The sequence below is a fragment of the Neovison vison genome, chromosome 5 (assembly GCF_020171115.1).
Source record: "Neovison vison isolate M4711 chromosome 5, ASM_NN_V1, whole genome shotgun sequence".
NCBI classification, from domain to species: Eukaryota; Metazoa; Chordata; class Mammalia; order Carnivora; family Mustelidae; genus Neogale; species Neogale vison.
The window spans coordinates 136988016-137276373 of record NC_058095.1 but is presented as its reverse complement, the minus strand read 5'-3'; the positions used below and the strand labels follow the sequence as shown (position 1 = coordinate 137276373).

Sequence of the window (288358 nt, the reverse complement as noted above, 5' to 3'; positions counted from 1 at the left end):
CACCGTGATTTCAGCTTCGAGAAACTGAGCGAAAAACCCACTTCCTCCCAACCTGGACTTCTGCCCCAGACAAGCGGTAAGGTAATAAACTTGTGTTGTTCTAAGGCCCTAAGTTTATGGCAATTTGTCATGCCTGCAGCTGTAGAAAACGAATGCAGTTAATGTCTTATGACTTAATTATATATTTTATAACTAATTGTGAAGGAAAATGCAGCATAACTTTATCTTACCTGCAAAAATGTCTGGACTTGCCGCTGAGTTAGGGTTATTTCAGTATTACTTTGGGCTGCTCACCCCATGTTCTAAGTTCTTGACGGTTGTATCTTTGTCGTGAAGTAGTCTAATTGTCCTTTAAGATGATCATTTGTTTTTAGAAGGTAAAAACAAACATGGCATGTAATATATACAGAGGTCTGATCAAGGTCAAACATCATTGCTGGATCTGAAAGTATAAACAAGGTATTACGAGAAAAATGTTGACTCTAATCAGCAGATTATTATTTCATGTGCGTCTCCTAAAAAGATAAAAAGTGGAATATTTTATAACATTATCCTGTTTGGGGCGCCTGGGTGGCTCAGTGGGTTAAGCCGCTGCCTTCGGCTCAGGTCATAATCTCAGGGTCCTGGGATCGAGTCCCACATCCCCTCTCTCACTCTCTGCCTGCCTCTCCATCTACTTGTGATTTCTCTCTGTCAAATAAATAAATAAATAAATAATCTTTTTAAAAAAATTATCCTGTTTGTTTTTTTACTGAAGTATAATTAACATGCAATGTTATATTAGTTTCAGGTGTACAACATAGTAATTCACCAATTCTATACATTGTTCAGCACTCAACACAAGGACAGTCACCATTTAATGTTATTACAATATTACTGACTATATTCCATGTGCTGTGCTTTTCACCTTTGTGATTTATTTTATAACTGGAAGTTTTACCTCTTAATTTCCTTTATGTCCCCCATCTTCCTACCACCGCTGGCAACCGCTAGCTTGTTCCCCATTTTTAGGAGTCTGTTTCTTTCTTTCTTTGGTCATATCTCCTATTGCTTCATTGTGCAATGAAAATAACAAATCAGGGTGTGTAAGCTTTAAAATAGTCTTAAAACTGAAAGCTTACGCACTTCAAAATTAACGAGACACCTGGAAACACAAAGCTTGAATTTAAGTTTCTGAAATGTTGTTTAAGAAAATAAAAATAATGAAACTCAAAATAATGAAACTCCTGGAACTGTTTCCTAGTTACAGATATCAGAAAGCCTCCGATTTACCACATAGCAAAGGAAGACATAGCAGTTAGCAAAATAACATTATTTTGACACATATGGATGTGTTTTCTTTTTTTTTTTTTTTTTTTTAAATATTTTTTATTTATTTATTTGACAGAGAGAGATCACAAGTAGGCAGAGAGGCAGGCAGACAGAGAGAGAGGAGGAAGCAGGCTCCCTGCTGAGCAGAGAGCCCGATGTGGGACTCGATCCCAGGACCCCGAGATCATGACCTGAGCCGAAGGCAGCGGCTTAACCCACTGAGCCACCCAGGCGCCCCATGAATGTGTTTTCTATAACTTTCCATGCTAATATGTGAAAATCTGTACCTCCTATTAGTAACAAATAACAGTTGGTTTGTACTATTGAGTAATAATCATCAAAACCTATTATGCTGTTGCAGTCTGCTCTAGATTTTTGGGATCCAACTTGACGCTTTCACTGAAAACTTTGAGTTTATGTCAAATAAGTGCGGCAAGATTATTTTGTTAAGAATTTGTTATGTTATTTAAATTTTACAGTTAACATAATTTTAATGTATTTATAGAGTTGGAAGCGAGCATTGTTGGTCAATTTAAACAAATTTCAAAGGAATTGCAACTGACAGAGTAGTAGATACTTCTGTACTAATTTATGATTTCAGTACAATTGCTCTAATAAGAGTGCCATTTGGAATCACTGTCTTAGACAGAGTTACCATTCCTTCAGCATCTAAAGGAATTCTGATTGTCAAGGTCTTTTGAAAGCCAACGGAATTTGCTGATTTTATAAAAAGAGATCCACTGAATAGCTCTCCTTCCCTTTTTCTTCAGAGATTGGCACTAACCATAACCATTTGCTGGTTATGGACCTACCAGGTTTTGGTCATCATAAGGGAGCATATGAACTCAATTTATGATGCATATTTTTTTATGGAAAAACAAAATATTTGGGTGACAAAATGGACATATTTGATGTCCTTGATGAATTTCAGAATTATGTCCTTAATGAATAAGGAATGATGTCCTTGATGAATTTGATGTTCTTAATGAATAAAATTTGAAACTGCAAGAGAGAAACATCTAACATGTTCAGTGGTTCCAAAAAAGTTTGTGGTTATGTCAACCAAGACTTAGAGAGTCATTGCCCTACATGCTCCCATTTCTCAACACTATTGCAACATATCATGAGAACATTAGTAACGAGGAGAAGTTAAGCAAAATGGCACAGTGTCCAATCTCACTTCTCAGTCTCAAACTTTTAATCCTTACTTTTCAGGACAGAAATCTAATACTAAGCTAAAAATCCATTTTCCTTTTCAAAATATAAAATTATTGACTTAAACTTAAGTTTTTTCAAGGAAGAAAATAAACCATGGCAGCTTATTTACCCATTTTCATGGCATCACTGGGTTATTCATTTATACTGAATAAATGTACCTCATAATTATTATAACAGTAAGTTCATCATAATTTTAGATTAAGAGTAAGGAAATTTCTGCTAAATTCAAAAGACTAGTTACCTGATTAATAAAGAAATCAGTATGAATGAATTGGAATAAATTTTTAACAGTCCTATTTCCCTATTACATCTAATATCTCCTATTTTTTATTCTCTTATTGGATATTTTATATTTATTATTGAAGTATAATTGACATAAAATATATTAGCTGCAGGTGTTCAATATGGTATTTTATATATTGGAAATAACCACCACAAGAAGTTCAGTTAGCAGTCCTCATCACAGAGTCACATTTTCTTTTGTTGTGATGAGAACTTTTAAAGTCACTCAGCAACTTTCCTTTAAAAACAACAACAAAAGATTTATTTATTTGAGAGAGAGAGAGAGAGAGACCATGCATGTAAGCAAGCACCAGGCAGGGAGGGAGAAAGAGAGACTCTTGAGCAGAGCCCTGCTGAGTGTGGAGCCCAAGGCAGGATTCAGTCCCACCACCCTGAGAAGAAAATGCAAGCAACTGTGTTTATAATCTGGAGTCGGGGGAACTTTTTTAAAATTCAGGTCATGTTGTTGTAGAACAGTATACTAGTTTCAGTTATACCGCATAATAATCTGATACCTATACTACAAAGTGATCACCACGATAAGTCTAGTTACCATCCGTCACCATGCAATTGATCCCTTTCACTCTTCTCATAACCCGACCTTCCCCTCTGGTAAACACCAGTCTGTTAAACCCTTTATCTACGGGTTTGATTTTATTGTTGTTATTTGTTTTGTCACATTGCACATATAAGTAGGATTGTGCCTTTTTCTGGTAGACTTATTTAACTTAGCTTAATACCCTCAAAGTTCCTCCATTTGTTGCAAGCTTTCCTTTTTTATGGCTAAGTAGTATTCCATTGTGTGTATATATACCGCATCTTCCTTATGCATTCACCCATCCATCAGTAGACAGTTAGGTTGTTTCCATATTTGGGCTATTGTAAGTAATGCTGCAATGAATATAGGGATGCATGTATCTTTTCAAACTAGTGTTCTCATTGTCTTTGAGTAAATACCCAAAATGGAAGAGCTGAATCATACAGTAGTTCTATTTTTAATTTTTTGAGGAACCTCCATACAGCATTCCATAGTGATTGTACTAATTTGCATTCCCACCAACAGTGCACGAGGCCTCCCTTTTCTCCACATTCTCACCAACACTTATTTCTTATCTTTTAAGAACAGCCATTCTAACAAGTATGAGGTGTCTCATTTTGGTTTTCATTTGCATTTCCCTGATGGCTAGTAATGGCAAGCATCTTTTCTTGTACCTGTGACCATCTGCATATCTTCTTTAGAAAAAAGTGTTCAGATCCTCTGCCACTTTCTTTTTTTTTTTTTTTTTAAGATTTTATTTATTTATTTGACAGACAGAGATCACAAGTAGGCAAAAGGGCAGGCAGAGAGAGAGGGGAGGAAGCAGGCTCCTTGCTGAGCAGAGAGCCCAAAAGATACAGGGCTCGATCCCAGGACCCTGGGATCATGACCTGAGCCGAAGGCAGAGACTTTAACCCACTGAGTCACCCAAGCGCCCCCTTCTGCCACTTTCTAAACAGATTGGTTTTTTTGCTATTCATTGTATGATTTCTCTCTATATTTTGGATAGTAATCCCTTCTCAGATATATGACTGTAAACATTTTCTCCCATTCTCTATGTTTCTTGTAATTTTGTTGATGGTTTCTTTTGCTGTACAGAACATTTTAAGTTCGCCATACTTCCAATTTTTTTTGTTGTTGTAGTTTGTTTTTGTTACCTTTGTTTCTGGTGTCTAACCCCCACCCCCACCCCCGCCAAAGAAAAATCAAGGATGATGTCAGTGCTTAGATTTTCTTCTAAGAGTTTTATGGTTTCTGGTCTTATATTCAAATCTTTGTTTTTGTGGATAGTGTAAGATAATGATCCCAGTTACATTCTTTTGCATGTGGCCACTCAGTCACATGTATTACTAGGCTCCATTCTGTTACATTGTTATCCCTGTTTTTATAGCAATACCATATAATTTTGATTGCCATAGTTTTGTAATGTAGTTTGAAATCAAGGAGCGTGATGCTTCTAGCTTTGTTTTTTTTCTCAATATTGCTTTGGTTATTTGGGGTCTTTTGTGGTTCCATATACTTTTAGAATTATTTGTTCTAGGTTCATGACAAGTACTATTGGTATTTTGATGGAGAATGCATTGAATCTGCAGATTGCTTTGGGTAATATGGACATTTTAACAATATTAATTCTTCTAATCCATGACCATGGAATATCTTTCCATTTATTTGTGTCTTTTTCTTTATTGTTGTTTTTCGCATACAATCCTTTCACTTCCTAGGTTCAACTTATTCCTAGATATTTTATTCTTTTTTATGCCATTGTAAATGAGATTGCTTTCTTAATTTCTCTTTCTGGTAGTTTGTTATTAGTGTGTAAAAATGCAACAGATTTTTATGTATTGATTTAGTGTCCTGCAACTTTATTTTTTCTGAACTTTTTTTGAGGTAGTCTTCAGAGTTTTCTATATATAATGTTATCTGCGATTAGTTTCACTTCTTTCCAATTTGAATGCCTCTATTTCTTTTTCTTGCCTAATTGTTCTAGCTAGCATATGCATTATTATGCTGAAATCAAAGTTGTGGGAATAGGCATCCTGCCTTCTTCCTAATCTTAGAGGAAACACGTTCAGCTTTTCACTACTGAGTAGATCTTGGCTATGGGCTTATCATATATGGCCTTTATTACTTTGAGATATGTTCCCACTATACCCACTTTGAGAGTTTTTATCATTAAAAAATGTTGAATTTACTACATGCTTTTTCTGCATCTATTGTAATGATCACATCATTTTATTAATTTGGTATATCACATTGATTTATGAAGGTTGACAATTTTTGCATATCCAGAATAAATCCCACTTGACAGTGTTACATATCCTTTAAAGTATTGTTGAATTCAATTTGGTAACATTTTATTGAGAATTTTTGCATCTTTGTTCATCAGGGATATTGACCTATAATATTCTTTCTTGTATCTTTTGTCTATTTTTGATGCCAAGGTAATGCTGATATCAAAAGAATGAATTTAAAAGTTTCCTTCACTGCTATTTTTTGGAAAATTTGAGAAGGATTGGTATTAATTCTTTAATTTTTTGGCAGAATTCACAGTGAGGCCAACTCTGGACTTTTTTGGGGGGGAGTATTTTAATTGCAGATTCAATCTCCTTTCTAGTATTTGATCTATTCAAATTTTCTTTTATGTTTTAGTCTTGGTAGGTTTATATAGCTAGGAATTTATCCATTTCTACCAAGTTGTCTAGTTTGCAGTGATAATTATTCATAATAGTCTCTCTCTTTTAAAAAAAAAGATTTTATTTTTTTATTTATTTGACAGAGATCACAAGTAGGCAGAGAGGCAGGCAGAGAGAGAGGAGGCTCCCCACTGAGCAGAGAACCCGATGCGGGACTCGATCCCAGGACCTTAAGATCATGACCTGAGCTAAAGGCAGAGGCTTTAACCCACTGAGCCACACAGGTGCCCCTCATAATAGTCTCTTATGAGTTCTTTGCATTTCTGAGGTATCAGCTGTAATGCATCCTTTTTTATTAATGATTTTATTTTATTCCTCTCTTTTTTCTTGTTGAGTATAACTAAGGCTTTCTCAACATTTAATTTTTTCAGTGACCCAGATTTTAGCTGCACTGATTTGTTTCATTGTCTTTTTAGTCTCTGTTTAATTTATTTCTGCTTAAATGTTTATTTCCTTCTTTTTGCTAACTGGGGTTCATTTGTTCTTTTTCTTTTCTGGTCCTTGAGACATAATATTAGATTGTTTATTTGAGATTTTTCTTTCTTTTTTTTTTTTTTAAGAGTTTAGTAAGCTTTGGCTTAGTGGTTTTTTTTAAATCACTGAAGAATGGGTGACATACAATGTTATATTACTTTTAGTTGTACAACATAATGATTTAACAATTCCACATGACTCAGTGCTCACACAGAAAGAGTATAGTCAACATCTGTCACCACACAATATTATATTATTGATTATACTGCCTATCCAATATGGAAATTTGCATGATTTATTTTAGAACTGGAAATTTGTACACTTTAATGCCTTCACCTTTTTTGCTGATTCTCCCACCCACCTCCCCTCTGTTAACCACTAGTTTTTCTCTGTATTTATGAGACTTTGTTTTCTGTTTATTGTGTTTTTTTGATTCTACATCTAAGCAAAATCCTATCATATGTTTTCTCTGATTTATTTCATTAAGCATAATATCTTCTAAGTCCATCCATATTGTCGTAAATCACAAGATTTCATTCTTTTTCATGGCTGAGTAATATTCCATTGTATGTTTATACTACATCTTGCCTATCCATTCATCTATTGATGAATGTGAGTTGCTTCCATATCTTGGTTAGCATAAAAAATGCTTCAATAAACATAGGGTGCATGTATCTCTTTGAAATAGTGCTCTTGTTTTCTTTTCATAAATACCAATAGTAGAATTACTGAATCATATGATATTTCTATTTTTAATTTTTTGAGGAAACTCCAACCTGTTTTTCACAGTGGTTGTGAAATTTATATAACCACCAACAGTTTGCATGATGGTTCCTTTTTTCTCTCAAACCTTGCCAACACTTGTTATTTCTTACCTTTTCAATACTAGCCATTCTCACTGGTATGAAGTAGTCTTGATCTGAAAATCCCTGATGGGTAATGATGTTATCTCTTCTCATGTGGCTATTGGCCATCTGTATGTCTTCTTTGGAGAAATATCCATTTATGTTCTCTGCCCGTTTTTAAGTCAGATTGTTGGGTTTTATGTGTGTGGGTTGAGTTGTATATATTCTTTATGTATTTTGGATATTAACCCCTTATCAGAAATATCATTTATCTGGTTATCAAATATCTTTCCCCATTCAGTAGATTGCCTTTCATTTTGCCAATGGTTTTCTTTGCTGTGCAAAACTGGTTTTGGTTTTTTGTTTTTGTTTTTGTTTTTGTTTTTGGTATAATTCCTTTTTGTTTGTTGTCTCTGCCTAAGGAGACATATCCAAAAATACGCTGCTAAGATTGATGTCAAATAATTACTGCCCATTGAAATGTTTCAATCCATTTTGAGTTTAATTTTGTGTGTGGTGTAAAAGTGATCCAACTTCGTTCTTTTGCATGTAGCAGTCCTTCCCAGCACCATTTATTGAAAAGATGGTTTCTCCCCGTGGTATACTCTTAGCTCCTTTGTTGAAGACTCATTGACCATGTAAGTGTGGGTTTGTTTATGGGCTTTTTATTCTGTTCCACATTGATTATATGTCTGTTTTTGTGCCCATACATTAGTGTTTTGATTACTACAGCTTTGTGGTATATCTTGAGATCTGGAACTGTGAGACCTCCGGCTTTGTTCTTCTCTCTCAAGATTGCTTTGGCTATTCAGGGTCTTTTGTGGTTCCATGACAATTTTAGGATTGTTTTTTCCAGTTCTATGAAAACTACTAGTGGTGTTTTGATAAGGGATGCATCAAAGCTATAGATTGCTTTGGGTTATATGGTTATTTTAACAATTAATTTTTCCAATCCATCAGCATGGAATAGCTTTCTGTTTGTTCCTGTTTTCAAATTCTTTCACTGATATTTTAATTTTCAGAGTTCTAGATATTTCACCTCTTTATTCCTAGATATTTTATTATTTTTGGTACAATTGTAAATGGAATTATGTTCTTAATTTCTTTCTGTTACTTCATTATTAATATATAGAATTACTATATAGAAATGCAATCAACCTCTGTATATTTTGTATCCTGCAACTTTACTGAATTTATTTATTCTAATTTTTTGGGGTGGAGTCTTTAGGGTTTCCTATATGTGTTTTTGTGTCATCTGCAAATAGTAACTATTCTACATCTTCCTTACCAATTTGAATGCCTTTTATTTTTTTCTGTTTGATGGCTGTGCCTGGGACTTCAGTACTAAGTTGACTGTAAGTGGCAAGAGTGGACATCCTTGCCTTGTTCCTCTCTAACAGAAAAGCTGTCAGGATTAACCCAGTGAGTCTACGGCCATACCACCCTGAACACGCCCGATCTCATCTGATCTCGGAAGCTAAGCAGGGTCGGTCCTGGTTAGTACTTGGATGGGAGGATTAACCCAGTGAGTATGATGTTACTATGGATTTATCATATATAACCTTTTTATGTTGAGATATATTATAATCCCACCTCATGGAGATTTGTTTTTTGTTTTTTGTTTTTTTTTAATCATGAACCGATGTTGAATTTTGTCAAATGCTTTTTCTGCATCTACTAAGGTGATAATATTGTTTGTATTTTTCATTTTGTTAATGTGATACGTCATGTTGTTTGATTTGCATTTTTGAGCTATCCTTACATCCATGGAATAAATCCCACTTGATCATGGTGAACAGTTCTTTTACTATATGGTTGAATTGGATTTGCTAATATTTTCTTGAGGATTTTTGCATCTATGTTCACTAGGAATATTTGCCTTTATTTTCCCTTTTTTGTAGTGTCTTTGTTTTTGTTATCCAGGTACTGTTGGCCTCATAGAATGAATTTGGAAGTTTTTCTTCTTCTCCTATTACTGAAATAGCTTCATACAAATAGGTATTTTTATTTAAATCTTTTGTAGAATTCACTTGTAAGCCATCAGGTGTTAGATTTTGTTTGTATTTTTTTTTTACTACTCTTTCATTTTTGCTACTATTAACCAGTCTATTCAACTTTTCTGTTTTTTCCTGATTCAGTTTTGGAAGATAGTATGTTTCTAGGAATTTTTCCATTTTTTTCCCCTAGGTTGCCTGATTTATTGGCATATAGTTTTCAGTAATATTCTCATAATCTTTTGCATTTCTGTCGTGTCAATTGTTAATTTCCCTCTTTAATTCTTTAATTTCTAATTTTGTTTGAGTCCTTTCTTGTTTTTGTTGTTGTTGTTGTTTTAATGAGTCTGGGTAAATGTTTATGAATTTTATTGATTTTTCTCAGAGAACCAGCTCCTTGTTTCATTGATCTGTTCTATTGGGTTTTTTTGTTTTTGTTTTTGTTTTTGTTTCTATTTCACTTATATCTGCTCTAATCTTTATTTCCTTCCTTCTGTGGGTTTGTTTTGCTTATTCTTCTAGCTCCTTTAAGTGTAAGGTCAGGTTGTATATTTGAGATTTTCCTTTCTTCTTGTGATGGGCCTATATTACTATAAACTTTCCTCTTAGAATAGCTTTTGTTGTATCCTAAAGATTTTGGACCATTGTGTTTTCATTTTCATTTGTCTCCATGTATTTTTTTATTTCCTCTTTGATTTCTTGGTTAACCTGTTTATTGTTCAGTGACATAGTATTTGACCTCCGTGTATTTGTGCTGTTTCCAGAATTTTTTCTTGTGGTTGATTTTTAATTTCATAGCATTGTGGTCAGAAAAGATACATGGTATAACTTTGATCTTTTTTAATTTGTTGAGCCTTGTTTTGTGGCCTAATGTGTGATGTATTCTAGAGAATGTTCCATGTGCACTTGAATAGAATGCATCTTCTGCTTTGGGATGGAATGCCCTCAATGTATCTGTTAGATCCATCTGACCTATTGTGTCATTCAAAGCCATTATTTCCTTGTTTATTTTCTGTTTGGATAATCTGTCCATTGATTTAAGTGTAGCGTTGAGTCCCCTACTATTTTCATATTACTGTTAATTATTTTCTCTATATTTGTTAGTAGTTGCTTGGATATTTGGGTACTCCCACATTGGATGCATATATATTTATAATTGTCGTATCTTCTTGGTGATTGTTCCCCTTATGATTATATAGTATCCTTCTTTGTCTCTTCTTACAGTCTTTGTCTTAAAGTCTGTTTTTTCCCTTACAAGTATTGCTATCCTGGCTTTCTTTTCACTTCCATTTATATGATAAATGCTTTCACAGCCCTTCACTTATAATCTGCATGTGCCTTTAGTTCTGAAATGAGTCTCTTGAAGGCATTATATTAGATAGGTCTTGCTTTTTTATCCATTTCATCAAATTTTGTCTCTTAATTGGAGCACTTGATCTATTTACATTCAAAAGAGCTTGTGATAGATATATACTTATTGCCATTTTGTTACTTATTTTGTGGTTCTTTTTTTTTTCTTCGGTTTCTCTCTCAATTAGTTGGCTTTCTTTAGTGATATCATGGATTCCTTTCTCTTTATTTTTAGATTATCTATTACTTTTTTTTAATCTGTGATTATCATTAGGTTTCTATATAACATCTTCTGCATAAAGCAATCTATATTAAGTTGATGGTCACTTTAATTTTGAAACCATTCTTTCCTCCTCTCCCACCTATGTTTTAAGTCTATTGTGTCATACTTTACATCCTTGTATTTTGTGAGTCCCTTGACTGATTTTTACAGATATACTTATTTTTACAGCTTTTGTGCTTCCTACTTTTCTTATTCTTATTATGGTTTTTCCACTCAAAGAGCCCCACTTAACTTTTCTAGTAGGGCTGGTTTAGTGGTCATGAATTCCTTTAACTTCCATCTTTTCTGGGACACTCTTTATCTCTTCTTCTGTTCTGAATGATAAACTTGCTAGATAGAGTATTCTTGGTTACAGGTTTTTTTGTTTTTTTTTTTTTCCTTTCAGCCCTTTGAATATATTATGCCACATTCTTCTGACCTGCAAAGTTTCTGCTGGGATTTCCCTCATATGTAACTGTTGTCTCTCATTGCTTTTCAAATTCTCTATCATTACATTTGACATTTTCATTATTACATATCTTTGTGTGGACCTCCTTAGGTTAATCTATTTAGGGTTCTGTGCTTCTTAGACCTGGATATTTGTTTCCTTACCCAGATTGGGTAAATTTTCAGTTATTCTTTCAAATAAATTTTCTGCTCCTTCCCTCTCTTCTTCAATCCCTATAATGTAATTATACACATAATGTTATGTTTGATGTTACAGTTTCCTTAACATATTCTTATTTTTTAGTGTTCTTTTTTCTCTTTTTGATGTTCAGTTTAGTTGCCCATTACTGCCTTCCAGATTACTGGTTTGTTCTTCTGCCTCCTCTTATCTGCTGTTGATTCCCTCTAGTATATATATTTCTTTAAATTTCAGTTACTGAATTTTTTTATCTCTCACTGGTTCTTTTAGTGTTTTCTATCTTTGTTGAAGTTCTCACTGAGTTCAGCCACTCCTTTCTCAAGTTCAGTACCATTTATGACCATTAATTTGAGTTCTTTATTAGAAATATTGCTTATCTCCATTTCATTTAACTCTTCTGCTGTGATTTTTATCTTCTTCTTTCATTTGAAACATATTCCTCTGTCTCCTCATTTTGTCTAACTTTGGGTTAATGGTGTTAACTCTTTCCTGGTCTTGAAAATATTGCCCTTGGGTAGAAAACATTCTTGGTGCCCTCTTGTTCAATCCTCCCTGGTCACCAGAACCAGGCATTCCACAGGTGTCTCTTATGGGCCTGCATGTGCCCTGTTGTAACTGAGGCATGATTGCTATAGGCGTGCTGGTGAGTTGGGCTGATTGAAATGACCTGCCTTGCCTATCCTGGGGCACTAGGCAGGGTTTTCTTCCTCTGGTGTTGAAAGGTCTGGCTGCAGAGGATTTCAGTTTGCTTGTGGGTGGGGCTGGCATTCAGCCTGTCTCATCATAATTAGCCTCTGCCGCAGCTGCATACACACCATAGGGCAGGGCTTGCTCTCTGTGCAAATAGCTAAGAGGCCTGGTTGCAAGAACTGCATGTGTCAGTTATCTCCCCCATTCCATAAGGTAGGAGTACTTTGGAGTGGCACTGGTCCAGCCATTGCTGCTTTACATGTGTGGCAGGGCAGGAGACACTTTGGAAGGATGCCTGCTATAATGGGCAAGTTTATTGGGCCTGGTCCACAGGGGAATGCTGGGGTAGGGAGAGAGAACTAACAAGGTAGATGTAGAGTGTTGGAAATGGCTCTGCAAGCATCTGGCTATCTATGCAAATGGAGGGTACCCACAAGCACTTTTGTGCTTAGAGTAATCTGCAGATCCCTTGCCCCTCTAGTGCATGTTCTAAGATTAGTTAATAAATCCCCTTCACATATACCCCAGGCATTTTTCAAACTGCTGCTTCTGGGCTATGTCAGGCCATTATTTGGAGTTCTGGCTTTTTAAGGCTGGTCACTCAGTTTTCTATATCCCTCCAGCTCTCCCAGAGTTAAGCCCTACTTATTTAAAGCCCCAGATCCAGGGGTACCTGCTGTAGGGTCTGATCTCCCTTGCTCATCCATGTTTATGATGTCCTCCTCTCTGTGGTTAGTCATGCCAGGGACCTGTTTCCTAACTGTGTTTCTGCCATTCTTATCCTTTAAGATTTGACCTTCTTTCTATAGGTAGCTATGGAAGATGTGTTCTGTTGGTCTTTAGGTCATTTTCAGAGTTACTTGCATAGATGTAGTTGTTGCCTTGATGTATCTATGGGTCAAGGTGTGCTCAAGATCTTCCTACCCTGCCATCATATCTATTTGAGATTTTTCTTTAATCTTGATAAAGACTTTTATTGCTATGAACTTTCCTTTTAAACTTGCTTTTGTTTTATCCCATAAATTTTTGTATGTTCTTTCCATTTTCATTTGTATCAAAGTTTTTTTTATTTCATTTTTTATTTCTTTTCTGACCTATTGGTTGTTGGTAGCATGTTCTTTGATGTCCACAAATTTGTAAATTTACCACGTTTCTTCTTGTAACTGATTTCTATTTTTATACCATTGAGGTTCAGAAATATAGTTGATATAATTTTACTCTTTTAAAATTTATTGAGATTTGTCTTGTGTCCTAACATGATCTAAATTGAAAAATGTTCCACATGCACTTGAAGAATGTGTATCCTGTTCCTTTGGATTGAGTGTCTCTATGTAATTGTTAAACCCATCTGGTCTAATGTGTCATTTAAGGTTGGATGTTTCCTTATTGATTTTTTTTCTGTCTGGATAATGTGGTCTATCCTTTGATGTCAATGGAGTATTAAAGTCCCCTACTATTATTATGATATTATATTATTATTTTATTATATATATTACATAATATATATAATTATATAAATAATATATAAGTAATTAAATAACCATAGAGATAAAATGCATAGAATAACAAACAATCAAACTTTCTTAGAAACTAAAACTTAATTATCTCAACCACTGAAAGAAATGGATAATTATGTAATATGATAGAAGGGCTAAATATTGTTATAGTAGCAATCATATTGCAATATGTAACTGTATCAAATTAACATGTCATAGGCCTTAAATTTACATAACAGTGTATGTCAAATATATTCAGTAAAAGTAAGTTTAAAAAAAAGACAGTAAAAAGAGAGACAGCATTATATAATAAGGAGATCTATTTGTAAATATGTATACACATTTGTAAATATTTATACACCCAACATAGAAATACCTAAATACTGGCATTAACAAATGTAAAGGAAGAGAAAGAGAACAATCAAATCATGCATCCCAGGGATAATTCCCACTTGGTCATGATGTATAATCTCTTTAATGTGTTCTTGCAGTGGCTTGCTAATATTTTGCTGAGAATTCTTACATCTATATTTATTGTGGATATTGGTTTATAATTTGGGGGGGGGCTCGACTTATCTGGTTTGGGTATCAGAGTAATACCAGCCTTTCAGAATGAGGTTGGAAGTGTTCCATTTTTCTCAATATTCTGAAAGCATTTTAAAAGGATTGGTATTAATTCTTCTATAAATATTTGGTATGATTTACCAGTAAAGACATCTGGTCTTGGGGTTTTCTGTGTTGGGAGATTTTTGATTACTGATTCAATCATTTTGGTTGTTACTGGTTTGTTCATATTTTCCATTTCTTCCTGATTCAGTTTGGTAGTTGTGTGTTCCTAGAATGTTCATTTCTGCTAGATTTTATAATTTGTTGGCATATGATTATTTAAAGTAGTCTTTCATGATCTTATGCATTTCTGCAGTCTTCATTGTCATTTCTCTTCTTTCATTTCTAATTTTATTAATTTAAATGCTCTCTCTCTCTCTCTTTTTAGCCCAAAGGCCCCTTTGTCATTTTTGGTTATCTTTTTGATTAATAAGGTTTTAGCTTCTTTGATTCCTTCTATATTTTTCTGATCTTTTAAATTTATTTCTACTCTGATCTTTATTAATTCTCATCTGTTAACTTTGGACTTGTTTTTTTTGCTAGTTCCTTTAGGTATAGAGTTAGGTTGTTTACTTAAAGTTTTTTGATATCTGAATAGTATATACTTTCCTCTAGAACAGCTGTAGCTGCATCCCATAAGATTTGATATGCTGTATTTCTACTTTTATTTGTTTTGAAATTTTTAGTTTCTAAATATTTGTAAATCTTCTCACTTTTTTTTTAGATTTTTTTATTTATTTGACAGAGAGAAAGTGATCACAAGTAGACAGAGAGGCAGGGAAAGGAAGAGGGGAAAGCAGGCTCCCTGCTGAACAGAGAGCCTGATGAGGGTCTCGATCCCAGGACCCGGAGATCATGACCTGAGCCAAAGGCCGAGGCTTAACCCGCGGAGACACCCAGGCACCCCATAAATCTGCTCACTTCTCACTTCTCACAAGCAAGGTGAGAGGCAGGGAGAGAGGGAGGACCAGACTCCCTGCCGAGCAGAGAGCCCAACATGGGGTTCGATCCTGGGACTCCAGGATCATGAGCTGAGCTGAAGGCCCATGAAGCCACACAAGTGCCCCCAGAAAAGATTATTTACTTTGATTCTAAAAAGTTCAACAGGTTAGTAATTAGAAAAATTTTGTTTGTTTTCCAGAAGGTGATACTATAGAACAAGTTTTGGTTTGTCTTATACTTCTGTAACTATTGTTTTTATTTTATGATAAGATAAAGTTCAACACACTGATTGAAATACAAATGTTAATATGTGATAAGAACCTAGGAATTATTTTAAATATTTATGAAAACAGTTTTGTTTTAAAATTAAGAACTATGACTATTGTACAGCTACTTTCCTCACTGAGGACTCTGAACATTCCTGTATTCATGTGTACTGAAGAACATTGCCGTGCAATGCTTTGTGGAAAGTTACTGTGAAAATTTTATTGTCTTTATTTTTACCAAAGATTTCCCATAGTTTGAAGCATTTAAAGCAATAAAATACAAAAATGGAAAAAAAAAAAAAAAGACTGCTAAAGTTGGGAGCATGTGTGTTGGTGTATTTAAAAAAAAAGACAACACACAGACACAGAAATTGGTTACATTTCTATACAATAATAAAGAAGTAGCAAAAAAAGGAAATTAAGAAAACAAACCCATTTACAAATGTGCTAAATAGAATAAAATATCTAGGAATGAACTTAGCCAGCAAGATGATGTACACTGAATATAAGAAAACATTGTGTCATCTTCACTTTTTTTTTAAGATTTTATTTATTTATTTGATAGAGAGAGATCACAAGTAGGCAAAGAGGCAGGCAGAGAGAGAGGGAGAAGCAGGCTCCCTGCCGAACAGAGAACCTGATGTGGGGCTCGATCCCAGGACTCTGAGACCATGACCTGGGCCGAAGGCAGAGGCTTAACCCACACCCAGGCGCCCCTTCACTTTTTTTTAATCAAACAAATGGGAAACTATACCATGCTCAAGGATTGAAATTAATATTGTTAAAATGTCTACACTACCCAAAACAAACTGGATTCAATGCAATCTCTATCAAAATACCAATAGGGGGCGCCTGGGTGGCTCAGGTCATGATCTCGGGGTCCTGGGATCGAGTCCCGCGTCGGGCTCTCTGCTCAGCGGGGAGCCTGCTTCCTCCTCTCTCTTTCTCTCTGCCTGCCTCTCTGCCTACTTGTGATCTCTCTCTGTCAAATAAATTAAAAAAAAAAATACCAATAGTATTTTTTACTGAACTACTACAGATAATAATAACATTGTATGGAACTACAGTAGACTCCAAATAGCCAAGGCAGTCTTCAGAAAGAACAAAGATTGAAGTCTCACAATCCCAGATTTCATGATATACTACAAAACTGTAGTAATCAAAATACATGGTAGTGATACAAAAATAGACCTACAGATCAGTGTAACATAATAGAGTACCCAGAAATAAACCTATGCTTATATGGTCCATTAATCTACTGCAAAGGAAGCAAGAATATACAGTAGGGAAAAGACCATCTCTTCAATAAATGGTGGTGGGAAAACTAGACATCTACATGCAAAAGAATGGCACTAGACCACATTCTTATGCACAAAAATACCATACACAAAATAAATAAAAGATACCATGCACAAAAATAAACCCAACATGGACTAAAAACCTAAATGTGAGATCTGAAACCATAAATCTTCTAGAAGAGAACATAATTAAAAAAATCTCTTTAAGTGTGGTCCTTAAAACATTTTGCTAGATAGGGCTCCTTATGCAGGGGGAAAAAAGAAAAAATAAACTGTTGGGACTACACCAAAATAAAAAGATTTTGCACAGCAAAGAAGATCATCAACCAAATGAGAAGGCAACCTACTGAATGAAAGAAGATATTCTCAAATGATAAATCCAATAAGGGGTCAATATCAAATATATATAAATAACATAAACCTCAACACCAAAAAATCTGATTTTAAAATTGGCAGAGAACATAAATAGACATTTTGCCAAAGAAGACATGTAGATGACCAAAAAACACATGAAAACATGATTAACATTACTAATCATGAGGCAAATGCAAATCAAAACCGTAAGGAGATATCACTGTACACCTGTCAGAATAGTTAGAATCAAGACAAGAAATAAACAGTGGTGAGGATGTGGGAAGAAAGCAACCCTTGTGCAGTTTTGTGTGGGGATAAATTGGTGCAGCCACTGTGGAAAACAGTATGTAGGTTCCTTAAAAAATAAAAATAGGAATGCCATATTATCCAGTACTTCCATTGCTGGGTATTTAACCAAATGAAATTAAAACACTAATCCAAAAATATAAATGCATCCTTATGTTTATTGCAGCCTTATGGACAACTGAGACATGGAAGTGACCTAAGTGCCCATCAACTGATGAACTGATAATGTAGAATATGTACGAATATACATACACAGAGGAACATTACTTGGCCATGGAAAAGAATGAGCTCTTGCCATTTATGACAATAAATGGGCCTAGAAGGAATTATGCTAAGTGAAATAAATAAGACAGAGAAAAATTAATATCATATGATATCACTTATATTTGAAATTAGAAAAACAAATGAATAAACAAAAAGCAAAAACAGTTCCATAAATACAGAGAACAACCTGATGATTGCCATGGGAAATGAGGCAATATGGGTAGAGGGGAATGGAAAATACAAGCTTGCAGTTATGAAATGAATGTCACAGGGTAAAGCATAGAAAATATAGTTGACGGCATTGCAATAGCATATGGTGAAGATGGTAGCTACACCTGTGATGAGTGTAGTCTACTGTATAGACCTGTCAAATTGCTCTGTTGTACAGTTGAAAATAATGTAGTATTGTGTGTCAATTATACTTCTATTAAAAGAAATCTGATAAAAAGAAATCCTCCTGGCTCAGTAGCTCTCAGTAGATAGCAGTGTTTCAACATCTGAACTACAAACAGAAGTGAGAAATAAAAGAACTTTCCATGAGGGAGAAAATTCTGTCACACAGTGAAAGGGAGGCATGGACATGGCACCTGGGGCTTTGAGTGTGCCCATGGCCTGGTAGGAGGATCTTTGAATTGGCACCAGAGGTTAGTTGGCAGACTTCCTATTGAAATCCTGGGGCAGATGGCAGAAGATCCATTTCTTCAGTTCCCTTGTTTGCCTTTTCCCCTTTCTTCCCCTCCTCCCAAACCTAGAGGTTTCTCCTCAGAAAGAGCAGTGGGTCCCCTCAAATCACAGCCCCATAGCCCAGTAGACTTTCACTCCCTACGTTCACTCTCCACTTCCTTGTTAAAGCTGTTGCCACCACTCTGATTTCTTTGGTTCTGTGCCTCTTCTGAGGTCCAATCAATGTGGTTTCTGCACACAAACAGATGGTCTGTTGTCCTGATGTGTCAGGCAGAGGCACTTCTGCTCAATTATGGAGATCAAAAGGAAAGAAATAAGGAACCTCTCAGGCTCCTATGAGGTGGACATTATCAACAGTCTTTGTTTTAAAGTATATTTTTCTGAAGTCTAGCAACCCTAGCTTTCTCTTGGTTTCCATTTACATGGAATATGTTTTTCTAGCTCTTCACTTTCTGTGTGCATCCTAAAATCTGAAAAGAGTCCCTAGTAAGCAGCATATAGATGTTTTAAAAATTCCTTAACCTTCACTGTGTCTTTTGGTTGGAGAATGTAGGTCCTTTTCATTTATTTTTTCCTATTCAAGCAGAGTAGACATGCTGATATTTCAGTTGTACAACATACTGTCTCAGCATTTTTATATGTTAGAGTTACAAATCTAGCTACCATCTCTCACCATACAAAGTTGTTATACATTGTCGTACCTATACTGCTTTATATACCTGAGTCTTGCTGGAAGTTTGTACCTTTTAATCTATTTTACACTGCCCCTCCACCTTCCCTCTGGTAACCACCAGATTATTCTCTGCGTCTATAATTCTGTTTCTGCTGTGTTTCATTTTTTAAATTTCTACATATGAATGAAATTATGTGGTATTTGTCTTTGTCTGATTTATTTCACTTAATATAATACCCTCTAGTTCCATCCATGATGTTACAAATGGCAAGATCTCATCTTTTATATGACTGAGTAATATTTCATTGTATATATGTCTGCTACCTTTTTTTTTAAGATTTTATTTATTTATTTGACAGAGATCACAAGGAGGCAGAGAGGCAGGCAGAGAGAGAGGGGTAAGCAGGCTCCCCACTGAGCAGAGAGCCTGATGAGGGGCTTGATCCCAGGACCCTGAGATCATGAACTGAGCTGAAAGCAGAGGCCCAACCCACTGAAAAAGCCACCCAGGTACCCCATGCTACCTTTTTTTAATCCATTCATATATTGATGGGCACATAGGTTGCTTATATATCTTGGCTTTGTAAATAATGCTTCAGTGAATATAGGTGTACATATGTATTTTTTGTGTTTTTGTTTTGCATATGTGTTTTTGAATTAGGGCTTTTATTTTCTTTGGATAGATACCAAGAAGTGAATTTTCTGGATTATATGATAGTTCTGTTTTTTAATTTTTTTTCAGTGTGGAGCTTGAACTCATGATCATGAGATGAAGATCTGAGCTGAGACCAAGAGTCAGATGTTTAACCGACTGTTTTTAATTTTTTGAGGAATCTCTGTAGTGTTTTCCATAATGATTGCACCAGTTTACATTTTCTCCTCATGCAGGAGTGCATGAGGGTTCCCTTTTATCCCCATCCTCACTAATACTTGTTACTTCTTGTATTTATAACTGATCATTCTAATAGATGTGAGGTGGATCTCATTTGGTTTTCATTTGCATTGCCCTAATGGTGAGTGGTATTAGCCTCTTTTCACATTTGTGTTGGCCGTCCATGGTTCTTCTTTGGATAAATGTCTATTCAGGATCACTGCTCATTTTTAAAATCAGTTGTTGTTTTTTTTTACATTAAATTGTGTGAGTTCTAGATATATTTTAGATAATCCCTTATTGGCTATATAATTTGCAAATATTTTCTCCCATTCAGTAGGCTAATTCTTTATTCTGTTTTCTTCACTGTGCAAAAGGTTTTCAGTTTGATGTAGCCTCATTTATTTATTTTTGCTTTTGTTACCCTTACCTGAGGAAACAGATCCAAGAAAAAATTGCTCAGACCAATGTCTGGGAGCTTACTGTCTGTTACTTTTCAGAGTTTTATGGTTTCTGTCCTTACATGTAAGTCTTTAGCCCATTTTGAGCTTATTTTTGTGTATGATGTAAGAACATGGTCTTTCATTCTTTTGCATGCAGCTGTCCAGTTTTCCCAACACCATATGTTGAAAAGACTGTCTTTTTTCCCCATTGTGTATTTTTTTGTTACATTGTTGTAAGTTGATTGAATATATATGTAGCTTTATTTCTGGACTGTATTCTGTTCCATTATCATGTGCCTGTTTTTATGCCAATAATATATGATTTTGATTACTAATGCCTCCAATTTTGTTCTTTCTCAAGATTGCTTTAGCTATTTGGTGTGCTTTGTGTTGCCATACACATTTTAGAATTATTCTAATTCTGTTAAAAAAAATCCATTGTAATTTGATAGAGACTATGCTGAATCTGTAGGCTGCTTTGGATAGTATGGATATTTTAATAATTTTCTTTTACTCCATGAACATGGTATTATCTTTCCATTTCTGTTGTCTTGAATTTCTTTTATCAATGTCATAGTTTTCAGAGCACAGGTCTTTTCATGTATTAGGTATTCTTAGGTATTTTATTCTTTTTGGTGCAACTGTAAGTGTGATGGTTTTCTTCATTTCTTTTTCTGATACTTCATTATTAGTGTATATCAATGCAAGAGGTATATTTATGTTAATCTTGTATCCTGCAAATTTGCTGAATGCATTATCATATATATAAGTAGAGTTTTACTAATTCTTAGGTTTGGTTTGGTTTTTGTTGTTGTTGTTATTTTTAATTTAAATCTTATACACAGCCTATTTGTTTCTGGAGCAGAATTCAGTGATTCATCACCAACATACAACACCCAGTGCTCATCACAACAAGTGGCCTCTTTAATACCCATCACCCACTTAGCCTATCCCCCTGCTCCTCCCTCCATCAACCCTCAGTTTGTTCTCTCTTATTAAGAGCCTCTCATGGCTTGTTACCCCCTCTCCATTTTTCTTTCCCCCCTTCGCACATGTTCACCTCTTTTCTTTCTTAAATTCCTCATATGAGTGAGATCATATTATATTTGTCTTTCTCTGACTTATTTCACTTAGCATATTACACTAATTCTTTTCAAATTTAGATGCTTTTATTTCTTTTTTTTGTCTGATTACGGTGGTTAGGACTTCCAATACTATATTTGGAAAAAAGTAATGAGAATGAGCCTCCTTGTTCTGTTCCTGATAATAAATCAGCTTTCTTTTTGTTTGTTTGTTTTTACTTTTTTTAATATTTTATTTATTTATTTGACAGAGAGAGAGATCACAAGTAGGCAGAGAGGCAGGCAGAGGGAGAGAGGAGGAAGCAGGCTCCCTGTTGAGCAGAGAGCCCAATGCGGGGCTCAGTCCCAGGACCCTGAGATCATGACCTGAGCTGAAGGTAGAGGCTTACCCCACTGAGCCACCCAGGTGCCCCTTTGTTTGTTTGTTTTTAAATATTTTATTTAATATTTTTCAGAGAGAGAGAGAGAACACAAACAAGCAGAGTGGAAGGCAGAGGCAGAGAAAGAATTTTGCATCAGTGTTTAACAGGGATATTGGCCTGTAATTCTCCTTTTTATAGTGTTATGGTTTGGTTTTTATTAATTAGAGTACTTCTGGTCTCATGTAACTTGGAAGTTTTCCTCCTCTTCAATTCTTTGGAATAGTTTGATAAGGATAAGCTAACTCTTCTTTAAATACTTTATAGAAGTCATCTATGAAGTTATTTGGCACTGGACTTTTGGGGGGAATTGGTTGATTACTGATTCAATTTCATTACTAGTAATTGGTCTGTTCAGATTTTCTATTTCTTCTTGATTCGCTCTTGGGAGATTCTGTGTTTTAGGAATTTATCCATTTCTTCTAAGTTGTCCCATTTGTTGGCATTTAATTATTCATACTAGTCTCTTACTGTACTTTGATTTCTGCAATGTCAATTGTTACTTCTTCTCCTTCATTTCTGATTTTATTATTTGAATACTGTCTCATTTTTCTGATGAATTTGACTAAAGGTATATAATTTTTGTCTTTTTTTTTTTAAGATTTTATTTATTTATCAGAGAGAGAGAGGAAGAGAGAGAGAGCACAGGCAGACAGAATGGCTGGCAGAGGCAGAGGGAGAAGCAGGCTCCCCGCTGAGCAAGGAGCCTGATGTGGGACTCGATCTCAGGACGCTGGGATCATGACCTGAGCCGAAGGCAGCCGCTCAACCAACTGAGCCACCCAGGGGTCCCTATCATTTTTGTCTTTTCAAAGAACCAGTTCATAGTTTTGTGGATTCTTTTTTCTTTTTGTGTTTTAATCTTTAGTGTTTATTTATCCATTCTACTCTTTATTGTTTCCCTTCTAGTAACTTCAGGTTGTATGTGTTCTTCTTTTTCTAGCTCCCTGATGTTTTTTCCCTGGTTTCTTAAGGTGGGCCTGTGTCACTATAGACTTCTTTCTTAGAATTGTTTTTGCTACATTCTTTAGATTTTGGAATCTAAAGTGTTTTCACTTTCATTTGTCTCCAGGTATTTTCTTTATAGCATTTTAAATTTAATTTTAAATTCTTGATTCATTGGTTGTTTAGTAGCATGTTGTTTAGCCTGCATGTGTTTGTGTTTTTTCCAGTTTCTTTTTCCCTGTAATTGGTTTCTAGTTTCATACCTTTGTAGTCAGAAAAGATGCCTGGTATGATTTCAAAATTCCAAGTTTATTGTGATTTACCTGTGATCTAAAAGAATGTACATTTTGCTGTTTTGATGGAATATTCTCTATGTATCTATTAAGTTTATATGGTCTAATGTATCATTTAAGGTTTATTTTCCTTGTTGATTTTCTATAAGGATGATCTATCATTGATGTCAGTGGGATGTGAAAAACTTCTACTATTCTATTACTGTCAATTTTTCCCTTTATGTCTGTTAATATTTACTTTATGCATTTAGCTATCCCTATGATAGGTAAATAGATATTTATAAGTATTATATACCCTTCTTGGATGGATCTGTTTATCATTATGCAATGTTATTCTTTGTCTCATTACAATCTTTATTTTAAAGTTTCTCTGATTAAGTATTGCTTTCCAGCTTTCCTTTTTTTCCATTTGCATTGAATACCTTTTTCTGTCATTTTACTTTCAGTTTGTGTATATTTAGATCTGAAGTGAGTGTCTTAAAGGCAGCATACATACAGGTATTCTGCTGCCCTGTTTCTTTGATTGGAGCATTTAGTCCATTTATATTTAAAGTAATTATTGTTACATATGTACTTATTGCCATTTTGTGAATTGTTTTCTGTTATAGTTTTTTTCCTATTTATAGTTTTTTTTTCTATTTTCTTTTATAGTTCTCTGTTCCTTTCTTCCTCTCTTGCTCTCTTCTCTTGTGGCTTGATGGCTTTCTTTAATGTTATGCTTGGATTGCTTTCTCTTTATTTTTAGGTATTTGGTTTGTGGTTACCATGAGATTCATACATACCATATGCACCGCAGTCTACTTTGAATGGATGATTGCTTAAGTTCACATGTATTCTAAAAGCACTACATTTTTATCTTTCCCCTCAAGTTTTATAGTTTTGGTATATTATCCCTTATTATTTCATCAATCCCTTGACTAATTATTATAGGTTCAGATGATTTTACTAGTTCTGTCTTTTAGCTTTCTTACTAGCTATGTAGGTTGTTGATCCACTGCCTTTATCATGCATTTATTTTTACCACTGTAGTTTTTTAAAATAATTTTCCAGTTTCTGGTAATGGCCTTTTCTTTTCCATATAAAGAAGTTCCTTGAACATTTCTCATAATGCTGGTTTTGTATTGATGAACTCCTTTAGCTTTTGCTGTCTAGGAAACTCCTTATCTCTTCTTCAATTCTGAGTGATAACTTTAGCTGATAGAATATTATTGTTTGGAAGTTTTTTTTTCTTTCTTTTCAGCACAGTGAGTATATTGTGCCACTTTCTTCTGGCCTATAACGTTTCTGCCGAAAATGAGCTGATAGTCTTTTGGTTGTTCCCTTGTACATGGTCTTATTTTTCTCCTGCTGCTATTAGGATTCTCTATTTAACTGTTGGCACTTTGATTATAGGGTGTTTTGGTCTATTTGCAATCCTGTTCTGTGAAATTCTCTGTATTTTCTGGACTTAGATGTCTGTTTTCTTGACCAGGTTAGGAGAATTCGTTTTTCTATCTTTCTCTCTTTTCCTTCTGGGACACCTAAAATGTGAATGTGTTAGTAAACTTGATATTGTCCTATAGGTGCCTTATTTTCTTTTTTGTTTTTTGTTCTTTTTTCTTTTGGCTGTTATGATTGGATGATTTCCACTATGCGATCTTCCTAATCACTGATTCAGTATTTTCCATCATCTAATCTGCTGTTGATCCTTTCTAGTGTATTTTTTATTTCAGTTATCATATGCTTCAGCTATTTGTGGAAGTTCTTACTGTGTTTACCCATTCTTCTCCTGAGTTTGGTAAACATAATTATGACTATTACTTTGAATTCTTTATCAGGTAGATTGCTTATCTCCATTTCATTTAGTATTATTTCTTTTTTTTTAAGATTATATTTATTTATTTGTACAGAGAGAGAGAGAGATCACAAGCAGACAGAGAGGCAGACAGAGGTTGGGCTAGGGTGGGGGGAACAGGCTCCTGGCTGAGCAGAGAGCCTGATGGAGGGCTTGATCCCAGGATCCTGAGTTCATGACCTGAGCCAAAGGCAGAGGCTTAACCCACTGAGCCACCCAGGCACCACTTATTTAGTTTTATTTCTGAGATTTTTGTCTTGTTCTTTTGTTTGGAACATATTATTCTGTCTTCTTTTTTTCCTTAATGCCTTTTTTCCCCTATGTATTAGGTAGATCATTTGCATCTCCTAGTCTCAAAGAGTGGCTTTATGCCAAAGATATTTCGTGAGGCCCAGTAGTGCAAACATCTTTGGTCATCTGAGCTCAGTGACTCCTATGTTGGCTGTGTGCACCCTTCTGTTGTGGCTGGCTCACGATTAGTGCAGAATAACTAGTGTGTGGCTTTGTCTGAGTTCTGGCTGTGACTTATATGACTGTTTTGTGAACATATGTGGCCCCTGCCTCGCTAAGAGGCATATGAGCGACGTGCCTCGCTAAGAGGCCCAGCCATGACTTTGTAGGCATGCTAGTATATCAAATTGGTTCCCCATTTAGCTGGCTGTGAGTCCCAGCTGTGACAGCTGCAGTTATGCTCGTGGGCAGTACAGACCTGTGGTATGGCTTGCTGCAAGATCCCGTTGTACTATTGTAGGTATTTTAGAGTTATGTGGCTGGTCCCTCAAGACAGGAGAGCTTGGGAGGAGCTCTAGTTCCAACTGAGGTTGCCTGCCAGGAGTGGTGGGGTGGAGGGCTAGTTGGGGTGGGCACCAGCACCAGCAAGGCAGGGGCCCACTTGGGATGGTCTTTGGGCTGGGTGGACCATTTGTCAGGGTCAGTTTGCAGGAGAATGCCAAGTGGGGTGAGTGGTGCTGGCATACTAAATGAAGAGTGTCTGAAATGGCCTCCACCAACATCAGGGCAGCTAGGTAGAAATGGTAGAAATGGGAAAAAATAAGACAGATGTTCACCAATGCTTCCATCCCCAGAGAACATTCCAACAGATATCTCCCCCGCAGACACACACCCAAAAATTGGTCAGTGATCTTCTTGTGTAACCCACAGTCTTTTCAAACTGTTGTCTCTGCTAGGACCTGCAGCCAGTGAGGTAGTGTGTGTACCCTGTCAGAACAGAGTCTTGGTATGACAAGGCCCTCCAGCTCTCCTAAACATAAGCCCTATTTGTTTTCAAAACCAGAGGTTATGAGGCTCCTCTTCCTGGTGCAGGTCTCCCGAGCCTTGGAGCCAGTGTGGGGCTCAGACCCTTGTTCCTCATGGAAGGAACTGATACTCCTTCCACTTGTGTTTTGTTGTGCCAGAATATGGGTCCTGACTAACCCATGTCTCTCTCCCTCGTGCCCACCTCAATGTGCATTTTTCTTTATATTCTTAGTTGTGTATGATCTGTTAGGATACTTTTTGATTCATTATCAGAAATACTTGTTGTAGGTGTAATGGTGTCCATGATAGGAGAGGAGCTCAGGATCTTCCTACTCTGCCATCTTGATCCTGCCTCCTAAAATAATTATTTAAAAGTATGTGCTTATTGTCATTTTGTTAATTGTTTCCTGGCTATTTTATAGTTCTTCTTTTCTTGCCCTCTTCATGATTTAATTATTCTTTCTGTTGGCATATTTAGATTCTAATGTTTTTATCTTCTGTGCATCTACTATAGTTTTTGTTTTGTGGCTACCATAAGGATTACATATAAAAACATAAAACAGTCTTTTTTAAATTAACAGTTTAGGTTTGAATGCATTCTAAAACTCTACATTTTTTTTCCAATTTATTTATTTTCAGAAAAACAGTATTCATTATTTTTTCAACACACCCAGTGCTCCATGCAAGCCGTGCCCTCTATAATACCCACCACCTGGTACCCCAACCTCCCACCCCCCCGCCACTTCAAACCCCTCAGATTGTTTTTCAGAGTCCATAGTCTCTCATGGTTCATCTCCCCTTCCAATTTACCCAAAAGCACATACCCTCCCCAATGTCCATAACCCTACCCCCCTTCTCCCAACCCCCCTCCCCCCAGCAACCCACAGTTTGTTTCGTGAGATTAAGAGTCACTTATGGTTTGTCTCCCTCCCTATCCCATCTTGTTTCATGGATTCTTCTCCTACCCACTTAAGCCCCCATGTTGCATCACCACTTCCTCATATCAGGGAGATCATATGATATTTGTCTTTCTCCGCTTGACTTATTGTGCTAAGCATGATACGCTCTAGTTCCATCCATGTTGTCGCAAATGGCAAGATTTCGTTTCTTTTGATGGCTGCATAGTATTCCATTGTGTATATATATCACACCTTCTTTATCCATTCATCTGTTGATGGACATCTAGGTTCTTTCCATAGTTTGGCTATTGTGGACATTGCTGCTATAAACATTCGGGTGCACGTGCCCCTTTGGATCACTACGTTTGTATCTTTAGGGTAAATACCCAGTAGTGCAATTGCTGGGTCATAGGGCAGTTCTATTTTCAACATTTTGAGGAACCTCCATGCTGTTTTCCAGAGTGGTTGCACCAGCTTGCATTCCCACCAACAGTGTAGGAGGGTTCCCCTTTCTCCGCATCCTCGCCAGCATCTGTCATTTCCTGACTTGTTGATTTTAGCCATTCTGACTGGTGTGAGATGATATCTCATTGTGGTTTTGATTTGTATTTCCCTGATGCCGAGTGATATGGAGCACTTTTTCATGTGTCTGTTGGCCATCTGGATGTCTTCTTTGCAGAAACGTCTGTTCATGTCCTCTGCCCATTTCTTGATTGGATTATTTGTTCTTTGGGTGTTGAGTTTGTTAAGTTCTTTATAGATTTGGGGGACTAGCCCTTTATCTTATATGTCATTTGTGAATATCTTCTCCCATTATGTCAATTGTCTTTTGGTTTTGTCCACTATGTTTCCTTTGCTGTGCAAAAGCTTTTGATCTTGATGAAATCCCAATAGTTCATTTTTGACCTTGCTTCCATTGCCTTTGGCAATGTTCCTAGGGAGAAGTTAATGTGGCTGAGGTCAAAGACGTTGCTGCCTATGTTCTCCTCAAGGATTTTGATGGATTCCTTTCTCACATTGAAGTCCTTCATCCATTTAGAGTCTATTTTCATGTTTGGTGTAAGGAAATGGTCCAGTTTCATTTTTCTTCATGTGATTGCCCAATTTTCCCAACACCATTCGTTGAAGAGACTGTCTTCCATTGGACATTCTTTCCTGCTTTGTCAAAGCGTAGTTGACCATAGAGTTGAGGGCCTATCTCTGGGTTCTTTATTCTGTTTCATTGATCTATGTGTCTGTTTTTGTGCCAATACCATACTGTCTTGATGGTGACAGCTTTGTAATAGAACTTGAAGATTGGAATTGTGATGCCACCAAATTTGGCTTTCTTTTTCAACATTCCTCTGGCTACTTGAGGTCTTTACTGGTTCCATGTAAATTTTAGGACTGTTTGTTCCATTTCTTTTTTAAAAAATGGATGGGATTTTGATAGGAATTGCATTAAACTTGTAGATTGCTATAGGTAGCATAGACATTTTCACAATATTTGTTCTTCCAATCCATGAGCATGGAACATTTTTCCATTTCTTTGTGTCTTCCTCAATTTCTTTCATGAGTACTTTATAGTTTTCTGAGTACAGATTCTTTGCCTCTTTGATTATGTGTATTCCTAAGTATCTTATGGTTTGGGGTGCAATTTAAATGGGATCGACTCCTTAATTTGTCTTTCTTCTGTCTTGTTGGTGTATAGAAATGCAACTGATTTCTGTGCATTGATTTTATATCCTGACATTTTACTGAATTCCTGTACAAGTTCTAGCAGTTTTGGAGTGGAGTCTTTTGGGTTTTCACAGAAAGTATCATATCATCTGCAAAGAGTGATAGTTTGACTTCTTTGCCAATTTGGATGCCTTTAATTTCTTTTTGTTGGCTAATTGCTGAGGCTAGTACTTCTAGTACTATGTTGAATAACAGTGGTGTTAATGGACATCCCTGCCGTGTTCCTGACCTGAGCAGAAAAGCTCTCAGTTTTTCTTCATTGAGAATGATATTCATGGTGGGTTTTCCATAGATGGCTTTGATGATATTGAAGTATGTACCCTCTCACCCTACACTTTGAAGAGTTGTGATCCAGAAAGGATGCTGTACTTTGTCAAATGCTTTTTCAGCATCCATTGAGAGTATTATGTGGTTCTTGTTCTTCTTTTATTAATGAATTGTATCACATTGGTTGATTTGTGGATGTTGAACCAAACTTGCAGCCCTGGAATAAATCCCATTTGGTTGTGGTGAATAATCCTTTTAATGTACTATTGGATCCTATTGGCTAGTATTTTGGTGAGAATTTTTGCATGTGTTCATCAAGGATATTGGTCTGTAATGCTCTTTTTTGATGGGATCATTGTTTGGTATTGGGATCAAGGTAATGCTGGCCTCATAAAACGAGTTTGGAAGTTTTCCTTCCATTTCTAATTTTTTGAAAGTTTCAGGAGAAACTGAGAATTCCCCTCGGAAGCCATCTGACCCTGGGCTCTTGTTTGTTGGGAGATTTTGGATGACTGCTTCAATCTCCTCATTGGTTATGGGTCTGTTCACGTTTTCTATTTCTTCCTGGTTCAGTTGTGGTAGTCTATATGTCTCTAGGAATGCATCCATTTCTTCCAGATTGTCAAATTTGCTGGCGTATAGTTGCTCATAATATGTCCTTATAATTGTTTGTATTTCATTGGTGTTCGTTGTGATCTCTCCTCTTTCATTCATGATTTTATTTATTCGGGTCATTTCTCTTTTCTTTTTCATAAGTCTAGCCAGGGGTTTATCAATCTTTTTTTTTTCTTTTTTTAAAGATTTTATTTATTTATTTGACAGACAGAGATCACAAGTAGGCAGAGAGGCAGGCAGAGAGAGAAGGGGAAGCAGGCTCCCTGCTGAGAAGAGAGCCTGATACGGGGCTCAATCCCAGGACCCTGGGATCATGACCTGAGACAAAGGCAGAGGCTTTAACCCACTGAGCCACCCAGGCACACTGGGGATTATCAATCTTATTAATTCTTTCAAAGAACCAGCTCCTAGTTTTGTTGATTTGTTCTACTGTTTTTTGGCTTCTATTTCATTGGTTTCTGCTTGATCTTTATTATTTCTCTTCTCCTGCTGGGTTTAGGCATTCCTTGTTCTTTCTCCAGCTCCTTCAGGTGTAGGGTTAGGTTGTGTATTTGAGACCTTTCTTGTTTCTTGAGAAAGTCTTGTATCACTATATATTTTCCTCTGAGGACTGCCTTTGCTGTGTCCTCAGAGGACACAACAATTTTGAACCGTTGTGTTTTCATTATCATTTGATTCCATGAATTTTTTTCAATTCTTCTTTAATTTCCTGGTTGACCCATTCACTCTTTAGAATGATGCTCTTTAGTCTCCATGTATTTGGGTTCCTTCCAAATTTCCTCTTGTGATTGAGTTCTAGCTTCAGAATACTATGGTCTGAAAATATGCAGGGAAAGATCCCAGTCTTTTGGTACCAGTTGAGACCTGATTTGTGACCCAGGATGTGATCTATTCTGGAGAATGTTCCATGTGCACTAGAGAAGAATGTGTATTCTGCTGCTTAGGGATGGAATGTAATGAATATATTTGTGATGTCCATCTGCTCCAGTGTGTCATTTAAGGCCTTTATTTCTTTGTTGATCTGTTGCTTGGGTGATTTCCCCATTTCTGTGAGAGGGGTGTTAAAGTCCCCTACTATTATTGTATTACTGTCAATGTGTTTCTTTGATTTTGTTATTAATTGGTTTATATAGTTGGCTGCTCCCACGTTAGGGACATAGATATTTAAAATTGTTAGATCTTCTTGTTGGACAGACCCTTTGAACATGATATAGTGACCTTCCTCATCTCTTATTATAGTCTTTGTCTTAAAATCTAATTGATCTGATATAAGGATTGCCACCCCAGCTTTCTTTTGATGTCCATTAGCATGGCAAATTGTTTTCCACCCCCTCAATTTAAATCTGGAAGTGTCTTTGGGTCTAAAATGAGTTTCTTGTAGACAGCATATTGATGGGTCTTGTTTTTTTAATACATTCTGATACGCTGTGTCTTTTGATTGGGGCATGTAGCCCATTTACATTCAGGGTAACTATTGAGAAAGATGAATGTAGTGCCATTGTATTGCCTGTAAGTTGACTGTTACTGTACAATGTTTCTGTTCTTTTCTGGTCTACTACTTTTATGCTCTCTCTTTGCTTAGAGGACCCCTTTCAGTATTTCCTGTAGAGCTGGTTTGGGGTTTACAAGTCCTTATGGTTTTTGTTTGTCCTGGAAGCTTTTTATCTCTCCTTCTATTTTCAATGATAGCCTAGCTGGATACATTATTCTTGGCTGCATGTTTTTCTCATTTAGTGCTCTGAACATATCATGCCAGTTCTTTCTGGCCATCCAGGTCTCTGTGGATAAGTCTGCTGCCAATCTAATATTTTTATCATTGTATGTTACAGACTTCTTGTCCCGGGCTGCTTTCAGGATTTTCTCTTTGTCACTAAGACTTTTAAGTTTTACTATTAGATGACAGGGTGTGAACCTATTTTTAATGATTTTTAGGGGGGTTCTTTGTGCCTCTGGGATTTTGATAGTTGTTCCCTTTGCCATATTAGGAAAATTCCCTACAATAATTCCAACCTTCTTCTCCCCTCTCTCTTTCTTCTTCTTCTGGAATCCCAATTATTCTAATGTTGTTTCATCTCATGGTATCACTTATCTCTAGAATTCTCCCATCATGGTCCAGTATTTGTTTGTCTCTCTTTTGTTAAGCATCTTTATTCTCCATCATTTGGTCTTCTATATCACTAATTCTCTCTTCTGCCTTATTTATCCTAGCAGAAAGAGCCTCCATTTTTTATTGCACCTCATTAATAGCTTTTTTTTATTTCAGCTTGGTTAGATTTTAGTTCTTTTATTTCTGCAGAAAGGGTTTTTATTTATCCAGACAGCATATCTCTAATATCTTCCATGCCTTTCTCAAGGCTAGCTAGCACCTTGAGAATCATCATTTTAAGCTCTAGATCTAACATATTACTAATGTCCGTATTGATTAGGTCCCTAGCCTTCTGTACTGCCTCTTGTTCTTTTTTTTGTGGTGAGTTTTTCCGCCTTGTCATTTTATCCAGATAATATATGAAGGAGCAAATAAAATACTAAAAGGGAGACAAAGACCCCAGAAAAATGTGCATTGACCAAATCAGAAGAGACCCCAAATCGTGGGGCGAAGAAAGGGGGTAAAAAGAAGTTCAAAAAAAATTTAAAAAGAAAATATATGTATTAGATTGGTGAATAAAACAGAGTCACTCACTTAATTTTGGAAGTATTTGGTCTCTTAGAAGAAACTGCTTCCCAAAATTTTAAAGAAAGAAAAAAAATATATATATATATATGTAGGTAAACATGATGAAGGGATGGAATATGACTGTAAAGATGAGACTTTTTTTTTTTTAAAGATTTTATTTATTTATTTGACAGAGAGAGATTACAAGTAGGCAGAGAGGCAGGCAGAGAGAGAGGAGGAAGCAGGCTCCCCGCTGAGCAGGGAGCCTGATGCGGGACTCGATCCCAGGACCCTGAGATCATGACCTGAGCCGAAGGCAGCGGCTTAACCCACTGAACCACCCAGGCGCCCCTAAAGATGAGACTTTTAAAATAAATTTTAAAAAGAATTCTAAAAAAGGAGTTGATAAGATAATTTGGTTGGGAAAAGAAAGAAAAAGAAAGTGGAGAGTATTTGCTCAGGATGGAGCTAGAACAAAGTCCTGTGCTAGTTTTAGGGTATATTTTGATCTGTTAGAAGAAGTTGTATCCCAAAAATTTTAAGAAGAAAAAAAACCTATGTGTATACAAAAATAAATAAATAAATAAATAAATAAATAAAGTTAGATACAATGAAGGATAAAATATGACTCTAATAATGGAGAGAAAGCCATGAATTCCATGCTTTGCTTTCCCCTCCTCTGGAATTCCGCTGTTCTCCTTGTTAAGTGACCTTGCTCTGGGTCTGATGTCTTGCTGATCTTCTGGGGGAGGGGCCTGTTGTAGTGATTCTCAAGTGTCTTTGCCCAAGTCGGAATTGCCTCGCCCTTGCCAGGGGCCGGGCTAAGTAATCCGCTCCAGTTTGCTTTCCATAGAGTTCCAGCTGATGGGAGTGAAAATGTCAGCCTCCCAATCTCTGTCCTGGAGGAACCAAGAGCTCAGGGCCCCACTCCTCAGTGCACCCTTGGAGAAAAGCGCTCAATCACTCCTGTCTCCCTGGCCTCTGGCCAGGTGCCAAGCTCATCCAGCCTGTGACAGAGCATCTCTGTCTCTGGCACACAGCTCCATCTGGATTCTCCAAACCCAGTGGATCCTGCTGCTCTTCCGGGGGGTGTTTCTCCCCAGATCTGCCACTTGTGGGGTCCCTGTTCAAAGAGCAGCAGTCTGACTGTGCCACAGATGACAGTTTAAGGTAACCCTAAGCTGGGAGCTCACTCCTCAGCTCTGTCTCTGTAGCAGGCTCCCCTGCTCTAATACCTGTGAGTTCTGTGATACTCAGACACCCCCGATCCCTCTGTGACCCTGCAGGAATTGAGACCACGCTGTCCCTGCAAGGCCTTCAAACCCAGTTAGCCTCTAAAGCGATGTCCATCAGTGGAGCAGACTTTTAAAAGTCCTGATTTTGTGCTCCGTTGCTCCACCGGTCTATCTTCCCCCCACAGTCTATCTTCCCGTCACTTAGGATTCACTTCTCCATAGGTCCTACCTTTCAGAAAGTGGCTAATTTCTAGAGTGGCTAGTTTCTAGAATTGCTGCTCTTCTTCTCTTCAATCTCCTGTTGGATTTGTAGGTGTTCAAAATGCTTTGATAAACTATCTAGCTGATCTCCAACTACCTGATGTCATCCCAGCCTTCTACTCCTCTGCCATCTTGACTCCTTCCCCTGGGTAGAATATTCTTGGTTGTAAGGTTGTTTTTTTTTTTTGTTTGTTTCTTTCAGCACTTTGAATATGTCATGCAACTTTCTCTTACCTGGAAATTTTCTGCTGAAAAATCTGATGGTTTTATGGATATTCTCTTATATGTAGTAAGTTGTTTTTCCCTTGCTTGTTTTATGATTCTCTCCTCATCTTTGATTTTAGACATGTTAATTATAATGCATCTTGGTGTGGGTCTCTTTGGGTTTATCTTATTTGAAACTCTCTAAGCCTACTGGACATGGATATCTATTTCCTTCCCCAGTTTAGGGAATTTTTCAGAAATTACTGCTTCAAATAAGATTTCTGCCTCTTTCTCTCTCCTCCTTTTGAGATCCCCATAACGTAAACGTTATTCTGTTTTATGTTTGTCTAGAAGTCTTTTAAGCTAGCTTCACTTCTCTTTCTTTTCTTTTTTCTTTTTGCTGCTCTGATTGGGTGAGTTCAATCGCCCTGTTTTCAAATTTACTGATACTTTCTTCTGCTTCATCTAGTCTGCTATTGAACCACTCTAGCATTTTTTTTCCAGATTAGCTATTAGATTTTTGTGGGGAGGGGGTTTATAGAATGTAGTTTTATCTTATATTATTCTGCTGTTACATAGGGCTTAACATTTTCACACAGCTTTGTGGGACTACAGCCAGTGATCAGCAACATATAATAGTGATCCAACTCTACATGGAGTAGACACCCTGAACCCCCTCTCACATGTGCACAAATCTGCATGGGAAAGTATTGACATTTTACACTTGGAATGGTGTACTTTATTTCCCCCTTTCGAGTGTGGTAATATATTACATGCACTTTAATTTGCCAAAAACAATGATTGCATTCTGGCAGCAACATGCTACTTTTATTACATAATAAAATGAATACTGGACTACAAAGGCAGGAGATATAAGTGAACTTCTATTGGGAAGAGACATTGTCAACCTAAATAGCAGCAAATGAAGAATGAATAAGGAAACTTCCTGTTGTCACAAATACACAAGACCTCCATCATATATGATATGGGGACGCATTTCAGTTTGGGAGCCCCAGTGCAGAAATGCCAAATGCTTTGCCATTCAATCTAATATTTCTGGATTCCTACCAGAAAGGAATACATTAAGAGCATGGAAAAGTAGCACACTGAAAGTAAACCCCCAAAGAAGAGCGAGGGAATTTATAAATTAAGAAGTTACATAGAATTATTTAAATTATAATGAACTAAATTTCATAATTTCACAGTAATACAAAACTTTCCCTTGCAGAACTGGTTCAAATTACTTAAATACAAGATACATTTTTAGTCCTCTATATAAGTGTTTGGAAGTTACTTATGTTTATATGGAATGAAGCTATTAATGCTTTTCTACAGCAGTAACTGCACACCAGGAAGGCCAAAACAAACACAAATCAAGGAATGGAGTTTTCCCAAAGTTGCAGTGTGAAAAGACCATAAACAATTGATTCCATACACATGAATAGGTTTCTTTGCTATAGGAAATCCAAGTGCAATAAGTAATGGAGATGAGTAAAAAGGTTTCTTGAAGGGGCACCTGGGTGACTCAATGGGTTAAGCCTCTGCTTTCAGCTCAGGTCATGATCTCAGGGTCCTGGGATCGAGCCCCAAATCGGGCTCTCTGCACAGCAAAAAGCCTACTCCCCACCCCACCCCCCACCTGCCTCTCTCTGCCTACTTGTGATCTCTGTCAAATAAATAAAATCTTAAAAAAAAAATTTCTTGAAGGGAAGAAGGATGACACCTTGTATGCATTTAGTTTTCTGTCCTTTCTGACACATCACATTTCTTCTCCTGAGCTGAGATCCATGAGTTAGGTTGTCTCTAAGCAAGTGCGTGATGAGGGTACTGTCTTTGCAGGAGTCTTCATTCAGTGTATCATGTTCTACAGTGTATCAGGTGTGCAGCAAGCTCTCGGTTAGTGAGGCTCTCATAGTTAAATACAGAAGAGTTAAGAGCTAGCCCCAGGCAAGCGTGTGGGTTACATCTCTTTCTTGCTTATATCAAAAGCCTCTTGGTAAGCTCCCTGGGAACTATCTATCATTTGTTTTCAGTCATCACCACATGCACCTTCAGCAAGGTACCAGAAGTAATTTCCCTTCAATTTCATATAGAAGACCTTACTCTCTGGATTAGTTGCATTGGCTCTTAAATACTTATCCACCAATTCCAACACCGTGATACAAATGGACCTCAGCTCAGACCCCACTTTTTCCCAAGAGTCCTTAATCAGCTGCAACTTCTTGTTGGAGGTATTGGTTTTCTGTTCCATGCTCAAGATGACCCTCCAGGCTAAACTGTGGCCCCTGACCATGTTCTTGTAGGCCACTGAGAGCAGGTCGTGCTCCTCATTGGACAGCTTGATGCCTGCCCAGTCATAGCCTTCATGCAGGTGGCCATGTCTCATAGCACTTGGCCTGACCTGCCAGCTTCACCTTCTGGACCAGCTCCATCTTCTCCAGGGGGATGGGGAGAGGAGAGTGAGCGTGAGCAATGACCTGGATAGGGAGGAGGCATGAGGAGGACCACATACCCATGGCCACAGTGCAAGTCCCACCACTTTGATCTGCTTTTCAGATTAGCTTTATACTCTTCAAGTCTGTGAACCTCTATTAAGTACTTTCTTGTATTTTCTATCTCTTTGTTGAAGTTTTCACTATGTTCATCCATTCCCTTGAGTTTGATGAGTATCTTTATGACCATTGCTTTGAAGTCTTTACCAGGCAAATGGCTTATCTCCATTTCACTAAAGACCTTTTCTGAGGTTTTATCTTCTCATTGATTTTTTTTTTAATTTTTTTTTTTTTAAGATTTTATTTTATTTATTTGAGAGAGAGAGACAGTGAGAGAGAGCATGAGCGAGGAGAAGGTCAGAGGGAGAAGCAGACTCCCCATGGAGCTGGGAGCCTGATGTGGGACTCGATCCCGGGACTCCAGGATCACGCCCTGAGCCGGAGGCAGTCGTTTAACCAACTGCGCCACCCAGGCGTCCCTATCTTCTCATTGATTTAAAACATACTGTTTCTTTATTTTGCTTGATTGCCTCTGTTGGGTTGTGTGCATTAGATAAAACAGCCACCTCTCCCAGTCTTGAAGTAGTGGCCTTGTGCAGGAGATGGAACTTACTGCAGACCCCTGCCCTAGCTCTTTGTTGTCTCTCAAACCTCTATGATTGCCCAAGTAGAGTGTTGTTTTTAGTGGTTCCCCATGTTTGAGGCTTTGCCAAGACCTGATCCTCAGGAAGCAGTTTTTAAAGTATGCACATATAAACAGTCTGTGGGATCACAGGCATGAATCTCCCTGGCCACCAAAACCAGGTGGTATACAGATGTTCCCTAGATGACAGCCAGTAAATCAGGATGACAGAAAGTGTACAAATTCCTTTTTGGGAGCTACTGGTAACCTGGAGTAAGGCAGAGGGAGAGCATAAAGATGGCACCCACCAGCCTTTGTCCCCAGGGAACACCTCAGTATGTTCCTAGATGTGTGCCAAACCACATCGGCCCCTCATGCCCTGTCTAGAAAGACTGGGGTGCTTCAGTCTGAGGTGTGTTCAGTGCCCTGTGTGTGGTATCCTGCTGAAGTAGTATTTCTCTACTTGTTACAGCCCCATTGGATCCAGGAATCCATGGCCCCTGGCCAGCAGAGCTAGGCAGTCAGGGGTTTCCCCTGGGCAACAGCCTTAAAATCTGTGGTTCCAGACATGAAAATCAGAGCACAGATGCATGTAAAATCTCCCCCCTGGGAAAAACTGGTACTCAGGGAGAGGAGAATGGGAGGGAGAATGGGAACATGACCCTCCCCAGAGGGTACCCCAGCAGACTCTTACATGGGCAGTAAATTAGATGCCTTGTCCTCAGATCAAAGCTTTAAGATAAGAAAATAAGACTGAGTACCTTTCAATCAGCTGCTTCTGCACTGATCCCTGGGGTGAGTGAGGCCAAGGGTGAAAGTCCTATAGCAGCCATTTCTCATGGTTGCTATGGTCCCATGGATATACACACTGTTGATTTCCAAAAACAAGATGTTTTGGTGGCTTGTCTCTGTGATGCACGTCTTAAAAGTTGGGGTACCCAATATGGTGCTCAATCCCTTTACCCTCTAGTGAAAAGCTCTCTAGCCACTGGCAACCACTTTATATTTGATTAATCTAGGTACCTTATTTAAGTAGAATCCTACATTTGTCTTTCCGTGACTGGTTTATTTCACTTAGCATAATGTACTCAAGTCGTATCCATGTTGAAGCATGTGTCAGAATTTTTGTTCTTTCTAAGGCTGAGTAGTATTCCATTATATGTATATACCACATTTAATTTACCCCTTCACCTGCAGATGAACACTTGGGTTACTTCGATTTTTGGCTCCTATGACTAATGATGCCACAAACCTGGGTGTACAACTATCTGGTTGATCTGAATTTAGTCTTCTCAGTATGTCATTGGCTTAGCAGTCAGCAGAGAGATAAGGAAAATGGCATCTGAGCTAGAAAAATGGAGACACCTGTTATGCCGTAGCAAAAGATCTGGTCCAGCTGTAGCCTCCAGTAATTTTTCTTGCTGGGAGACTGGAGGAGAGCACCTCACAGCCCTCACTCCCCTCCAGGCAGTCAGTGGACATGGTGTTCACTAAATGAATCTTTCCAGCCCGACCTGATAAACTGGCTTAGCTCTGTTTAATCCAAAGCCTACATAAGTCACTAAATCCTGTCTATTTTACTTTCTCTGTGTCTCTCTAATCGTTTCCTTCCAGTCTGTCTACTGTCCATTAGATGAACACAGTCATCTCAATGGTGAACATGGGTCTCCTTTGGGTATTTCTCCCTACAGTGTAGAGAAATAAAGCTGAAAACCTCATCTTTTAGACTTCCTTGCTGAGTGGATTCTGGATGCAACCGAGAGTCCGTGAATCAGATGTACTGTGGTGAAAGGTGAACGTTCAGGGAAGTCTCATGTTTTTGTTAACAAGTGCAGCCGGATGCATGGGCTCTAATCTGTGGCAGCATGAGCAGAGATTCCCCCATCTGGTCACTGTTTGCACAGGTGAGACACACGAGACCCGTCGCCAAACTGTTTCTTTGTTAGAGCAGATCTGGAAGGCGTGATGACATCCTGCACGCAGTCTGACCCACAGACCAAACTAAAGAGTTTTAGTGAAGCCAGTGGTTCCTGTTCCCTGTATCCCAGTCCCTTACCACCTCCCTGTCTCCTGATTGGCAGTGCTAGGAAAGCCTTTCTGAGAGGCCCAGCCTGGCCCCGCCAAACCATCCTTCCAATAATTTTGTAGGTGCTAATTTCTACTATCCAAGTCTTTTTGCTTCAAAACAACTGGAATAGTTTGTGCGATCTGGATTAAACCCTGGCTAACAGTATTAGATGATATTCTCCATTTATGCATTCTATAGGATAAAAGGACATCCCAAAACTACATCCTGCCCATTCCTGAACTTCTTTCCTCTAACACTCCCTGGCACCCTGCAGTGTAGTTAATGAGACAATCCTGGATTCGCCAAGCACTGCCACTTGTATAGTTTGTACATACGATTTCTATGTACATACAGCTCCTTTTACAAGATACGAACCTGTGCTCACTTCCAATATTGCACTCTTTAACCCAATATAAAATGACTTTTTATTTTTATTTTATTTTATTTTATTTTTAAGATTTTATTTATTTATCTGACAGAGAGAGACCAAGCAGGCAGAGAGGCAGGCAGAGAGAGAGAGAGGAGGAAGCAGGCTCCCTGCCAAGCAGAGAGCCCGATGCGGGACTCGATCCCAGGACCCTGAGATCATGACCTGAGCCGAAGGCAGAGGCTTAACCCACTGAGCCACCCAGGCACCCCTAAAATGACCTTTTAAATGGAATTATTGACATGTTCTATTGGTGTCAAGTGTACACATAAAGATGTAAAAATTGTGAACATTAGTAACGCTGATCATAAGTGTAGTTGCCAGGGTGCCTGGGTGGCTCAGTGATTAAAGCCTCTGCCTTCGGCTCAGGTCATGATCTCAGGGTCCTGGGATCGAGTCCCGCATCGGGCTCTCTGCTCAGCAGGGAACCTGCCGCCTCCTCCTCTCTCTCTCTGCCTACTTGTGATCTGTGTGTCAAATTTAAAAAAAAAAAAAATCTTTAAAAAAAAAAGAAAAGAAAAGAAGTGTAGTTGCCAGCTGTTACAAAACATTGTTATTACTAGATTATTGCCTATATTCCCTATGCAATAATTTCCACATACCTAGTATTTGCTCCTTCACTGGAAGCTTGCAACCCTTAATACCATTTATGCATTTTACCCCAAACCATGCCCACCATCCCACTAGCGACCACCACTTTGTTCTCTGTATTTAGTAGTCTACTTTTGTTTGCTTCTTAGATTCTTCTTGGCAGGTTGATTTGTTTTGTTTTTGAAGTTCCAAACATGAGGATAAGCCTGTGGTATCTGGCCGTGGAAATAATGGACCACGTTATTTCTCTGTAATTTTGAAAGAATCTTCAGACTCTTTTCCCCATAGGGTGCCCCAAATTATGATCCACCCAGCAGTGCATGAGGGTTCCTGTTTTCTTTATACCCTTGGCAATTTTTTGATATTTCTACCCTTTGGGTTTTACCCATTCGGACAGTTGTCAGCTGATACCGCACTGTGGATTTGATGTGCCTTTCCAGGATGAGTAGTGATGTTCTTTTCTGTGTGTCTGTTGGCCATCTCTATGTCTTCTCTGAAAATGTCTATTTAGGGCCTCTGCCCATGTTTTCATCCAACGATTTGGTGGTATTCTGTGCTGACTTGTCAAAGTTCTTCCAATACTTTTGATATTCAACCCTTATTTAATGTAGCATTTGCAGAAGTCTTCTCCCATTCAGTAAGTTGTCTCTGCATTCAGTTGAGAGTCTCCTTGGCTGTACGGGAGCATTGCATTTTGGTGTGGTCCCAGTATTTGATTGCTGCCCTTGGTTCCCTTGCCTATGAAGACCTACCCAGAAAAAGAGTTGCAAAGGCCGATGGCCAAATAGTTACTGCCAAATGTCTCCTTGCAGTTTTATGGTTTCAGGTCTCACATATGGGTCTCTAATGCATTTTAAGTTTATTTTTGTGTAAGGGGTCAGAAAGTGGTCCAGTTTTCCAAACAGCATGTGTTGAAGAGACCATCTTTCCCCATAGCCTATCCTTGGCCCCTATGTTGTAGATTCATTGACGATTTAAGCATAAGTTTGTTCTGTGGCTATTTCCCTCCATTGATCTGTTTATTTCTGGCGCCAGTAACATTACACGCACGCACGCACACACAGGAAAATTATAGCTTTGGAGTATTTCTTGAAATCTGGGACTATGATACCTCCAGCTTTACTTTTTATTCTCAAGGTTTCTTTGGCTGTGTGAGGATTTTTGTGGTTTGGTACCAGATTTAGGATTATTTTTTAGTTCTCTGAAAAAATGCTGTATTTTGATAGGGATTGCTGCAGATGTGTAGCTTGCTTTGGGTAGTATGACCATTTTCACAGTATTCATTCTTGCAATTCTTTAACATGTTCTATCATTCCATCAATATGTGTAGTCCTCAGTTCCCTTCCTCCGTGTTTTTTCATTTTCAGAGCATGAGTCTTCCCCTGCTGGTTAGTATTTAATCACAGGCGTTTTATTATGTTTGTGTAATTGATAATGGGATATTTTCAAAAATTCTCTTTCTCTGTTATTAGTGTATAAAAATTACATGTTTCTGTATATTCTATATCCTCTGGCTTTCCTGAATTTATTTATCCATTCTAATAGTTGGGTTTTTTTGTTTGTTTGTTTTTTTAAGATTTTATTTGACAGAGCGAGACATAGCGAGAGAGGGAACACAAGCAGGGGGAGTGGGAGAGGAAGAAGCAGGCTTCCCTCTGAGCAGGGAGCCCAGTGCATGGCTGGATTCCAGGATCCTGGGATCATGACCTGAGCCGAAAGCAACTGCTTAATCACTGAGCCAGCCAGGTGCCCCAGTTCTAATAGTTTCTGAAGCAGTTTGAATTTTGTTTATAAAACATGCACAATGTCATCTGCTTAATGGCAGTCTTACCTTTTTTTTTTCCCCCAATTTTGACTTTTTTTTCATCTGACGGGTACATTTAGGAATTTCAGTACTGTGTTGCATTAAACTGGTGATAATGGACTTTCTTGTCTTGTTCTTGGTCTTTGGGGGAAAAGCTCTGCTTTTCTCCATTAAATATGATTTAGCTTCCTGCTCATCCTATATGGTCTTCATTATGTGGAGGTATGTCTCCTCTCAACCTGCTTCAGGGAAGCTCTTGTCATGAATGCATGTATTAGTGTGTTAAGTGCTTTTTCTGCATCAATTCAGGTGGTTTTCACCCTTTGTCTTGTTAATGTGATGTGAATGTATCACATTGCTTGACTTGCAAATAGCAAACCACACTTGCATCCCTGTAATAAATCCTACTTGATGGTGGTAAATGAATTTTTAAGTTTTTTAATTGTTTTTGCCAATGTGTTGATAATTTTTGCATCTGTGTTCCTCTGATTTATTAATATTGAACCATTCTTACATTCCTAGAATTGATCTTACTTGATCATGGTAAGTGCTTTTTATTTTTTTTTTAATATTTTATTTATTTGACAGAGATCACAAGTTGGCAGAGAGGCAGGTAGAGAAGGAGAGAGAGGGGGGAAGCAGGCTCCCCGCTGAGCAGAGAGCCAGATGTGGGTCTTGATCCCATGACCCCGGGATCATGACCTGAGCCAAAGGCAGAGGCATTAACCCACTGAGACACCCAGGTGTCCCTGGTAAGTACTTTTTAAATATATCTTTGGATTCTGTTTGGTAAGGTTTTGTTAAGAAGTTCTGCATCTCTGGTCATCTGGTGGCTCAGGTCATGATCTCTGGGTCGGGAGATGGAGCCCTGCCTCACATTCCATGCGCAGTGCAGAGACTGCAGTAATATTCACAATTGTTATACCTTTTATCATTGCATAGTGCACTTAACTTTGTTGTTGTTGCTTTTGTTTTAAAGTACATTTTTTTCCAACATAAATACTGCTACCCCAATTTGTTTTTTATTTCTTTCATTTGTATGGTAGATGTTTTTCCAGCCCTTCACATTCAGTCTACATATATCTTTAGGTCTAAGTTGTGAGTCTCTTGTGGGCAATGTATAGACGGGTTGTAGTTCTTTTTATCCACTCTGTCACCCTGTGTCTTTTGATTGGAGCCTGTAGTCCATTTTACATTTAAAGCAATTATTGATAGGTATGTTTGTTGCAATTTTGTTAATTGTTCTGATTATTTTTGTAGTTCTTCTCAGTTCATTTTTCTTTTCTTGTGATTTGACTGCTTTCTTTAGTGTTATGCTTGGATCCATTAGAGGTTTTTTGATTTGAGGATACCATTAAGTTCATGTACAGTGTCTTATGTGTATAGCAGTCTTATGTTCAAGTTCAGTAACTATTAAATTGATGGTTCAAGTTTGAATACATTCTAACAGCACTAAACTTTTACTCCCTTCTCCATATTTTATGTATATATTTTACATCTTTTTGTGTACCCCTTGACTGATTTTATAGATATAATTGATTTTACTATTTGTGTTTTAACCTCCATACTGGCTTTATGACTGATTAATCTACTACTTTTATTAATGTCTGCTTTTACCTGTGAAATATTTTCCTTTCATACTCTAGTTATGTTCTTCCCTTTCCACTCAAGGAATGTTAATATTTCATGTAAGGCTGTCTGTGGTGATGAACGCCTTTAACTTTTGTCTGGGAAACTATCTTTCCTTTTATTCTTTTTTTCTTTTTTAAGATTTTATTTATTTGACAGAGAGAGAGAGATCACAAGTAGGCAGAGAGGCAGGCAGAGAGGGGAGAAGCAGGCTCCCTGCTGAGCAGAGAGCCAAACGCAAGGCTCGAGCCCAAGACCCTGTGATCATGACCCCGAGCTATAGGCAGAGGTTAACCCACTGAGCCAACCAGGCGCCCCTGTCCTTTTATTCTTAATGATGGCCCTGCTGGATAGAGTACTCGTCCAAGTGGCTGCAGATTTTTTTCCTCAGCACTTCAAATGTATCTTGCCATAGCCTTCTGGCCTGCAAAGTTTCTGCTGAAAAATCAGGTGATAGCCTTATGCGGTTTCCCTTGTATGAAACTCTTTCTTCTTTTCTCTTTCTGCTTTAAAATTCTCTTTATCACTCCTTTTTGCCATTTTAATTATGTGTCTTGGTGTGGACCTTCTTGGGTTAATGTTTTAGAGGTTCTCTGTGCTTCTGAGGCCTAGATGTGTTTTTTCTTCCCTGGAGTAGGGAGCTTTTTAGTTATTTGGTCTTCAAACAAGTTTTCTGCCCCCTCTTCTCCTAAGGTCCCTAAATTGCAAATGTTGTGATACCTGGTGATGCCACTGAGTCCCCTTAACCTATTCGCATATTTTATATTTATTATTTGAGCTCCTCATCTTGGTTGCTTTCTATTACTTTTTCTGATCGCTGATCCTTTCTTCTGCATCTTCTAACCCACTGCTGATTCCATCTAATGTAATTTTAATTGTTATTGAACTCTTCACTTTTTATGTTTTCTCTTTGCTGAGGTTTTCAGTGAGGTTCTTTACTCGTTCTTCAAGTTCAGTGAGTATCTTTATGTCCATTATTTAAGTCCTTTATCAAACACAGTGCTTATATCTGTTTCAGATAGCTCTTCTGCTATGATTTTCTTCTTATTCTTTCATTTAGAACATTTTCCTTTGTTTCTTTATTTTATCTGATTTTGTTTCCATGTATTAGGGAGGTCAGCTACACCTGGTCTTGACAGGAGTAGCCTTGTGTAGAAGAGGTCCTGGGGTGCCCTGTAGTAAATTTCCCAAGTCACCAGGACTACGCACTCCACAAGCATCTCCTATTTTGGTTGCATTGTTTACATGGCTAACTCTGTTTTCTCAGAGTTTCAGAGAGCCCCCAAATCTACATATGATCTTTCTTTCCCAGTCTCTGGCTGAGACTTGAATTGCCTATACAGAGACTAGGTGTCAGGAGGCTAATGTGTAGGATGATACCAGATTATATGTAATGATGTCCTTGTGTTGCCTACGAGGATGGTAAAAGTTAAGATTAATATTCTTTGATTGATGAAGGATGAAAATTTTAATTCCTAATAGACAGCAAAAGAGCATTAGGGTATAATTTTCAAACCACTAGGAGAGAAAGCTAACAGATGTAACAAACACTCATAAACTTACTTTTTTAATTTAATTTTTATTTATTTATTTGACAGAGAGAGATCACAAGTAGGCAGAGAGAGAGAGAGAGAGGGGGAAGCAGACTCCCCACTGAGCAGAGAGCCTGATGCGGGGCTGGATCCCAGGACCCTGGGATCATGACCTGAGCTGAAGGCAGAGGATTAACCCACTGAGCCACCCAGCTGCCCCATAAACTTATTTTTAAATATGTCAGTCATTTTATATACTATTGGCTTAAATGCTCAAGCAGAGGGGCAAAGATTTTCATACTAGGTTAAGAAGTGAACTATATGCTATTTTAATATAACAATGATAAAAGTCTGACAGCAAAGGTTTAAAAAATATATATCCTATAGATATTTTAAAAACTATTGTAGCTACTTAATATCAGAAAAATAGATTCCTAGTCATTTTAGGAAAATGAGTATTTCCAATAACAGGTTCACTCTGTGAGGAAGATAAAGAATATCCACATATATATACACCAAATCCTACATCCTCAAAAGACCTGAAGCAAAATTTGGCAGTGGTGTAGATGTCCACCACTGGGGTAGGTTTTCTTATAATGCTTGTGGAAGTACAATACGTAGACACAACACCAGATTTTTAAAACATGACCTGGGCTCTAAGCCTCAATGGCTTTACCACTGAGATTTATCACCAATTCCAATATTATATAAATTTGTCCAGATAGAACACAAAGTACTTCTCAAGTCATCTTATGAATCTAACATTATCTTAAATTATCTCTATCAGGTTTAAGAATTAAGAAAAATTACATCAGGGCTCCTGGGTGGCGCAGTTGGTTAAGCAACTCCCTTTGGCTCAGGGCATGATCCTAGAGTACCAGGATCGAGTCCCACATCGGGCTCCCTGCTCAGCGGAGATTCTGCTTCTCCCTCTGACCTCTCCCCTCTCATGCTCTCTCTCTGTCAGATAAATAAAATCTTTTTAAAAAAAAATTACAGATCAATTTTAATCAAAAAATTGGACAAAAATCCTAAACATTCATAAATCAAATCCATCTATCTTTAAAAGGGAATAAAATGTCCAGGCCAATTTGGATTCATATCTAAATCAGGGTTGATTCAATATTAAAAAAAAAACAATCATCAAGTTGGCATATTAAGATTAGAAGAGATATTTTAATAGGAGAAAATGGCTAAAATTCACTTTTGTAATTAAAAATGCTCTTAACAAATTTGAAAGTTAATGGTAAAAAAAGCGCTTTCTTTTTGAGATTATCAAAAAGAAAAATATCATTTGTATTTAATATTGCATTGATGACTACACTCAAGATAAAGCAAAAATAGGACAGGAAAGGAAGAAATAAAACTCACTCTCGTACGTTTGACTATGTAAGTAAAGGCTAACAATAAATTATATATAACTGACATAAAATTAAGGTTGAATAAAACATTCAAGAAAATGCTGGAAATGAAATTTTAAAAAATATCCCTCACAATAGCATCAAAATATCAAATACCTAGAAATTAATCTGGCAAAGAGTACAAAAGTGCTCCATGAAGCACTTGGTACAATTGAGAGATGAAAGAATTCTTCAATCAATAAAAGACCTGGATCAAGTTCATGGATTATAAGACTCAATATTGTAAATCCATTTCCCCCAAACTGATTAAGTTCTATGCAATTCCAATCAAAATTCCAACAGGGTGTTTTTCTGAAATGTCACTGACTGCAAGTCCATGTGTATTTTTGAACAAGCTAAAGGGACCGGAATAACCAAGACCCTCCTAAGGGAAAACATGAGAGCAAGATGGCTTTGTTGTGGGGCGCCTGCGTGGCTCAGTGGGTTGAGCCTCTGCCTGCGGCTCTGGTCGTGATCCCGGGGTCCTGGCATCAAGCTCCGCATCGGGCTCTCTGCTCAGCAGGGAGCCTGCTTCCCTTCCTCTCTCTCTGCCTGCCTCCCTGCCTGCTTGTGATCTCTCTCTGTCAAACAAATAAATAAAAATCTTTAAAAAAAAAAAAAAAAAAAGATGGGTTTGCCTTATAGTAAGCAAAACTTACTATAAGGCTACAGTGTTTTTAAAAAGTACAGTTCTGGGATTCTGCAAGAACAGACAGTTTAAATTGACACATACACTCTATGTGTTTTTGCTCTATGACAAAAAAACTGGGGTAAGGATGGAGTTTTCAGTGTTATTCGAACAACTAGATCACCACATGAATAATAAAAATACAGGTGGGAAGCAAAATAATAAAAACCCGTCACCCTGAAGGGGGCGCTGGACCTAGTGACTTGCTTCCCACGAACAGAATGTGGCCAAGTGACGGGATAGCGCTTCCAAGATTAAGTGGGAGAGCCTGCCTTCCGCGTTTCTGCTTCACTCTCCTGTAACTTCTCACTTGGGCATCCTGATGAAGCCAGCCACAGTGCTGGGAGCTGCCCCAGGACAGGGCCCTGAAGGAGAAACAGAGGGTGGCCTCTGCTCAGCGGCACACACAAGATGAATCCTGCCCCCAGCCCTGTGAGTAAGCGTGGAAGCGGATTCTTTTCCCAGGCCAGTCTGGGGCACGACCCTACGCCTGAGGACGCGGCTGGGCTGTGGCCAGACTCCCAGCCCCACAGCAACTGTGAGAGCTTGTGTGAGGCCACCAAGCGTTGTGGTACCTGGTTACACGGTGACAACTAGTACAGATTCAGCTCTGCTCAAATCCATTAACCCAACCCCATCTCTGATTCTTCTCCATATGCGAAGCTCTCAGAGGTCCTTCTCTGCCTGAGGCCAAGCCACGGGAACCAGGAGCTCATGTAAGCTAGAAGGCCCGCGTGCCCAGCTCCCACTCCTTAGACCTCTTCTCCATCTAGACTCGCTCCACTGATCTCGGCCACAGTCCCAGCCCTCCCTGTCTCCACCCGTGGAACTCCGTCCTTCTCCTTGCCCGCCCGAAGGGCTTGTTTCCACTTGTGAACAGAGTAGATCCAATCCATTAAGAAATCCTGATGGCTCCACTTTTCACATATACCCCGAAGCTGGCCACTTCGACTACCCCCCCTTGCGATCCTTCTGGATCAATTCCGCCTCTCTTGCCTGGATTACTGAAACAGTTCAACCTACATTTGCCATCTTCTAGTCTATTCTCCCCCAAATGCCAGGGGGATCTATTTAAACCGAAGTCAAAGCTCTGATGCACGCTCCCCTTGCAGAGTGCCGTGAAACTCTGCACCGCGGCCCACAGCACCCTGACCTCTATGCTCCTGTCCTGCTTGCCCGTCTGCGCAACCGGCCGGCCTTTCTGCTCCTCCTCCAGCTGCCGGGCCTGCCCCACCCTAAGCCTTTGCAGGGGCGGTTCTGGAGGAACTTCTGGATCGGGAGGGCACTTCCAGTAAGCCTAGAGGGTGGGAAATCTCCATTTCTAGTAAGCTCCCACAAGACGCTGATACGAGAGGCTGCTGGTGTTCTGGAGAACTCTAGGGGAAGAGTCTGTGAAGTAACTTTAGGACTAACTCTCCATCTCCCAAATCTGCAAGGGTCAAGTCCTTAATGAGATCTAGGCAGGTGACATTTAATAGTGTGAGCTCTCCCGGTCTTGAGTTTTCTCTTGCTTTAACGAACCCCACCCCCTTACTTTGAGCACCTTTTGTTCCCTTCCAGAGCAGTAGGGATCTACACTGAGATTCACTCACTTGATTGTTTACTGTGTCTCCGGCCAACTGGAATGTGAGATCCAAAGCACGGAGCTCTTTTTCATCCCAAGAGCTGAACAGACTTTTTTGGATAGAAGTAATTTAAATTGAAATTTAGTCCTTTAATTTCCTTAGCAGAATAGAAATCCATTTTTTTAAAAAAAATGTACTAACTACATGTGCTCATAGGAAGAGAGCACAGCAGTGGGGAAAACAGATTTCTGAGATCCACTAAACCTGGATTCCCAAGTCAGCTTTACGACTAGCGAAACGTCTGTATAAGGTTAACATGCTACCTTGGACTCAGTGTGTTTATTTTGTAAAAGGAGAGAGCAGCAGGTGGTTTGGAAGAGACAAACGGACGTGAAATCTCGAGGACAGTTCTCACTAAAGGAGTGCTCACAAAACAGTCCTTCCTCTTGACTAGCTCACATTTCATTTCCTCAGTGAGTTAACTAAAGCCGTTCTAGATGGGATTATATGTAAGTTTCTATTTTAATATTTAACATTAAAACCTTTGCCTAACGTTTCCATAGTACCTTCAGGTGAAAAAAGTTTTCCTATAACATACATCAGACGTAACAGAGAATAATGGTTTGCTGATACCGGCACGGTACTTCAAACCGAACCCCCACGAAATGTTCATCACGGACGGTGTTCATCCGCAAGTATTTCTGGGCAAGAGGCTACCTGAGTTGACGGCCGTTCTAAAACCTACACCTCACTGCAAAACTCAAACCTCCCATTCTTACCAGGAATATTCTGGAGAAACAGTTTTCACAGACGTGAGTGTCAGCTATAGATGTTCGGCCTAAGAACGAAGCGGCAATGCCTGCTCTCACAACGACAGTGAAACACAGAGATGGTGTTTTTACTGCCCATGCTGCACAGCCATGCGTGACCTGGTATTGCTGAAATAGTCTTTATTTCTGAACATTCCAAAAGAGCAGTGTACACAGTAACAAATATTAAGTCATATACCATAAGAAAGCATTCATTAGTGCAAATGGGTTTTGTAAAAGGTCTATCAAAAAGATTTATTTGCTTTAAAATGCATCCATTTCCAGAAGCATTGTTAATAAAACATTACAGTTTCTCATCCTCTGTAATAAAGTAGTGAAAATCAATCGTGGCACAGTAGCAAACACTGCAGGTATTAAGTGCAATGAGCCCGTGATGCCTTTATAAATCGGAAACCCATGTATGACAATAAATTAACAAAGAAAACGACAAGAGCCACTAACTGGCTACTTCCTTGCGATGCTTCAGCTCAGGTTGTGCTCATTCAACATAAAATTAGGTCTTTCAAATTGTATGGTGGATTTTTGCTGATCTATCCCTAGAGCTAAAAAAATAGTACCTTACCACAAAAATATTTTTATGGCACAAAATTTAAGTTGTTCCATAGTGGTTCACATAGGTGTAAAAAGAAATAGGCACAAAAAATAAAATTCCTGTAAACTATAAAAAAGTAAACTTCGAAGCATAAATTATAGAACCTAGTTGTAAATATGCAATGTATTAAAATACCGAACATGTAACGGGAAGATGTTTAGAACAGGTAAGTAAACTGAACAAGTTACTTTAACAAACTCATGACAAAGGAAGTATTATCGACACATCTCAATCCCCTCGAAAAGTGTTCAGGTACGTAGCAGTTCTACAAAAACCCCCTAGATCTAAGTGTCACGATACCACGACCACGGCTCCCAGACCGGTGCGGTATTCTCTCGGGCAAATATTTAAGTGCAATCATTAGTCTCTGGCGCTTGGTCCGTTGAAAAACAATGCAGTCAAAATGTTCAAATGCAGAAGGGAAAGAATATCCCGACGCTCACGGTTACCTAGCCAGCTAGGTAACTCGACCCTCATTTCCACTCCTTTCCCGTGCTCCAGGGGCACGTCGAACCGCATCATCAGTAGCAACCGTCTCTCCAGCTGCCGTCCCTCAGAGCGCTGAGCGAAGACAGAGGCTTTGGAGGCTGCAGGAAACTGCGGGGATGGAAAGGGACCCGTGAACACACTCCCAGGAGTCCCGGCACTTGGCCAGCAGTTACTGGCATGTTCCAGAGCGTGCCGGGAGCCGTGCACTGGACCCTCGTGGCTGGAATTGCCCTTCTCAGCACATGCACTGCCGTGGGTGTTGTTACGTGTGAACTGCAACATACCCTTTGTGGACAAAGGGTATTTTCAAACCAGAAAGAGAAAGATAAACTCTATCTAAAGACAAATGGGTACTTCCTTGGATGTAAACAGCAAATTCACATGAAGTAATCTGCAGCCTTACAAATAAAGATGTGCCTAGCTTACTGGCAAAGAATACTACCCAGCGTTGGCCTAAATCTGGGAGGACGTCCTCTCCTACAGCCTGGCAGTGACCACCATGAGACGGGCTTAGCTTGGAGACCTATTCAAGGACCAATGGAGGGTCCCAGTAACCTACACCCATCAAATAATGGGATTCTAGTCTGCCATGAACATAACCCCATCTGCATTTACAGGGGGAGAATAAGCCAGGATTTATTAAACACGCAACATAATGCTTTCTATGTGAGTAACGGGATTAGGCGTTCATTCACTTTTGTTTACTTTTAATAGTTTCTGAATTTTTTTTATCTGAGCACCTATTCTAATCAGAAAATAATTACACATATTACCACAGAAAGAAGGGAAAGCTGCTTGCTCGTGCAACACCCCTTTTCATACCGTCACTGTGACCCATCCACCCCCCTACCCTGCCACCCCGGGTCCACAGCCTCGTTCCTGGTCCGGAGCGGTCTGCGGTTACTGCCTCCACGGTCTCCTATTCCAAAACTATCCCTGACGTGCCATTCTCATTGACCTAGAACACTTCAAGATCTCTAGTTCAAGAAGGGCACATCGTGACCATGGGCTTGTCTGATATGTGCCTTGCCACTAATCTGAAATTTTAAAGAAGGAGAGTTCCAGCTGGACCACACTCACTTCACCGGCATAAGCTAACAAAGGCCCAGCTCCGGATCATCAAGGCACCGTCCCCAGCCAGGCCGGGGACAGGGTGTGCATGCATACGCCTGCCTAACGCATTTGCCTATTTTGATGAAAGATTACTATTTTGACAAATGTTTACAATTCTATCCTGTGCTAGGCACAGTCCTTAGCCTTGGGGTTTTATATTCATGACCACCCCCTCTCCCGTCCCCATGAAGCTTACATTTCTAGAGAGGACAGTCAGACCGTAAACTAGGAAGTCAGGAGAATCTGTAGTCCCTCGGATGGTGATCAATGCTATGGGGGAAAAGGGGAAGGAGGAGGGGGTAGAAAAGGGGCTACAACCGCCCCTGGACTTGCCCTTGTGGACAGAGGGGTCATCTGAGCGAAGTCCTGAAGGAGAGGAAAGGCCCTCCAAATTACTGGGGGGAAGGAAAATACACGGACGCCCCAGAGACGGAGCTTACCTGGAGAATTAAAGCGAAGGAGTGAAGTGAGGAGGAAGGAAGGGACGCCCCCCCACCCCAGCACTTTCCAGAGGAAGGGGGTCAGAGGTCAGGTCATGCACGGCAGCGTGCTGGAGACCCCAAAAGGGAGGATGGTTCCTGTGGTTTCCAATTTCAAACTGCAAAAGCGGCTGTGGAGCGGACAAAGGTTCGTACCTTCTAACAGGCTGTGCAATTTTGCTTCGAGGCAGGTTGCTCCCGTTTATTGCCAGTGAAGGTCTGGGCAGGGCGCTGCGGCCCACGCTCCCGACCGCGGCGGCTTTGTTTGGCGTGGGGATGCCGGAGCTGGAGTACAGCTGGAGGCCGTTGGACAGAGGCGTGCTGCTGCCGCCGCCCTGCACGGTGGGGCTCACGTAGGCCGTGGCTTTCAGCGGCTGCCGCACAGACACGGGGAAATGTCCCACGCTGTGGATTCTGTGCTGGAGCTGTCCTGGGGAGGGAACTAGAAAGGAAGAGGACAGGGGCGAGAGAGAAAACTTACATGGCTACCCAACTCAGGAAATGTACCTCCCATTCAAGGCCAGTGCAGTCTGAAAGGGAACACACAGAATTGAAATGTGGGTCCCAGACAGTAGTGAGTACTAGAAAATTCCAATTTTTTTTAAATTAATTTATTTGACAGAGAGAGAAATCACAAGTAGGCAGAAGTAGGCAGAGAGGCAGGCAGATAGAGAGGGAGAAGCAGGCTCCCCACTGAGCAAAGAGCCCGATGTGGGGCTCGATCCCAGGACCCTGGGATCACGAACTGAGCCGAAGGCAGAGGCTTAATCAACTGAGCTACCCAGGCGCCCCGGAAATTCTAATTCTTGACACGTCACCTGTCTTGTCCATTAGCAACATTTCTGAGCACGTAACTCTATCTAGAAGCCCCATCTAACAACAGTCTCCTTCCCTTCCACCACGAAGCTCCAAAGACTCTGGGTAGTCCTAAGTTCTCACAGGACAGTTTCTTCCATGCTTGATGGGAAGACATTAGGATTTGATGGTTGCTCTGGGGATGGTTTCATGAAAAACTATTTCTAAATACCAGCAAAGCAGAAACTAAACTTTAAAAGAATACTACCTATAAAAATATTTAAAAAATCAGATACCTAGGAATCTATGAGGCAGAAAACTTCCACTAAGAAGCTCCAAACACTTTGGTGGGAGACATGGAAAAAGATCAAAATGAAAAGGGGTTCCAGGGTAGTGAGTCAGAAGAATATTATGAAGATTCCAATTCTAAGATTTATCTACGGTTTCAGTGACCCCAATCCATATCATTTGAAATGAAATTACACAAGTTACTCAGGAAAAGCATCCTATAAATTCTCCTATATACAAAACCAATAACTATTCAAGATAACTACTTGAGTATTTTAAAAGAAGTGGAAAAAAATGATGCGAGTTAAGACAAAATCCCAATTGTACAAATAAGAAAACAAGAATCAAGAACATATAACTTACTCAAGAACTTATGATTAAGACCCAAACTCAGATTTTTTTTTTTTTACTGCAAATCCAGTGGCCCTCCTTCTATATCATGTTGCCTTTTCAACATTATCTTACCTTTGTGTTTCCCAGAAAGTAAAATGGCCCAGAACTAGGGATCGTCAAGATATAAACCCAGAATGTATACATAATAATCACTCGGAACACTTACGAATAAAAGTAAATGAGAAGAGAATCCTGAGATTTGACAGAAGTGTATGACTGACCTTCTCTTACACAGCAATGCTCTGAAGGGTTTTTCTTCTCTCATTGTACTGCTTGATTTTCAAACATTGATTTTTCTTTTTTTTTTTTACATTGATGAATTGGAATTCTATAAAGAAAAATTTCCCCTTCTCCATTTATATATTTTGTCCATTAAATATGGACCTGTAATTATTTACTCTACTGGTTAGAATCTTTTTGAATTATTTTTTTCTGTGGCCTCAGTGTCACAGATTCGGTGTCTGGGCACTTCAAGGCATTTTCTATGTCCTTCTGACAGATCCCCATTAGTTTCTGAGCACTTCAGTCAAAACTGGCCACTTTCTGTTGTGGACATCCATATACATTGTTCTGGCACTCAAATCATGCTATTAACCCACATGGAGTTGGAGTTAACAAAAATTCCTAATCATTACCACATTTGCGACTGTCACGACTCTGTTTTCCCACTCTACGCTAATACTAGCGACTCCTGCACTCAACTAGAGAGCTGTGCGCTCACCCCAGTTAGTTAAATGTCATCGTGTTCTATCTGGCCGGCTTCCCCTCCCAGTCGAGTGGTAGCTCTCCCTTCTCCCCACCACCCTCAGCAAATTCCATAGGTTGTCTTCTGGGTCTTGACACAAGTCATTAATTCCAGTATAACAGATCAAGGCCTAAGATAGCCCTAGGGCATTCACTTATTCATGCATTCAAACCTTCCCAGCAAACTCATCAAATACCAGGCAGGGTGCCAGGTACAGGGCACAGAAAATCAGCTAAGCTGGGGCCCAAGCCCAGAGGGAGCCGATGAGCTAGCGTGGACCATAAATACAAAGACTGTGAAATATGACACACCGAAAAAGGGGAGCACCAAAAATCAAATCCATCCTAGATCTGTTTCGGAACTTTATGGGGAAATCTATTGAGGTCATCAATGGAGCCTTTTCAAAGGATGTGTGGTGTTCGCACTGCAGGATAAAAGTAAACAGCAAAGACTGCATAAAGAAAGGGAAAGAACAGCACAAGGGAGTCAGAATACGTTTGCGGTTTAAGGCATAAACTGCAGGGTAATCAGAACAGTTTCTAGCTCTATTCCTTCACCTGCACAGCTTTTACTGTTGCTTTCTTTTCATTTGCAAAATGGGAGCCAGGACAGAAACCACAGAGCTAAGTAAGACAACAGATAAAAACCAGTTAGCACCGTTCCTCCAGCTGAGTAAAAGTTCCCATTTTGAAATGAAAAACGGTCCCATGACACCTGGGTGGCTCAGTGGGTTAAGCTGCTGCCTTCGGCTCAGGTCATGATCCCAGGGTTCTGGGATCGAGTCCCACATGGGGCTCCTTGCTCGGCAGGGAGCCTGCTTCTCCCTCTGCCTCTGCCTGCCTCTCTGTCTGCCTGTGCTCACTCACTCACTCTCTGTCTCTGACAAATAAATAAATAAAATCTTTAAAAAAAAAAAAAAAAAGACAAAGAAAAACGGTCCCATGAGGCAAAATACCACTTGAACCCCAAAACTGGACTCAGGGAGGAGGGCTTCAAGTCACTCTGGGTGCAGATTTAGACATCTGGCTGATGACCCTTGGTCGGCCCACTCTGAACACACTTCATGCCTCCTGTGTTTGGGCCACCTCATTATTGAGACTGTGACCCTGAGTCCGCCTGCCAGGGGTCATTCTCAGACTTAATCCCAACTACCCACATAAACAGCATGAGTCGGAATGGGAGGGGGACACCTGCACCACCACATGCCCACAGAAAATAAACACACGTGCATCTGAGATTTCCCGCTCACTGCACTGCTCACTGCTGGGTAAAGCAGACAGAGAATGAAGGACAGACTGCAGTGAGCTGAAGGGGAGCAGATAACTACTACTCTACATGCTGAAACAGAGCTTCATTTTGGGTAGAACAAAGCTCTGGACTGGTGAACAACAAGACCAAAGTAACAGCGAGACTGAACAAGTGTGCTTTCTTCGGAGGAAAGGCATCGAGCAGATCGAGCTAGAAAGAGGCAGACCTGCGAGGAAAACAGGGGTTATCTTCGTTTAGACAGTGAGTGAACAAATGAGTCACCCTGTAGTACTTCTACTGCTATCCTTGGATAGTGAAGATTAACTGTAATTTACTAATTATTAATTTATTAATATATGCACTTATGAAAATACTAAATCGTATGAAGTTAAAAAATAAAAGGAGAAAAATTTCCTGCTATGTCCTCAAAAGAAAAAAATGTGTTACAAATGAAACTTACAAAAAAAAAAAATTACAACTCATCATACTTACTGCAAGACTGTATTCTCGAAATCCCGTTGCCGGCTCCATGCAAGCTTGAGTCAAAACTCTGACTATTTCTCACGGTGACCGGAGAGATGGCATTGCTGGTGACAGCGGTTGTACTTGGCATCCGAGCTAGGTTAGGCATACTTCTCCGGAGCTTGTCTAGAAAAGAATTTTAGTTAAAAATCATAAAGCATATGCCAAATTAAATAGGTTGCTTTCAAAAGTAAACATAAATGATATATGTTCATGAACAGATAAAAATTGTCACGTGTGTTATGAACTGTAACAAGCTACCATGGAATTAACCTTCTCTATGAACACACGCAGTAACTCCAGGAAGGTTCTACCAAATATACTGTTTAAAAAAAAAAAAAAAGTGTTCCATAAAAAGAAGTAGGGATTAGCTAATCAATTAGCTATTTTTTTCTATACAGTGAGTGGATAAAATAGTATCAAAGGGAGGTTACAGAATCCTCTTACAGCCACTTAGTTAGAAATTGTTACATATTAACAAAAAAAAGCATATAAAAATGGGAAGAATGATTAAAATTCTACCCTGATGTATTTTGAGATACCCACTCAACACATCACTATGACCCCATTAAGTTCTGTAAAGTTTTAACTAGGAGTCGGCCTCTAAACCTCCTGAGACACGAACCAGAGACCGCTTCCAGTCATTCTCCTTGCTGAGTCTGCGTTCTGCCACAAAGGGGCAGCAGAGAGCCGCCTACAGACCTCAGTGAGGCTGAGCTGGGAATTCAAGGCAGGACTGCACCATGGAAAGGACACAGGGAGGGACCCCAAACTAAAGTCCGGGTTCCGGGTCACTCACCCAAGCTCAGGAAACAAAGCATCTATTTGAACACCAAGCTGAGCCCCCCTCCTCCCCGTTCAAGTACGAAACTGGATTCATTCCTTCCTCCCCTTCACACACAGCTCCTTCCACACTTACCCCGCCCAGCTGGTTGCCCTGACCAGCAAGCAAGCAAGTCCTCTAATCCAGAAATTGGGGCCATCTCCTCTGAATCGCCCCCCTTCTATACACTCACCCCCAAGTCCTGTCAGTTCTGCACAACAGTTAATGAATGCTCCACTACATCCGGTTCGGACCTCACTATTTACCAGCCACATTGTCAGGAAACCCTCTTGCTTGGTCTCCAAGCACCCTGTCCTGTACCTCCTACCCATCTTCCCCATTCCCACCTTCATCTGGAAGCCCCTAGGCATGGCCAACGTGAGACCCTTCAAGGTATGGGCTCTGTCCTCCTTCCCCAGCCTTATCTCCTGCTACTGCCACCCCTCAGCCTACTTGCCTCCCAGTGGATGAGCCAAGTTCCCAAATGTTCCACACTCTCCAGCACCTGTGACGCGCTGGTCCCTCCACTTGGCCACGCGTCCCCACTTTGTGGAGGGAGTGAATGAATATGGGCACCAGAATTCACTGTGTACATACTCTGTGCCAGGCATGGTAGCTGCTGCGGGTACGGGCCGTGTACGACACGTACAGTCCCTGACTCTGAGTTTTATAATCTACACCAGGGTTTCATAATCTTTTTTTCCACTATCGATCCCAAGAAGAAAACCTAAAATAAATTTAACGTTAACTCTTTTTTCTCCCAAATGGAACAAATATTGAAAATAATATTCTGAAACTCAAACATTTTGAACTTTGGAGGACCACCAACCATTGTAATAATCTCGTGCTTTTCACACATGCCCCACTCGCCTCGATAGTTTCATTTTTATTGGTATAGGCCCTGAAGCACAAAGAGACACTCGTCAGGACATTCAGGTTTGTGGTCGCTTTCTTTCAAGCTAAATCAGAAAACGAATGATGTACTTGAACATTCATCCAAAGCGTGTCCGAGGACAAAACCAAACCCATTTGCACTAATCATTCTACATCACTTATACCCAGCCTCTGTAGCCCTATCCAACAACTTTTGCCTCCTTGGGACACTCTAGGGAAAAGACAGAAAATTAAACAAATACGGTAAGGATACTTACATCATAAACATGAAAAGGTATAATAAACTGTAGAGAGGACTAAGGTAGGAGACCAGAAAGAATTCTATTGACCTCACTAACTTCTATATAGCCCCGAGCTGAGGGATCTACCACCCCCACACCATGTCCTTACTCCCTGTGGATACTTCTAGAGTTATGCTCAGACACTGCCAGTGACGGTTAGATTTCTCGACCATTTTCCTCATTATCTCCTTGAGGCCTACTTTTAACAACCATACGCCTCGTATTCCCAAATTCTTGCTAAAGTTGCTAACCCCGGGCAGGAGGATTTAATACATTCTGCAAATGTTATTTCTGTGTATGCTGGAGAAAGGAGAGAGAATGGATAAATCTTAGAGTCAACGCTTAGATCTTCTGAATATCATAATAACTGGCATGAAAGGTGGGCCTATCTCAATGCAAGACTAAATTACTTCAACTATATATATTTAAGCTGAAGGGAGGCACCGGGAATTATATGCCATTATTTAGAATATGTATTGTGTTTCTGTAGTTCTAAGTTTCCAAACTATTTACCATAAAAGTTTCCATATATCTAGCTGAAAGGTAGTATCATAAACATCTGTTTTCCACCTAGATATACTAGTTGTTTTCATTCTGCCATAATTAATTCATCTCCATATATAAACATACACTTGTTTGTGGTTGTTAAACCACACGAGCTGCAGACATCTTGACATGTGACCCTCTCCCTCAATTTTAATATGATGCCATGACTTCCATGAAGCACACAGGATTCATTTTCTTCCTGATATTCTGAACTTTAGTACGTTAGTCCCTAACTATGACATTCCTTAACTGCAGCTCTTTTCTTTGAAATTTGTACTCAGGTACTCTGAAATCTTAGGAAGCGCCTAAGAAAATTCTGTAGAATCACAATACTGTCATGACTATAAACAAATTAACAACAGTTTTTAATAATCCATACACAAAATTTTCCAAACATTAAAAAGTCTTTCTTAAACTTCTCCCCCTAAACCATGATCAATCAAGGTTCACGCATTAGATGTGGTGGTTAGATGGTTCATCCAGACGCATCTGGCTTTCAAAACCAATCTTTATTCATGTGAACATCAAGTCAGCTTCACAAAGCTTTAAACGTGAAATACGCTCTTAAAAATAAAGGCTTCCAAGTGTAAATATTTAGAACATGACTCCTCCGGGAGTTTATCTGTGACCTCCAAGCTGTGTCAGGGACCATCTGGAAATGAAGTACCCTTTCCTGTCAAACAATTTGGAACATGTTAATGATCATATATACTTTAATATTCAAGGAATCAAAAATAACACTCTATTTCCATCTTCACAAGAAATCAGCAATTTACCCTCAAGTACTGAGACGCAGCAGGAAGCTGGAGGAATAGACCAAGGCAAGAATTTGAATGAGTTTTCTCATAATGAAGTGGCACCAGCACTTACCCCTCTAGAAAAACAGAGATTAAAGAATCTTTGGGAAGGGAGATACTCAGTTACCCACCAATCCAATCTGGCCTCCCAATCAATACAAGGGTGCAAGGGAGGGCCGCGAGCCAACAGTGCTTACAATCCCTGCCCAATCAACATCCTTTACGTTGAGTAAAGATCCTACAAGATTTAGTCAATTTTCACATCTGGCAAATGATTCCAAATATGCTCCTTTTAATTCTTTACCCCTATAAATACTCTAGTAACTTTTTAAGAGCCCTCCCTTCTAAATCTAGGTAGTATAGGAGCTATGGAAGCAATAAATATAAACATGCATTTCTGGTTTCTTTTTAATTATTTTTAAATGAATCAATGATTGAATAATCATTCTCTGCTATCCATACTATTTTGGTGATTTAGAAAAATATTTGATATTTTCAAGTTATCATTCTTATTTCACAATTTTGCTCAAATGATATTCTGTGGTAACAGATGAAGGCTCAGCTGAGTCTCTCTCTCTCTCTCTCTCTCTCTCTCACACACACACACACACACACACACACACACACACACACGTGCGGAGAGGAAGGACAGAGGGAGAGGGAGAGAATTCCAAGCTGGCTCCACACCCAGCCCAGAACACAATGCTGACACAACACAACGACCTGAGCTGAAATCAAAAGTTGGACCCTTAAATGACTGAGCCACCCAGGCAAGCCAGTGAGTCCTATTTTCTTTGAAAAGTGGGTGGGAGGCAACCTTTTTCCCTTTCTTCAGTACATATACTCCAAAATAAGAGTAATTATTTTGTTTCTTCCTTAGGTTGGGAGAATACGCACCAGGTGGTCTGATGCGAAATTATACCTAAGTTTTCTAAGAAGAGGTATTATTTGGCCACATTTATAGCCAAAGAAATCAAAGTTCACAGACCTGAGAAACCTGGAAGGATGGGACTGGACTCGTGAGCCTGTGCCCTCACCGCTAGGTGGCACAAGTCCAGTCCAGCCGACTGCCTCTGTAGTCCATTTTCCTTTGTATGTGGAGACCAGAGCTTTAAGGAAAACTAAAACTACCACAGTCAGGACACTAAGCGGTGATCGGTCTCTGCTTTCCTAACGGGAACCATCATAGCACAGTTCCAAGGAATCCTAATCCTTTTCACCGTGGTGTTTGGTGTAAGGTAAAGCCACTTTTCTAAGGTAAGACAACGATCCGCTGGCAACGCTGATCAAGACGCGGAGCTGGCGTCTGCGGGTCGGCTGGGCTCTTCGAGGACACCTGACAGCCTTTAGAGCAACAATTCTTAGGGCGCCTTTCCTCAATTTTAAAATGAGGCTGATTTTCATTAAGCACGTGAAACACATTGCTTTTTCTGATATTATGAGCTTGAGTAAGGTGAGTTACTATGACATGACATAGCTGCCGATTTTTCTTTTAAATCTGGAATCTAAAGGTTCTCAAAGGGAAATTATGACTAAATGTTCAATATTTTCAAATGATCTTTCAGTTAGCATGAAAGGTAAAAGTCCAGAAGAAGAAAACTAAAAAAAATGGTAACGGGTAATCACAAATACGATCTGTATCTGGCCTTGCAGTACTTTGAAATAAGCTGTTTAATCACTCCTGGGCCCAGAAATGGTGCTATATAATAACTAGAAGCTATAATTATAATTATATATCTGGTTTATTTCTCCATGTTGTATGGGATCTGTGGATGAAGTCTGGCTGGTCATTACTGTAAAAGCATACCAGGCTTAGAAGAGGACCTGACTGTTCTCCCTACAGTTTGTTGAAGGTCAAGGACTGTAAGTCCTGGAAAACAAATGGCGAAGTGGGAGAAAGGAAGGAGAAAGGAAAACGTACAGGAGAGGACACGTGCTCTGACCCACCACGTGACACTGGGGCAGACCAACTTGCGGTTAGCAAGCCAGGTATCAGCCTCCTTACCCCTCCTGCTACACAGACCCCACTTCTAGATGTCCGAGGGAGAGACACATCCAGAATTGTCCTTAATCTGGATGCGCATGAGCATCACTGTGTACATTTCCCATTCCTCACTCCATGCTGGGAACAGGCCGGACACTCAGCTGGTGGGATAGAGGAAGAGCCACGGCTCGGCGTGGAGGCCGCCACGGGACTCCCCTGTGAACTCCACCAGCACCCCCTGCCCATCCTGTCCTGAAAGAGCCACCGCACAAAGATGCCCCCCACGCATAACCCATTCTGTGGTGGCCACATCACAGTGTTTTTTTGAAGCCCTAAGTCTGTAAATCTGGGACACGTCATCAGACGCTGGTCAGTTTTAGATTTTAACTTAGACCAAACCGATAAGGTCCTAAAGACTTACTTCGTAAGTTTGGGAAACATTTACTAATTATTTACATTGACCTAAAAGCCATTTCCTACCACACATAAAGCTCAAAGCACAATAAAGTCCAAAGGGCACATATAACCTACCTCCACTGGTCCGATTTGGTTGCTGATCTGGAGCCTGGGCTTGAGGTGAGTAATACTGTTGCTGCTGGTAATTATTTGAAGGAAAATACTGGGAACTGGGGCTCCTCCTACACTCCCGAATGCTGGAGAAAGTCTGTGAGTGGGGAATGCCTCTTTGGAAAGATGAACATCTTGGAAGACGAGGCTGCGGTGGTGGCAAATGATCAAATTCTTCCTCGTCCTCCAGACTGAAGCGGTCATATTCTTGATCGCTACACGTCCCTTTTTTTCCTGAACTCAGTGACACACTGGAGCTATGTCTGGATACAGATGCTGAGGTGGAAGCGTAATCTTGCCTGAGACCTGGGACAACAAGAAACAGTGTTACCTATGGAGACAGTTCAACCTAGCAAAAATTAAGAGGCAATGAAGTATCAGAAGAAAACGTGTGCCAGGTAAACAACTCAAATTAAGAGCCATTATCCTGCTCATGGTTTATTAAATCCCAAGAAAACAGACACATTTACCCACCAAACAGGTGTCCAATATTATACGGTTCTGTTCTGCAAAAAGACCGCCCCAATTCCAGAGAAGACTAGATATACTGCCACAGTTCATCATTCAGTGTCTGTCAATTTCCCCAAATGATCCCTTCTGAAATCTGGAGAGATACTTAGGAAAAGCTACGCATGATCATTATGAATAGTATGTTATGGGTTAGCTAATAAAAATAATCACATCTCCTACCGGGGAGGAACTCCTCCTGTCCCTAGCCCCAGCTTTCCAAAGTCAAAGCAAAGTTCAAAACCCAAGCTACAAAATATTTCCTTACAAGGTCGCTTCTCTGTGCTACTTATTACTAATACTATCTTTTTCAAAGCATACTGACACTTCAATAGTTTTGGGTCATCCCAAATGACAACCATCTAAAAATAGTCAAAATGGAAGTTTCTAGTTATTCACCTTATTACCAATACCACAATTTCTTAAAAGCAGGAAGTGACATTAATCGTTTAGCCATATGTTTTCAGAATAAGTCGCTGTTATCTTACTACTGCTGAATAGTAACATAAAACCGTCTCTTTGCCCCTCAAAGTGTATCTTCTGAAACTCTCCGTAATCATTACACTGTATCTCATAATGGCCTTGACTAATTCTGAAAGCAGGAAATGGTCATGCTTCAGTGAAAGGATAGTTGGCTGTTTCTACTTTATGCTGACCTGAACACGCCTAGCCCCGTCCAGTGCTCAACAGCTCACTGTGCCTCTTGATGCCTTTATAATAAATACCCCTGCCGTAGTTCACTCCTAGACAACAGGTTAACTTTACTGCAGAACCAGTGATAAACTGTCCCATTTCTAATTATCTTCTCTTCAATCATTATGTATCCTGAGAAGTTTATTAATGCATTTTAATTGAGCTTATGTTAACTAAACCCTTACATGCAGTTCAAAGAACACAGAGACTGCTTGTGCAGTCTGCCCAGCTTTCCCCAATAGTCGCATTCTGCAAAATTACAGAATAATACGACAGCTGGGATATTGTGATATAAACCCAACTTTTTTTTTTTTTTTTAGATATTCCCAGTTTTACTCAGTCAATGTAAGTATTAAGTCCTCTGCATTTTATCACCTGTAGGATCAAATATCTACCACCAGGGTCAAAATATCGAACAGCTCCAAAAACTCGCAAAACACAAATATCCCTCGTGCTGCCCTTTCACCACATCCACCTCCCCCAAGATCCCACACCCTGTCTGTAAATGCCATCAACCACTAATCTGTCCTCCATTTTTAAAATTTTCTCATTCTAAAATGTTCCAGAAATGGAATTATGCAGTCTGAAGTCATCCTTTTTCGCTCAGCATCATTCCTCGGAGCCTCATCCAAGACGCCGCCGGCAGCAGCAGTCTGCCCCTTCCTGCGGCGGAGTGCACGGTGCCACTCCAGGGCACGGGGCGCCGCAGCTTCATGAATCATGCACTGCCCAGAGGGCATCTGGGGTCACACCAGTTCGGGGCTATTACAAATGATGCACCGCAAACATGTACAGCTATTTGTGCGAACACAAATTTCTGCTGTTCTGGGATACGTGCCCAAGACCACAATTTGCTGGGGCCTATAGAAATTGCGTGTTCGGTTTTTTAAGAAACAGTTTCCATAGCAGCTACACCACAATGTCTTTATATCGAATGCGTTCTGATTGATGTCTTTATATATAATACATTTGTACATCCTAACACCTTCTAATGCCCATGAGAACCTGAGAAGCACTAACTGGCCCACGTCCAAGGTGGGCTGCTATGAGAAAAAGCATTTAATGTTTACCCATTGCCTGGGGAGAAATGCCTGAGCCTCCCTGCCTCCTTACATTCCAAGCAGAAGCCTCTAGTTTAAGAAGTTTTCTAATTTAAAAAGAACGTACTTTCTTCTTGGAGACGAGCCATGATCTGAACGTCCGTGAGATCCTGTAACTTATATCCCATGGAGATAGAATCATCTTCCAATTCCGAAGTACTCAGCTCACTGTCTATAGAGGACTGGGGGCTGAGAGGGGAGCCCCTGGAGCTGTGACCTAAAATCCAAAGCAAACAGGTTTATTATTTAGCCTGGAGAACGGGTGTCTACATCATGCTTGACATTTCCTGTATCAAGTCAGCAACTTTTTCTCTAGTTTCGTGTCACCCAAAAATGACCAACTTATCACTATTTAACAGGGAGACAATATGCATATCTTTCACATGTCCATAATTCACATAAACAATTTTTTACAAATTCAATTTTCACAGTTAAAAAAAAAAAATCACTCTGTACTATACACCAAGAAAAAACTGTTAAGAGGGTAGACTGAGTTAAAATTAGAAAATAAACATCTGTCACCAATGCTGAAATCCACATCCCATTACATAAGTATAGATCTAAAGGCATTATATAATACATATCCATGTTCGCTTTCAATTAATAATCAGATATGCTTATCTCCAGTAGTAACTGATTTTTAAATTATAATCAAATAAATTTTTCTCAAACAGGTACAAGCCATGCTCTGAATACAAATATCACACAGAAAAGGCCCGCATATATACACAGAAGCATACACAAAACCTTAATAAAGGAGGGAGCACAGCAGTCACAGGAGACTTGTAGTCACCCACAAAAGTAAAAAAAGCAACAACTTGGGTAAGAGAACGAAGGAAGAAAAGGACCCAAAGGGAGAAAAGCTGTAGGAATGGAATCACACCAGTGCGGACATAGGGAAAGGAAGAGAATGTCATCTCACAAAAAGGTACTGTGGCTATTTTTTCTGCATAGCCCTGGCTTCATTAAAAAAAAAAAAAAAAAAAAAAGTTATCAGAAAAATAAAATTAAAAAAAAAACAAAAACCAAAGACACAAAAGCCTTATCTTCCTGAATCCTAACAAAATACCTAACTTGTGTTCAACACTGAATATTAAAAGCACGTTAGGCATTCAGAAACGTCACCAGACATACACGTCTTTGCTAACAAGGGGAAACTGCCTACGACACACAATGGAGAGCACGTTACTGATGCTAAAACACGGATTGCTGGGCTCCTCTCTGTACCCAAAGTGTGCAGCACACACTGTCCAGCACAAGATCGCCCTCCACTGTCCAGGGAAGAGGATTTTTATGCTGTTCTTACAGACTGACAAGGCAAGCAGCTAGTCAAGAAGTTTAAAGATTACCTGTTCTTTCAGGTGTTAGTATTGCTTTATTTGAGGTTTTAGAGAAGCTGGGAGTATTAATGCCATTGCTATAAGGGCTGAGTCTTGCAACAGGACTGTAAGGAAAAGCCAGTGAGACCTTTGAAGAGAAGGGATTCCGCCATCGGCTCGCTGTCACAGAAGCAGAAAATAAACAGCAGCAGTTAGCTATCCGGAAGCAGATGTTGATTTGTCAGAGGGAGAAAGGGAAGAGGTTAAAAAAAAAAAGAAAAGACAAAGCAACTTTTCATCGTAAATGACTTCCATTTATTAAGGCAGAAATATGTAAGTATAGGCCATTTCCTACGGAAGGAATTCCTATGGATACCTTCATTTAAGAATTAGTAATCAGCTTGATTAAAGCCAATATACCTGTGTAATAATGAAAACTTGTTTTGAATTTCTACATTAGAAATGTTCTTTTCTACTCTGTATTTCTGCACAAGGATTTAAGTGTTTTGTAGTATATATAAAAGGTGTCTTTAAAAGGTCAAAATTAGAAATTGTGGGGAATGTTAATATTAACTATGTATGTCCTATATTTTTTTGTTCCTAAGATTAATTTCCAACCCATTTAGTATCAGAAAATGTTGGTCAAAAATTTTTTATAGAAAACTGCTCTTGGCTTACGGGACAAACCTAACAGGACAACTGCCTTTCTGAGTGGCTGCCATGAGTCCAAAACCAGACTTAGGGAAAAACAATACAAAAATCACAGAAGGACACAAAATTTAATGACCGCTATTTCTGATGACAGGTGAAGAGATCAGTTGGTGATTTGCTGTTTATTTTTTTATAAAAAATATTTTCCCAGTTATCTGGAACACGTGTTCCTTATGTAACATGAAAGATAGGATGGTACATACTATTACATCAATACTTTAAAATAAGGACCAAAAAGGAATATTACCTCTAGTGGACAAATGATTTAATTCCTACATTATTTCGCCTGGCCTATTTAATTTACTTCCCTTCTCCCAAATTGCCGGCCCCTGCTATTCCTAAGACCTAGTGATCATGAAAAAGACTTCAAATTGTAAAAACCTAAGTAGCAACAAATGTCAAATACTTTCCCTTCAAGGGATGCAAATTACTGTGCTGGGAACATCTGTTTTTCTGAAAAGCAACTATTTCAACATGTACTAATAAGCAGGACAGGAGGGAACACCTAAGAAATACAGATGAGGTTAAACTTCACTTAAAGCAATAACTGGGTTTGTATTTGCTGGAAATGGGACAAAACCTGGAGAAGCAAGTGTACAGGGGACTGCTGTGACAGGCAGGCCCCAGACCACTCTCCGCCAGCACTGCTGATGCACAGACAGCCGAAAAGTGTTCACAGATGGGCAGTGGGGTGAAGAGAGAGAAACTGTGGGATGTGGGGATTGAGAAAATAATCGGTTCCCACACTGGGATTCTTAACATCCTTGCAAACAATCACCAAGGTGATTTAAAAGAGCAAAACATTTCCTCTTATTTCAGCAAGAGTTCTTGACTTAAGTACCATCCTAGTCCAACAACTATGTAAAACAGAATCATTTCCCTCTGGAGGTGAACGGGAGGTGAACGAGCTAAGCGAAGAAACTGCATCCACAGTGACCCCACTTTGGGAACTCGCGAGTGTCTGGAAGGGGCCACAGCGGAGAAAACTCGTCCCCAACTCACAGTCACCTCACTTCCCCAATATGTCACTACGAGCGGAGACCCGTGGAGCCAGCATTCCCAGTCCCTTAACTTCGAGATACGTGAACCTCATCCCCAAATACCCTGAAAGATGGGGGTTAATACGAGAGGTAGCTGCTCTCACACCTTCCATCTCTAGGACTCCAAGCTTCTCGTTAAAATTCTATATTTAAAAAGAAAATCAATAGCTCTTTGTGAACGGCTAACTCGCTTAACAGATGATGTTTGATCACTTGCCAGGCAAATTACAGTAACTGCGTGTTCTCACCCGCAGATGCGGCGACAACGCATCCCGAGTAAACAGCATTCACTGCTGGGCACAGTGACTACTGTGCCCCAGCCTCCAGGCACAAAGGCACAGTGATTGTGGCTCTGACAGCAAGATCCCCACTAAGAACACAATTAGCATCTATTGCAACAAAGAATGCTCTACATTGTCCTTTGCAGGGAGGGTTTTAAGAAGAGGGAGGAGAATTACCCTGGGGGCAAGCTAACAAAACAGCAACGTTAGAACAGTGCCCGAGGCTGTGGTTAGTCGGAGAGGGGGAAAGGAGCGGAAGCCATCACATCCTAGTTATTCTTCATTTTGCAGCCGGAGGATTACACGAATTATAACAGGACACATTTTTACGTTTGCTTGTTTGTTTTTTGAGGAAAACTCTACACCCCAATGTGGGGCTTAAACTCATAGAGTCACCTGCTCTACTGAGGGAGCCAGTGAGGTGCCCCCGGGAAGCATTAGAGCATAAAACAAAAGAACCTTCTATAGGGCCATTTTATCTTTTTCAATCAATTTCAAGGACTTTTCATATGAGGATGGTAAGTTATTTGAGAGGCTCAGTGATGGTAGCAATGACCCTAAAAATGGACTAAGACAATGCTGTTATAGGAGAAAATCGCTAATAACGTTCTGAACAGCAGTTATGTTGCCTTATACTCCAACTACAAAGTGCTACCTGTAACTCAAATGCTTCTCAAACTTGAAGGTGGCATGGACTCCTAATTTTTGGTTCTATTCCAACCCTTGAAGAGCAGAGCTGGGCCCAAACACCAGGGCGCACTGAAGGTTTTCATTCCCAAACACCTTAAGTTGGACTGCCTCCCGGGACGCTCTTTTCTGCATGCTCTCCCATCCTACTGCAGCTTCTGGATCGAGATGCTCGCCACCCTGCACCAGATGCACGCCCGTCTACTCCTCAGCCAGCCTGTGGCTGCCACCACTGCCTCCTGCCAGGATGCCCCCTACCACCACTGCCACCACCAACCTACCCCTCGCCACCACTGCCCGCGCCAGCCCGCCCCCCGCCAGCCTGCTCTGAACTCACAACCACAGCTGCGTCTGTCAGATACTACTGAAACTGTATTTCTTTCCTCCATTAAAGTACCACGGAGGCTCTTCAGAGCACACAGGACCTGGAAGGCACACGGGATCATCTCGCCAGGACCCTTCCCCGCCACTGGGCCCTGCTGCCCGCCTCTAGGTTTTCCGGCTTCCTTGCTAACACCCGCGGGCAGCAAAACCTTCTACCGTGCCTCCCTCCTCTAAAAAGCATCTTCTACTGAAAAAAATCTGATCAAGAACTAATGTACAGACGGGTCCCTCATCTTTCTGCCAAAAAGTGTCTAATGGTCAATTATCTTTGGTACATCTCTAAAGTTGCCAGACTTAAAAAATAAATTACAAATCTGTGAAGCTATTTTTGTACATCATTCAGTATAATACACCCCCCAAGAGAAACTTGAATTTGCTAAATGGTCCAGTGATGATACAGAGCCAATTCACAAAGGACAGGATAGGTTTAAGAAAGAATCTAAATTTAAGTCTCTACTCTGAAAACTATCAATAAAAGTGCCCAGCAACAAGGACATTCCTTCCACATCTTACCTAGATTCATAGAAAACACAGTAAATATTCAAATTTTTGTTGAATATATAGGTCTCTGCATAGAATCAAAATCAAATATAAGAAAGAATATGACTTCACTTATATAAAAGGAAAAGGTGTAACTGATCGAACGAGCTCAGGGACATCCCTCAAGACTGGTGCTCCATGAAGCTACGAGCTCAACAAGAAGGCGGGGCTAGAACACTTTCCAGGAACAATCCTCCTCACACTTCCTTCTCCCCACAGAGAGAGCCATTCGGTACCTAGCACACCGTCTGGCATATAGTAAGCAGTCGAAGCCGAGTTTCCTAAGATTCCTTATTTCAAACCATTCTACCATTCCTACCTTAACCTCTAAATGATTCTGCTCAACTTTTAAAACGTGTTAACTATAATTCAATATACACAGTATCTTTGAAGATAGAAGTTAGTTTTGACCTTTCAGCCCAGCTAAAGACTCCATGAAGAAATACACCTATAGGAGCACAATTTTTTAATACTTCCTAATAACTACGAAGGTGTTGAGCTTCGTGTTCACGTTCGTGTGAGCTTCTGGTGTCCAGCTTCTGAGGGCTAGGCGCTATGGCTGGGTCCCTGACACAGCAAGATCAAACGGGGGTCGCGCTCTCACGACGAGCTCATTCCTGCAACGCTGCGTGGGACGGTTAAGGTGCAGGGACGCGCCGAGAACACGAGTTGGCAGGAAACCGCGCAAGAAGGCAACACAGCTTCCTCAGATTCTTGAAACGCTACCACTTCTTACAGTCCAAGGAACTGTTCACCAACAGCTAAGAGAGCGTTCCATGGAATTTCTATCAATCCCACTTCCAACGGGGTAGCCTCTGAGTTAGGTGAAGCAGTCAGTCCTGGACGGCAGCGCTCTTACTTCTGCTGGCTTCTAACCGTGCAGCAGCATTTCCAGTCAGGGCCTGTGGTCTGAACGTCTGTGTCCCCCAAAATGCGTGGTGACGTGCTAACCCCCAAAGAGGAAGGTATTACAGGTGGGGCCTCTGGGAGAAGCTTACGTCCGGAGGATTGAACCCTGGTGAACTGGACGAGAGCCTTACAGAGGCCGCCCCACGGAGCTCCCAAGCTCTTTCCACACACGAGGGCACCAGGAGAAGGGCGCGGCCCGGCAGACGGCCCTCCGAGCCCGAGCCCGGACCCCACCAGCTCCGGATCGCAGGGGCCAGCCCCCAGAACTGCGAGCCATAAAACCACTGCCATTTATAAGCCACCTCCTCTGCGGTCTTTTGTTACAGCAGCAGGAACACACTAGGATACGGCAGGAGGTTTTTCTGGAAACAAGCCCTCACCTTTCCTACTTCTACCCTTTCATCCCTCAGAGGAAGAAGGTAAAGGCAGAAGCGCAGCTTGTAGGACGGTGGCTCAGTCTAACCTGCCACATCCTCTTCTCTCTCATGCGAAGCAGGAGATCCAGGGTCATCGCCTAGAAGGCCAGAATGATCCCAGGAAGTGTGGAGAAATCAGTCTAGAGCAGCCCTATATGACATGTTTTACTTCTTCAGTTCTTAGTAAGTCTGATGAAAACTCATTAAAAACACATTTCAGATCTGCTGTATTAAAATTCACAGAACTGCTAAGTCAGTCATAAGTTTGTATCTCCTTGCTCATGGCTCCTCTCAGCTACCCCAATTTATATTCTTCTCCCTCATTGCCTAACCCAGGATCTTCCTTGAGAGACTGGCCAACTCTTAATGGAATCTTCACAGGCAAGACCCTGTGTACTTACCCCGAGCCAAAAATTTAAAAAAACAAAAAACGTGAAGTTCTCCAGAAAGCCGCAGACACCCAATATTTACAGAGCACCTCCAGACTCATTCCTTCATTCAAATATTAAAAGAACCAAAACCTAAAAACATGAAAGGTCAGTCTCCAGCAATGATGCAAATATCTTTCAAAGACACACACAGCACATGGTTATCTCCCTGCTCCACAGTTGTTCTGAGAAATCTGGCCCCGTTGCTACCACTGGCTTTTTAAAATTCATTTCTTAGGGTGCCTGGGTGGCTCAGTGGGTTAACGCCTCTGCCTTCGCCTCGGGTCGTGATCCCAGGGTCCTGGGATCGAGCCCCATATCGGGCTCTCTGCTCAGCAGAGAGCCTGCTTCCCCCCGCCCTCTCTCTGTCCGCTTCTCTGCCTACTTGTGATCTCTGTCAAATAAATAAATAAAATCTTTAAAAAATAATAAAATAAAATAAAATTCATTTCTCTATTCACTTGAGCAGGCCCCCACCATGGGGCTCTAATGTACCAGATGCTGCCGATACGGAGATGGATAAAATATGATGATTGCTCACCTCCCCCCCACTCCAATTTCTGAAGACCAGCTAGTGCGGAAGGCAGGCCAGTCAGATACGCACGTGATGTGACAGAGCAAGTGGAACAAAGGCACCGTGAGGTACGTTCACGCAGCGAAGATGGTGACTCACTTTCTGAGGGAGTCCAAAGACTTCACCAGAAGACATTATGTTCAACATGGCTCTTGAAGGTTGAGGGGTTTATCCTGCAGGGTACAATGCCATTCCAGGCAGAAATAACTTTTATGTGAAGCCAGGGAAGCAAGACAAAAGACAAAGACAAAAAGCCCGGCCAAGAAATGGTGAATGTGGTTTGGACTGAGGCACGGGCTCGAGGGAGGAGAGCTGGGCCAGCAGCTTCTTACTGCCCTCAGGAGGATGCGCTTTAGCTCTGACTGAGAAGCAGAAAGGCGTGGTCAGATACGCGCTTTATGAAGAGGACATAAATCGTCACTTAGAAGATGGACGATACGGGCAGAGAGTGAGGACGGGAAGACCAGTTAGGAGGCTTCACAGCAGAGCTGGTGGGACATCACAAGGTAGCAGGACGATCAGCAGAACGTTCGATGAGAACCATGTTAACGAAGCCACGGCTGAGCTGAAGAGGAGTCTCCGGTACCCGAATGAACACAGGGAGTGGAGGAAAGGAAGCGGCCACAGCTAACACCACGGTTTCGGAGACACTGAAGCCATCAATGTGAGATACGCACGCTTCGTGAGGAGAGATGAGCCGTCCAAGACAGGTACAGGACATGCCGACGTGCGGGGATGTAGGAGCTGAGAGTTCGGGAAAGAAGCTAGAGAGGAAGAATTTGGGGCACATGAACAAGCAGGTGTTAGATGAAGCCACAGGCAGAGATGGAATCACCCACGGGGAACGTACATAAGGAAAGGACTTAGGAACATTTACGAGTGGATAAAGGGAGACTCAGTAACAGAGACCAAGAAAGGTCACTGAGAGAATTCAGGAGTTCAAGGATCAGTAGAGCCCCAAAACACTAAAGGTAATGAGGGACTGCAACCTGGAAAGAGCAGTTAACATGGGAATTACTGCAGAGAGGTCCCACAGGGTAAAGACTAAGAAAGAGCAACTCGCTGGACAACTGGGCCACTGAGGGGAGCAGATTCAACAGAGGAGCTAAAGCTGAAATCTGTGTTACAAGATCAAGCAGATATAAGATGAGGAAGAAAAAAATAACTCCTTCTAGAGAGATCTGGCCATAAAAATAGGAAGAAACAGGGTTGTAGTTTGCAGAGCATGAAATTCAAGGGAGGAGAGTTTTAGGATAAGGGAAAAGACCAGCATATTAATAGAATGAGAACAGAAGAGAAACAGTGGAGAAAACAAGAGTCTACAGAAAAGGGGATGCACTGACGTGGGTCCTGGGCATCAGGAGGAATGGGACAGAGAGCGAAGGTGGAGCGAATGGCCTCGGGAAAACGGAGGGTTATTTCCTCCCCCGCAACTGGGAGGCAGAGCTAGTGAGAACACAATAATGGCCTTTTTGATATGTAAATTAGAAGGCAATAAACATGCTCACAGGCAGAGGCTGGAATACAGAACCAGCATAGTAGACACGGCCTGGCCCCCACTGGAGAAGTCCAAGTGATGGCCCAGCGGGATCTGTAACAAGGGATGAGTCTAAAACATCACTTGAAGGTGTTTCTGTTTAGATGGGTGACTACTGTACCCTACTGACTGCAAGGTCATCTGCCACTGGGGAATTTTAGAGGTCTTTGGTAAGATTTTGGTAAAGGGAGTTAAATGAAGGGCTAGATGGCTGTATTCAATGCTGGTGAAAATCAGAGATCACAGCAACAGGCTAACACAAGGGTGGGCCAACGTTTCCTATAAAGGGCCAGCTAGTCGTCATTTTAGGCTTTGCTGGCCATTCAGTCTCCATTGCAACTACTTCCTTCTGCAGCTCAGCAATATGGCAGTCAAAGACTACACATAAAGGAATGTGACCGTGCTCCAATATAACTTTATTTATATACACTGAGAGTTGAATTTCATAAAAATTATGGGTCATAAATTTTTATTTTTTCCAAGTATTTGAAAACATGAGCAGCATTCTTATCTCACAGGCCATACAAGAACAGGCTGAAGGCCAGATATGGCCACAGCTGGCCAACCCCTGGGCTAACACACATATCAGTTCTATAATACTCACTCTGGAGAACACACAGAATTAGAACTGCATTGTAAGGGTATTTCAGGTGTTGGGATATAGCAATGACAGTCAACGGTGTACTTCTTTACTGCAATTTTTCATAACTTAAAGACCAACAAAAGATATAAGGAGATTGGCCCAAGAATCCAGACCGGAATTCCAGTCTCACCCTGCCACATGCTGGCTCTCCTATGGAGCAAGTCATGTAACATCTTGGTGCTTGCAGAATTCCCATGTGACAAGGCATGTTTGTGGGACATTTAATAGTAAGGAGGGCTGTGTGGCAAGCACAGGAAAAAAGTTTACAGTTTGTGGCATGCATTCACAAACTATAATGCTTTTTTTTTAAAGAAGCCTATGGAAAAGTTACAGCCAGCTGGAGGAAAACCATACTCTAAATCCAGAGGGGGAATGTTCTAGAAGCTAACTAGGAGAAAGGAGAGTTTAAAAATATTATGCTCCTTAACTCTGAATTCTCAGGCATTTTAACCTGCCTACTCAAAATGAAGGGCATGCTTTCTACATCATACCTTCTTATCTAGACAATTTCACAGACTCAGTCTTTCCCTAGTTCAGTCAGAGGCAAAGTACTAAACCTTGAACATTCCACAGTTTGATCAGGGTAGGTCAACAGTGCTCGCTTATGTATCCAAAGTCTCATCTCAGAGGAAACATATGTCCCAAATGCCACATTTTAAGAAATACGGTTTCTTCAAAACCACAGGCTCCTAGAGTAATGTCTCTGACACTTAAATAATGGTATTCTTTACCATCAAGTCCTGGAAAATAAGGCCCGAGGAAGAAAGGGGAGATAAACGTTCAATCCTCGGCTTGTATTCCTCCTTCACACAACAGGTGGGCAGGCCTCAGTACTAAGCCAAACTGAAGGGATTCCATACGTGGTCTTCCACTCACACCAGCAACAGTGTGGTCTTAGATCAGGGAAAGGATGGGGGACATCACATCTTTTAGTACCTGTTATTCTCTTAGGTTGGCAGGAAGTTTTATCTAGACCACAGCATTTTTACCTAAACCCACACAACACAAGGGCAAGAAGACTGTACTTTCACGAACCAGCCTCTCGGTTATAAACTTCCCAGGTGACCACATTATGTTTGTCCATACCTAGAGGCCAGAGCCTACAGAAATGCTTGCATATTGATGTGCTCCAATATTTGCGCTAAACTTAAAGGAAATTAGGGAACGTAGATAAAGATAGCATTTTACTGGTTCACTCTTATAAACTGACTGCCCAGTCTGAAATACAAGTCTTCTTAAGGGGCTCTATGTTCACATTAAGTAAGCACCTCGGACTTGGCCCCAGCTTGAGCAAACCCCCTGGGGCAGGAACATATGGCTTGCAGCTTATCTGATCCCTTACTTTTACTGGGTAAACTTGAGCAGCATTAAGTTCTCAGCCACTCTCCATGACCTAATGAATATGCACACGGGGGCTGGGAAGGCCTGCTACTGCTCCGGACCAGGTGTTCTCAGCACTCTGTCCAGACAGTCACAAAGTAAAGGAGATTCAACTGTTACGCATTTGCCAGTATATTCGCATAAGGAGAAAGGCTACGGAACTAGTAAACCTCCCTCCCTAATTGCTATCCTTAGTGAACATTTATTCAGGATAAGTTATAGTTATATCCATTAGTATACTTGTTACATGTCCATATGTGTACCTGTGTTTGTTACATGTTAACACATACTTATGTTCATAAATGTGTTTGTGTTACATGCTAATATACATTTTATGTGTTTAAATATATATCAAATATTACAGAACACTGTAATACTCAATATTCAAACTTGTGGTTGTATTCAAAATGTAACAAGTTACAAAAACATGACTTACACACCATCTTAAAGAAACATCAATAAAAGAGGTCATTTACCCCTACAAATAATACCTAGAGTTAATTAATTAGGATTAAGTTTTAAAATGTATGAGGTTTAAAAGAAACTAAGGGATTGTATACGTGCAATGACTGGCAGATAAACATTTATAAATGTTTACTACTTGAATGAGTTATAAGATTTCACCATGAAGGAGTTTTAACCGCATTTATTCCATAGGGATTCGACTTTTATAATTATTCTTGATCTTAAATTTAATGGGTCAAACGTTTTCTAGGTCTTAGTAGTAAAGTAAGACATGCTGGTTCAAGTGTCCAGTCGTCACCATATAACCACTGGACTTTTTCTACTTCTCAGACCTTCATCAGTCTTGGGACTGCCAAACACTCTTCCCACTGCTCTGCTCTGTGGGTCTTTTCTAACCAGGACAATGATCTAAGAACTGAAAAATGAGGATTGGAAAGGGAATTTTCTCTGAACTGTCAGCTAACATGTTTTTACTTCATCACTGGTCAAAACGAAAGAAAAGCTGCCAGCTCCAAGCACACATGGACCAAATTCAGTGTTGCCCATCCCTGGAGCAAGCTCTGTCTGCAACTGCACAGATGACCAGACTTCCCATCTCCAATTAACGGGGGGGACTTAAAAACACACTGACTTCAGCAGTAATTACTCTTCAAAGGCATGTTCTTTTAGAGACCCCATTTTTCCTTAGACTGGATGACTATGACTTTAATCTAACATAAGGACAGTGAAAATAGTCACAAAATGTGAAAAGTCAGCCTTTGTGAAAGTTCTAATTTAACCTGAAAAGAACAAGGGAGAAGAGTGACCTAATCATCTGCCAATGACGCGATGTTGTCATGCGGATTCTAGACAGCTGCTTCTAATTTGGACGCCAGCCACCGTCAAGCCATGACTGCTAGCCAGAGTGACTTCCAAGCTCCACATGGCTGTAACAAGGTAAGTCGAGGAAGACGCTACAGTCCAGTTCTATAAGAAACAGGCTTGATTATCTCGTGTCTGAAAACAGTGTGTTTCCTCTTCAGAAAGATAGACTAGACCACCGGTTAGAACCTCCCTGCCCTTGACCATGTCCAGTGTGTTGGGAAATGAGAGCCCCACGCGCTACTAGAAAGCCCTGTGTGCTCCTGAATACGAGAGTAATGGAAACAGAATTTGGATATTCCTTCCTCTTCGGTATCTCCTGGGCTAAAATACTCTTCTTTCAATAAGGGACACAATACATGTGCTTATAGTCCCATGGGAGAAAAGGCCTCTGACCCATTAGTCTTGAGAAGCAGTAGAAAGTAAGCATATATAATTAAGAACTTAGATAAGGAAAAAACTATTTTCTTGGACCTAAAAGTAATGGCTGCATGATTTTATTAAAATGCCTGCATACCGGGGTGCCTGGATGGCTCAGTCAGTTAAGCACCCAACTCTTAATTTCGGCTCAGGTCATGATCCCAGGGTCATGAGATCGAGTCCTGTGTCAGGCTCTACATGGAGCCTAAGATTCTCTCCCTCTCCCTCACCACCAACCCCCCAAAATTAATCTAATGCCTGCACATGGAAGAATATTAAAATATATATGAAGGTCTAAAACAGGAATCTCTTTCCCTTTCCCACCCAGATCCACTTTCCTGGAGTTTTGTTTGGGAACTTGGGGACAATTCTGTAACTACTATGTGACTTTCAGCAGATAAACCAAGATCACCTTGTTGCCCCCTGATTCGTGACAGTGAGAAAGTCAGATATTGAGCCCATGCTAAATCCCTCTTCTCTTTCACTCCCAACTCCAGATCTCACAGTTCTGTTGTTACACTGTCAAGGACTCCAAGTTGCCCATTCTGTTGGACAGCTGTGAACAGGACAACTTTAAGGTGATCATTAAGCAACGCAGAGGTGGCATTTCAGTGTTCTGACGGAAGCTTCGCTCGCTGGGGAGCTGAGTATGGTCAGAGGGGCCAGGGAAAAGAAAGGACTTGTCTGGCACCAGCCCCCAACCCCTGAGCGAAGAACGTCACAAGCCTTGAGAGCCTACCCATTCCCTCATCTCCTTGCTCCTGGCCTCTCCTGGGGCACCTCCAGAGCCTCTCTGTTCCAGACTCAATCTCCTGTCCTTGTACTTCCTCCGCCACTGAAACAGGGCACAGATGGTACATTTTCTAAATCTTTGCAAACCCAAATCCCCTTCCATTTGTCTCCACAATCTATGATATGTCTGGGCACAACATTATAGTTTAAAAATACCTTTCCTCAAAACTACAGAGACTGTATTCATTTCCCAGCTAAGCAGTCAGCATTCCTCATGAAAATGCCTGAGGTCTATTACACTGCAGATAATGTCTCTTCTTTTTGAACATCTGTAGGGTTTTAACCCTGGAAATTCAACCAGGATGTCTGGGTTTAGGTCTTTTCTCATCTGCCTTAGTTCATACCAGGGAGCTGTCTTTGAGCTCAAAGAAATTTTCTTCTATTATTTATTCTTCCTTCCTCTTCACTGTCTGCTCTTCCTGCTTACAGAACTGTTGAAGATTAAAGGTTTGGAATCTGCCCTCCGTGTCCCCTAATTTCTCTCATATTTTCTCTTTTTGAGGGGGATCTCTTTTGACAAATATGGATAAGCAGCTTGGTTCTTAGCCCTGTCCATTCCAATTCCATACTGCTAAGAAGTTAAAAATGACTACAAATAATGATTTGCTGTTTTTTTCCAGTAATCTGTTCTTATTTAAAGGTGCAGTATTCACTTAAATCTAAGCGCACGGAGCTCTTTATTCCCTTAGCTTCTTATATCCTACGAAGTTGCTGATCTGTTTATTTTGTTTATGCTATTAACTTCCCCAAAAAACAAATGAGACTCGGCCCACTGGTCTCTATTTTTGAATACAGACTATACTTATCTGTATATATAAGTAACTGGCACGAACAACTTCTGCACCAGTATAGGTATTACCCTCATAGGCCTCCAGCTTAAAAGATGGACAACAGACACGACATAAATGCCTGGATTATTCCGTAAGCAAACTTCCCACAATATGCCTCGACATGCAGCAGCAGAGTGACTGAGGGTCCCAACGGTGCAAAGGACGGCGGTCTTTATGCAGGAGTGGAATGCTTTATGAGTTCATTCACTAGTCCCCCTCGCTCAGTCTACCGTTGGACATCAAAATTTAAGTTCCCTCAAGCTCTGCTTCTCAGTCAGGGGTAGGGATCCCACGCTTAGAACTCTGTCTTCTTGAAGAATAGGTATCTGGTTTCTCCGGAAGACTAAACATCCAACTACTTGCAGTCACTTGTAGCACACGCCAGCAGCTCCTAAAGCGGAGTATCCTCTTACTGATCTAACTTAGCGTCTCTAAAACTGCCATAAAAATGGACGCTCAGACTGAGCATGCGCGGGCGTGCGCCCAAAAACGCACGTGTGTAATATGAATACAGACACGTGTATGATGAGGACGTATCTGAATTTCACTCACACACACACACACACACACCCTGTTCCTCGAAATAAAATTTTACAGCTACAATATAAAAAAAAATTAAATTCACAAATAAAAGCTGACAAGAGCTCCGAAACTCAAATGTATGAAACCTGTTACTATATAAAAGTTTAAAGCTCCATGTATTTTAAGTAACCAAGAAGACCAAAGTTTTATATATATATATATATATATATATATATATATATATATATATATTTTTTTTTTTAAAGAGATTTTATGTATTTATTTGACAGAGAGAAACACAGCAAGAAAGGGAACACAAGCAAGGGGAGTGGGAAAGGGGGAAGCAGACTCCCCACTGTCCCACTATGCAGGGAGCCCAACCGGGAATTGAGTTTGATCCCAGGAACTTGGGATCATGACCTAATCCAAAGGCAGAGGCTTAACCACTGAGCCACCCGGGCGCCCTCAAAGCTTTGTATTTTCAAAGTCAATTAAGTATCATGAAGAGCGTGGCCATATTTTAAATGACCACTGCTCACAAGAAGTCACACAAGAAATACAGGGTATTAATGGAAGAAAACATTTCCAAGTGTATCTAAGTTAAAGAATTCCCTCAAAAAAACACAAACAAAATACAAACACACACACACACACAACCATGCTCAAAAGCCCAACTTCATTCACATGGCTAAGAATTTCTAAAATCACCATTTCATCCTCCACATCTTGCCAGACTTAAGAAAGGCTAGTAAAATCAACAGTTCACTTAACACTCTGGCACTTTCCGTTCAGGGTCAGGTCACTCTGCTGAAAACTGCGCAAAGACTTCCGAGCCATCTTAAAGCCCGAAACCCTTAGGTGCCCTGCACACGCCGCATACCTCCCCCGTTACATGCAGAATGCCTGAATGCCTGGGCTCCCTTCTCCTCCCTTCACCTGTCTCTACTACACTCCCACAACGGCCTGCCATCTCCTCCCGGATCAGGAGTCTCACCCCTGCACCAGACCTTTGCGCTGCCAGCCGGGGTCGCCCTCCCGCACCCCCACCACCCGCATTAACTCTCCCTACAGCCTAACCCTTGCTGATGTCGCACACATCCCTGGGAACGCATCTCCTGGCCATCACACCCCTCAGACTCAGGTCCGCCAGCACCATCACACCTGTTTGAAAGGAAAGGAAGGAAAAAAAAGAACAAGAGCAGCTACCTGCACAGTCCATGATACTGGACTGAAGGAAAGGTCCTGAGCTCGCCTCACCACGGAGCCCCTCGTCCCTAGCACAGCGCCTGCGTGCAGCCAGGGCCCTGCGCCTTTACCGCACGAGGAAGCATCTGAATCGTCTCTCGGATCGAGGCCCAGTGTTGCAGAAAAGGAGAGGCTACGAATTCTTGCCTAAATGACAATTTATGTAAAGGTCCCAAGACACAGGCATGAACATCTCCCAGAATAAAATTTCACTGTCGTAGAAGCAAATTCAGTCAATCGCTAGAGCACTGTGAAAGCAGCAATCGACTACCGTGGGAGAGTGTCTATTGCTTTATCTGTTCTTCAACGGGGTAAGAAAACAGCGTGTCAATGACAGAGAGTCACTGTAACAAACATTATATGCACGGTCATAAGCTACTGCTTATTTTAATAACTTCCTTGTGCTAGAAATGCAAAATAAAAACAGAACAACGAAAAAACACAGAGAAACACATGTAATCGGCAAAAGAAAGGAAAGGAAGAAGGCTGTTCAGGAGTGTCTGGCAAACACATGCCCATGTTGCTGGATATAATGGGATAGAAACCGCAGATTTCATAGGACCACAATCCTTATTGATTTGCTACTTATTGTACTAAGCACCATTCCCAATACTGAAGCACTCGCTTTGGGACTATTCTGAATATATGAGAAAGCAAAGATGCCATCAAAGGACACAGCCATGACAATGTGTCTTCCATTTCTAGCACACAAGAATAATAAATAGTGGGGCACCTGGTGGCTCAGGTGGTTAAGTCTCTGCCTTCAGCTCAGGTCATGATCCCAGGGTCCTAGAATCGAGCCACACATCAGGATCCCTGCTCAGTGGAGAGTCTGCTTCTCCCTTTCCCTCTCTGCCTCCTTGTGCTCCTCTCTGCCAAATAAATAAATAAAAATCTTAAAAAAAATAAAATAAAAAATAGCAAATGTCAAGAGACCCCATCTCTGCAGATGTTGGTATGATTCCAGACTATTCTTCCGATTAGAAAGACACTCCCTTACAAAATTTACCTAACATGAACTGCACAGAGTAAGTTTTAATTTTGTGTTCCCAATTTGACAGAGCACCTCGAGATTGGAAACATGAGCTGATGAAGATAGCATCTCAGGCCAGGCAAGGAGAGGCTGGATGGGGTCCAGGAGACAGACACTCAATAACTTCCTAATGTTTCAGTTCAATCTGTGCGGCTTTTAACAAATGAAAAGACCACCTTGAGAGCACTGGATTAATTGACAACTTTCTTTTCCATTGGCTAAGTTTAGAGAGGAATGCTACATCATAACAACCAAGGCAAGCACAGGAACCGGTATCATAGGAAGATAAAAGAAAAACTCCGTTAAGAAGCAGTATCTATTTCCATGTGCTTAGCATATAATCCCAGAGGAAATGAAAGATGCTCATAAGGAAACATGACCCAAGGCAGTAACTGTGTAGGGCTACACTCTTTGTGAAAATTACACCCACACTCCTCAAATGTGACCTGTCCTGATTCAATAGTTATGGATATTCAAGGATCTTCAGGCAAGATAAGCTTTTATTAACTGGCCCCAAATTAACTAAGCCACATACTGGGTGCTTCAAATTACTCAGATAAGTTTTGTTTTTGTTTTTTTTTTAATCATTATTTGGCTATTTAACATCCCAGCCCCATGGCATGGACTCACCAAAGGCTCTCAATTAGCCTTACTTCAGTTTAGGGTGTCACGTGAGTTAAGACTCATGAAATTTCTATGGGTGTTTGTTATTTACAGTCTACAGGGTGGGGGAAAGGGCGCCTGGGTGGCTCAGTCAGTTAAGCATCTTCCGACTCACGTTGTGATCCTGAGGTCCTGGGATGGAGCCCCCAGACAGGCAGGTCCCCTGGCTCAGTGAAGAGTCTGGAGTCTGCTTCTCTCTCTGCTGTCCAATCCCCCCCACACCCACGCCGTGTTCTCTCTCGCTCTCTCTAATAAATCTTAAAAAAATAAAAAAGTGGGGGAAGTGATGAAGACCAGAGAAAAGCACGTCAGAAATGGAATACATATCGATCTAAGAAGCAGCAGAAGAAAAAGGAATAGTTAATGAAGTTGCTTTAAACTTTCTACTGTTCTTAAATGATACTCAAAACTTTCCAATCTGGGATCCCAACTCTAACAGATATGTTGATTTACAGGTATAGAAAACAAACCCCCCCACACTCCCAAAGAAAAAAATGCTATTAGTTTCCTATAAAGTATAAACAGCCAAACTAAGAGGATTCCCTTTATGTTCTGGTTCACATTCTGAATAAAGAACTGCACAGTAGGATTGTGTCCACATAATCACACAGCACTTCACACTTATCGAAGTAATGTTACATTCAACACTGCCTGAAATCTTTCTAATAGCCCTGTGAAATCTGTTAAATGTCCCCACTGACTAGGCAACGGGCTAGAAACAAGTGGCATGCTTTCTTTCTTTCCTTAACTAAAATGTAACAACGAGCTAATACTTCACACCTGTCAGATTGGCTGGCGTCGAAAAAACAAGAAAAAACAAGTGTTGGCGAGGATGTGGAGAAAAGGGAACACTTGTGCACTATTGGTGGGAATAAAATTGGTGTAGCCGTTGTGGAAAATATCACGGAGATTCCTCAAAAAATTAAAAATAGAAGCACCATACAATCCAGCAATTCCACTTCTACGTTACCCAAAGAAAAAACACTGATTCAACAAGATATATGTACCCTATGTTCCCTGCAGCATGATCTGCAATAGGCAGGACATGGACGCGATCTAAGCGTCCACGGACAGATGAATGGATACAGGAGACGTGGTGTGTACACACACACACACACACACACACAGATACTACTCAGCAATAAAGAAGAATTAAATCTTGTCATCTGAAACAACATGAGGGGACCTGGAGGGTATTACGTTAAGTGAAATAAGACAAAGACAGACAAATACTGTCTGATTTCACTTATTATGTGGAATCTAAAAAGCAAAACAAATGAACAAAGAAACAGACTTAAATACAGAGAACAAACTGTTGGCTGCCAGGAGGAAAGGGGGTGGGGGTGACACAGGTAAGGGGGTTAAAGAGGCACAAAAGTTCAGTTATAAAATAAGTCGTGGGACCGTGACCTGCTCTTAATCAGAGTTAAGGAACACAGAGGCCTAGGGAGCCCAATGTCTAACTACTAAATCAAAATGCCCCCCACCATATTCATTCACTCCACAATTATCACTCAGTCCGGACCACAGGGCAATCCGGACCACAGGGCAGGAACTGTTCTAGGCACTGGGTGGGTCAACAGCCGCAAACAAAACAGACTCAAATATCCACCCCCAGCACTAACTTTTTTTTTTTTTTAAGATTTTATTTATTTATTTTTATTTATTTGACAGACAGAGATCACAAGTAGGCAGAGAGGCAGGCAGAGAGAGGAGGACGCAGGCTCCCTGCCAGGCAGAGAGCCCGATGCGGGGCTCGATCCCAGGACCCTAGGATCATGACCTGCGCTGAAGGCAGAGGCTTTAACCCACTGAGCCACCCAGGCACCAACACTAACATTTTACTGAGCACCATCAGGTAATTCTTTCTAGCTTGGCTTGTTGGATGTCATTTACAACATCAATGTTCAATTAGTTTCTTTGCTCATGTAAGAAATTTAAATGTCCTCAAATTAATAAATCATAAAAAAAAATTCAGAACTAAAATCATGTTTGAGAATTTATTAAGTTTTGGTATCCAAAAGGAAATGAGGGCAGGCTCCTATCATCAGATGCTTCTTCACCAAGTTGGAAAGAAGGCATAGATACATTAAAAATTAAGTAAAAAGATGCTCACAAAACAAGACACTTCCAAATGGAAAGTAACATTGTTAGGGCCATTTTCAAAGAGAAAAACCAACCAAGATACTGAATATGTCTAAGACTGTAAATATTGGACTCTAATCAGGGTCCAATGCAGATTAAAAAGTACTGAAAGGTGGCGCCTGGGTGGCTCAGTGGGTTAAGCATCTGCGTTCGTCTCAGGTCATGATCCCAGGGTCCAGGGATTGCTTCTCGCAACCGGCTTCTTCCTCTGACCCTCCCCTCTCTTATGCTTTCTCTCTCTCACTCTCTCAAGGAAATAAAATCTTGGAGGAAAAAAAAAAAAAAAGGTACTGAAAGAGTTAACTTTCAGTGATGAATTATTTTAACATTACTTTCTGTACATTATCCAAAAAAGCCATTTCCATTTTCAAATGTATTAGGAAACAGATCTGATATTTAAGCCTTTATTATGTCTGCTTTATAAACATCCTTATTTATTGCCTGACAACAGCCATAGAAAACAAACATAAAAGTAGAAGAGGGTGAGAAAGCTTAAGTAACTGGACAGTGTTGACCACTTGATATAGAAGACCTTATAAAGTATGAAATTTGATTCGAAAAGACCAGTCTGGAACAGCAGAATATAAGTTTTGGGATCTCATTCTTCCAATAAACTTCCAGTTTAATTAATTTTCAATTAAAATATTAATTGACTTAGTCAACTGAGAATTTGGGGGCATCAGATACATATTAGTTGTGTGTGTGTATACACACCTTATACGAAAGGTAATCTTTCAGCAATATCTTTAAAAAGCTCTTCAATGCAGGTGCTGTCTTCCAATAAAATTAAATAACGAAATATTCCTTTCTGTGCCTCGTTTTCTCCAGAAAAACAAACTTTCTTCAGAAGGGTAGGATTTTCATAAGCCTGTTCTCACAACCTCAACAAAACAGGAACACTTCCCATACATACTCCCATAATTTGCCAAGTTTTGATACCTTACCTAGATCCAGGGGCATGAGGCTATCAGAGCGTGAAGGCTATGTAAAGATCCTCCTCAAGAAGGCTGACAGCAAGAAGAGAGACGGGGGCCCTTCCCAAAGTCACAATCCATATGAACTCATTAGCAGCTGCACAATTAGGGACAACCTTGGAAGAAACGCTATCCAACGTACCCACAGAAACCGAGGTTGACAAGCCCGACCTCACATGTGTTCCCAGGGAAATTTACTTCTTAAGCAGGGAGACCGCTAACTTGCTCTCTAATTAAGGCACCATCTATTTTGAACGCCCAGTGGAGAAACTCTCCCTACCCCTTGGTTACGAAGTGTGAAAGATAGGAAAAGAAAGACAAAGGGAAGAAAACTATCCTTTCAAAAAAATCTATCTCTCATCCGTCCTGATCACAGCAGTGGAAGGTCTCACCGAAGGTCTTTAAATTCCAGGAGGGGGAAAGGGGCGGGGAGCATATAGGCACTTATCATTCTGCAACAAAATGCAGTAAGATAAGTAAAAACTATTTTAAGCTTCACAGGACACTGATAAGCGAGAGATGGCCAGTGAGGAAAGAGTGCAAAGACTCTACCTCACCTTAAAATGTTGGAAACCAAAACTAAAAATGTAGCAGCAGTAACTGTAACGTTTAATTCAATAAGAATTAAACAAAAATTATTTATTTTAGCAACAGCAACCGTTAAGGTGTCTGGTTCCCTTCTAGCCAGTGTGAAACAAAGTCACTGTCCTGGGGCAAATTTATATTAAAATGAAGGGCAACAAACTTGATCTCAAAGAAAATACTCAATATTTGTTACTTGGAAATGCTGACTAAGAGAGACATGAGATCTAAACAAGTGTTTTATTAGAATTATTTGAAAGTTCTAAAATATGGAATGCTCACATTATCCCAATTAAATATTTATGCTATAATAGGAATAAAGTTAAAACCACAATTTCTGGTATCAGTTAATTAGCCGTCAGGGATGAAGGACTCCCTTAATTGGAAGCCAGTAAGAATTGGTATTGAAGACTAACTATTAATTCCTCCCTATTCTCTTACAAAACCACACAAGACTTTTTTGAGGACTCTATACTCTTTCCCCCAGTGGCTGCACCAGTTTGCATTCCCACTTACAGCACACAAGAGTTCCCTTTTCTCCATGTCCTTGCCAACACTTGTTTCTTGTGTTTTTGATTTTAGCCATTCTGATGGGTGTGAGGAATTTAAGCTTGAATTTGCATTTCCCTGATGATGAAGGATGCTGAGCACCTTTCTATGTGTCTGCAGGCCAAGCCATCTGTCCACCTTCGGCAAAACGTTTATTGGGGTCAGTCCTCTGCCCATTTTTAGTTGCATTATTTCGTTTCCTTGGTGTTGAGTTGCAAAAGTTCTTTATATTTTGGATATTCACCCCTTACTGGATAGATCATTTGCAAGTGTCTGCTCTCATTCAGTAGGCTGCCTTTCTGTTTGGTTGATGGTTTCCTTCACTGTGCAAAAGCTTTTCATTTTAAGTGTAGTCCACTTTGGTTTTTGTTTCTCTTGCCTGAGGAGACATATCTAGAAAAATGTTTCTACAGCTGATATCAAAGAGATCACTGCCTATGTTTTCTTCTAGGAATTTTATGGCCTCAGGTCTCACAGTTAGGTCTTTAATCATTTTGAGTTTATGTCCACGTTGGTTTAAGGAAGTGGCCCAGTTTCATTCTTTTGCATGTAGTTGTCCAGTTTTCCCTGCACCGTTTGTTGAAGAGACTATCTTTCCCCATTGTATATTTTTGCCTCTTTGTCACAGATTAATTGACCATAAAGCATGGCTTTATTTCTGGGTTCTCTATTCTGTTCCATTGATCTACACACCCATTTTTATGCCAGTACCATACTGTTTCAATTCATACAGCTTTGTAGTATATCTTGAATCTAGTATTGTGATACCACAAGCTTTGTTCCTCTTTTTCAAGATTGCTTTGGCTATTCAGGGCCCTCTGAGGTTCCACACAAATTTCAGAATTATTTGTTCTAGTTCTGTGAAAAATATTGTTAGTATTTTGATGGAGATTGCAGTACATCTGCAGATTGCCTTGGGTGATAGGGATAGTTTAAAAACATTGGTTCTGTATCCATGAGCATGGACGATCTTTCCACTTCTTTGTCTCATCTTCAATTTCTTTCATCAATGTTCTATAGTTTCCAGAGTATACAGATCTTTCACTTCCTTGGTTAAGTGTAGTCCTAGGTATTTTATTATTTTTGTGCCAATTAAAACTGGGATTATTTTCTTTCCTTTCTGCTACTTCATTATTAGTGTATAGAAATGCAACAGATTTCTGCATATTAATTTTGTGTCTTCCAACTTTACTGAATTAATTTATCAGTTCTAGTAGTTTTTGGTGGAGTCTTCAGGGTTTTCTATATATACTATCATGTCATCTGGAAATAGTGAAAGTTTTGCTTCTTCCTTACAAATTTGGATGCCTTTTACTTCTTTTTCTTATCTGACTGCTATAGCTAGGACTTTAAAAATAGAATTACCCGGGCACCCCTAGGTGGCTCAGTGGGTTAAGCCGCTGCCTTCGGCTCGGGTCATGATCTCAGGGTCCTGGGATCGAGTCCCGCATCGGGCTCTCTGCTCAGCGGGGAGCCTGCTTCCTCCTCTCTCTCTGCCTGACTCTCTGCCTGCTTGTAATCTCTCTCTGTCAAATAAATAAATAAAATCTTTAAAAAAAAAAAAAAACTTTAAAAATAGAATTACCCGATGATCCAATAATTCCAGTAAATACTGGGTATTTACCCAAAGAATATGAAACCACTAATTTGAAAACATATACACACTCCTATATTTAATGCAGCATTATTTACAAAAGTCAACATATGAAAGCAACCCAAGTGTCCACTGATAGATGAAGGGATAAAGAAGATATGGTATATATACAATGTAATATTACTCAGCCATAAAAAGAAAGAAATCTTACAACAACATGGATAGAGCTAGAGAGTATTATGCTACGTGAAGAAACTCAGAAAAGACATACCAAATGCTTTCACTCACATAGAATTTAAAAAACAAAACAAATGAATACTGAAAAAAGAAACCATGAAACAGAATCTTAAATACAGAGACCTGGTGATGATCAGAAGGGTTTGGGGATGTGTGAAGCAGAAAAAGGGAATTATGAATACACATATCTTGAAAAATCCTGAAAAATGTACAGAATTGCTGAATCACTATATCGTATACCTGAAACTGTCAGTTACACTTAAACAATACAATTAAACGTAAACACACACTAGAATGACAGCTAAACTCCAAGTCTTCTAACCTGCAAATAAGATGGAACAGGAGAGGAGTCCTTATCAGTCTGAGAAGGGAACTTCATTTCGAAATCGAAAATGGATAAACACTGGGTAACAGACTTGGGTTCTGACATTCTCTGCTGTAGGGGCCCACAGTGGGGACAAGCCAACAAGAGCCTAGAATGTTCTGGAATTGGATGTACAGCCTACCACTGAAGGCAGAAAGCTTTATAGGGACGCAAAAACAGGATAACTGTTTAGGAAAATACTGGGACCCTCAGCTCCCTCCCTTTCCCAAGCAGCTGCTCCTCTCTCGCTTTTATTGCCTAAATAAGCCAAAATGAAAAGCGACTACATTTAAAATACCTTACAGAAATAACGGTCCCTTACAAACACGGGAGGATTAAGAGAAGGTCTGTGTACGAGAAGGCAGACTCAATGAGGGCACGGACTTATCATCTGTTTGGCCACTGCTGCGTCCCCATTCCCTACAAAGTGTCTAGCCCACAGCCTGTACTTAATAGGAGGAGTTCAGAGGAGCAGCAGAGGAGTTCAACGAGGAGTTGTTGTTGTTGTTGTTGTTGTTGTTTTAAAGGTTTTATTTATTTGAGAAAGAGAGAATGAGAGAGAGAAAGAGCACTAGAGGGGAGAGGGTCAGAGGGAGAAGCAGACTCCCTGCTGGACAGGGAGCCCGATGCGCGACTCAATCCCAGGACTCCAGGATCATGACCTGAGCTGGAGGCAGTTGCTTAACCAATTGAGCCACCCAGGTGTCCCTCAAAGAGGAGTTTTTAAAACCTCCAAGAAAAGAGAACACCAGTAGCATGGATAGGAAACAGGACAGAATATAAAAATCTGAACATCAATCCAGGGGATTCAACATCTGACTAAAAGGAGTATCTAGCATGAAAGAAAGGAGAAAACTGGAGGACAGGAGGGATTTACAGAGAAAGAAATCAGGACATTTTGCAGAACTCAAGCTTTCTGCTTAAAATGCCCACCAGCACAAAAAAATGAAAATGTCATGTACTAGAAATTAAAAGATTCTGAGATTCTATCTAAAAGGTATTTCATTCTTGAATAAATCCTTTAAAAAAATCTATTACTCAATTTATTGATTTATTTGGAGAGAGAAAGAGATAGCAAGAGAGCACAAGTGAGGAGGAGAGGGAGAGACAGGCTTTACACGAACAGGGAGCCTGATGCAGGGCTCATTCCCAGAACCCCAGGATCATGACCTGACCTGAAAGCAGATCCTGAGCCACCCAGGAGCTCCTAAAAGTTATTTTAAAGAAAGCTCACAGGAATCAGAAATGAGAATGTTACAGGACCTTCCACAGCAATCCCAAAGCTGAAATATAATGAAATAACATCTTCTATACTCTGTTGGACATGGTTTCCAACCTAGATTTCTACACTCAGCTCAAAGGACAATCAAGACTGAAGATATAATGAAGACATTTTCAGACACAGGAGGTTCTCAGATTTTCCCTCCCCCATTTCCTCTTTCCTCTCCTGCTCCCCTGAAAAGGCAACAGGATTATGAATTCTGCACAGAGAGGAAACATAAGGAAAAAGGAGCCCTGGCATCTGGGACACGGGCAGGGCTAAACTAAGGAGTGGACAGAATTCCCAGGATGAGGGCAGGGGGACATCCTCCCAGGACAGCTCTGGGGTGAGGTGTGGGGCCGGGGGGTCCTGCAGAGAAGGAATTCAGAGCCCGACAGGGGATCAGAGGGAGACACCAGCAGGAACAGTTAAAAAAAAAAAAAAAAAAAGGAAATAAAACAATTAACACCCTTGGTGGATTTGTTTGCCTCACTATACCAGTGGTCAGTTCATTTGGAGCGTCTGAGGGTAAATTAATGACAAAAACCAAAAACAGCAAGTAAGTGTCTTTTCACAGTTAACTCTAGGAAAAATAAAAGGTTAGACCAAAAAAGAGAAACAGAACAATAAAAATACGGCATGGCTGAGATATGATTATTTGTATTGTGATCAATATTAATGTATCCCCAAATTGGTAAAAAGCTACATGGGAAGGAAGATGTGCAGAGAGAAAGTGTAAGGGGAAAAAAGTGTTTGAAGAATTAAACCTTCAACATCCAAAGTAATGAACTGACAACTCAAGCCACAACCACATGGGCATGGGAATCATGAGATATAAATAGCAAAACCACAACAAATAGCTCTTGTTAAGTAACCACATCTGGGTAATCACATGGGCACGAGAGCCAGGGTAGGAATCTGCTATTTTCCTTACAATATCTGTAAGATTAATACTTTCTAAACTATAGACAAATTGCCCTATAAAATAGAAGTTAAATTTAAAAAAAAAAAATTTCATCCAAAGAACCTATTGTAGACAGCGACTTCTTATCTCATGAATGGATTACTGATTTTCAGAACAAAAGCATTTAGTCTCACAGCAAGAGAGAATTTAGATGAAGAAAACAAATTTTGGAAAACACTAAGGTAGGTTTTGAAAAGCTAGTTCTCTACTTAAACTCTTACATGAAACTGAAATGCGTTACATTATGAATAAAACTACAACACATTAATGCACATCCTCAAGACCTCACCATTCTGCTTCAGCCCCTCCTCAATGAAGGGAAAATTAGCTAATCAGGCACATCTCAAAAGCAGCCACCAATAAGAATTAATTACATTAAATTGAACAAAGCCTCTATTTTTTAAATCGACTTTGTATATAACTCTTCCTTGTGGGCAAATGAAGCAGAGGTCACAAACTGGCCTGGGAGGCCCAATCCAACCTCCCCTCAGCTCTGTTAACACCTACCAGCTAAAAATGGTTTTTATGGGTTTGTTCTTTTTTAAATGGTTAAAAATATTTTGTGACACATGGGAAAAAAAATCATGAGAACTCAAATCTCAGTATCCACAGATAAAGGTTTATTGGAACACAGCCTTGTTTGCTAATGTTTGCCTCTATGGCTGCTTTTTACTGATGGTAGAGAATGTATGGCCTGCAAAGCCTAAAATACTTGCTATCAGGTCCCTTTCAGAAAAAATTTGTTGACCCCTGAACTAAAGGATTCTAGTTCTGAATTTTATTTGAATTTTATATGTTCAAATAAAATTGTGCAAGTTCATATATAAAAATGTCCATATGAACAGTCCTTGAATCAAGAGACGTTAGAGACAGTCTACACAGCCCTTAAAGTCCGGAGGGATTTAATGGTTCGCTCAGGGTCAGTCGGGTAAACGGGAACAGAGTGAAGGTTGGAGTTTGCTGCCTCACAGGGCTGCTCTCTTAAATCAGCGTGTCTCCCACATTTTTACCCTAATGTTACTCCTTTGTTCCTACCCCACCATTCAACTTCTTACTAAATCCCTCATTTTGCTTCAGTTAAAATATTAATAAAATGTGCCCTTTAATTTGATGCTTCCCAAATATTTTAAACAAATTTATGCTGATATTTACTTGTGACTGTGCCAAAAAAGCAGCAGAGACCACTGACGAAGGACAATCTTTAGGGTTGGGGAGACCCAGCTTCCGGTTCTGTCCCTGGGGTATCACGCTGCCCCCAGTAGTCTTCTGACCTTCTCTCAACTTCACCTGTCTCTTCCTTAAAAGGGAGTGTCCCCAGCTCACAGGCGTGTGGTTAGACTGAGTAAGAGGAGTACGGCAAGAACTGAAGGTACTGACGGCCACAGAATGCAGAGCTCAGAAGTGTCACCTATTACACTCTGTCTCATGCCCAGATGTTGAGACCCATCATTATCCCTGACGGGCTTTACAGGTAGAGTTCGCAAACCTCACTGTGGGCCACAATCACAGTGGTGAACTTGTCAGTGCAGGTTCCCTCAGCCCTACCCCCAGCGACTCTGATTATTTAATCTGGAAAAGGCAGGAATCTGCATTTCCAAGCTCAAGTGTGATTTGGATACAGGGAATCCGTGGAATGGAAAGAGTGCCCCTAGGTCATGAAGAAGATACCGAGAGGTTAAGAGATGAGCAAAATCCTCAGTGATCATAGTCTTCATTAAATACAAAATGACAAAAAGCTAAGGACTATAATTCCTTTGTTATTTTTCCTTCCACGACAGTACTCTCTCTCTCTTTTTTTTTTTTTGGCTTTAAACTTATGTTCAGTCCTTTAAGTTAACTAATGTTATATACATTATATACAATATGACGATTATTTCCCAGTTTCTAAAGGTTAGGACTTCCAGTTATAGAACCAATTAAATACGTATGGAACTCAAAAAGGTCAGTACTCAGGTCCCAGTGAAACCTCCATTTTCTATCTTGGATTTCAGCCACACCACCTGTTGCTGTCCCCAGAAAATTTAAGGCTAAACCATTTTACTTATTGGTATATTTGCATAGAGAAAGAAAAAAAAAAACACAGAAAAATAATATGCATTCCTACCTTTCAATACAAACTGAAACAAGCTAAGAATGTGGCTAAAAACAAGCATGAAACTATATTCTATCTTGAGAAAGTGTGATGTGGGATGAGTGTGGAGCAAATCGCATGCAACAGCTGCCCCTCTGGGTAAGGCTTTTCCTTTGAAGTGTCAATTCCAAAACCAGCGACTAACAGAGCTGACAGTGGCAAGAGTCTGAGAACGTAGATGTACAGGTTCGAAATTACCTTGCTCCAGTCTAAAGCACAGGGAACGCCTTGCTGCTTCCATCTCCGGAGTCGGGTTATCTAGGACGTGTCTACACCACTGCAAAGGGCTCAGGGATTTCTCTGATGATGTGAATGTCTTTGAAGAGCCAACGTATAACCTTAAAAAAAGAAATCTACATTATAGGTATTATATAGGTATATGGACATGACCTCCCTTCTAGGGAAAACAACATGTATTTCACAGTTTCTACTAACACAAAACTCACATTGGATTACTTCAAATACCAAAATTATTTTTTAACAGGCAAATACCCCCAAATAAAATGTAATGTTTTCTGTAGCTTGGTGGGAAGGAGGACTTCAAAACACTATGAGAAACTATGTCTCAGAGTCTGAGATCAGAGGCTCTTGCTACTGAACTAGCCTGGCACGGACGCCATGATGTCCTGAATGGACACCATGATGACCTGACTACCTCATTGTAGAAATGAACACTTTCATCTCTTTCTTTGATAGCAGAATGTTAAGTGAACTGGGCTAATATATGTAAATATGACATGACAAACTAGGCAAATTTTATGTACTTTTAAAAAAAAAGTCTAAAAATTAGTTAAAGTCCATTGATTCTCTCAACCCTTAAATAATCAGGTATCTGCCCCCACCCTGTCTCAAATCTAAAGTACTACGAAGTACTAAACTTGGTATGTGCTTCTTTCTCACAAAAGCCAAACAGCTTTCAAAGATACGTTTTAGGAAAAATTTGCTTTCATCATCTATAACATTACACAGAATTCAAAATAACCACCATGAGGCACTTTAAGTTAAAGATTTTCTCTCTGACATATGGTGCTGAGGTAAACTATAGCATATTTTCAGTCACAGGGTTATACAAAAAAAGTTCATCTTTTTAGCTGACTTAAAAAAGGAAGAGAAAGAATTAAAATCACTGCTTCTAGTAATTAACTTATTTACGAAGCTGGATTATAATGATAAATCACACTAAAGTCTAAAGTAACACTCCTTTAAAAAAAGTTACCAAAATTCTAACGAGTACATGTTCTTGAAATACCATACTTCACTATTCACGCTCATGCCATCGTAGTCAGGACCCCCACATGTCAAAATAATTTCTCAGTTACCCAAGACGGTTGGGGAATGGTAGTATTCAGTAAATTACCCTTACAGATCAGAGGTTGGCAAACTTTTTCTGTAAAGGGGCAGCTAGTATGTACTTGGGCTTCATGGGACACAGTCTCTGTCACAACCACTCAATTCCACTATGGCAGCCCCAAAGCACCACAGAGGGTACGCAAGCTGAATAGTAGGCTGTGTTCCTATAAACCATTTATAGACACTGAAACTTGAACTTCCCATAATTTTCAAAGTCATAAAATAGTAGTCTTTTGCCTTTTTTTTTTTTCAGTCATTTAAAAATGTCTAGCTGACCAACCATACAAACCATGCAGCAGGGCCCACTTGCCCCAAGACACAGTCTGCTAACTCCTGTTACAGGTGCAGATTCTGAAACACCGTTTCATCCATTCAGGAGTTCCTCGGTGGACCACGGTGGTCCTCCTTCCATCAGGAGTGTATGGATTAGTTGAAAATTCTTATTCCTGGGCACAACTCAGTCTCCTATGACAAGATTAACACCCACCTATGTAAATCCATCCTTTCCACCACCAGCAGCCCCCCCCCCCCCCCCCCCGCTAAAAGACCCCTGAAGAGTCCAGTGTCACGTAGCTCACTCCAATTCCCCACATTCAAGCTAGCCTAAGTCAGCTGTTCTCAACCTCTGGTGCATCGAAATCTTAGTGGGCTGTTAAAACACAAATTGGTAACACTCGACTGCAGGCAGGTCTAATCTACCTGATTCAGAAGGTTTGGACTGTGGTCAAAGAACGTGACTGTCTGACAAGTTTCCAGGTGATGCTCGTACTGCTGTCTGGAGACCTCACCTGGAGATGGACGCACCAAAGGCTGGATGGCTAAGATGGTTTGTCAATCTCAGATGGCGAAGCCAATCTGAATCACTGCGGCATTCCTGTTTGCCCCATCACTGGCTTAGGCACAAGCTCTGGATACAATTCTAGCCACTAAAAACTAATGGGAAATATTCTGATGGGCACACGGGCAAGTTTCTCATGTTTAAAGCTGTCACAAAAGACCCATTTATATGCTTGCCTACAACACATGCACGTATGTTGTAATACCCACAATGAAAAGCCTAGGCCCAGAAGGTTTCACTGCTGAATTCTACCAAATACCACAGAGAAAAGAAATTGAAGACCAATATCCCTCATGAGCACAGAAGCAAAAATCTGGGTATTTTAGCAAATTGAGTCCAACCGCATATAAAAGGGATACTTCATTGTTAGGAAGTGGGGTTTATCCCAGGAATGAAAGGTTGGTTTAACATTCAGTCAGTGTAGCTTACCATAGAAAAGGCACGATAATCTCAAAAGCAAAAAATCATCTCACATCCATCCCTGATTCAAACAAACAAACAAAACAAAACTCTCAGCAAATTAAGAAGGAAACACTTTCTGATTAAAGGTATGTACAAAAAGAGTATTCTTTTTTTTTCCAATTTATTTATTTTCAGAAAAACAGTATTCATTATTTTTTCAACACACCCAGTGCTCCATGCAAGCTGTGCCCTCTATAATACCCACCACCTGGTACCCAAACCTCCCACCCCCCAGCCACTTCAAACCCCTCAGATTGTTTTTCAGAGTCCATAGTCTCTCATGGTTCACCTCCCCTTCCAATTTACCCAAAAGCACATACCCTCCCCAATGTCCATAACCCTACCCCCTTCTCCCAACCCCCCTCCCCCCAGCAACCCACAGTTTGTTTCGTGAGATTAAGAGTCACTTATGGTTTGTCTCCCTCCCTATCCCATCTTGTTTCAAAAACAGTATTCTTAACAGTGAAAGGCTGAATGTTCTTCCCCTAACATCAGGAACAAAACAAGGACTAGAGGTTCTAGCTAGTGCAATCACACAATAAATTAAAACATTTAGACTGGAAATAAGTAGTCAATCTATCTTTATTCAGAGATGACGTGATCATCTCTGCAAAAAATCTGAGGAACCTACAAAAAAGATACTTGAACTAACGATGGAGTTTAGGAAAAAAGACTCTAGCATACCAGATGAACACACTACAGTTAACTGCATGTCTATGCTAGGGACAATCAGTATTGTTGAAAATTCACTTCCCATTTACACCAAAACCTAAGATGCCTAAGGATAAATCTGATAAAGGATGTCAAGCCTCATGTGCTAAAAACTACAAAACACTCTGAGAGAAATTAAAGATATAAATGGGAAGACAGACCATGTTCACAGATCAAAAGACTAAATATTAAGATGTCAATTATCCTTAAATGTATCCATTTAATAAAATCCCAAAAGTTCAGTAAACTTCTTGAAAAAATTTGAAAGCTGATTCTGAGATTCATATGGAAATGCAAAGACCCTAGAACAGTCGAAACAACCTTGGGAAAAAAGAGTGAAGTTGGAGAGCTACCGGTGAGTGGGACACATTACAAACCTATAGCAGTGAAGACAGTTGAGGAGGACAGTGAAGACAAACAGATCAATGGGGAAACAAGATGGTGCAGAACTGCACACGTATGGAAAACTGATTCTTGGTGAAGTATAAAGACAATTCAATGCAGAAAGGATAGCCTTTTGAGCAAATCATGCTGAAACAAATGTCACAATCACTCAATTCCACTATGGCACCCCTAAAGCACCACATGGGAGTGCTCAATGCTTGACCTCCCATGCTAACACGGGGAGGACAGGAATTAATATACGAATTAAATGACTGCATTTAATTCTATATACAAAAAATAAATTTTGAGCCATACATTACACAATACCCAAAGTTAACTCAAAACAGAGATATAAAAACGTCAAACCTGGAGCTATAAAATTTTTAAAAGAAATCATAAGAAAAGTCTTTGTGTCCTTGGGTTGGCAAATATTTCTTACATAGAATTTCTTATATGGAAAAATATGATCCATTAAAGAAAAAAATTTTTTATCAATTCGACTTCACTAAAACTAAAATTACAACTTTGCTCGTTGAAAGACACTAACAGAAGAATAAATGATAAACCAGAGTGGGTAAAAATATTTGCAAATCACATATGATTAAAAAAAAAAAAACTTGTATGTAGACAGATGTAAAAACTCTGCGTACTCAATAATAAACCCAATTTTTAAAAATGGACAAAAAATTAAAACAGACATTTCAACAAAGAAAATCTATGAATGAACAGCATATAGAAAATATGCTCATTATTTGTCATGAGGCAAATGCAAAGTAGAATCATTCTGAAGTATTACTATGCACCTATTAGAATGGCTAAAATTTAAAAGCCTGACCACGGCAAGCATGACAAGCGCAAATGAAATTCTCATACGGTGCTGGCAGAAATAGGAAACAGCCTAACCACTTTGGGAAAGATTTTGGCAGCTTCCTAAAAAGTTAACATATACCTATTCCTGTTCCAGCCTCTCAAGAGCCATTAAGTATTTATCCAAAAGATATGAATGCATGTGTCCACACAAAGACTTATTTGTAATAGCCAAAACTTGAAAACAGCCCAAGCGTTCATTAAAAGATGAATGGATAAAAAAAACATTGTTCCATGCATATAATCTAATAGTTCTCCCAATAAAAAGGAATGAACTATTGTTTCATATAACACAGAAGAATTTTTAAATAACTCTCAATCCTAAGCAGCCAGACAAAAAACAAATGAAGAAACGGCACATACTCTATAATTTCATTTTTTTTTTTAAAGATTTTATTTATTTATTTGCCAGAGAGAGAGGGAGAGAGAGCGAGCGAACACAGGCAGACAAAGAGGCAGGCAGAAGCAGAGGGAGAAGCAGGCTCCCCGCCGAGCAAGGAGCCCGATGCGGGACTCGATCCCAGGACCATAGATATGAAAGTATAGAAAGCGCAAACTAATCTAGACTGACAGGGCGAGCCGACCAGTGGTTGGGTGCCTTGATGGGAAGTAAGCGGGAGCAGGAGAGAGGAAATGCAAAGGGCACAAGAAAACTTGGAGCATTAAGATATGGTTCACTCTCTTGACTCTAGTGATGGTTTTATGGATATATATATATATATATATATACATGTCAAAACCTATCAAATAGTACATTTTAATATATGCAGCTTATACTTCACTTATACCTCAATAAAGCTTTAAAAAAAGATTTCACGAAACCAGTTATTTTCTGTCCTTCAGTGTCCTCGGGACTTGAGTAGCCTTTCCAGTTGAATGGAATTCAGGTGAAACAACAAGCAGATGCACAGCCCTGACATAAATGAGCCACTAAACTAGTCAACTATGGAACTTTATTTTATTTATTTTTTAATTTTTTTTTAGAGGTGGGGGAGAGAGAGATTGCAGGGAGAGAGAGAATCTTAAGCAGGCTCCATGCCTAGTGCAGAGCCCAACACAGGGCTCGATCTCAGATCCTGAGATCACGACCTGAGCCACAATCAAGAGTTGGATGCTTAACTGACTGTGCCCCCAGGTGCCTTTTTCTTATTTACTTAGCTTTTTTTTTTTTTTTTTTTTTTTAAGAGAGAGAGAATGGAACTTATCTTTAGACTTCTTTAATAAGTTATCCGTACTGTTTTATATACACACAAATTCATTCCACTGCCGGAGTCTCTGCTTGTTCTCAAACCCCTCTCACTGCCCCAAGAAGCCACTGGGTGAGGCACTGCTCTGCTCATTACCTCTAGCATCACAAGAACTGCTCTTATCTTCTATTACAAAGCTTCCACCAATCAGTCTACGTCAGGATTTTAGGTACTCCCACGAGTTGGATTTTTTTCTGGTAGTTTTTTGTGGGGTTTTGTTTTGTTGTTTTTGCTTATAGGGGAACTCCGAAGATTTCCTTTATCTGTTAGGGTCTATGCACTATACTTCCTTCATTGGACCACACAGACTCATAGCATATTCAAAAGCAGCACTTGCCTCTACCACCTCTTCCCCACCACGACCCAAGACCAGAGGATGGCCCAGAAGCTCTGACTTCAGGCACAAATTCAGCTGAAGGAGGGATGAAGTACTTTACTGAACCAGAGAGGTGAAATGAACACCTCCATGGCGACTGGCTCAAACTTGAGTCCCATTTTCCCTTTACTATTCCTAGAACTGTCTGTGTTACTCTTTTATTTCCCAGGGGTACAGAAACTTGGGTCCAGAGACAGATGAACCCAAGAGAAGACCAAGGCATCCTGAAAGTTGAACTGGCTACCCACCCAAACCCTTGTTGAAGAGCTCCACCCACACAGAGCTTTACATCAACTTCAACGGCCCCCTCTTTGGTGCAAACAAATAATCAGTGACACCAGAAACTTAGAACATTCCTTTTAAATTGAAAGCTGAGACCAAAAGTAGAGGGAAAGGAGAACTCAGAAAACAACAGAGAGAACTGATGAAAACTCTAAGATAACCATAACTGGTCTCATCTGAGAGAAAAAGTTACATTCACAAATAATAGTAATAATAAGATATTAAAAAAGAAAGATTCTTCATTCTTGGAAAATGAAACTTTTAGCATATACAAGATATTCAGTAAGTGAGTTTGAAAGATCAAGTTGAAGCAGTCTCCCAGATGCAAAACAAAGATACATATTTACAATGAAAGAAGACAAACAAAAAAAATTAAATGACTGCATCAGGTGGGCCTACATCTGATTATTACAAGTTCTAAAACACAAACATACTTATATATATATGCACACACACAGAGCAAAGATTATTTTAAAAGGGGGGGGGGAACAGAAAATTTTGAGAATTGAAGGCAGGCCATTGAATTCTGAAGTGAGAACACCCATAAATGTCCAGTACCACAAATAAGAGAGGCCCATACCAAGATACAACATGGCATTTTAGAAAACTAGGGGAAAAAAAAACACTAAAAAAGTCAAGGATTAGATATCCAAACCACAGTGCACTTCAATATCTAAAACCTAATAAATATTAGAACAAAATGAAACAATGCCTTCAAACATAAGAGAAAGTGACTTGGGCTTATTATACCCAGCCCAACTATGAATCTTTCATGAGGCTAGAATAAAGACATTTTTAAATAAGCAGAATTTCACAGTATCCTTCTCATAATAATGCCCTTTTTCAGAAGACTACTGGAGGCTGTGCCCACCCCCACTAGATTAAACAAAATATATTAAGACAAAGAATTTTAAAAATGGGAGGTCCTACATAAGCAAGAAACCTAAAAAATTCCCATTAACACAGCACTGTGCATGCAGCCTAAGAAGTAACAGTAAAGACCAGAGCAATGGGCTTAAAAGTTCCAGAAGGGATGGCATTACAAAGTAAATTGTTAAAAACAGATTTAAAAGACTGTCAAGTATGTATGACCTTATCAAGGAATTTATGGCTCCAGGAGAGTATTTGAAAAACTAATTAGTAATAGGGATTAAAGAAATTGAAGGGGGAAAAGAGAGGTCATTAGTAACTCTTGGAGGAAAAAAGGGATGAGAGGAAAATAACATATAATTAACAGGGCTCAGTTAATAACCACTATAGTCATAATACAAGTGTTACATAGCATTTAACACAAAAATAATGAAAACCATTATGAGAAGGGAAAGATGACATTGTGGAGTGGGGGTGAGGAGAAGAGAGCTTAGTCTTCATCTTCCAAGAAGTCTACAGACGTCTAAGATCATATAGTACAAATGACTGCTCAGAAATAAAGAGCAAAAGAAACAACCATATGAGAATCAAGTGATGCCTGTGCAGAGGACTCAGAGGTCCGAATGATAGAGGGCTCCTGCTTTCTGTAAAAAGCCTCGCTATTTACATTCTGCTTATTGCATTACTTTGATAAAACTTTAGAAGCACTGTGCAAAGCGTGAAGACAATGGATCATTTTCAGAGTCAGTCTCCAAACAACACACCCAGGATAGCTCTGAGCCTACTGTTTCTATGGGGAGGCCTAGAGCTGGATCTAAAGAAACAGGTAGATGGAGATCACAGAGCTACAAACTCCTTGAGTGTGACATAACACCAAAATTAGATAAGCAGGGTAAAACCTGTATTTGCCCCAAATAGCTCCAATCTTCCAAAAAGTCATAAAAATCACCTTATTTGTTGTCATTACAATATTCCATTTTGCCATCTTTAATGCCGCATACCTCCTAGTGACTTATAAACTTTCAATTTCTCTAGTTCCACTGATGAAACTATATTAGAATCTAGCAAGAGACAAGAAAAACCCTCACCTAAAACTTGAGAATTCTTCAAATATTAGGAAAGCTATCTTTGAAAACGTCACACTCTAATTTTCTTTAACTTTGCATCAAGACCTTCCAAAAGCATGTGACTAGAAACAATTAGCTTTCTCGTAGAATCTCCGTACATTTCACATTCTGGATGCCCTCACTTAACTTCACTCCCATGCTAACACGGGGAGGACAGGAACAACATCAAACCTGCCATCAGAATAATCACCTGAGTGCTTCAAAGGACTATTACAACTATCTAGGGGGAAAAAAAAATCAGTTATTCTCAAGTAAATGTTTGATTCTAAAGTCATCCTTCTGATAACACAAAAACAAATGATACGGCAAAACATATGCATATGTTTTACACGCCTGTCACTGAGAAGGAATATGTGGCAATTTTCAGACGTGTAATTTAAGAGCTTTCAAGCATCACAAGTTCTATTTGAAGGAAAGCTGAAGCATCAGCACTGATAGGCAATCAATCAATCTTCGGGGGAACTGAAGCGTCTGATTCACCAGCGCCCACTAGAGCCACACTCAGCAGCCACCGCAAAGCAAATTCACGACCCCTAAGCTATTAAAGGGACACACGAAGCCCAAATAGGAGGTATGGAATTGTCCTTACAGCAGACTCTACCACTGTCCCTCCACAGTTAGAGCTGGATTCTATTTTGGTGTCTCACTGCAGGGTTTCAAAGACCCCAGTACATACTTCACTCCACTCCATTTGCCTCTAGAAAACACTGCGGTTTTCAATTAGCATTGTCAGAAAGTGAAGCACCCTCTGGTCTTTTCACTGAAAATCAATTATGGGGGGGAAAAAAAAAAAAGACCAGTTCAGGTGGTCTAATTTAGCTGTGCCATATGTACAGTACAAGGTGTTCAGCAGCTTTGATGGAGAATTGGCAAGGATTTTAGCCAGCTGTCTAGGGTCGTGGTGTTACACTCGAAAGATGAATAGCTCATTCATTAAATTTTCCTTAATTTGTACATAGCACTCTTTCCCCTTTATAATCATGACTTTTCTACTGTCCTTTCCATTGGGTAAGTTTAAAATCTCTGCCACGTCCCTTTTACATAAGTTTCAATATTCTTCTAATTGCCATTCCACTAAAATAAAGGCCCTACAGGACTGTATTTTCTGTTAGCTCGCATATCATTATCTTGACATTTTCTGAATATAGACTTCTCTCCCTGACTGAGGTGCGCAAGACCTGACTTTCCCCGGTGCTACCTTCTCTTCAGAGAGCTGGGCTTCTCCACCTGCTTTCTTCTACACCATTTTGCTTTCAAATGGTGTAAAATGGAGTTTTTCTAACTATGACCTTAACGCACAAATATATTTACTATTTCGGCCCAGGGCACACACATGTAAAACTGAAACAAGTTCAATCGATACAAATTTGTATCACAAGATATGCTGCCTTCTGATTTTATATTCTACTGCTCTTCATTTTTTTAAAGAAGAAATGCCGGTTAAGCCACTAAGCTGACCTTATGACACACTAACGGTCCTAACCAAGCTCGGGAAGGACAGCCGTGCTGTACACACTTCGGAATCGGTCTCAACCACCTGAACTGTGGTTTTAACCTTTCATAAGTAACTGGAGGAGCTTTTAAAGTCGTTTCACCGCACACTTCAGTCCCTCAGTCAGGAAAAAGGGGAGCTGAAATAGGTCATGGAAAGGTCTAGAATGAAGTTAACAACTCACTGCTCCTCTGGTCACTTCACACCAATCTGCTCTCTTTTCCTGATACCCTGCTGCTTCTCAGCTTGGTGACACGGGACAGTGATTTTGAAAACATCCTTCCATACACACTGGCAAATCATCCAGGCACATGTTCCAAGTATGTATCAAAGTCACCATCCTTGGAGCTTAATGTGCTCCTGAAATTCAGAGACACCCCCCCACCCCCTTTCTAGCCTATGGTTTTCTGGAGAGCTAGGGTTGTCAAATTAGTAGCGATCCCTGAAGAGCCCATGTAGCAGGACGTGAAGTTTACTGTGGGATTATAACAATTGGACTTAAGAATTAAGGTTCTAGGGGGCGCCTGGGTGGCTCAGTCAGTTAAGCATCTGACTCTTGATTTTGGCTCAGGTCATGATCTCAGGGTTGTGGGATCAAGCCCAGGGTAGGGCTCCGTGCTCAGCAGGGGGTCTGCTTGAGATTCTCCCTCTGCCCTTCTCCCTGCTCATGTGCTTTCACTCTCTCTAAAATAAATAAGTCTTTAAAAAAAAAAAAAAATTACAGTCCTGGAACCACAATCCAATTTCCTGAGACATTTACTTCTAGCAGCCCTATGCTGAGATTAAAGAAAAATAATTTAAATTCAACTGAGATAAATATTTGAAGAAATGAGACAACTGTTTTATTTCAAAGATTTTCATCAAAATGAAAACAATACACTATCCTTCTCACAAAGTTTTGGTTTTTTATAAACAGAAGATACTTGTAGGTTAAATAATTGTTTGGAAAAAAGACCTAAGAGACCTGATTGATCATTCATTAACTAATGAGCTATCATCAAGCAAATACTGATTCTACAATTAACGGTTTTCCTCCTACACATAATTCTTGAGTCAAGCATTGTCGGGGTTGTTAATAAAAGGTAAAGAGTTACAGTACAAGGTTTTATTAGAAAAAAACGGGACTTACATGAAAGAACTTCTAAAATAATCAAAGATTAATCTACATCTGTGAACTTTCTTTCCTGAAGATAAAACATCTTGCGGGAAATACTGTTCTAAATAATCAAATATCAATTTTAAGTCATCAGGATGAAATCATGATAAAAATGCATAAAAAATTATAGGGGAGACAGTCAACAGTATATGGGTCCTTAATAAATATGGTTTCTTTAACAATGATGCAACTGTTACAGGGAGACAAAGATGTCCACGATAGGTTCAGTGAAAGGCAGTTTAAAAAAAACTGATGTGCATTTAAGGATTTGGATAATTATGTTTGTATCTTGAAGGCTCTGCAGAATGTTAACAGTTAAACTCTGAATCATGGTAATGAATTCAGGACAAGAGGAAGGACTCCTATGACTTCATACTCACATCTGTGAGGGCTTTTTTCTTCCACGGTGAAAATGTAAAACTATTTTTAAGTATTTTTAGAATAATCAGGTACTTATTATCCACTATAGTTGTTTCCTAACAGGGGAAATAAAGGTAAGTTGTCTCCCTGCAAACATATGAGGCAATCCAAATGAAAAACACCCTGTTTGTGAGACTACAGGACAGGGACGTACACAGTTTACAGTGATGAAGGAACATCATCAGCATTGACAAGTAGGTTCAACTTGGAGAATGAGGTCTGCTATTTGTTCATCAATAGGCAAAGATAATGTAATACAAAAATATTTTAATGTATAAGGTGTCAGGACAGAAAGCTTTCTGTAAATCAGGTGACCTTAAAAATGTTTTAATTACATTCCACCAAAGAATAATTATCCCTCCATTTTTCCACATGGGATTCTAGTCCTAAATTTCTTCTGAGAAAGACATGCTGTAAAACAGTGTGCCGCTTATCTGTGGAAACATCCATAAAGTGTCGGAACACTGATTTATGTACTCCCCTGAATATTTGATGAGTGAAATTAGTAGAACCTGCTATACTTTACATCCACTTCAAACCATCTCAAGTGCTAACAGAGTAATTCCATTAAGCAGATCATTTTTCCCCCAAAGTTATTCCAATACTATTTTGACAAAAATTAAACTATGAAAAGCCTGCATATCAAAATTCTAGCAGTAGCTGGATGATAACTAAATAGGTAGAAGTCCATTCAATGGAAAAAGTTTTATAATTCTATTAGCTATGTATATACCAACCCAATTGAATACACTTATAAAATCATAACTATATCACAGGTTTTAAAATGCTAACATTTTTAATGGATAGGACTGATGCCCATCAAAAATACAAATAAGTTGCCTTCTACCATCCACGTATCTCCAGAAAAGGCCAAGTGGGCCCTAAATCAAGATAACATAATTTGGAAGTAGCATAAGGGCTTATAGTGATTATAACCCAAGAACCGCCATGAGAGCACTTTCTAGTACCATGCTCAGGATGAAACTGTTTACAATACAGCCTGGGCTCCACAAACACAAAGGTGTCATTTCTAAAGAATGGCTCAAAGCTACACAGAGTGATGAGTTGTTCCGATCTTTACAACTGGAGCAACCAGCACAGTTGCCCACAGGTGGAGCACTGAGGAGGAGGGAAGAGAAGGATTGCTTTATTGTAGCTCCATCCATTTTGATTCTCCGATCAGGCCAACTAGTTAATGCACGTTACCATCAAGAGTTCTGAGAGTATAAGGGAACACCACAGGTCTCAACGGGAAAACCGGTAGGGTTCTCCATTCTCGTTCCCTCTGTGGGATCATGCAACAGGACCACAGAGAAAGTATGGAAAACCCAGCTTGTAAAAAACAGGAAGGGTCAGAAGTAGAAGGACCCAAGGTAAAAGGACAACGATCCTTCATGCCGCAGCTACGAAAGGTGAAGGCTGTTCATTTTCCCTGCAGGAACTTAAGTCTGACCTCCTCTGAGGCTTCAACTCCTCTTACCATGTCCCACTACCTCTCCTGATGGAGGAAAGCAAAGGAACCAACCAGAAGTCAGTCAGGAAAGGACTAATCCCATGAGAAAGCAGCATGAAAAATAAGGGAATCAGACCCCCCCCAAAGTTACTCATTGATGGAAAACAGAGCTAGCCAGATTTCAAATGAAAAGATGCTACCAACCACAAGTCTTCTGATAACCAACTCACGGTTTCTAAAAAAAATAAAATAAAATAAAAAGTTGCTTCTCACTTTTCTTCAATCAACGGTTCAGTTTAAAAAATTAAAGAAATGTCCTTGATTTCTAAGTAACCGTACTTTCATGCTGCCCACTCCATTCCCTGAAAAAGCCCTCGTTTTTGACACCACTACGGACAGGAAAGCCCGTGAGGGCAGCGTATTTCAAAAAGCAAGTCAGCCTTTGAAACGAGACGCTATCAACGAAAAGGCAGCGCATGAGAACACGCGACTGCACGAGTCCAGCTGCAAGCACGAATCTCTAAGGAGAGATCGATCCGTCCCTGGGCGGCTTGGGACGCCACGGGACGAGACCGCAGAGCTCGCAAATCCTGCCCAGCGTTCGTTTGGGAGGAAAGACCAGGAACAGTCGCAGACTGAGGCCAACCCCTACCCATCCCCCGTTACTCCCAAAAATGACGGGGGCGGAGGGGGGGGGGAGGCAGGACTGAGTAACAAAAAGATGGCACGGATTTTTCAGTTAATGCTAACAGGGAGCTGGGGACCGAGTCGTCAGCGCAGAGCAGAAGACCGGGAGATGCAGGGGACCCATTCATCCCCAGCTGGCTCAGCCTGAGCTACGAGAAACAGGTTTCCGCCCCCGTGAAAAGCCTCCGCTCCTCGCCCAGTTGGGCACCTGCCAGGCCACCGCGTCCGGGGACAAGGACGAGGTCCCCCTCTCCTCCCCAGCCCACGCCCTCCCCCGCCGTCCCGGGGCCTCCGAGGCCGGGGTTCCGGGGGAAGGAGCGGAACCCGGCAATACCAGGTGTAGTCGTCCTCGTCCCGCCAGGCGGCTACGCTCTCCAGGTCCAGCGGCTCCACCTCGTCCAGCAGCGTGGGGGGCGGCGAGGGCGGCGCGGTGGCTCCCCCCGGCGGCGTCCCCGCGCCCCCCGGCTCCGGCCCGCCGCCGCCCGCGCCGAAGAAGCCCGCCGCCGGCTTGAAGTAGACGAAGGGCGCCTCGGGGGGCTGCGCCAGGCTGCAGAGCAGGGAGGGCGCCGGGCTGGGCAGGCAGTAGGTCCCCGAGAACGCGGGGCTGGAGCCGCCGCTGCCGCCGCCGCCGCCGGCGCCCAACGCCAGCCCGAGCCCCAGAGCCCCCGAGGCGGCGGCGGCGGCGGCCGGGGGGCTCCGCGGACCCAACGGGCTGCAGGCCCCGGCGGGGGGCGGCGCGGCGGGCGGCGGCGGCGGCAGCAGCAGCAGGTGCGGGGCGGCGGCCGCGCTGGCCGCCCGGCTCCGCAGCTGCTCGTTCTGCTTCTCCAGCTTGCGCACTAGCTCCTGCAGCTTCTTCACCTCCAGCTCCGCGTTCACCACCGGCCCGGAGCCCGCTCCGGAGCCGCCCCCCGCCGAGGCGCATTTCACCTGCTCCGCCATCATCGTGGGCCCCGAAGGCGCCGCGGCCGCCGGGGTGGTGCGCGCCGCCGCGCCCCGCTCCTCGAGCCGCGGAGAGACTATGGCTCCTTCCCTGCCACCCGGGCCCGGAGCGCCCACCACGCTGGGACTGAGGCCGAGCCGGCTGTTCGCATCAGCACCGGGCCCCAGCCTCCGGCCGAGGCAGCCGCCGCCAAACAGCTCTGCACATGCTCAGAGCGTCCCTCCAGTCCCCTGGGCGCCGCGGCGGCTCCGGGTTTTAGCCGCGGCCCCGAGGCGGGGCGGGGCGATGCCGGGTGGGCGGGGCCGGTGGAGGACCTGCCGCGGGGAAAGAGGAACTCGGGAGGGCGGGGCAGGCAGCGGAGGCTGGGGTCCTGGGGCCGCCGCCCGCTCTACCTAGCTCTAGGTGCCTGATTGGACCTGGTCCGAACTTGCCCGCCACAGGCGCTTCCGCAGCCGCGGGGAGAGCGAACTGTGCGGATCTCTGAGCCTGTTCCAAAAAAGCCGCTGCAGGTGTCTGCCCTGGAGGAGTGCACGCCGCGCCCTCTCGTTTGCTACGGTCCAGGAGCTTGTGCTCAATGACCTTAGCCACTAGCCACTGGCTGAGGAACCAGAGGGCCAGGGAACGTTATCCTAAGGGCTGGGAAATGAGAAAGTGGAACAGAAAGTCTTGGAGACCATGCTATTCATCCACTAATTGGTAACCCAGACAAAATGGTGGGAGAGGAGGGCAAGGAGAAAGAAGAAATCCCGAGAGTGGCCCGCTGCTGAAGAGCCAGGTGTTTAGTTTATTCTAAAAGAGTCGAATTCAAATTATTCTGTTACCACCGAGATTTGCCATAATAAGGCAAGAGCATTTTCCATACTATGTATATTCTTACGTTTATCAGACAAAAAGATATTTGAGCACTTAACTGTTTCGGACACGATTCTAAGAGCTGGCCCTCGAGCATTGAACAAAACAAGAAAATCATTATAGGCGAAACCTGAGTAAAATTGTATTACGCTCCATGTCTTTAATAATTGACAAGCTGTTAGGTCACACTTACGGGGTGGAAGGGGACAGAGGGAAAAAGAAATGAGAAAAAGAAAACCTTCTAACTCTATCCCAATATCCCTAAACTCACCTGCAAGGCCGCTCTTTTTATACCTTTTGGAAACCACTGGCAAATCTGCCCGGGAGAGGGGAGCGGGGAAGCTTTTAGGTAGAAGAATGGAATTCAGTTTCCATCAATCAGTATTGACCTAGCATTGCAAGTGTTTAACACAATCGGGAAAAAATCTGAGATTTTATTATGAGAAAAGTCCACACAACGGGTTCTCATCCTCAGATGATAGGCTATCTAGTGAGAGTTCCTGCTCCAGGACTTTGCGTACTGATCGTTGGGACAATGTTCCACATCGCTCTGTAACTGCATGCACATTGTATCATTGGTTTTAGATTTGGCTCTGTGCCCTCCTGCTCTGAAACACTTGTGTCTTCTCAGTTATCAATCAATATCTGTGGCTTCTGCCTGTAGGGTGGGTGATCTGCGTTTAACTTGAATGGTGAGGGCTTCCATAAATTGGAGAAGTATGTGTGATACCTTCCTATCTGGAGTTCCCGCTTGCTAGACCACCACTGAACCACCTGTATCACCTTTCCAAGTTTCAGTCTATCTTCTGGATATCCTGGTGACTACTAAAACCTGGAGAAGTGGAATAATACTCCTGAAAGTCCTAAGTAAAGAATCTATTGAAGGATTTTTCCGCATGCTCAGTGGCAGATGCGGGTAGCAGGAACCCTGCAACACAAAGAAAGGGAGACAACAGACACAATGAGAACAAAGAGCTGCTGGCTTCCCCATTAGCAAAAGAAATTGGGAAGAGACACATAATAGTGAAGACAGCAAGAATTCAGATGTAAAGAAAAGCAGTCATTTCACTACAAAATTTATATACTCCAGAGAAGCAGTGAAATAAACAGCCTGCTCCTCCCCCATTTACTCACTACGGTCTATAGAATACAGCCAAGCAACCAGTAGTCAAGTCTTAGAACTGTGTCTTCTAAGTCACAATTATCAAATAAAACATTAGTGTTTAAAAAGTAAGTGTTCATTGAAATTTAGACATAGACTAGAGATGACACATTCTGCCCTAAATTTCTTTTCTTCATTCTTCTTCTGAAAAGACAAATTTGCCCTCTTCACAACTGTTTTAAAAAGTATGAAATGACTCATGTCCAGAGAAATTTTAAACAATTTCTTTTCCTTTCTATTAAAGCATCTCTTTTTTTCTCCCCTTCTGTGAGCTACTCATGTACACACACCAGAGAGGACCAGAATGTACACAGACTTTAACTTGGTATCCCCAGGATGCCTGTCTCTTTAACACATAATTAAAGAGGTTGATGGTGTCAAGGTTTTAATTAAGCAGTCTTGATTTTTTATTTTGATGCAAATTTTCAAAGCTTTATGCTTTGAAAGAAATTGCATGCATAGTTGCTCCACTTTAAATTATTTTTATTTTAAATAAAATATATGATTTCAGAGGCTTATGAAATATGAAAGTGCACATCTCATTAAGAACTTCGCTTTAACAATGCATTTGAAATACCATAAAGTGATGAGAAACAACCATATATCACAAAATCAAACCAGATAAATAAATGCATATTTCTCTATTGCTTCCCATTGCTTATGCTTCAGAGCTATGGTCACTAAGTCATTTTACTGAACTTTAAGAGAAAAAATAACTTTTTTTGATTTGTATGTTTGCATATATCTTTAACAGTGTCTATGGACATCAAATTGACCTCGCCACAGAACTGAAAAGGCAGCAGTTTCTTCTTGAGTGTGTAAATGTAATTCTCTGAGGGAATCTAGGAACAGCTTGTTATTATCCTAGTTTTACAGATGGGACCTAACAAGGTTAGGCAACTCGCCCAAATTCAGGCATGAGAACAATGACGGCTGTCCGCATAGTTTTTAGTGGTGCAACCACTCTTTTCCTTATATCCTTGTCTTAGGGTAAAATTCCTCTAAGAGGGAGCCCCATACATTTTAAATGTAGATCTTCCATCAGTGCAATGGACATACCCTAAGATGGGCACCACATTTATCATGCTCACAGATCCAATTACTCTAAGAAGAGGAAATCACTTTAAGTGTTTAACCTAAGATCAAAGATCCCCAACTGTGTTTTCAAGTTCAATCAGACTACGGTGTTTGATTTCGTTTGCCTCTTAATGAGGATTCCTGTTTGTCCATACAGAATAGACTCAAATACTGTGGGTCCCCACTGCCCTGATACAGTTCCCCGCACAGTGTCTAGCACGTAGCAAAGACACATTGAGTTTTTTTTTTAAGAATAAATGAATAAATAAATAAATCCCCAAGTTTTAGCTGGAATTTAGACAAAAACGTAAGTAGATATTTCCATAAGCCTCATTTATTGTGTGGTAACATCACGGAAGGATTTAGAGGGCTTTCTGCAATCCCATAATAATTGATTATTTCACATCTGGCCCAATTAAAAGCTAGAATCATACTTGCTGCATCTAATGTGTTCATTTTAACATGCAGAGATAATGCAGAAAGAAAACAAAAATACGCAAGCCACATATTATATAAATAATCCCTGTGTGGGTTGCCGTGTTCAAACCCCACCCAACTCTACCTCTCGAATTCGGGCCAATAACCCATTTAATTATACCCTGTAAAGTTACATATAGTAGTAGTTATAATAGTAATAATGATAGTAATTCTGTTTATATGGCAAACTATATTTGTCAGAGACCTCTTTAATAAATACTTATTACATGTCTATTATGTTCAAGTCACAATGCTAGATGATTTTTAGATGTGAGTAAGACAGTGTCTCCACCACCAAGACCTTTATCTGGCTGGAGAAAGAAGCACATCCATAATTAACTGTAGTACAAGACTTAGTGTGTTAAGTGTCATGGCAAAAATACAAGTCAACAGCATAGGGAGTATCCAAGTAGAGGCAATTAATTTTGGCTAAAAAATTTAGGAAGAAGCCATGTGGCATTGGGACAAGTATTGTGACATTCATTTATCAGACAGGATATCAAAGCAATAATAGAACTAGGGTTAGGGCGCCCATCTCTAATTTCTGATCAGTATTATTTCCTTTGTGGTCACTTTGTTTCGTTTTTGTAAATAGCTCACATATCTACCACTCCCCTTAAAATGAAACTTTTTACAATTTACCTTAATAGTAGCAATTGGTGTTTACTAACTGCTAGTACCTGTTCCAAACCCTTTACTGGCATTAACACATTTAATCACCCAATAGCCCTTTGAGGTAGTTTCTGTTATTATCCCTGTTTTATAAATGAGGAAACTGAGGCCCAGAGAGGTCCAACACTCTTACCTAGCCAGTAAGCAGGAGAACCAGGATTTGAAGAGAGGCAGTCTGGCTGCAGGGTCTGGGCTTGAAAATGGAGTATTTCCCTTTGAGTCTTAGGCAGCACTGACCAGAATACCTTGTTCGGGTCACAGTGGCTTATCAATAAAAACTACTAATGCAAAATCAATAGCAAGGAACATCTTGAACAAAGTCTGATACATTAATCAGCAAATATTACTGGAACTTACAAAGTTACCCAGCCCAGATTAGAAAACAGTAGGTTTCCAAGATCAACAAAGTTGCCAGTGCTGGTACAACCTTTCCAACAGTACGGAGGCACACTCATTCTATGCTTCTTTCTGCACAAACAGCATAGCAGCGTTCATTGTCACTGCTTTGACCTGCGTTTCTAGCCATTTAGCTCCTTCTTATGTCAGTTCCACTCTGAAGAATACTCAAAACGAACAATGTCAGACTATGTCCCCCTGAACAGATCCCGTCATGATTGTTGAAATACAAAAACAAAAACAAAAATTCAGAAACTTTTTTCAAATTTAGAAACTTTTTTTTTTAACCACAAGATGGTTTACATTTCTTGAAAACGAGTGTGTGACTTAACTTCAACCGTGAAGGATAACATCAGGCTGAAAAGCATCTTGAATTTTTCTTAAAATGTGTTAACTTCATGAGAGAAAAACGAATCTATAGGGCTTGAGTCTCACTGGCAAAAATCGGTTTGTATGCTACCCACCGTCTTACTGGTATCTGCCCTAGAGGTTTTGAAAGTATTTCGATATAGAACAATCTATTTTCTTGTTTTCCTCAAATGTTCCTGCCATCATAAAAGTCAACGTGGTAGAGAGTGTACTTTTTTTAATTCAAAAGAGTTATTCTTCTTTGATAATTTCCAGGGTGTTTGTAAAACTCCCTTGCAAAAAAGTTGCAGTCATACCAGAGTCTTGCAAACCAAAGTCAGAAATTATTTAAAAGACTGTGTGACATTCAGGGCAACGGGCCCTCCTACGATAGTGGATTCTTCCGTCCTCCTTCAAGGCACTAGCACTAGGTTTCAAGGACATGACTATCCAAATCTAAGTAAATAGCAGTGAAATGTGGCATACAGAAAATACCGCAGCATTCTCTCCAGCAGATATCTGTTCACATTCTAGAGGTCGGAAACCAGTCTGAAAAAAAAGTAGTTACAAGTTCATCCAAAATAAATAATCAGAGAGTGTCTAACGATGGTCTGTGCACAATTAATTTTCAAAAGAGAATAGTAATTGTACCAGAAAGGGCTGGTCTGTGTTTCAGCTATAAAATCTCATCCTAAATGTTTCCCAGTAACAGTGGTTCTAATCGTGCCCTAGAGGATTGTGCCATTATGATTATAGATATGTTCTTATTTCTGATCTCCAGAAATATGATTTGTTTGTTTTCAGAAAGGAAGATATGTCAATTAGCAGAAAATACTTTATTAAAGGTATGATTGCCTTCACCAAAACAGAATGCAAAAAAGCTCAAAGATGAATGCATTCTTGGCAACTGAAGAAGAGCCAAATGGGTGGGACAGGACGAATTAGCCACCAAGCAGTTTTGCAAAATCTATCACCAGCTTAAAGCCTCTGTTTTCAGACTCTGGGCTTTATTTGGCAATATTTTAAGCACTTTTTTTAAAGGGGGTTGGAGTTTGGGGAGGGCTGAGAGAGTGGGAGGATCTTAGGCAGGCTCCACACTGGGCTTCCAGCATGGAGCCCAGTACAGGTTGATCTCAGATCTCATGACCCTGAAATCAGGACCTGAGCCAAAATCAGGAGTCCAAAGCTTGAGCGCCTGGGTGGCTCAGTGGGTTAAAACCTCTGCCTTTGGCTCGGGTCATGATCCCAGGGTCCTGGGATCGAGGCCCACATCTGGCTCTCTACTCAACAGTGAGCCTGCTTCCCCCTCTCTCTGCCTGCCTCTCTGCCTACTTGTGATCTCTCTCTCTCTCTCTCTCTCTCTGTCAGATAAATAAATAGACTCTTTAAAAAAAAAAAAAAAAAAAAAGGAGCCCAAAGCTTAATGGACTGAGTCACCCAGGTGCCCCAGCACTTTTTCTTAGTCTGTGGAATACAGGAACTGAAAGCTCCCAGATGCTACTAAAAAATTGGAGACAGAGCAAACAAGAAATAATAAAACAGGCTGATGAGGTGATCAGGCCAATAGATTGCAAATGCAGTGCCACAGAAGAAAATTGAAAATAATTCAGCTTGTAGAAGACAGAAACCCAGAGAGTAACTGGAACCCTTACCTGGATATCAGATGGTGGCAGTCTGTCCCTTTGATGCCTTACACATGTGGACAGACAGGAAGAGAGTCAGAGGAGGCCTCAGAAGAGTGTCAACCTCACTCAGGTACCTGGGCTCAGGGAGGCTCCATCTCCATGTTCTCTAACAGCCAGCGTAAGAACAAAGGGTCTGGCCAACTGTATGTACCCTAATTCAAAAATGTGGCAAAAACACCCTCTATTTACGTTTCATTGACCTAAGCAAGTCGTATGGCTGCGCATAACTTCCCAGCACCATGGGGATGCAATCATACCACATGACTAAAAGAACTGGAAATATTTAGTGTACCACACCAAATTATAATTCACTCTTATGTAAATGTTTCTTGCTACTAAAAATACTTAAGATTAAGGTTTACCTCAAATATTTTGGCAGAGTCCCATAAGTCTTGCAATCTCCTGTTTTGTGGTTGTTTGCCTGTAAATTCATTGCAATCATGTCTTAGGTTTGTTTGTAACTTTGAAGAAAATTTTTGTTTGTATATATATATGATTTTTAAATCACCTTTTACAATATCGAGTCCTAATATAATGGCATGGTGACTAGGGGTTGTGATCTATATTAATCTGATTCTCTGAAAAAAAATTCTTGAGGTATAATTGACGTACAGTATTATATTAGTTTTAGGTGTAAAACATAATGATTTAATATTTGTATATATTGCAAAATGGTTTGTATATATTGAAAAATAAGTCAGGTTGACACCCATCACCACACACAATTACAAACATTTTTTCCTTGTGATGAGGACTTTGAAGTGCTACTTTCTTAGAAGTTTTCAAATATATGATACAGTATTTTCGATCATGTACCTCCTGCTGCCTGTTATACCCCCATGACTTATTGGTTTTATAACTAGAAATTTGTACCACCTTCATTCATTTTGACCTCCTTCATCCATTTTGCCTTCTCCCATGTCCCCTCTGGCAACCACCAATCTGTTCTATCTATGGGTTTGGTTTTTTTTTTTATTTTGTTTTTAGATTCCAAGTATCAAGGAGAGCCTATGGTATTTGTTTTTCTCTGTCTGATTTATTTCACTTCGGTTCATTGAAATTTGATGAGACTTCCTTTGCACCCTGTACACTGTCAATATTTGGAAATAATCTATGAGTATTTGAATAGTATGTATACATTTAATTTGTTGGATACATACCCACATATATAATTTATATACATATAAATATTACATTTATTTAAACTTATATTTATAAAAATATATAATTTGTGTGTATTTCTTTGAAATAATGTTGGTTATATTATTCAGATCTTCTACTGGTCTAAGTTATCTATCAATTACTGACAGAAAAGTGTTTAAATGTCCTATTGTAATAATGTATATATAAATACACATATATTTATTGTATTATATATTTTATGTATCCATGGTCATCATTTATATATTTGTAGATAATTCCATTTATTATTATGTGATGTCTCCTTCATCCTTTTCAATTTTTTTGCCCTAAAATATAATTCGCTTAACATTGATAATATTAATATTGTTATACCAGCTTTCTTTCAGTTAGTATTTTTATCTTCTCATCCTACTATGCTGCTTTATTTTAGAAGAGATTTGCATAAGGTACATATAGTTAAATTCTGTTTTATCATCCAGTCTGATTGTCTGTTATTTATTAAATGAATTCATTTCTTGTGATTATTGGCATTTCTGGACTTATTTCTATCATAATATTTTGTGGGTTTTGTTTACTATATTTTTTCCTTTTCTGCTTTTTCTTAGATTTATACATTTTTTATTGTCCACTTTTTCCATTCTGTTGATTTAGAAATTATGCATTTTACCAATTAAAAAATTAGTAGGAAGGTGCTGCAGTGGCTTAATTGTGTTGTTTTATGTTAGTTAGGTACCCAACCCTTGATCTCAGTTCAGGTATTGATGTCAGGGTCATGAGTTTAAGCCCTATGCTTGGCTCTGAGCTGGATGTGGAGACTACTTAAAAAAAAAAAAAAATGGGCAAAAGACATGAACAGATATGTCTCTAAAGAAGACATCTAGATGACCATAAGACACATGAAAAGGTGGTTAACATTACTCACCATCAGGGAAATGCAAATCAAAACCATAGTGAGATATCTCCTCTTACCTGTCAGAATGGCTAAAATAAAAAACACAAGAAACAACAAGTGTTAGTGAGGATGTGGAGAGAAAGCAACCCTCATGCACTGTGGTTGGAATGCAAACTGGTGCAACCACTGTGGAAAACACTATGGAGTTTCCTCAAAAAATTAAAAATAGAACTACGCTGTGATCCAGTAATGACACTACTGGGTATTTACCCAAAAATATAAAAACACTATCTCAAAAGGATATATGTACCCCTATGTTTATTGCAGCATCGTTTACATTTGCCAAATTATGGAAGTAACCCTTGTGTCCATCAACAGATGAATGGATAGGGATAGCCTGGGTGGCTCAGTTAAGTTTCTACCTTCTGCTCAGGTCATGATCCCAGGGTCCTGGAATCGAGTGTCACATTGGGCTCCTTGCTCAGCGGAGAGCCTGTTTCTCCCTCTCCTTCTTCTTGCCACTTTCCCTACTTGTACTCTCTCTCTGTGTCAAATAAATAAATAAAATATTTTTAAAAAGAGATGAATGGATAAAAAAGAGATATTATATATATGTGTGTGTGTGTGTGTGTGTATAAATGGAATATTTCTCAGACATAAAAAAGAATGAAACTCGCTGTTTGCAATAACAGAGATGGAACTACAGAGTATAACACTAAGCAAACTAAGTCAGTCAGAGAAAGACAAATACCATATGATCTCATTCATATGTGGAATGTTAGAAACAAAACAAATGAACAAGTAAAGAAAAGAGAGAGACAAACCAAGAAACAGACTCCTTTTTTTTAAATGCTCTTGCTGCTTGTCTCTGTTTTTTTTTGTTTTTGTTTTTGTTTTTGTTTTTGTTTTATTTGACGCAGAGAGAGAGAGAGATCACAAGCAGGCAGAGAGACAGGAGGAAGCAGGCTCCCCGCTGAGCAGAGAGCCTGATGTGGGGCTAGATCCCAGGACTCTGAGATCATGACCCGCCAAAGGCAGAGGCTTAACCCACTGAGCCACCCAGGAGCCCTCTTTTTTTTTTTTTTTTTTAAAGACTTATTTCTTTATTTTAGAGACAGAGCTGGAACAGCGGTAGGGAGAGAGGGAGAGAGGGAGAGAAGCAGACTCCCTGATGAACACAGAGCCCGACATGGGGCTTGATCCCACAACACTGAGATCTTAACCTGAGCTGAAATCAAGTCAGATGCTTAACCAACCGAGCCACCCAGGTGCCCCAAGAAACAGTGTCTTATAGAGAACAAACTGATGGTTACCAGAGGGGGGAGGTGGGTGGGGGGATGGTGAAACAGGTGATGGGGAGTAAGCATACACCAATCACGATGAGCGCTGAGCAATGTACAGAACTGCTGAGTCACTAAATTGTACACCTGAAAGTAATATAACGCTGTATGTTAACTACTGGAACGAAAATTCTGAGTAGATAGATATTTTCCTATGAACTTCAAAGATACAATTTTATCTCTTCTGTCATCTCCTGCCAATGTGAAGTCCAGGTGTAGCTACCCTGTCTTTTCTTCCTGGTACATTTTAAGAATATATTTGCATTTTGTTGTCTTGTGTTAATGTGTCTAAAGGTGCATTTACTTTTAGTCTTCTGGAGTATTCTTTCCATCTGACAGCCCATATTTTACATAAGTTTTGAAAATTCTCAGTTTTTATCCCTCTTCTTGTTACTTCTGCACCCATTCTCTTCTGGGATTCTGTGGGGGGAGGGGAGGGGGGTGTGAGTGTGAGTGCACATGTGCGTATGTGTGTTTGTATGCCCCTGGCATGTGTTCACTCATTCATTCATTCATAACTATCTCCATATCACTCTATCTCCATATCTCTTAACTGATCTTTCATATGCTTTTTTTCTCTTCGCTTCTCTGCTATATTCTTGGTGAAGTCCTGTGAATTGTTTCCCAATTCATTTGTATTATTTTGATTATCACAGTTTAGTGTTTATCCACTCAACTAAGTTTTAAAGACCATCCTTTTTTTCTTTTTTTTTTTTTTTGCATCATTTCTCACTTCTTTTTGGAAAGATGCTAGTGTTTCTTAGATCTCTTTGATAACTCTAGATAGCGTGAAGTCTTCTTAAGATGGCATGTTTATTTTTATTTCATGCAGAATGATTTTATTTCCCAATATTTGGTTTTACTTGGCTTCATTCTTGGTTTTAATATTCTTTGTATGTTTTGAAATTTTGGTTTTTTGATCCACCTGGATTTGGTGCTACTTTTCTTTTTCTTTCTCTTACTTTTCCTTATTTAAAAGGTTTTGTGGTTGCCTCACCTCAGCCCCTACAACCCAGAGTCCAACACCGGATCTCCTCTTGATGTCCAGGGTTCTTATTCCACCATGACACTGGGAATAGTATAAAGTCAGATATTTGGGCTACGTTTGGCCGTGAAAGTTGAGTCCATCCTAATGTCTGTCTTGGCACTCCGACTTTTATCAGCTGTTGCTCTGGGAAGCAAATGGCAGCGCCTTTTTGCAGCCTCTCTTCCCAGGATGGAGACCAAGGATGGAGGAAGGAGAATGACTTGCCACTCCACCCCACTTCTCCACAGTCCTAGGCACTTGCATCTGCACTGTCTCGGCCACACGTGGTGCTGAGAATGGCAGTCCTGTGGCTTCTGTCCCACATTTCTCTTCCGTTCCTGGTCCCTACAGAGAACTTTTTTCGCCCAGTTTTATTCCCTGGAATGTGGAATCTGTGGGTGGCTCAAAATATGAACTTTGCCACTTTGATAAGAGGTCTACACTCTTTCATTATATGATAAAAACAAAAACAAACAAAAAAACCCTAGTGCATTCATCCTAGCCCCACTCCGCAGCAGATGTCTGACTGTGCGCTAGCTCTCTCTGCAGGTTACAACCCCACGTGGCCTCTAGTGCGCCATGGACGGTACGCCATTTCATGGGTATGTTGTCCCTGATCACAGAATGAGAGGAAGCTACGGTGATTTTAAACTTCTCTCTCTGATTTAAAAACCAGGAGGTAAATTGCATAAAGCATCTTCTCACCAAAAAAAAAAAAAAAATCACATGCATTTAGGTATAGTGATATGCTCTCTTGTGACAGTCTAGAAGAGTCAACTGGGCTGTGGCGGCAGCTTTCTCTCTGCTGATGCCTCCTAGAAACTGTAGTCCCATAACTCTTGTGCTCCTACCTCTTGGTCACGAGTGAGGGAAAGAAAGCCGATAAAAATCAAGCACTAGCTGGCCAAAGAAACCACAAACAGCCCACTGTTTAAGATGAGTTGTAATGGATTTTGAAAGCTAGGATAAATGATACGTTTAAAATAAACATCTCGGAATCATACTTGTGATGTTTTTCTCCCCTTTCTTGGCAAAGAGTGGGATGGAGAAGAGGAGGGAGGTTTACATTTGGATTTGTTTTAAAATTTCAAAAGCTGTTCTTTTAAATTTACCATCTGTTCCTTCAGTGCTTCAAAGTGGCTACGGTGAAGGTAACTGTTCGGGGAGACCAGACAGAAGCGTGGTGTAATCGGGTATGGCTTGACCCCTACTGTGCCTTTCTAATGGAGGGAGACAAACTCATTGTGAGTCCTGTCACATTACAAGAGAGTTTCTCTGCAAATGTGTTAGCACTGGCGTCACACACAGGGGAGATAAGAATTAGTTATAGACATGCTTGTGAATCATCTGAATATGAGGTGCTAATTCTTTTTTTTTAAAAGATTTTATTTATTGATTTGACAGATCACAAGTAGGCAGAGAGGCCGGAAGAGAGAGAGGGGGAAGCAGGCTCCCCGCTGAGCAGAGAGCCCAATGCGGGGCTGGATCCCAGGAGCCTGGAATCATGACCTGAGCTGAAGGCAGAGGCCTTAATCCACTGAGCCACCCGGGCACCCCTGAGGTGCTAATCCTGAGAAGAAGATTCTACTATCCTCCGAGCCGGACTTCACACATACACAGTACCTCCACTGATCTTACATGACACCAAGTAACTACGCTTAACCCATGCGATTTGTCTTTGCTTAAGAAAGAGTCATCCATAGGGTCAGTTTTCAGAGTCTCTCCTTTTTGATTTGAATTGAAGAAATTGCGAGACATATATTGTTGATCGTGGTGTCAATATGGTTCTTTAGAGACTGTGACGTGTGCACTCAGGCATAAAGCAAATGAGTGTTACATTTGTGTCCCTGAGTACTGGTGTTAATAGCATAGGAGAAAAGGGATCTCCACTAAGATCATGAGTTTAACTTCTTATTCTAATCTGAATTGGAGTATCAGTTCAAACTCCTCTGCAGTACAAAATATTTATTTTTAGCACTAGTCACTGAAATTGCTTAGAGATACTGACCAACACAATAGCAATGAGTTACCCTAGTGCCTAGGTTTTGGTCTTAAAATACCTTTTTTCCTCCCCCCCCCCACAAAAAGAGATCAGGGTTCTTGAAACCTGGTTGGAAGTCCGAGGTACGAAATGTGGTAGATGATCCTGAAACTTTTTATCAGGAGCTAGTAGGATTGTGTCAAAAAGACCCAGGAACCAACTTCAATAAGTTCCCACTGTCTGAAGATTACACAACTCAAGTGACAATGTAAGGACAGGGACTGCCATAATTAAAGCGCATCAAATATACTTACTGACACTTACACACATAGATCATCTTTGGAACATATGAAGGGCTTTGGGTTATCATTTTGAAAACTAGTAAATAAAGGAGAAAGACTTTATTCTATCTTTTTTATACAAATTATGGGTAACCAAATTAGTGATGAGAGAAGGTATCTTTCAATGGCTGTGTTCTGGCTAACAAATGAACAAGGAACAATAGAGGAGAATATCACTTTTTATAATCTCAGGCAAATTGCTAATATCACAAAATGAGAAATATTTTGCACCTCTCGTGAAAGGAACCAACACCACTTCCTAGGTAGTCTTCATACTCACGTCACACCACCACCAAACCTGTATCTCAAGACGTGGGAATAAGGCCAGGAAACACATATAAAATACAACAAAAATATAAACTGCAGGAAACTATAAGACAAGGGACCCAGCTTCTTTTCTTTCTCCCCCTTCTTCCCCTTCTCCTTCTTCTACAAAACATACAAAACTCCAAAGGGGAAAAAAGAGAGAGAGATGGAGACAACATGTGTAGATTAAAGGAGATAAGAGCATGTTAACCAGATGCAGTGTACAGAGTTTTCTGAACCATGATTCAAAAAAAACTCAAATAGAGAACATTTATAGCACAATTTGGGAAATGGCAGCACTGATTGGATATTTGAGGGGATTAAGGAATTGTAGCTGATTTGGGAAATATATTGGTGATATGGTGTCATGTTTTTTTTTAATATTTTTTTAAAATATTATTTATTTATTTATTTGACAGAGAGAGATCACAATTAGGCAGAGAGGCAGGCAGAGAGAGAAAGGAGGAAGCAGGCTCCCCGCTGAGTAGAGAGCCCGATGAGGGGCTCGATCCCAGGACCCTGAGATCATGACCTGAGCCAAAGGCAGCGGCTTAACCCACTGAGCCACCCAGGCACCTGATATGGTGTCATGTTTTAAAAGTGTAAGGAGAGTAAATGTCATACAGAAAGCATGCTATTTTAACCACCATTGAATCAGTCTCCTGAGGCCTGAAGTAAGGGGGAGGCGGGTCACGGAGGTAGAAAGGGAGGGTTGCTGCCTCCTTTTTCCAGAAGAATAAACTATAAAATGTATTTCAAGCTTGGTTTTAGTTCACCCTGAAGCATGCACATGAGTCGTTTAACAAATGAACCCACGATGCTGTTAAAACGCATAGATGGTGGAAAAAGTTTTCTCTCTGGATCATTTTTCTCTAGTAAAGGAAGAGTATTGAAACTTTGTCACAGATTCAAACATCTCCACGTATACTACAGAATAGAAGTCAACACTTCATGAGAGAGTTAAACATACAGACATAAGCCTGCATTTTAGAATTTTGTGTTTGTTAGAGGCTGGTAGAATCCTAAGACTTTCCCCCTGTTCTCCCTAAATTAACCATCCAATACAGAGTAGAAGACAACCATTTACGAGTATGAAATAATTAATAAAGAAAAAGGAATCTTCGAGGCTGAATATTTTGATACTTATATATTTTGTCTTCCCATGATACATATTTCCTTTTCCATATCAAAGTATCACGGAATCAAGCCCTTTGCTGTATACACCTGTAGCATTCCTTAAATGGTTTTGCCTTCACTTTCCCCAAGATGCGACATCTCTGAAATAGTGAGATATTAGACCCAGAAACATATGCATGGAAAATGAAACAGTTGGTATCCAGTGAATAGAAGTTACTATTATTGTATCAGAAAAAAAATAGCATTGGCATATGCTTTGATTTTCACCCATTTTCCTGACTGTCAAAGAAAATTTGCATCAGGGAACCCAATTTTCCACCTCTTCCAAGTTCCAAAAGGGATGGATACTTTTGTGCTGAATTTAAGACTAAACTCTACTAAATAATGTTAGGAGAAAGAGGAGAGAGAAAAGGAGGAGGGCAATATTAAGATACTCTGGGAGTATAAGAGGGTTTTGGGGGGCAGGAAAAGTTGGGAACGAGGGAAGCAGATTTTAATAAAAGTGGATGTGGAGTATGTATTTGGATCCTCTTGAATGTCCTTTGAGAGTTACTAGTTAAAGAGAGAATTCTTTTTAATTACATTTTAAGAATTGAACTATATTTCTTAAGTGTAGCATTGTTATGGGAATGAATCCCAAGTGTGTCTGAATTTACAAGCTTATATTATTATTTACTTGAAACTTATATACAGTAAAAGATTGACCTTGCCTAAGGAGAATAAGCCTTTGCCCCTGTTTCTTGGGGCGGGGGGTGTCTTTAGAATGTTCTGCCTGCTATGTGTATCTTTGTTTACTTGGAGGTCTTGGGCTACTCCAGATACCCTCAGCTAACAATGGTGGGGCTTTGGGTCTCATGGTATCAGCTCCACCTCTAGTGGGGCTGGAGATTAAGGTCAACGACACAAGCAGTCAACCAAGTCTACGTGACTGAACCCCACTAAAAACTCTGGACACCAAGCCGGGATGGGGTTCCCTGGCTGTCACAACTCATTGCCTATCATCACCTATCATTGCTGGTAGAAACAAGGGCAGTCCCCACAAATCCACTGGGGGAGGACACCTGAAGATACGTGTTTGCTGTTTCCTGGACACTGCGCATTGTGCCTCTTGCCCTGGCTGATATTAACCTGTACGTTTTCACCATAATAAACTATAACTATAATAGTTGTTCTGAGTTCTAGGAATCTTTCTTGTGAATTATGGAAAAGAACAGTGGTCTAGAAGAACACTTGAACTTGTGGTAGAAGCCAGAAATGAGAATGGTCTTGGAAACCCACACTTTGCAGAAGCACGTGGCAAAATACATCTCTGCAGAAAATGTAACGTAGGGGCGCCTGGGTGGCTCAGTGGGTTAAAGCCTCTGCCTTCAGCTCAGGTCATGATCCCAGAGTCCTGGGATCGAGCCCCGCATCGGGCTCTCTGCTCCGCAGGGAGCCTGCTTCCTCCTGTCTCTCTCTCTGCCTGCCTCTCTGCCTACCTGTGATCTCTGTCTGTTAAATAAATAAATAAAATCTTTAAAAAAAAAAAAAAGAAAGAAGGAAAATGTAAGGTAAAGTGTTTATGGAAAAGCCTTAAAGTGAAATAGAAAATCAGACTTTGAAGGGAATAAGTCTAGAATTGGAGACCAATCAGCTATATTTCTAGAAGAAATATGGGAATACATACACAAAATAGGAAAATGCGGAAAATAATGTAGACTTTAAAGGAGTAAATCCTAATCTAATTTCTTTTTTTTAGTAATAGGAATAAATATAGCAAATTGGGAGGTATGTAATGGATATAACACATAAGAATTTTAGTAAACTTTTTATTTGGTCCCAGGATTTGACTCTAAAACATCTCATATTAAATGGGAGCCAAAGGACTATAAATTTAACTAATTCAATAATGACACATGGAGAGTACAAAAAGCAACTCATAGAAGAAGAAATCCATACAAATCAAGCTAGGACAGAACTTATTTTTCAAATATATGGCATAAATTGATTTAGAATCACAAAAACCACAAGATTAGTAGGAGTTAGCAGTGTGTCACTGTAATTCTAAAAGCTAATAAAACACTAAATTCTCTAAACAGGAGAATGGCAAGGGAGGCTTAGCTTAGTCTGCCACTGTTATCTATTCTGGTGAGATCAATTTTAGATTATTGTATTCACTTGAAAACCCCACAGTTAGTGAAAAAGACTTCAGCACACTGGTTTCCAATCCAGTTTTGCCACTGACAAATTTAAGCCTCCAACTCTCCTCATCCATAAATTCTGTAAATTGGGGGCATCAGGCCAGAATTATTCTCAAATGGCCATACAAATCTAAAATCCTCTGTTCATCCGGAAAAGACATTATTAGTTGAGATGCCCTTCAGCAGATGACTGGATAAAGAAGTTGTTGTCCACATATACAATGGAATATTACTCAGCCCTCAGAAAGGGTGAATACCCAACATTTTCATCAACATGGATGGGACTGGAGGAGATTATGCTGAGTGAAATAAGTCAAGCAGAGAAAGTCAATTATCACATGGTTTCACTTATTTGTGGAGCATAAGGAATAACACAGAGGATATTGGGAGAAGGGAAAATTGAAGAGGGGAGAAATTGGAGTGGGAGAGGAAACATGAAAGGCTATGGACTCTGGGAAACAAACTGAGGGTTTTAGAGGGGAGGTCGGGTGGGGAGGTGAGCCCCGTGATGGGTATTAAGGAGGGCAGGGATTGCATGGAGCACTGGGTGTTATACGCAAACAATGAATCATGGAACACTACATCAAAAACCAATGATGTATTGTACGGTGACATAACATAATAAAAAATAATAATAGTTAAAACAAACAAACAAAAAAAAATGGCTGTGGAGAATTGGATCCCAATGCCTTTGTATACAAAGCAATGTTTATAGGAGGATCTGTGCTCAGATCCACTGATAAGGTCTCGCAGGGACTGGAGGAAGAAGCCCTAGTTCATGGGCTCCTGTGCGGAAAGGACCACCTGCTCCCACAACCCATGGGTCCATTCTCCTTTAGGAACAGAAATCTCAAATTGTCTTAGCAGGCACATGGCTAGGACCGACATGTGACCGACTCACCTAGCAGTGAGGTGTGGCTGATGAGACAGGAGTTGCCAGTTGGGTGTGACCCACAGGAACAGGGTGGCTTTTCATTGCTTTCTTTTCCTCTCCCCTCAGATAGGGCCATGGTTCTGCGGCCTGTGAGCCCGCTTTGATGGTGAGATGCTAGGGGACGGCCGCGCAAGGATAGGCTCTAGTCAACATCACGGATACGGCATTTTCCTCTTTTACTATGAGAAAGGGAACAGAGCATCTTGCCCGAGCCACTGGACTTTGTTATAGCCATTTAGCTGTCCCCTCTCTTGTTTAGAAACGGGGGCTAGGACGAGTACGCTCTCAAACAAAAGCCTAAAGCGTGTGGTGTTAGCTCATCGCTCATGCAGGAGGGAAGGAGGAACGACCTCCTGCAGGCCAGGGCCCAACATCTGGCAGAGTTCTCACTTACCTTAGCTACAGAGCCTGTGATTCTGTGATTCTTGGGGAAGGGATAAAAGAAATTCAGAAGACAGAAACTAAAACTAAAGCCTAGATTTTATTCAGAACTCTTCAGTTTTAACCTAAGTTCTCCTACCCCCCCACCCCCCAGTATCTCATCCATGAACACATTACATTCAGACACCAATTCTTGGCTGTGATGGTTTCTCAGACTTTATCGTATTTGATGACTGGCCTTTTTTTTTTTTTTAAAGATTTTATTTATTTATTTATTTGACAGACAAAGATCACAAGTAGGCAGAGAGGCAGGCAGATGGGGGGGGGGCAGGCTCCCTGCTAAGCAGAAAGCCCGATGCGGGGCTCGATCCCAAGACCCTGGGATCATGACCTGAGCAGAAGGCAGAGGCTTTAACCCACTGAGCCACCCAGGCATCCCGATGACTGACCGTTTTGAGGTGTGTTGGCTCTTCAATTAAGATGTGTCTCATGTGGGGGTGCCTGGGTGGCTCAGTGGGTTATTTATAAATAAATAAAATCTTAAAAAAAATAAAAAAGATGTGTCTCATGTGTTCCTCATGATTAGATTGGGGTTACAGGTTTTTAGGGAAGAAAATCAGAGAGCAATTGTGTCATGCTTATCACATTTTATCATGGATGCCTGTTAGCAGGATAATTTCTTGTCATTGACGTTAATCTTGGTAACCTGTCTGAGGAAGTGCTTATCAGGTCTCTCCACTGTCCAGTCACTCTTTTCTTTCATCCCACACTGTACTGGGGAAGGCAGTCATTATGTGCAGCCCAAATGTAAGAAGGGGACAAGTATACTCTACCTCCTTGAAGACAGAGCAGTTATAGTTATAACTGTATAACTATAGTTATATAGTTATAGCAGTTATTTGAAACTCTTCTGCATGGGAGGTTTGTGTTTCCTGCATTTATTGAATTTATTTACTCAATCATTAATTTAAACCATCATCGACTTGCAAATGTTCACTTTATACGTTGGGTTATAATTCAGTACTACATTATTTATTTAGTTACTCAAATTGTTCCAGCCTTGGGCATTGGAAACTCTTTCAGTTGAATCCTATATACCTTCAGCATATCCACATTGAGGTGTGTGTGTGTGTGTGTGTGTGTGTGTGCGTGTGTGTATTTATACATGTGTATTTGAACACTTCCTTATTTTCTAGCACTATAAGATGCTCCAGATTCATCTTACATACATCCTGCTCCAGTCCTAGAACCAGCCATTTCTCCAAGAAGCCTTAGTTCCTCATACTGGAGAATGGCATTAGAAGTCAAATCTAGATACCAGCTACATTCATTGCTATTGGAGTTTCATTGCTTGTAGGCCCTCTCAGTTGACAGAACAATATATACATGTACAGCAATCCATGTATATGTACGTATCTGGAAATACTTCTATATTTGACCATTTGTATCCATGTTAAACTAAACCTGAATCCAAATGGATGTACTCACTATCACACAGATCATTCTAGCCTCCTCCCTCTGCTTATCTGTAATCTCCCCCTCCAACTATGAGATATCTGACCCCCTCTATCCACTATTTACTTATTGTTCAATTCCAGCATACAGTTATAGTGGTTGAAAAATCATTAACCTGGACCCCTCAGAAAACAACTTTATCGGCTAGAGTACGGTGTTCATATATAGATACTTTTGTCATTAATCTTGTAGAGGCCACTCATTTCCAAAGTTACTTAGGTTAGCATTTTTCCACTCAGCCCCTTCAGTGAGATGGTGTTATACATTTTTAATACAGTTAGATTCTTTTGGTACGTTCTACATTCTATCCTGAGATCTCCAGTCCCTCACCACCTAAATGATATTCTAAATCTGCTTATAATAAGGTTCCTTCTTTGTCCTGAGAAGTTCTGTGGGTTTTGACAAAAGCATAGTGTCATTTATCCACCAGTACAGTGTCACGTAGACTAGTCTGCTCTAAAAAATTCCCTGTGCTTCACTTACTCATCTCTCCAGCTTCCCAGACCCAGTGTCCCTTAACCTCCAGCATTCACTGATTTGCTTACGGTTTCTGTGGTTTTGTCTTTTCCAGTATGCTGTATAGGTGGAATCATATGGCATGGAGCCTCTGTCCGACTGACTTTGTTCATTTACCAATATAAGAACATTTAAGAAGGATCCATGTTTCTGCAAATTTGATAGTTTCTTGTTTTATGAGCCTGAAGGGCCTTTGAAGCTCATGAATCCCTTTTCTCTTGAGAAAGGAGGTAAAATTAACAAACTGTGATTGCCAAGAAAGTTATACCAAGATATGAATGTTTCTTTCCATCAGATCCATTATTCATATCACAAGAAGGCAAGAGGACATGTAATGTTTATCAAATTCCTAGGAGAAGTCTCTCCCAGATCAGAAATGATGCTGGCTGGGGATGCCTGGGTGGCTCAGTTGGTTAAGCAGCTGCCTTCGGCTCAGGTCATGATCCCAGCGTCCTGGGATCGAGTCCCACATCGGGCTCCTTGCTCGGCAGGGAGCCTGCTTCTCCCTCTGCCTGCCTCTCTGCCTGCCTGTGCTCACTCTCTCTCCCTCTCTCTCTGACAAATAAATAAATAAAATCTTTAAAAAAAAAAAGAAAGAAAGAAATGATGCTGGCTGTTTCATGTTTCCACTTGGAAAAAATAAAGTGACTTCATCCTTAGTGCCTCAAATGAAGTGAGGAAAGGTCAAACCCATGGTTTCCAATCCATTTGAGGGCTGGTTCAGACTTCCCTCTCGCCCATCACCACCTTTGGCAGAGTCACCAGAACGGGTCCTTTGGCTCCTTTCTCTGAGTGAGCACTTCAGCCTGAGGACCAGCATTCCCGGAGCCATTTGGTATAATCCACCCCTTTTTGAAAGCTATCTGAGTAATATTTGAATATTGTTTTGGATGAAGACCAGAGGAAGCTTATTTTGGTTGATCTTTGCGTCCTGGCATCTTTGAACTTCTACCTTATTATGTTTTAAAAGGGAAAATGCTCTGATTTTGGCCAATTCTAAGACCTGGTCACTGTGTTTTATTTATTTCATGGGTCTTATTGGTTTCAGAGATTACTGTGTTTATTTTCTGTCTTTTGAACTGCTCCTTTAGCCTATAAATCTCATGAGGCCAGGAACCTTGGTGGTATTGGTCATCTCTAAGATCTGGAACACATGATGAAAATGAAGATTTTTAAGTTTATTGAATAACAGAACAAATGACTGACTGACTGGATAATAGTAGATTATAAGCCATGCATTTTTTTATATAGCACCTAGAACAGTTCAGCAATTCAATGTTATAAGGAGAAGGATGTATTAAAGAAACTACAGAGGCAATGATGTTAAAACGTCCTTCTCATATCATTCATAAGGCAATAATAATGTTTAGTTTCCTCTCTTCTAGTGAAAAACTGAAACCATTATCTGACTCATGTCTTTGAACTTTTCTGTAATGTCTCTGAGAGCCATACTTTTCAAATGACAGGACAAAGATCCAGTAAATAAAGTTCAGATGGAGACATGTCTTGAAAGAAGTTGCTGTGGCTCATGATGAAGTTACTGCCTATGTTCCCCTCTAGGATTTTGATGGATTCCTTTCTCTCATTGAGGTTTTTCTTCCATTCTGAGTTTATCTTTGTGGATGGTGTAAGAGAATGGTCGAGTTTCATTCTTCTGTACATAGCTGTCCAATTTTCCCAGCACCATTTGTTAAAAAGACTATCTCTTTTCCACTGTTTTTTTTTTCCTGCTTTGTCAAAGATTATTTGACCATGGAGTTGAGGGTCCATATCTGGGCTCTCCACTTTGTTCCATTGGTCTATGTATCTGTTTTTGTGCCTGTACCATGCTGTCTTGTGATCACAACTTTGTAATAAAGCTTAAAATCAGTCAATGTGATGCTCCCAGCTTTTTCTTTTTCAACATTTCCTTGGTGATTTGGGTTTTTTTCTGGTTCCATACAAATTTCAGGATTGCTTGTTCCAACACTTTGAAAAATGCTAATGATATTTTAATCAGGATGGCATTGAAAGTATAGATTGCTTTCGGCAGCACAGACATTTTAACAATGTTTATTCTTCCAATCCATGAGCATGGAATGTTCTTCCATCATTTTGTGTCTTCTTCAAATTTTAAAAAAATATTTATTTATTTATTTGACAGAGAGAGAGAGATACAGCGAGAGAGAGAGAGAGAGAGAGAACACAAGCAGGAGCAGCAGAGAAAGAGGGAGAAGCAGGCTTCCCGCTGAGCAGAGAGCTAGATGTGGGGCTCAATTCCAGGACCCTGGAATCATGACCCGAGCTGAAGGCAGACGCTTAACACCAGTCAGAATGGCCAAAACTAACAAGGCAAGAAACAACAAATGTTGCATAGGATGTGGAGAAAGAGGAAACCTCTTACACTGTTGGTGGGAATGCAAGTTGGTGCAGCCGCTTTGGAAAAAAGTGTGGAGGTTCCTCAAAAAATTAAAAATAGAGCTACACTATGTCCCTGCAATTGCACTACTGGTTATTTACCCCTAAGATACAGACGTAGTGAAAAGAAGGGGCACAAGCACCTCAATGTTCAGAGCAGAAATGTCCACAATACCCAAACTATGGAAAGAGCTGACAGACAAATGTATATACATTTGTTGACAGACAAATGTATAAAGAAGATGTGGACCATATATACCGTGGAATATTATTCATCCATCAGAACGGATGAATACCCAACATTTGTATCAACATGGATGGGACTAGAGGAGATCATGTTGAGTGAAATAAGTCAAGCAGAGGAAGTCAATTATCATATGGATTCACTTAATTATGGAACCAAAGGAATAGCATGGAGGACCTCAGGAGAAGGAAGGGAAAAGTAAAGGGAGGGAAATTGCAGAGGAAGATGGGAGTATGAGAGACTGGGGACTCCAAGAAACAAACTGAGGGTTTTAGAGGGGAGGAAGAGTGGGGGGGATGGGTGAGCCCAGTGATGGATATTAAGGAGGGCCCGTATTACATGGAGCACTGGGTGTTATACATAACAATGAATCTCAGAGCATTACATCAAAAACTAATGATATACTGTATGGTGACTAACATGACATTAAAAAAAAAGTAAAAAAAAAAAAAATAAAGTTCAGATGGTGCCAAACATTTGTACTGTGATAAAGCTAACATACAATTCTAAAGTACAAGAAGATATAATGTGTAAATATTCATGCAGTCAACATAGGAGCACCAGGATATATAAAGCAAATATGAACAGACCTAAAGTGAGAAATAGAAAGCAATTCAATAACAGCAGGGGACTATAATAGCCCACTTACATCAATGGATAGATCATCCAGACAGAAAATCAATAAGGAAACATCTGCCTTAAATGGTATGTTAGACCAGAAGGACTTAACAGAAATATACAGAACATTTCATTCAAAAGCAATAGAATACCCATTCTTGGGGTGCCTGGGTGGCTTAGTGGGTTAAAGCCTCTGCCTTCAGCTCAGGTCATGGTCCTAGGGTCCTGAGATCGAGCCCTGCATCAGGCTTACTGCTCAGAGAGGAGTCTGTTTCTCCCTCAGCCTCTCCCCCGTCTTGTGTGCTCGCTCTCTCTCTCTCTCTCTCATTCACTCGCTCTCTCTCTCAAATAAATAAATAAATAAATAAAATCTCTCTTTTTTTAAAAAGAATACCCATTCTTTTTAAGTGGACATGGAACATATTCAAGTAGAGATTGTAGATTAGGCAATGAAACAAGCCTTAATAAGTTTGAGAGGATGAAAATCATATCAACCATCTTTTCCAAGCACAATGCTATGAAACGAAAAACTAATTACACAAAGTAAAATTCACAAATATGTGGAGATGAAGCAACATGCTACTGAACTACTAATGGGTCAAAGAGAAATCAAAAGAAATTAAAAACACTTTGAGACAAACCATAGAAATGTAGTATACCAAAGTTTGTGGGATGCAACAAAAAAGTTCTGAAAGGGAGGTCCATAGTGACAAATGCCTTCATTAAGAAATAAGAAAAGTCTCAAATAAACAATCTAACATTACAGCTTAAGGAACTAGAGAAAAGAACAAAGTCCAAAATTAGTAGAAGAAAAGAAATACCAAAGATTAGAGCAGAAGTAAATGAAACGGGACTAAAAAGACAATAAAAAAAAATTCAGTAAAATGAAGAGCTGATTCTTTGTGGAGAATAAAGAAAAATTGTTTGGAAAAATTGACAAGCCTTCAGCTAGACTCACCAAGAAAGAGGACTCAAATAAATTAAATCAGAAATGAAAGAGGAGATGTTGCACTGATACCACGGGAATACAAAGAATCATAAGAGACTACTATGAAAAATAATACATCAACAAATTATACAACCTAGAAGAAATGGATAAATCCTAGAAACATACAACCTAATAAGACTGAATTCAGTAGGGAGCCCTCTCTCTCTGCTGCTCACCCTGCTTGTGCTCTCTCACTCTCTCTGTCAAATAAATGAATAAAATCTTCATTAAAAAAAAAAGACTGAATCAAGATGAAATTTTAAAAATCTGAATAGACTGATTAGTAGTAAGATTGAATCAGTAATCAAAAACCCTCTAACAGGGGCGCCTGGGTGGCTCAGTGGGTTGAGCCGCTGCCTTCGGCTCGGGTCATGATCTCGGGGTTCTGGGATCGAGTCCCGCATCGGGCTCTCTGCTCGGCGGGGAGCCTGCTTCCCTCTCTCTCTCTCTGCCTGCCTCTCCATCTACTTGTGATTTCTCTCTGTCAAATAAATAAATAAAATCTTTAAAAAAAAAAAAAACCCCTCTAACAAACAAAAGTCCAGGACCAGATGACTTCACTGGTGAATTCTACTAAACATTTGAAGAAAAATTAATACCAATCCTTCTAGAACTCTTTCAAACTCATTTATGAGGCCATTATTATCCTAATACTAAACCAGACAAGGAGCCAAAACTTATATGCCAATATCTCTGCTGACGATAGATGCAACAATCCTCAAAAAAATATTAGCAAACCGAATTCAACAATAGATTAAAAGGATCATACATGATCATGTGGGATTTATTCCAGGGACACAAGGATGGTCCAACATCCACAAATTGATGGGATATATCATCTTAACAAAATTAAAGATAAAAATCATATGATCATTTCAATAGATGGAGGAAAGCATTTGACACATTCAAATCCATTTATGATAAAAACTCTCCACAAAGTGGCTATAGAGAGAATGTAATAAAGACCATATATGGTAAGTCACAGCTAGTATCATACTCAATGGTAAAAGCTGAGAGCTTTTCCTCTAAGATAAGGAAAAGGACAAGGGTGCCTAGCTCACCAATTTCATTCTACATAGTAATGGAAGTCCTAGCCAAAGCAATTGGACGAGAAAAAGAAATAACAGGCATCCAAACTAGAAAGAAGTAAACGTCACTATTTGCAGATGACATATTATACACAGAAAACCATAGAGACTCCATCAAAAAACTGTTAGAACTAAAAACAAAAAACAAACAAACAAAAATATCCCTAAAAATCCTGTTAGAACTAATAAACTCATTCAGTAAAGTTGCAGGATACAGAAATGATACACAAAAATCTTTTGCATTCCTAGATACCAGATAACCACAATGAGATATCACCTCACACCTGGTAGAATGACTATTATCAGGAAGAAAAGAAATAACAACTATGGATGAGACTGCAGAGAAAAGGAAATTCCTGTTGGTGGAAACGTAAACTGGGGCAGTCACTGTGGAAAACAGTATGGAGGTTCCTCAAAACATTAAAAAATAGGAGCACCTGGATGGTGCAGTTGGTTAAGTGTCCAACTCTTGTTTCTGCTCATGTTGTGATCTCAGCAATGAGATCAAGCCCTGTGGCAGGCTCCACACTCACCAGGAGTCTGCTTGAGTTTCTCTCTCCCTCTCCCTCTGTCTCTCCTCCACCACCTTCTTTCTTTCTCTCTCTCAAATAAATAAAATCTAAAAAATAAAAAGAGAACTACCTTGTAGGGGTCCTTAGGTGGCTCAGTCAGTTAAGCGTCCAACTCTTGGTTTTAGCTTAGGTCATGTTCTCAGGGTCACAAGATTGAGCTCTGCATCAGGCTCTGTGCTCAGGGGGTAGTCTGCTTGAGATTCTCTCTCTCTCTCTCTCTCTCTCTCCCTCTCCCTTCACCCCTCCCTTACACTGTCTCTTGAATAATAAATAAATACATAAATACATAAACCAAACTGCCCCATAATCCAGCAATTCTACTTCTTGGTGTGTATTCAAAGAAAATGAAATTGCAATTTGCAACAATACAGATGGATCTTAAGGTCAGTGCTAAGTGAAGTAAGTCAGAGAACAACAAACACAAAATGATCTCTCTTATATGTGGAATCTTAAGAAACAAAAACAAGGGGTACCTGGGTATCTCAGTTGGTTAAGCATCCAATTCTTGGTTTTGGCTCAGGTCATGATCCCGCAGTTGTAGGATCAAGCTCCACATTGGCTCTGTGTTCAGTGAAAAGTCTGCTTCAGATTCTCTCTCCCACTTCCTCTCACCTGCACTCTCTCTCAAATAAATAAATAAAATTAAAAAAAAAGAAAAAAAGAAAAAAACACACAACAAAAAAGCAAAACCGAAAACCACCACCACCATCAAGTCCATAGACATAAAGAAAAAATAGAAATATAAAACATTCAACAACCTGTAGGCATCTAATGAAAGAGATTATCTCAGAATGAGGCAAGCAGCAAGTTCACAGATCCATGCAATGTTGGAGCTGGTAGGGTACATGTTCTAAGTGTTCTAAATCTCACATTTTATTTTTATTTAAAACTTTTTTTTATTAAGTGAAATCTACCCCTAACATAGGGCTTGAACTTGCAGCCCCAAGATCAAGAATTGCATGATCTACTAACTGGGCCAGCCAGGCACCCCTGAATCTCACATTTAAGTAATGAATAGGACCACAGGGTAAAGGGCATGCCCCAAGTTAAAGGAGACATTTAGGGATGCCCCTGGGAAATGCTGAGTACTGAATAGGTAGAATTCTAATACTAACTTATTTACATTGTTACAAAATAACCAGTAAATTCAGTAGGACACACACACACAAATAAAAATCAACATCAGCATTGTCAGTTTGCCATAATATAGACCAAACAGTCACTTGTTTTGGTAGAACTCTGAATCAAGCCACATAGGAAAATGTTCCAAACACTCATGATTTTCTATGGTAGTAGACAAGTCAGAGACCACACTGACAGCAAGCGCTGGACCATAACTCATCACTCATATTTAAGGACAGGAGTAGTTGCAATCAAACAATTAGGGTGTACAAATTACTTCCTGACTATGTTTTTATTTCTTAGCCTTATTAAAAGAAAGAATACTACCTTAACAAATCCTATTTCTGAGATTATTATATTTCTTCCATTTTGCTTTTTTAGAAGGATATTGTTATGTTGCAGCCATTCTTTTCAGAAGTATCTCTTAATTAGCAATAGAATTCAGGACCTGGTAATTGAGATTTAGGCAATCGTGCCCAGGAAAAGTATAGTAGTTATAACATAATTAATTTGCTGCAAAAAAAAAACCTCCAAAACAAAAAAACTATAACCTTCCAAATCATCTTAGAAATCTGTATTCTGATGGTGCAAATAAACCCAGACATAATGAAGTGGTCTTAGTGAATTGGAAGCCTTGCTCTCTCCACTCTGTATTCTTTCCATTTTTACAACAGTTTTTGGTTTAATTTAATACATTATTATAGAAGGAAGGGTCCATTAAACAGCTACAGAAAAGTGAGAAATATGTTTCTTTTAAGTTTTTTAAATGCAGCATTAAAAATTAGAATACTTCTAAAATGATGTTCAAATGATTTTTAATTACTACAAAGGCATTGAGATGTTAATAGACTTTATATAAAAGGGAGGGATACTCTTCCATCCGTCCTTTTCTGCCACAAATTCCAACCCTAAGAAAATTATTTCTTTTGATCCACTCTGATAGCATGTAATAAAAGAACAATAAAACATATGGCCCAATTACCACTGCTTCTCATCAAGCATGAATTAATGAATATCAAATTATTATTAATTGTTTTTTCTGGCTTCCTCTCCATAGGACAATTATACATTGCTGTGTTTTGATAAGGGTTTTGTATTTAACACTTTGCAGACCAGTCTCTAAGAGGAACAGATGCTGATATCATTACACAGAAGAATAATTCTTTAAATTTATCAACATTTGGAAAATATATGATGATCATTTAATCTCCCTAATTGATATCTGTTTTTCACAACTACCTTAGGCTTCCCTAAAATTCCACCCTCTCTTCAATGTTCTGTATGCCTTCTTTTGAGAAAGCAGGTCTATGTGCACATAATATAGTTTATAAGAACAATTTCTCACAAATATACTATATCCTCACATAGGATTATTGAATTTTCAATTCCTCAAGAAAAAGGTCTTAAAAAATAAATGCTGTGGGGTACCTGGGTGGCTCAGTCAGTTAAGCAACCCCACTCTTGATTTCAGCTCAGATCATGATCTCAGGGTTTTGAGATGGAGCTCTGTGTCAGGATAGGCACAGGCCATGGAGCCTGCTCGGGATTTTCTCTCTTCCTCTGCCCCTCCCCCACTGCACTTCTCTCTCTCTCTCTCTCTCTCTCTCTCTCTCTCAAAATAATAATAATAATAAAATAAAAACTATAGTTCAAGTAGTTAAAAAATTAAGTTAACCAGTATGGCATAGAATATAATAAATTGTGATCTCTGTAACTGATGACATCAAAGTCAGTGAATATTTATAGACATTCCACAAAAAGATTCTGTGTAACTGGTAGTTCATTTTATTTTTATTTATATGCTGTCTGTAGCTGTAAAGTGCTATGTAGTATGAATAGATACGCAACAAGCAGAAGAACATGTCTTTGTAATCCACAACCATTATTTCTCAGAGATTATTCATATACCTGGATTTTGAAATACATGCAAAGAAAATTGAACAATTTATCATATGTAAACTATCCACATCATGTGATTTTTCCCATTACCCATAAATCCATGTCTATTTTTAAAACATTCTATAAAAATTACATCTCTGGCAAATTGAAGGATAACATCAAATTGTTTAGAATGTACTATTTAGTTCAATATGCTTAACAAACACACATTCAATTGTAGTTTTGAGAAGAAAACAACACTTGCTTTAGAATCAGATAATTTGGGGAGCAAAAAGGGACACTAGAAATCATTTTGTTTGGAAGGGTCAAGTGATTCTCTGAGGTTCATACAACTTTATATGAAACATCTTTCTGCCAAACTTCATAAAAAATTTCTATCAACATTTCTTTTGAGCATAAAAGAAACATATTTTGCTTTTTTGACAGTTTGTCAGGATGTCAATAATGTCTGTAAATCCAAATCCTTAGGGAAACAAAGATGAGAAAAAGGAAACTCTTCTATAACGGCAACCACAACGTCCACACACACATAGGGGACAGACATGGACCTAGTTAAGGTTGACACAGCTCACTGCTTTCAGAACAATCATTCCTTGGACACTGGTAGCTGGAACCTCTTGAATTTTTCATGGCTAAATCTAGCCAGACACCAGATGGTTTCCTTTTTGTATATGACCTTATTGAAGGCAATTAGATTATTTGTGCAATAGCAGAATTGTTAGATACAAGAGTCAATCTTCAGTGTAAATGCTTTTCTAGATGACATATTCTTAAAATTGTAACTTCTTAATGTACGCTTTTCTCTTGATTTCCATGTGCCAGAATTATTGAATCCACTTTGCTGAAAATTTGAAAGAAAATAACAGTTAGAAATACAACTTCAGTACAAACATAAGCCTATAATTAAAAAATGCTAAATAACTATCATTGGCAGGGTAGTGGTGGGTTAAGCATTTAATGTTTTCTTTCTACTGCATTCATTACTATGGCTTTTGGTCAGACACCATAAACACAAAGTTACCAGTGCCTGGTATTTGTACTTATAAGATGTCTTGAGAGTCGTGTCTTGACAACTGATACATACTATAAAAAAGGCAATGCCTGTGGAGAGCACCTAGACAGGGAGCAAGATACAAAGATTTCTGAGTATTCTGGTAATCATATCTCCCAATCCATGTCATGGATTTCTAGAAGACTGAAAGTTTCAAATTGTCACCATGCACACCAAGGCCTTTGATACAATACTGGATCATAATAAGTCTGCTAAATTAGGAAGAAAACAGAATATGGGAACTGGCTGGGGAAAGCAGGAAATAGAAAGCAAAGTGTGAATATAATTAGGTTTGTTCTTATAATTGATACTGCAGCCTGATGGAACGTGGGTTTCTGAGTATTTCTCAGAACATTTTCCAGATGCAGCCTCCCAGTACCTCATTAATGTCACACATTTGTCATTAAACTCCATATTTTGGATCCCATGGAAGAATCCCACATGCTCCTCTTTTATTTACCACACCAGTAAGATGTCAGGGAACTTGCCCCCATGTAGGGCTGTTGTCCTGGTATCCAATATCACCTTGGTTATTCTATGTACCATTGAATTAAAAAATAAAATGCTGACACTGGTTATTGAAAACTACTCAAGTTTCATAGGATTTTATTTTACTATCTTAGTGTACACTGTACATAACTTTAAGATCAACTTTTAAAGTTTTCACACTGTTTAAAGAAAATGAGTTAAAAATGCCAATCCTTAATGTTTTCTTCTCATATCATTTATGACAATTAAGAGCATATTAAAAAATACTTAGATGCTATATTAATATAAAATTATATAGAACTAGCTCTAAACCTTGTATTTAAAAATAACATTAAAGGATTTGTGTAATAAGCAAATTAGGTACAAAGTTATATGTCAGTGCAAAAATAATAGGTCATTCACAGAAATGGACTTCAAGTCAAGCAATTATTTGAACAAAGAAGATCTTTATTTTTGTTTGGAAAAAATAAAAAAACTTCCCGAATTAAGTGGCTTCATTATTTAGTTGTATTATGCCTGGTCTGATATCAGGCAACAATAATACATGTTGACTGACTTTATACTTTAAAACACTATGATAGTGTAACTACCTTCAGCTGAATTCTTAACTAAGTATAATTAATAAAATATTTTTTACTTTATTACTTTATTTATTTAAATATTTTTTACTTTATTTACTTTACATTTTTTTTAAAGATTTTATTTTATTTATTTGACAGAGAGATCACAAGTCAGCAGAGAGGCAGGCAGAGAGAGAGGAGGAAGCAGGCTCCCTGCTGAGCAGAGAGCCCGATAGGGGGCTCGATTCCGGGATCCCAAGATCATGACCTGAGCCGAAGGCAGAGGCTCCAACCCACTGAGCCACCCAGGTGCCCCTACTTTACATTTACTGAAATGAAAATCTTCATTTCAACATCAAGTGCTCATTATTATTTGTAAAAGTGATCATTTTTTAAAGTGCTTAACACTTACCCATAACTTTAGAGTAGCAAGGTTCACAGTGTATTGTCCGTCTATAAATCCAAATACTGTCACCTGCTTGTAGGTTTTCCAAAGGCTGTTGGCATATTTCACACTTAAAAAAAAAAAAAGATACATGAAGTAAACATGTATTATACATGGTGTCTAGATTCTTAGTGCAACAGGATAGAAAAGCCCTTTCACTTCATTCAGTACCGTCCTACACAGTAACGCTCAGATGAAAGAGAACCCACAGGGATTGTGAGAATGTACTTGTCCAAAAATTGAACTTTTCAAACAAACTCTCACGACATCTCGTTACTCTGAAAATGTGCATTTCAGGGCATATTAGCACCGGAACGTCTATTTAATTCACAACAGAGTAGATATAATTTTTCAAAAATGGGTTAATGTCAATAGCAAGATCACCACTCAATATCTCAAATGAAAGCACAAAGCGTATCGCTGGCTTGCTAAGGACGAATTATGTTGTCTGCTTAGAGTCTCACTGGACAAAACAGAACGGTGATCTTAAATAGGCTTTAGGGACCAGTTTGTTTTGCATTGTGTTGGTTATGGAGGCAGAAAAATGTTGACCCGTGTTCTTTGGAAACAAGTTCACTGCTGGATGGCTGACTTTCAGGCATGAGGCTGTTACTGATTGGATGGCTTTCAGAGGTGAGTTCACTGCAGCAACTTGTTATTGATCAATTCAGCATGCTTAAACAAGTCCAGGTGGTTCTCTATTATCGTGGCTATAAGAGTAATACCTCTTTTCCGAGGAGTGTGGCGACATTTTTATTCTCAGTAGTATTTTATAATTAAACCAAAAATGGAAATAGATCATCCAAAATACAATAAATGGGGCGCCTGGGTGGCTCAGTGGGTTAAGCCTCTGCTTTCGGCTCAGGTCATGATCTCAAGGTCCTGGGATTGAGGCCCGCATTGGGCTCTCTGCTCAGCAGGGAGCCTGCTCCCCCCACCCCCTGCCACCTGCCTCTCTGCCTACTTGCGACCTCTCTCTTTCTGTCAAATAAATAAATAAAATCTTTTAAAAATATATAATAAATGGAAATTATTATTATTTACAAAAAAATAAATGGGAGAATTATTTTATTTTAAAGTTTTCTGCATAATAGCTTTCAATAAAGATCTGTGGACTAACTTTTGTTTTATTGAGTAAATTTTCATAACTAAAAGGAAATTTCATTTTCCCATAATTAATTGTGCAAATTTCATATTTTATTTTATATGGAATTCTATAAATTGTGGCCTAAAATTTGACTTTTCTTCTCAAAATGAGGCATCATACATCTGATTGCTATGTGTTGCTGTCTAAAAGCAAACTGAAGGAGAAGCAATCAGTTGTCTAAAGAATTACAGGTGCTTGACCACATTAGGTAATTTATATCAACCACAGAAGGTCAGCACAGAAAGGACACTTGGATTTAGGCAAATGATTCTTAAACTGGTTGCCCTTGGATCTATCCAAGGAGCTTTTAAAAATACCAATGCCCAGGAATCTATGAGAGTTTTTTATTTAACTGGGGCTGGTCCTAAGCAGTCTATTTTTCTCTTAACTGCCCCCAGGTGATTATAATGTACAGCCAAGTTGAGAACCACTAGTCTAGTCAGCTACCTCGTTTAACAGAAAAGGAAACTGAAGCCAAGCTAATTAGGGGCTGGTCCAAAATGACAGTCACAGCTTGTGGAAGTGAGAACTTGTACTTAGGCCTTCAGACTCCCAATCCAGTGCTCATCACGTTACACCAACAACTGTCATGTTGACCTACCTAATATTATTGTGAGAAGCAAAAGAAATGGTAAATGAGCACAAGCTGAAGCATTCTTCTACATGAGCTTTATTTTTATTACACTAAGCCACAATTAGTTATAACTAACCATGTTCTCAAAAGCAGACTGAGTTTCAACTATTAAGCCTATCAGTCCTAACCACATGCCTCATGTAAAAAGTTGCTAGGTTTCTTCTCAACAATTTCTTATTCTTTTTGGATTTTGTGACTTTTTTATGCAATGCATGATTCATTAAAATGTTGCAAAAGCTTTTATAAAGAGGACGAGTGTTTATATTTTTACAGATTTAAATCTCTAGGGTAAGAGTAATAAATGTGTCAGTAATCAACTCTAAGCCTAAAGCCAAGATAGTAATTATAAACCTTTGAGGTTCAGGCTGCAGAACTCTGAGAAATATTTAAGTAGTGCATTATTAATGTGGATGAGAGTGTTTCTGAAGGCCTTAACTTCATCTCATGTATTTCATTAAATAATTATTTTTATTCCAGCCATCATTATGCAGTTTTATATTTCATTAACTACAACAAACATGTCCTTACCTTGAAGCAAGTGGAATGGCAGCAAATTTGTAATTCATCTAAAATCATTTTTGTTTCTGTGCCCAAAGGTTTCCGGCAATAAGTACACATATCTCTTTCAATGACAGACCTATAGGGATGTAAGGGATTACAAATAAATTTGTCATCATGCAAGAGATGGATGTTTTCCCCATAAAGTCATGTAGAAACAATATGTTAATTTTGTTGATACTTTAGGAAATTGTGTGAAAATCAAGGAAAGTTTGGGACTTACTTATTCAATTGATAGAATTGATTCTTCTAGTTACCTCAAAATGATATCAAAGAATTAACATGAAGGAAAGTCTCAAATTATTAATTCATTAGCAATCAAGGGTGCATCTGGGCAGGGCAAAGATGTTCACAGTTTCCTAACTGAACTAGGTCATGAGTACCCCTTGAAGCTAGAAGAGGTTTTGAATTATTAATTTGCATATATCATAGGAAAAATTATACAGTAGATTAATACAAAATTTTAGGTCTCGAAACATTCAATAGGATAAAAATACAAATCCACTCAAAAATATTTTGGTAAATTCACAAGTGTTGGGTCCGTATTACCCCAGACTCCAGGGTCTAGAGTCCCCAAAATGCTCCCCTACAACTGCCTATAATCTCTTGGTGTCTTTTAAGACTCAGAATACAGGGCTAGCTTTCATGACCAAATTTATGTTCTCCAATAAGAAATAACCCACAAATTTGATGAGGAAAAGAGTTTTGTTATTTATTTTCAAAAAATAGTGTCCAATAACATGAACCACAGATACGATCAGCAAGTCCCAAAGACCTTGGGTCAGCACCTTACAAAAGGCCAACAGCTCTGCAATTCTTTTCCTTTGGGAAGGTACTAGAACTGTCTTACGTAGCACCTGGCGAAGTTTATTAGTTTCAGGGTGTTAGCAGGCAGGCCTGAAATTTCCACAGTAGAATACACAATGGGGTGGTAAAATAAAAATATCCAGTACTGGGTACCTGGGGGCTCAGGCAGTTAAGCATCTGACTCTTGGTGTTGACCCATGTTATGATCTCAGGGTCGTGAGACTGAGCCCCACTTTGGGCTCCGTTCTCAACGTGGAGCCTGCTTGACTCCCTCTGCCCCTCCCTTCCACCCTTCCCCTTTTTCATGCGTGCTCTCTCTCTAAAATAAATATATTTTTTTAAATAACCAATACTTACAGAGTGCTAATCGGCTTTATGCAGGCAGTGTGCTTTCCATGCACTTGGCTCACTTAAACTCATTTATTTTTCACCACATGTCTTGAAAAGCAGGTACTACTATTTTTACATCAACTTACAGAAGAAGAAACTAAAGCACAGAAGGGTAAGAAATTTGTTCCAGTCATGCAGCTAGCTGAGTGGCAGCAGCAGGATTTGAGTGAACGCAGTGTGGCCTCAGAGTCCCTGTGCTACCTAGGCCTGCCCACAAAGACTATCAGACTCCCTGTGGAAAAGTGAACTAGGCATGCCCGGGAGCCTTGATCCTAGGATCAAGCCCAGGACCAGAAGCAGAGAGGAGGGAAAATGGCTGGAAGAAGGAGATAGGAGAGAAGATTCAAGTAGAAGAATATTGTCCAATTTTTACTTTCGGTCATTCTAAGCCATGTCTTCCTAGTCCTTATGTATATCAATAAATATTTTCCTCTTTCAATTAACTCTAAAAGTACTTGGGTATGTATTCTTGTCAAGCACTTTCCTATGGATAATTCATATACATACATACATATGTACACACACATTTAAATTTCCCCTGTAAGACTGCAAGCTCTCGAAGAGAAGAAAACAGGCGCTCTCTATTCTACTTCCATTCCAGAGGCACTGAGGGAGGAGCTGGGAATATAAAGAAGAGTGAAATGGTCTCCTTCTTTTCATGAGGGCAGCCAAGTGGATGATTTGATGATCACAGCATATTATGGCTACATGGAGAGAATTAGGAGACCGTGGCCCACGAAGCAACTATTCCCCAGGCTGGAGTCAGGGAGGTCTTGCTGGAAAAAGTGCCACATGAGTTAAAACTTAAAGACAGAGGGCCTTCAAGGTGAGCTCGGCGAGGTGGAGAGGGGCAGGAGAGAGGAATTCAACAGAGTGAACCGGATATACCCAAGAGGGTATCTGGAGTCATTAAACATCAGTTAATATTCAGAAGGAGCAAGTTCTAAAGGCCCTTAAATAATTGTGCAAAGGAATTAGTCTTTATCCTGTAAAGGGGGAAGCCACTTTAAATGGGATTGAAATGCTTAGATAAGAACTCTGGGGATTCAGCTAATTTCACACAATAATCAACAAAAAAAAAGTTGCTTGGCTAGTCTTACAGAGAACTGACTTTTGCTCTGAGGACTAAGATAAAATTTCAAGGACCACTTGAGTAACAGAACTGAAATTCTTCACATTAAGAGCAATGCTTTTGTGAAGAATGTTTTCCTTCCTTAAGTTAATAATAACAATATGAGCCAAGGGAAAGCCCTGATGTTGGTATTGTCCTTATTAAGATCATACTGTTAGTCAAAGACCTTTTTCAAAGCATTATGAAAAAAAAAAACCCACCAAACTTTGTTTTTTAAAAATTTGTTTGTTTTTAGCTATCTAGACAGCATTTGTAGTTCCAGCGCTTGCAGGGATGACTTGATTCACCAAGGCAGTGTGACTTAAAGGCAAGACACTCGAAAGATGACTAGTACTACAAGGTCTTATAAAAGAGACAAGAAGGATATAATTTTGATGGCTGGCCTATCTGTGTTTTCTGTAGCAAATAGAGCATTAGTTTTCTTTTTCTGAAAACATTTACTGCATACCTGCTGGGTGCCAAACACTGCATTTCAGGCTGAGACTGTGCATAAAATAAGACAAGCCCTCACCCTCATAAGTCATATGTCCAGCCTCTGCTATAAAGAAATACCATTCATAGAATGTTGTAAATTTGCACTATAGCTGGTTTCCAGTGGCTGGGTTGAAATGCTAATTATTTTCCTTTTGTCCACTGGAAATCTGCAGGCTATATTCTCATGAGCATCGCCTATGTGCCCCCCTGAACATTAAATGGTAAAAAAGGATCACCAAGAGCCAAAGCCTGGCGTCTCTTTCCCAGAACTAACTTGATATGCACTGTAACCCCTGTCTTGAGAACTGAGAGTGGGCCAGATGGGTCATAGCAGCATATCCACGCAGTGGTGGGTAAGTAAGCTGGGTTTTGAAAACCAGAAGAAGGGAGGGTTGAGGGCATAGTCAAGTGATGCAATGAAGCCTAGACACTAAAAATGTGACATTAACAGGGATTCCTGGGAATCAGCAACAGCCTAGGGGTTGGTCTGTGAAGAAGCTGGAAGGTGTGCAAAGCTCTGTTGGAATCAGGTACATCAAGTACATCAAAATCAAAGAGCAGCAATAACCAGGAAGTCAAAGAATTAATTCCTGGATGCAGAGGTTGTTGTACATTGTTCCATTCGTACACGTATGTAACAGTAACTGTCAGGAGTGCCATCTCTAAGTACAATGGACAAGAAGAATCACATATTTCAATAGTACATATATATAAAATAAAAATATATCAAATGTGAATATAAAATATTATATATGAACATATATGTATGCCTACATACATATATACATATGCAGTAAAATAAATAAAATATATATTATCTCTAAAAGTATATACACACATATATGTCTATGTAAGTGTACATACGTCCATGTAAGTATGTGTGTATACATACTTTTAGGTGCGGAAATACAGACAAACTCACCTGTCTGAAGTCGAATAAACAGTTTGTATGTATTTTCCGGAGATATTCTCCTGATATCCATCCTTCAGTGATTTACTAGAAACAAACACACATGGACATGTGAGAATTGGGCTATATCCATAGTCTTGTTGTACACACTGATATGCAGGTGACAAAGCACACCACCTCCTCATGCAGCCTTATTATTCTTCTCTGTGATGTTACCAACATCATGTACTAATGTCTTTTTTTTTTTAAGTACAGAGAAGGTCTAACACATAAGCCACCTCCAAGATGACGTAAGTTGACATACCAACTGAAGTAAACAGAGAACAGGGCAAGAGCACAGGGACAAGGGTGAATGGGATAAGAAGTTACTGTTTCTCATGAAATTTATACTTGCCCCTCCCTTGTTCATTTACGAAAAGAAAGCCACATGTAATCTAACAGAGAAAAGGAAATACACAAAGCACGAACCAGTATAAGCACCCACAAACATCACCATTCAGGTAGGGAAGCAGAGACTCGTAGGTAGAAATGTTGTTTTTACTTGAAAACACCCAAAAAAGAATGGTCGAGAATGAAAGCAAAAAAAAAAAAAGTAATTTTAAGTCTCTTTGTTCCATTTCTCAGACTGCCCCAGTTTGTAAATGTCAGTCTTTCCGGGAGACAAACGGAATCTGGCAATGCACTAACCAGCTGGCCGCTCATAATTGCTTCCCAGTACTTGTGCTACCTGGAGTATATTACGCCTGGAAGCAATACATTACTGTTACTTCATCCAGTGAGTGGTAATTTCACAACCTTCCCCTGAAATTTGTAAATAGCAAATCTCTCTCTCCCTTCAAACTGCCCACAGGCAGACTGTTGTCAGAATACATAACCCACAATGCTAAGTAAGAGTTTGCACACATTTGTGCAACATACATACATATATTATTACTCCCATTTTATTGATGAGGAAACTGAGATGTGAAGAAATTAAGTATCTTTTGCCAAGACTACATGGTTAGTAAATGATAGAGATTCAATCCCAAATCTGATGCCAGGATCTCCACACTATACCGCAACATCAGTGTACAATTTAGAGAGAATTAGATTCGACAGAAGAATCAAACTTGAAGCTACATTTTCCAAGGTAACTTATGTGTGCTTTGAAAAACCTTTTTTGGAAAATTGTCCACTTTCTGACATATAATGAAGTTCCTTGAATCCTTTCAGGGAGCCCTCTCCACAGATGCTCTCCCTTCTTTGAAATGGGCTCTGGTTAACACATATGTCACATAGATCATATTTGTAGTCCCCATCAGTATATTATCCCACAGTTAGGCTAATTCTTATTTTTGAACTCCTTAAAATGGAATGAGTTATGAATTAATGACCTTGTTTGATGTTTTCCTCAACATTCATCACCCCAAGCAGGTTTTTGAAGATACCAATTCTCTGTAATTTGAGCCAGAGTGTATCTCCTAAAAGTAATACCCCCTATTTCAGATTGGAAGTAAACAAGAGGAGATAGAACTAGAGTTATTTAATTAAAGTGGGACTTAAAATTACCATAGAAATAATGGAGTCATTTTGTATTGCATGATTTTATAAAGCTTGTTATAGACAAATAGTTACATACAATTATGTGAGAACTGACAAATGGTTTTCCTATTATGCATACAGTTGTTATATTCAAGTATTTGGTTCAACCAATGACTATTTATGATTATTTGCCAAAAACTTAACACTGGAGCTATTATAAAGAATTATATACCTAGAACTTAATACACTCTAAAATGGTCTTCTATTTGAAAAAAAAAAAAAAAGCTTACTCCAAAATAATAGCATCTCTTCTTACACACAGATTATTTCAAAATTGGAATAAATGGAGCAAAATATTTTAAATAAATTTCCAGTACCTGTTCTCCACATATGTCCTTGTATACACAAAGGTATCCTTTGGTCCTGCATGCCTGGTTTCAGCATTGAAGCTGCAATATGAACCATTTATTTAATGTTTAAAGTTCAGTTACAAGGATAACAAAAATAATTAGGCTGTTATCCAATTCAGTGCAAACAAACAGTGCTTATATATTCCTTTTAAATTATAACTTTTGAAATGTAATTGTTAAAAGGGTATTAACCCACTTCTGCAAAATGTCTGCATATCTCCTATTTTATTCTTAGCTTCCACTGTCTTGGGCCTACTTCCAGAATGCTATGAAAATTGGTCACTCAGAATATCTGCTGTAGAGCATGAAGATTATTCGAAGTATCTGTATCATACATTTTGGTGTTTGTTTCCCGGGTGTTTCATTGATATTTCCAAACCATCTCTTTCCCCTCAAACCTCAAAAAGTTGACCTTAATGAACTAACATGATAACATCCATTTTAATGAAAACTTTAAATCTACCTAGAGAGTAAAAATTTCAGGGGAAAATCACACATTTGCATTTTCCTATCCAGATATCAAAACTTCCCAATGACTAAGTTTCTGACTTAATGCCTTTGTGTGAAGCGGTTTACATACAGCCACTGATAAAATTAGAAACTTAAGCATTTCAAAGGAGGGGTCAGGTTATGTATAAGATGATTTTTAAAAACAGGAGAGTAGACCTGTCATTTGTTTTATATTTGGCTACAGTACCTGAGATTCTTCCTGGCTTCATACGAATGGGCAGGAGTTCCAGTGAGCTGGTCATTCAAAGCATCCGTGGATCCATTGACTTGGCCATCTAGCCTGGGAAAGCAAACGCGAATTTTTGGCATTTTGAAGGCCACTTAGAAGTTTTCTGTTTTTTTTTTAAATTTGTTCAATTAACATTCTTTACATACAGTAAACCTCACTATATTTTTCTGGCTTCTGTGCAGATACATGAATAGAATTATTCTCCACAGCAACCACTGTCTTACCTTTAAGAATAATCCTCAGGCATGTGTCATATTTTCTAACACTAGGACAGAATACCTTTTCACCAAGGGCAAAAACCATCTGAAATTGGTTCCAGTAACATTGTCACACCAGCAGTGCCACTGTAGAAAGCTTCTCTTGTGTATCTTGAGCTTATCAACTTGATGAAAATTATCCAGGGATTGCTTTTAGAAATTACAGTTTCCATCTTGTTTTTAATGGAAAGCAATATTTTGAGGATTACAGAACCCTGACCTAGATTTCAGTTAACTAAAACATGTCACTATGCTTAACAAATTGTAGGCATATTTTCTTTTTCCTCTGGAACAGAGGAAAATTTTAAAGCAGGAATAGCTTTAGAATTTTAGCCACTTTTCTCCCTGCAATTTAGTAAACTCTGATATAGAAGAGATATGAAAACCAAGAGGATAGTTTTGATCTTAATCAAGCCTTATCATTTTTAAACATGCTGTTCCTTCCATTCCCACAGAGCTCTTGAAGAAGAGGAAAACATTTGTTCACATATTATCTCTGGCATACAGAAGATCATCTTCAAGTTTTAGGATGGATGTTTCACAAAACATACAGCTACATTAAAATGATACTAAGTAATGAGAAGGTAGAATTTACATTAGAAGATTTTCTAACCTGATTATTAGAATATGTCATTCCAGGAATTATTAACCTAACTAGCAGTTGTTTGGAAACATTCAAATCATATCATATACAAAGCAAAACCCAATTTTAACAGATAAACTGCTTCAAAGAATAAAGGTTGTCCGTGAGTTTGAAATGTGTTTGTACCATCCTTGGCAGGATAAAATCGAGTATCACCAGTTAGCAAAATCAGCAAATAAGAAAGGAAAGTAATCTGCAAACAGTATTGCTATGGATTGAATTGTCTCCCCCCAAAATTCATATGTTGGAACCCTAATGCTCAATGTGATTTGCAGACAGAGCCTATAAGAAGGTAAAAAAGGTTAAGTGAGGTCATGGGAGGGGCCATAGGACTTGTGTCCTTTTAAGCAGAGGACGTGACAGGAGAGATCTGCGTGTGTTTGTACAAATACAGAGGAGAGGCCATGCAAGGCTGTGGGAATGTGACCATCTGCAGGCCAAGGAGAAAGGCCAAACCTGATAGCACGTTGACCTTGGACTTCTAGCCTCCAGAGTTGTGAGAAAATAAATTTCTGTTGTTTAAGCCACTTGGTCTGTGGTATTTTTGTTATGGCAGCCCAGACAGAGTGATAATATGAGTAGCATTTCCTAGTTGTGTTTATGAGATTAATAACAATGCCTAAGTGAAGATTTAATTTTTATAATTGTGAATAAAACCCAAACACTAGTAAACTAATTTGAAATGTGGAACAACAAACTCTTTGATGGATTTTGCTCTGCCACTAGGTTTGGAAGATGACAGATTAATTTAAAAAAGAGAGAGATCTTTTATTCTCGAGTAACTTTGAATGTGTAGACTTCATTTGTAGTTGATCCATTTTTCCACTGATGTCCTTTCTCAGTTCCAGAATCAGAACCAGGATATACCTTTCACAAAATCATCATTTCTCTCTAGTGTTCTAGGGTCTGTGATTGTTGCCAAGTCTTTCTTTGCTCTTCGTGAGATGGTGATAGATGTTACACAGGAAATTCTATCTTGATGCCAATAAGTGGTGATCTATTTTTTTTTGTATTATTATTTAGAACCATAGAAATAGTTAGAAAATACTTTGGCAACCAGTGAAATCACCTGTAGTGTTTTTATTAACGCTACTGGGTCTTACCACCAGGTATTCTGGTTTAATTAGCTTGAATAGCAGCTTAGGTACTGGGATTCTTTTAAGCCTCTCCGGTGAGTCTCACACATAAGTGAAGGTTGAAAACCAACACCTGAGAGGTTGGGCAGCCCAACATCTTACCAAAAAGAGCACTGGTTCTCAAAGTGTGATCCCTGGGTCAGCAGGTGGTTGTGACAGGCACTGAAGTTTGGGAAACGGTACAAATCAAGTATTTGTCTCAGATGCCTTGAATAATCTCCATAAAGGAGAACTCATGACTCCAATGTTTGTTGTTAAAAAACAGTTTTATGATTAAGAATATATTCTTCATTGAAAAAAAATTGTTGAATTATAACTTCCAATTAATGGTCATAGTTTTGTCTCAATTAAATAACAACTCTACAAAATATAAACTCAAACACTGCATAGGATCTTACAGAATTCTTAATGAAATTGCTCTTGAGAAAATGTTTCCTGCAGTGGAAATTCACCCTGAAAATTTACCTATCTGGAACCCTCATGGATTGCCGATGAGAGTATAAAATTTTACAGCTGATCTGAAAAACAGTCTGGCGGTTCCTAAGATAGTTAAACACAGATTTACTATACAATCTAGCAATTCTACTCCTAAATATATATCCAAGAAAAATGAAAAGATACCCCCCCTGAAAAAGCTATGTATACAGCATTGTTCACAATAGTTAAATACAACCCCAAAGTCAGAAACAATTCAAATGCCCATCAATTGATGAAGGAACAAAATGTTGTTTAGCCATAGAGTGGAATAAGTACCATTTGGGAATAAAAAGACAAGTACTGATATATGTTATAATACGGATGAATCTTGAAAACATTACAAAAAGTGAAAGAAGCCAGTCATAAAGGACTACATATTGTATGATTCCATTTATATGAAGTGTTCAGTATAGGCAATTCACAGAGACAGAAAGTAGATTAGCAGTCACCTAGTATGAAAGGTTGGGGAGAAAATGATGTGTGACTGCTAACGATATGGGGTTTCTTTTTGAGGTGACAAATATGTTCTAAAATGGACTGTGGTGATGGTTGCACAGCTGCATGCATATACTGATTAGAAACATATATTTACTCGTACATCCAATTACTATACAAAGTGAATGCATTCCTAAAGTGAATCAAGTCTGTTTAGCACATTGGCCCAAGACTCTTATTTAGATTTCCATCGTCTTACTAGATTAAACTTGGCAGCCTGACGTTAACTACCATAAAACAATTTCAACAGATAAACATCTATGCCCTTACGAACTTTATAAATCTCTTTTGCATAAAGAATAAAATTCTTATTAAAAGCCCACTATTTTGTATCATATGTGTTAGTATTTACTTCTACAAAATGTCAAGGTCTTAAGCTCTTGTATAAATTTCAAATTTTAAATATTTTTTTTTAAAAAGTACTATTGTAAAAATTGTAAGAGAGGATTTGCTGCCCTAAAACTTGGATTCATCCTACCTCTCTGACTTAGTAACCTTCCACACTTAGTCAAGTCTCTTACTCTCTGTGAGTTTTCTCAAATTTTTTTCTATTCGAGATTTACCCATTCACCCATTGTGACAGTCCTTTGTGCAGTCAGAATCCATTCCATGGGCATAAGAGTTGGGCCTAGAGATTTCTTCTTTCCACTCTTTTCAGGGTGAAAATTTTTATTATGATAGTTGTGTCAGTGCCAGGGTGGGAGTGACATTTTCCATTTAATTTTTAGATAGCAGAACCATGAGAAATTGTACACATACAGGATAGTGATAGACCTGAAGGAGAATAAACACCACCTGAAAACAGAATTCAGGAATCAACAATGTCTTGTAATGGTGGTGTTAAGGCATCTGGATGTAGACACCGATTGTGCTGATTCCCATCTCTCTGGGGAAAGAGTGGGTGTGTTTGTACATGTTTCTGTCATCATTGGATTATGGAAAGCAGGAGACACAGATGAAATTGCTGGAAAGGAAAGGAGACTGTGCACCTTATTTTCAACCATGCTGTTTTCCCTCTACGCACCATCTTTAATGCAGATGGCCAAACCCATACTGCCTTGCTTTAGGAGGCCAAACAGACCACGGAAAGCTAAAGTAAGCTCCAGGTATGAGGAGGCAGAAACTGAGAGGCAGCAAAGAATCTTGGTTATCGAACAGATACAGAGTAGAGAATAAGGAAGCCAACAGGCAGAAGGAAGACTGGGAGAAAAACTGGGATGAGCCAAAATTCAGGGAGTAGCTGAGTTACAGTAATGATAAGGAACTCGGGTTAGTGTTCAGGGATTCCTGATGGAATGTTCTCTGGCCAAGAAGGAACAACCTTCCAGTTCAGGTCTCTACGAGACCTGGGCATGCTACCATTCCTGCTCTCGAAGTTCCATATAATTTCATTTATTCATTAATCCTTCTAATAAAACCCATTTTGTGAAAAAGCCACACTGAAATTGGACCATCTTTCAAATCATATTAAATGAGACATTCCTTAAGCATACATGATCATTTACTTGTAATTTTTTTTTTACCTTGATCACTTCCATATAATACTCAAATTATCTGGAAGACTGGTTAATTTTAAGCCAATCCTATTCTCAAAATAACGGATGTTTTTCTAAGATAAACAGATCCTACTGAAAATTTACCCTCCCTCATTTTATCAAAGGCTTTTTTGTGATCACAAGAAGACAAGGCAGAAGATGATGTAGGGAATTAAGGGACAGAAGGAAACTATCCATTAGATGCAGTCTTTTGTAGACATTATGGGGAAAAAATGACCCAGATCTTTTTTGCTTTTCCACTCTCCACACAATATTGGCAATATCATTTCTTTGCATAAAAAATTTTTACTAGAAAAGACAACTGCCCCTTACAAAGGTAAAAAATAAGAACCTATAGGTTTTGGGTCTCCTATATGTGTGTGGGAGGATTACAAAACATGGGAAAAAAAATTTAATTCTTTCTTAAACAGTCTGTAACAACAATGAAGTATACTTTCCCTTTAAAAAAAAAAAAGTACAACAGTTTTAATGCCATTATACTCTGTGGTGTAAAGAAATTTCAAAACTAAGTCCTATCTTGTAGCTGTGATGAATTTGTACATTCTTTTAGCACTAGGTATCCAAGGAAGAGAGTCCCAGAGTGCTTTCTGCACCACTGAAAAACTACCAAGCAACAAAAAGTAAAAATAAATCTTCACAGCCCAAGTGCAGAGCTTTGAATTTCCATGAAGACTTTAACATGAAGGAATTGAATAGAAGGCTCTTTGACAGAAATTCCAACAGAATTTGAATTTTGTTAACTTTTTTCCATATCAACTATTAAGTACCCTGTATATTCATTTTTGTATTTCAGTAGCATTTATAACTAAATACCATGATATAACTCCTCAGCAAATCTTCTAAGATTAAATATTATATAATTTATGTAGACTTATATGGGATTGATAACAAAAAAGTAAATTATAATAACTCTTACCTTCCATTTTTTTTTTTAGGCACATTAGAATTTACTTCAGTTACATTTTTTAGGTCTTGGTCTCTATAGGAGAAAAATATATATAATTAACATGTATAATATATATGTATAAATATAAAATATGTATATTATATGGGACATTGGAAATCTGACATTGAGTTAATCTATACAACTCATTTATAAAACCATTGATTACGCATGATAGAGAAATAAAGAACTAATGCTTAGTAGTTTTAAGAAATCTAGTATGAAAATAGACAACCAATTTATAGTCCCATTCAGTTAACATTTAATGATTATTAACTTTGTGTCACAAAGTACTAACTATGTATTTTCACATGGATAATTTCATTCAGCTCTCACAAAATCCTGCAGGACAGCATCTGGGGCTCAGGAAGGCTAAGAGAATTTTCCAAGGTCAATTAACTAATTTGTAAAACAGTCAAGATTTGAGGCCAAGCCACCTGCCCATCTGAAATCACTTCTTGGATATTTAATTAGAGTCTTCATTCCAGCTTTGTAGATCACAGAAACATGAAACCCAAAATTTTAGTAAACAATTCACAATGTGGAGAATAAATGGGACAATCAGATTCTTGAATCTTGAGCTACAGTAATGATCTGATATACTTTCATGATATACAATATCCTCTAGTATGTTGTTTATACATTAGTTATTCATATATTTGGTTACAAGACTGGTGGTTCTTGATTTTTTTTTTTCCCCATGAGTTTGGAAAAGCCTTTGTCCTGAACCCGACGGATGAGGAGGCTTTTAGGAGTCAAAACAATGAAGTCATCTCTTTCCCTATTTCCTTGTTAATCAACCTTCCTAATCTTCTTTTTGTAAACTAGACTAATCATACCTAATTTCATCGGGTTGTGGTGAGAATGAATGAACTAATGTAAATAAGAGTCATGGCACAATGCCCCCAGTCATGGGTGAACGGAATAAGCCTGAGTAAATAATTACTAGAAGTTCAGTGACACAGCAGTAGGCACCATTGATTCCAATATTTTGACGGACTACCTTTCCATTTTTACTTCCGCTCTAATTTTTTTCACCTTTTTAATTAGCACTAGTTTTCATAAATCTCCCTTCTCATGATTATAAATAGTAGATTTAAATAAGATTATTATACATGGAATCAGAGTATGGATTATCACTCCTGAAATTAATATTGATAAGGATGAAAAATACTATAAAAAGTTCTTACAGTGTAACAAGATGTAATGCTCTTTTTACATAACCTCCAAACCATCAATAATTGATCAATCTGTAAATTAGGCAGCATTCCATAGCCACACTTAAAGTTCACATTTAAAATACTAGCTGCATAATTTTGAAAATGTAGAAATTAGATTATTTTTTCATGCGAATTACAGTCAGGAAAACATGCTAATTAATACATGTCAAAAGCACAAGATTTCAGAAGTAGCTCAGAAGTGTTGCAATCTTTTGATGCTGCAGTCTGAATGATGTAAAATTCAGAACTTACTCCTTCAACATAACTGCTAGAATCATGTAAGGAAACCTCCCAGATCACATTGCTCAAATTTGGAAATGGAGACAAAAGGCTTTGATGGTCCTTGGCCTCAGACTATTAAAGCTACCTCCGTGGCCCCAGGGACCACTGTACTATTTTAATAACCTGGCATTAAGTGGTCCTCCTTTTATCATTTTAAAATAATACTTTACTAAATACTTGGGGGATAGTGAAATAAAATGGAAAAAATGAACCATAATGTTATATAATCCACTCTCTTAGGAGTGCCAACTGGGATGGTTGGCAGTAGTAAATAGTGAGATCACCAGAACTATGAATCTTGGAGGAATTAGAATGTTGTCCTAGCAAATGATTCTCCTTCCACTACTAACCTAGGATGAACTGAGTGCCATTTTTTAAGGACCCTGGTGGTTTTCACTACAACATGGGAGTAGGGCCTCATTACCATGGCCTTACATGGCCTTGTACATGGAAGCTTCTCCTAACATACTGAAATAGGAAATTAAGCTTAAATTCTCTTTTTCTACTTCCCCAGGGGAAATCTTTAACTACCTTACCTAGCTCTGGGAAAAGATATTAAAGGGGCCCCAAGGGGAAGACATTAGACTCTGAACCTTTAAGGCAGTCAGCTCTACCCACATCTAGACACAGTGTGCACCATGACCTTGTAGAAAAAGATCAGTAAAGGCAGTGATGGATATTTCATCTCCATTGGTGTCAGTCACCCGGAACCTGCCTTACCTCACCCCCAAATTACATATATTTCTTTTTTATATATAGCTCTCAACTCTGGCTTTGTTTCCTTGTTTTGGGATGTTGTTACGGGCCAAATTGTGTTCTCCCACCAAATTCGTATGTTGAAGTCCTAATGCTAGTATGGTCAGAAAGCGACCTTCTTTAGAGATAGTCTTCACACAGGTCATCAAGTTCAAATGAGGTCATTGGAGTGGGCCTTAATCCAGTTGGACTGGTGTCTTTACAAGAAGAGGAAGTTTGGTTGAAGACACACACAGATGAAAGACAACATGAAGATACAGGATAAAGGCAATCCTCAAAAAGCCAAGGAGAAAAACACAAGAGTCTTCTTTCTCAATCTTCAGAAGGACCCAGTCCTACAGACATCTTATTCTTGGACTTTCAGCCTCTAGCACTGTGAGAAAATTTCTATTTTAAGCCATTATGTCTGTGATATGTGTTATGACAACCCTAGAAAACCAACGGAGATCTGCTTCTGCCCTCACAACACAATTACATTTAGCTTGTTAGTCTGATCCTGGACATCCTCCCTTTTGCTGGTACTTTCCATTTGTTCCTGGCTGCTGCAGATACTGGATCTTTGTGTATCCTCTCACCCTTGCCTCAGGACCCAAGCCTTTTTGGATCCCAGCTATCATGAGGGAGAGCAGGAATGAGTTTGGACCTGAGGAAGAATAAGAAGTTAGCAGATCTAATAACTACAAGTCGGTAACTCAAAATGGGAACCTATGCACATCTTCAAAGAAGCATGCTCCCAAAATGATGTAATTACGAACCATCAAGTAAGCCATATTATTAGTGGTTTCATAGAATTTTTGGTGTTTTTATTAAACAGCATCACATATCAAGTTTGATAGAGTGAATTATAAGATTTTATTCTGAATAATCTATACCAATATTTAAAGCAAGATGAAAAGTTCCAGATTATGAAAAGCAAGGAATGTGTATTTGCTGTGGTTGTTCACCCTGACTGATGTCATCAGCTAGATCTGAAGATCCAATAAAAGAAGTTCAGATTGTCCATAAACTGCTCAAGTTGAAGGATATAAAAATAAATTTTTTTATTAGCGCCAAGGAAAGCTCTCTGTGGATACAACGAGAAATGGAATTAGCGCCAAGGAAAGCGCCAAGGAAAGCTCTCTGTGGATACAACGAGAAATGCTAAAAAGAAATTTTAACCTTTGCAATGAAAAAGATTTTTTTAATGTAGATTTGGAAATTGGGGGGAGGGGGACTGAGTCCTCTGTTATGTAGTGTCACAGCACAGCTTTTGAATATAAGCCATCTATCCTTGCTATCGTAATGGGTTTTCCACTGTCTCATTAAGGACGATGACATGTCCCTTACAGATCAGATTAATAAAAAAATAGGTATTACTATGTCTGGTATTACACAACTTCTCCAGAGATCAGCTCTGCCTGAGAGAAAGTTAACCGCTCACTCACGGCTGCTCTTCCTCTCTCATGAGGCTGTGGGAGGTATTTATTAAAAGCTGCAATATGTTTCTCTCTCTACAGCTTACTTAAATTGCTTTTGTAGAGTACCAAACACATTGGCAAAATTAAGAGCCTCCATATAAAAAATTTACTAGGGCAGTTCTTTTGTGCCAAGAACTAAATCTTAGGCATTAAGCTTTAGTTCAAAGGGAACATTTGGCTCTCTGAAAGGAGTATAGAATACAGTGAGATAACTGGTATAATTCTTCGGTTCTGTTGACACAGCAAAATGGGCTCAATTTTTATATAGTTCTTTTCAATGAGAGAGGCTTTAATATTTTATATTTAAGAAATTAACATGTCCATAGAGAAATTGGACAACATAGGTATTTTAAATATAAGATGTAACCAAGAATTTTAGTGACTCTAATTCACCATGGCTGATTGAGATTATGCCATGAGCAAGAGTTAAGTCATTGGCTTAAGCAAGCAGACCAATCACAAGATATCAGATTCCTTCAATCTGATTTCACTTCTGGGGGGCTCAGAATGGTAGACCTGGAAAGCAATAAGCTTTAGTAGCTGGATGATCAAAGGTCCTCTATTAGTTTGAGATTTTGACCTTTGATTCACAAAGTATTTGTTAAGCACCTAACTGGGAGCAAGCATTAAATTCTGCATTGCAAATAAAGAAGGGAGTAAGACAGACCCAATTCTTGGAGATGATTAAATAATAATTCCCTCTATGAGACAAAAGCCATGGGACAGGATGTTCAGAGAGCTTGAGAATTTCTAGAAGAAGCACCTGAGACAGGGGTGGTGGGTCCAGGGGACCTCCCAGAGCTAAGTAAGAGACAACTATTTTGAGACCTAAGGGATAAGTAAAAGTTAGTGCAATCTAGATGAAGGATGGGTGGAGTTTGCTGGTGGGGGGAGCATGATGGGAGGTAGGCGTGGGAAAACCCGTGGAGGCAGGATAAGGTAGACTGGAAACCATGTTAAGGAGTATGGTCATTGTCCAATGGTAATGGAAAGCCTCTGGATTTGCTCAGAATGACATGATCAGATGTGTGTTGTCAATGGATTGAAGATCAGGAGGCAAAACTGACAGCAGAGGGACCAATTAGGAGACCGATGTTCAATCCGGTTATGGTAGTATCAGGGAAGATCAAGTGTCTTAGTTCCTGAGAAAGAAGCATCCAAAATAGCCTACTGATTACGTGGGGAATGAAGAACTGGAAAGAGTTGAGGTTTTCCCTACCCCCCAGCTTTCTTTCTTGAGCAGCTATTTGAGAAATCTGCATCAAGAAGATAGCAAGCACCTCTTCTCTTGTTGGAATACTGAAACTTAAGAGGTGTATGTTTTAGCCAATAGGAAGCCCTTAAAATATGGAAGTGCAATAATACAAATACTTCAGAATATTTTTTCACTTCAGATGAAGGATGCCTTTTCTAACTGTAAAGGCCTAAATGGCACTAGCTGCTTTTCAATCTTCATTTGGGAGCAGCAGTTTATAGGTTACAGATAATTGAATGTCTTCCTTTTATGTTGGTTCACGAAAATGTGAAACTGTCCCTGCTAAAAGACTTGTAGTTTCTCCCTGAATAAATGAAAATTCTGTGCACATCTGCATTTGTTCAAGTTGTTGTGTTCCTAGAAGGAGCTCAGGGATACCTGCTTACATTCAGATCGATGACCAAAGTTTATTCTGCCTCTAACTGTGAATTAAATATACAGCTGCTGGAAATGTCAGCAAAATCACATAAAAAGGACTCTGATTCACTGCTGTTCTACTATTAAATAATCAGTGCTCCTGTCACATTGAATTGGATGTAAAAGTGCCTGTGGCTGTTAATCCTCTGGGAGACCCTTTAAAAGGCCCCTCTCCCTCCCTCTCACCCCATCCTCCCCCAGCCCTGCTAAAATCAAGTGGGTACGATAGATACATTATAGTTGCAGGTGGCTGTGCCAATTGAATGAAGTCACTTTTTTCAAATATGCAGCTTTCCTGTTCATCTGTTCTGCTCTAATTCTTGAACAACCCGGCTGGTCATCATTAAATCTGGTGTCACCCCTAAAGAACAGTGAGACATTGCTTAGGTTCCATTCATGGATTCATGGCTGCCTTCAAGATTTTAAAATTTCCTTTTCTTAGGAATCTCATCCATATAAGGAAAATTCTTTCTATAGAAATTGTTCTAGAAGTTGCTGAAATACGAACTACCTTTTTATAAAATTAGTGTCTTCTAATAAACAAAAGGGAAAGAAACACTTACAAGAAAGTTGCCATTGTCTGTCCACAAAGCACATTTGCCAGACATAGGGAGAGAAGGAAGGGAAAGTGAGATAAAGGGGAAAGTGTGTGTGTGTGTGTGTGTGTGTGTGTGTGTATGTGTGTGTGTTAGAGACAGATTTTGTGTCTAACATTTTGTGGAATCTGAGGGAAGAGTTGGCTACAGTAATCACTGTTAGTGACTCTGCATGTGGTTAGTAAACCTAACCACTTCCAACATGGTGGGGAACCTCCTCATACTGTTATTAATGAAAAGAAAAATCTGTCCCCACCAAAACCACTATGAAGAAATGGTTTTACTTAACAAAGATATTTCCATACAATTCTCAGTAGCAGGGTCAGCGGAAGTCTGCTGTCATTTCAGCTATCAGGAAACCTCTACGAGACTACTTTCTCTCCTCCCTGTCACTCTTGTGATAACTTGCTAGAGTAATTGTTTCTAATTGTAGTCCTTTGGCTGCAGAGTGGGAGGTGGGGGCTTAGAAGGGAAGAGACTGTGGGGAATATGAAGGGTGGACAGAAAAAGAGGGTCTGAACTGTTTTGGCCACAGATTTTTTTTTGTTCTTCTTCTAGACAGTGACATCAAAAAGGTGTAAGTTTAGATGTTTAGATCTGGGATGTGTTTTCTTTCTTAATAAGGTCGTTTAATGGCTTTGAGCTACAGTTTCCTCTTCTATAAAACAGGGTTTGTGAATAAATTTCTCTTGGGTAGTTGTAGGAATTAAATGTATAGAAATTGCCAGTCACACAAGAGGTGCTCAATAAATGCTACTCTCAGTAGGGATGGCTCTTCAAACCTCTTCATGCCCGCCTACTCCAAAGACCCCAGCAGCACAGTGATAAAAACATACAAACAGAAATGGCAAAATCATGCACGAATGTAGACAACAAACTAGGAGATAGAAGAGCTGAGCCAGTGAGTGTGTATTAAAAGGTCTTCTTTCTCCCAGCGGGTCTGCAGCACTTTTCCCTAGATTAACTTGCTTTCTGAGCCTAGAATATTGAGACTATAGTTCTCAGCTCTGTGTTTATCATGATAACATTGTGGACAATTTGAATTTGAATTTCTAATATAATGTACTCTGTGGCATTAGCTAATATTATCTTATTAGCGTATATTATCTTATTGTTTATTAATAAAGGACTTTAGGTAAAAGATGTCACGTAAAGATAGTAAATTGTAAGATATTTGTAGAACTCAAACTGGAAGTTCACAGACAAAATCTGCTGTAATATTTTGTGAGCCCACACAGACAGTGAACCTGTGATTTTGAGGACCCTAAATATCCTTTCTGATGCTCTACAGTCATCCTTATGAGCCACCAGTTTGGTTCAATTCCTCAAAATACTTTTTCTCCCGATTTAACACTCCATTTGCTACAGACAGGGAACACTAAGTTGTCTTACTGCAAATAAAAAGTTAAAACTGAGTCAAGAGTGGTTTGATTGTTGATTCCAGAAGAATGCGACATGTTTCCTTGCTGACAGGAGAAACATGAGTTATAATTGTGTCTTCACTTGAACACTAAAGAAAGAGAAAAGAAAAACTCTCTTTTTTTGGGAGAGAAGGAAACAAAATTCCTAACCAGAACGTTGAGACCTATCAAGATACTTAGGCAAAGTTATTTACCGCTCAGGGTTTCTGAGAGCTGAAGATTTCACTTTAATGAGATTGTCCAAGCCTTCACTGTTTGAAAGAGGAAAAAAAAAGTTCAGATTAGGGATAGGTTTTTTTTTGGTTGGGCTAGATCAATAAAGCAACATTATAAATCCCCTCCACCCAGGGGCAACAGACAGATGAAAACATGAAATGACTGCTTTTATCTGATTACTTCTGACGACTTCTGGCCACTGCAGGATTCACTTTGATGAGGTTATCCAGATCCTGGTTTCTTTAAATAGAAAAATAAAAGGTGAGCAGGTTAATGATAAAGTTCTTTTGGCAGGAGCATTCAGGTTACAAATCTGCTTGAAATAACAATAAAACAAAACATTCTTCCTGACCAAAGCACAAAAATGAATATAGATCTGTTACCTCCGATTGTTGGTGAGAGTTTCAGGATTCACTCTGATGAGCTTATCAAGATCTTGATTTCTTTAAGTAGAAAAAAATTTAAAGAAGTTTGTGTTAGAGAAAATGCAGGTTCAAGTTGGCTGGAATTAGAAGAAAAGATTAGCTATCTTATCGTTCAGTATGATACATACTGGCATAGAACAGCCTTGAAATAAATTTTCTAGCTAATCTAGGGGGACAAATTATGCTGGATTAGAAGAGAAGCTGTTCTGACTTTACATACTTCATAGCCAGAGCACATGCACAAGGGCACGTTGGCAGGCATTCACAGCAAACATCTGGTGATTAACAACTTAGCACTCTGCAGTGTTTTAGCATTATGAAGATACATGCTGATTTTCATGTCCTTTTCCTTGTTATTTTTAAGATCCTATTCACCAACTAAAGATATTTTTTTAATAAGCTCTAAAATTGGGATTATACTTAGCCTAAGGCTTGGCATGGAGAATCCCAGCAATCCATTAAATTGGTGACTTTTTTCCTTTACAATAACTAAAAAACTGAATTAAACGCAGCTGCTCATGGTCAAATGACTTACAGACTCTGAAGACTGTCCACTTCCTACTGTAAGCCCCACCAGTTCCTTTTCTCAGTCATGAACAGTATTTCTTCCTACATAGTTTGCTGCCATTCACTGCCTCAGTATAATATCTTGTTTTAAGTGATGATTTTTCAAAGTGTTCCCTTAAACCCCTTTTTAATATTTATTCTGGGAAATAAAATAGCCTGTTTTGGCAAGAAATTGCAGGACTGAGAACACTGGCTTTTCCGTACCCTCTTGGACAACATACTGCCTGTCTCCCCTCTCCCACCCCCTCAGCAGCCCTTTCTCCTTATAGAAAAATAAGAGACATTTTACCCATCAAAAAGATCGAAACAAAGTTAAGAACTGAAGGGAAGGCATTTAGAGCTTCATCCCCAAAAAATTCTAAGGAAAGTTCTGCATTTCCCTCCCTCAGCCCTAATGTTTCCCTAGAATGTCTTCCCAGCTCCTGGCTTCACTCAGTTTCTTCTCAGATTTTCATGGTAGATAGAAAGCTGCTAATTGAATATTTACTATTTTGAATTATCTCCAATAATAGTATTAGCAATTAAAGATAATCAGTTGGTGTCTACAAATACTATTAAAGGAATGATAACATATGACAGCTATCCAAAATACAATTTCCTTGCATGAGCTGACTGCAAATCTTATAAAGCTCACCTGTGCCTAAAAGACAATAACCTCTGAAGTGAGGTTATTGTATACCTCTAACTAAAGTAACATTGTATGTTAACTATACTGGAGTTAAAATAAAATAAAGTGAGGTTAATTTCATATATTAGAAGAAAAAGTATTCAAAGGTCACAGTCTTTTAACATATAAATTAATCACAATATTTCTTAGTATAACTGCATGTAATATTCATGTACTAGCAAAATTAGAATAAGCTGCACACACAACCATGAGAACTTCCATTTTCACTGTTCTGATGAGCACAGAAAATCTGATTTATCTAACAGCCTGGACAGTGATATTCAAATTACTGTTTCATAAAGCCCATTAAGAAACACATTTTGCATCACAGCCCAATACTCTCTTTTCAGACAGACAGACAGACAGAAGCAAACACAAATTTCATTAAATATCACCTTTACTACATAGGAACACTCATATTCTCCCCTCTATTTAATTAATTTAACTGAAAAAAAAAAGCTGACTGCCACTTACTACATTAATTACGAGACCCTTTAACGGGTTTTGACCTATAGTTTGATAAATCCTAGCTTAGAAAATATAGAAATAGATGCTATGTTTTATCACTACTCCTAAAAAGATAGCACGGCGTTTTTAACAAAATAAAGATCTTGGTGTCAGTTCTGAATTGCCTTGATTGATAGCATCATGTGGTTTATCTCAATGAACTAAAAATAACAAATGTATAGACCTTATTTTTTTTTTTTAAGGCCCTGGATCCCTGCATACAAAGGAATCTTATATCTAAAGTTTATCCAGGAAATGTAACATTCTTCCTACTCAAGTGACTGCTTTCATTTGTTTTGCTTCAAGGATGTAGTAAAGAGACATATCCAAATATTTAGCCATTATTACCTCCATGTAGTTGAAGAGTTGTAAAGTTTGCAGTCATTTGCACATTTGTGCCATTGTCATGTATGAAGTCATATTTCAAGAGACTCTGAAGAAAAGTAAAGGACATCTCTGGGCTATCCCATGGCAAGAGCAACAATCCTAGCTTTATAAGTCTTTATTTCCATAGGTTCTTAATTAACTTTGATTTATTTGAAGATCAAAGTTTGTGTCTGTGATTTCGAGACCAGGAGTTGGTCTGGGAGTGAGAAGAACTCATAGGAGACTGTGAGATTTTTGTTCCTGGCCTCACTATTCTCACCTGTTAAAATAAGGAGATCAGACCATTTCTAAGAATCCACCCATCCCTAACATCTACTCCTAGGAATCTATGGATATGAAGCTGACTGCCTGTCATGTTTACTATACTAGCTAGTCAATGTCACCTTTTCTTTTTAAATGCAATGTCCTGACAATGCATTCTATATTCAGCAAGCAGAATATGAGTGCTCCAAAATGTAATATATTAAATTGACAACCTATTATTCTCTTGGAGTAACATCTCTGTGCCCCCAGTACATAATTAGCTTTAATCTATGATAATTGCCTGCTGTTAATAAGATTGAGTATGTCTACCGAATTCTCTTTTTGGCGTCCATGGCCTATAATTATACCTAATGTGCAACTAATGATACCTAGTTGTAAGCTTCAAACCCAGTAGGTGCTCGGTAATTATTCTCTGCCTAGCATATCACAGAACTACTACCAGTCTTCCACCAGTTTTCTCTGTGATCCTGGTCAGATCACTTAGCCTTTGTGAGTCTGCTTCCTCTTCTGGAAATGGAATAGATTTGCCTGGAACAGCAGTTTTCAAAACTATTCAAACTAACAGGGCTGGGAGTTCTCTCAGCTTCCTTCCTTCATCTCTAAAATCTAGCAATTTTATATGTACCAGCGAAACTCAATAAGGGAAATCATGAGAACATTCTTAAGTGACATGTGTATATATGTATATATATTATATGTGACATATATAATCTTATATATTGTGTATATTATCTATATACTCCTTTAGTGTGAAACAGTATTAAAAATCCTCATGTACCCAGAGAAAACACGAGTTTTATCATCTTAGAGACACCACCTAAAGAAATAACAAATTTAGGCCCATAACTTGGCTGGAAGCATCAAATGATCTAAGGAACAATATGGCTCATAAAATTTCTGCTGACTACCAGAGAATACTCCCTAAAAATGAAGTGCATGGTATTGCTGATGATGAATCTCATAAAATGTTCTGGTCTTTATAAACATGAACTATTATTAATACATTTTCATCAGTTCCAGAGACAAAGGGAAGTCACTACCGTATTATTTTCTCCAGCTATCGCTCTTTCTGGCTAGTAACAAATAGATATTTGTTTCCAGGAACATATAAAAATTGTGATGGCTTTTTAAGATCTATATGCAGTTTGTGCACAGAATAACTATAAACCACTTACGTTCGTACTGTACTTAAAGAGGAAAAAAAAAAGCTAAAACAAACAAACAAACAAACAAATAACATCTTTCTCTTACCCAGCCATGTTTTTGACAGCTTTGGGGCTTACATTGATAAGTTCGTCAAGACCTTCTTTCCTGCTAAAACAAAATAAAAGTTCAAATTCAGCTAGAAATCTGCAAATTTTATGACTGACATTTTTTCTTTTGATACATGTGGATTAATACAATGGGAGCCTAGATAAAAAGTAATGCTTGCCAAGTTTCTACTTGACGAAGTTTTTAAAAATCCTCAAAAAAACCTACTGAGGTAGATATCACCATCCTCCCATTACAAATAAGAAATTGAGCTTCATGGAATTTAAGGCTCTTTGGGGGCAAGTAGGAAGAAGTAAGAGGTAATGAACCAGGTTTGGAAACATAGCAACTCGACCCCAACCCTCACACTCCTTTCCACTATCCTCTTCCCTCTATGCTCACAGTAATTCCTTATATCTGCACCATGTTTTGCTCCATCATCATAGTAATCCTGAGAGAGGTACCTTGCAGTTACTCTGGCATGCTTTTCTTGACCTTTGACCCCAGATACAAGGAGTTTTACCTCCTCAAGAAGACAGAACTACAGTCAATGTCATGCAAAAATATGGTTAAGTATAAGAATGCTATGTCACCAATTTTCTTGAGTCATTTAAAAACTAATCCTTGGGTTTGTGGAGAAGAGAAAGTCAATATTCTTTGGTTTATCTACTTTTATGAACAAATGATTTATTAACTATAAATTTACGGTAATGCTATGATTGTGTCAAAGTGGACTTCTTAAGTAGGGATTATACAGCATTCACTTTAATATTGTAATGAAATAAATTGAAACAATGAAAAAAGAAGAGTCCATCCAGCATCACTACACATCAACAAATCAATCTGTTCTCATTTTTTTCATGTTCCCTTTCAGAATGCCCTTAGCCAAATGATTGATCTTATTTTTTTGGCAGAAATTGGAGACTTGCTCAGGAGTCTTCAATAATCTTGATATATCTACCTTGTGTTTGCTGAGGCAATATGTTTGGATCCTTAAAAAATTATGCCAAGTTGCAACAGCTGGTAAAATAATTCAAAATCAATAATTATCTATACATTCTTTTCAACTTTAATATGACATTAAGAGAAACTATTGCTAACTTAAAACTTCATCAGGAGTGTCTCGGTGGCTCAGTTGGTTAAGCATCTGCCTTCAGCTTAGATCTTGATCCCACAGTCCTGGCACTGAATCCTGCATTGGGCTCCTTGCTCAGTGGAGAGTCTGCTTCTCCCACTGCCTGCCACTCCCCCTGCTTGTGCTCAATCTCTCTCTGACAAATAAATAAACAAAATCTTAAAAAAAAAAAAAAAATCTTCATTACTTGAATTCCTTTTAGCCCTACATAAAAGCAGGTGGCTATGAATTCATATCTTATATCATTATGTATATATGAAAATTTAATTTAGTTTTATTCTTGTTTCTTTCAAGACAACCCCAAATTTAAGTTGCTCTTAATCTTCTTATTTTCCATATCATATTTTGCATTCAGGACATTTTGAGAGGTTGTAACGAACAAGAGAAAAATACAAAATTGTTTATTATTTACATGTACTCCTTGCTTTCCTCTCTAAAAAAATAACAAAAACAGGGGCGCCTGGGTGGCTCAGTGTGTTAAGCCTCTGCCTTCAGCTCAGGTCATGATCTCAGTGTTCTGGGATTGAGCCCCATATCAGGCTCTCTGCTTGGCAGGGAGCCTGCTGCCCCCGCCTGCCTCTCTGTCTACTTGTGATCTCTCTGTCAAATAAATAAATAAAATATTTTTTAAAAATAACAAAAACAAGCAAACAAGCAAACAAAACAACAAAACTTGGGACTTCTAAAAAATAGTTATTTCCTAATTCCGAAGTGTGCAGGTAATATATATGATGTGAATGTGTAACACTGAGGCTACTCTAGGATAATAATTAAATCACTTCAGAATTGCACTTCATGCAAGGCTAAATCAGAACAAGAAGACTTTTGGATTACATAAGTTACTTTTATTCTAAGCACCCAAACAGGCAATCATACATTTAAAGAGACTTTCCTATTATCACAATAGGCTTTCATACCAACGCTAACCCCAAAGGCCTAAACAAGTTGTCTAATTGGATATGCATTATTATTAGACACTATGTCATGCATCCTGAAGAGTAAAAAGGCCAGAAAGGTTTGTATCACTTAAGGAATCTTTAGAATTAACTTGTAAACAATTTTATCATGCACATATCCTTTCATATAAATTATTATGTTGAACTATTATGCTGAAATAAATGATGTTGAAATCCCAAGCATGGAACACAAACCCATACTGATGAGAGATATTTTAAGAAATTCTTTATCCGGGGCGCCTGGGTGGCTCAGTGGGGTAAGCCACTGCCTTCGGCTCAGGTCATGATCTCGGGGTCCTGGGATCAAGTCCCGCATCGGGCTCTCTGCTCAGCAGGGAGCCTACTTCCCTCTCTCTCTCTCTCTCTCTCTCTGCCTGCCTCTCCATCTACTTGTGATCTCTCTCTGTCAAATAAATAAATAAAATCTTTAAAAAAAAAAAAAAAGAAATTCTTTATCCTCCATTGAAGCCCACAGTCTGGGAGGCCTGAGCAAGGACATGAACACTAGGTTTATGACACAAAGCTGTTGATTCTGGGTCCCATCACTGGTTGCCTTGATGGTAGAACAGTAAATTACATTTTTTAAAATTAATTTATTTATTTTCAGCATAGCAGTATTCATTATTTTTTCACCACACCCAGTGCTCCATACAATCCGTGCCCTCTATAATACCCACCACCTGGTACCCCAACATCCCATCCCCCCGCCACTTCAAACCCCTCAGATTGTTTTTCAGAGTCCATAGTCCCTCATGATTCACCTCCCCTTCCAATTTCCCCCAACTCCCTTCTCCTCTCTAACTCCCCATGTCCTCCATACTATTGGTTATGCTCCACAAATAAGTGAAACCATATGATAATTGACTCTCTCTGCTTGACTTATTTCACTCAGCATAATCTCTTCGAGTCACATTTTTTTTTAAGGTTAAATAGAAAAAAAAATATAGAGAATTCCATGAACCTCACCTTTGGTTAATTCTGTTTGTTTCAGGAGACACTCTGATAAGGCTGTCAAGACTTTGGCCCCTTTAAAATGTGGAAGAAATGATTAGGTCAGTGGTCAATTTCCATCATGTGGTTGCAAATATTAAAACCAAGAAACATTTTTTGTTATAAAAATATTTTGTTATATAATATTTATGAATACAGAGATCATCTCAAAGGACTGGAGATTTCCAGTGCTATGAATGTATATATATGTATACATACATATATATATATATATATATATATATATATATATATATTTGGACCTAATTACTGCTGCATAGAAATAATAAACAATAACCAATGGCTTTAGAATATTCATGATGTGCCAGGCAGTGATCAAGTGATTTATATGATATATATATAAGTGAATCCTCACATTTATTCTTGTTTCTTTCAAGACAACCTCAAATTTAAATTTCTCTTAAGCTTTTTATTTTCCAAATCATATTTTGCATTTAGGGTATTTTAGGAGGTTGTAATGAACAAGATATCACATCAATCATTCAATATAGGAAGTATCATCACCCCATTTTCTCAAAGGGAAAAACTGAGACACAGAAAGATTAAGTGAAAACAAAGTAATCTAACTCAAGAGCTCTTGGCTGTCCATGATACCAACCATCGTACTGGCACTGAGTAATTGTGTTAGCATTGAAGTCACTACACAGCACCTGGTCCAATTTCCTTACTGTGAGGACAAGGAAACTGAAACAAGGGAAGTGGTCAATCTCATTTTGCACAGTTAGTGAGGGCAGAGCCAAGACCTAGACCCACAGCTATGGTCTACCATCTCCCATCCCACTTCTGTGCCATCCTCTGTGTAAGAAGATTAAAAAAATCAAAGAACACAAGTGTCTTGTCCATTCTTGGAAATCAACTGTTCATCTAATTAATCAAAGGTTGTCCCCATTTTATTAAGAATTAGTTGGCCAAAATGTTCAACATTTCAGATATGAGGTCATGAAGGTCAGCATGACTTTTCTTGAACTATTAATTGAGTTCAGTGTCAGTCTGCTATAACCATTAATATAGTTATGTTTTTAAGCATTAGTATGTGTGAAACAAAAAAATCAGAGGCATATTAAATCTTACCCTTGCATACTTTTTCCTGTTCTTGGAACCACCTTGGTGGGGTTATCAAGATTTTTGGAACTTAAAAAAAAAAAAGCAAAAATGATAAGTAAAAATGGAACTAAATCAGTTAAGTATTTATTTAGAAGATATATGTGCTCAAGATTAATTTTACTATTAGGTTTTGAGAAAAATCAATACCAGTCTTTGTTCTTAATTTGAAAGATACAAATTTTGATGTCCATACAAATCATCAATATATGGCTCAATTCCTATTTACCCTCAAAATGAAACCATAACATTCAGGAAGTATTGGGTTTTTAAAAAATCAATCAGCAACTATGTATTGATTTGCCAAAAACTTTCACCTGCACCCCACAAGTATTCCATCTAACACTGTAGCTGTTACTAAACTAGATTTTGTTAATCATTTCCATTCACAGTGCTTTCTTGCTTTAAAGGGATTTTATATCCATCATTTTGCTTGATCCTTACAACAACCAAGTGATAGAGGTAGACCAGATAGTTATAAATGATCCTCATTTTATAACTGAAGAAGCCTCAGCTCAGGGTATTCAAGGGACTTGTTCAAAGGCATCCCACAGGGAAGTAATGGATTTCAGACTTTTTGATTCCAGCCCAAAGATTTTTTCCACACAGCTTCTCTGATGAGTGCCACAAATTGATGCAGGCGGGTATGGAAGAAAGATAGTATGTAATCTTCACCCTGTGTTACTGCTGTTTACTTCAGGAGTCACTTTGATGAGATTGTCAAGGCTCTGGCCCCTTTAAAACATTGAAGAAAAATGATGAGGTTAATGAGTGATTAACACCAAATGAATAAAGCCATTTATTAAAACTCAGAAATAGGATAAACACTGAGATCATGCCAAAGAATGGAAAATTGTTAAAAGTAACTATGTAGAAGAATGTAGGGATTTGTACATCTCTGAGACTCAATGAGACAATATTTTAATCTTAGAGACTTTAGGCCAGTCACAAACACTGTACTGGGACTCTGTCTCGAATATGATTCATTTAATGTTATGCTCTTAACCTTTGCTAGGTACACTGAACATTTTGTAATAGTCTATATATGCATCTCATGGAACATTCCAGAAAGTACATCCTCTTACTGTCAACCTCCAACATGCTGTGGGAATTTAAAATCAACTTTGGAGAATCTATATTTTGTAAAATGGACATTCATTAGCAGGTTTTCTATTCATAACACTGGATTAAGATTAATATACCAATTTGTTGAGGTCCATGTTATTCAACCTGGTATCTGCATGTGGTGCTTACAACTATGTGTTCAAACTACAAATTTTGACTAGTTCTGTTGGCAACAAATAGTAGGAAGATTAAAATCTATAGAGCTCTTAAATATAAGCTATGTTTACTATAATAAAAACTCCATGTAGTCACTAAAAACTGTCAGTATTTTGTTGTTATCTTTCAATATTTCTGTTTATGATCTTAATAGAAGTTTACTTTTCTTATTGTTTCTATGTGTTTTCCTTATACATAGCACAAGCAAATGCCCCTCCGATCTACAGAGGATGCCACATGGGTAAAGAACTTCCACAGAAGGTAATCCCTGTTTTTCCATGCCCTGTGGTCCTGCTAAGATTGTATCACAAAGTCTCTGAGGTTGCATCTATACAACATCAAAGATAGGGATATTTGGATGCAATCAGATGTTGACCTAAGTTTTGACTTGTATTCAGATATCCGAGACTGTATATACCCAGGCTAAAAGCAGCAAGAGAAAAAATGCAGACATTTTCTATGCAAAATGAAACAATTAACCCAACAGAAGCAACTACTCTGTCCCAGACTACCCCTTGTTGATGTTTTTTACCTCTTGTTAATTTTTGCCTACATGAAGTACATGAGATTTGAATGCCAGAGTCTGAGAAAAAAAATTCCCAGAATTCTATTTCCAGATTTGAATACTTAAAAAAAAGTAATAACACACAATAAGCATTGTAACCCCTCCCTTGTAATGTTTGTGTTGATTCTGGCGTTTGCTTTGATTATATTGTCAAGAACTTGATCTCTTTATACATATTAAATAAAGCACATATAAGTGGAAGATTATTTAAATAAATAAATAAAATCAAAGTAAATAAAATCAATAAAGCAGAGTGTGCTGATTAATGTAGTCATTTAAAATAATATTTTGAGCTAAACTCTGAATCAATGCCTCATAATCCATATATCTTTATATTCGATCATTCTTTCAAACCACAAATAGTTGTGGAAACCTATGAATAATACGGACTTAGGCTTAGCCCTCATGAGGCTTCGATTCTAACTTGGTTAGAGGCAGGGAGCATACAATCAAACATACAAACAAATGTCACAATTCCAGATAACAATATATACTCCGAAGAAAAGAAGGAGTGCCTGGTGCTTGTGGTGCTGGGATTGGAGGAAGGGGCGGTGACAATTATAGTCAATGGTCAGAAATGACAAGTTGGGGGTAAAGTAGTCCCAAAGTGCAAAAAGCATATAGAGAACGCATAAAGCAGGAATGAAATCAGGAATAGAAAAAAAGATTAATTTGGCCATACTGTATGGAACAAGTACACAACCATTACTGAGGGTTAGAATTGTATTCTACCTGAAATGGAAAAGCCCTGTAATTTTTTAATAAGAGAGGGAGCGTGATTTAGTTTTGTTTTAAAAGATCGACAGGCCTTAATTACCTTTAGTGAAAGAAAAAGACAACCAATGTCCCTGAAAGTTCTCACAAGGCGCATGCACACACACACACGCACACTGGGCATACTCCGAAACACACAGACATGGATGCATACACATAAAGCACATAGCCATCCATGTACATATAAACTCATATACACACAAAAGCATAGAGATATATGTGTATCCATGTACATGCAAGCATGTGAGCACTATCATGCAACCACACATAGGGCATTTGAGAAGACATGCACACGCCCATATGCATGTACACTGACACAAAGGCACACCTATACATATACACACTCTCACACAAACACAAGTACACACACGCAAAACATTTATTTTCATGTATACACAGGGGCACACATAGACATGCACACACACACACCCCAATGTATGAAAAACAATGAGATGATTTAAACTACTCATAAACAAAAATGAAGAATACAAGGATTTTTCTTGGAGAATCAAAGTAATTTAAATATTTGAACAGTATCTAAATCATTAACAGAACATAATTCATCTAAATCTTCATTGTTGCTAACAATTACTTATAGTTATTCTGTGCTAGGCATGACAGTGTGATGATCTCTACTTTGTGGATGAGTCAACTGAAGCATGAGGACACAGCTAGCAAGTGACCAAGCCAAAATTTGAACCCAGAATTTAGACTCCCTGCTCCACTTACCATCCCAGACCACCCAGGTAGCCAAGGAAATCAATGCTTTCTTCTCAGTCTATGGGGGCATATATGAGTGTCTAACTTGCTGGACTGCTGGGCCTTCGACCATGTCATGCTGCTAGAACAGGACAGCCTGGCAGTGTGTACACCAGCTTGTCAGCTAGCTGGGCCCCTGCTCTGCTGACTGGGCCCGCAGGCACAAGCGACACATTTTAGAATCAACTAATAATATCATGTATGGAGTTAACTGAATGGAAAGAAGTTCAAAGGAAACCACATGGAATTATTTGGTGTACTGTTTTCAGCAACATACCAACAAGCTCAGTTTTAAATATATTCCATCTGCTTTTTAAAAAATAAAAAGCAGGAGGACATAAGCTTTCCAGATTTACTTGACAGTTCACGGGTAGCGGAACTCTTTTAATGAAGTACACGCTGTTAAGTTCTTCATCTTTAAATATATACCATGTAGACATACATATGCTCCACACAAATACACTAGACATGCACACATCATTCACACATGAACACATCCACATATATCCACACACACTACTTACACATCCACATACATACACTTATATATATTTATACTGTGTATACATCCACATCCACAGTATATATATACACACATATGTATACGTTTTGATGGTAATTTCATATGTTAACTTGACTGGGCTACGGAGTGCCTACATTTGGTCAAACATTATTCTGGGTATGTCTGGGAGGGTGTTTGGGGTGAGATTAACATTTAAATGTATAGAGTAAAGCAGATGGTCCTCCCGAACATAGTGGGCCACAACCAATCAGTTGAGGATGGGATAGAGCAAAAAGACTAAGTCAGAAGGGAGTTTGCCTGACTGACTGCTTGATTTAAGACATCTCCATCTTAAACTACATCTCCCGATCCTTAGGCATTTGGATTTGAATAGAAACTTTATTACTGGCTCTCCTAGATGTCCAGCTTGCAAACTACAAATCTTGGGACTTCTCAGTTTCTATAAGATCATGAGCCAATTCCTTAGAATAAATCTCTTTTTCTCCCTATATATATACATATCCTATTGTTTCAGTTTCTCTGAAAAACCCTGATGAGAACATGTACATACTCTTATACCCAAACCCTTATACATACACATTATTTATATATACAGAAATACATTTATACAAACACACACTACTTACACACACACACACACACACACACACACACGAGAAATCATTTAACTCAGTAGAGAAACTGAAATTCCCATTTAATTTCCCAAAGTGTACCTGATAGTAAATGTCCCTCAAAAAATAAAAATGCAAAAGATCACTTCTAAGCATCATTTGTATAAAACTGCTTAATATGATATGTTTGGGGGGAAAGAGAACTTGGTTTGAATTTCAATTTACTCTCCTGAATTCAAATACTCAGGGTTCCAATGTGCTTATGAATGCCAAAGGGAAGGGAGAAAGCTTTAAATGTCTTACCTCTTGATATTTTTATTTGCTTCAGGATTCACTTTAATAAATCCATCAAGGTCTTGTTTCCTTTGAATAAAGAAATGAGTTTTAATGAATGCTATTAATTAAAACATGAATCAAGTGAATGATGATTTGAGAAGTAATGTAAGTCAAAGTTCTGTACTGGATTCAGGCAGAATATAAATTTCTACTCAAGATATCAGATATAATCGCCTATTCCATTTTTAAATAATAAGAACAATGTTGATAAAACCAATAATGATAATAATATTTTTTAAATAAGGATATATGTTTTCATATAAAGTCAACAATTTCCCTAGCCCATGCTTTTTAAAAATATAATTAAGTATGACAAATTACAAAGAGCAAGAAAAAAACACCTTGCATAGTAAGAAAATTGACTCATTTTTGGGAAGACACATGTCACCCTCATTAAAATGCACTGAGTAATATCAAAAGGAGATCATCTGAACCTAGAAAAGAGAATCCTGTAGGGGTTGGCAGAAGTATTGTGACTTCTTGCTGCTATCGTGTTGACCGAGCCGTGAAGAGGAGAAAAAATGGTGGAATTTCCTTCCTCCCAGAGGGTATACCTGCCCAGCCTCTCTCTTGGGCTGCCTTCTGAGACCATCATCCTTAGAGAAGCCGACTTATAAGAGTTTTAGTCAAGCCTCGCTTTTGGCTATCTTTGCTAATTTAGAGGTCCACCTTGAAAATGTAGTCAAGACCATGCATTCTTTAGATACAAAGAAACTCATTTCAGTAACTCATGCGTAAAACAAATCCAAGTCTAAAATCTAGGATAAAAGGCAACTTACTATCAAATGCTAGGACAGTTCTTCAAAAAAAATAAGCGATTTTATTAGGAACAAGAAGGGAAGGTCATGTGGCCCACTATTATTGTCTATCTCCATGCTAATAAAATATGGTTATGAAGTTAAAATGCTGAATCATTTTATCTTATTGATTGTTACCTACAGAGATCAGACTTAAAGACACTAATAATTCTTTTTTTTTTTGACACAAATAATTCTTAACCCAGTGGCATTTTTACTTCTTTGGACTTTGCTTAGATAAGATTATCAAGGTCTTTACCTCTTAAAAAAAAAAGTTTAGTTCACTTTCTAAGTATTCTCACAGTATTATATCTAAATAGAGATTCTATATTATTGATGATTAATTGAAAGCTTTTGGAGAAAATCATTATATGGGAATTATATTAATTTTATTATAAAAATTGCCTATCGATAACATAGTTAAATTAATCTCTGGGATTTTATATCAGCCAAAGGTAAATTTAGATAGAATTCATTGTAGAGCCTCCAAAGTGAAAATCAGGGTGATAGGGATCAGACACAGAAGACAAAAAGGAAACTCAAAGATGTGACCCTCTCAATGTCACTAAAAAGATCACACAGTGAAATCTGGGAGAATACAACCAAGATTCAGAAACATCAAAACAGTTCTCACCCTCTCCTAGTTTTATCTGTCCTGGCATTCACTTTGATAATCGTTTCACGATCTTGGCTTCTTTGGAAAAAACATGAAAACCTTGTGTTACTTAGGTTACATTCAGTTGTCGCTGAAATCTGTATAAACAAGAATGTCCTGGAAAGGATATCATATGTTTCCAGGCCAAATGGCCAGAAAAACTTGGAGCTGTTAATTTCCCCAGCAGTACTTGGTTTAAATCAGTTGAGAACTTCCCAGTGCACCTCTCAGTTTGCAATTTTGTCCTTTATAGTTCTTTATTAAATATGAGACTTGGCTCATGTTTACATTGTTTAAGAAAATACAGAATAAGAGATTATGGAGCAGATTTCCTACACTCACTTCAATGTAACTCAAACATGTGGTCCTACGGAAACAGCATACGTCATACTCCTTTGCTTACTCTCTGATATGCCTATAAAGTACAACAGTTCATCTGTGATCGAGGAAAGCATTACACTCCCATTTCTAACAAGGTGTGAAAAACTAACTAGAAAAAAGAGAGCCCCAGCAAGGTAGGACCTTACCCTTCTTCATTTTTGTCCATGCTTTGATTAACTTTAAGAAGACTTCCAAGGCCTTGGTTTCTTCATAACATGGGAGCAAGGAGGATAGAAGAGCCACAAAAGAGAGGAAAGAGTAATTCAATCTCTTATGGCAACAGCAGATTTCTCACCCCAGGAGTAAGATGTTAGCAGTACCTAAAGCCTCAGAAGTCTTTAGAAATGTTTAATACAAGTGACTCTTCTCTGTGCAAAATGCTGAATAGATGCCAACTATTCTGATGATAAAGTCTCAGTCATTACTTAGTTATGATTCAATCATTTTAATGGAATAATTGTTAATAAAATAATAAACATTCCTGCTATTTAGAACTGAGTTGTTGTATTGACAGGTTATACAATGTTACAATCTTCGGGTTACTTTTATTACCATGCATCAGAGCACCAGAGCTCAGTATCAGTATAAGGAGAACTGAATTCAAATCCTTGTTCTGATTTTAACATGGTTTTTGACCATGTTCTTTCTCATCATGCACCATTTTCCTCACTATAAGGGGATTAGACTATGCTATCTTAGGGTCCTTAATTACTCTGATATTTTATCCTTCATATACTCAGAAGACCTAATGGTCATTGAAACTGACCTGTAGATTGAGGCCAAATTATTGCAAACTCTTTATTTTTTTTATTTTTAAAGTAAATTTAATGGTTTTATTTTAAGCACTATTTATTTATTTGAGGGGGGGCTGAGAGAGTGTGAGCAAGCACAAGTTGAGGGAGGGGCAGAGTGAAAAGGGGAGAACCTCCAGCAGACTCCTTTCTGACCATGGGATCCAATGTGGGGCTCCATCTAATGAACCTGAGATCATGACTTGAGCTGAAACCAAGAGTCCCACAGTCAACCAATTGAGACACCCAGGTGCCCTAGTAAATTTAATGTTTTTAATTGAAATAGAGTTGAGGGGCACGTGGATGGCTCAGCTGTTTAAGCATCTGCCATTGGCTCAGGTCATGATCCCAGGGTTCTGGAATGAGCCCCACATTGGACTCCCCATTCAGCGGCGAGTCGGTCTTCCCCTCTCCTTCTGCCTGCCACTCCCCTTTCTTGTGTTCTCTCTCTCTGTCAAATAAATAAAATTTTTGAAATAGAGTTGACACACAATAGTCACATTAGTTGCAAGTATACAACATAGTGTTTCAACAACTCTATATGTGATACAATGTTCACTACAAGTGTAGCTACTGTCTATCACCATATAATACTATTGTAATTTTAATTCCATTGACTATATTTCCTACAGTGCATCTTTTATCCTCCTGACTTACTCATTCCATAACTAGAAGCCTGTTTTCCACTTCCCTACACACATTTTGTCCATCCCTATACCATCCTCCCCTCTGGCAACCATGAGTTGGTTCTCTATATTTGTGTGCCTATTTCTGCTTTTTCTTTGTGTGTGTGTGTGTGTGTGTGTGTTTAGGTTTTATATATAAGTGAAATCATAGGGTATTTGTCTTTCTCGGTCTGACTTATTTCACTTAGCAAAACTCCCTCTAGGTCCATCCATGTTGTCACAAATAGCAAGATCTTATTCTTTTTTATGGCTAAGTAATATTCCACTGTGTGGGTATGTGTCTGTGGATATAAATACACATCACATTTTCTTTATCATTAAACTATTTTAAAAGTAAAAGTTCCCTTCAGGTATCAGTCTATGCCCTCTTTGTCCTTTCAGGGACAGTTGGTGGGAAGCTAACTTAAATACATTTGTTGATAGACTGCCTTCTTTAAACATGAAAATCATTCATATCGGGGTGGAAATCAGATGGTCAATATTTTAAATCTAAATGCTTTGGAGATTTTTTTTTTAAGGATTTTATTTATTTACTTGAGAGAGAGTGAGGAGAGAGAGAGCACGAGAGCGAGGAGCACAGAGGAAGAGGGAGAAGCAGACTCCCTGCTGAGCAGGGAGCCCAACTCTGGGCTCTATCCCAGGACACTGAGATCATGACCCAAGCTGAAGGCAGATGCTCAACCAACTGAGCAGGTGTCCCAACCTTTTGGAGATTTAGACATGTCATTTTTAGCAAAAAGTTCAAGGTTCTGAAGTACCCTTGGGAAGGTAGAAATAACTCTAAGATGGCTCCAGTGCTTTACATAAACTGACTACAGACAATAAACCTTTTCCATGCAAATGGTTTAAAGCTATTAGGGAACATCGAAGTTAATCCCTCTAAGTCACCCAGTTGTCCAGATGTAGCTTTGTCATTTTCATCTGTCTCTGATTTCACAGTGATAAGACTATTGACATCTTAGTTTCTTGCAATATAAAAAAGAAGACAAAGAGGGAAGGCTAAAAGAATGACCAGGGACTACCCTGGTCTGACTGACCCTACCATGTCAGTGAGTGCAGTCATTCCTGCAACAGAAAACCCATTTACCACACATTACAAACCACATCTCTTTTCTCCTTGCTAGTCCAGAAATGAATTGCTTCAGATACTCATCCTAATTTTTCTGTTTTCTACCATTTTGATGGATCCTTCCCAATTTCATTTTTTATAAAATTTTTTTTTAAAGATTTTATTTATTTGACAGAGAGAGATCACAAGTAGGCAGAGAGTCAGGCAGAGAGAGAGGAGGAAACCGGCTCCCTGCCGAGCAGAGAGCCCGATGTGGGACTCGATCCCAGGATCCTGAGATCATGACCTGAGCCAAAGGCAGTGGCTTAACCCACTGAGCCACCCAGAAATCTCATCTTCTCTTATAAAGCTCATATAACCACTCAGAGAGAATTGACTGTTTTCCCACTTCATCAGTTCTCCATGAGAAGAAAAATTTTTACCTGTAATAATACTTGCACTTTGACATTGTAATAATATATTCTTAATAAGGATTCAGTATCTGTGAAATTATTATTGTCAATTATTTTCACATTATGATCACATAGACTTTAAGTGTTCTATATCAGAGACAGTTGAGAATGCATCTGCCAAGATTGACTTGGAAAGCTAGAATACCATTCTGGGCACAGACTGGCACAGATGAATGGCTTTAAAAGATAATCAAGACAATAGAAATAATTATCACGTTAGGAAGGCAAATCTAATGACTAACCAAGTACAGGGTAAACAGCCAATCTGGGGGAAAAACAGTAGTGATTTCCTAAATCCTTATACTTTGTCATTCTTTACCATTCTGGGATTTTCTTTTTCTTTTTCTTTTTTTTTTAAAGTCTATTTATTTATTTGTCAGAGAGAGAGCACAAGCAAGGGGATCAACAAGCAGAGGGAGAAGCATAACCCTGAGATCACAACCTGAGTCAAGGGCAGACACTGAACTGAGCCACCCAGGTGTTCCTTTTCTGAGATTTTCTTTAACAATACTGTCGGGAATTTGATTTCTTTCCACATAAAAAATAAAATCAGTCATGTAAGTCAACTTTCTAGGACTTCAGTATGTCTAGAACTATAAGTCAACCTCTTAAATGCTATCAGTTCAGTTATTAATCATTCACTAACACTTTTTATGATATAGAATAAGTAAAGGCATGACTCTTGACCCTGAGATATTTACAAATATATGTAAGACATACATATGAAGTGACTCAACTGAGAGTCTAACTGAGAAGTACCTTAGAGCATTATAAAGACTTTAGTGAAGGGGCGCCTGGGTGGCTCAGTGGGTTAAAGCCTCTGCCTTCGGCTCAGGTCATGATCTAAGCGTACTGGGATCAAGCCCTGCGTTGAGCCCTGCATCAGGCTCTGTGCTCGGCAGGGAGCCTACTTCCCCCTTCTTCTCTCTCTGTCTGCCTCTCTGCCTACTTGTGATCTCTGTCTGTCAAATAAATAAATAAAATCTTTAAAAAAAAAAAAAAAGAGACTTCAGTGAAGAGAGACTAGCTTCCAGCATCAAAATGTCTTAGAGTAAATATAATTAGTTCATAAACCAGCCTATTGTCCACTACTTGTAACAGCCAACTAGAGTTGCTTCATTTTTAAATACGAAAGGGAACTTGGAGATCATCTGGGTCGTGCTCTTCATTTAATGGGATGAGAACAGAGGTCTGGAGAGGCTAAGTGACTTGCCCAGGGTCATCCAGATAGATGTGGGAGGCAGAGCCCGTTACCAAGATTTCCACCCATCTCCTGTTCCACCAGCCTGCCTGCCCCCTGTCCTGAACAGGAGGACAAACCTAGGAAATGGCATATAGTCTAGGACTCAATCAAAGGGGCCTGTAAGAGTCATAGCTTACCCTTTGCTGTCTTTGTCTGTTCGAGTATTCATAAAAATGAGATTTTCAAGGCTTTTGGCTCTGTAAACACAAAGAAATTCAAATAAAAGACTACATACTGAAATAAAATTGGGTGGTATCTTGAGAGGTTAGATACAATAAACATTCTTCATGAATTGCTCATTTACTCTTATTGAATGGAGGAGCAGAAATCCTTTTGGGCAATTATGTCTGAACTAAATGTACAATTCTGAGAGCACTACTCCATCTGCTCGTACATTTCCATGCCAGAGGATACAACTCCCTTCCAGCAACCGTCTGAAAGTATAAAGCAAGCAATCTGGGAGATCATATTTTCAGGTTAGGGACAGATGCACTTACCTTTTCTCTGTTTGCTCTGCCTTAGGATTTGCTCTGAAGAGACCATCCAGACCTTGATTTCTTTAAATGCATTGAACAAAAAAAACCCTCATCAGTGGTAACAACAGAAACATAACTCTAGAAATATAGACCAATTTATATTTCTATAGATAGATAGGAAATAGAAGCTGGCTAGGAAAGATGAGCAATAATTCTTAAAATTGCTTTATTTCAAATAGGTATTTTCATAGACACTAAACTACAGTGGACCTCGGAAAAAATAAGATAGAAAATACAAACTGGGGATCCACACAGCCAACAGGTCCGTGATGTATTGCATGGATTTCACAGAGTGTTTTGTTTTTAATGTGAGCCAATGTTGACCCTCTGTCTTTATAGATGAAGAAACTGAAAAAAGCAGCACATTTAAATGAGTTGTTGACAATAAGTCACAGTAAGATCACTGTTGTCGGACAGGGTATGAACACCACACCTTTGGATGCTCCGAGCAATGAGCTCATTTGACACTTAACTTGTTTCTCTGTCTCTCTAGTCTTTATCCATTTAGTATGTTAGGCAGAGTAACAGAGAGATCACAAAAACTGCACACACTTCCAACACAGACCTCAATTATTATAATATTTAAAGTGTGCAATTCTAACGGATTCAAAATTAAGGAGGTAAGTCTAACTAAGACAGTAAGTGGCTTTTGTAAAGTATAAACCCGAGAACATTCAGTGACCAAACTAAACTCTGCCCACATTATATATTAATATAAAAAATATATATTTTATATTAAGAGAACTGTGGTTTTCTATGTAACTGTCTTACTAAATAGAGTGTGAACATCAAAGATACTTTAGTATTAGTATATTTAGATTGTAATAACCATTTATAGCAGTGACGAAATGATAATTCCTGCAAGCTTTTTATTCAAGACTTGTAGGCTATTTTTTAATTTATGTGGGTCCTCATACTCAAATACTAAAAAGATATAAGAAGCCATAAAATGCAACTCAATAATAAAGGAAAAAATGGATTTTTTCAAATCTTACCTATTCAAGCTTTTGTTCATTTTGATGAGATTATCCAATTCTTCACTTTTGGAATAAATAAACAAACAAACAAACAAACAAACAAAATCTCACATCAGTAAAAGCCAGCCCTGAGTCAAAGAGCAGGTCTACCTGAAACCACTGTTTCTGAGTTCCTGGAATACAGTACATGATACCAAAATCTTGTTTATCCTTCAGGGCTCTCTTCAGATGCCTCTTCCTCCAACACATAGTCCCCAGTCCTTCAACAGAATACAGTCCTCTGAATTTTGGAAACCTTGCTGCATTTTGTTTTGTCCTTGTTGTTGTTGTTGGGTTTTTTTGCATCTCCTTTATGGCACTAATACTACTATATTTTGTGATGTAGCAGCTGCATACTTCTCTCATGTAATGTCCCAGCTCCTATATCTCTTTCTCACACACACACACACACACCCCACTTAAAATTTACAACTGTGTTTTGCATTGGATTTTCTTCAGTCTTTAATACCATATATTTTAAACAGTAAATATTTAATATAGGTTTTTATCTGAATCAACATATATAGGCACATTGACTAATTATAGATTCTATTTTTATATGATGTACCTACACAAAGTAGCTATAGGAAAACACCTGTTCATCAGTAAGTCTGGCTGTTTTTTTAAATTGTGATCCTACTTCCTTCCAAGTCCACTAAATTTGTGATCTTTTGTCTGTATTTGAGAACTGCAACTTTCTGGTTGCTTCCTGGGGAGCAACCTACTTAGGCTAAACTCCTGTGTTCTAGAATATCCGTTAGCATCATCTGAGTACAGGTCTCTCTCCCAAGAAGGCAGTTTTAGTGGGCTTCTGGTTCCTGTTTGCCCCTGATAGCATTGTCTCTCTTTAACATTTGTTATCCCTTTGCCCCCAATTTCTCTTGCCTTCCTAGTCTAGTTTATAGATCCCATGGTTTTCCCTTCTTCCTGCTCTAAATTGCACATTTTCCACACCTTCTCAATGTTCCTTCCGCTTTGTTCTGAGTCTTCCGTGGTACTGACCAGGAGGTTACGAGTAGTTACAAATTCAGGGTCTCAGGTCAGGGATACATAGATCCCATTCCAGGATCTACCACTTATTAGCTGGTGACTCTTGCCCTCTTGCCCTCTCAGTTTTTCCATCTGTCCAAAAACAATGCTAATTGCACCCACCTGAGAAGAGAATCAAAACACTAATGAGTCTAAAGTGTGTAGCATGATGTCTGGCAAGTCCTTAACTCTCAATTAATTTTGGCCATTATAGAAAACTGTTCCAAGTCTACTAAAATTATCATTTAATAAATGCTTGCTATATTTATTTTTTAAACTGCCTTTAGAGACATCAAGACTTTGGCTCTGGCTAGACAGGTATAGTTGCTGAGTCATACATGGGCTCTGAAGATGTCTGGCACAATATATAGCCATAAAAGCTTAGAGACCCTAAAAACATGTTAAATTCACATAGGTGAATCCTTTCAAGAAATGTTACATATTCGGTGGTAGGATCAAAGGCTGAGGAAAAAATACTGAAATATAAATGCTGCTGACCCTGACAAAAAATAGATTAACATACTAGCTAGTCCCTTGACACAATGCCTCAGCATTGTTTCTTGCTTGAAATTCCACTGTCCAGCTCTGAGAGTATGAATCTGTCCATGTCTCCCAGGAAAAGAGCAAACCTAAGAATCCTGTAAAATGGTAGTCTCAGACCTTTCTGACTAGTATGAGTCACAGTGAAGTGATGATCAGAATTTGGGGTTGCTCATGTTTTTCACAAATGAATGGGCATGTTTCCGTAGTGTAGTGGTTATCACGTTCGCCTCACAAATGAATGGGCATAAATCATGAGAAGACACTCTGTGGTAAATTAAACAAAATGGAGACAATATTCTCACTAGGAAGTTGGACTTTTGAAATGACCTTGTATCAAGGAAAGCTTTGGATATTAAATTTCACCATCTCATGGGCAGTAAATTAAATGTTCTTAATCAGATAGGAGTCCACTTCACACAGGAATATCACCAAGAGCAGCTCAGGGGATTAAAAGTTATTTCTAGTCCCCACAGATGGCCCACAGTGATGGTAGTTGGTTGGGTCGATCTAACAGACACTTTCCCTGGCCGTTGTCAGAGCAGTAACCTTTCCCTGTGAAGAATGCATCTTGCTGTGGAATTAGTTTATTGTGCCTGCACAGAAGGGACAGAACTAACTGTAGTTCTTGTTTTTGTTGGCTTTGTGCCAAACCAAATTTCTCTTCAGCATTACTCATATGTCTCTCTTTCAAACACCCCCATCACTCACCAAAAAACTGTTCAATCCCTCTTAAAAACAAAATATTACCTCAATAAGTGTAAATTGATAAAATAATAGATCCAGGCTTTTCGACAAGAAAAATGGAAACGAAACACTCAGGATACTTTCTGGAGTCCCCTCCCAGATTCAGAGCTCCAATTAGTTTCATTTACACAGAAGAACTACCTGTTGCTTCTGTTTCTTTTCTCAGGTCTTTTGGCTGAGACTGCACTACCTAATCGCACTTAGCATTGCTAAATTCCACTAAGTGAGGAGGATTTTTGTAGGAATGTGATTTAAATTATGGAATGTTTATACTCCAGGTTTCCTGCTGTTCATTATTCTTTACCGTAATCTATTATATAAGCACCTACTTTGCCTAAAGCATTGTGTCAGACTTTGCAAATGACTTATGGTCAATAGGACAAAATATTTGCCCAAAGAGATTAAAGAGATGATAGAGAAGATGAAGTATTTATATAGATACCATGAAATAACAACAAATATGATTAGTTGTTCTAACACATAAATAGTGGGGCTCTAATAACTTAGAGAAACAGAAGTCACATCTCCCTGAATCATTCTGGGAAGACTCAACAGAGGAAGTGATATCTGATCCAGATCTTGAAAAATAGGTAGGGCTTGAATGGATTGACACAGTGGCCTTGAGGCTTAGGAAAAATGGTCATATGGGTGGAATGGCATAAGCAAAGCCAAGGTATTTGGAAACCGTAGGAAGAAAGTGGTTTAATTTGGCATTGTGTGTGGGGTAAATGTAAAGGCGAAGTCAAAAATAACTCTGGAATGTTAGTTGGAAGGAGCCAAGTTAACAAAGGTTAAATGTAATTAAATGGGCAGTGGGGAGCAAAACAGTTGTTCTAGTAGAATTTTAGGAAGAAAACTCTGGCAGTGATGGCTTAGGAGAGGAAATGGTTAATTTAAAATGACTTAGGAGGAGCACCTGGGTGGCTCAGTGGGTTAAGCCTCTGCTTTCACACACTAAGGAGTTGCATCAGCTCTCTCCTTAGCAGGGAGCCTGCTTCCCCCTCTCTTTCTACCTACAGCTCTGCCTACCTGTGATCTCTCTCTCTCTCTCTCTCTCAAATAAATAAATAAATAAATATCTTTTAAAAAATGGTTTAGGAAAGACTGAGGGAACGTAAGTAAATCTGGATAGCTAGTCTAATAATCTATGATGGAGTTGATGCAGATTTGAACTGGGGTGAGGCCATGTGGGCAGGAGGAGAATTTTAGGCTTTTTATGCATTTATGGCAGATACTACATTGAGGGGAAAGACATGGAAGAATCAAGAATGATTCCAGAAAGGTGAGCTTGGCTGAAGGAGAGAACAGAAAGAAGTTAGGAAATAGCACACTTGGGAAGGAAGGTAAATATGGCCTAAGACATTCTAGCGAGGGTTCTGGGAAGACAGATAAGTTGAGATCTGAGCCAGCAACATAAATACAGGACACGGATTTGGAACAAGGTCAAAACCACAAACAGCTGAGGTGAAGGAGATGAGTATAATCACCGAAAGACAAAGCAGAGCAAGAAGAGTACTGGAAATGTCCATCTGACCCACTTTTCAGGGACACTTATCTAAAGAGACTGATTCTTTCTTCTTTTAAATTATATTTGGTAAACAGCATGGGGATCTTGTTTATATCTGGAACTTCTAAAGGTACTGGTTAAGCTTTTTTGAAACATAAAGAAAGGAAAAACATAAGCTCAAAAGCTCTGAGCTCTTACCCCTTGTTAGTTTTCTGAAATGAAGTGGCCACTTTGATGATGTTCTCGAGATCCTGACCCCTTCAAAGGATGAAAAGGAAACACAAGTCAATGATAGTACAGTACAGCTATCTTTGAGGTTGTCTGAAATTTGTTTTCAGTAAAGAAAACAATAGTCCATGTGTTTAGGAATTATTGAGTTTAACTGCATATGAAATAGTTCTATCATATCAGCTCATGGGGTTTGCAGGTGTGGGTGTGGTCACATGCAGGTGCACACTCCCCCCCTTTCCCCCAACCCCCCACCCCACAGCAGTCATTTCACTGGGCATTGGCTCTGCCATCTAGTGCTCACTGAAATAACTACAGTTTCTCCTGAACACCTTGGCTTCTCTCTAGTTCTATACTTAGAGGATATGGAAAAGAAAGCAGAGTTAACTACTCAAGTAAACACAGAAGTGTGTTCAGAGATTTTTTGACCAGAGCCAAAGAGCATTAAGCAACATGTCCAGATGATTAATTCATCCCTCACATGTGGTGAAAGCGTCTGTCTTCTTAAGCTTCCAAAGGGAAAGTACATTTTAAACTATAGGGTATTTGGAAGCACCTGACACAGAGGGGTTGAATCCACACAAATCTCCCTAGCGATCATGGAAAGGAATAATTGGAAACATCCTCATTGATGTTCCTGTAATTAGGAACTGTGTTTCACAGCAAAGGAAACAGTCAACAAAACAAAGAGGCAGCCCACGGAATGGGAGAAGATACTCGCAAATGACACTACAAAAGGGCTGATATCTAGGATCTATAAAGAAATCCTCAAATTCAACACACACAAAACAGAAAATCATGTCAAAAAATGGGCAGAAGACATGAACAGACACTTCTCCAATGAAGACATACAAATGGCTAACAGACACATGAAAAAAATGTTCATCATCACTAGCCATCAGGGAGATTCAAATCAAAACCACACTGAGATACCACCTTACAACAGTTAGAATGGCCAAAATCAACAAGACAGTAAAGAACGTATGTTGGAGAGGATGTAGAGAAAGGGGAGCCGTCTTACATTGTGGGTGGGAATGCAAGTTGGTGCAGCCACTTTGGAAAACAGTGTGGAGGCGCCTCAAGAAATTAAAAATAGAGCTTCCCTATGACCCTGCAGTTGCACTACTGGGTATTTACCCCAAAGATACAGATGTCGTGAAAAGAAGGGCCATCTGTACCCCAATGTTCATAGCAGCAATGGCCATAGTTGCCAAACTGTGGAAAGAACCAAGATGCCCTTCAAAGGATAAATGGATAAGGAAGATGTGGTCCATATATACTATGGAGTATTATGCCTCCATCAGAAAGGATGAATATCCAATTTTTGTATCAACATGGACGGGACTGGAAGAGATTATGCTGAATGAGATAAGTCAAGCAGAGAGAGAGTCAATTATCATATAGTTTCACTTATTTGTGGAGCATAAGGAATAACATGAGGACATGGGGAGATGGAGAAGAAAAGGTGGTTGGGGGAATTTGGAGGAGGAGACGAACCACAAGAGACTGTGGACTCTGAGAAACAAACAGAGGGTTTTGGAGGGGAGAGGGGTGGGAGGTTGGGTGAGCCTGGTGGTGGGTATTAAGGAGGGTACGTATTGCATGGAGCACTGGGTGTGGTGCATAACCAATGAATTCTGGAACACTGAAAAGAAATTTAAAAAATAAATAAATAAAAATTTTTTAAAAAGAACTGTTTCACAAACAATGTCTCATAGAAGGTTAATAAGGTTCCATGAAGAAAGAATTTTGCAGTCAAATAAATTTGGGAAATATAACCAACTTTGGGAGATTCAGAATGTATATAAGCACATTGAAGATTCTGAAGAAATCCTGTGGTAGAGAACTCTACTTTGTTGTGTCTCCTAAATGGGTCGGCCATGAAATCTTCTTTCACAGAACATGCATTGACATCTTGGGGCACATGGGACACAGCTTGGGAAATGCTGAGATGTGGTTGTACTTGAAGTTACTAAGTACAAAGTAAATATTATTCTCCCCACAGGTAAGGTGTCCATGTGATGTATGTTTCAAACTCAGACTTTTCAGAGAATCAGGGGAGATAAAAAAAAAAAAAAAAAAAAACCAAAAGTACACAAGTTTTGAACTTTGAAAAATCATTGGTCAAAATGGATAAGATGGTAAATTTAATGTTATATTTTTACCATAATAATTAAAAACTGGTTTATCATACTGATAAACCTATATAATAGCATTATTTAAAACTAATTTTTAAAATAGGGTTTTTGGGGGGGGCACCTGGGTGGTTCAGTCAGTTAAGCAGCTACCTTTGGCTCAGGTCATGATCCCAGGGTCCTGGGATCAAGCCCCACATAGGGCTCCTTGCTCAGCAGAGAGCCTGCTTTTTCCTTTACCTCTGCCTGTGGCTCTGTCTACTTGTGTTCTCTCACTATCTCTCTGTCAAATAAATAAATAAAATCTTTTTAAAAAATAAAACATAAAAATTGGTTTTCTTTCTAAAAAATAAAAAAATAATAAAACCAGGATATAACCAAAGTCTATACTGAACCAGATAGGATGAGTAAGACAATGGGCATAAATCAGGACTATTATGGGGAAAGCTTACCCAAAGATCAATACTATTTGCAAGCCTTTTTCTGATGATGTGGGTAGAGCTGGATATGGCCTTATTATTCAGCCAATTCTAGCAAAGCTTTTGTAGAACAAGTTCAGTAAAATGACTATATTTACACCTATTCATTTAAACATCAGCATAACTGTATCACAGACCTTGGGACCTGATTCCCAAGTGCTGGGAATTTTCCCTTCTTAAGGGGTTTATTTTATTCTATTATCATGTTCAGACAATTTTGGTTCCTTTCTTAATGTAAAGCTAAGAATAGAAATAAAAGGAACAAAATTCTGTAGGTACATATAAAAATATTAATTACCCGCTATATTGAAGCCAGCTGGAGGACTGATTTTGTCTATTATTAATTGTCTTATATTTTTAAGTATTCTAATAAGACAAACATTATCATTTCAACAATTATATAGATATAAATAGAGATCATTTTACCTTATATTTCTTTCAGCAGATCTGTTGGTTTCTGTATTTACAGCTGGTTTAGGTGGACATATTTGCCTATATTTTCAAAGTAAAAGATAATATCTGTTAGGTAATAAAAACACTTCTCTGCCAAATATAAATCTTTAAGGAAACATTCATGTTCAAAAAGATCACAGAGTGCTGGATCAATAGCACTGCTTGAGATAACAAACCTCACTTTAGCTCTTTTGGTTGGCTAGAACTCAGCCATTTCTTATTTGAAATTCTGAACTCTATTGTAATTTGTAATTTAGCTTATCTCTTTTAATATATTTTCAACCACTAGATATATCTAGAAATATCTGTCTTAAATGTGTTTATGTTCATCTTATTTTAGTCTCCAATCATCAATAAAGCATTTTCATACTTCTCTCTTAAGGCTCTTTTTCGTTATTGGGCATCAAATGAATGTTTTTTTTTCTTAAAGACTTAATCTATTTGAATACAATCCAAAAATATATTTGCTCAGATAAGATGGGAAATACCTTAAGTTTCTAATACACAAAGTTAATAGAACAAGTTTATGATATTAGGTTCTGTCACAATTTATGATATGAGGTTTTTATCTGTTATTTTCCTAAGTATCTGATTGACCTACTTATATATTCTTGCTTGTTCTCAAAAACCTATATTCAACTATTTTTTGTCCTCCTGAGGACATGTGTTAATTACATAGGAAACACTTCCCTTTCATATTCTTTCATTAAAATCATCTTGCTGTGATTAAAGTAATCACAGAGTTTAAAACATGCAAGTTGTCCTAATTTTATTTTTAAGATCACTGGTAGAAGAAAGAAATTAAAGTAATAAAAATGGATTAGACCAATTCCCATGAAATATAGCTTTTTTTAAAATTTACACAAGCTTACTGCTCTAGAGTTGCTGATTTTAGACTAGAATTTCGATAGTACTAAAGCCAATGTATTTAAGGACCCCTAAAAATTCCTATTCAAATTAAAATTTAATTGCTCAATACTACAAAAGGAAAAATAATATAAGATAAAAAACTCCAGTAATTTTAAGAGTATAATTATAATCATTGCACAAATAAAAAGTTATAAATTTGGTCTATATCTTTCATTAATTCAATGAAGAAGTATTTTCTTGGCTCATTAAAAGGAAAAGTAATATCTTCTCACCTTAAGGACAAAATTTCAGATTCTGCAAAGTTTCACTGAATAGATATTCAGACCTGGGTTTTTAACTCAATAGGCTTAACACCTAACGCTACATAGTTCTGCTGCCCAGTCAGCATTTCCTAGCTGAAGTTACCCTCTTCCCAAAGAATAGTTCTAGAATTTTCCTTCATGTTGTCAATAAAAATCACCATCAAAATGTAAAAATACAAAAGAATCAAAGGCAGGCAATCAAGCGGATCTAATGTACTCAGTCTTCAATGAGATATTTTTAAAATCTTACAATGATAATGGAAATGTGCAACGTACGTCTCGAAAAACAGCTCAACATTACTAAACAGTTTAACAGAAACACGTGGGAAATTTTTCAGATCTTTGAATTTGTTTCTAAGTATTAATTATAGGGTGTCAGAGATTCAAAATGAAAAAACAAGTCTGTCTTTTTTCCCTTGGTTCAGAGAACATTTTTTAATTGCAATAGTTTTGAAATAAATTGTAAATTCCTTAGCTAAAACAATACTAAAAACCTACCTAGAAGTATTTCTAAAATAAGGAGGGTTTGAGCAGTAACACAAAGTTTTAAGAACATCTTTCATCAGAAAATATAGCTTTTTTTTTTTAGAAAATATAGCTTTTAATGGGAAACTTAAGTGTGTACACACACACATACACACACATAGTTTCTATCTAGATTATCTATGTCAAATACTATATATGTATACATCTATATCTATGTGTGCATATACACAGGGACAGAAAGAAAGAGATTCCTTATATAATGCTTCCTCATACATAAATTAGAAGAAACCAGAGGCTAAACATTTTCTGGACATGAAGACTGTTCAGCTTCTATCTTGAAGGTGTATCCATAAGACAGGATGTGGCTATAAGTATTCCAAGGCAAATATAAATACGCACTTGTGTTGGCAATTAGAAAAGCTTTACAAGAGCTTCTTCTGTGAATATGTGCACAAAACATACCCACGCTTTGCACAAAACAGGTCACAATTCATTTGCTTTCATTTCTTTAATTTCTTCATTTGAGCAAGAGATTCTGGAACGCCAGGTCTCACCTATTCTCCTGTCTCAGCTGGTTAGGAGATGAAACAGGAGAACTGGGCTTTGGAGGTATTGGAGGGTGAACAGTTGGTTCCCTTTAAAACAGAAAACAGCAGTTCATTTCACCATGGAGACATGGCAAATTTTAGCATCTATTAACCAAATGTACTTACGGCCTATATGGAAATAACTCATGCATCTTCCACACCCCACCCCACCCCCCTCCGCCTTGCACGAGGTAGCTGAAAGGCTAGAGTCTATACAGCACTAAACTTAAGAGGAGTCAAATATTTAAATTGTGGGTATTTTCAAAGTTCATTTAATCAGATTTTTGGAAACCCCATCCCCTCTCACTATAGTTTGAAATATAATGTGTCCTTTTAAAAGCTTAATATTTTGCTAGACTATCCAACTCAAGCTGTGGCATTTTGGGTCAGCAGCGCGTGAGCATAGTAAATGGTTCTTGGGCATTAACATATAATCTTCTTTAAGAATTATGTCAACCATCAGGCTGCTATGGAAACAGCAAGAAAGGTTTTCAGTTTTACAGACCTCAAGAAGTTGATTTGAAGCTCTTAACTAAATCTGACTTAAATATTGGCAGCACAGGCCAGTCTGCTGCTAGCAAAGCAAGTATATACTGTCAGCCTAAACTTTCCAACCAAGAGCCAAGGCAGACTCTGAGCCAGTGTGATTTGATAACCTAGGAACTGCAGACAGGCAATTATGTCCATCATTTGGATGGAGTCAGTACCTTACCCAGGTCATGTCATACCCCCACCCCCACCGCTACCATCCTAGTGGCTCCCTATTAAATTCCATACCTAGTTAAAGTACATTTGTGATCTCGACTCCAGGTACCCCTCTGGCTTCTGCCGCATGCTAAATGAGCACGTAGGCTCTGGAGTCCAGCTGTCTGAACTGTCAGAGCTATGTGATAATGGGTCAACCTGATTCCATCTCTTTATTGTAATAACCTTTCTCATAGGATTGCTGAGTGTTGTCAGGACTAAATTAGACCATGATCTTATTTAACAAACATTTATTAGCAGCTTTCTACATACAGGTACTCTACAAAGCGGATAATCTGGCTCCATAAGCACCACCTCCCCTCGACCCCACCAAATTTTGCTAGGAATCCTTGGGCAGTGTCAGTAGCTCAGCTACTGGTTTATGGTCATGGTTCATGGTCATGGAATTAAAGCTAGTTGCCATTATTTTTCTATTGACACATTCAGCAGCTTAGGGGGCAGAATCAGAGGAAACCGAGAGTTGGATTTAACTAAGTTTATAATTCAGCCAAGTGAGGGCAACAAAGAGAATGATGGTGAAGGAGGGGAAGGGGGATGTGAGGAAGTGATGGTAAGGAAGGACCATGGGATCTGAGATGGACATGGAGGGAACAGAGGATATGAGGGGAGAGGAAATGTGAAAAGTCAGTGGTGGTTGGTGGGGACAAGGCTGAGAAACTTCTGGAATCAGAGGACTGGTGAGAATGAGCTGAATGGAGCAGATAGAAAGTAGAAGCAGAATGGGAAGATTTTGAAATTTGTATGGTTATTCAGAAGGGCAAGATCTATGGGTGGCTAAGGTAGGACAAAGGACAAGATTATTGGAGAGAAGATCAAGAAAGTGAGAGGTCACAGTGAGGAAGGATCCTCCACATGGATTTGGAAATCACCAAGCATTATGACAGGAGACACATGTGAGACAGACAATGAGCCTGGTGCCAGCATCTTCAAAGAGTGCGGGTGAGTGACTCTGACCTACAGATGACTGCAATGAGGAAGAGAAGCTCCTGATGCCACGATTTCAAGAAGATGGAGCAGTTCTAGGGAGGAGAAAGCTCAAATTGATAAGCAGTAGCAAAGAGGAGCAAACTAGACCTCTCCACTTCCTCTGGATCCTGTGGAAGTGAGTCGTCTGGGAGAGCCCAATAGAGCAGAGTGCCATTGAGCCACAGATGAGACTGCAGAGCAGCCAGTTGTGATGAGAACAGTGGACACATCCAGGGTGGTACTAGGGAAGGTTTGAGGGGTTAGGCTACTGTTCGGTCAGGTCAGGCTCCGTGTCGGACAGAGCTCTGTGGGGCTAGTCCTGGTGACAAGCAACGATCGGAGTGGGCTTCTCCTGGGGAATCCGTAGCCGTAGGGATGGAGGACGTGAGGCAATCAGTTCTAAATCTTTCTCAGCAGAGTGTGGGAATGATTGTCCGGGTGACGGGCAGTGGAGCCGCAGAGCGGAGAGCACGGTGGGTCTCCTGGCTCTTGTGCGGACAGCGGCACGGAAGCCCGGAGAAGGGCCTACAGAGCATTTAAGCTCTTCCTGGCTCCCACTAAGTGCTCGCTCTATGTGTTGTGCTGTGGTTGTTGTTATCCCACGGGAACCCAATACTTAACTGCCAAAATGCTTGCACTCCTAACGACCCCACCACCATGTGCTCTCGGCTCTCTGGCCGACATGCTTCTCCCTTTCCCCTGGATACTTCCTTCTTGCCCTTCAGACGTGGCTTGGACATTACTGAATCTGGTGGTACCAAAGCTGTGCTGGATGTATCCTTAGGTCTCCCCATAGTACATCCTCTTTACGGCCTATCTCTCACTGTTTTGGATTACAAATAATTTTCTGTCTCTATACTGGGCGATAAGTTCCTAGAAGGATAGTTATATCCCAAGTACTAGGTTGTGTATGATTTTGGTGCTCAATAAAGATGGTGTTGGAGGGGGACACGAACCATGAGAGACTGGACTCTGAGAAACTATCTGAGGGTTTTGCAGGGGAGGGAGGTGGAGGGAGCAGGGTGGTGGGTATTAAGGAGGGCACGTATTGCATGGAGCACTGGGTGTGGTGCATAAACAATGAATTCTGGAACACTGAAAAGAAATTTAAAAAACAAATAAAAATTAAAGATGGTATTGAGGGCGCCTGGGTGGCTCAGTGGGTTAAGCTGCTGCCTTCGGCTCAGGTCATGATCTCAGGGTCCTGGGATCGAGTCCCGCATCGGGCTCTCTGCTCAGCAAGGAGCCTGCTTCCTCCTCTCTCTCTCTCTGCCTGCCTCTCTGCCTACTTGTGATCTCTCTCTGTCAAATAAATAAATAAAATCTTTAAAAAAAAAATAAAGATGGTATTGAAAGAGGGAGTGATAGGCTGGATTTCTATTTGGTAAGGAAGGAAATGAGTAGTGAAGAGGGGCTTGAAACTTCTAAAATCTGTTCAAATTTAGCACAAACAATTTATAAAAAAATGGTTCCCTGTTCTGGTTTAATGCTAGATTTTACAATGAGATACTATTTTATTTGAACTACCATTATCTCCTCTTCTCAAAAAATATCCCTGTGTTGGGAATAATGGGATATCACAAGTGATAATGTGTCTTTTGTGTATCTGCGTGGCTTAGCTGATTATATGCTTTTCTTCCAGGGGCAGAGGAAAGGGGTAAGAAGGTGGTCAGTCCTGGCTAGTAAATCTGCACAGGACACTGGATATCTGTGAACAGGCAAGAGAGAGGTAAAATGATGGAAAGGAGGATTGCAAAAAGGAGAAAAAGGAGGGTGCCAAACTTTGCTTATGCCAGAATCACATTGATAAAAAGTTCCATTTCTTCCATGTTACAATGGCTAAGCCCTCAGAGAGGTGGGTAAATATTGACCGGGTGTATCCAGGAAACAGACACGGGGAGAGAAGTACAGCTCGGGACACGGTGCAGATATGGTTTGGGGATGACCCAGAAAGAAAAGGTGGGCAAGCAGTTGTGAAGGCCAAGAGAAGCAGAGGAACACATTTATTTCTGAGGGTGCTGCATTCAGACCCCCGCTGGGCCAGGGCTAGGCAATGCCACATTGACTTCCCTTCACCTCAAAAGAGCTTTCATTTGCATCTCTGCAATGACAGCCACAGATGACAGAACCCAAACCCTTAGGGGCAATGAGAGAAGTCATTCATGCCATGCCAGGAGCTTGATGGGATGCCAAGCAGAGGGATTAAAATGCAAGAGCGAGACAGGAAGCTGTGGCCGGGAGTGTTGTGAAGAGAAGCAAACAAGAGACATGGATGTGGCATGATCCTGTTTGAATACCGCTTTGAGATGCAATGTTTAAGCTTGGATAAGTTGACCCTTGGCTCTACCCTCTGTCTTTCCCTCAAGCCCCCAAGACCCTTTGCAGGGTTGACACCACCACATTAATGGCTATTATTGTTAAGAATAACTTCCAGGAATAAAAAGGCAGCTTTCATAAGAAATGGGAAAATTTGTAGATAATAGCCGAAAGGCCAGAACTAATAGAAATAACCCTGTGAAGCAGTTTATGTTACTTCATTTTCACATGCTGCTACAAAGATCACTTCTTTCCATTATGGCTTTTTTGCACCACATGCCTGGCTCTGTGACTTCTGTTCGTCTGCCTATGTGAAGAGCATTTCATTACTGCCGCACACACCCAGGTTTGAACCAAGAATAAATGACTGTAATATTTAACTCTGAGTTTAGTTTTTACTTCCCATTATGCTTAGTCTTTGTTTCCCACACACAGAATTTTTAGCAAGGACAAAGGAGATGGAACTTATATTTTTCTGAGTTTTAGTGCCATGCTAACTTTTCCAAGCTCTCACAAACATTATTTTAGTCCAATCATACATCTATCCCCTGAAAAATGGTTTTTTTCTAATGAGTCAAAAAGGTTGAATAATTTTCCTTGCATCATGGTGTCTAGCCAGGGTTCCAACTTAGTTTTTCTAATGTTGAATCTCATGTGCTTCTTTATAATGTACTGCATTAAACCAATACTCTTTTCAATATTCCCAGGGAAAATCTAATAATGATAGATTGTCCTACATTGCTTCCTTGCCCAAGGACGGCATTGTTAATGAGCGTTTATACCACAGATGCCCCAGGTATAATGTTAGGACACATAGCAACACAGAACAAAATTCAAAAACTAGAAAAGGGGCAGTCCCTGCTCCCAAGGGCTTATTGAATGTGCAGTGTATGTTCAAAAGAATGATTGCTGCCATGAAGTCTCATTTCCTGGTGGCCAGGGGCCATTTCAATAAACCATAACCCAGCAATAGGGCATGTACAGGACTTAAATTCCAGAGACCTAGCTTGTAGACTAGCTTTGCCACTAACTCAATTTGTCTCTAGTAAGACAGCTTTTTTTTTTTTTCTCAACCTCTGCTTCTTTATTAAAAAAGAAGATAGGTCCTGATCTATCCCACGTGACTGTGGGAAAGCAGGGTCATTGCAAGGTCATTGTCTTCAGCTCTCAGAGCCCCGAGCACTTGCTGTAGACTAAGCACCTTCATGTTTATATACTGCACTTATCAAATGTACGTAGATGCAATTGTGGTTAATACAATTTCAATTAGCATAACTCATCTCAGCTTTATAAGAAAAATGTCAATATTTTCCGGTAAATAGACATAAAGTGTCACAAAATTTTAAGTATTCCTGAATTCACAGAAGCTTTTGGTCCTTAGATATTTTCTCAAAGACATAAAAAAAAAAACAGCCCAATTATTATCGGGTGAAGTAAAAAATCATAAACATATATAAAACACACAAGTATAAAACTTTCAGAAGAAAAATCTTTGTAACATGGGTTAGGAAGAGGGTTCTCAGATATGAAACCAGCAGTACAATTCATTAAAAAAATAATAATTTGATAAGTTGGACCTCATTAAATTAAAAACTTTTTCTCCATGAGAGAATATGGACTCTGAAAAACAGTCTGAGGGGTTTAAAGTGGCGGGGTGGGGTGGGGTGGGAGGTTGGGGTACCAGGTGGTGGGTATTATAGAGGGCACGGCTTGCATGGAGCACTGGGTGTGGTGAAAAATGATGAATACTGTTTTTCTGAAAATAAATAAATTGGAAAAAAATAAAAATAAAAACTTTTTCTCTGGAAAATACATTATTAAGAGAATGAAAAATATAAGCCACATTGGGAGAAAAAATTCACAAATCACATACCCGACAAAGGATTTGAAAGCAGTATATCATCTTTTTAAAACTCAAAAGTCAACAGTAAATAAACAAACTACCAACTGAATAAAATAGGCCAATGATTTGAACAGATACTTCACCAGAGAAGATGTACAAATGACAAGTAGCATGTGAGAAGATGCTTGACATTGTTAGTCTCTAGGGAAATCCAATTTAAAACTAGGATGAGCTACACCACACACCTATTAGAATGGCTAAAATCATTCTTTTAAAAGCTGACAATACCTATGCAGCCATCAAAAAACCTGAAATCTTGCCATTTGCGACGACATGGATGGAACTAGAGGGTATTATGCTAAGTGAAATACGTCAATCTGAGAAAGACAGTTACCATATGATCTCTCTGATATGAAGAATTTGAGAGGCAGGGTTGGGGGGGGTCATGGGAGGAAGGAAGGGAAAAAATGAAACAAGATGGGATCAGGAGGGAGACAAACCATAAGAGACTTAATCTCAGGAAACAAACTGAGGGTTGCTGGTAGGAGGTAGGGGCGTTATGGACACTGGGGAGGGTACGTGCTATGGTGAGTGCTGTGAAGCGTGTAGGACTGAAGGTTCACAGGCTGTACCCCTGAAGCAAATAATATGTTGTATTTTAATTTTAAAAAAGCTGACAATACTAAGTGATATTAAAGAAGTGAGACAACTTGAAATCTCATGCATTGCTGGTGGAGTGCAGAATGGTACAGCCACTTTTCAAGCTGGCAGTTTCCTATAAAGTTAAACATATGCTTACCATATGACTGAGCAATCCCACTTGTAAGCATTTATTCAAGAGAAATGATCATGCCAAGAAACATCTATGCACTAAAACCTGTGTGAGAACATTTGAAGCCCCCCGCCCAAAACAACCCAAATGTCCTTTACTAGGTGAGTGGATAAATAACTGCGTAGCTCCATATAATACTCAGCAATGAAAAGGAATAAACAGCTGATGCAGACAGCAGAACAGCGTGGATGAATTCCACATGCATTATGCTAAGTAAAAGAAACAAGATCGAAAAGGCTACATATACTGTGGGACTCTGTGTATTTAATATTCTGTATATTCCTGACAGAGGAAGAGGAAAGATCAGAAGACAAAGAAGTGCCACCACATGTGCAGACAGTCCTAAGTAAAATGGGGTCCTCACACCCACCCACCCACTTTTCCCACTGCCCTCCTCCTAGGCACTTGGAAGCCCAGTTCCTACATCACAGTATGCTTCTGACACACACACTGCGCCATACCCAGGATGCCCTGTCTTCTTGCTCCAAAGCCATGCCCTGTTCATGAAATTCAAGCCACCATACTTCAGCATGTCCCAACTCTGCCCAGTTCTAACAGGAAAGAAACATGATTTAGGTCATTAACACTAAGGTTTGGATGACCAGAGACAGCCCCTTTAACCTCTTAGAATTTTCATGCTTTTCTCTGAGGTGAGGTTTATAATCTCTAGTTGATAGACCTTCAAACAATACTACTAAAGGGTGAAATAATTTTTTTTTAAATCAAACTGTTTGCTTTTTATGGTTGGTGCAGAGGGAGCTATAACTTGGCAGGGAGCTTGTTCCTAAGTATCCTGATTCTCACAGCTTCTTCTTTGTCCCTGCTTCTGAACCTGAATATCCCCCACTTCATCATACTTCGAGGGGCTCCCCCAGCAGCAGGAGAAGCAACAGGGGCTCCAAGGGATCAGGGCTGGTGGAATCTAGACTGGGGGAAAGCAAGGATGACTTTGTTGGTTGTTGTTTGAATGTATGAGTTACTTAAAGCCAGTGTCATGAAACCAGAAGTTATGTTGACCTCCTAGGACTGAAAAAAAGCAACTAACTCAATGCTAAAGGTTAAGCCCTTCACTGACACATTTTGAATTAGCTTTCTCCTCATTCTATTCAAATAACACTATTCAAAAATAAAGCTTTATAAAACCTTATTTCAGGTTAATGTTTTAATTATTTTGAATGTCTAGAATGGGTATTTCTTTTCTTTTCTTTCTTTCTTTCTTTCTTTCTGACAGAGAGAGTACTTGAGTATATGTGCGTGCAGGAAGGGAAGGGGCAGAGGGAGACAGAGAATCCTAAGAAGTCTTCACATCCAGCCTGGAGCCAAGGAGGGGCTGGATCTCACAATCCTGAGATCATGACCTAAGCCAAAATCAAGAATCAGGACACTTAACTGAGAGCCATTTAGGTGTCCCTACAATGGGTATTTCTAGGCATTCAGATAATATTTTAAACTCGCTGTACTTTGACATTTTACTAATGGTCTTAGAATCTTAATTTTTATGAAACAGATTCCATTTTTATGAAACAGTTAATATAAGAATTTGGTTGAGATAAAAATAAAATATATTGATTTAATACCATGACAACAAACTTTGCAGAGCGTTTGGTACCAATAGAGTTAAAAATGTAGCAGTATAATTAGAAAGGTTACATTTTACCATTTATAGTTACAGACAGAAAAATATAACTAGTGCAAAGTTGCCATGGCAACTCACATCTCAATCAGGATTTTCTTTCCTCCTTCAACTCCACCAACCAGCTAACTGAAAGTCAAATCCACTGAAGAAGAAGAGATTGAAACAAATATGGATGAGAAATTATAAAAGTACATAGCAAGCTTTTAAATATATGGTAATTTCCTAGACAAATTTGTTAGGTGAGTTTCCACTATTTTAACTTTATCAGAAGCTATGTGTTTTATTCTCTATCTTTGGAAACGATTCCAGAAAAAAAACATATTGGTGTTTTGGTAGTGATAGTGCTGGCAGTGGCTTAATTGCTGGTCTTGAATCACCATAATGGGCAACATCATAAACATTCATATTGTCTGTTAAGCAACTACCTTAAGTCAGCTTCAGTGAGTTTCTTAAATGAGCTCCACATGCCATTTAACCACTGAATCTCTAAGTCACTTTAACACATAAATGCCCTTAAATGTATCATAAAGAGAATACATTTAATGGTCGGTACTGGAATCAGAAGCAACTTCAACATCAACTTCCTAGAAATTCTGTGTCCGCATTTCATTGTGCTGTGATGGAATATTTCTCACAAATGGCAACTATTATCCATGTCCCAGCTCAAGCTTGGCAAATGTAATCACTCTTTCGAAGAACTCAAAAATGAGGAAAAGTTAAAGAACTTGAAAACTGAAGACATATCCAAATGATTGGTGACAATTAGTTTTGCGTCAAGCTTTCTGACACATCCTAAAGCAAAAGAAGTGGGAAAGGCAGACTTCACTGGCTCTTACCAAACAATTACCCATAGTGATGACATTTGCATTTTCTATCATATATTTTATAATCTCTAGCATACACTCAGAGCTCAAATCACGTAACAGCAAACCACTAACTCTTAAAAAAGAAATCTGATATTCTGAAAAGAAACTTATCACAGAATATCTACAAATGGATATCTAGACATTTTTCCATATGACATTGAATTTGCAATTACTAGATTTCCTGTTACCACTAAACATAACTGATAGCGGATGAATGCAGATAATGTCTCTTGGATAGAAGTCCCGTAGTTTCACACACATGAACAGATACATGGGTGTGTGTGCATGTGTGCACACATGCATGTACATGCACACACACACACACACACACCACACTCTCTGGCATTAGAACCTTTGTCCTGCAATCCTTTCTTCTTGGAACGGCTCCATCCCCCCTTATCTCTGTACTTGGCTTCTCTTGCCTATCCTACTGTACCTCAAACACAACCTCTACTGGCTCCCCCTCCATGTCTCCACATATTTTGTGGCTATTTCAATCTTTGTGTTTATTATACCCCTCAAGGACTCGCTCCTTGAGGGATTTATCAATTTATCAATTCGTTGATAAATTGATATTAATATGTACTTATTAACAAATTACTATGGATAAAATTGTATGGACGACTCATAGAATTATAAGATGATGCCCTCTGGTTAATGAGTATACCATGAAAATAAGTAATGTTCTAAGGTAATGGGCAACTAATTGCCAAGTGAGGATTGTAGACAGTAAGCTTTTTTTTTTTTTTAAAGATTTTATTTATTTATTTGACAGATAGAGATCACAAGTAGGCAGAGAGGCAGGCAGAGAGAGAGAGGAGGAAGCAGGCTCCCTGCTGAGCAGAGAGCCCGATGTGGGGTTCGATCCCAGGACTCTGGGATCATGACCTGAACCGAAGGCAGAGGCTTTAACCCACTGAGCCACCCAGGCGCCCCGACAATAAGCTTTTTGAGTTCAGATGACAAAAATAACCCCTTGGACTGAGAAAGCTGTGGTGGAAGTGAGATTCATACTAGACTTTGAAAGTTGGACTGGTTTGGGATGTAGACAGCATCCACTCACTCTGCCTCCCTGCTACCCATCTCATATTATACTTCACCTTTACCATGCAATTGTAAGAGAGTCTCGTTTTCCGGTTCCTCCCTCACCACCTGATGTGTAGACACACATCAAGGTTCAACTTTCATTCTCTTCTCATTTAATATTTTCTCCATTTCTGAAGATACCATATTTAAATCTCTGGTATCATTTCCAAACTTGGGTCTGTGGCACAAATGTCTTGCCTGAGCACCTCCACCTTCTCTCACTGTTTGGTAGTCACCTCCACAAATAGACCTACTTGTTCAAATCAAAGCTCAGGCTCTTAAAGCCAACCGTGTATTCCCCATTCTACTCCTGTTTATTCCTATACTGATTGGTGGCATCTCTGTGCTTAAAATCACCCTGTGTATTATGTAATTCCTCTCCAAATGCCACACCTCCTTCAGGACCTCTTCCCTGAATCCTGTTAGAAATTTTCCTTATAACATCAGAGTTCCTAGAGTATGTTGATGCTTTTCTCATGATCCCACAGCTGATCTTGTGTTGAGATTTCTTCTGTGTCCATGCTATGCAACTTTGGGAGCCATAAAAGACCTCCAACTGCTGCTGCCTGTCAGAGTTCTCTGACCCAGGACTGCCTTCCATTCTGCTGAGTGGCATCACCTAGATATGAAAGCCCCTCTGTGAATCTTCCTTTGGTTCACGAGTTCCCTTGCCCTCTTTCCCTTCTGGGTGGTGGCCCCTGTGCAGTAGCTTTAGGAAAGTCTTATGTGGGAGTGACTCCCTCCCAAGACAAATCTATCAAAGTGCCATTCAAATAAGGCTCAAAGTATGCAACTATCCTCCCGTGGTCATATCCTTTTTCTTGAATGGCACCCAAGTCCCTCACCTTCATTACAGTGACTATTGAAAAAGAAAAAGGAGATAGGCCAATGACAGTTTTGATGTTTTAAATGTGGGTGACTGGATGTTTATATTATTGTGACACAAGAAAATAATTTTATTTTTAAAAGTAGCATAGAATGTTTCCCAAAGAGAGAATATATCATCATGTTTGGTTATGGGGATGAGATTCTCTGAGAAGAGCCTGGCACAGCAAAGAGAGAACTGAACTGCCCGCATAAATAATTAATAGACATTTGAGGGGTGGAAGGAAGAGGGGAGAGGAGAAGGAGGGGGTAGGGGGAGAGAAAAAGAAAGATGGAGGAAAGAAGGAGTGAGGAGCTGTTGAGCAAAATAGCAACAAGATCAGGCCTGCAGAGAAATCTCAGCCAAGAAGAAATAACCCATAACAGGTATGACCAAAAGAACTACCAAACAGGAATTTCTAACATGACATTTGACCTTGTTTGGGCTGGGCTTCTACAATGCATTACTGGCACTTTTGCCATCCCACGTCTTTATTGAAATCTTATGCAAGGGGTATGTGGACAAATCAAGGGGGGAAGCTGCCGTCTTCCATACCTGAGTGAGTATGAAGCAGAGAGGACAGAACATGCAGAAGTGATATTTTGAAGAGAAGACAGATGAAAACATGGCCACAAGAATGTAAATGCCTCCAAATGGGGGAAACGACAGGATTCTAAGCAGAGATATGCCTAGAGTCTATATGCTAAAAGTCTATAGAAGGTGGGATATGGTGCATTTAAAACAGATTATGTAACCAGAAAAGAGAGCAAAGGGGAGTTATGAGGGATAGAAGCCAGGTAAGGGCAGTAGTCAGTGCTAAAGATTTGGGTCTTTATTCTAAGAAAAATGAAAAGTCATATTTTTATTTAGGGGGGAGATATGTTCCAATTATCCTTTTATAAATATCATTCGGGCAGCTGTGTAGAGAATAGATTAGGGGAGTGCGTATCCGGATGGATGAGGGGAGAACACCTAGGTAGCTACTACTGCAGTCCAGAAAAGATATGATAATAGAAATGGATGGAGGCATATGGATTCAAGAGGTATCTTGCAGATAAATTGACAGGATTTACTAAATGGATTGGATATTGGTGATTAAGGGGAAAAAGTGTAAAAAATAACATTAAGTTTTCAAGTGTCAGTGGGCTGAAAGATGGTGTTATTAGTTGAGACAGAGCACCAGGTTAGTGTGGAAAATTTGGAATTTCATTCTGAACATGTGAGGTTTATAAGACTTTTGAGAAATGTAAGGGAAGATGTTGAGCAAATAGTTAGCTGTCCAAAGTCACTCAGAAAAGAGATGTGGAGTGGCTATAAGTGGATTCAAGACCACACATGTGGTCATTGAGGTCCTGGGCATGGATAACCTGTGGAGGGGCAGAATACAGAACAAGAAGAGGGGAGGAACTTTGAAGCTTCAGGAGCATGAACAATAAATGGCTGGTATAGGATAATGAGGTGGCAAAGGAAACTGAGAAAGAATGGTTAGAGGAAGGAAACCCAGGAGTATGTTTGGGGTGTGGAGTAGGGGGGTTTCTCAAAAGAGAAGGAGAGAGATTTCCTAAAGGCACAAATAGCCAGTAATGCCCTTTGAAGGGTCAAGTAATCACAGAGAGTGAAATGTCAACAAGAATTTATCAGCAAGGTCATTTGTGACATTGAGGAGAGCTGCTTCTACGAATTTATGGTGGTGGGAACCAGAGATAAAGATGGCAAGTATCATCAACTTTTCTGAAAACCTCCGTTGCAGTGGAGAGATAAGGTGCCAGTCGAATTGATTTGTGTAATTCGGCTATTATTATTATAATTATTTTTAAGTAGGCTCCATGACCAGCTGGTAACCCAAGGTGGGGCTTGAACTCAGGATCAGGAGTCAGATGCTTAAACAGTTGAGCCACCCAGGAGCCCTTAGGCTTTTTTTTTTTTTTTTTTTCTGAGAGAGAGAAAGAGAGAGAGAGAGAACTTGTGCATGGGGAGGAGGGGGACAGAGGGAGAGCAAGAGCTAGAATGTTACGCAGGCTTCAAACTCAGGGCAGAGCCTACCCAAGGCTGGATCTTACAACTCTGAGATCATGACCCCAGCCAAAATCAAGAGTCTGACACCGTCAACGGAACCACCCAGACCCCTCTCGGATATCAATTTCTAAGAAGCTGTTTTTTAAGGTGAAAGGGGGTTGAATATAGAAGGGAGGGAAACCAGTGAAGCAAGGATTTGATCACAGAGGTAGAAGGAAAGACTGACGACAGTAACACGGAACAGCAATTATAAAAGTTAAATCTTGATTCAGTCTTAATTCAAATGAAAAGAAATTATAAGAAAATATAAGAATATTTCAGAAGAAATAACCTTGTTGACATCGGAGGTCATTCAAATATGATGCTAGATTTTTCCCTTCTCAGCAAGAAAGGGAAGAGGAGGTCAGAAAATATTTCCATCCCAATGACCAAGGAGCGGCCTTAGAAACCAAGAAAAGGTTTTATTTAAGTTTCAAACTTTAAATGCTGTATGTCTTGTTATCAAGAATCAGAGCTTCTCTCCTTAACCTTGTTTTATTTGAAAAAAAAAGGGGGGGGGCAAGGGCAAGGGGCTTTCAAAGATATTTAACTCTTAACTCCAAAATTCTGTTTGATCACCCAGATCTCAACCTCTCATCATAAGACTAACGTATATCATACATAAAAGGATACCTGTTTTAAGAAATTGCTTTTTTTATTTAGCTATAATATATGGTTATTTTAGAATTCTCATTTAATCTCTAGCTGAACTCACCAGTCCTATGTTAATTGTACCCAGAATTAGATGTAGCTATAGTTACAGGTATAGATACAGAAAGACACATAGAGGTAAACACAGTCCTATGTAGTCATAGGTATAAGTATACATATACATGTAAATATAGATAAAGCTATGATAGCATGGGTTCCTCTGCTGGTAAAAGAGCTTGGGACACTTTGTAAGGCCACCTACATCATGCCTGTAGCAGATTTTAATCCAAACACGACGTCCACACAGGTTTTCAACCCAAAACAAACTAAGTTTGAGTTTTCGATACTCTATGAGAAAGGAACAAGTGAGGGATGACATGATCCATGGTGTCGAAGGCCATGGAGAGGTTAAGGGGGAGAAAAGTTGAAGAAAAGGACTCACTCCAACAATGGCTGGGAAGTCTGGTGGTCGTTGCAAAGGTGCAGCACAGACAGAGGTATGTGAGAGAAAATGAAATCTCTGGGAACGGTCCGGTGATGGGAGAAATGAAGGTTCACAAAATGAAGAATAGGAAGGAGAGCAGGAGAGCCAGCAGTAAGGGGAGCTTACTCCTCTTGCAGGAGATGTGAGAATGGGAAAAGAGAGAAGGGAACCAATGTGTAAGGCAAGGATGAGGGAAATAGGTTTAGCATCGAGCTATTAGCTAATATTAAAAATCATAGTCCTCCATTTTCATTTTTTTGACCTATTTTCATTTTCTTTGTGTTCTTCTGGGGACAAAGATCTCTTTTTCAAGTCTTTGGTTCTTTTTATCATTTAATAATTGCTTCTATTTTTTCTGCTTTCACTAAAAAGGCTCTTTTTCAGCCCTAGGAATGCACTGACATTAAAGGTGAGAAACAGAAGCTGTACTCTGAGCTTTTCCAAAGAAAAGCACTTTAGAAATCAAAGGCATTGCTATATTGTTATCATTCCCTCCTTTCCCTGAAAGCCTGGCATGACATTAGCTTGGATCCTCAAAGAGGAGTTTTTCAGTTTAGCCATTGTATTAATAATCTGTGCCTCTAAAAAAGGAAAGGATATCTAAACTGATCAACCTTACTCCAATAATCTTCTCTTTCCTTTAGTTTTGGTGCTATGGATCTGATCCAGGAACCAGAAATAGGAGCACTGTGACTCGTTTTATCTTCCACATAAATTATATCCAGCAATGCTTAAATTGTAAGGGCATATAGCCAAGCCCTATCAGTTCTGTGCAAACAGAGATCCACAAGCTCAATGGGCATTGAAAGCAGGAGATACGAACGCATGAATAATCCTTCTGTATTCTTACACAGCTATACAGCCAATTGCTTATTATAGTGACAATTTACATTAATATCGAAAAAATAAATAGAAGATGAACATAAGATTTTAGAGATAAGTAATAAATATTGCCAAGTACCAGTTATCATCTATCAAGACAAAATTGGATGGATCTTAAAATACTCAGGAAACAACAGTACCTAGCAAAACTCCTAGTTATTATTTTCCCCACTCAGGTGTCTCCATGAAAGGTGTGACTCATGGAGACCTACATAAACACTGCCCGAGGGGAAAGAAGGCTTTAAACTAGAAACATAATCCGTACTTGGCAGTTCATATAATTGGAAGTCACCTATAGATGACTTTCTTTTTCTTTAAAAAGAAAATAAGTCAAGCGGAGAAAGACAACTATCATACGATCTCCCTGATATGAGGAAGTGGTGATGCAACATGGGGGGTTAAGGGGGTACGAGAAGAATAAATGAAACAAGATGGGATCGGGAGGGAGACAAACCATAAGTGACTCTTAATCTCACAAAACAAACTGAGGGTTGCTGGGGGGAGGGAGGTAGGGAGAAGGGGGGTAGGGTTATGGACACTGGGGAGGGTATGTGCTATGGTGAGTGTTGTGAAGTGTGTAAACCTGGCGATTCACAGACCTGTACCCCTGGGGATAAAAATACATTATATGTTTATAAAAAAAATAAAAAATTTTAAAAAAGAAAATATTTTAATAGAAGGGAGATATAATTCTAAGTTGTGATTGTTCAACAAATTTAATAGTTATACATGTAAAACTAATATGTAATATATATAAATATATATAGGTGCAACATGTGTGAAAAAGTTTATGGACATCCTTATAGAACCAACCTAAATTGTAATAAAGGACACTGGTTTCCAAATATATCTATTATTTGGAAATAAAAGAGACATCACAAGCCTACACAACAGATGACAATTTTAGGAAATAAAACAATCTAATGCTAAACAAGCATACTGTTTAATAACTCTTTTTTCCAATGGTTGCATTGGGAAAATAAGTCCCACTGAAACATGAAAATGTTCACTAAATATATTCTGGGGGTTGAAGACACAAAAACAATGTTGGATACCCTAAAGCAAAACCAAATCAGAGACTTACTTTTCTTTGTGTGTTAGAGATGGCATAGAATATAGGAGTTCTGTAAAAATGTCTGCTTCTCTGAAGATCAGAGGGTAGGTTCCATATTTTGCTCTCTGATACATCCCAAGATATTAGAAAAATATCTGGCATTCAATAATCATGTATGAAATCAAATGCTTGTTGACATTCCTAACATGGATTTTGTAGAACAAAGTACCCTTCACGTAGTCTATTATTTTAGTTATAATTATTGATCTCAACAACAAAAAGATAAAAATAGAAAACACCCATTTATCTCTTAAAGTTTACAAAGAGCTTGCAACTCACATCCCCATCTAGTTGTTTGGGTTCATGGCTGCCTGGAAGCGGTTGTTGTACCAGGAGACCACAGTGGAGCCCTGTCTGCTGCTTCATTCCATTCTCTCTTCTGCCACTTGTGGGTTGAACTGTGCACTCCAAAAACTCATATGTTGAAGCCCTAACCCACAGGGCCTCAGATGTGACCCTACTTGGAAAGAGGGTCATTACAGATGTCATTAGATATGTTAGAGGAGGATAGGCTGCATGTCCAATATGACTGGTGTCCTCTTAAGAAGAGCAAATGTGGAAACAGACACGCACTCGGGGAGAACATCATGCCAAGATAAAGGGAGAGATCTGGATGATGCTTATACAGACTGAGGGATGCCAAAGGGGTGCCTAGAAACCACCAGAAACCAGCAGAAAGTGTGAAACAGACTCTCCCTACCAGCCCTCAGAGGGAACCAACCCTGGCAACACAAGGATCTTGGACTTCTAGCCTTTGGAACTGTGAGAAACACTTTTGTTACCCCCCACCCCAACCCAGTTTACAGGATTTTGTTATGGCAGCCCTTAGTAAACTCATACAACCGCTGACTCCTCACACCTCGTCAGATTTCCTACCAGAGGCACTGGTAGCCTGACCTCACTGCCACCCAGCACTGTCGTGTTCAGCGGTCAGAATTTACAAGATCTCTTCCAATTTATTCCAAAGCTCCCTCAATTATACACAGGCAAGACCCAATGCATTCTTGCATTAAGTTACAAAGCAATGACATCTGACACCTTTCCCTTACCTTCTGGTTGTTCCCGTGCTTGGGGTGGAACTGTAACCTGGAGGAGGAGGCGGAATCCAGGACTGTCTGTTAGGAAATGACATCAGTTATAAACGTGGTGTGTGAAGACTTGATCCCACCCACATGTCCACATGTCCAGGAAAAGTTGAAAATAATCTGACACTCAAAAGGCACTGAGATGACTTTTCTACAGGTTTTGGAAATAAAATGAAAACTATTTCATAAACTTAAAAGGAAATGACTATACCACAATCTATGTTCTCTGCTCCCCAAGTAAGCTCCTTCCCCCCCCATTTTCTTGACACTAAAATGTGGAGATCTCCTCAAAGAGAAATATGAAGAGAATCTGGGAAATAATATTTGTTTAATGTGGCTAGTGGGTTCATGGGTGTTTATCATCAATATACCTCTTTTTCTATTTTCTGCATATCTGAAACATTTTATAATCAAAACCAGTCGTATGCTCTATTCTATATAGTTTTTAAAAAGCTGTGTGATTTTTAAAAATCTAAAAGTAAGAGTATTGAAAACACAAGTGAACACCCCACTAATGTTAACCTCAATTATGTATACATTTGTAGGTACATATATGCATATATACAATCACATATATATCCAATTAGAAAGATGTCTTCACATTACTGGGACTTAATTTTAACTGACAAAGATAGCTTAGGGCTCCGTCAGAAAGATTTAGATATGGACCAAAAATGAAGATATGTAGAGGACAGTGACATATCAGAGGAAAGCCCAGAGAGGGAAAGGCTAGGGTAAGGAGGACAGGAGAGCTGGCTTTAAATTCTTGAAACAGGTCTGTTCTCTGAGGCACTGCAGGTGCCTAAGAAGAGATGGGCATAAATCAAAGTAGATTTCAACTCAATGTAAGTCATCAATGCTACTCACAAGAACTAGTCCAATATATATCATAAAAGTAGAGTCTTATTTCTGGCTTCAGTGATCCTGAATTATGCTTAATCTGTCAGAGGAAAGATTCTTGCAATGGATAGGAGATGTGAAATTTGGGTCCAAGTGAGAAAGGTGATCACATTTCCTGAGACTCGGCAGACACAGCCAGAATTCTGACTGCAGGAGTGCTTTGGCAATCAGCCAGTCATTCCACAAACATTGGCACCTACCCAAACTAGGCAGAGTTCTAGGCACAGGCAAAGAAAATAAAAACATTTTTAAAACACTGAGGTTTGTGAATGCTTGTTTTCCATCTGATGATTCACTAGCACTGTGTTCTCTCCAACAAGCAAAAATTGCTTTGAACATCACATTCTGTCTCATGAAGAATATTCTGCCACCACAGGTCTAGGGGCTTCTCTGTGCTACTACATAAATAGAAGTCTCAAGATGGGGCCTTTGACTCTGTACTTGGAAGTAGGACCAACCTAATCTACCGAGCAGAGGAGACCCCAGCGATGCAGGCAGATTTCAGGAGCGTGGCAACATTTGGCCATCCCACAGTCGTAATTATTTCAGGGTAAGGCATTCCCCGCAGTAGGACTCTACTAAAGGTGTTACCTGAAGTAGTTTATCCTTTGCTGAACTCTGTCATCAAAAGCATTACCTAGATATTCAAGACCTCAAGGGACCTAGAGAAAAGACTGCATATTTGTTTGTTTAAGATCATATTTATTCTTTTATTTAGAGTGTGAGCAGGGGGAGGAGCAGAGGTAGAGGGAGAGAGAATCTATAAGCAGACTCTACAATGAGTGAGCACAGAGGTCCCCCTGGGGTGGATCGCACAACCCTGAGATCATGACCTGAGCCAAAATTAAGAGTCAGACGCTTAACCGTCAGACGCTTAACCCACAGAGTCACCCAGGTGCCCCAAGACTGCACGTTTGAAACAGAAAAGAGGAGGAAATGGAACAAAGTTTGAGGACAGCAGAATCCAGTGGAACTGGATCCCTGGAAAGGGAGGAAGGAACAGGGACCAGAGACCAACTTCTGAATGCCGCAGGGCATCTTGATGGATGGTTTGGTTCAGAAATTAATAAAGGACAATCCTGTACAGAACATCAGCAAGAAGCAGATGCAACCAGCCTGTCGTACCTCTTTTTCTTTACAGGAGTTGTCACAGCGGTGGGAGCCGGGGTGCTGGCAGTGTTGGCACTGAACGAAACTCTAGGTTGCCTGTTCAATCACAACCACAAATCACATTCTTGAAACTCTTTTTTATGCCATCCCACCTTTGAAAGGTCTTATCCTCTACTCATATTCCCACCTGCTCTTTACCCGCCATAAAATGTTTCGAAGGACAAAAGAAGAACAGAAAACAAGTTCTTCCTTAGTTTAGTCATTTTATAAATCATCTGGCCTTCATCCAAGTAACCAGAACTGAAGAAACTGAATGAAACTATTCATTATATGACATTGTGTGTCTGAAATCCAGACCAATGAATTCTGATATGCTCCGGATTCATATTATATATAAATAAAATCCTGTATATACTGTGACCTGCAGAATTACACTGCATCATTTTTGCAGTTAATAGCATTAGATTGTTTAAGACAACATTTAAAAATCACACCTTTTTATTTTGTTTTATTTTATTTTTTAAAGATTTTATTTATTTATTTGACAGAGATCACAAGTAGGCAGAGAGGCAGGCACAGAGAGAGAGAGAAGCAGGCTCTGCGCTGAGCAGAGAGCCCGATGCAAGGCTCGATCACAGGACCCTGTGATCACGACCTAAGCCGAAGTCAGAGGCTTCAACCCACTGAGCCACCCAGGAGCCCCTGAAAATCACACCATTTTACATCTCTATTTAGCATTTATTAATATACATGGACCTTAAAAAAAAAAAAAAGAAGGAACCCAGACCTGTTTCAATGACTGAGAGGTATGGTCCAAGGTGAAAATTACTTTATTTGTAAATAAAAATTTAAAAGCCAATTCTGTTTTCAAAAACCCACCTAATTTGGCTGTTTATAATCGCTAGTAGTACGTTTCTGAGAAAATGTACTTCACCTAAATCGATTACTAACAAACATATGATTTCATGACTCAGTTGAATTGTAATGTGATGGGTGTTTTGAAAGACAAGGGAAATGTAGGGGAAGAAAGTCAGTGGCCATAAGAACAGGGAAAAATAAAGATCCATGGGAGAAAAATATTAAAGATCAAATGAGTGATGGGCATTAAGGAGGGCATTTGTTACAATGAGCACTGGGTGTTGTATGTAAGTGACAAATCACTAAGTTCTACTCCTGAAACCAATATTACACTGTATCCTAACTAACTAGAAGTTAAATAAAGATTTGGAGAAAGAAAAAATAAATAAAAAGGAAAGGGGAAAAAAATAAGACAAAGAAAAAGAAAAGAAGAAAAGAATGACTTAGGTTAAGATGTTTGGTTAAAACAGAGGTTGGTATGGGGGAGACGGGCAGGGAGAGGGTGGTGGGGTTATGGACATTGGGGAGGGTATGTGCTATGGTGAGTGCTGTGAAGTGTGTAAACCTGGCGATTCACACACCTGTACCCCTGGGGCTAACAATACATTATATGTTTATTTAAAAAAATAAATAAAAATTTTATATATATATATATATATATATATATATATATATATATATATATATATATGTTGGTAAATTTTTTCTGTTAAAATCCAGATGGTGTGGGACACCTGGGTGGCTCAGTGGGTTAAAGCCTCTGCCTTTGGTTTGGGTCATGGTCCCGGGGTCCTCGGATCGAGCCCTGCATCGGGCTCTCTGCTCAGTGGGGAGACTGTTTCCTCCTCTCTGCCTGCTTCTCTGACTACTTGTGATCTCTGCCTGTCAAATAAATAAATAAAATCTTAAAAAAAAATCCAGATGGTAAATATTTAAAGGTTGGTGCACCATTTTCTTATTTCTGCTAAACTCTGCTTAAGCAACAGGAATGTGGCTTTCTTATAATGAAACTTTGGCCCGAGGGGCATATACCCTGGTTTGTCTTCAACGCATACAAAGAAATACACTTTATTCTTAAAATATAACTTCCATCAGAAAAATACATACGTCTTTGCTGCTTCTGGTGTTCTAAACGTGGACATGTTTCTGGGGGAAAAGACAAGAAAGGCAAAAGTTTGAGCAGCAACAAAGAATGAATACTTGCATCAATTTGCAATTGTCCATGAATTTAGAGTTTCTATTTAAAGGGAGACATTAATTGAGAGAAAGAGAAAGAAAAGCATCACTATTCGAATAAATTTGGTAAGGTGATTTCATGATCTTGTTGTCTTGTACTAGATTCTAAAGGAAATCGTTTTATTTCATAAAATTCAGTATCATATAAGCCCTATGTTTCTATTTATTGAGTTCAGTAATTTTCTTTAGCAAAAAGAATGTAAAATTGGCATTTACATTATTTCATACTTTTGCCACCAGGTTCGTTTAAAACAAAAACATGAATGCGGTAAGAATGATGACCTGAAGCAATGAACTCTCAATATTTAAGCAAGGCAACAGGGGCGCCTGGGTGGCTCAGTTGGTTAAACGTCTTTCTTCAGCTCAGGTCATGATCCCAGAGCCCTGGGATAGAGTCCTGCACTGGGTTAGTTCCTCAGCAGGAAACTTGCTTCCCACCTGCTGCTCCCCCTGACTGGGCACTCTCTGACAAATAAGTGAATAAAATCTTAAAAAAAAATTAATCAAGGCAACAAACATTTTCTATTTCTCTAACCATGAAGAAGAATAAAGGTATATACTCCAGAATTTTTATGTTTGAAAACTAGAGGATAATAATTTACAGAAAGATAATCAAGTAGGACAGAAGAATTGTAAGTAGATAAGTAATGCTTAGAAAAGTATTGTACTTGGGTCTTTCCCAAAGTCAATAGATACTGGTACCTATTGGTTAGTTGGTTATCCAAGGTATTGGCCTTATATGTTTTAGTGGCATCATTTCTGTCTGAGATCCTTTATAAAGAAACAAGACACAAGTTTGGATGAACATTTAGATCATTAAAGTCCTTTCATACTGCTGTCATGAAAGAATAATTCCACAATAAAGCCTTTTGTTGGTAAAGAGATTTGTTTTCAGGTGTTATATTTTAGAATATTTTGCAATTTTTAAAAAAGCTACTTAAGACAAAATCTATTTATGAGGCTATTTTGATACATTTGGGAATTTTAAAGGTTTATGCTTTCTACTAGACTCTCTGATTCATGGAGCATTTAACCCACTATTTTATTTTCATTACTATTTAATAATACAGTTGACCCTTGAATCAAATGGATTTGAACTGCACGTGTTCACTTACATGCAGATTTTTTCGACAAATACAGTATGGTATCGTAAATGTATTTTCTCTTCTTTATGATTTTCTTAATAACATTTACTTTATTATAAGAATTCATTTATGTATAACATACAAAATAAGTATTAATCATCTGCTTATGTTATTGATAAGGCTTCCAGTCAATAGTGGGTTATAGTGGTTGAGTTTTGGGGAGCCAAAAATTATGTCAATTTTTGATTGCATAGGGGTCAGCACCCCTAAACCCTGTATTGTCAACTGTATATCCAGTCAATGATGGTACTTCCCAAGTCTGGAAAAGGTATCAATGAAAGACAAGTTGTTTGTTTGTTTGTTTGTTTATTTGTTTTTAGATATTTTATGGCATAGGCAATGCTATATCTCTGCCAAACTAATTTTCTTTTCCTTCTGAGCACACAGGAAGACCACATTTCCCATTCTTCATTGCAATTAACTTGGGACCATGTGGTTAAATTCTAGACTAAAGAATGTGGGCAGAAATGTTGTTTGCTACTTCCAGACCCATCATAAAACCTCTTGTGTAATCTTCCCTGTTCTTTCTTCCTCTTCCTACTATGGTTTTGTTGTACATGGGCTGAAGATGGCTGCATCAAAACATGAACTTAGATCCCTGAGTCACTTCAGGGAGCTGAGACATTCTCCACCATCCAGCCTACCACACTGGACCCTCAAGAGAGTGAACAGTAATCTTCTATTGTGCTAAACCACAATAGATTTGGGGGCAAGAGAAGGAACTTGTTCAAAGAGTTACTCTACCCTGGTGAATTAGTTTACTTTGACTAACATATTTAGTTAATAGCCTCTAATGGCCATCAGAGGTTTTAATCCCTCAGATCTCAGGTCTCCTCAAGGAGGTCATATCTGGAAAAGGTGATTTGTCCCTTGTGTCGGAAAAGATAAATTAGGAATCCTGTGGTCTCCATGCCAATGGTGGGCTTTCATGACTGCAGAGCCTCTTTCCCTTCCTTCCCTCATATAAGATAGGAAGGTTCTTCCTAAGTCATAGGACTATTCCCTGGAGCATTCTGCAGACTTCCACAACACTAGGATGTAGCAAAATTAGGCTCAGGAAAACAAAATGTCAGCAAAACTTTTCTGTTGATCCAATACTATGTGTCTACTATCACTTTCGCTAAACTGTCAGTTTTACCATAGACTTTAGTACATGGCTTTACATAAACTATTCCTAGAAAGATGCGAACTAACTTTTCCTCACTTAAAAAAAAAACAAAAATGAATGTGGGAAAAAATGTGACTTAACTGTCATAAGTTTAAAATGATTTCAATTCCTAATGTCATCTTGATATGTGTGACTAAAATATTGGATAAATAACTCTAATACATTAAAATGTTATGCATCAACTCCAAACAAATTTTTGTTTATAGTACATAATGCCACAAACTGATGAACTTTTAAATGCAAAAAGGAAGGGAGATTGAAATCTTCCAGAACTCCATATTCTCAACAAACCATTCAAAATCCAGGCATTAACTTGTACATGCTCCTGGAATTCATGTATAAAAAATTCATGTCCAAAGTGATCATCAGGCCAAGTACTGTAACTGTATCCCCGGCACTAACTGCTACTAAGCCTCTGGGATGGTTATATTTAAAGGGCTCTGCAGTAAACCACCGTGAGTACTTTAAGAGGTCAGATGACCCTAAATCTTAAATCTTAAATGTTCCTTGGAAACTCTACTTATACTTTATAGCTGTCTATGAGGCCCTAACATGAGTTAAAAATAATCTTAGGAAATTGCTACTCTGGTTCACTGAAAACAACAATCTGTCTAAAACAAACAAAACCTTAATATCAAACATTCTCAAGGTGTATATCAAGGCAAGTTCTGATGTTAAAATTAAACAAAGTTAATAAAAATTCTACAGTGTATGCCTATGTGGGCAATACTGGATATAATAATAAAAACAGCCACCTACTCTTTGCTGTTTCTTGTATATATTTTCTTCTACTCTTTAAAATATCCTTACAAGGGAGATGTAATTATTTTCATTTTTAGATGAAAAAATGGAGTCTCGGAGAAGGTGAATGACTTTCTCTTGACCACCCAACTAAGAAGTAGGCTATCTCTGGAATAAAAGTCTTTCTAGGAGGGCCCAGTGTCATACATCTGATTCTGTAGTGTGATCGTTTTAACACTCCTGTATTAGGTCAAAATGTCTTCCTGAGCTATTCTTCACCTGCACTATCTCTTCTATGCCACTAGGGGGATCAGTCTATGAGTAACAATGTAGAGAGCTCTAACACACCATTCCAATACATACGTCAATTTCTTATTACTTAGGGAAATTCTTTGTATTTCTCTTGAAAGTTAAGTTTCTGCCAACTTTTGATATGAAATGGGTTGTTTTGATAAGTGTCAATCTTGAAGACAGGAAATACTCAAATATAGCCATTTAGCAGTGTGATCAAAAGTACCAAAGGAAAAGTTACACTTCCATGATGGAACACTAGAGGGCACCACAACCTAGGTTATCCGAATAGTCATTAGACCACCTTGAGGATTTGGACCTTCCTGCACGCTACATATATTAGTATTTACTCATATTCCTTTAGAAGATCTCATGCTTTTACTTACATATATTTTTTTAAATGAGAATTCCAAATATAAAGTCAGAACTTTCCTCAAATTCATTTAAAAATAAATGCATTATTATGGGCCACCATGGTGGAGCATGCCACTCTTGATCTCTGGGTTGTGTGTTCAAGCCCTACATTGGGCAGAGATTACTTAAAAATAAAATTTAAAAAAACGCATTATTTAAATACATGCACACATGTATACCAAATATATTTGGTCATCTTCCTCCTAAAATTATTTCCTATCTCACATCTGGAGTGGCCAGCATTATGAAAAGTCTGACTACTGATAGGACTTGCCTTTCTTTTTTTTTTTTTTTTTTTTCCAATTTATTTATTTTCAGAAAAACAGTATTCATTATTTTTTCACCACACCCAGTGCTCCATGCAAGCCGTGCCCTCTATAATACCCACCACCTGGTACCCCAACCTCCCACCCCCCCGCCACTTCAAACCCCTCAGACTGTTTTTCAGAGTCCATAGTCTCTCATGGTTCACCTCCCCTTCCAATTTACCCAAATTCCCTACTCCTCTCTAACGCCCCTTGTCCTCCATGCTATTTGTTATGCTCCACAAATAAGTGAAACCATATGATAATTGACTCTCTCTGCTTTACTTATTTCACTCAGCATAATCTCTTCCAGTCCCGTCCATGTTGCTACAAAAGTTGGGTATTCATCCTTTCTGATGGAGGCATAATACTCCATAGTGTATATGGACCACATCTTCCTTTCTTTACTGATTCCTCAGTTCCTTCCCTCACATCTATTTCCATCCTTAGAAAGATGTAGCATACTGCTGGGACTCAGGACTGTTTTGGAAATGAACTGACTAAACACACAACTAAACCTCTGTGTAAATAAAGCAAGTCATCTCTGGCCTCATTTTCTAAGGTACAAAATGAAGGATTTGGGCCAGACTGGTGGTTCTGAATTCCGGCTGCATGACGGAATCACTTCATAAGCTTTTAAAATGCCCAAGTCCACCACAGATTAATTAAATTAGAATTTTGAGGGCAAGAGGTGGTGGGACTAAGTTATTGGCAAAGTTTAAAGCACTCTTAGTAATTCGAATTTGCAGCTGAGGCTGAGAATGACTCATCTTGTTAGCTTGTGAGGTCTGGTCTAGTTCATTGTTAACGTTCCAGGGCTCTGTCTTGACTGGCCCAATGTAGACCTTCAGATACACAGTCTACAAAGGCTTAGGTCTCCCACATATTTACCTATCTTGAGGCATAATTATCTTTCAGATTCATTCCTAGAAAAAGGGTTTCTGTCTTCAATTAATGGTGCAACAGGACAGCCCACAAGGCCAACGTGAATGGACAGTTATTTTGACTCCTCTCTCCACTCAGTTCTGTAGAGATGACATCTTGTACAGATACTTCTACAAACTCGGGGTTTTTTTTGTTTGTTTGTTTGGTTGGTTTGGTTTGGTTTGGTTTGGTTTTTTTGAGGCTATTACAAGAGAGCAGTTAACTCCTTAGGAATTCCGGTGTGGATTATCCTCTATTAAGGGAGACTGGCTTGAAAACCCATGAATGGTATAGAAGTATGTACATTTCCTACATGAATTAATGCCAATAAATGCTGAATATAGAATATATTAGACACCATGAGTTTCAGCTTGTGTGCTTAAAATGCAGCAGATGGTATTTTTGTCTAGAATAGCAGCATATCTTTAGCTACAGGGAGTGACCTAAACTGTCAATAGCCTCAGGTGACCATTGTCTAGACTTCAACTAAAAATGTTAACTTTGCACTTTATATATGCTTACTGAGTATCTCTACCAAATATAAGATAAAAATGTGATTTGTAGCATTTACACTCCTTCAGTCTAAATAGATATTTCTCAGGGAACCTGGGTGGCTCAGTCAATTAAGTGTCTAATTCTAGACTTTGGCTCAGGTCTTGATCTCAGTGTTGAGTTCAAGCCCTGCACCTGGCTCCACACTGAGTATGGAGCCTACTTAAAAAAAAAAATAGATGTTTCTCAATTTTCTCCATAAAGATGAGCCTTTTCCCTCTGTGTAGGAAGGAAATAACAATAGGCACAACATAATGGACCCATTCTATAGACCATTTGGTGACTCTAGTGTCATCCACAAGAGTAGTCTCACTTACTACTGAGCCTTTATACTACAGTGGATCAAAGCTACTTGATTATTAAAACATATAGTCTCTATAAAAACAGAAACAGCTGTTTTTCTACAGCTGGGAGTGGAATGGAAAGTTAGAACAAGAACTGACTACTCATATTCATGAAAATAACTAAATTCTCCCTTTTAAACTGAACAGATTCCTTGTAGTGCTTATACTCAAATCAGTTTCTTCAGCATTGTTCTTATCAATATACCATCAGCAGGATTTTAAGAAAATAGCATGTTGAGTCAAGATTTTGTGAATTTTGAAGATGACAATTCAATTCAAATAGCTGTTCTGTCCTAGGGATAAGATATCATGGTTCAAAACTTACTTTGAGAAACATTTAAATACCTCATGAGTGATAAAAAAATGGGATTTCATAGACATTTTGCATTCTGCTTTACATGGTTCAACAACACCTTACCTGTCTAAAGTGTCATCAGATCTGTACCGACTAATTGTAGCTTTTGGCTCATGTCTCTCATTTGCTTTCCTGTAGCAAAAAGCAATTACAGAAAGATCAAGTAAATTACAAAAAAATTATAAAATCTATCATGTTTTTGGTAAAATTTTGGCCTATTTGAGTAGGAGATGTACATGTTGCAATGGAAAGACAGATTCAGAGTATCTAAATCTTCTAAGGTTTTGACCTGGTTAGAATAAATTAAGGCAAACCCAACTCCCCATGCTAATAAAGGAATTCTTCTCTAGGTCCAATTATTTCTAACTACAATGTAACATATTCAAATTAGGAATAAGGAAAGGCAAAACAAAGAACACGGCATGCAAAATGATTAATAACTAATACGTACTGTTAGCAATACTATTGGCTTTTACATTATAAGAACTTTTACATTATAAGAACTATTGGCTTTTACATTATTTTAACTCCCTTAAAAATCAGCTATGTTTTGTTTGCAGAATTCTAGTAGTATGGTAAGCCAGCTCAACAGGCTGAATACAAATAGCTTTATTTAAAGTTCAGCACCAGGGAGCCTGGGTGGCTCAGTGGGTTAATCCTCTGCCTTCGGCTCAGGTCATGATCTCAGGGTCCTGGGATTGAGCCCCACATCGGGCTCTCTGCTCGGCAGGGAGCCTGCTTCCTCCCCTCTGCCTGTGTCTCTGCCTACTTGTGATCTCTGTCTGTCAAATAAATAAATAAAATCTTAAAAAAACTAAAATAAAGTTCAGCACCGTGGACAGGGTTGGGCGGGAAAACTTGCTGACGGGAGAAAGAAAGGAAAAGAAGGGAACAAGAAAAGCTAGAAAGAAACGAAGAGAAGAGAGAAAGGAGAGATGTAGAGGGAGGAGAGGGGAAGAAAGGGGAGATGAGGAGAAGTAGGGAGAAGAGAGACACTCCTGTCTTTTCAAGGAGAAGTTGAGGAAGACAGGTAGGCAGAACAAAGGGGAGAGGAAAGAAGACAAGAAAAGAAGGGAAGACAGGATAGGAGGTTCAATAGCAGGAATCAAGATCATCAAAGCAAATGGGAATATCTTGATCAGACTGATCAATGAACAAAAACAGTTTGTTTAATGCCTTATATAACCCTGTGATACAAGAAAAGCAAGCTCTTTGATGAATTATACCATGATTTACTCTGTTTGCATTTCAAAGCATCATTTGAAGCTGATAGATCAAAGATACAGAATCTAGAAAAGCACTAAAACAGTACATGCACTTAGAATTTAATTTTTAACTTGATATAGTGTATTTTTATTAAGCAAATACTTGAAGGTAAACAATATACAATTTACTATAGCTGATGACTGCAAGGAAGCCAAGAGTAAAAAATTATGGACTTGACTGACACAGAACTAGAGAGACAAATTAGATATGTACACCCAAGGGCAGACAGTGGCCAGTGTCATAAAAGAAGTTCAGGGAGGGACGCCTGGGTGGCTCAGTTGGTTGGACGACTGCCTTCGGCTCAGGGCGTGATCCTGGAGTCCCGGGATCGAGTCCCACATCAGGCTCCCAGCTCCATGGGGAGTCTGCTTCGCTCTCTGACCTTCTCCCCTCTCATGCTCTCTCTCACTGTCTCTCTCTCTCAAATAAATAAATAAAATCTTTAAAAAAAAAAAAAAAGAAGTTCAGGGAAAGTGCAAGGAAGTTCTATGGCGAGAATATTTATTTCTAGGTAAGAGAATCAAAGAGAGCTTCAGGGGTAAAGTGCAGTTTGAGCTGGGCCTTGGAGGATAAATAGCTGTGAACATTTTCAAACGGGAGCAGAGGGAACAGTGTCTGTTGATGCAAGAGAAAAGGAAAGAAAATTGCCTAATCTGATTCCCTAAGTTTTAAAGGAACCTCAGAGTGAAATCCTGGTCTAGCCCATCATTGTGTTGAAGGCATGAACGCAAACAGGCACTGCAGGGCCATCAGACTCCCTTCAGTCAAACAGCCCCTTCTCAGACAGCATCACTTTATGTCTCATTAGCTGACTTTATTCTTTCTCGAACTTATGGCCACACAGCACATTACATTGTTTATTTTCAGTCTCTTCCCTCCTCCACCTTCAGCTAGGATGCAGGTTCTATGGAAGCAGGGACTCTGTTTTATTCCCAGTCCTCGGGCCAGTGTCTGCTCACAGGAGGCCTCTCTCCAAGTATTTGTGCTACCAGGCTTGTCTGACAGATTTAAACCATCTGGCAGAAGGACACAGCGGAAGTTCTTGGTTCATGCCTACTGTAAAGCTGTTACCTAAGGTGAGGAGGATATATTGTTTATCTTCCCTTCCCTTTCGTCTTTTCAGTCTCTGCTCACATGGAGCTTTTTGCACACATTGCTACTTTTGCTGGAGGCACTTCTCTCTTGCTTCCTGCCCACCAGCATTACTTCCCAACTCAGAAACACCCCTCCTCATCCTTCAAACAGCAGTGCCAACACCAAAGTCCACTTTCTGGGTGCCGTCTCGGATTAATTCAGGCAGAGTTAGGCTCTCTCATCTCTTCTCCCATGGCCCTGTTACACACCTCTACAACAGCACCTCCAGGGTAAATTTCAGTCTTGTAGTCTATGGATCCATATTTTTCCAGCATGTAAGGATTCCCTAAGGTCAAGGGTGGTATTTTATGCATCTTTGTATTCCCAGTACCTAGTACTATGGCAGTAAACATAACAGATGCTCCAAAATGGGGTGACATGTCCACCAAAGTGGGTACAGGCTATGTGAAAGAACAGAAAAGGGCTAAGCAGGCATCCATTTGACCAAGTACAAGGAGAAAAATCACCTGCACTCCCCTTCTAGGAAAGTGTGTTTTGAGACTCTATCTATGGGTTATGGGGAAGACATTCTGGACTCACACACTTTTGTTACTAAAGATAAAAGTTCAAGGTACTGCATTAGCCAATATATATGGAAGGGAATTGGCCAATAAAACGGAGGGAGTAATTTTCATTGGTAGCTGGACTGAAATGATCAGATTTCCTTTGGTGAGATGAGACTATCTGAGAACAAGACTGTAATCTTCAAAATTATGAACACTAAGGAGAGGGCAAAGGTAGTCACAGAACAATGAGTCAGATGAACTAAGCCTGGGAACCAGAAAACCAAACAGATACTTTGTGTAGAGGGCTCTAAGCTTGGTACCCTTAGAACAGGTCAAAATTACAAAGAAGTTTAAAAGGGTTTAGAAAAATACATAGATAAAAGTTTCTAAAATACTTAAGGTGTCTACTTATAAAGTCTATGCCATGAAAGTCAATCACACTCCTTTACTAAATACAGTTTGGTGACAGACAGACACAGACTACTAGACAGAGTAAAACTTGTGTCTGAAAAATACTCAGGTTCTGCTGATGGGTGTGGTTCTTACAAGTGTGTGAGCATAAATGTGTTTTAACAAGAGTATTATCTATTTATTTGATCAATCTTAGATTATTTGCATTATTATGATTATGAGTTTTGTCTAAACTTTTCTACTAATTTTGCCATTCAGTATCATTTAATGGTTTTCCACAAACCTGGGAGTTTCTCAAAAGAAGTATACTGCCCATAAAGCAAGTGAACTCTGGGACTGTTACTTCTGTATTTTAAAGTTTTTTTTTCCTAAGATTCTGAGATACCTTTTCTGGTCACATTTCTGTGGAAGCCCTTTCTTTTTCCCATCCAGAGTGCTACCTCCATGGATTGGTTATTCTATACCCCCAAGCTGTGGTTCTGGAAGCATGGAGTTGGAGAAGCACAGACTTCGCTCTAATGATATCACAGAGACTTCCAGAATGCCAGGGAAAGCCTGAGGCTAGCCACAAATACTCAGCTTGTCTTGAACAAGTCTTCTCTCAAAACTATTGTCTTTGTGTTTCTGCGAATGATGTAACTTGTCTGAAACACCCACCTGTCCAAGGCATCATGGGAGTTATGTCGGTTGAGCACCACCCTACCGTAATTTTCATCTCTGTAAAGGAAGAACAAAACTAAGTCACATGGAGAGTTGCCACAGTATTTGGTACACACTAAATAAGAGAGACAGCAAAGAGCTCACTATTTAGAGCAAGGTTAATTCATTTTATTTCAGGCATAAGAACACAACCATACATTTGTTTTTATCAGTCTCCCCTTGAAAGAGCATGGTGAAAAGAAACAAGTTTGTCAATACAAATGATCATTATTCTCATATATCCCATGAGATTTCCATATGATTCAACAATGGGATGAGTGGGTTTTTTTTTTTTCTATCAGAGTGTGGGAACATGTATGTGGACATCAACTTTGTGTACGTTATAAGAGTCAGTTTCTGCAGGAAGGCAAAAGGTTTCACAAACATGTCTTAAATTTAATTAAGTCCTTTATACCTATACATTTTCATCTGATGGACCTCATATTTTCCCTAGACAAAAAGCAGGAAAATAAGTACCAATATTTATGGTTAAGAAGGCTGATCATTCACAGGAGATTTGGCCCATTTAAACCATCAGAACTGTTTGGTCCTTAAAATTATCCTATGAATTAGGCAAAGAAGACCCTGTCATACCCAATTCACAGAAGAAAAAACTGATCAGAGATTTTGTGGTTTTCTTAAGACCAAAAGGTTAGTAAGTGAAGGCATGGATGTAGGACCCAGATCATTCTTTTTCAAACCTTTGCTTTTTCTCCTAGTTAACCCTTTATATATAACCCTTACTACATACATAGACCTTCATACATAAAATCCCAAACCCTTTCTTATTTTGTACAGCAGACCTGAAAGTACAGGCAACTTTAGGAAATGTCAAAACATGTAGTAGAGCTTTTGGCCTTGAACCAAGTACCTGAACCTTTTTCATGTTAACCTAACCAAACCTGAAATACGACATTACTCCTGGTTCCGCTCCCCTAATGTTACTCAACACTCTGGAACTCTTTGTAATAAAGCTATACAAGAAACTGTGGTAGATAATTAAAAAGAAAGATGAACAGTGAAACTGAAACAATTCCAGCAAATTTATGCCCTCAAAAATCCCAAGAGAACATTTCCATCTCTCTTGGTATCCATTCCCTAAATTTGTGAGAGCAGCAGACATGGGACACATTCTGACCTGAAGAAGAATCGTAACCCACAGCCCAGACCTGGGCCAGCAGGCGTGGGGAGAGCATCAGAGCCCATTTTCCCTTCATTCAGCAGCTGCTATACCATCCAGCTTGGCTTCTCTGGCCCTTTATAAATGAGGCATCCTTGGCTAAAAACCATCATTCCTTCCAATTATAATTTGCCTTAGACATTTCTATCCTCACACATCTGTGCAAATATTTGCAGCACAGAATTTATGATTCACATTTGACATCACTCCACCGCTATGGAAAAATAGAAGTGCCATATTGGTCTTTGACAGAAGTAGTAAATGTGTGTTACTAAAGGAAATGGTTATTGTCCAAGAATGTCAACTCCGAATGTCAATGTGAGTCTCTAAATACCCCTATATTCCCTTAAAATAATAAGATTTAGTAACAGGAATTAATAGACATCTTCATTTAACAGTCACAAGTATGTTCCTCAGATAACCATACAAGGGCAGTTTAGTAGAAAGGTTAGAGTAAGTATCCTGTAATGTTGAGCTTCTCAACTTTAGCACTAGGACACTATGGGCCTGACAATTTTGTGTTGTGGGGGGTGCCCTGCGCATTGGGAGATGTTTAGTGGCACCCATGACCTCTATCCACTAGATGTCAGGAGTACTCCCTAATTTTGATAACTGGAAATGTCTCCAGCTCTTACCAAACATGCCCTGGGGATAAAACTGCCCTTCAATGAGAACCACTGGTGTAACAGAAAGACAATGGGTCATGTTAAAAATCTCAACTCCATCACTTAACAGCTGTGTGGATTGGACAAGTTACTTAACTCTTCTGAGCCTCAGATTCCTCTTCTATATAATAGAGGACGAGTGCTCACTTCGGCAGCACATATACTAAAATAGAGGACACAATAATACCTACCTTGTGTGATTTGTGAGATTTAAAGATGCTTTTTATGTAAAGTATGTACCTATATGTAAGAGGGCTTCTTAAAGCTTATGCATATGTATATGTGTGATTTATAATAAATATATATGGGCTGGACAAATGTTTATTGTAAATCTATGCTGCCAATGAGACAATATGCCTGTGATTGTTTTCAGATCTATAACACTAAGCTAGTAGAAGCAATGCTCAAAACAGACAAAACATTCTTGATGGTACATGTTTTCCCTTGCAAAGTAATACCACATTTAGCACCCACCCGATATCTAGAGATATATGACCACTGGGACTAAAATGAGTTGAGAATGTATTGATTTCACTTGCACATATAGGAATTTTAGATAAATTATTATTAAATTTGTAAATTAGGAATCATGCTACTATTTGTTTATTTCAACTACACGATGAATACACATGAGGAGGCTCCCTGCCATGGATTAAATAGTAATTGTTGGGAAACTGGAAAGTCATGTTCTTTTCAATTTGTCAAATAGACACAAACACCCATGCTAGTTGTAACAATGAAACTCTGCTTTTTCTCCCTAATGACTCACATGCTCTTTGTTATGTAAATCATAAAAATAGTAGAAATATTCTTGAAAATCTGAAAGCCAATGTACGCCTATTAAACCAAACATTAGGCTATGCAACAAAGTGTTTTAAGGAAAGAACCTGCTTTCCAGATGGCCACTAGCTTCCCAGCTGGAGAACAGCTCTACTTGTCCACCCCCCCCCCCACTCCACACTCTCTTACTTCTCTTCTTCCGGACGTTTCTTTATCCAGCTGTTGTCCTGTAAGAAAGTCCTTCTTTTGTTCACATCATGAAAACCCTGTTGTCTCAATGTTGTCCCCTGAGAGGTATTCTTCATGTCTATCAACAGAAAAATGAAAAAAACTGAGAGATGCAATTGTATGGGGTCAAGTGTGAGTTTGTTAACCTGGGTGTCTTGAGAGGCACATCTGATTGGCCATCATCCATCTCCTAGGCTGACAAGTTCAGCACTGTTTCAAAATATGATGCTCTGGTAGGAGAGGACAAATCTCACACCCCAGCATCACAGATAACATATAAAATTGCTCAGGTGCCAAGTGAAACTGCCAGGGCAGCTCATGATGTCCTGTGCTGCACCCGGGAATATAGAACCATGGGTGTGGGATAAACAAAGCCATGGTTTGGTGGGTTGGCCATTTCATAAAAATATATATATATATATATATATATATACACACACACACACACACACACACATACAAGGAAAAAATGTACACACAAGACTTTTTTATAATGTACCTAGTAAATGATAGTCAAGAAGTCCCAGTGCTTTTGATTATAAGTAACTGAATTCTTTTTTTTTTTTTTTTAGATTTTATTTATTCACTTGACAGAGTGAGAGAGACCACAACTAGGCAGAGATGCAGGCAGAGGAAGAGAGGGAAGAAGACTCCCTGCCAAGATGAGAGCCCGATTCTGGGCTCAACCCCAGGACCCTGAGACCATGGCCTGCGCCAAAGGCAGAGGCTCAACCCACTGAGCCACTCAGGTGCCCCGTAACTGAATTCTTTAACCTCAGGGGAGTCAGAAGCACAGAATGTCCCACACACAAAAGAACATTTTTTTGATTAAAAAAAAATCTTTGCATTGCAATTACATGAGTAAAAGTTATAGCACTCCTACTTTTTCTAACAGCCTTAGACTGTTGCTTCTAAGCATTCCATATCTATGTAAAAGAATTAAGAGCTATGCATTGTTTTTCTCAGATTTTTAAGTTTTCTGAGTAAGGAAAATATTATCTACATTACCATTTCCTGTGGAAGAAATTTTTCGCGAGGTAAAATTGGACATGCTGGCTTCCAGTAAGGATCTACAAAAAAAATAAGGAGGGGAAAAAATACAACAATGACTTCAAGAATCTACAAGTTATTCTTTCATTGGTAATGACATTTTCCAATGACATTAAGAAAGTCCCATGACCTGGTATCAGGAATACATGACATCATGTTCTTCTATTCCAATGTATTTATTTTACAGATGTAGAAATTGAGGCCAAGAGCAGCTGATGTCCCCAATGTTATTATAACAAGCAATCTGCTGAATGAGGCCATCAATTAATTCACTTATTCAATCAATAGATAGGCATTGGGTGCTTAGAGTATGGTTGACCCTAAGACAGGAGCTGGAGACAAGAAGATGAATACGAGAAATGCATCAAGTCTATAGGGAGATAGAGACTGGTCAAGTCTATAGGGAGATAAAGACATGGAATTCACAGAAAAATATGCAGAGTACCTGTGGGGAAACCAAAGTGAACTCAGGGCTGCATTATGACTTTGTGAGTCCTAGGCACTTTTGCTTTCATAGGCTTCTTCTTTCCAACACAGATACACACAGACACACACAGGCACACACACACAGACATACACACACGCATGCTCACACAGTTAAAAAAATATATTTTGTGACTGTTAGTATAAAGATGAAAAATAACTCAAACTGGCTTACTTAGCAGACTTTCATTATTATAATATTCATTTTTTTTCTTCTCTTGTTAAAAGGAATTAAAATTAGAACGTTTTTGTAGGCCCCCAAAAGTATCATAGGCTTTAGGCACTGCTTTTTTTGTTTAATGGTTAAGTGTTTAATGGTTTCCTGGTTTCCCTGAATGTGAGATTTTCAGTTTTAAAACTGAAAAAATCCTGAGCAAATGGGGATGGCTGGTCCCCTAGGTTGGGTAGTATGTTTTATGCAGAATCCGTCCAACTGCACAATGGATGAAACTACAGAGGGACATTAGATCTCAAGGCTGAGGCAAGTCATAGGCTGAGCTTTATCACATCAAAGTTCTATAATTGGGGGCTGCCTGGTGTCTCGGTACGTTAACCACCTGCTTTTGTCTCAAGAGCTCAAGTCATGATCCTGGAGTTGGCCTCCCTTCTCAGCCAGGAATCTGCTTCTACCTTTCCTCCTACCCCTCCCCCACGCTGATGCACATGCAGTCTCTCTCTGTCTCAAAAAAATAAATAAAATCTTTTTTAAAAAGTTCTATAATTGAACCACATAATCTCCCTGTAAAATGGGTTAATGAAACCTGCCATCATAGGTTTGCGATGATTAAAAATAATGTGCACAAACATCAATCATTAAACTTTAAGTGCTAGTCCAATTTAAGACCACACTGTCAGGAAGCTGTTCATAAGTATAACTCAGGGGTTCTAAAAGCCCCTCTCAAATTCTGATGCAAAAGTATCTCCTACAATAACTTGCCATAGGACCTGAAGTGGTGAAGACGAATTTCTTTGGATCATATCATCATTTTTCTTGGGACCTTCTCTTAGAATGTCCATTTGCCTATCCTGGACGAAGTGAGAAGTGGAATGTATTGGTGCCCAGACCAGGTCCCGTCTACCTATCTCACGTTTGGCACTATGGACTCATGATTGCTGGTGGGGTTACCTGGTTACACACCCTCCCCACACACTACAACTTACAGCCAATGGTTGAATGACCTAGGGTAAAATGTGAATCTGGTACCCCAAGGTAGAGCCAATTTCTGCAGGTGATTTATGCTTCAGAGCTCATTACGGGATCAGACTGAAGCTAAACTAACAGAGAACATATCCTTGCTCAGCCCCTTCCTCTGCCTCTACTTCCTGCTTCCCTTTCTCCTCTCTCCTGAGAGCACCCTCAGTAAGTTATAGGCACCCACCTTCCTCTCAGGCACTGCTTTTAGGAACCTAACCTAAGACTAACCACCAATGTAATCAGTCATGGCATTATCTTCACAGAGATCAACCACTATTCACATTACTAATAGCTAAGAGACAGAAGGGCTTAGAGAAGTTAGAAAGATCTGCATTTAAAGGATGCTATTTGCTGACTGTTACCTTGAGTGTGTCATAGTCTAGCTCCCTCATCTATCAAACAAGGTGAAAAAGCTGTTTTGAAGATCAAATTAGATGACATTTGTAAAGTGTTTAATTATCGCCCAACACACTGAAAGCATTCAATTTTTTAAAAGATTTATTTATCTGAGAAAGAGCGTGAGCAGGGGATTGGGCAGAGGGAGAGGGAGAAGCAGACGTCCTGTGGAGCAGGAATCCTCCCAATATGGAACTTGATTGCAGGACCCCCAGGATCATGATCTGAGCCAAAGGCAGACATTTGACGAACTGAACTGCCCAGTCACCCCATCAAAATGCTCAGTTTTTACCCTCATGGCTCTATCATCTTGGAGGCAGAGAACAAAGACATAAGGCAGGTGTGTTTGGGTGTAGGAGGGGAAGGAACAGTCTTAAACTTGGGACACTGGGCATGCAGGGAGTGTGGGCAGCCTCTGGCTAGCTGTGTTTGAAGGTCACTAAAATTTGGCAGAAGGGGGTGGGAAAGAGGCAATGTGAAGACAAACTTCAATCTCAACTATTTGTTCATTTCCCTCTCGGTCTGGCCCAGCTAATCTGGGCTCTTGGCTAACCTTCTGCTTCTCAATGGACTCCAATAAATTCTCTTCCTGAGCTTGTAAATACCGAGAGAGCTCATAGCTGACTGAACTGAGAGTCTGCAATGGACAAAATGCTGAATGTATATTTGATTATACATTTGCAAAGACTGAAAATTACATGTAAGACACAGGACAAGGTAAATGGAGAAAAGGTATTGTCATAATTGTCTATTTGCCTATGTCTACCAAAAGACTAAGTGTCCCAGGGGTAAAAGGTAAGTCTTTCCCTTCTGTATATCCTGGGTCTGAGGCAAAGTAGATGCTCCTCAGGTGCTTGTTATGGGCTGAATATGTCTCCCCCAAAGTTGATAGGTCGAAGCCCAGTACCCAGTACCTCGAGTTATGACTGTGTTTGGAGGCAGAGCCTTTAAAGAGATGATTAAGTTATAATGAGACCATTAAGTAGGTCCTCATCCAACCTGTCTCGTGATTGTATAAGAGAGGAATTTTGGACACACACAGAGAGATACCAGGGATGTATATGTACGGAGAAGAGCCCATGTGAGTACACGAAAAGTGGCCATCTGCAAGCCACGGAGAGAGACCACAAGAGAAAGCAAATCTGACAGCACCCTGATCTTGGACTTGTAGCCTCTAGCTCTCTTCTAGAACTGTGAAACTATACATTTCTGTTGTTTAAGTCAACAGTCTATGGTCTTTTGTCACGGCAGACCTAGCAAATAAATAGAGTGCTTATGGGAAAAGTGATTTAAATGTTCTTAAAACAGGTCATTCAAAGAGCTCTGGGTCACACTGTCTCTGATCTGTGACTTTGTGTCATCAACTGTCCTACTGCTGGGGCCATAATAGCACCTGTTCAGAATGGGGCACTCCCCAGGCATTGTCTCATCCTCATCCTACACTCTGTGAGATAGCAATTATTATCTCCATCTCCCAGACAGGACATCTGAAGTTCAGGGAGAGGATGTAACACACCTAAGGTGGGAAGAGGCAGAATCTGCCTTCCAAACCAAAGCCACCTCTTTCTACAGAGAACGGCAATAAGGCTCATACTGAGTCACTGCAAGACTGGACCAGTGCCCTGACATTAGCGTGAGAGGAAAGGGAGACCCCAGCGGCCCCCACCTGACTCCTGACATCTCAGGCTTCAGAAGTGCTATGAGCTCTGCCGGCAGTGCCCAGCAGGAGAACCTGGACGGCATCTGCAGCAGACAAGGCCTCACAGAGCAGGATTCTCTGGGTGCTCTCTGATATTCTCTTGGTTATGGACAGACGTCTATGCAAAAACTTGTACAGGAATGATCATAACAGCATGCAAAACCGCCAAAAAGTGGAAATAGCATAAACGTCCACAGATGGATGAATGGGCAAAGAGCACGTGGTACACAGCAGGAAAGTGCTACACTCATAGATTTTACTCAGCAATTTTTCAAAAATGAAGTTTTGATACATACTACAACATGAATGAAGCTTGACACATGCTCATGAGGGAAGCCAGACATAACAGACCACAGGCGTATGGTTCTACATGGATGTTATTTTTTAGATTTTCTTTGCGGTTCTACCATATCTCACCTCAAGTCTCTCCCAAGCAAGTCTTCTGCTGTCCCTTTAAGTTCTGCTGGTTAAAGAGGAGCATTCAGACAAGAATAATAATTTAGATGCTTATATATTAATTTATAATCTATCCCATTTGATTTCCACAACATTTAAGAGTGATATAATTCCACAACAACACAGATGGACTTAGAGGGCATTATGCTAAGTGAAATAAGTCAGAGAAGAAGACAAATACGATATGATTTCACTTATATGTGGAATCTAATACAAACAGACAAATAAAGAAACAGAGACAGACTAATAAATACAGAGAACAAACTGGTGATTGCCAGAAGGGAGGGGGATAGAGGGATGGACAAAATAGGTGAAGGCGATCAAGAAGCCCAAACTTCCAGCTGTAAAATAAATAATAAGTCACTAAGGTAAAAGGTAGAGCATAGGGAATATAGCCCATAATACAGAATAACACTGTATGACAGCAGATGGGGACTGCATCTGTCTCTGCATCCGACTCACCACTGTAAGTGGTGGGCACTAACACAAAGAATTGTTAAAATCACTATGTTCTAGGGGCACCTGGGTGGCTCAGTGGGTTAAAGCCTCTGCCTTCAGTTCAGGTCATGATCCCAGGGTCCTGGGATTGAGCCCCACATCGGGCTCTCTACTCAGTGGGGAGCCTGCTTCCCCCCCCCCCCCACCGTCTGTTGCTCTGCCTACTTGTGCTCCCTCTCTGTCAAATAAGTAAATAAAATATTTTTTAAAAAATCACTACATTCTATACCTGAAACACATTGTAGGACAACTATACCTCAGTTAAAAAAAAAAGAAAATTAGAGTGATACAATCCCTACCTCACAGAGACAGAAGCAAAGACTCAGATCGAGTAACTAATGAGTGGCAAAGCTGAGACTCAACCTGAGGTTTTCTAGCTGGAAGCTCATCATTTTTTCCCCTATGTCAGGGACTCCCACATCGTCAGCACTTCCTGCAAAGTTGTTCAGAGAAAAGCAGGTATCTCCTCTTTACCTTATATTTAGAGAATGGCTCTAATCAGATCCAACATTCTGCTAGAGGGACTGACATTTTCATGCCTCCCATAGCTAGGTATTCTCCAGAAGTCCTAGTTAAGTGGAATCAAGTGAGATAAGGCACGCATGAAGCTCATGGCCTTTTACCTCATTCTCCCTGACAATGAGTGGCCTCAGCTGTCCTGTAAACACCTCTCTGGCTCCACCCCAGAGTCTCTGTAATACTTTCTAGGGAAGTTTCCTACAAACCCACTTGCTTCCTCTAGGACACCTGGTTCTGTCTCATTGCCTCTTCCATGAAAGTCCCCAGGAAGAACTTAGCCTTTTGTTCTTCATGCTTCCTCTTCTCTCAAACTAGAATGCATGCAGAAGTTAGGAGCAGCCATCATGGGACCATGGACCAACCATGAAGACTAAAGTTACATACTAAGTATAGCAGAGTGGGAAGCTGAAGAAGCCTGGGCCTTGATAGAATTACAAAGCTGCCACAGTAGCCCTAGATGATCTAGCTCTTGACTTCTCCTTGCAAGAAAAAAATAAACCTCCTAGTTTGTTCAGAAGATTGCTTTTCCATATTTTTATTATACAAGATTAATGCTCTTCCTATCTGTTATGAGGTCCTTGTGGAGCAAATAGAAGCTGTGAGATATAAAAAGCCCACGGTGGTCTACAAAATATAAGATATCCATAACTCTTGGGGCATCTGGGTGGCTCAGTCATTATGCGTCTGCCTTTGGCTCACGTCATGATCTCCGGGTCCCTGCTCAGTAAGGAGTTGGCTTCTCCCTCTCTCTCACGGCCCCGCCCACTGCTTGTGCTTTCTCTCAAAGAGATAAATAAAATCTCTTTTTTTTTTAAAGACTTCTGACTCTTTTATTAGTAAAACACTCTTTCTTGCAATATGTCTATGTGTTCAGTGTTCCTAGCAGAAGGGATCACTTGTTGAGTCCCTACTATTTTTTCAGGTTGTGCCACGTGCCTTATGAGTGTTATTTTATTTAGTCCTTCCAAATGAGTACTATTAGCTCTAAGTATAGGAATCCCAAACTCAGAGAGGTTAAATAACCTGCCCAAGGTCACAGAGTAAGTGGCAGAACCAGGAAGTGTAATTAGGTCCCCATGACCGGAACACCAAGGCTCTTTTGAGTACATGATACTACCTGTCACCCTAAGTACCATGTGATATAACCCACACCAGACACAAGGAAATGCCCTGGAGTTCTGAAAAATGGAAGATAATGGAACAGTTGCTGGGAGGAGCAGCAGCAGTGAAGGGCTGCCCCAACATCTCTGGACAGCTCAGCCTCAAACCTCACTCTTGCCTCTACACGGAAGCCAAGAGTGGACTCCTCCTGCCTGGATCTATCTCCCTGTTAGATGACTTAATGATGCTTCATACTCTTTTTTAGCCCCGGGCTGTCCGTTGACACAAACTAAATGAGAAAGGAACATGTAATATATTCCATTTTCAGGTGATGGTAGTTTAATAAATATGCAAGAGTTTTTATTCTTATGAAAGTGACTAATATTATGAGAAAATAAATTTTTCTCATTAAATCTACATGTGTTCCTCTTTTTGTAAGATTTTATTTATTCATTTATTTATTTATTTATTTATTTGAAAGAGTGATTGACAGCAGGGGAAGGAGCAGAGGGAGAGGGACAAGCAGACCCCATGCTGAGCGCAGCTTGATGCCATGACCGCAAAATCACAACCCCAGCAGAAACCAAGAGTTGGCTGCTCAACGGACTGAGTCACACAGCGCCCTGCATGGATCTCTCTTATACCTCCCACACAATCTCCCTCCGCCCCACCTTCTCCTTTTCCTCCTTAGGACTTAGCTGCCGTGTTGCCCTAACCATTTCCCCACATCAGCCTGTTTGGTGGCCCAGAACCATTCCTAGAAGCTCCGATCTAAAACCTCTAAGGTGTAAGACCCTGTTTCATCCACCTTTCATGCCTTGGAAAGTTTACTGCAGTGGAACTCTTTCCACCTTACCCAGAATATAAAGCAGTATTTTGTATATAGGAATATTTCTTGTACTGTTATTAAAATGGATCAACAGCACATATCTTTGTGAATAACCCTTATTAATAATTAATATTAATTAAATATCCTTTTGTCAAGTGAACCAGAGATAATAAACCTCTTAAATTGATAGTGTCAAGAATATCTACAGCCGAATTTTATTTTTAGGGCATTTTTAAAAGAAATTACTTATTTCAGGGACTCAAGTTATCCTGAGTTTCAAACCTACTCAGACACCTTTGTGTCTGTATGTCTATAAAGTGTCTAATAATGACATCTTAGTAGCCTCGGTTTGGCCAATTAGACTTATTTCTAAGTGCTGCCCTTCAGTTTCATTCCAATTAAGTTTGTAACTTTTCAGGAGAAAGATAGACTCTAACGTCAGCTTCTCAAAAAGCTGTTACCAGTGTATATGCCTAACAATGGCAGATAACCAACAACGGTACTTTAAATGTGGAAATTTTATGGGAAAAGAGGTGGGAAAGCTGTCTGTCTCTATTACACTGGACACTACAAAAGCCTTTCTCCTTAAAGCATCGAATGCATAAGTTCAAAATTCTGGTATGAAATCATGACATCAAATCAATAAAGATAGAGGAGAAAACTTCTCAACCTCTGGCCCATCTTTCATTTCCTCTTTGTGGCCAAACACCAGAAAAAGCTGGTTTTTACCCCATGCCTACAGCCAACACACAAAGACATCTGTTTTTAGGTTTTAGGTGAGATCGCTCTTCGTAAGCTCTGAATCACAAAAGCAATCACGTTTCTTCTTTCTCTTTGGGTGTATCTGAAACTATCAAACATCTCCTATTTCCTAATTATCCTCTTTTTTTAAAAAATATTTTATTTATTTATTTGACAGAGAGAGATCACAGTAGGCAGAGAGGCAGGCAGAGAGAGAGGAAGGGAAGCAGGCCCCTTGCTGAGCAGAGAGCCCGATGTGGGACTCGATCCCAGGACCCTGAAATCATGACCTGAGCCGAAGGCAGCGGCTTAACCCACTGAGCCACCCAGGTGCCCTAAATTATTCTCTTTTCAGTTTCTCTTTATTTCCTTATGGTTGTTCTCAATTCCCTTCACTGTTTTCTATTTGTAATAATAGCACTTTCCCAAGAGCCTTTAGATCCATTAGGTTAAGCCCAATCTCAGTTCCAGCTCCTCCTGTCCCAACTCTAAAATAATTTCCTGGACCACTTCCTAACTGAGCTACCGTCTTTTCCTTCATCATCTGGGTCTTCTTGTCAAAAAGATTGTGTATCTCACTCTTCCCTTCCCGCACAAGGACAAAATGTCTCTTGGCTTATGTAACAAGGTCTTTACTACTCTCTGCTAATGTTCTCTTCAGAAAGATTGGGTGAGCAAAGAAACTAGAATGGGGTGTTGCATAGAGGAAAGGGAATAGGAAAAGTGAGATAGAAAAGGGGAAAATAAGATGATAAAATAGATAAGAGAAGAAAGGAGTTAAAAAAAGGAAAACTCAATGTGACTGCTGGTATTTGGGTCATGTGATAGTGTCAGCAGCATGGAGCTCTGTTTTTATACTTATATATTATATATATATATATATAATATATATATATAATCTCATTTAAAACCCACATACTCAAGGCTTTAAGGTTGATGTTATCATTATCTTCATTCTACACCTAAGTGAAAATGTGTGATGAATGATTTCAATGAGTCAGAGTTTTTTTTCAGAAGGTAGGGCAGGAGTTGGAAATGTGGGCAATGGGTGAAATTACTGGTTTCTGGAAAGAGGTTTTAGGATGAATAGTTTGCCTGAGGCTCCATAGCCGGTGCACAAGTTGGGATTTGACCTGGCAACAAAGTTCCTGTCCCTAGAAACCCAGGAAACAAAAAGAGGCTGGCAGGTGGAAAGTAACAGACTAAAAGAAAGGGAAAGAAGATTGACATTTCCTCTACCATGGATCCCTGATGGACCTCTACTGAGAAAGAGATCAGACTAGGCTTTCTTAGATCATTTTACCAAAGTATAATAAGATCAGCACTGAAACATACTTGATTATTTTCACTGCTCCAAAATCTTCCAATTTACCAAGCTTTTAATATACTTAGGCAAATTGATATCTTTACAAAAAAGAGCAAACGTGAACACTCACCTAGAGGACATCACTATAGTGATGGAAAGTATTTAAAACTAATGTAAAATAAAGAAATAGAAACAGCAAAAAATGGGTAAAGATTGGCAGAGGTCCACGCCCTGGTGGCATTCACCTTTGTGTATGAAAGTCTGGGTGGTTTCACACCCCAATGATTGTGCCATACCCACTAGTCCCTGTTTCCCAGAGATCACTGGTAAGTGGGAAAAAAACCCTAGAAACTGGCAAAGAACAAATGCTATCGAACTGTTTTCTGTAGAAGAGTAAGAGGAAGCTGGTAATTACAAACCAATAAACACAAGCCTTAGCTTCTGGAAGACAAATAAAAACAAACAACCCATTACCACCCAAAAGAACATGAAATATTATGTAAGAAGAAAACAAACAGGTCTTCGTGAAGTGCCAACATTAACAGGTCCATTTAAATTAATGGATTGCGTTTAGCCTTCACATGCAGTGTAGAAGCAAATCCAGTAATTACCAGGCTGGTAAGGATTCATTTAGCCTGCTGCGGTGGTTGGAAATTTGCTATTACTTTAGTCATGTGATCTCACAATCTGAGCTTAGCACTGAGAAACTTGCTCACTGGCAGTGAAACAGTTCCAAACGTATGCAAGTGAAATCTTTCAGAGCCAGAGGTCTACAGGCCACTGGTTTTCTGGTACCCACCAAAACATTTTCTGTTTGTTCTATTTTTAGTGTGAGCCCGTCACCACCTCTTTTCCACAGAATGACAGCATCGAGTTCTAGCAGGAAGAGTTCTACTCTCTGGGACAATGATCTGTTTCAGTCTATAGAAGACACTGATTTAGGGCTGCCTGGGTGGCTCAGTCATGAAGTGTCTGCCTTTGGCTCAGGTCATGATACCAGGTCTTGGGATCAAGCGAGCCCCATATCCGGCTCCCTGCTCAGTGGAGAGCCTGCTTCTCCCTCTCCCACTCCCCCTGCTTGTGTTCCTGCTCTCACTATCTCTGTCTGTCAAATAAATACATGAAATCTTTAAAAAAAAAAAAAAAGACACTGATTTAATACTCGTTAATAAAAATGCTATGGAACAAAAGTTATCTATCACCTGAGCCCTTCATGAGCTATTTTCAGTTTTAGCTGAAAACATTTGTTAAATGAGTGAAGATCCAAATTCTTAACCATGGACTATAAGCCAAAACCCCATTAGTTAACATAAGTACTTTTCCATGTTTCATATTCACAATGTCTCTGTCATGAGGTCATTCTTTATTACAATCTTACACTGTACCATCTTTTTTATTATACCAGTATTACATACTCAAAAGAAAATGTGAAAAGTCAAAGAAAGCACAAAGAAAAAAAATGAGACACCTTTCATCTATATCATTATTTTCTTCCAGGGTTTTCTTTGCCTATTAGGTCCTACTGATCGACATTTTTTCAATGTCATTAAAAATAATTAAATGATCATTTCTTCTGCAACTAAAATATATTTCTTCTTATGTGTCTATGAATATAACATAACTCCTCTGGTGTTTCCAACAAAACCATACAAAAATCTTTGATCACACCTCTGATTATTTTCTTTGGATGAATCCCTAGAAGTAAAATTGCTTGCCAAGGGGTATAACTTCTAAAACCTTTTTGATCCCTATTGTCAAATCTCCTTCCTTAAAACCCATACCAGCTTATAATGCACCAGCAGTATACAAATGTCCACACATTCACCAGCATTTAGAATTGTCACTTATTAATCCTTTAACAATTTAATAAATGAAAGTGGAATCACTTTACCTCAATTGCATATTTTCATAATTATATCCATTATTTTATTTATTTTGTGAATTCTCCAATGATTTATATCACGTGCTTCTTACTGTTCTCTTATTCTCATCATATATCAGTAATAGTAATTTTTACTTTTCCAATTTTCACTTGCCTGCTAATTCTGATTGTTTTTATCAGCAGCTTTCACTTTTCTAATTATCTTTCCCCTTATGAATTCTCTCAGTCTTTAAAAATTCCTGTAGACCATGCGTGAAACTTGTTTCTGACGTCAAAATCCAAGCAATCACCAAGACCCACAACTCTGCTCCTACATACCCCTTATAGGATGTCTTTCCCGATTGGCGCTACCAATTCAAGCTACCACAATCTGCTCACTATTTTAACAGCTTCCTTGATGTATTCCTGGTCTCTAGACTTAATCTCCTCTAACCCATTGTCTACCAGAGAGTCACCATCTTGCTTAAAACTTTTCAGTGGTGCTCCATTTCCGTCAGGCTAAAAGCCAAATTGTTCACAAGGCTTACAAGTCCACAGCCCCTCCTGTCTCATCTCTCCCCACTCCCCATTCCTCACTCAAGCTCTAGTTTCAGCCACACTAAATCATGCTAATTCCCTGAAGGCTTCATCCATATTATCACCCTTAGGCTGTTGCTTATGCTATGCACTAGGCCCCAAACAGTCTTTGTTCTGAACCTTTCCTCACCCCTTAACTCTCTTTTTAGGAAAGACTTCTAGTCATTCTTTAGGTCACATAACCTCCCAGAAGCATTCAGTGACAGCATTGCAACCTGGCCCCCCACCTCCCCAGGATAAGTTAAGGGCCCTACCAAGTGTTCAAATAGCAAAGAGTATCTCTCAGTAAAAACATTTACCAAACAGACTGCCTGTTTGTGTGACTGACTATTCTTCTATCCCTAGAGCAAGTACACGTGGGCACACATGTGTGCACACATGCTCACTCACACACACGTACACACATACACACACAGACTAAATCTTGAAAACTGTAAACAAGACCATCCTCTCTACAGTTGTGTTTCTAGAAACTTATTAGAGTATCTGGCACATAATCAGTTCCAGAGGGATATTTATTAGACAGACAAATGGGATTAATTAAATGTTTATGCGTGCTTTCTTAAAGTTTTTTAAAAGTATTTTATTGTTACATGGAAACTCTATTACATATGGATTTATTCTGGTAATGGTGAATCCCTTTCCTATTGATGTGATTCTTCCTTTGTCACATATAAAATTCTTACATATTCTAGAATGCTTCATGACTGTCTTGTTCCAGAAAGTTGTTTTTAGTTTCTTACAACAGAAATAACATTTTAATTACTGTCTTTTTTATAATACATTTTAATAACAGTGCAAGCACCCCTCATTAATTTCCTTTGTATAAATTCTATCAACTATTCTAACCCACTTATTTCTTTCATATAAACTTTAAAATTATTTCCTTTAGTTCCAAAATAAATATTTTATGGGAACTTTTGATCAGAATTGCATGAGTCCTATAAAATGAATTCAAAAGAGCTGACATTTATGATATTCAATCTGTCCATCTAGGGACAGTACTCAAAGAAGCATTTACTCAAGAAATTCTTCATGTCTTACAATAAATTTCTGTGGTTTTTTAAAATTGGGTCCCACATTTTTCTTATGGGGATTTTTTCTTGTTGTTTCACATATCTTGTGCTATTGTGAAAGAAATAGTAGATATATATATTTACTACCTCTTTATACATTTATATAAAATAAATTTATATATTTATTTATATTTATTTCTTTATATATATATTTCAATAAGAATTCTAAATTTGGGGGGCACCTGGGTGGCTCAGTCAGTTAAGGGTCTGCCTTCAGCTCAGGTCATGATTCCAGGGTCCTGGAATCGAGTCCCACATCGGGCTCCCTGCTCAGCAGGGAAATCTGCTTCTCCCTCTGCCTGCCTCTCCCCCTGCTTGTGCACGCACACTACACACACTCTCTCTCTCTCTCTCTCGCAAACAAATAAAATATTTTTTAAAAAAGATTTTTAAAAAATTTTTAAAAAGAATTCTAAATTTTCTTTGTATCTACTGGTGCTGTGAGACATGCATGATCATACAAATTACCCTTGGTTCAAAGTAGGATCACAACTCAGTCCAAGTCTATCTGGATTCCAGCCTCCCACAGTTTTTTCTATACGGATTCCTTTCAAACTTTTACCTAATGAAAAAAGCAAGAACACTGGAAAGGAATGGGGAAAAGGGCAGAGGTATAGGAGGACATTTTTCGGCAAAACCTTTTAAGTAAAATTAGCTCTTAGTGCATTTGTACCATGTGGCATCTGTGCATTTTCTCAAATACCACCAGTCTCTGGGATGTGTATGTTCCAGTTTGAAAAGTATGGTCTACAGTTCACTACCTCCCCCCACGAGGTTCCATAAAAGGATACTTAATTACATTTTAGGCCAGGGGAACTTAGGTCTAGAAATGCAGAATAAATTATTTAGATGCTTGGAGTTCTCAAGTATACAATTATGATGAGGATTCAGCACTGTTGGTTCTCATGTCTAGAAGTAAGCTAGTTGTCATTTAATGGGGAGCCATAAAAGGTGCTCTTCCAATTAATAATCACAAAAAAGGATGACTTGTATCCTTAATAAGTTTAGCAACTGACATAAATGCAATCTAATAAATATAGCTGTCATTTGAGAAAGCATCCATTTGAAGAAGGGCCTCTCCCAAATTCTAAAATCACACAGATTTTTACAGTGATAAACTAGAAACACTTGAACATATCTGATAAAGACTCGTGATTAAAAAGTAAACCCTGAGAAACTAATGACAGTACACAGAAATTTTACATAAAACCCTATTCCAAAGTTCTCAGCAAGAGAAAAGGAAATTTGACCAACCAATGACCTGGAAGCAGATAATATCAGAAGATATGCTGTGTGGGACAACAAAGATCTCCCTTGACCTCTTGGCCAAGGATTTTACCACTTTTTTGGTAAAGAATGCTTCAAGTAAATGCCTGGATCACAAGGATACTCTCAGTTAAATCATGTTTACTTAAGTTGACTGCTTAGTGAATTAGATACCACAGTCTGAGTTTAGTCATTCAAAACCTATGCTCTCTGTTTTGTTTACAGAAAAATTAGTTCTTTAGGTATTTCAGTCAAAACTCAGATGTTGGGAAAGACATTGCAACTACAGAATGATAACTGAGGTAGGGATGTCACAGATGGGGAGCACCACTACCTCCAAACACATACCACATTGCCTTCCTGCAGAGGGGCTGACTGCTCCTTGGATTAAAACCCTGGGAATACAATACTTCACAGGACGGACCCCGTAAACCGCAAATAAAAATGTATCTCATTATGTAATAGTCATACCACACGCACAAGTATTACTGGATAAGGAAACTCTTGTTTCCGTATCATTTTAGTTTTTTTATCAAGCCAGAGGAAAGCACCTTTATTGCTCCTACATATTTTATGTGAAAGAAATTTGAAAAATCATTGAAAATTTCAGTAAGACAAAAATCAGGGTTCTTGTTCCGATTCTGGTAACCATGTCTTGGCAAGTTGCTCGACACTGATATGTTTCGTTGTCCTCATCTAAAAAATTCACGCATTAGACCAGATAAGGTTATGCTCCATTCTTATCAGAAATTTCTGTCACGGGAATCAAAAATTTACATGAAACTAAAACTTAAATAAAAACCCTGACCTGTTTATCTGCATTCTGTCTAACCTGACATTTAAAATCAACCCAATGCTTTTCTAAAATTTTTACTGATAACGTTTCTCAGTTTTCTCAAACTGATTGTTCCAATAAGCCCTGGAGTACGACAGAGATCAGGAAGACCACATCTGCTTTATAAACTGTGGAAGTGATAGCCGGTTTTAAATTTGATTCCCTTTACTGAAAAGTAAACTTACAACCCACAAATGTTGTACTTTAGCTTTCTGATTACTATAAATGTTTGAAAGCCAGGTTATAAAATTCCTCAGTAAACCTTTGGGAATTGAGCTCTAAACCCCTCTGAGACACACATGACCTGGTCAGCAATGGGAAGTAATGAGAAGGCTAGAACTTAAGGCAGAGCCTCAAGACTCTTGGGAGGGAGACGCTCCTCTAGTGGGCACAGAGCTACTACGTGCAAACTGCATGTATCCAGGAGTTGGAGTCCCAAGGCTCTATGTCATAAATGGAAACAGTGGAGAAAAAAACATGAGTCAGACAAGTCAGCTTTGTTATCAGTTATAAAGGAAAGCCTGGTTAGAATAATTTTTCTAATCCTATCAAAGAATCAGTTTCTAAAGCCAGTTTTCAGGACTAGAATATGAATAGAGGTTGAAAATTGCCCCCCATCTACATTAACTAATTCTTGGGTTAGAACTCAGGATATAACATAGACAAGTTGGCCAAATACACTTGAATCCCTGGAGGACATTATGTGCCCCTCTCCCACCCGCTGCCAGTTCATGTCACCCTGCTTTATTCCTTGGTACACTGTGCAAGAAATGTGGTTTTTCTTATTTGGGGAAGATGGGGTAGAGGGGGTATGGGCTTGTCATCTCCCCCTCACAGCTCAGTGCTTGCAATGTTTTTAGCAGTCAAGAAAAACAAATCCGTAAAATAATGGAGTACACCATAAAAGCATCATCTGTGAAAACAGGGAAGTCCTCTTAAAAAATGTTTTTATAGTCACTTGCAAAATAGAATTGCCTTGAAGAAGTTACTACCCTTACGGGTGATCGGATTCACCAGCTGACAGCTCCCACACAGAAACTCAAAGAGGCTTTCATTTCTCTGCTACCCATAATTGTGTTAAGTTGCAGAGAAGTTAAAAGGCAATGCCATCTTAAATCACAAGAAGCAGCAGAGCTGTTGACAAGCAGAACAGCCCCTTGGGAGCTGTCGAAATTTAACTGGAGAAACGACAAAGTTAATACAGTAAGTTTTCATTGTAGTCATTTGCAAAAAACACAGGGAAAGTAATACAAGGAAAGCAGATATATTTATGTTTGCAAATATCAGTCAACTTACCTCTCTTGAGGCAAAAGCCAGGACCTTTTGTCTAAACTGTCTGCAGCGATTCCCCAGGTGGATCCTGCTGAAACTAATGTGTACCCAGAGTTAAATGAGTGTCCTTTCTACCTCTACTTCACTGTGTTAATGAATAGTTCGGCGGCTTCTCCCTCAGTGGCTGAGTCACCCAGGGAGGAGGTGGGTGGTGTGAAAGAGGGTGTCACCTTATATAAATACCAATTCAATTAAAACAGGCTCACTCATGGACCTACTGTCTCTGTTTGGCGAATTCTTGTTCTAAGTTATGGCCTCGTTATGCCAAAAAGAATGTACTCCTGTTATCGCCCTTTTAATTGATATCAACAATACACAGAACAAGGAGGCATAGTACCCAATCCATTTTGGATTCTCTCTCTCTTTTTTTTTTAAAGGTTTTTTTTTTTAATTTATTTATTTGACACAGAGAGAGAAATTACAAGTAGGCAGAGAGGCAGGCAGAGAGAGAGGGGGAAGCAGGCTCTCTGCCTAGCAGAGAGCCCGATGCGGGGCTCGATCCCAGGACCCTGGGATCATGACCTGAGCTGAAGGCAGAGGCTTAACCCACTGAGCCACCCAGGAGCCCCCCATTTTGGATTCTCTTAAAAAGCAAAACAAAAACTTAAGGTAGGGAGAGTTTTTCTCTATCTACCCATAGTAGCTGGAAGGCACAACACAAGAAGCACACTGCTCACGGGAACCATATCCTTTAGGAGAGAGAAGGCCTTTGAAATTCTGAAATCAGAAACTAAGAAAGGACACAAATTCTATACATGAGATATTTTATAAAACCATCAGAGGAAACAAGCATTATGAAATGTAAGAATTCTGATCCTTTCATTATTCCAACGTAGATAACAATGTGAAAGAGACGCTTGGAACGTCTTTCACATCTAAGGGCAGAAGTAGACTCTTGTGTCAACCCCTGCTCTGGGGAGAAAGCAACAACATAGAAAAGCCATGCCTGGGGGGTTTCCCATTACAGGGTCTGAAATGTACCTTCCATCGTAGCCAGAGAGACTTTACATGAAGCTCAGCAAACCTGGGGCGTTGCCAAGCAAAGCCAAATCATTAGAACTTCCTGGGTCATCGTTATTCATCCGTCATACCAACGATTAACCAAATCCTCCCAGTTTCAAGACAGCTCCTGAAAACTACAGGCCAGCTGAGCTGTAGTCACAGAAATGACCATAACAACAAGTAGAAGTGTTCAAACGGGAAGGCACAGACAATTGTAGTATGCAGTCATTATACTCTGGGACACCACTTCCTTAATAGGCCCTTTTTCTGGGCTGAAGAATTTGAAAATCTAAAATGGAAAATTTTCTTTAAAAGTAACATACAGGGGCACCTGGGTGGTTCGTGGGTTAAGCCTCTGCTTCCTCCTCTCTCTCTCTCTCTCTCTCTGCCTGCCTCTCTGTGTACTTGTAATCTCGGTTTGTTCAATAAATAAATAAAATCTTAAAAAAAAAAAAAAGTAACATACAGGGGTGCTTGGGTGGCTTAGTGGGTTAAGCATCTACCTTCGACTCAGGTCATGATCCCAGGGTCCTGGAATCGAGCCCCACATCGGGCTCTCTGTTCAACAGAGAGCCTGCTTCTCCCTCTCCTATTTCCCCTGCTTGTATTCCCTCTTTCTCTGCTGTTCCCCCTGCCTGTGCTCTCTCTCCTTCTCTCATTCTCTCTGTCAAATAAAATCTTTTAAAAATTAAAAAAAAAATAAAAGTAACACATATATACATGTATATTCCATCCTTCCATAGAATTTTATAAATGTAAAAAATTTTAGAAATATGTTCTGAACTTCTGTGATGCCTGTAAATGTTGGTTAGATTGAGGCGGGATATTAATACTATAGATGAGAAAGTTGAAAAAACATGTTTGTTCAATTCAAAAACTAAATCAGAAGTTATATTCAGCATTATAAAGAAGTAACATTCAGTAAAATAAATTAGAAGTTATATTCAGCATGATTCAGCATTCATTTAGCCAAATGAAGGGATAAAACAGTTTCAGAGCCAGCTTGTAGGGACAGGCAATAACTTACATTACAGAATGTTTAAATGTGTGTTTTTGTCCTCATAAAATATAGAACCAGAAAAATAAGTTTTTAAATTTTAATGAAGTAAAAGATACTGCCCAAGATACATCTTGGGCTTTTGAGCTTCTAAGCAATTATTTCTGCCTGTAATTGATGGTTCCTCTCATCCAGCAGGAATCCATACCACTAAGCCACACCAGTGTCTTTTCATTTAGAACCAAATCTTTGACTCAAGAAGGGGTTCATTCTAAACACTTGGGGAAAATTCACACCTCCTCCTGGCTGAGCAGACATTCTGCGAAAAGACTGCTAAGAATTAAAAATCTCAAAGTTTGAAGAGGTCGGTCAACAATGTGTTTGGGTGTGGAGATGGCCAGATAGGTTTGGTCTTGGTTTCACTCAGGCCTCGAGCATGCTTGGAATACTTGGTCCACCGGCCTATTCCGCTGTGATTATCTGAGTTCTTGATGTCTCTTTAGAACGTGAGCTCCTAGGCTGGATGTTTTATTGCAGGTGCCCAATGCCAATTGCTTGGTAGTGGCTGCCTGGAGGGATATGATGAGATTTGTAAAGCAACTTCTGACTTACTCAGGAGTGCCATAATTTTAATTAACATTATCTGCCATGCATCTCATAGGGGGGATTTTTTGCAGAATATAGCTCCTAAAATAGAAGAGTAGTTTTCCTGTTTTTCCCTTTTTTTAAATAAAGCAGTGCTTTTTCTATATATTATACCCAATGAAACCATCAGCCAAAAGAGCCCTTACTACTACATAAGAATGAAAACAGCAAATACATAGCACTGTTAATGTGTTAGGCATTGTTCTAAGCACTTTTCATACATTAATTTAATGATTGTTTTTAAATGATTGTCACCTTCTGCAATGGTCTGAATGTTTGTGTCCCCCTGAAATTCATATGTGGGAATCCTAACCCCCAAAGAGGGTAATATTGGGATGTTGGGGCCTTTGGGAGGTGCTAGGTTATGAGGGTGGAACCCTCCTGGATGGGATTGTATTCTTACAAAAAAGACCTCTTAGAATTTTCTAGCTTCTTCCTTCAGGTGAGGCCACAGTGATAAGGCACAGACTTTGAACCAGGGAGAGAAGCCGTCCCCCAAATATGCTGGCATTTTCATATTAAATCCCCCAGCCTCCAGAACAGTGAAAATTAAATTTCTGTTGTTTGTAAACTGCTTAGTCTGTGCTATTTTGATATAGCAGCCTGAATGGACTAAGATACCTCCTCGCGCCAGACAGATTCCAAAAATGATGTGGAAAATGAAAAAAAAAAAAAAAAGCAAATGGGACAAATAAGCATCTCGAACTTCTCTAATCTATTACATAGGTCACGCTGGGGTTGAAAAAGAGTCCCCCTTTTTCCTCCCAGATGGAAAAAATGTTATGTGCATGTTAAAACAAAGATACAAAGATATATCATTAGGATGATAATTACAGAGCCAATTTCTCTTTGGCTGGGAGTGACAGATGTCAGAATTCCTGCATTACTGCCAGTGTTGCAAGAGCTGGTGCATTGCTTCATGCACTCTGATGGGGCCAGCGTAATGCGGGCCAATGGAGAGCTCAGCGGAGGGCACACGGGAGCCGGAGTGCCATTTTCTATGCAGCCCCTTTCTTCACTATGGGCAAATCATTTAACCCTCATGCCTGTGTCTTTCTCGGTGCAGCAAGACTGATGAGACCTCTTTACCAACTGCATAAAGGTCACCATGAAGATGTCAGGTTTTTTTAAACAAGGACTCCAAACCTTTGTTCTACAAAAAACATCAGAACGAACCAGAAGGACTCAGCTCTGAGTCCTTTCTGACTCTTCATGCTACAAATAGGAATTCCCCTGCCCAAAGAAAACAGCAGAGATTAGGCATGGTTGATAGTGATTATAACAATGATGATGAAAATAACAACAATAGAAACATTATCCATTTAAATATGTGCCCATCACTGCTAAGTGCTTTACCTGTGTTATTTCATTTGATCTTCACAAACACCCTTCACAATAGGAACTGCTGTTATGTCCATGATAGAGATGAGAAAACAAAAGCCTAAGACAAACACAGCCAGGAATTAGACATGTCCTGAATTTCAGCTGAGGTACACTGACTGCAGAGCCCACATTCTTGGGTATGAAGCTCCACTGTGTCTCCAAAATGCCAAAAAGAAGCATGGGTGCTACTTGATCCAAGAGACTGTGGCTAGACCACATGATGAGCTAAATGTATAGCAGGCTTGAGCCCTGACTAGTAAGTGACAGAAAAGTACAACGGCTTTTAGCAGGAAATGTACGTAAATCTTAAATCATCATAGCCCACGTGTGTGGGATTGCAATGTTAGACGAGAGAATGGCCTTGACTGGCTTCAGAATCCAGGGTCCCTTAATGACAGTGTAAATCTAACTTATCAATACGTTTCCTTTTTCTCTTTATTGAAAGAATATTTATTTACTTGTTTAAGACTGTTTTTAGAGCAGTTTTAGGTTCATAGCTAAATAAAGAGTCATGAACAGTGAAATCCCATGTACCCCCTCCCTCACACGTACAGCTTCCTCTATTATAAACCACCCCCACCAGGCGCATACATTTGTAAAACTTATGAATCTACACTCACACGTCATTGTCACTCAAAAGTCCATAATTTACATTAGACCATCACTCTTGGTGCTGTACATTCTATGGATTTCGATGAATGTATAATGACATGTATCTGTCATTATAGTATCATAGAGATCCTCTCACTGCCCTAAAGACCCTCTGTGCTCCGTCTAGTCATCCTACCCTCCCCACAACTCCTGGCAATGACTGACCTTATTACTGTCTACATAGTTTTGTTTTTGCCAAATGCCATCCTGTTGGAATCATACAGTATGTAGACTTTCCAGATTGGCTTCTTTCACTCAGTAATATTCATTTACGGTTCTTCCATGTCTTTTCACTGCTTGATAGCTCGTGGCTTTTCAGCTATTCCACTGTCTATACCACAGTTTATTTATCCATTCACACAATGAAAAACATCTTATTTGTTTCCAACTTTTGGCACGTATGAACAAACTTGCTATGATCATTCACAGGCAGTTTTCATTAAAAAAAATTTACACAATATATTTTGAACTAGCCATATACTTACATTTTCAGAAATTAAAAGTATAGAAAGGAGTACAATGAACAGTCTTCCACTCCCCCCCAAACTTTGGTCTCCAAAAAAAAAGCAGTTATTTAGTTTCTTCTGGGTCCTTCCATAGATATTTATACACATATAAGCAAATGTAAGATACAATTATTTCCCCCATTTTTTTCTGAAATGTTTGCATATTACATTATTCTGAATCCTTTTTTTTTTTTTTTGCTTTAACATCATATCCTCTGACAATCTTTCTACACTGTGTTTTTTGTGGCTGCTTGGCCTTTCATGCTATGGATATGCCATAATCTACTTCATCAATCCACTATTAATGGACATTTCCATCATTTGAACCTTCTGCTAATGAGCAATGCTGCAGTCAATAACACTGTACATAAATATTTGGCACATGCGTGTATACACCTGTAGGATAAATGCTTATAGATGTGCTAGAGCCAAGAATTCATACATTTTAACACTGGTAGATACATATTAGCAAATCGTCCTCGGTAATGGATTTACCAATTTATCCCTCTTACCCTCATTTGTCTTCTTCAATCATTTGCTCACTTAACAAATATTAAGTACTGCTTAATAGCACTTAATTAATTAAGTGCTTCTAGTACTGTTTCAATCCAAAGGACAGGAAAATTAATGAGACCCAGTACTTGCTCTCCAAGAATTCACCATGGTTGGAGAGATGGACATTGAATTAAATAACTGTAATACACAGGACAAAATAATATACAGAAATATTATGGTCATAGTTACATGGTAGAGAGACTGAAGAATTCTACCTGGGCCTGGGGGCTAATGTTGATATTGAGTTTCGAAGTTTGCATGAACATTGATTAGATGGTCGAAGGGAAGAAGAGCCATCCATCCATATTGCCTTCCTAGATTTGCTCCTTAAGGTCTTCCAGATTCCTGCTTACGAATATAGTTCAGGATTTGGCAGTCTGAGGCAATGGGAGGCATGACTGGTCCAATTAATGAGTGAAGTAGGAGCAGAGATCTAGTTGGGTAAACAGGACTTACAGCCAGATTCTCCTCAATAGTGCCAAAGTCAAGAAAGCCTGCTTGGAAGTTTTGCTACTTTCCTGCTCATTCTTGTACCTACCCAAAGCAGCATTTCTGCAGCAACAATAACAGTTCCTCAGAGTGGTATATGTCTGTCCACACTTTCCCAGGCATATCATCTCCTATAGAAAATGTAAGCTACACCACAAACACAGTGCAAGCCTCCTGCTCCAGAACGCAATAACCAATTCTGCAGGGATTAGAAGGGAGAGTTGCTCTTCCTTCCACTGAAAAATCTAGAATGGCAAATCAGCTTTTTAAAAAAATTTTTTTTGACAAATCAACTTTTATAATTAAAGTCTTCACTTTTAGATTGTTATTTCATAATTTCATGATCATCAGGTCTCATTTTTTTCTTTTTTCTTTCTTTCTTCTTCTTTTTTTTTTTAGCTCTGTTTTTTTTCAATCCACAGTCAGTGCTTTCCACTTTATTTCTCTCCATTGTCAAATACCTCACGGTATTATATCACAAGCCCCTTGAGATCAGAGAGCAGGGCTTAAATGTCTATAATTCTATATTCTCTATTCTAAACGTGTAGCACAGTTCCTGACTCATAATAGCACTCACTAATTATTGACTGAATGAAGGAATAATGATCAGAAGCAATAACGGGGCATACACAAGGGATATTCACCATTTGCCAAAAATCTGGTTTATCTGTCTTGTAAGTCTGATCTTCTTATGATATTTTTCTATCCCTGGCTGAACTATATAAATTATAATAGGCGGAACTACAGACTAATCTCAGTTCTTCAACTCACTGGTCATACTCACTGCTCTCTTAAAGCAGGAAAAGATTTCTTTGCATTTTATAGAGATTGCTCAAACAGTAATTCTTATAACTGAACTTATTACCTGAGGGTGGAGCCTTCACGACCATTGTGTCTCCTCCCTTGCTCTCTCCACATCCACATCTAATGAAATGGTCCCTGACCCATCACTGTCAAATCTATCACCTGCTTCACTCTAACCTTTCCCTTCTACTTGACTCCCACCACCTGGGCTTGAGTTGGGAACTTCAACATCCTGAGGGAACACCATTTCAACCACCTGCTAACTGGCCTCTTTGCTGTTCAGACCTGTCCCCTACTGTTTCACTCAGGCTCTTTCAGGATGCAAAGATCAGAGATAAACTCCAGAAATCTCAGTCAACGGAAACACACTACCAGTGGCAATTAAACAGGGAAGAGCCACAGTACTCTCAAATAATGATGCTCAGAAATCTACAACTTAATACAGGAAAAAGACTCAATGTAGCAACTGCATTGAAATAAAGATAGGCATTACAGGAAAAGCCTGTTTCATAGTACAAGGTCAGAGAAGCCTCTTGCAAGCTCCAGTTGTTCTCCCTCTGAAAGGGTCTTTGCAAAATCTGCTTTCTCCCAGAGAACCACAGACTTGTGAGTGGATTACCCAAATGGAGTGCCAGCTGGAATTTCTTATACCTTCCTTGTCATGTAAGGCATATTCCTGCCATGTGACCAGGCCTTCTGGGGTCTCACCAGGCACAAATCATCAGTTTTACTGTTAACAAGAAACAGTGTTGACCAGCTGGTCCAAACCATCCTGAAACTTTTAGGGCACATGCTTACAAAGTAATGCTATTAATACATTTCAGATGAAAGCTGTGCATGCTTACTTTTTTAGAGTAACCCAGGCTAATCCCAGGCTTGTTGGAATTAACCCTCACAGCACAGGAGGTTTAGTACAAAGATTTGGGAGGCTGACAGACATTGTCAGCAGCCTTTTTATTCTCTTCCTGCTTCTTCTTTGTACTATGTTACCATTTTATCACAGCTCCTGCAAGCATCCGTTTGAATCCTCTGAGAGAGAACTGCTTTGAGTTGAGCGGGGCGGGGTGTTGGTAGTCGCCTGCGTTTCTACAGAGACAGCCTCTGCACCGGTCCATCTCCTGGGCTTCTGGTGAGCCACAGAGGATGGTTTTGCTCAGACACCTACCCCATCTCACTCAGCTGTGACCAATACCAGTGCTGCATGGTTCAAAGCACAGTTCTTCTCAACTGCTCGGAAGTGGGCCGAGTACATAGCACACACTAAGTTATTACTTTTTCCCCAGGCAAGACACATCCCCCTTTAATATTATTTTTCCAAAAGAGAGGCAATCACATCATTCTCCAGCCTTAAACATATCATAACTTCCCGTGTAACATAAAATTCAAACACCTTACATTCATATAGGAATATGTTACCTAATATGGCAGCCACTAGCCATCTGTGGCTATTCAAGTTTAAATTAACCAAAATTAAATAAAGTAATAAATTCAGCTCTTCTGGGGCACCTGGGTGACTAGGGCAGACTAAGTCTGTCTTTGGCTCAGGTCATGATCCTGGGATCCTGGGATCCTGGGATTGCGTCCCACATGGGTCTCCTTGCTCTGTGGGAAATCTGCTTCTCCCTCTCCCACTCCGCCAGCTTGTGTTTCCTCTCTCTCTCTCTCTGTCAAATAAATAAATAAAATCTTTTTAAAAAATTCAGCTCTTCAGTTGCACTAGCCACTTTTTGAATACCATATTGGACAGGGCAGATAAAATAAACAGGAAGGTGGTCTGCCTTATTGAAGCCACTTTCGGCTATTCCAGGCTCATTCCCCACCACTTACCCTGTGTACCCTAAGCTCTATTAACATCAAAATCCTTGCTGTTGCCCAAACTACTGTGCAGTTTATGCCTTTACTATTTGTTCTTATGGCACACCTGTGACCTGAAATATTCTCGCCTCTTATGCACCTGGCAATGTCTTACTCACCTTTAAATGCCCGGCAAACACATAGCCTGTTCTGTGAAGATATTCCTACCATTCCACTCTCCAAACATGAGCAGGAACCCCCCTTTCTCTTTGCTCTAAGAAAATTCTGTATGTGCTTCTACTGTAGCACTTAGCTATGTTACTTGGCAACCTAGCTGTACTCAGCGTACCACATACATTCTGGACTTTAATAGTGGAGACCATATAGCTAGTACTTAAGAGACCCACTGGCCTCGGCCAGTGACGAATTGTGTAATCTTGCAAAACTCTGGTCTCAGTTTCCTCATCTGTGAAATGAGGATAATAAAATACTACTTCCCACATAGGGTCATAATGGTGATCAATTATGTTCCTATCAACAAGCCCTTAGAATGGGGCCTGGGACCGAGGGTGCTACCTAAAAGTAAGCTATCAGTGAATTATTAATCCATTTTGTTTATTTACATATAAAATATATCAGACAAGAACAAGAGGTAAGTGCCATTAACGACCCCACTCATCTAGACATATTTGCTGTGTCCAATGGTCAAACTCTAATGAGCAAGTTTAAGTAGTTGTCTACCACTAAACATGGGTTTTGGAGGGTGAATGATGATCTTCTCAAGAGTCAGTCCCTGGGACTTATTGAGAAACTATTGATAGATTTATAGAAGGCTTGTCATCCAGGAAACTTTGGTCTTTTGAGCCAGAAAGGATTATTTGTGAACAACAGAATGAGAGGTGCCCATGTATGTTCAGTACTCACCGTCGTGCTCCACAATTCCTTCTCTTCAACTGCAGCTTGTTACTATGCACACTCTCTTCATGACTGGCTGGACGCTTCTCTCTTCTCAATCCCCATCTTTCTCTTCTGCTGCAGTGCTCCAAAACATCCAACCACCATGGTGGAGTTTCATTTCTCTCTTAAAATCTATTTTCTTATAAAAAAAAAATCTATTTTCTCAGGGTGCCTGGGTGGCTCAGTGGGTTGGGGCCTCTGCCTTCAGCTCGGGTTGTGGTCCCGGGGTCCTGGGATCGAGCCCCACATCAGGCTCTCTGCTCGGCGGGGAGCCTGCTTCCCCCTCTCTCTCTGCCTGCCTCTCTGCCTACTTGTGATCTCTGCCTGTCAAATAAATAAATACAATCTTTTAAAAAAATCTATTTTCTCTCTTCTCTAATAATTCACTATCGTATAAGTTTCCTATTGTTGCTGTAACAGATCACCCCCAATTTGGTGGCTTAAAGCAATACACTGCATTATCTTACAGTTCTGGAAATCAGCAGCCTGAGTCAGTTTCACTGGGATAAAGTCAGTATGGTGGCAAAGTTGGCTCCTTTTGAAGGTTCAAAGGAAAAAAAAGTGTATTTCTGCCTTTCTTATAGACGACACTGCCTGCTTCCCTTGGTTACTGACTCCTTCTTTGCCTCATTCCAACCTCTTGCTCTGTCATTATATTCCCTCCTTCTGACCGATCCTCTGTCTCTGTGTCAGAAGGACACTTGTGATTACATGGGAGCCACCCAGATAATCCAGAATAATCTCCTTATCTCAAAACCCTTAATTTGATCATATCTGCCAAGTCCCTTTTGCCATGCAAGGTGACATGTCCCCAGGTTCTGGGGATTAGGATGTGGACATCTTTGTGGAAACATTATTTGGTCTACTTAACCTAACACATGTTTACAATTTCTCGGCATTCTTGGTTTCCTCTATTTTTACAATTTAAAAATATAAATATTTCATTAAGTTCAAAATGCATGAAGTTATTTGATTTAGTAAATAAATTGAAAAAATCTATACTCTTAAAATAGTTGACATCCTTAGGGTTGCATCTAAAGTTTTATACTTAAAAATCTTGTGAACAAATGTTAGAAACACTTGCAATTTTTAAAACATTCTCTCCATTCCACTCATGAGTTATATAAACAATATTAACCTAACAGGCATGTTTCCAGATGGTCACTGGATGTTTGAATATGGCTTGCAGTGATCATGTGAAATCTATTCCCAGCTGAACTTGGGGAGAAACTTACCTATCTTGTCTATACTATCTATGCCATGCACACACATGTATATACCTCCATATATATCTCTGTATGTTCATATTTACACATATATAATGCAAATATATTTTTAATGTTATTTATTTATTTGAGAAAGAGAGAGCAGAGGCGGAGGGGAGCAGCAAGGGAGAGGGAGAAGCAGGCTCCCCACTGAGCAGAGAGTGGGGGCGTGGGGCTCAATCCCAGGACCCCAGGATCATGACCTGAGCCAAAGGCAGACACTTAACTGACTGAGCCATCCAAGAGCCCCTGCATATATTATATTTATACACATATCTTATATATTAGATTTATACATATATAGTACATATATATTAGATATAAACATCTACACACACACACACACACACACACACACACACACACCACACATCAATAGCTCTACCTGTGTTTGTTTTCCCTATCAGGAAGTAATCATCTCCAGGGTATAGCTCAAGCTTACATTCTCTCAAATCTATAATGTTTACAATAGGCCTGACTTAGCCAGTGCTCAGTGATTATTTCTTAACTGAATACATTTGCATTACCATGTGGCACAGGGGAAAACCGAATAGAAGTCACCTGACAAGAAAATGAAATCATCAGACCCTTCCTTCTGTGTCTTCCTTCTCAATATCTCAGCCTTCAAAAGATTAGACCAAAGAACTGGGTTCAAGCAGTCCCTCACCTTCATGCTTGTTTTTTTGCTGCTATTTTCACATGCTATATTTTGCTGCTACCTCCTACACATCCTGAGTGAATCTCTCAAGCCACTTGGTTTTCCAAAATTGTGTCCTTGCTCCCACCCCCCACATAATATCTGAAAAGCCCCCACTTCCTACACCTTCAGCCCCTTCCACTCACCTTCTTCACCTGGGACTTTATTCCCTCCACCCACTTGTGTTTCTCCTCACAACTCATCTTTGGATTGTCTCTCATGTTCTTTACTTCAAAAAATCAAAGGATAAATTCTCAGAAAAGAGCAGAGAATTCTAGAAAATTTTTGATTTCCAAACATTATCATAAATTAATGGATAATCCTTTGCTGAGACAAAAATCTATAAAAATTTAATAATGTCTCTAGAAAAGAGGGAACTGCAAGTATTTTGGAATTGGTATGTCTTATTATTTGCTTTGATTTTACAACAGTTCCTCTCCTCAAGTCATTTAAAATTATTAAAAAGTAGTTGGTCTCAATAATTTAGGAGTGGGGTGTGTGTGATAAAGTGGGGTGGAGAGAAAGAGTAGCCTTGAGATCATTGAGGACACTATGAGGTAATTTGCTTTTTATGTCATGCATCTCATGCTCTTTCTACATTTTTGATGTTTTTCATTTTTCTTTTTTATTTTCTGCTGTTGGTTTGCATTTTATTTTCCATTCTCACTACTGAATATTCAGTTCTTTCAGGAAGAAAAAAATTGTATACGTTTATATTTTCAAATGTCTTCTATGAAAATAAATCTCGACTTCTGCCATTTCTACTATTAATACCTAAAGAAGAAGAGTAAAGAGGTAAGGAAATTTAACGCTACCTAACAATCAAATTCCCAAGGCAGGCTAAAAAGTAACCTAAAGACTTGATTAAATTCATATTTATATATTAAAGCATGATACTGACCCATAATTCCAAAGTCAATGTTTAAAACACGGCAGTTACAAAAGTGTATCTTTCAGAATATTCCTTCCCTATCATGGAAAATTTCCAAGAAACCATCGAAATCAATTTTCACGAATTTTTCATTAGCAAATAAAATGTGACACACCTTGGCTCTGAGTACAGATAGAGGCAAAGGTTATTATGAAAGTATCAAGCAGAATACAAATGTTGTAATAGCTTTCACTATTAACATAATTGATGCAACTTAGAATCAATCCTCTTTTTTGTTCTTTGTTCTATGGCCAGAGGTTGGCAATCTTTTTCTTAAAGGGCCAGGTAGTAAATACTTCATTTCAGGCCTTGTGGGTCATATCTCAAAACTCAACTCTGCTGTTGTACCAGAAAGCAGCTGGAGACAATCTGGTCAAGGACTGAGCATGGGCAGAAGGGTCTGCAGGAATAAGAGCTCACAGTGCTGGGCCAACCTCTGGTCCATGCTAACTGAATCCTACTGAGAAAAACATGCCTCCTTCTTTTCCTCCTCCCCATGGAGGGGGAACACTAGTAAGAAAAAGATCATAAACATCTACTACAAACCTCATTTTCCAGACAAGAATACCGAAGTTTTAAATGGTTGGGTGACTTGCCAAACCTTCAACAACTCCGTTTGTGTGCAAGTGAGACCAGAGCCCATTCAAAATTACGGAACATTCCTTGACCACTTACTCTCTCAGGTAAGCTTCAAAGCACTTAAACCTTCTCTGAGTTCATCCTCACAACCTCTTTCTAAAGTACTATTATCATCTTCATTTCACAGATGAAAAAACTGAGATTCAGAGAGGTTAAGCAATATGCCTAGGGTTTCACAGCAGGGAAATGGTCCAGAGAAGAGCCAGGGCTTTTCACCCTCCACAACTTGCTGCGGCTGCTCCTGCTGCGGCTGCAACACACCCACCCCTCCACTTTCCAATGTATACTATTCTGTGTCCTCTGGAAAGCCAACACTAGACTTCCCACTGCCACATCAGATCCACGATGCCATGGTTAGGGTTTTCTCCCCCTCAAAAGCACTCCTGTAACCTGACTCGCTGATCCAGTCCAACTGTAATTCTGCAACACAGAAACGGGGAGTGGACCCTGACTTCACACACCCATGGCCAACCCCATGTAGAAAGGCTGGGAAATGTGAAGTGTTTGATCTTTGCTTGCACAACAACCAACCCAAGGAGACTTGATGAGGAAGTCAACTTCAGACTCCCTCCCTCTCTTAGACTCCTGGAGCAGTTCCAGTGGCCATAGCCACTGGGAGTCCAGAGAAGGGCCCCAGGAAAACTGGACTGGAGTTCACTTTCATTTCACAGCTGAAGTGTGTGACTCTTTTAGAAAGTTGGGCTTTCCCAGCACCTACCACTGCCGCATTAGCATCCGCCCACTTCCCCTGCTTTGTTTCTCCTAAACCCTGTAAAACAAGTAGGTGTAGAAAATGTAGGAAGGGGGGGAAGACATGTTCAGTGCCCACTTCTTTTCTGAATAAATGTATTTCCTTATAAAGTTTTGGTGTGTCATACCTAAAGCTTCCACTGTTAAAAGATAAAGCCATTGCAGGCTAAATGACAAGCTATGAGCAGAAGAGAAAAGTTCTCTAAGTTGATGTGCTCATGTTACAGAATCAAATATTCTTCACACAGCCAATGCATGGATGTAAGCCACTGTTACTTGTCAGTTACTTAAGAAGTTTTGTGGTCTACACACTTGTTTTTATCTCAGACTCTAGAAAAAAGCATATATAAACTGTACTATCCTCAGATTCCCGACACCTGTATACACATATTCCCTCTCTGGCTCTCCTTTCCCAACCAAGTCCCATTTTACCTCTGTAAAAAGAGATAGATAGGTTGAAATGAAAAAATTTAAAGGGAACAAACTCTGTCTTGCCTCAAGAATAATTCCTAGTGGGTTTCTAATGAAGCTACTTGATAAGGTCTATGGTCCTTTACTTTTTCACCCAGATCTTTATTTCTCCAACAGTAGGAAAAAAGAATCTGGATCAAATTGGATAAAGTGGTAAGACAGTAAGACGAGACTGGGATAGCAAAGCAATGGGTTACATCATAAAGCAGAAGCATTAAACACCTTCCTCTCTCTTTCACTCACTCAGCAGAGTCCACAGCAGAAAAAAGGAGTGGGGCTCCTTTCGAGGCTTCCTGAGTCGCCTGCACAGATGAGAAGGAAGGAAAACTGACATAACTCACATAACTGTGATTTACCCCAGCGGCAGCAGCAAATCAAGAAATGTTAAAAATTATGTCATTGAAGTCATTTACTAAAGGTAAACAAAGTCATTAAAAAACAACAAGAAAAAAAAAAGAGATAATCAAGAGGACCTCACTGAAGTATTTCAGATATCTCTGGGCAAATGCCTAAGCACAGAAAAACCTTCTCCTGCTGCACTTGAGGAGCCCACTGCCCTATGTACGAGTGGCTGGGTAGTCTCCTGGGTCTCCCAGGGAAGGTATGCAGCCCGCCCTGTGGGCTCACCCGCCCTTCAAGCCCAATCTGACAAGGCCCAAGCAAACACACTCTCAAAAGCAGAGACATTCTTTAGGGATTGTGCAAGGAATTTGGCAGCTGTACCTTCCTCATGAGGTGTGGCATAAAGAGCAAGTTCCTCAGCCAGGGGCAGAAGCTTATTTACAGCTTCTTTAGAGGAAATCAATATTACATTGTCTTATCCAAAAATTCACATTCACATTAAAATTCCTGTAGACTTCTTCTGCTACTGATCTCTTTAATATTTTAACATAGAAATCATAACAAAACAAAACTTAGCCTAGCTAATATTTCTTGTAATGAACCAAGGAAAGAATGGAACTCATACAGGACATTTTGCATAAATATGATTTCTATCTCTCTTTTCTTCCCTCCTTCCCTCCATGACCTCTGGTGAAACAGCTCCTGACGTTCTTGGTGCATTCTGACAGCCCAGGAAGGAGGACTCTAGTACCCCTAGTACCTCTATGTACTTCTAGTACCCCTAGAGTACTAGAACTCTAGTACATCCCAGGAGGGAAGAGGCCTCTGCCCCAGAACAGACCCTCCAGAGGGCTCTTTTTGAATCCTAAAGAACACTGTGTGTGCAGATCAATATTAATGTCTTTTAACCATAACTGTGTTTTCACAGGCCACATCAATCATGGGAAAAGTCAAAGGCTTGAGAGCAATTTGGTTCCTGCCCCTATGGTTTTATCTCAAGAGTTCCTCCAGACCCAAACTGACGTCACTATCTATTTTGGATGTGTGGTTCTGGCTTACTTTGGACAGAATACAATATCAGGTGAGAAAGGTGCTTTTCCTCTGCTGGCCTGCAACACGTAAAACTACTCCACTGGAGGGGAGTGAGAGATTGAGAGAGACTGCCTCCGTGAGCTGAGCTGTCACCCTGGGTAAGAGCTGAGTCTCTTGTTGATTCTCAGTGGGAGTCCATTGTCATGGCCCTGTGAATCACCTGTGAACTAGCATGACCCTCGTGAATGCCAGCACTGAGTGGGTGGGGCACTGAAGGATACTTGTTGTTGTTATTTTGGTTTTTGCATTATGGAAGACTCTCTGACTTGTTCATGGGTAGGGCTAGATGAAATAATAGGCCAGTTTCCTGGAGGCCAGGAAGACAAAAACTGAAAGACAAGAGGATGCTGGGAAGAGAGAAGTCATACAAATGTCTGTGGGATGTTATCAAGACCCTTTGGGACTAGACCAGAGGTATCTCAGGGGCAGAAGGCTGTACTGTCTGTGATCATTTCTGTTGGTGTGCCCTGAAGCAAAAATTACTTGTAAATGGCGGTTTAAAAACTGCCCCTCTCCCCAACCGCTGTTAGAGCATTTGAGAATTGCCCACTCAGCATTACCCTCTAAAGCCTGTATTTCCTATGTCCGTCTTCAGGAGGAAACTCCTCAGAGCCAAAGAACATCTGCATGCCAGAGAACCTGCCCAAGACAGAGGAGAAGGAAATTGATGTGTCTTAAACATTTATTGCACAGTGAAGAAGAAAGTGATCAAAAACCAAGACGCCAGGGAGAAGGGTTGTGAATTCGAGAGACAGTAATTGGGGTTAAGAGAGTGAGGCACTCCTTAGAGTCACTGGGCATGAGGGAAGTACTATCTCAAAAAATTGATTACCTCTCCTTACCAGCATAAAAGCACTTTGAGCACATTCTACTATCTAATATTTGACTTGCTTTTTGCACTTTTGTATGTTGTGTGTTGTGCAGATTATGCCTGGATAACCCAGCATTATCCACCTTCCAGGATGTCTTATTCACGAAGGCTAGAAGACTAGGAACTACATTTCTCAGAATTCCCTGCCAGCAGGGCTTTGCATTACATTCTGCCTCCAAGAGAGACTCACACAAGCTTTGGACAGTGGGAGAGAAGCAGAACCCATAATATTTTTCCTTGCCATTGGCAAGCATGTCATGTGCTCTGGCAAACATTAGATTTAAGATGCTTCCAGAAGCTTCTGGTATTCCTCCTGCGAATTATTTCATTTCAGTGGTGAATATGTAGCTGAGTCACAGTCAGCCATTTCCTGCAACTCCTGCAAATCCTGATTTCCTGAAAGCCATCAGTAGCTTTGTATAACCTTCATCCTCAAGGCATTTGTTTCATTAGCAGAAATTTGACTGATACATATACCTTATACGGTATATATATACCTTAAAATCCATAGTAGTAGCTTAAAAAGAATAACATAAATACTAATGCAATTATTTTAGTTAATAAGTAAAATTTTTCGTAATAAAAATATTTGTAATTAATTCTTCTCAATTAATTAGGATATAACTTAAATGTCTGGTTCTAAAATAATTTTATTTCAATATTTAGCTTTAATAGCTATAAGAACTAAAAAAAAAGACGCCTCACAAAAATTGTAGATAAAAATAGAAGATGTGGGTGCCTGGGTGGCTCAGTGGGTTAAGCCCGCCTTTGGCTCAGGTCATGATCTTGGGGTCCTGGGATCGAGTCCTGCATCGGGCTCTCTGCTCTGCAGGGAGCCTACCTCCCCTTCTCTCTCTGCCTGCCTCTCTGCCTACTTGTGATCTTTCTCTCTCTGTCATGTAAATAAATAAAATTTTAAAAATAGAAGATGTACCTCATTAACTATGCTTACTAAATAATAATATGCAAAAAAATTATGATATGCAGAGAATTATGAAACTTTCTAGAAGGACATTAAATAATACCTAAATAAAATGGAAGCAGATCTTGTGTTCTTGGATAGAAAGGTTTAATATTATAAAGACTATAATTTTCCCCAAAATAATCTATAGATGTAGTGAGGTTCCAATCAAAACATCAATAGTTAACTTTTCATGGAAATTGATGCATTGATTCTGAAACTTGTATCAATGAGAGAGAATACCCAAGAACTTTCTGAATTAGACGGCAGTGGTCGGGTACAGGACTAGTCTCACCAGATAGAAAAACTTGTTATAAAGCTGTAGTAATTAATATAGTGGTATATAGGGATGGATACATTGATTAATTGATTATTTGGACAAATATCACAGAAGGAAGTTCACACAAATATTTAACTTTGATAGGTAACAGAGCTGTGGGTATTAAACCACCCAATCTTTGGTACTTTGTTATGGCCACCCTAGTTAACTAACACAGTCTCTAAGCCAGAATTCCTAATAGTCACTCCTCCTTGTTTACAAGAGAGTACAGCAAAGCCTAGAACACACTAACATCTTCTGCAGTATCACTTTTGTGTAGCTACCCTGGCATCAGTACAGAAGAAGGAAACTGATAAACATTGTTAGATTCCAAACTCACCATATTTTCTTTTGACTTCATGACTATAAAATCAAATTTCACATGATGCTACAAATGTATGCACCAAGTCTGCATTTTGCTTCTTCTTGGTGATTATCACATATAATTATTTATTATACTGACAGCCAACACACTTGTTGTTATTAATAGCTAAATAAAATTCCTTTATGTCCATGAAATTTACCCAATGGCTGGCAAGAAAACGTTATGGTGCTGCTCCTCAAAATGAATACCAGGAAAATGATATGAATCACAAGACAGGGAGAGACATTGGAATCCATCTGAAAACCACATGTCCCATCAAAGACAGCCTGCTCTAGACTGCTCCTCTCTCTTCCATTCAAAGCCAACAGAAACCAATGGAGCAGAACATCAAGGCAGCTAAGCAACAAGGACACAGAGTCCCAGGTAGCTGTGCCTAGAATGAGAGAAGCCATTTTCCAAGTAATAAGTAACTGGCACAAAAATTTTGCTGAGGATCTTAGAGCAAATGGATTTTGATTTAATGCAGGTGATCAAAGGTTACTATCCTGAAGATGCAAAGAAAGAGAATCCTTTGCCCTGACTAATACAGGCCCTGATACAAAGCATGACCCATCTGTCAGTGCTCCCTGAGTTGTGTTTCCCATGCCTGCAGAAAGATAATAAAACTGTGTATCTTCCCAGAAGTCAGGCCCAGGAGCATGGTTGCTCCCCCACAGTAAGAGAACCAGGAGGCTCAAGAAAGAGTAGGCATCACCATGAAAGAAAAATTTAGGAGTTTGCTGATCTGAACTCAGATTCAGGGGGTTGGCCACTGAGAACAGTCCAGAAAGTCTTCATAACATTGTAATTGTCGGGGGTGGGGTGGGGTGCACAATGTAGAAGGAAACTGAGTAATTCCAATAGTAGATCTCTGAGAGTTTATTTTAATGATGGCTTAAAGATCACTGAAAGCCGAATAAAATACAATTATTTTCAACCTTTAAATTTTTCCAAATGTATTATAAATCCTAAAGAGCAAAAAAAAAAAAAACCTGATCAAAACCAACAATAACAAAAAGTCTTTGCCAATATTTAGGTCAGCTTCTTAGATGATAATTAATGACTGTGCTGGGTGTGTTCTAGAAGCTCACAGTAACATATAAGCTCTCTGTTTCTCTAGTTAAGTTTTTCTAGATTTGAAGTTCGCTATTTTTTAAATTAATATACTATTTATTGGAGAGGTTTTAGGTTTACAGACAAATTCGTTGAAAGTATAGAGATCCCAAATACCCCTTGACCATCCCACCTTTCTAGTTTCCTCTATTATTATATCTCTTGCATTAGTATGGTCTAATGGTCTGTTCCTGGAATAGGTGCCATTAACAACACATGACAATGATACATGGGTGTCCTTTGAAAGTATATACATATTTTACTCTGTAATTAGCCAACACTGATAGATTATTATTAACTTTATTATCAAAGTCCCCAGTAAGATTCCCTGTGCTTCACCTATTTCCTCTCCAATTCCTGGCAACCACTAATCTTTTTCTTATCTCTATAGATTTGCCTCTTCCAAGTGACATATAGTTGGAATATAATAAATAGTTTTTTCCAAACAGGTTTCTTTCATTTAGTAGAATGAATTTAAGGTGCAACTTGCTGTTTTTCTATAGAGAGTGATGAAAATAGAAAAGGTTAAAGCAAACAGAAGCAATTTGAAAAGAAATACTCATAGCGCTCTACCAATATTTAGTGTGCACAGGGCACACACACACACGCACACACACACACACCCACTCATTTCAGATTTACATTCAACAATATGAATGTGCCAAGGAAGGAACCACAGAACTTTAGAGTAAAGACTATTTCCACATACACTGTATAGTCTCAGGTCAATAGTAGATGGAAGTCTCACATTGGTGACATTAAAATTTGTTCTCCTACTAAAATACTATATATGGGGCGGAAATTGGGGATAGAGAATTTGCAAACACGTTCTGAAGTCTTTTTTGTAGATGTACTTGTTGTAGTGGCATGAAGGAAGTGATTCTGAAACAATTGAGATATTTAATAGGATTAAGCAATGAGTAAATATGTTTATGCTATTGAGAGGCAGAGTTCCCACTAAGGAAGAAGAGACATAGAAATACATAATGATGAATGACAAGAAGGAGCCTCACAGGAATGGACTGGAATTGAAAGTATTGATGTGGGCTCTAAAATACATGGGAATGTGTATATGCATGTGTTTGTGCAAGTTTATATGCCTATGCATCTATGTATGTATGTGTGTATATACACATACATATACATACATACTTCCTAACTTTGCATACCAAAAGAGTATGCAAAGACCATACCAAAGTAACCATAAGCAGCAAATCTAATCTCAAAGTTTGGCCTATAATACTATTCCAACTAAAGGAAAGGGAAAAAGGCGGTACTTTAGGGAGATATGTTGAGCTAAATACTGAAAACAAAATACCTGAGCCAAATTTATCTGCACAGATGCTCGCCATATCAATTAGGCTGAGGGTTCAAAGATATAAGTGTTCTTCACTAATCACCCACAGGCTAGATTCTTTATAGTACAAGATGAACCAGGAATATATTGTTATGCCAGAAAGTGAAGAAGTGCTTTAGAAAAAAATAAACAAACAAAAAAACAATGGGGGTTTAAAACAAGAACAAGGAACCCACTTGAAAAGGGCCTTCAGTTGTCAAGTCAAACTAGGGATAATATGAGCACCAAAATATTAAGGACAGGAATGACTTACAAACCACTGAAAAATATGAGCTAATATGTATGCTACTGATGTAAGTAAATAAATAAATGAGACAGGGAGGAGGTCTCATGCTTTTAAGGCAGAATGCTGAATGATGGCTGGTTAATGTGGAGGAGGTGCTAGAGTTTGAATCATTGGCAGCATTCATTAGAATAAAGATTAGATCAGGCAACAATCATCAGTGAATGATAACTAAATCCAGAGAAAATTTTGCTGAAAACCAGAAACTTGCACTGGACTTAAAATGCCTTATCACAAACTGTCAATTAATTTCAAGTGAAAAAAAAAAAGTTAATTGTACAGGGAGAAACTGGGTATCACCTTCACTGGTGATTAACCAGTGAGGAGCAGACAGCCATTGTGTGCCTCCAGATGGGACACATTGATAAAGACACACATCACCTATGAAGTATGTGGGTGAGAATGTATAACCTGACTCTAATTATGAGGAAACATTAAGCCAATGAGGAATATTTTATTAAAAAGAGGGGAAGATTATAGTCTTCAAAAATAATATTGGCATAAAACATAAGAAACAGTTGTGGAACTGTTCCAGATTAAGGACACAAGACAACTTTTATTAATATGTTCCAGGCTGAAGATGCAGGACAACCAAATGCAGTATCTGACCCTGGATTGGATTCTACATTGGAGGGGGAAATGCTGTAAAGAACATTATTGGGGCAATTAAAAAGGGACAATCGTTTAGATAAAACTATTGCACTAATGCTAAATTTATTAAAGTTGATGACTGAACTATGCTTATGAAAGAGAATATTCTGAGGAAATATACAGTGAAATACTTAGAAAAGTGGTATTGGGTTAAAGGGTCATGATAATACTGGTAATACAATACAAAAAAGAGGGAGGCAGCAAATGAAAGAAAATGAAGTAAAATGTTAACCACAGATAAATCTGAGTAAAGAGTATACAGGTATTCTTTGTATTCTTGTTTTTGCAACTTTTTTGTAAGCTTGAAATTATTTTCAAATCCAACAACCACAATGTTAAGGAAAACGGTATCTAATGAAATAAATAGTGACAGTGAATATTCTTCTACTGAAATCCTCATCAGCTATCACCTGTAAACTCCTATCCATCCTTTAAAATAACCTGCCATGGCATTTCTTTCTCTTTGTTACCTTCCCCAATACCTTTGTCTCAAAACGAAACACAACAAAACACTACACATTCCATATCAGCCCAAACTGCATTCAGATTCTAGTAACACAGTGAAAACAGAAGTACCGTAAATAAGACAGAAATGCATTTCCACCCCAAAACTGAAGGAGAGGCAATCCGCGTTTTACTCTGCTGTGTCATTAGTGATCAGACTCTTCCTCTCTTCCTTCCTTGTCTTCCTTTTTTTTTTTTTTTTATTCTAAAGAGAGAGAGAAAGTTGGCGGGGGTTGGATGAGAATCCCAAGCTGACTCCATGTTGAGCACAGAGCCTAATATGGGGCTCAATCTCCCCCACTCCGAGATCATGAACTGACCTGAAATCAAGTCAGACACTTAATTGACTGAGCCACCCAGATGCCCCACTTGTCATTCTTTAAATTGCTTCCATCGTTAAGGTCACATTACCCTCCAGTATTGTCCCTGGAGCTCCAGCCGTCACATCTACAATCTAGCCCACAAGCCCCGGCCATTTGTCCCCACTCTAAGAAGAACTCAGAAGTTCAATTCTAAACTTCTACTTGCAAAACATTAACAGAAATTTAGTCCTATGGCTACATCTCCTGCAAGGGAAGATAGAAAACAGGTCGTCCAGGTGGACCTCTTGCCACCTGGAATAAAATTGGAGTGGTTTTATAAGAAATAGGGGGCAAATTAATATTGGGTAGATAATTATCAATCTCTGAATACATCCTATTGTGAAATCTGCCATTATTTTGTCCATGTTCTATTATTACTTGTATCAGACCATATTTTGTTTGTATTTATGTCACTATCCTAAACTATAGCATATAATTTTTAGATAGGAAATATCTATGTTGGCTTTTAAATGTACCACTGCCCGGCTCAGAGAGTCCAACAGTCATTGCTCATGTAAGGTTCATGAAATTAAGCGAGTTGATAGGCAGCCATCTGAGATATTGAAGATACACATATTGTTCAGATTTATGGCTGTCTTCACATAACAACCAACATTCCAAACTGCGAAGCAATAGTTTGTATAATATTTTTCTAATTGATGCCATAAATGTAAATTACTAGAGTTTTTCTCTAAATTGACCAGATAATTTGAAACTGTGAGCAGCCTCAGCATCGCTGCCAAAGATATCAGATAAAATACTACCCTAAATAAAAGGTGGGGCTCCAGAATGGGTAAAACAAAAGCCATGCCAAAAAAGATAAACACACACCCTCCTTTGAAGACTACTGCCAAGTATCTTTAAAATCATGCCAAAGAAAAGTTCTCATCCAGGTATACTTTATCTCCACCTTCCCTTTTCTAATTCGAAGTACCTAGGATATTGCTTACAACTCAACAGTTAGATCTCGAGCTTTAAAAACACATCAGGAACAGACTGAAATCCAAGTAATGCTTTTACTGTGTCACCTGATCATCATCTGAGGGAGAACAGGCAAGGAGTGTGCAGTTGAGGTGTCTGGCCACATATTTGAGATCACAAAAGGGCAGGGTTGGACAAGCTCTCGGGGCATCCATGTGCCTCCCTGCTGGTCTGTCCTTCTTTTTTCAGAAGAGCACAAGGGCATCTCTGACTGGTTGTCACACCTAGATTCTCTGATTAATAAACCTGTCATTGTGGGAAATTGTCCAGCCTGAACTGTGAGATCATCAAATCCTAGAAAAGCCTTAAAAATATCATCTGACCATATATACTCTGCCTCCCGCCAAAAGGAATTTTAAGTGTCTCTGAATCACCCTTCCAAAGCACTGGCCCAGAATAACCACAGAGCCTTTTCTTCCTCGTTTAGAGTATCAACATGAATTCTCTTTCAGTAAGAGTAGTAACTCTTACTATGGTAGCAAGCTTTGATTATTGTTCTCTTTTTTTGAAGACACTTACTGCCTCAGATGCTCAAGAATGACCACAAATATGATCATGATGATGTCTCCAGTTCAAACAGAGCACTTGACGTCTGAAATCCAAATATTAACTCAATTTCTCCTTGTAAAAAATTACTGTTATAACATAATAAAGTCAAAATTTGGTTGTATTAAGCCTGTAAGCTGATTTGATTGTATTAACCTACCAGCTAAAAATGGTTCCAGCTTAAGACTAAAATCTGCGCATCACCAGCAGAAGACAGAAACAAACATAAGCATGTGCTTGACTCCTTGAAATCTGAGTATTTTCCAAAAGAGAGGTGTTCAGTGGAGGTGGTGGGTTCAAGAGGAAGAGGGAAATCAGATTTATGGGCCACACATGCTTCAAAAGGGACGAATAGTAGGGGCACCTGGGTGACTCAGTCACTTAAAGTGGCTGCATTTAGCTCAGGTCATGATCCCAGGGTCCTAGGATCAAGCCCCATGTTGGGCACCCTGCTCAGTTCTCTCTCCCTGTGGCCTGCTGCTCTGCCCACTTATGCTCTTTGTCTATCTCTCTGTCAAATAAATAAATAAAATCTTAAAAAATAAAATAAAATAAAATAAAAGGGGCAATAGTGTCCAGGTTCTAAAAGAGACTATAATAGTGAAATCCCAAGTTGTTGTTGTTGTTGTTTTTAATGAACAAAGTCCTAGTCCTTTGAGTTGGACATGTCTCCATATAAAATACCCAGGCATATTTCATTTTGGGGCATTAGAGGGAAACAAAGCAAGAAAGTAAAAAAAAAAAAAAAAAAAAGATGAACCTATTCTTTTCATTATTGTATTCTTCTGTAACTTTTTGGGCAAAAGACTTTCCAATAGTAGCTGGTTTCAAATACTCCAGTTTGGATTTTTTTTCACAATACTTTAAAATCTATAGCTGGACAAATCTATAGCTAGAAATCTTTAGCTGGAAACTCAGAGAATCATCTTCTCGCATGGAGGCAGAAAACAACGGTGAAGCAGTAAGTTTTTGGGCTACACTTGCCTATTATACAAGGCCTATTTAAATTTTTTTTAGGAAATTACTTTCCCAGTTACATGTAGGAGCACATTTTTCACTGTCATTTTTTTTTTAAGATTTTATTTATTTATTTGACAGAGAGAGATCACAAGTAGGCAGAGAGAGAGGAAGAAGCAGGCTCCCTGCTGAGCAGAGAGCCCGATGCGGGACTCGATCCCAGGACCCTGAGATCATGACCTGAGCCGAAGGCAGCGGCTTAACCCACTGAGCCACCCAGGCGCCCTTTCACTGTCATTTTTAACAGGAAAATTACAACCCGTTTCTGACTTCTGCTTCCTTTTTAAGGACACCAGTAGGAAGGTCATGGCTTTCAGAAACAAAACAAAAAAGGAGAAATATTGCTCAGTTGCAATATAACTGAGTGCACACATTTCATCACCATCTTTCCATAAAGAAAATATGTTGGGGATTTTTGTTATTGGTAATAAGTGTCATTAAACCCTTCTGGAGTTCCTAGTCTTTAACCCTTTATCTGCTGTTCATTTCCACTTTCAAATGGAGCAAAACTTCAGGTAAAGGAAACCTCATCATCCAAGTGCTACCCCAAAATTGTTTTTAATCATATTTTACATATGAATTAGCTTGATATTGAGATGATAATGTTTGAACTTGAACTTGTAACTGGCCTCAACAACCATACTTCAAACTTAGGGGTTATTCTTACTGAGAGGAGAAAAAAAAAATCACGTGTCCTAGTACATTTACTCAAAGTATTTGGTGAGGTAATACCTGATTTTAAACAATATACATGCAATGTGTATATGTGTGTGTTACATTTTATCAAGAACCAGCCTTTGTTAGACTAGCAAAGTGACAAATGGTAATTTGACTTATTTGAATTATCTTTGAAAATCAAAATATATGTATTTTGACTGCTGGTGTATATTTGATCTTTATTTACAAGGAAGAATGAGTATAAATTTAGTCCTTACTATCTTTTTGGTCCTTAGAATCCTAGGGTTTATAAATTCAGTGCTGTTTGGTGCCTCTAAATTTTTCATATAATAATGAGTCTGAAAAAGTGACATTACACCTGTCTTTCACTTATTTCTAAGTTCCAAAACTTAACAACTCTCATAAATCTTATAGGTTATTAGAATTAAAATAATGATGATAATGAAGATGATGATTATAATGGCAGCATTTTTTGACTTTCATAATCTTGAGGTTTTGCATTTGCAATACTCAAATAATAATTCTAGAAATGCAGTAAGTCATGCCCTAAAAAAATTTTGTCTGAAACAGAAAGGGAAAGTAAATGTTGCAATAAGATATTGTAAACACATTTGAAGTTCATACAGTTATTACTAGAATGTAAGCCTGACGAGAGAAGCAGCTTTCTTTGCCTTGCTCAGTGTGATGTCCCCATCACTAGATAGTGCTGAACACAAGGAGGAAGTTCAGTCTTACCTGGATGCACGTAAGTCACTCTTGGGGAATGGGGATGAAAACTGTGTCCTCACCTTGAGACCGAAATCACCACTAATAACGAAATAAAATCATAAGGAGAGTTTAAATTGCAAAAATTCTAAATATTCTGATTCATGTACTGGCTAATCTGAGCTAACCAATCAAAGTTCCCAAGAAAATAGACACAGATACTTAGATACATAGATACATTTTCCATACATGTCCAAGAAAATGGACATGGATACAAAGCCTCTTCTCTGACCCTATAAATTGTGGGAACCACTACAAAATTAAGTGCCCATTTTGTAGATGAGAAAAATTATTTACTCTAGTTTTCATAGAGGTAACTGGAAGATATGAAATAATCTCTGTCTCTCTGAACTCTGAGTTTGTGGGCTTCACCACTATTCTAGCTCAAGAACATTTACACCAAGGTGAGGAACAAAATATGGGTATAGACATTTAAACAGTGATCGCCCACGTTACTTTCTTATGCCAAGACCAAAGGTCATGACTAATGGATAGAAGAAGACAGAATTAGGGAACATGGAATTTTTAACAAATTGATTGAAATAGAGTAAGATCCATCATCCCAGTATAACTATGTCTAAATAGTAAATGAAATACATGCTGTGAAATATTCTTCACCTCAATGCTTCTCTGGCACATTGTCATAGAGCAGATTCTGTTCAGCTGATTTGAGGTGGGGTTCAAGATTCTGCATTTCTAACAGGTTCCTGAATGATCCCCATCTACTGATCCACAGACAGCTCAGTAAGTAGGGAAGCTTTTTACCTGATATTTATTTGAAATATGAGGTGAGGCCTGCATCTCTCTGCCTCGTCAAATGAAGCAAGACCTTTTCAGGTTCCACCAGCTTGAAACAGGTATGGTAATAGCCAGTTGTACCAGAAATCACAGCAATCACAACAGGCTTAGAGTGAGATTTTGGAGATTAAAATTGGGGTTTAGGTGGAGTAATAATTATGCAAAGATTCTAAAACACCACCCTTTTGGTTTCCTTATTAAACCTGCTGTATTCCCTGAACTTCTCATCATTCAAAGAACTAGAATATAAACACCACAGTAGCACAGTTTAGTACAGCATAATGGTAGAATATGTTAAGAATCATCATTTTTTCCAAGAGATCAGATTTGTGGTTCCCAGCAGCAAAGAGTGGGGAGAACAAGGATTGGAGGAAGGTGGTCAAAATGTGCAAACTTCTAGTTATAAGAGAAATAAGTACTAGAGATGTAATGTACCACATGTTGACCACAGTTAACTTTGTTGTAAGATATATCAAAAGTTAAGAAAGAAGATCCTAAAAGTTCTCATCACCAGAAATTTTTTTTCTTTTTTGTATCTATGTAAGATGATAGATATTAATTAAATTTTCTGCGGTAATCATTTTATGGTGTGTTTAAATCCAATCATTATGTTCTCTAACTTAAACTTACACAGTGCTGTATGCCAATTATATTTCAATGAAACTGGGGAAGAAAAGTAATCATGAGTTTTCCATGGCATTTAAAGTACTATGGAGGATCATACTACGTTATTTTTTTTTAATCTGATGTGTGGTTCCTCATCTGATTTTAAAGGTAGCAAAGAAGTTATAGTTACATTAATATCTTCCTAGCTTTTATGATGATATTTATTAAGGACATACAATGGGTACATAGTATACCAAGTATTTAAATGAATTATTTCCTTCCTCTGCACAATATTCTTATAAGGGCTGTTATTGTACCCATTTTAAAGATGAAAAAACTGTGGTTTAAGGAGATAGTATAGTTTATGTAGCTGATGGAAGATTACACAGCTGAGAAGAGGGAGTTGGGGTTTCCTAACGGCTGCCAGAATCCAAAGCCAAAGCTCTTATCCACTATCCTGATGGTTCCTTCTCTGAAAGAAAGGAGTGAATTTTCTTTTGAGTATTTGCAAAGGGCAAGTTTGAGGATCCTTTCTCCAAGTCATTTTCAAGCCAAGAAGGCATTTTCAGTTTACTGTGGGAAGTCCTGTTACTCATTTTAGACTGGATTACCAATAATCTTAAGTGCACCTGATTTTGATTTACATCGTGATAAATTCTGACAGTGGGCATGTTGTTCTTTGGGGATTCTTGTTCTTTTACATCATGCATCATCAACTCCAAGTTTAATTTGTAACTGCAGCTACCATAAGCAATGTCCTCCCACTGCCAACTATCACCTTCTGGACTGTGTCTCTACAACGGTAAGTGTATACATACATAGGGGTTTGTTTTGTTTTTGTTTTTGTTTGTTTGTTTTTCATCATGCAAATCCAGACTTCTCATCTGTATCATCAGGCATATGAGGTCATAGGCTTCCAGAATGGGCTGGATAGAGAAGCAGAAACCCAGAGAATAAAGACATCTCAGTAGAATAAGCATTCCGGAAAGACCCAGGCAGTGCCCAGAAGCCCAGAGTGGCATAAGGGTTCAGCAATGGGTAGCAAATGGCTGTTGCAGCGTCATTACTCCAGTGAATGTAAGATTGGATGTGGTTGACATCAGAGGTAGATGCTGCAGGACTTCAGAGGAAGGATTAGACACTTGTCCTTCAGAGGAATGAAAAGAACTTGGCATCCTGTAAAACCTATTAATGAAGTTCAAGACAAGGGCTTGTTTTAAAAACAACACCAACAACAATAAATTTTAGAATCAAGTAAAGTGTCTGAGAGGGAAATCGTGGCATGTGACCTTTAAGCCATCGATATAAATTTTCTGAAATTTCTTCCAGCTCAGAATGGAATTACTCTTCCAGTAAAGCATACACCTGACCCTGTGGGGAATCTGCTATGGGAATTTAACAAATATGGTTTTAGGAACCCAAGCAGATGACTAAATTTATACCTTATTTTTTTGAACTTCTAATTCACTACTTGAAATAAATGAGCTCCTTTGTGATAATTAAGTACTATATTTTAAGAAACTGAGCACATGGAGATGGCTTTGAAATACCTAGATAAACATTTAAGTGCATTTTGCAGTGTATCTCATTTTACAGGTTGATTAACAGTTACCCCGGACCCAAGATGGTAAAGGCTGCTATTTGTTGTGAAAGAGCTCATCTCCCTTCTTCAGGACACATGACTGTAAAGAGAACAATTCTCAGTTTCTTTTACAGCTAGGCATAGCCCTGTGAGTAAGTTCTGGCCAATGGAACATGACTAGAGTGGTGGATGAAGCACCATGATGGGTCCTGAAATGGTGGGAACATGCCCTTCTCCCTTTCTTCATTCCCAATGTCTGGATGGAGATATGCTGGCTTGACTTGAGAATTGGAGGCCAGGGGATGGAGGACCACCAAGACAGAAGCTTTGATCCTTGAGACTTCAAGAAGAAGAGCTGCCTCCCATTACAGCCATAGAATGCCTACATCTAGGCATTAATGGGAAAGAAATGAATTTTGTTGATTCAAGTGTTGTCATTGAGTTTTACTGAAAGTCACAAACAAATGCAATTCTAAGTTATTCACAGAGCCATATTCTTTGCAAAAGTCACATCAAGGCTAAATGGTCATAGAGGCTATCAATGTCCAAAGTAGTAAGATGAAGATTATCAGTTCTTAGCTTATTTAGCATTCCACTTAATGAAACATACAATAGAGCAGTGATATTAACAGTCCCAGAATAAATATGTTTACTTCCATCACTATTCCTTGAGAAATTTTCACAGTCACCACATTTTCTTACATAAATATAAGATTTACCTTGAACAACTTTTATACTGTTATTGCTTGCTACAAAAATATTTGTTAAAATAAACGGAACTGAAGGGGAATAAAATAACTGGAGAATGATGAACAAAGGAGTTAGTGGCCTATAAGATGAGAGAGAAGAATTATACTAATCTTTCTCTGACAGCCACCATCATAAAGGTGTTTTTATTAGTAGCTGGATGGATGATTCTCTGCAAAACTGTGGAAAAAAGGAAAATTAATAATTGATGTCCATTGCCTTCTTGGGTGGGCTCTTCACATTATTTTCTAGCACTCCTAACTATTTTTGTTTGTCTGGTTTTAAAAAATATATATATTTCTTTATTTGAGAGAGAGAAGGGAAGGACAGAGGGAGAGAAAGAGAATCTCAAGCAGACTCCACATTGAGTGTGCAGCCTGACACTGGGCTAGATCTCACAACCCTGAGATCATGGTCCAAGTCGAAACCAAGAGTTAAAGGTTTAACTGACTGAGCCACCCACGGTGTTCCTAACATTCTTTACGATGTTCCTTGGCTGCCCCCTACACACACACATAAACACACACACACACCTCCCATTAAGGCATAATTCTATTTCCAGACTTTTCCTCTCACCTACATTAACATAATAGGACTTGATACTTATACAGTCTTTAAATCTAGTTCATTCAACCTTATGAAGTACATAACCGTGAGGTACCCTTATTATCTCATTTTAAAGATGAGAGTGTGAGTCATTAATGTAATAAATTGTGGAGTTAGAATCCAAACACAGGCAGTCTGGCTTGAGGTAAGTCTGTCCTACAAACACATTCTATTCCCTCAGGAATATTTGTGAAATAAATATGGTTGGTATTATTTATCAGATAGCCACATCTTTCACAAAACATAGCTCTTTAGCCTAGCTAAAATGTGTCTTCTCAGGGCACCTGGTTAGCTCAGTCAGTTAAGTGTCCAACTTTTGATTTCAGCTCAGGTTATGATCTCAGGTTCCTGAGATTGAGCCCCACCTCGGGCTTCATGCACAGTGGGGAGTCCGCTTCTCTCCCTCTCTCTCTCCCTCTCCCCCTGCTGCTACATTGGCTTGTGCATGTGCTCTCTCTCTCTCTTTCTGAAATAAATAAATAAATATTTTTAATAAATAAGTAAATAAATAAAGAAGAAGAATCAACAATCTATTGGAAGAGTATTTTGGGAAGGGGGGCTTGCGTATCCCTCAAATCACACTGTAGACAATTCAACCAGCTGGTATAAGCTGGTTATCCATCAGAATCCTATGTGTAATCATGATTGAACTACTAACAACATGAACACTAGAAAGTAAGTTAATTTTACAATTTTTAAAATAAGGTTAGTGAGCGTGAACTCTGATATACCTAAGCACAATATATTCAAATTTTCCAAATCGTTCTCTTTTCTCTTTGATGATGCTCAAGTCCTTCATCTAAAGAAACTGCTGGAATTTTGTTATTTTCAGCTTAGTATTGAGCTGCTGTTCTTCAATATTACTTATGCTTTATTGTTATCTTCCATCTACCATTGATTTTTTTTTTCTCTATGCTGCTAGCCTTTTGAATCCAGCAAATACAGACATTAAAAAGACTTTTTATCTATTGTGACCATGCTGTACTCTTTATTTCTGAGCTCTGATGCTGAGTTTTTTTAGCAAGGCACTATCTAGGGACGCTATTCCCTATAAAGTAGTATATTTATAACAATAACTGATATTTTACATTCTGTGAAACGGATTTTTCATTCCAAACGACAGAAGAAGAAAGTGATGTTCAGAGAGACACCATGCATTGCCCAGGATTAACCAGTGGGTAAGAGCAGAAATCAGAACTCATCCTGATCATCTGACTCCAAACTTTGTGCTCCTTCCATAACACTATTATGTCTTTACCAGATTTAAAGGATCCTCCTTAGTAATAGTAAAAAGTCTGAATTATATCTTTGAGGTTATAAAATCAATGAAAATTATGAAACAATTTATAAAAACTCACTAAAATCCAGCTGATAGTTACAAAAACATATTCACTTACATCTCTGGCCAGTATCCTTTTTACGGTGTCAGTTGCCTACCCTCTCTTCCACTGGAAACTGGGAAAATGACTGGCCATACCTGCTGAGAGACAGCAGCCATACCATGGAACAAGGGATTGCACCCTCAACCCCTTACATAAGATTGGACCAAAGCAAAGCACTGGCCTAAAAGGCAGACAATCCATTTGCCTGCCAGGAACCAATACCAATGTGGCCCAGTTTAAAAAGATGAACCTAGCCAAAGAGATTCCTTTCTTGGCAGTGTTGGACTGAGTTACTAGGAGGATCAGAGCTCTTATAGAAAGTATCATGACAGCAACGATAGTACAAGTCAACTGGAGTTATGAGGAAATAAAAATAAAATGTATAAATAACAAGAGCTACCATTTATATGGTACTTACTATGTGTTTCACTTTGTTATTGAATTTACCCTACAAAATAATTACTGTTATTAACAACTCCCACCGTCATCTTTTACTGATGAAAATATTGAGGCACAAAGGAATTAAGAAGCTTGTCACAAGCTGTAAGTGGTAGAGCAAGATTGAAATCCAGGCCATGTGGCTTTGCTGTCAAATGTGATTTCCCATAAAGGCAGCTTAGTGTACAGAAACAGGGAACACAAGAAACAACAACACACGTGGTAAGAAAATCCGAAAATCGCAAGAGAGAAGGACTCAGTGACAAGCGGAGAGACACAAGAGGCATCCAGTTCCCAACTATCTGCATTAGCTCCCCTTCTCAGATTCCCATGAAATCCTGATTATGTCCTTACACGGCACAGTTTGTGCATCTATTCCTTGCCAATGACAGATCCCTAAGTAAAATAATACGACTCTTTTTGGTACTTCATAAATACGGTACTCGAACGCACTGAAGTGATAGCGTTTTGTCCTTGTTGGAGGTAAAGATCGGCTCTCTTGAAGATTTATGGTCTGATGTGGAAGAGAAGGGATATGTTTGTTTAATACACAGCTTGAACTAAGGTAGGTAGAGTACTTTTTGCCTCAGTGGAGAGGAGGAAAAGGCATTGTGGGGTTGGATAGTTAAATCTGTGTGTATGTGTGTTGCGGCAGGGAGGGAGGTTGGACACATGAGCACATGCTTTTGGAATGTAGAGGCAAGACAAAGATAAAGCAGAAAACTTAAATGGAGGCAGGTGTTGAACAATTATACAAGAGCCCAAACCAAGGTAATTAATTTCTCTGGTCTTATCACAATCTAGTATAATTTTGACTGATGCCTTATTTAAAGCACTTAAAGCAAACACATTTTATGATCATAAAAACATCACTGAACTATTTTTTAATGAAATTTAATCAAATAATCAAGCATCCTGAAATCAAATGCCTCCTTGTTAAGGTGACTTCTGGCCATATTGTGCCTTTCTTGCTGTCCTACGTGTTGGAACATACCAGGCACTCAATAAATATATACAGACTAAATAAGTTAATATTAGTGTTATCTCTCCATTAGAAAGGAGATCATATCTATAAAATTAGAAGTCCCATACAAGTTTTTTAGATGAATTGTTTATACTCCTGTCTTACGAAACCAAAATATTATTTGCTTACATCTCCCTGCTTTCTGCACCCTCACCAGACTACCTACTCTTATATCATGAGGTTCTTGTGAATGCAAACAGATCAATGAAATATATATTTTCAGTTAATTTAAGCGGATTGATTTTGCCCTAAAATGGAATGTTGGCAATGTTGTGTCTGTGCAAGTAACATCCCGGGCCTATCTAACCCGAAAATGCTGCCTGGGTTGAATTCAAGGAACCACGATGCGAAAAAACACAAACTAAAAGCAGTAGCAACACAAAAAGAAAGGAAAAGAAAAGGGAAAAAAAAAAAGAAAAGAAAAGAAGGCAATTCATAAACATATTCTGTGAGAGCAACTGTCCTATAAAATACAGCTGAAAACCTTCTTTGGGCCTCTCAGGGACCTGTTCAGAAAAATTACAGAATAAAGCATCTCTTTTGTTTTTTGTCAGAACCTACATACTCTCCTGATGTTTGTTAATCCTTTCCAAGTATGAAAGAAAACACTCAGTCTGAAAGGTTACATGGATAAATGAATATTTATAAAATTACAGATGAGCATTCGTATGTACAATGTTTATATAGCCTAAGTGAACCGGAAGATAACTCAGAGAGTTAATACATTTCCTTTCCACTTTCCTGAATTTTCAAGATTTTTTGCAAGACATAGGTGTATTTTATGACAAAAGAAGAAATTTCCAGAAAAATAATTTTAAAAAATTAATGTAGATAAGTCAGGCCCACTAGCCATATTTTGAAGAATGGTGAACCGCCATCATTTTTCTTAACGTTGTTAACAAAGAACTACATTCAATAGGAGGAGATCTTCCCTTTGTACTTTAAAGCTTGGCAGCAAATCCAAAGTTGCTCAGCTCAAGGACAAAAGCTAATTCACTTTATATAATCAAACTGGGTGGGTTCTGAAAACAAATGTGCTCAAAGATAAACCTTTGCATAAATCATTCTTCTCTTGTTATACAAAGCTTCCACGAAACACTCCTGCACAAACAGATTTTAATTTCAGTTTAGACATCAACATCCAGGCAAGCTATCCCGCTGATTAATGATGATAAAACTGCGTGGAAAGGGAAGCCATTTATGAAACAAACCCTATAACAATCAATCAAGCCTAGAGCGGGGAAGATTCCAACACTGTCTAGTACTGACTCTCTAGCCCCACTCCGTGGAGGCCAGCTGAGCTGCTAAATATTTAAAATTAATGCCCAAATGATCAGTGCTAAGGTTCAGTGTCAGTTAGAATGAGTACTCACAGGTATAACCTTGTATCTACTGATCAACCCCAATGAGCTGGATTCTCTATGCTGCACGCTTAGCTTAAATTCTAGTATCAGAACACTAACCCGTCTTTCTCCAGCACTCATCGGCCCCCTGTATCTGCCGCATTGACTAACTAATGGAGATCAGATAGGGAGTCAACACCCTTGCACCTTTTAGGTGACTTTTTGATTCCTTCTATCGTGTGAAATGGGGGTTTTGCTTATAATTTTACCCATTTGGTGTTACCTTCAAACTGTGTTTATATTGGTCACTGCAATAAGTCCAGGAACCCCACATCAGCCCTCATTCCTTTGTAATCCCAGTTGGCTCTGTGAGAAATGAAGCAATCCCTCCACCTTACTCTACCTCTAATTTTGTTTTTGTTTTTGTTTCCAGTGGCACTAATCACTACCTGACATACCATATACTTCACTTATTAATTTGTCTTCTTCCTGTAAGGTTTTTACCCCACTAAGGCAGAAATTTCTATTTGTCCTGCTTTCTTTACTAACAATTACCAATGCTAGGCTCTGACATACCACTGGCAATCTATAAAAATTGTTTGAATAGGTTGCCTCTGAGGTTCAGTCTGGTTAAAGGACCAACTCTAGGTTTCAGCTCAGATTATGCTCTCATGGGTCATAAGATCAAGCCCCATGTGTCAGCCCCTGCCTCAGGCTCAGCAGGAGGTCTGCTTGGGGATTCTCTCCCTCTGCCCCTTCTCCCACTCATGTGCATGTTTCCTCCTTCTCTAATAAGTAAATAAATAAATCTTTTTTTTTTAAAGATTTATTTATTTATTTATTTGACAGAGAGAGAGAGAGAGAGAGATCACAAGTAGGCAGAGAGGCAGGCAGAGAGAGAGGAAGGGAAGCAGGCTCCCTGCTGAGCAGAGAGTCTGATGCGGGACTCGATCCCAGGACCCTGAGATCATGACCTGAGCCGAAGGCAGCGGCTTAACCCACTGAGCCACCCAGGCGCCCCAATAAATAAATCTTTAAACAATTGTTTGAATGAAAGAATGCACGGTATTTTAAAAACCACTAGGAATCCTAGGGGTGTCCACTAGGCAATTCTTAAATAATAACCCTTACTCCATGTGGTAGAAAGTCGACAAAAGGAATTTGTGGTTGCTGAGAGTTTTCATTCCCATCATAAAACCAGGAACTGAGTAAAGTAACAGAGACAAGCTCGGGTTCTTTTGAGGTAGATTCATTTCAAAATCCCACTTCTTACTTGACCGCCATAAACCCTCATCCTGATTGGTCACGAAGGGGTTCTGGATCCCCAGGAACAAGTGTGAGCTCAGAGCAACTGTTGTGCTATATGTGAAAGATCCAAGCATTTCCTTTTCCCACTGTAGAGCCATTCCCATAGCTGAAGGTCCCTTGGCTAAAGGCTAGGAGAAATGCACATTTGTAGTATCATTACAGAATTATTTTTTTAAGAGTACCTAAGCTTCCTTTTCATATTTAAAATTTAAGTTTGGATATTGAATAAAAGGCCAACACTTTTTTTTAAGTCATGGTTCAAATTGGGCCTTTGGTTGACATACCAGAATTTGGGGGTTTTGGTTGATGTTGGTGTTGTTTTACAAATCAAATGTTTTCTTGGTGGGCTGTATATATAGGTCATTTCCAGATTACTCATGACTGATTAGCAAATACCAAAGCTCTCTGGGGGTCAGACCATTGTGATTACTCACTGAATCATCTCTTCTTCCCCACTACCCACCAAAAACCAACTGTCTCCAGTGTTAACATCCTGATATATGACTTCTGCCACTCTGGGATTCTAATACCCCAGTGAAATCAGAGTTCATTTCAACTGTCTCTCACTGAGTTTTAGGTCCACAAAGAAGAGACTCTACAGACATTTCCTAAAAGGCTGGGATTCTCCTCACCAATGAATTTCTCAATGCACAACTCAGGGAGGCCTTGGGGCCACAATCAGGAGTTAAAGGAATGGATTGAACACAAAAAAATTTCCCTACACCTCTAAAGCTTTTAATTTCTTCCTCATTGTTATATAAGAAATGTCTAGGCCACTGTTGAGTCCAAGTTCATCAGCAGACTACAAAAAGTAACTAAAATCCAACCCCAGTTGAATATAGAATTACATATAGGTGCATGTACACATGTTGACATATTCTCCTTGATCTAAGTCACATTCTTCCATCCTTGGTCAACAATCCTCAGAATTCGCTCCCTCATATATCATCCAGAGTTTTGCAAATATTAGTCAATAAAATCTTGCAATTCCATTGGGTTGACTTTATAATGGGCCCTAGAGCCTGCTTACACTGGGAGTGGGGTGGATATAGGGCACAGTGTAGTGGCCTTTGATGGTTTGAACACTAAGCAACCCAATGTTTCTCACACATCTCCACCCCATGTTAAGACCTCTACTTAGCACCCTATTAGTTAATATTGAAATTTCCATATAAGAAACTAGAAAAGGGTATAAACTGATATAAGCCACCTGTCATATAAATCTTCGAGTGTAGTTTCCAATCATCTCAGCCCTGTGGCCAAAAGAGATGTACACATTTTTTTGTCATGAAGTGATTGATTTTCAGTTGGTGCCCTGAGCTGAGAGCCAAAGACTTGGAGTGTTATTTTCTTCTATTAAACGGCCCAGTCCTAGATCTGCCAGTCCTTGAATTCCTCAAACCCCTCAGCTGCCATCTTGGAACAATTACCTTGTCTCACACACCAGCCTTCAATGAGGCTGTCACTCAAGGGGACAACAGGTAATAATTTGAGTAGCCATTCTTTTTTTTTCTTTCCCCCACTAATTTCAGTTTCTTCTCAGGTCCATTTCTTAATATCAGCTTTTGCTTTCCCCTCCAAGGACAGGTAATAAACTCTAGGTTCCCCCGATTTTTCTGAAGGTCTATGGGCTGCAGTCTCTCCTGGTACAATTCTCAGCAACAGAGTTTTTGGATACAAATAAAGGAACCCAACCCCAGCTAATTAAAGCAAAAATGGAAATTATTTAAAAGATACTAGATAGCTCATATACTCTCTGCAAGGACTAAAGAAACAAAGTTAGGAATTTTAGAAACAATTCCCAAAAGCAAACTATAGGACTTGTCAAATAAAGACATACTGAAGCTCCTGTCAGGCACAGACACCACATCACATTTGAGCAGCCTCAGGGACCAGACCCTGGACACTGCCTAGGGAGCAGCTCCCACTACTCCCCTTGGGAACCAAATGTGGTTGTGTATGCTGTCCCCAACCCCATATGTTGTCCAAATATATTCTGGATGGTCTTTGCTTCTTGGAGTCACTAGTTACTGATTCACAATCTGGAGAGCAGATAGATCTGATTAACAGAGCCTAGATCCATGTCCTAACTGCAAGGAGCCTAGAAAGAAAGGTGAATGTTAGAAGGAAAGGGAGGGACAGTAAAGTATCCCACAAACTGATAAGACACTTTGAGCCTGGAAAACGAAGTAGGTGACTCCATACAATTCACAAAGAGTTTCACTCAAGATATCTTACTGATCAGGGATCAGGCAGGCAACAATCCAGCTGCTCCACAGCTATTTTCAGCAAAGTCCAGACCTTAGGCTACAGATTTTATAGAGCAAGGAATGGATTGAGGAGAGTGGGCTGCAGAAAGATCAAAAGGTTTGCATGCAGCTAATTGAAAACTAAACTTTAATTAAATCTTGTGGTGTCACCTGTGCATCAGGAAAGGGAAAGACTATGTTATCTCTAACAGATTCATGGGAGGCCAAAGCAAGTCTCCCCCGATCCGAGCCTTGGCAGGCATTTCTAAGATATGTATATTAATCTCTAAGTGAAGAACATGCATTCCTGAGAGAGGTCATCGAGTGAGCATGAGCAAGGTGGACAGCCAAAGGTGAGTTACTATTGTCAGCATTTCGACAATAAGTTCTGGCAAGACATCAATAAGGGAGAACATTTCCCAAACATAGAACATGGGTTCTGATGCTTGGGTGGACAAAAACAAAATTGATAAAGGCCCACTACCCATGCTTTATAAGAAATGGTAGGGGCTAAGATGACATAATTGGGAGATAACTTCAGATTAGTGAATATGTTTTATACTATTTTTATTCCCCCCCCACACACAAACACATACCTATGCATGTATACACATACATATACATACACATGAGCTAATAAATGAACTAATGTCCCAGATCTTATAAGTAAAAATGAAAGATAGCAATGCTGCATCCTGTAGCAGTGAATCAAGGATATATGAGTACAGAGTACATCACATTGACTTTGAAGTGGGTCTTCACTGATCACTGCATGGTCACAGGTGTCTTATTCTGCATTATGCCTGGCTCTAAGGGCCCACTGAGCATAAAAGTTAACAAATAGATAATCACTATTATAAGCAACTCAACTAAAAGTTTCATCTGAACCAAGCCAATACAAGGAGAAACACATGGTAGTATCTAGAAATAACACAATAAAAGCAAAATGGTAGTATGTTTCCTTGTATAAGCCTGATGATTCACAGACCTGTACCCCCGGGGCAAATAATACATTATATGTTGATAAAAATAATTTTTAAAAAGTAATATATTTCTTGTACAAGTCAAAAAAGAGCACAACAATAAAACTAATTTCAGTTAATAAAAGTGTGGCAAGAATTATTTTTTAAATACATATAGTTTTTTAAAAAATTCTTTGTAGTACGGAGGAGTACTCTTGCTAGATCAACTTCTGAAGTATAAATCTGGCCGTTTTGCTATCTTCCTCAAATTTCCTCACAGATTCTCAAAATAGACCTTACACCTGCGGAATGGAGATTATACATGAAGAATAGGTCAATAAAACCTGATTTAATTTTTTTTCAATTCTACCTCCACTTACCCAATGCTTAGAAAATAAAGTTTTTCAACTGTCTCTACCAAATATTAGTGATTCCATAATGATTCAAGTAAGGGGAGGACATATGGGATCCTATTTGTTCCCCTAGGACAGGCTTGGCAAGTCATGGACTTACTAAGTTCAGTTTCCACACTTGCAAAATGAAGAAATTGGACAAGAGTATTTCCAGCCCTGAAAGACTGTCAGTTCTACTTGGCCAAAGTCTACTTGCCTATGCCACACCCCCACCTAAAGCAGGTTTTATTTCCATTTGGCTTGATTGATCAAGGTAATCATCCAAAGGAGATAAAACACAAATTGTAAAGTTGCCAATTCTGAGTCATGAAAGCAAAAAATAATCCATTTGCTCAGAATTTCCATAATGATTTATTATATTTTCACAGTGTTTAGCCATTAATCAACACAAATCATAGTTGCAAACATGAAGGACCCAGCAATGAAGAAAATCATCATTGACAAAATTTACCTAACAAGTCAAAAGCAGAGAAAATGATATTTAAAAATTGTGGATGAATGATCCCAGGGGTGACTGGGTGAGCTACATGCATTATGGGTACTGGGTTGTATAACATAATGCTTAAATGGGAGAGAGACACCACAATCTGGATTGAGTCCTACTTCTTGGGTCCTCATCCCCTCCCTGTCCTGTTCACCCTGGCTCAGCTGGAGCTAGGATGATGACGTAACTCTCCCACCTGACACCAAGGACCACTATTCTAACACTACCACACATCTCTCTTTGTTACAATTAGATAACTCACTCAACCCTCCCTAAGCATTTGTTATGCATGTCAATGTTTCATGTAACCCCCAAGCAAATGAATAATTAGACTCTTCCCCCTTCATCCTTATCACCTCTCTGGCCTTTTCTCTCTCCCTTGTTCTGCTCCTGTCCCACTGACTTCTCTGCCCCTGAGGGTTCTCCATGCCCTCTGAGTGGGCACTCAGGTCATGATCTCAGGATCCTGGGATTGAGCCCAGTGTCAGCCTCAGGCTCCCTGCTCAGCAGGGAGTCTGCTTCTCCCACTTCCTTTGCCCCTCCCCCCACTTGTGCTCTCCTTTTCTCTTGCTCACTCTCTCTCTAATAAATAAATAAAATCTTAAAAAAATAGAATAGAATTTGTAAAGTCATGGGGGATATGAAATAATAATAATAACAATAGTTAACATATAATATACCAAGAACTATGATAAGAACTTTTATGTATTGTCATTTTGCTGCTACATCAACCATATAATGTAAATATAACTTTTCCAGATTAGGAAAGTGAGGATGTAGTGTTAAAAAATATGTTCAAGATCACTCAGTGGGTGAGTATTAGGGTGGGGTATGAATCTCACGGTCCTCCATCAGTTTCTGACTCCAAAGCCTATGAGCTAGGTTAACACTATCTACTCTTCCAGAATTGAGCTAGCTCATGTGTCCCAAGCAACCCAGCACCCGTGGTCACCGTTTGTCTCCCCACCCCCAAGAGTAGACATCAGTCCATCTTCTACTCATGACTTACCATTATCATGACACAACTTCTGTCCTTCCCAACTGCTGAGTCTCTCATCTTTGCTTCTCTCTGCTACTGCTCCTCCATTTCTACTGCTTTCTACTTCTCCTCTCTTTCTCTGTCTCACATTCATGTTCTCCACAAAAGCCTTTCATTGTGTTAGAGAATTGTCTATAATCATCATTTGTTAGTTTGGACTGTCTAGTATCCAACTCCTATTAACACTCCATCTCCCTTCAGGGAATTTTCTACCATGTAGATCCAGGCATGGAACCCACATCCTACACAGTAGCCAATGGGCCAGCGCTCTCTCTCTCTCCCTGCCTAGCCTGGCTGTGGAACAAGCCTGTCACTTGGCCTCAGCTAGTCAGACAAGTATAGGGACAGCTGAAGACCACTCCCATCAAAGGAGCAGCAGTGGAGGCAGCAGGCAAAACACGCTGCGCCTCCTGCATAACTTTTGCTGTGCTCCCCACTGTAGACCTCTTCAGAGCACCTTAGTTTCTACCTCTTCTCTAAGCCAGGTCTTCTAGGTCCCTATAGATATCTGAGCCACAGACATCCTTCCAGCAAAGATTCTGGTGTGGTTCAATTAGCCAGAATCATTTCCTATTGCTTGCAAACAGGAATCCAACCAGGACTCAGACACCATGTCGTTTTGGCTCTCACATCTGAGCTGCCTTTGGCTACGGCCCGTACATCTGCTGCCTTTGGCTGCAGCCCCTCTCCATAATGCAATCCCTTGAAGCCAGGGTGTCAGGGCCACATAACTGAAAACATGGCAGCTTCTGTCAAAGGAGCCACCTGTGGCCTCTGTGTTCAGGAAGGAGCTGGAACCCATCATTTGGACTCTGATGGACCCTAAATCATAGAGAAGGGTGGAGCAAGAGCTCTGAGGAAACAAGAGTAGAGGCAGAGGGACTGGTCCTGGAAAATCAGTCTCTGTGCCCCAACCCCAACCCTGCCCCCAGGATCGCAAATGCAGGTACGGTTATAGAGTGAAAGGAACTTGAAGGAGCTCTTGTAAATAGTCTACTTCCTCTGTGAGGTAAGAGCCAAGGCAATCTGGTGATGGTGACTGTGGGGAGTTGTGGGGTGGATTTGAAGAAAGGGATGAAAATTTGGAAAATCCACAATGAGAAACTGGAGAGGGGCCCATTGGGAACTGACAAAAGGACTACCGAGCTGCTTTGAGGCAACTGTTTGTATTTGCATTCGCTAATAGCAATTAACTACTCCATAGACAGTTTTTGAACAAGGACCCAGACCAAGGATAACAACAAGCTTTCCCTGAAACTTTTTTGGTGCAAAAACAGGGGCTTGGCAAAATCTAGCAAATTTCACAAAACAGAAAAAACCTTTAACCTAGCTTCTCAATTTTGCAATTTTGCAACTCTGGGACTTTTCAGAGAGACCTCCTTTGCCAACCCAGAAGGCTGTAATTACTGGACTTAAAAAAAAAAAAAAGTGTGAAACAATAGAAATTTTTTCTTAAGGAATCTGGACTTTGTCTGATTCAGTTCTTATTGAGAATTTTGTATATAAAGGTATAAAAGAAAATTTAGACTAAAGATATTAAGGGCCTTTACAGAAATATTAAGTAGTGATAGTCATACTGATAAATTTATTCAAACTGGCCATTATTATTGGAGGAAAATATAACAGCCAAAATGATCCCTTGCTGAAATTCAGACAGACAGTGAAAGGCTCATCTCTAAAATCTGAAGAATAACACAGCCTGGGTGTGGTTATGTTTGATGATTCAGCAGACTGAATTAAATCTTAGAATGCCCTGCCTGCTGGTTCTGGTAAGCAACTGAACTGATCCATAAATTGCAGACTGTGTTTTAGATTGCTGGTTAGATTCATGAAGTAAAGATGTGCTTCTGACATGTTATAAGAAAATGAACAATCGCTCTGCATCCGTTGGCATGTCCTAAAAGAAGACAGCATCTGGATAAAATTCAACATGTAATTTTAGCTTTTGTCACATTTTGAATAAAAATAGTTGGCTGAACAACTACCTATTTAAATTATTGAAAGCGGGTGATTACAAATAAGCATCCTGGCTGACAATTAGAGTAGCAGTAGAAATTATTCAGAGTATGAAGAGCTTGGATAGGATTCCAGAAGTAGTTTTCCCTTAAATTGAGTGGTGCAGACAAAAGCAGTTTGTTCTTCAAAAAAATGAGTATTCTTACACTATGGCATTCATTGACGGAGGCTACACAGAGGTGGGTTAATTTATTTAACATTTCAGAGGCTTGGGGTTTTCAAACTGCAAAGATGAAACAAAATAGAGATTAAAATTCATCATTATTTTCTTGTTCTTTTCAAACACGAAAGCTTCACATTCATCAAGGACAACTCCCAGCACACAGGTTTTTACTTGAGACATGGTAAAGAAACAAAAAGATAAACTCTTTTGGAAACACGATTCAAAACAGCCACTAGAGGGCAGTCAAAACACTGGGGATGCAGAGAGGCAAGTCCTTAGAACAGTAGCTTCCAAGGAAAGGATTTTTAAAAGGATTTGATTGTTTAGAGAAAAAGGGATTGTAAGAGAGAGAGACAGAGACAGACATAAAGACGGAAGGACAGAGAGACAGAGAACAAAGTATCTTCTTGATCACATGAATGTAACAATGGGAAAAAACAGTAAAAATGTCCCACAAGCCTTGCCAGGATTTTTACTGGCACACATTTCCAGGACACTGCATTAACAATGTGATGTCTGCCCTGTGCCTTGGGTACAAGAGTTGTAGGAGAGTGATTCAGCACATATGATGTAATGAGGTCAGTTCCCCAGCACACTCTGATTTCAAACATTGCTTCCAAAACAGCCGAATATCAAGGATAACACCCAAAACACAAATCACTGGCATCCGCCTTATGCAACATTCACAGGCAGCTGCATTGGTAGGTTGTTTCCTCTCTCTCTCTCTCTCTCTCTCTCTCTGTGTGTGTGTGTGTGTGTGTGTGTGTGTGTGTGCTTCTAATGTAAGCGATGTCTTTTTAGATTCCAGAGTCAGAATTACTACTTTTTTAAAAAAATTCCCATGGCTCTATTTAACCCACGCTATTTGTGGGAGGTGAGGAAGAGATGATTCACATGATTGCTGAAACACTTGTGAAAATGCAGATCAA

At 39.2% G+C, this 288358-nt stretch overlaps 2 protein-coding genes and 1 pseudogene across 6 annotated transcripts; all 3 read right to left on the bottom strand.

Moving 5' to 3' along the window:
* Positions 1-35923: 35923 nt before the first annotated feature.
* LOC122907472 lies at positions 35924-36705 on the bottom strand (annotated as a pseudogene).
* Positions 36706-49940: 13235 nt separating this feature from the next.
* Positions 49941-108016, bottom strand: SLAIN1 (SLAIN motif family member 1). The gene is made up of 7 exons (XM_044249923.1): positions 107231-108016; positions 93373-93512; positions 64761-64910; positions 62358-62699; positions 56472-56627; positions 52667-52952; positions 49941-51026 (listed from the first exon to the last, which is right to left on the bottom strand). The coding sequence occupies exons 1-7, from the start codon at positions 107836-107838 to the stop codon at positions 50951-50953; spliced, it is 1758 nt and encodes a 585-aa protein (XP_044105858.1). The 5' UTR covers positions 107839-108016; the 3' UTR covers positions 49941-50950.
* Positions 108017-136989: 28973 nt separating this feature from the next.
* On the bottom strand, positions 136990-243668 carry SCEL (sciellin). 5 transcript variants are annotated; one of them, XM_044249919.1, is made up of 32 exons: positions 243492-243668; positions 227296-227357; positions 226249-226366; positions 223393-223452; positions 219482-219550; positions 213882-213950; positions 213051-213089; positions 211101-211181; positions 209040-209105; positions 191597-191677; positions 189358-189423; positions 186288-186347; positions 182246-182290; positions 181212-181271; positions 180852-180911; positions 176620-176679; positions 176072-176131; positions 174608-174667; positions 170467-170526; positions 169762-169821; positions 168646-168705; positions 165589-165648; positions 161904-161963; positions 161701-161760; positions 161499-161555; positions 153874-153936; positions 148352-148444; positions 147622-147693; positions 145736-145810; positions 141981-142089; positions 139639-139741; positions 136990-137967 (listed from the first exon to the last, which is right to left on the bottom strand). In XM_044249919.1, exons 2-32 carry the CDS (start codon positions 227336-227338, stop codon positions 137951-137953), a joined length of 2046 nt encoding a protein of 681 aa, XP_044105854.1. In that variant the 5' UTR covers positions 227339-227357; positions 243492-243668; the 3' UTR covers positions 136990-137950. The 5 variants fall into 5 exon arrangements, with proteins under 5 accessions (XP_044105854.1, XP_044105853.1, XP_044105855.1 ...); XM_044249918.1 differs by having other exon boundaries at positions 165589-165651; positions 243492-243667; XM_044249920.1 differs by lacking the exon at positions 176072-176131 and having other exon boundaries at positions 165589-165651; positions 243492-243667.
* Positions 243669-288358: the final 44690 nt, after the last annotated feature.

Excerpts from the sequence above, each read along its gene's own strand:
- SLAIN1 (XM_044249923.1), bottom strand. The coding sequence starts at position 107,838 with ATGATGGCGGAGCAGGTGAAATGCGCCTCGGCGGGGGGCGGCTCCGGA. Across the intron at positions 62,700-64,760 it reads GGCTCGTCTCCAAGAAGAAA|GTCTCAGGCAAGATTACGCT; the intron begins GTACGTTCTTTT and ends TTGTTGTCCCAG. Across the intron at positions 56,628-62,357 it reads ACCAAATCGGACCAGTGGAG|ACAAGCTCCGGAGAAGTATG; the intron begins GTAGGTTATATG and ends ATTCTTTTCTAG.
- SCEL (XM_044249918.1), bottom strand. The coding sequence starts at position 227,338 with ATGTCCAATTTTACCTCGCGAAAAATTTCTTCCACAGGAAATG. Across the intron at positions 219,551-223,392 it reads TCCCATGATGCCTTGGACAG|GAAAGCAAATGAGAGACATG; the intron begins GTGGGTGTTTCA and ends TTTTTGCTACAG. Across the intron at positions 213,951-219,481 it reads TCTGATGACACTTTAGACAG|GATCTCAGACAGAAATGATG; the intron begins GTAAGGTGTTGT and ends TTCTTTATAAAG.